The sequence below is a fragment of the Bos taurus genome, chromosome 25 (assembly GCF_002263795.3).
Source record: "Bos taurus isolate L1 Dominette 01449 registration number 42190680 breed Hereford chromosome 25, ARS-UCD2.0, whole genome shotgun sequence".
Taxonomy (NCBI): domain Eukaryota; kingdom Metazoa; phylum Chordata; class Mammalia; order Artiodactyla; family Bovidae; genus Bos; species Bos taurus.
Genome location: NC_037352.1, coordinates 1,485,211 through 1,731,927, shown reverse-complemented (window position 1 = coordinate 1,731,927; position 246,717 = coordinate 1,485,211). Strand labels below are relative to the sequence as shown.

The following is a 246,717-nucleotide window of genomic DNA, read 5'->3' as shown; positions in this document are numbered from 1 at the left end:
GGGGCAGGACCCCAGGGCCCTGGGGGGCTGGGGGGCACCAGGGAGCCCCTGGAAGGGCACACAGCTGGTGGGCAGGAGCAGGGCTTTCGCTGCAGCCAGGGGAGGGGAGAGGTTGCTGTGCAGCTGGGCAGGGGGCCAGCCCAGGCTGCGGTGAGGCAGCCGCTCTACTCCAGGCTGAGCCTCAGCAAATCTGCTGGTTCAGCGGCCCCTCCTCCTGGGATCGTCCTCCCAGCCCCGACTTCCTGGAGGGCTGCCCAGGTCCCACGCCTCTGCATCCTCATATCCCTGGCCAAAGCAGATGGCCCTTTCTGTCGCCCCCATCCCTGGGATGGGGGTACCCCAGGAAGGTTCACATCTCTGTTTCCAGGTGGACCCGTCCATCAGCCGTGGACTGTGGGCAGAACTGCTGGCCCATTTTACAGATGGGCCAGCTGAGCATAGGGAGCTTGTCCCAGGTTCTCTGGGCTGGTTGGTAGCGGATCTAGAATGCCTGATTCCTCCTAGGGCATTAGCCTCACCTACCAGGACGAATCAAGCAGAATCTGTCAGCTCTCTTCCCAGCTCTGTCCTGAAAGGATGATGCGCCACACAGCAAGTTGCCCACCCCCAGGTCTATCAGCTACCTGTTAGCTGTCTAGAGTGGAGGTGGGCAGAGAATGGAGGTGAGGCAGCTAGAGGCAGGGCCAGTTCATTTTCCAGAGCTATGTGATCATTCTAAACTAGGACTTGGCCTTTCAGGTATGATGAAGGTGTATTTGTCAAGGTAGGATGATAGAACATATTCTATTTAATATTAGCACAACTTATAATGTTTAAATTCTTTGACATTTGGTGTGTGGGCCTCTGTTCGTACTCCTGCCCCAAGCCCTGAAAATCTTAGGCTCAGGCCAGAGTGATTTGCTTTCTTGTTGTTCAGTCGCTCAGTCTGAACAGACTCTGCAACCCCATGAACTGCAGTACACCAGGTTTCCCTACGCTTCACCATCTCCCGGAGTTTGCTCAAACTCAACTCACGTTCATAGAGTTGATGTGCCATCTAACCGTCTCATCCTTTGTCACTCTCTTCTGTCTTCAATCTTTCCCAGCATCTTTTCCAATGAGTCGGCTCTTCGCATCAGGTGGCCAATGTGTTGAAGCTTCAGCTTCAGCATCAGTCCTTCCAGTGAATATTTGGGTTTGATTTCCTTTAGGATTGACTGGTTTGATCTCCTTGCTGTCCAAGGAACTCTCAAGAGCCTTCTCCGACACCACAGTTCATGGTTTGTCTCAGCCAGCCAAAACATAAAAATAATGGTAAGGGCGCTAACTAACTTTTTTGGTAATGTTTGCTGTGTGCTAGGCACACTGTTAAGCTCTGAAGATGAATAAAATGCAATTGCTACCTAGATGGGGAATATCACAATACCCACAGAAGCGATTTGCTGAGCAGTTATTACGTTCTACAGCAAAGTGCTTTATAGGTAGCACCACAGTTAATCCTCAAATAATCTACAAGGAGGTATCACTCCCTATTTTACGGAGCAGGGATCAAGACACAGAAAGACAAAGTGACTGGAAAAGCAAATCTGGTAAGAGGGAGAACTAGGACAAATGCAGAGGGGGCTGTGGGTTCAGATCTCAGACTCATGAACTGGAGACTCTGGGACCTCAGGTGAGTCACTTGGCTTTTCTGAGCCTCACTTAAATCTTTATCTGTGAAAAGGGTACAGTAAGTCCAGGTTCACCTATGAAGTGACCAGCTCAGTGCCTGATGCAGCAGGTGCCCAGAAATTGGTAACCATAAAGGGTGGGGGGAAAGGCCCTTGTGTTTAGGGACCCTGGTGGACGTAAGACATCGGCCTGCTCCCTAACTTCATGGGAGACCCTACAGAGGGGACTGACTGGCTGCCCAGATCAGGGAATTCCAGTGCCTGCTGCTCACCCTCCTCCACCCTCTGGCTGCCTTCTTCCTGGACCAGCTTGATGATCTGGGTGGGAGAGGGGCATCCCGCCATCATGTGTGTGAACCTTCCTAAAGCTGCGTGGAGGGGAGTCATCTGCCCGTCCTTGCAAATGAGCAAAGAGTCTGAGCCGCTCTGTCTTTAGAATGCTGCAGCCATGACAAGGTGAGGGTCCGAGAAGGTCGAGGTCAGAAGGATGAGACCTGTGTGTAGGGGGAGTGGGGGGCTGTCAGAAGCTGTGGCCGGAGGCTGGGGGGTAAGCAGGCTTGTGTAGGGGTTCAGGTTGCTGCTGGGCAGGGCTGTGACCCCACTGGTGCTGAAGGTGGGGGTACTGAAGCCCGCCCCCCACCGGCTTGTGGATCTGAAGAGTTACATCCCACTCGGTGCCGGGGATGAGGGAACCCAGTCCCTCTTAGTGGTAGGGGTAGGGGGCTGAACCCCGGCTGGTGATGGGCAGGTGCCTGAGGTCGGGGTTCAGATTGAGGCGGGGGCGGGGGTCGTGGAGCATTGTTTGTGGAGACAGCTGGAGACAGCAGGGCGCGAAGGTGCAGTTGCTGGGCTGGGGGTGTTCGGGTTCCCTGACACCGAATTCATTACTGGGAGATTCCTCTTCACAGTCCCTCGACACCTCCCACGGGAGCCACGGGCCAGAAATGTCTGACAGCCTCTGGCGGCCCGGCTCCCGCGCCCGGTGCCCGGGTCTCTCGGTGCCCGGGTCCCCACCCGCCCACTACCGGAGTCCCTCCTCCCGTGGGTCCCGCAGCCTCTGGAAGGCTCTCGGGCTCTGCCTGGCGTCGCCGCCGAGTCGGGGCTCAGCGTCCAGTCCCCCGGCCATCGCCCGGGCCGCGGGGTGTCCGCAGAGGCCAGGCCCGAGCCGCGCGACCCGCACGTGGGGAGGGGGCGTCTCGGGAGGACGGAGCCAGAGGTAGGGGCGGAGCCAAGGAGCCGGGCGCGCGGCCGGCGCGGGCGCACCGAGGTCAGCGGCCGCAGGACGGGGACCCAGGCGTCCGGGAGGCGGCGCCAGGTGCCGCGCCCCCGCCTCACGCCCGCCGCCGCCGGCCCCCGCCCCCGGGCCGCCCCCCGCCCGTGACGCGCTCCCCGCCCCCTCCGCGCCGGGAGCCCGATCCCTAGCCGGAGCCCGAGGACTGCGAGGGGAGCGGGCGGCGGAGGAGGCGGCGGGGGAGGGCGGAGGAGGCGGCCGGTGCCGCGGGGCCGCCGCCGCCGCCTCGGAGCCGCGCCGAGCGCACGGAGCGCAGCCGCGTCGCTGCGGCCCCGGCCGCGCCATGGGGAAGGAGCAGGAGCTGGTGCAGGCAGTGAAGGCGGAGGACGTGGGGACCGCGCAGAGGCTGCTGCAGAGGCCGCGGCCCGGGAAGGCCAGTGAGTCCGGGGGGCGCGGGGGCGCTGGGGGCGGGCGGGAGCGGCGGCGCGCCCCGGGGCCGTCTCCAGCGCCGAGCCCCCCACCCCGCCCGGCGCCGGCCGCGGAGGGGGATGCTCTCGAGTCCCGGGGGGCGGGGCGGGGCCAGCAGCGCCCGGACCCTCGGTCCGCGCCCCCTGCGGCCAGCGCTGAAGGAGGGGCGGCCTCGAGCACCCGGCCGTCACCCCGAGCCCCGCAGCGGGCACCTGGCGGCATCCGCCTCCCTGGCCGCAGGCGTTCGCAAACGTCTCTCCCGCCTGCGATCCCCTCCCTTCCCGGGCTTCGGGCTGACAGCTGGAGGTCTCTGCTGGGCCTTTAAAGGGCGAGGCTGCTCCCCCCCACCACCACCACAACGCCATGGAGAGAAGGAGGGGCGCCTTGCGGTGAGGGGCGACTACAGGGCCGACAGTCTCTGTCAGACCCCTCCCCGCCCCTTGTTTAATAACAGGCTTGGCAGGGAGGGGGGGAAGGACCACGCTGGGGGTGTGGCTGCCCAGGCATGGCCGGCGGGGGGCCGTTTACCGGAGGGGGAGCCGAGGCCCAAGGTCGCCCAGCCCCAGGCAGGCTGAGTTGCCGGCAGGTGCCATCCTGGCCCTCTCTGGCTTCCCTGCTGGGAAAGGGGGCTGGGAGGGGAGGGGGTCTCCCACTGGCCTTCCTGAACTGGGGCTGTGGGCGCCTCGGGGGACGCTTAGGAGCTTGGAGCCCTGATTCTAGCACTCATCCCAGCTCAGCTCAGAGCCTCCCCCGGGACGCTGGGGATGGACGGAAGGGCGTGTGCGGCTGCGCACGTATGGCCGTGTCAGTGTGTCAGGGCACCTGTGAGGGCACCGGCTGGCCTCCTGTGGGTCGCAGGTGGGGTCTGAGTGGCCCACGCCCCATACCGTCCCCTGGGACGGTGTGTAAGCGAGGGAAGCCCCCTCCCCTCTCTCCAGGCGAGATGCTGAGAACTAAGACGGCCCCTGGGGCAGTTGGGGAGCAGCTCCTTGAGCCCCAGGAAGACCCCTCCCACCGCAGCCCCGCCTGGCCGCTCCTTGTCTACCCTGTGCGGTTAGAGAGCTGCACTTGAGTGCTTCAAAGGCACAGGCCGGCCCAGCCTTCCGTACCCGGGGCCCAGGGGCGGGCTGCCACAGAGGACCGGCTTCAGGGCCTCAGGGCCCAGAAAGGCAGGGCTTTCAGGCAGAGGCCGCCTCAGCTGAGCCTCAAAAGCAGGAGAAGGGATGAGAGGTGAAAGCAAGGCAAAGACTTCCACCTAGTGGCCAGCCAACCTTGGGTGCAGACAGCTCGGGTCTCCTCATCTGTGGGATGGGACCCTCAGTGGTCCCTGCCCCACAGCCTTGTTTTAAGAACAGTGAGAGTGTGCAGGGAGCCCAGGCCTTCGTGTGTTCTCAGGAAGGGCTAGTAGTGATAGTGTTGGTCACTCAGTCGTGTCAGACTCTTTGCCAGCCCATGAACTGTAGCCCCCCAGGCTTCTCTGGAAGGCTTCTCTGGGATCCATGGGATTCTCCACGCAAGAATACTGGAATGAGTTGCCATTCCCCTCTCCAGGGTCTTCTCCCGACCCAGGGATCAAACCTGAGTCTCCCGCATTGTAGGCAGATTCTTTACTGTCTGAGCCACCATGGCCATTTCCTAGACAGCCCAGGGCCGGTGCGTGGAGGAAGTGGGGGCGTCAGGTTTGGGAACTCCTCCTGTCTTCCACTCTGGCCCCCGGGGAGATATGTGGGGCTTTTACATCCACCTGTGTCCCCACGTGGATCTCTGCATTCGCCCCTGTGTGGCTTGGTCCCCGGGTAGGAGAGACACCTGCCCTGGCCCCTGAATCTGAGCTCTCTGACTCACAGGGGCGGGCGTAATAAATCAGATGGAGAAATCCCTCCATGAATTAGCTCAGTTGTCATGGCAACACTGGCCTGCTTTGGAGTAAGATGTATTTTGATTCAGCAAAGTACAGCTGGAGTTTGGGCCATGGGGTGGGGGGCATCCGGCCGTGCTCCCTGGGGCCCCCCAACTCTAAAGGTGTTCCCACGACCCTTGTTTCCACAGTCCCTTCCCGGCACTGACACCTTCACTTCAGCCCACCCCCCACCCAGCGTCACCCCGGGCTCTGGCGGCTCCCCCATCCCGCCTGAAGGGAGCCTCCGCTCATATGCACGGGCTGCCACCCTTAGCAGTCATCCTTGGAGGGAAGAAGAGACCGCTCTGCTTGGAAGGGAAGCTGCTGGGGTGGGGGCTGGCCTTCTGGGGTACGGGGACGCCCTGTCCTTCCTCCGGGCCCCGCCTTCCCTTTCTTCAGATTTACTGGAGACTACACGCAGGTGCTCCCATGCTCGCTCACCTTAGCCCCGGAGAGCTGCCCTCCAGCGCCTGGCTCGGTGCTGCCTGCCCTGGGGGCATAGGGGGGCCTCGCCCTGCTGGAGGCCGCGGGGTACAGCCAGGCTGACATGGGAGCAGAGGAGGCCGAGGCCCCTCCCTGGAGGGCACGGACGTGGCCTGTGTGTGGCTTCCGTGGCTGGAGGAGTCCCTGGCAGGGAGGTGGAGGGAGGCTATGAGGACAGGGCGGAAGAGGGTCTGGGGTCATCTCCCCGGAGGCATCTGCAGCTGGAGTTTGCAACTGGCCTCCCAGGTTGGGGTGGTCGCAGGAGAACAATTAGAGGTGGGGGCCACAGGAGAGCCCGAGTTCTGGGGGTCAGGGGCCAGGTGCATGTCCCGTGACCAGCGGTAAGCCATAGGACTCGGTGCCTCGTGGGAAGGGCGAGGAGCTCCTGGGACCTTCCGCTCTGTGCCCACAGCCCCCAGGCCTGGGCAGCCCTGCTCTGCACCAGCTTCACTCAGGACACCTGTCTCTGCAAGGTGCAGCCCCCAGCCCCAGGCAGGCTGCCGCTGTGGGGGCTTCCTGGATGCCCAGTGTCCCCATGGGGGTGCTCCAAGGCCTCAAGCCCACCTACATCCAGTTCCAGCACTTTGAGGAGACCAGCCCAGGGAGGGGGAGATGACCTTACAAGCAGCCCCCTCCTCCTGTGGGGGGTGGTCCCCTTCCGGATGCAGACGCCTCCTCCCCACTAGTGTGTGTCACTTCTGGGCCTTGACCTCCAGCCCCTCTGAGACCTCAGCACCTGCGGGCGTGGCCGGGCCTCCGCCTCTGCTTGGAGCTCCTGGAGCAGCTGCCTGGGTGCCTGCTGCTGGAGGGAGAGTGAGCTGGCCCGGGGAGGCTCTGGGGAGAATCTGAGCCTGGCTACACTGGAACTAAGGGTATGGGGGCAGCAACATTAGAGTCGGGCAGAGCCTTCTGGCACGAGAAGGTGCTGAGCGCAGCCCTGAGTGCGGCGGGGGTCCCTAGTGGGCCACCAACGCCTGGGCTCTGTTCAGCTATGCAGCAGGGACTGCGCCCCACCCGGCCGCATAGTTCACAGAGCCCAGTGCAGGACAAAAAGAGGGGCTGCCTTGTCTCTAGACGGCGGCGGCAGAGTGTCCACCCAGTGCGTGGCTCCTCTTGAGTGGCCACACGGGTCCCACACTTGAAGCCAGGCCTGGCAGGTGGATGGAGTATGTGGGATGAGGGTTCAGTTCAGTCACCAGGCACTGAGCGCCTCGTGTGTGCCCGGCAGTGTGTTAGCTGAAAGGATACGGCAGTGAGCAAAGTAGACAAAAACCATGTCTTCTTGGAGCTTGTAATGTAGTGATGGAGGTGGACAATAAAAAAGGTAATGGGAGTTAAAGAGAAAAAGACACAGACACAGGACGGGGTGGGAGGTTACCATTTTATTTACTCATTGGAAAAGACCCTGATGCTGGGAAAGACTGAGGGCAGGAGAGGGGGGCGACAGAGGATGAGATGTCTCAAAAGACATGAGTTTGAGCAAACTCTAGGAGATAGCAAAGGACAGGGAAGCCTGGCGTGCTGCGGTCCATGGGGTTGCAAAGAGTCGGACATGACTGAGCAACTGAACACGAACAATTTTTAAAATTATTTGACCACGCCTCGTGGCTTGCTTGGTTGGCTCCCCAACCAAGGACTGGACCTGGGCCTGAATCCTAACCACTGGACTCCCAGAGAACTCCCAGATAATTACCATTTTAGATGGGAGTGAGGAGGCTTTGACAAGCAGGTCTTGAATAAAGGCCTGGAGGATATGAAGAGGGAGTCATGGGAAGAGGGAAGAATAACGCCTGCCCTCTCCACATACACAGCTTGTGCAAAGGCCCTGTGGCAGCAGAGGCAGGTGTGTTGGAGTGCCGTCAAGGAGGCTCAGGTGACTGGAGCAGGGATGAGGGGGAAGCGTGTCCAGCTTCGGCCTCTAACCCCAGTGAGACGGGAGCAGCAGGATCAGACGCGTGTCCTCAGGGGGCCCCACCGACCTCAGTGGGTGTGGAGGCGACAGGCTGGAAGTGGGGAGGCCAGTGGAGAGGAGGTGGCTGTGGTCCTTTGAGAGATGCTGACCTGGTGTGGGCTGGGGATGTTGCGACCGAGAAAGGATAGGATTCTGGGCGTGCTTTAAACGGGTTCTAAAGGCAGAGCCCACAGGATTTACCGATGAAGACATAAGGACCCAGGGCTGCCTCCAAGGTTTTGCCCTGGACCACCAGCGGCACTGGTGCAAACTGAGACAGACTCCAGCATCAGCCACGCGTCTGAGCAGGGCGGGGGCGGGGGTGGAGACGCCGCTGGTCCTGGAGCCTCTGCTCGTGGGCTATTGGCCGGAAGAGCCCCTCCCTGGGGAGGGTGGGGAGGAGCCCTGTGGAGCTGTGTCAGCAACGGCCACGTGCTGAGCCCTTGGACCTGCGAGGCCGGCCCGTTAGACCCTCCTAGCTCACGGCCCAGGCTACAGGGCTAGTAAGGGGCAGAGGCCTGTCTGATTCTGCGGGCCTTGTGGGCCACCGGGGGGCCTCATGCCCCACATCCAGCAGCTGAGAACCGAGGCTGGGGCGGCTGGGGCTGCCGTGGGTCACTAAGCGGCCCTGCAGCAGCCCCTCTGAGCCCCGACTCCCTCGGGCTCCTGCCCCCATCCCTGTCCTGGGCCTGGACAAAGGGGCTTCTGTCTTGCCAGCCCCTCCTTCACAGAGTGACTGACCCACAAATGGGTTATGTAACCATGGCCCAGACAGGCAGGGGATTGGCCCGAGTCCGGCTGGACCTGAGCCCGTGGGGAGAGCATCGGTGGGCTCCGCTCCTCTGGCCGGCGCCCAGTGGAGGCCAGAACTGTGGAGGAGACCGGGGCGTCCGAGGGAGGGCTTCAGGCAGGCCGATGAGGGGGTCACTATCGCGTGGCTGCCCAGAGGCATGGGCCCACTTGTCGGCCTCCCCTTCCCGCCTGGCTGGATGGGGTGCATCCACACTGGCCAGGCCTGGGGCTGGAGCTGGGGGAGGCTGCACCCTGGAAGTGCGGCTCTCCCGCAGAGATACCCCTGTTTCCGGGTGTGGCAGGCCGCCCCCGGGCCCATCTGGGCCCTTCTGAGAGACAGATTGGGCTGGCTCTCTCCCTCCCACGATTGGCAGGGGCTCAGTCGGCGTCCCCAGGGAGGGCTTCGTGTGCACATGTGTGCGCCTGTGTGGGCGCCCAGCCCCGGCCTCTCAGACAGGTCCTGGCCCGGGGAAACCTCCCAGCATCTCAGTTCAGTGAGAAACTGAGGTCCGAAAGCTGGTACCTGGTGCTGGGTGCAGGGAGCACAGCGGAATGAATGAACGCTTCTAGACTGAAGCCCTAGATAGCTTTGGCTCTGAGCCTGCCAGAGAGCTAGCCAGCTGCTCTCGGGCTGCCTAGAGGGGGCTGGGCCCCAGGTGGGCCTCCTTCACCGTGTTTCCTCCCCCCCGCAGAACTCCTGGGCTCCACCAAGAAGATCAATGTCAATTTCCAAGACCCTGATGGGTGAGTTCTCAGCCCTGGGAGGCATCAGTCTGGTGTGGGGGTCAGGGACTCCTAGGGCAGGGGGGTGTCCGGCACCTGTCCACATGTGTCCATCACCCGTCGCAGCTTTTCAGCCCTGCACCACGCGGCCCTGAATGGCAACACAGAGCTGATCACCTTGCTGTTGGAGGCCCAGGCTGCTGTGGACATCAAGGACAACAAAGGCAAGGCCTGCCAGGCAGGACATGGCAGTGAGCGAAGTGGATAAAAACCACTGTCCTCTTGGAGCTTGTAAATTAGTGATGGAAGTGGACAGTAAAGGCCAGGGATCTTGGAGCCAGGGGCACAGGGGTTAAGATCAGAGCTTAACCCTGGAGGGACCCTGGAGGCCTCCATGGTTCCTCAACTGAGGTCAGCCTAGGGTCCTGGTCTGGGTCGAGGCAGCTTCTCGTGGGGTCAGCGTCCTGGAGGTCAGGGTTGGGGTCAGGGGCAGGGTCTAGCTCCAGCTCCCAACTTCCCCCGTCCACCCCCCCAGGCATGCGGCCTCTGCACTACGCGGCCTGGCAGGGCCGGAAGGAGCCCATGAAGCTGGTGCTGAAGGCGGGCTCAGCGGTGAACATCCCATCCGACGAGGGCCACATCCCCCTGCACTTGGCGGCCCAGCACGGTCACTATGATGTGGTAAGGACTGCCCCTGGGGGCGACAGGGCGCCTGGGGCAGCAGGAGCCTGATGGACACCCCCAGGCCTGACCGTGCCTGTGGTCCCTGCAGTCCGAAATGCTGCTGCAGCACCAGTCCAACCCCTGCATGGTGGACAACTCGGGCAAGACGCCCCTGGACCTGGCCTGTGAGTTTGGCCGCGTCGGGGTAAGTCTCCCCGGGGAGCTGAGTGCGACTCCATCTGCTCCGTCTTCTTCTCCTAGGGGCCTCCCACCCCGTTTCTTGGGCCCCCTACTCTTCACCCCTCCCTCCAGGTGGTCCAGCTGCTTCTGAGCAGCAACATGTGTACGGCCTTGCTGGAGCCCCGGCCAGGAGACACCACCGACCCCAACGGCACCAGTCCCCTGCACCTGGCAGCCAAGAACGGCCACATCGACATCATCAGGTATGGCCAGGGTGGGGGCGGGGTGAGGGGCTCTCTGCCTCGCGGTGCCTGCTCCTGGCTTGGCAGTAAGACCGGAGCGGCCGGGAAGCCATGGGGATGTGGTCAGGCCTCTGGTACAAGGGATGCCTCCAGCCACCCCCGTAGAGGATGCCCCAGTGGGGGCTAGGGAGTGGGCTTCTACAGCCTCCCAGCCTGTGCCACCTGCCAGGTGGGCCTGTGGTGACTCTCGGCGTCTCTGAGCCTCTGTCTCCCCATGTTCAAAGTGCGCATCGCAGCACTGCTTGTCCTGAGATGAGACAAGACCAGAATGTGAAGGATTTGCACTGGGAGGGGGACTCCTGCAAGTTCCTGGTCACTGGCGGAGGCCATCCTGTCGGGGAGGTGGGGTCGGGTTGGCTCATTCTGGGCCCCCAGGAGTCAGAGGCCGACTCGGGGTGCCGGGCCAGTGGACTCGCATGCAAGGCCCTGCCTGCTCCCCCTGCCACCCTGCCAGACTGCTGCTCCAAGCCGGCATCGACATTAACCGCCAGACCAAGTCCGGCACCGCCCTGCACGAGGCCGCACTCTGTGGGAAGACGGAGGTGGTTCGGCTGCTGCTGGATGTGAGTCGGGGCCAGGGTACAGGGTGCGGGGATCAGGCGAGGGCGGAGGGGGCTCCTGACAGGCCTCACTCTCTGGCACACGCAGAATGGGATCAACGCCCATGTGAGAAACACCTACAGCCAGACTGCCCTGGACATTGTGCATCAGTTCACCACCTCCCAGGCCAGCAAGGAGATCAAGCAGCTGCTGCGAGGTGGGCTTGGGCGGGGCCGGGAGGCTGGGGCAGGGCCGGGGCTGGGCCGGCTCACAGGACCGGGGGGTCTGCCACCTCCTGTGTCCCCAGAGGCCTCGGCGGCCCTGCAGGTCCGGGCGACCAAGGATTACTGCAACAACTATGACCTGACCAGCCTCAACGTGAAAGCTGGGGACATCATCACAGTAAGGACGGTCCGGGGCTGCTGGAGCAGGGCTGAGAGGGGCCTGGGATGCTGCCCCCAACGCCTGGCAAGAACTGGGGGGGCCCAGGCCACCCATCCACTTGACCCAGAGGGGAGTCCCTCCGAGTGTGTTCCCCTCACCTTATCCATTGACCCAGAGGGGAGTCCCTCGGAGTGTGCTCCCCTCGCCTTATCCATTGACCCAGAGGGGAGTCCCCCTGAGCATGCTCCCCTCACCTTATCCATTGACCCGGAGGGGAGTCCCCCCTGAGCGTGCTCCCCTCATCTTATCCACTTGACCCGGAGGGGAGTCCCCCCTGAGTGTGCTCCCCTCACCTTATCCGGCCAGGTCCTTGAGCAGCACCCAGATGGTCGCTGGAAGGGCTGTATCCATGACAACAGGACAGGCAATGACCGTGTGGGCTACTTCCCATCTTCCCTGGGCGAGGCCATCGTCAAGCGAGCAGGCAAGTCCAGCCCAGGCCAGAGGCTCGTGGCCAGACAGGAGCATGTACACGGTGTGCTGCGGGCTGGGCTGGGGCCATGAGCTCCCGCCATCACTGGGTGTGAGGTCCGGGATTTGTCCTGCCAGCTCTCTTATCCGGGTCCCCAGACCTGGTCCTTCATTGATTCAGCAGACACTGCACGCCAGGCTCGAGGAATAGACGATCACCCAAATGGCCTCGTTCCTGCTCTCAAGGAGCTTGCCCTGGGCGGAGGGGAGCACAGGACAGTGAAGTCAGCATGGAGGGAAATGTGCCGACCAGTGACCCAGACATTGCAGATGGAGACATGCTTCAGACAGTGGATGGACAAGGCCCTGAGAAGTGGGAGGGAGCAAGCTGCAGGCGGCGACTTTGGGGTAGCGGGAACCACACATGCAGAGACGCTCAGGCAGGGCAGAGTGTGACCTGTGTGAGGGTCCAGAGCCCAGGGCGGCTGACTTGGTGACAGAGCGAGGGGCATAGGAAGCCACAGGGCTGTGGAATGGCTTCAGGTGGGGTATGGGTGTGACGGGCTTATCCTGTACACAGGACATGGAGGTTGACAGGCCGGTGAGAGGGCAGAGGGGGGCCAGCTAGGAGGTGTGGTCGGTCAGTCCACCCAAGGTCATCAAGTGCCCTGGCCCCAGGCTCCTGGGGACCTCTTCCCCCTGCTCCCCTATCAGAGGGGTTTGTACCCTCCTGCGAACCCCCACCTCCACATACTGGACCACTGGCAGAATAGCCTGGCCTGCACCCCGCTCTGCCCTGCTCTCCTGCTCGCCAGTGTCCAGGGTTGGGAGGGGTCTTCTGAGGGTCTCTCAGCTCCTTGGAGACAGCCGGGGAGGAGGAGCTGGCGCTGAGCCTCCCGGCCTGTGTGCGCGTGTGCACACATGCGTGTGTCTCTGTGTGCATGTGCGTGTGTGTGTACGCATGTGTGTGCCTGTGTGCACCTCTGTGCATGTGTGTCTACGTGTGCACGTGTGTCTGTGTGTGCACGGGACTGTGTGTATGCATGCATGTGTGCATGTGTGTGTGCGTGTCTGGCCTCTACTCTACGCAGGCCCTGGAGCCGGTCCAGGGCTCAGGGCAGCTGTGCTCGGCCTGCAGGTCCCCGAGCAGGTGCTGAACCAAGTCCACCCCAGGGAGGCAGCTCCGCGGGGCCCACTGTGCCCCCCGAGGAGATCTGGGTGCTGAGGAAGCCTTTTGCAGGTGGGTGGGGGGCCTTGGGGGGAGGCGGTGGGGTGGAGTGGGGCGGGTGGCGGCTGACCTTGTTCTGTCCTGTGGGCAGGCGGGGACCGCAGCGGCAGCTTGAGCAGCGCGGCTGGGGGCCGGAGCGTCGGGGGCCACACCCTGCACGCTGGCTCTGAAGGGGTCAAGGTAGGTGGGGTGGCAGCAGGGCCGGGGTGCCTGGGTCCGGAGCAGCACTGGTCAGCCAGCCTGTCTGGGTTCCAGCTCCTGGCAACGGTGCTCTCCCAGAAGCCAGTGTCCGACTCCAGCCCCGGGGACAGCCCGGTCAAGCCTCCGGAGGGCCCTGCAGGTAAGGGCAAGGACACGGCACTGCTGGCTGGGTGCGGAGGTAGCCCCCAGGCAGCCCTCACCCCTCCAAACCCTCTCGTCCCTAGCTGCGACCCGGGCCCAGCCTCCAGCAGCCCACGCGGGGCCGGGCTATGGGGAGCAGCCACCCAAGAAGCTGGAGGCAGCATCCGAAGGCAAGGTACAGGGCCAGGGCAGCTGCAGGGGCGGGGGCCGGGGAAGCCCACCTGGCTGGGCCACAGCACGGCCAGCACCCTCGATGGGCCAGGCCCGTCCTTCTGTTGGTCTGTCAGTCTGTGTGCGTAGCTGTTGTCTCTTGTGCAGGCTGTGCGTGTAAGCCAGTGTGTGTAAAAGTGTGACAGTGTGAGGCGAGTAGGGGGTGTGTTTGTGTGTGGCTAGTGTGACTGCAGTCTGGGCATGGGTGCACCTGTGTGTGCATGTGGAGGGTGTGGGTGCGAGACGAGTGGAAGCGTATGTGGGGGTGAGTCGGGTCCATGTGCGTGCACCTGCGTGCTAGGGCAGGCGTGAACTGCTGGCTGAGTCCTCCTGCGTCCCCCCCAGGCAGAGCCCACCTCCCGCGTGGGCGGCAGCAGTCAGTGGCCCCTCCTGAGGCCCCATTCCCAGAGCCCCTGTCACGGGCCACATGGCTGGGTGGCCCTGATCCAGGAAAGGGGGGCGGTCGGGGAGGCCTGTGATGTGGACGGCGGCGGGACCCTCCTGGTGGAGATCACAGCAGGCAGCCGACACGTAGGACGACGCGGAGACAGCGGAGCCCCGGACTCAGAGGGAGGAGCACCCGGCCAGGCTGACGGGGGCCTGGCGGCTGCAGACGGCCCAGCAGACGGCAGCTCGCGCCGCGTGGTCTTCGGCTGAGCAGAGAAGGAGGCGCTGCGGTGGCTGGGTGCACGCCTGGCTGGGGGGGCAGGTGGGCGAGCCTGCAGCGGGTGCCTTGTGTCTTCCAGGGCGCCGAGGCTGTCAGCCAGTGGCTTGCCACGTTCCAGCTGCAGCTCTACGCCCCCAACTTCATCAGCGCCGGGTACGACCTGCCCACCATCAGCCGCATGACCCCCGAGGTGAGGTGCCCAGAAAGCTGCCCACCATCTGGCTCGGAGATGGGCCCCCAGCCTCTGGCTAACAGGCAGCTCCTCTACCCAGGACCTCACTGCCATCGGGGTCACCAAGCCCGGCCACAGGAAGAAAATCACTGCGGAGATCAGTGGTCTGAGCCTCCCGGACTGGCTGCCTGAGCACAAACCTGTAAGGCCCCCTGCACCCTGGTGGCCAAGCCCAGGAGGGGCAGACCGACAGACGGACAGATAGCCACGGCCCTCCCCTGCCTTCTGGGGAGCCCAGTGAGAGGACAGCGGAGGGTGTCCTCTGTTCGTCTGTCAGGGGCCCCTGGGCCAGCCTCCCCGGGCAGGGGCCGGGGTAACCTCCTCTGAAGGCTGTTCGGGCAAGGGGAGCCTGGAGCCCGGAGCATCCCCGTCTCTACTACACACTTGCCACTCAGGGATGTTGGCACCACCCAGCGCCCTGCAGTGCTGCCCGATGCACGCCCACCAGACACCGCAGGGGGCTGCCACACACCCAGGCACATGCACAGGGAGGGTGTGTGTGAGCACAGGCCTCAGCACGCAGACCGCATGCGTGCACTGAACACATGCCCAGTGCCCACCGATGGCCACACTGGCCTCGGCCTGTGCTGTCATGCACGGGTGCCCTGCGGAGGCACAGGCTCCGGGATGGGAGAGGGGGACCTGGGGCCTGTCCCATCTGCACCGCCTCTCTGGGCCTCTGGCTCCCACCGTCCAGGAGGGAGATGCTGTGGCCACCGAGGGCCCCCAGGGTGGGACAGGCGGGTGCACACGCCTCACCCACACTGCCTGCCTCGCCCCACTCAGTCCATGGCTCAGGGGTCCTCCCAGCCAGCTCGCCTGGGTCCCAGGGGCTTCACTCTGCTTGCTCACCCAGGCGGTGACCGAGTGCTGTGTTGGTGTGTGAGTGATGTCCAGCTGGGAATGTGGATAGGTGGATCCCGGTCAGGGGGCCACTGGCTGGTTCTGGGTGAACTCCATCACGGATACTTGCACAGGCGTGTGACAAGGCTGTGTGACGTGTGGCTGAGGATGGTGGGGAAATGATGAGAGGGCGTGAGTGTGACTCAGGGGTGTCAGTGCCATGGATGACTGGGGTGCAAGCTATGCGTATACCTGTTGCTGGTCGGCGATGCTGTGTGTCTGCGTCCGTGACGCGTGAGGTGTGTCCACGTGGGTGCCGTCCCCAGGGCTGCCTGGCCTGCCTGGCAGGTGAGGAACCGCCTTCCTCCCCCTCCCCCCGAGGGCATCCCACGGAGAGGGTCACGCCTCTGTGTGTGTCTGCCTGTGTCCGCACGTGTGTGTGCGCTGGCCTTGGCTGTGCTGTCAAGGCTGTGCTGACCCCTCCGGCCTGTCCATTTGTCCTTCCGTCTCTCTGTGCCGGGCTGGCCCGGTGCCCACCCCTCCACCAGCTCCGAGCAGCAGGCAGGGTATGGGCAGCCAGCTTGGGCTGCCCTCTGTGTCCCCCGCCCCGTAGGCAAACCTGGCCGTGTGGCTGTCCATGATCGGCCTGGCGCAGTACTACAAGGTGCTGGTGGACAACGGCTACGAGAACATTGACTTCATCACGGACATCACTTGGGAGGACCTGCAGGAGATCGGCATCACCAAGCTGGGTGAGGCCCCGCCCCGCCCCGCCCCGCCCCGCCCCGCCCCGCCCTCCTTGTGCTCCCGGGCCTGACCTGCGCCCCGCCCCAACTCAGGCCACCAGAAGAAGCTGATGCTGGCCGTGCGGAAACTGGCGGAGCTGCAGAAGGCAGAGTACGCCAAGTACGAGGGGGGACCCTTGCGCCGGAAGGCACCGCAGTCGCTGGAGGTGATGGCCATCGAGTCGCCACCCCCACCCGAGCCTGCCCCGGCTGACTGCCAGTCTCCGAAGATGACCACCTTCCAGGACAGCGAGCTCAGCGGGGAGCTGCAGGCGGCCTTGACCGGCCCGGCCGAAGGGGCTGCTGCTGCCACCGCCCCAGCTGAAAAGCCGGCCAACCACCTGCCGCCCACCCCGAGGGCCTCAGGGCGGCAGGAGCCCAGCCTGGGGGGGAGGGCGCGGCACATGAGCAGCTCCCAGGAGCTGCTGGGCGATGGGCCCCCGGGACCCAGCAGCCCCATGTCACGGAGCCAGGAGTACCTGCTCGATGAGGGGCCGGCCCCCGGCACCCCTCCCAAGGAAGCCCGGCCCAGCCGCCACGGCCACAGTGTCAAGCGGGCCAGCGTGCCCCCGGTGCCCGGCAAGCCTCGGCAGGTCCTGCCGCCAGGGGCCAGCCACTTCACGCCCCCCCAGACACCCACGAAACCCCGGCCAAGCTCCCCGCAGGCCCTGGGGGGGCCTCATGGCCCAGCGCCAGCCACAGCCAAGGTGAAGCCCACCCCTCAGCTGCTGCCGCCCACGGAGCGACCCATGTCCCCCCGCTCGCTGCCTCAGTCGCCCACTCACCGCGGCTTCGCCTACGTGCTGCCCCAACCGGTGGAGAGTGAGGCTGGGCCGGCTGCCCCAGGGCCTGCACCTGCAGCCGTGCCCACGCCGGTGCCCACGCTGTGCCTGCCGCCCGAGGCCGACGCAGAGCCAGGGAGGCCCAAGAAGCGCGCCCACAGCCTGAATCGCTACGCAGCGTCGGACAGCGAGCCGGAGCGGGACGAGTTGCTGGTGCCGGCCGCCGCCGGGCCCTACGCCACGGTCCAGCGGCGCGTGGGCCGCAGCCACTCGGTGCGGGCGCCTTCCGGCGCAGACAAGAACGTCAACCGCAGCCAGTCCTTTGCCGTGCGGCCGCGGAAGAAGGGGCCGCCCCCACCCCCACCCAAGCGCTCCAGCTCCGCCATGGCCAGCGCCAACCTGGCCGATGAGCCGGCGCCAGACGCGGAGACTGAGGGGGCCGGGGCTGAGGACGGCCGGCTGGGGGTCCGGGCGCAGAGCCGGCGGGCCAGTGACCTGGCTGGCAGCGTGGACACAGGAAGTGCCGGCAGCGTGAAGAGCATCGCAGCCATGCTTGAGCTGTCATCCATAGGGGGTGGGGGCCGGGCAGCCCGTAGGCCCCCTGAGGGCCATCCCATGCCTCACCCTGCCAGCCCAGAGCCAGGCCGGGTGGCCACGGTGCTGGCCTCAGTGAAGCACAAGGAGGCCATTGGACCTGACGGCGAGGTGGTGAACCGGCGCCGCACACTGAGCGGGCCCGTCACGGGACTCCTGGCCACTGCTCGCCGGGGTTCCGGAGAGCCAGCGGGGCCTGCAGACCATGGCCAGTTGGTGGAAGAGGGTGCCGCCCGGCAGCGGCCCCGAGGTCCAGCCAAGGGCGAGGCGGGTGCAGAGGGCCCGCCCCTAGCCAGGGTGGAGGCCAGTGCCACCCTCAAGAGGCGCATCCGGGCCAAGCAGAGCCAGCAGGAGAACGTCAAGTTCATCCTAACTGAGTCTGACACGGTCAAGCGCCGGCCCAAGGTCAAGGAGCGGGAGGCAGGTCCCGAGCCTCCCCCACCACCGCTGTCCGTGTACCAGAATGGAACGGGCACTGTGCGCCGCCGGCCAGCCTCTGAGCAGGCTGGGCCCCCAGAGCTGCCCCCGCCACCCCCGCCTGCTGAGCCCCCGCCCTCTGACCTCATGCACCTGCCCCCGCTGCCCCCGCCGGACAGCGATGCCCGGAAGCTGGCCAAGCCACCTGTTTCTCCCAAGCCCATTCTGGCTCAGCCCGTGCCCAAGATCCAGGGCTCACCCACACCTGCTTCCAAGAAGGTGCCGCTGCCAGGTCCCAGCAGCCCAGGTAGGTGCAGGAAGCCAGCTGGGGAGGGGTCCCACACCACGGTCTGCAGGGTTTTCTGCTTCTTGGATCTGATGAAGGCCAGAGGGAGTGGGGTGGGAAGGTATCTTCAGACTCCCTCATCCAGCTGCCCCGGACCATCAGCCCAGAGCTGGGACAGTTGTCTTTAGGTCCTCAGTGGAGGAGGCACAGGTGCATAAATAGCAGCACCTATGGAAGGAGGACAGGCCCAGGAGGCCGGAGGGTTCGGGGGGACTCTGACATGGCTGTAGAGTGACCCCAGCACGGGAGGGAGGGGAGAGGCTTCCAGACAGAAAGGTCAGAGGTGCAAAGTCCCTGTGACATTCAAGCAACGGAAGGGCCAGTGGCTACAACAGGCCACACCTGGAAGGGGATGGAGGTGGAATGAGGATGGGTCGGGGTTTGGAAGCAGTGACCCAAACAGGTGTGCGCAGGGAAGCGCCCCCCCCCCCCCCCCCCCGCCGCCACAGCCTCAGGGAGACCCAGTGGGGAGGGGCACGGAGAGCTGGAGCTGAAGCCGGGCTTGCAGTGCAGAGGGCGTTGTTTTCGCTCCCGGTTGCGAAGCAGGGCCCTTGGGCAGTGTTTAGGCAGGGCTTGGGTAGGGACGGGCAGCGCGCGATTTGCGCGCGCCGCGCGACCTCCCACCCCGGTGCGAATCTCCTCCTCCCCGCAGAGGTGAAGCGTGCGCACGGCACGCCGCCGCCCGTGTCTCCCAAGCCGCCGCCACCGCCCACGGCGCCAAAGCCGGCCAAAGCCGCGGCGGGGCTGCAGTCGGGCAGTTCCAGCCCGTCGCCCGCGCCCTCGCCGGCGCGCCAGCAACCCGCCGCCCTCGCCAAGCCGGCCAGCACGCCGCCCGCGCTGAGCGCCAGCCCCGCCAGCCCCGCCAGGCCGCCGTCGCCCGGTGCGCCCGCGCTGCACGTGCCCGCCAAGCCGCCACGCGCTGCCGCCGCGGCTACAGGGCCCCCAGCTGCGCCCGACGGCGCCTCGCCGGGGGACAGCGCCCGGCAGAAGCTGGAGGAGACGAGCGCGTGCCTGGCGGCGGCGCTGCAAGCCGTAGAAGAGAAGATCCGGCAGGAGGACGCGCAGGGCTCGCGGTAGGTGCAGGACCGGGTGCGGCCTGCGCGAGGCCGAGGCTGCCGCTCACCTGTAGGCTGCCTTGTGGGGGCGGGATCGAGTCGCGCCGGAGAGGCGTGGCCTTTGAACTAGCCCCGCCCCATACCGCGGGGCGGGGCCCGGCATGGGCGGGGTCTCTGAGAGGGGCCGGGTCCCCCAGAGGCGGCCGCGCGTGGGGCGGGGCCTGGGCTGGCAGACGTCATGGGGGCGTGGCCTTGAATTAGCCCTGCCCCATGCTGCGGGGCGGGACCAGAATGGGCGGAGAGGGGTCTGGCCATGAGTTGGGCGGTCAGCCCTCGTGGGCGGGGGAGGGCCGTGGTGTCCGCGAGGGGGCGGCCTTCGCGCGGAGGGGCGGAACGCCCTGCTCCGGGCCTTCCTGCTCACTCCGCGCCCGCCCGCAGCCCCTCGGCGGCGGAGAAGAGCACCGGCAGCATCCTGGACGACATTGGCAGCATGTTTGACGACCTGGCCGACCAGCTGGACGCCATGCTGGAGTGACGCGGCCGCCCACGTCGGGCCCGCACGCTGACCTTTACCTCAGGATGGGCACCTCTGGGCGCGGCGTGAGCAGGCAGGCGGGCGGGGTCGCGAGGGCGGGGCGCAGGGGGCCGGGCGCGAGGCTCCTGCACAAGCACAACTCCTGCCGCCGGGCCCAGCCCGGACGACTGCCTGGCCGGGGGACCCAAGGGCTCTGGTCAGATGCTGCTGCCCCCTACCCGTGCAATAACTGCTGGGCCGCCTGTCCCCACCGCCAGGCTCTGCCCGCCGTGGTGCGGGAGGGGCCGCTCCTGAACCCCCGCCCAGAGCCCCGGTTGGGCCCACCCTCGGGGGCAGTGGGCAGGGGGCAGCCACTGTAGCCCCCTCCCCAGTCTGGGGCAGAGCACAGGCCTATGCCCAGCACAGAACTGCCCGATGGGGACCTCTGCCAGCCGCTCCTGCGCAGCACAAGGGGCTGGGTTGGGCCCCCTGCCCCACAGCACCTCTCCCTCCCCCCCCCCCAGAATATAAGCTATCGAAGAGTATTAATTTATTGGGAATGAGCTAAGGCAGATTTCCCCAGAGATACAAAAAGGTATAACTTTAACAAATATATATTTAAAGAAAGAAAAAATATTATTGATTCTATAGAAAACCATTTACCAACTGTAAGGACGCTGGAGTCTAGTTCAAGACAAAAGCTGTCAAGAGGCCCTGGCCATCTGTCTGTCTATCCGTTCCTCCCTCGGTCCCAGAGTGGCCAGATCCCTGGCCCAGTAGCACAAACAGGCTGGGGTCCGAGGAGGGGTCCGTGCTCTGCCAGGGCCTCCCCTCTGATCTCTCTCCTAACTTCTCTGCGTCTGAAGAACCTGAAGGATGTGCCTTGCTCGCCGCTGGGCTGTGTCCTCCGTTTGGTGGAGACAGTGGGCAGGGTTCCACCTCTCTCTGGGGTGCTGGTGTGAGGGTGCCCCTGGGTTCCAAGGGAGCTGTGTGCACAGCGTGGGTGTGTCAGCCGGGTGACAGCAGTGGGTGAAGGGCGTGCATGCCAGGCTGTGTGTGGTACATGCGAGGGTATGCCCGACCCTCCCTCCCGGGGGCCCCAGCTGGCCCCACACAGCCAGCCCGCCGCGCCCCCGCTCCCAGACGCTCTGCTTGTGGGCCGAGGCCGTGTCGTGTGGCCCTTCTCGCCTTCTCTCTCCTCCCCCACTCCAAAAAAGTACTGACTGGCCTCCTCTGTTGTGTTTGCTGATCCACATGTGTTGGGCACAACTTTGACATTTCTTAAAAAAGAGAATTAAAAACGCCGAAAACCAGCGACTGTGATTCGGGTGGGTGGAGGGGTTCTGCCTAGGTGGTATCTGGGCATGTGGGGCCCCTCCCAGCAGTCACGTGCTAACACGTCCCCAGGTGGGTGGGCCTGGGCATCTGCCTGGCCTCTTTGCAGTGGGTGGCCCGGACCAGGGCTAGCAGGTGGGGAGGGGGGTCCGGGCAGGGAGCTACTGTCAGCTGTCAATAAACAGAAAACGGAGCTGCCTGGCTTTTTTTTGGTGGGGGGTTGCATATTGGGGCAAGTGGGGGGCTTGCCTGTTCCTGGCAGGGGGAAGCAGCCACCAACAGGACCACATCCTGGGGTTGTCAACAGGCACCTCTGTGGCCCCTGCCCAGCTTCCCTCCCACTGGGCAGTGCCTGTGCCCCCCGGCGTGCTCAGGTGTCCCCCCTCCCCGAGGACCATCCCCACTCAGAGCCACAGTCTGTGCAACTTTTATTTCAATCAAGAAGTAATCAAATCTATGTACAGTCTAAAAACAGTGTAGAAAAGGTGAGTAAAAAGGCCCACAGTCCATCTGGAGTGAGGATGGAGGTGGGCCTGGCAAGCGTCGTACCTGGCACCCAGATGGGCTGGGCACTGTCCTGGCAGTGACGGTGACAGGGCCAAGCAGAGGGAGGCTCATGGGGCACAGGGCAGGGAGGGCACTGCCTGCCTGGCTGAGTCCCCATGGGGCAGGCAGAGACCCCAAGACCAGTCACGTGGCCCACCGGGCTTAGGCCTAGGTCAGGCCCAGAGGAAGCTGAGACCCGGCGTGGATTCTGTTAACAAGTCCACACCTGCAGGGGGAAGACTCCATTTCAAGTGCCACTTTGGCCATGCAGCCCCAAAGCCCGCTGCCATCCGTACCTGCCCCCGACAGCCCGGGCTGCTAGCTCCCACCTGCCTCCCTCGCTCCCACTTCCCCACACAGCCCCTGTGGATGGCCTGAGCCACGGTGCTGACCTTCACAGTGCTGTCCACGGCTCCGGAGAAGAGCCGGCCCCGGGACACGGCCAGCGCGGTCACACTGCCCTGGTGACGCAGCAGAGTCTGCGTGCAGATCATGTTGTCCATACTCCAGACCTGGGGACACATGGGACATGAGGACCGCCCAGGCCTGGCACCAGCCCTGAGCTGCCCCCTCCAGGCACTTGGCCAGCTCGTACCCTAAGAGACCGGTCATAGGATGCGCTGAAGACTTTGGTCTGGTCTGGCGTTGAGATGACTGCCAGGGCGTACACGGTGCCAACATGGCCTGTCAGGGTCCGCACCTGCTCCTTAGACTCGATGTCCCACACCTGGGGGGTGGCGCTGGCAGGTCAGAGGACACAGATGGGGGCGGACAGGGGCCCAGAGCCAGACGCCGCCCCCCCGCGTCCGCTCTTACATGGATGAGGTTCTCGTAGGTGCCACAGACGATGTGGTGATTGGTCACAGCGATAGAGTAGACGCTGCCGCCAGACGTCTGCAGGACGTGGATGCAGTCGAGGGTCCGGATGTCCCAGATCTACGGGCAAGCGCAGGCCACTTGGTCACAGGCCAGGCGGCCCACCCACGACCCAGGGTGCATGTGAGGGCCTCCCTGTGCTGGCCCAGTGGGGGCAGGGCAGACAGAGCCGGCTCGGGGTCGGGGGGGCCCACCTTGATTGTCTGGTAGGAGCCGCTGTACAGGTAGGTCTGGGCGGCCACCAGGGCTCGCACCCAGTGGTTGAGGCCAGTGAGCTCCTTCTTCAGCTTCAACTCTGTGCCCACGATGTCCCAGACCTGTGGGAGTGGCCGTGAGTGCAGGCCGGCGGGCCACCACCGGCACCGGCATGCACACACACCGCCCGGCCTGACCTTGATGGCCTTCAGGGAGCCGCTGAAGAGCATGTTGTGTGAGGACACCAGCGTGCACACCGGGTTGTCGTGGGCCCGGATCGTGTTCACCTTCTGTAGGTTCTGGATGTCCCATACCTGGTGGGAGATAGGCGCGAAGCCTGAGGCCCTGCCGAGCCCAGGCCCCAGTGGCACAGAGTGCCTGGGGCTCTCAGGCCCTGCCCGCCCGCCGGCCCCACTCACAATGATGGTGCAGTCGGCCGAGCCACTGTAGAGCTTGCACCTGGGGAAGGAAAGCCAGGGTGTCAGGGCGGGAGAAGCCAGCACCCCTGCTGACACCACCCTGGCCGGGCCAAGCGAGCACTGGCCACCAGGAACCAGAGGCCTTGGCCATTGCCAGGACCACTACAGCTTCCTTGAGCCCAGCCTCGGTCTTCCCGCCTCAGCGAGAGGACCTTGGACGCGCCTGCCTGGCAAGCGTCTGACAGCTGAGGCGGGAGGTAATTACCCTTGTTAGCATTGCTGGCAGTCAAGCTGTTGCTTCCTGTGCGCCAGCATCTCACACGCACATACACACTCACGCCCACAGCACACAGCCTCGTGACACATTCCAGGAGGGATGGTCTAGAAGGGGCACTCTGGGCTAGGGGGTGGCCGGGCCCTGTTGGCCAGCAGGAGCCTGCCTCCCCTCCGGTCCTGCCTGTCCTCGGCCACCTGAGGCTCTCCGGGGTCAGGGCTCTGCTCAGGGAGGCACAGTGTCAGAGACGGAGGCCCCACGTACCACCACCCATGACTCGGCCCTGCTCAGGGTCCCAGGACTGGCGGACAAAGTCACTCTATGACACATGCAGCCACAGTCCACGTGGGCCCTGTGCTCAGTGGACACATGTGCGCCCACACTCACCCCTGGATGCAGAGGGCCAGGACAATGCCATCATGGCCCTCCAGCGTCTTCTGGCACTTGTAGGTGGTACACGTGTCCCACACCTGCAGAAACCAGGGTCAGGGCAGATCCCAGCAGGGCCAGCCTGGTGGCAGGGGGCACTACAGCACGAATGATGTGAGCAGAGAAAGCCCTGTCCATGGGCAGGCCTGGAGCTGGCAGAGGTTGGTGTGCCATGCCCAGCCCTGCTGCTCCAGGCTGCCTGGCCCCTGGGCAGGCTGCTACCCACCTTGATGGTCTTGTCAGAGGACCCACTGAAAAGCAAGTCCCCCATGGAGTAGACGCAAAGACACCAGACGGGGCCCTGGTGGCCCACAAATGTTCCCTTGCACTTGAAGATCTGCTGTGGGTCATAGGCTGCAGAGAGACAGGAGGTATGAGGTGTCTGGGGGCCTGGGGACCGCGGGGCGGGCAGCAGGGGGCCCACACTCACAGCCGAGGATGCCCATGTTCAGCCGCGCGTTGATGTGGGACAGCTCGTCCTGTGGGGCCAAGAGCAGAGCAGAGCGTGGGATGGGTGGGGTCCCAATGGCCTTTCCTGCCCCAGGCAGGGCCCCCCAGCACAGACACCTAATCCTGAGTGGGAACAGGCCTTCTGCTGGGACCCACCCCACCCACCTCCCAGCATCCGGCCCCGCCCGTGGCCCCTGCCCGCTCACATTCAACATGGACGCATCCCTCCGGAACTCCATGAGGTCTTCGCTGAGCTTGCTCTGGTTTTCATCCAGGACATCTGAGTGGCAGGGCAGGGGGTGTCAGGGACCCGGAGGCAGGGCTGAACCCCTGCACCCCCTGGGCCGGTCTCTCACCAAACTTGAGCTCCAGGCTCTTCTCCAGCTGGTCTATCTTCTCCGAGAGCTTGCCCAGCATGGAGCGCAGGAAGGCAATCTCCTGGTCCTTCTGGGCCAGCGCCACGTGCATCTCATGGAAGCGGTCGTCTGTCTGCTGCAGGAACTCCTTCAGGCCCTCGAAGCGGCACGTCTCCAAGTGCGTCTCGTATGTGTCCTGGTTCCCGATGAACGTGCACCTGGAGGGATGGGACAGCTGTCCTGCCCACCTGCCCGCCAGGTGGCCCCTTCCCTCTGCCTCTCCAGCCCCAAGAGTCTCCCACAAACCCCACTTCTGTGCCGGGCCACTGCCCTGTGCACAGCCGCTCGCCCACCGCCCGTCCTGCCTCCCCCAGCAATCCAGCCGCCGCACTCCAGCCCAGAGCTCCTCCAGGGCTCCTGCTCCCCCTCACTGGCTTCCGCCCCGAAGAGCCAGCTGCTGCCGCCTCTGCTGGCCCCTTTCCCCTCTGCTCTCAACTCGCTGCTGCTGGTCCAGCTGCCAGAAGCCCTCTCCCAGGTCCGGGCCCGGCTTGTGCCCTTGCATGCATCAGTTCCCAGCTCCCCGGGCGCTGTGTCCCCACGGGGCTCGGGTCTCCTCAGCACCTGTACCTCGGTTTGTAATTACACAGTCGATGGTGTGGCTCCCGCTAAGGCCGTCTCCCCAGTGCCTGGTACTCAGGCGGCTCTCAGCCAAGGGTTGCTGAAGGAGGGGCCGTGACCGCCAGCCCAGGCCTGCCGCCCCCTGCGCCCGCCCCGCCCCGCCCCTGGCCCCGCCCCGGCCTGCCGGCCCCGCCCCCGCCCCGCCCACTCACCCGTACTTGGAGTGGGGACACTTGATGTGCTCGCACTCCCTGAGGTGGGCCTCCAGGTTCATCTTGAGGAGGGGGGGGCAGCTGGGGTTGTTGGGGCAGCGCACAGGCCTGTAGTCACAGCTGCCCTCGTGGTCCCTGGAGGGGCGGCCGGGCGGCACGGCGTGCGGGCTGAGTCCCCAGCGGCCCCAGCTCTCGGGGGCCCCGGGGGGGCGGGGACTGGGGGCAGACGGGGGCCCTTACTTTCGAGCGCTGAGCTTGATGGTGAAGGGGCACCCTCGGGGGTCCACCTCGAAGACGGAGGGCTTCCCGCCCCCCACCGCCCGACAGCCGTGCCTGCAGTGGATGAAGAGCTCGCCGATCTGCTCGGCCACCGCGATGTTGTTCACCACCACCGTCAGCTTGGCGTTGTCCACGGGGCACTTCTCTGGGGGGGAGGGCACGCTGACCCCATGGCCTGCCCAGCCAGCCCCGCCCCGGGGAGAGCATGCCCTGGTGGGCGGCGGGCCTGGAGCCTGCTCCCCGGCTGGGTGGGCTGAGCCTACACCAGGGGCCTCATCCTGGCGTCTACCTTCCCCTCTGGGGCTCCCAGAACAGGAAGGGACGCTCGGCTGGGCCACCAGGGACCACCACTAGGTGAGCAGTGGCGACGGAGGCCTCTTGGTGGACCCAGGAGTCTGGGGTAGTGCCGGGGGGCTGGGGACAGAGCGTGGAAAGGGCCAGCGGCTAAGGCCTGAGTCCGCGAGGCCAGCAGCCCTGACAGCGGGCGCTGCACCTGGGGGTCTCGCCCACACCCGCTGCGGGGAGGCCCCGAGCCTGGCCTGAGCGCTGGCCAGGAACTGCCGGTGGCGGAGGACTAGGGGGCTCCATCAGAGCTGGGCCCCGGGTGGACCTCCCCAGAGGGACCTCCCCGCCACTGGGGACCCGGGTGGCCGGGCCTGGGCTGAGAGGGTCCTACCTGACTTCAAGGCGCATCTTCGGCAGAAGGTGTGCTGTGGGGACAACGGGCAGGTGGGGGCGCAGCCGCAGGGACCCCACCCCTCGCCCACTGCAGAGGGCACGTGCTGGGCGGCCAGACCGGGTGCCTCACGGTTCGGGGCTCACAGAGCACACAGGCTGGGAGGGCAGCTCACCCCACACGTGGTGATCACGGGGTCCTTGAACACGCTGCAGCAGAGCTGGCAGCACAGCTTCACCGAGGGCTGCTCGGCAAACACCAGCGGCTCCTGGAACCAAGCAGGGTGGGGTGAGGGGCGCCAGGGCTACGGGAACCCAACTCCCCGTCCCGCAGGCCGGGCTGCCCTCCTGGGGCGAGAGCACCTCGGCCGGGGTGTGTCCTGAGGGGAGCCCACTGAGGCCTAGGGCTCGAGGGGACTTGCGCATGGAGAGGCCCTCCAGCTGTGCCCACCCTCTCCCTGGGACTCAGACCAGAAGGGGCCCCAGGTGGGCCCCGCCTTTCCTGCTGAAAGCTGGTCCCCGGGCAGCCCCTGGGACGGGGAGAGAGAAGAACGTGCCTGGGGGACCCAGTCTGGGCCCCCAAGTCCCCGATGTGGACCTGTGCGGACAGGGAGCCTGAGGGGAAGGGGCCCCCACCGCCGGGCACGGGGAGGGCCCCCCACCGGCCACACCTACCGGCTCCTCCTCCTCCTCCGGCAGCGAGAACGTGGAGCGGAGGGACATGCTAGACTCAGAGTGCAGGGAGCGCACGGAGATGGCTGAGTCGGAGCGGCGAGGCGTGCTGATAGGGGGCTGCGGGCAGGGGGCCGACCATCAGCAGGCGGGAGGACCGGGCCAGGACCCCTGGCCCAGCGGGCGCCAGCCCAGTCCCCAGTGTGCTGAGGGCGCGAAGCCGGCCCCACGGTCCTGGCCCTGCCGTCAGGACGCCCGCTCACGTCTGCCAACTTTCTTTGTGTAAATGGAGAGACTTCCTGCTATTCAATTCTACGAGGACACGCTCGGCCAGCTTCCTGCTTCCCGTGAGGGAATGTGGGCCGCAGAGGGGGCACCTCCACCAGCCAATCCCAGGGCGGGGGTGGCCACGGCCCCCAGAGTGCCAGAGGGAGGGGCTGGAAGGCTGGCTGCAGGGCTCCAGGGGCCCACGGGCTGTCCTGCCTGGGGACAGTAGCCCAAGCCAGGGAGGCTACCAGGGTAGGGTGGACACCCCCACCAAACCCCAGCCCAGCCTCTGAGAGCAGGGGGGAGGGGCACAGGTGCTGGACTCTGCCTGAGCTTCCAGAGACACAAGGAGGGGTGCGCCAGGACAAGGGGCACCGTCCCTTCTTTCCTTCAGGGCCCAGAATCCTCCAGGAGAGATCCTACGAGAGCAACTGCTCCAGTCACTCCCATGCTCCTCTCTCACCCTCCCAAAGCCTCATTCAAGAGCCATAAACCACCTGCCTCCACGCCCAGCCCACCAGCCCCTCTGGGCCCGGCTGCTTCCTTCCAAGCCGTGGCGGGTGCATAGACAGTTAGAAGGGTCCCCTCCCCACCAGCCCGAGGCACAAGACCCCTATGGGCCCAGGGAGGCTGGCTGGGTAGTGCCAGGGCCCGGCTTCCCGGCGTGCGGGCGGCAGAGATCCGTGTGCCCAGCGTGCCCACAGACGGGCACCTCCCTCACCAGGGCAGCACCCGGCAGCCCAAGTGGCACGTTTGCATGGAAACACCACGTGAGGAGCGAGAGGGGAAAGTCAGAGGAAGTGAGTCAAACCATCCCCAGGGTAGCAATGGAAACCAGAGGGCGAGAACAGGTCCAGGCGGGAGGGGGGCCAAGCATGTGGGCTGGCCAGGCTCTCTCCCCCTGGCCGCCTGCCCGCTGTGGGGACCCCACTCCCCTTGAGTGCAGGGGCAGCTGCAGGTCTGGGCCGGGGGCAGGGCCACTGGCCCCAAACCTCAGGGTCCGGGAAGGTCCAGCTCCTCAGGGCCAGCAGCGGGCGTGGCCCGGGGGGGCCCGACAGCCGCCAAAGACCTGGTGTCCAGGTGGCCACAGCTCCAGGCCCTCACAGCACGTGCCCACATCCAGAAGCCGCCAAAACCCAAGGATTTCACAGGGAATCCACTGTCCTCAAGGCCCAGCCAGGCAGGCAGGCAGGCCTACTGCTTCCAGCCTTGCTCCATGAACACGTCACGGGCCCTGGACACGTCACAGGCACCAGACACGTCACAGGTCCTGGGCACATCACAGGCCCTGGGCACGTCATGGGCCCCAGACACAGAGGCAGGCAGAGCCCAGGGGAGGGGGCGAGTGCTTGGGGAGGGCCTAGTGCTGTTCTGGGCACATGAGTGTGTTTTTTGAATAATTAGAAATACTTTTTTTTTTTTCCTATTAAACAGAAAACAAAGGCTGGCCACTGAGGAAAAAGCCTGGGTGCTGGGGGGTTAGCAGGGCTGTACAGCTGGCCAGAGGAAGGTCCGAGGCAAAGCAGGGGCAGCCCAGAGAGGTGGGCGAGGGTGAGAGCCCGAGGGTGACTGCGCCCCAGGCCCGCTACCCAGGCCCACCTTTGCTTCCCCTTGCAGCCCCAGAGCCGAGCGAAGGGCCAGTGGGCAGATTGGCAGGGAATGGCCACTGTGACCCTGGCCCCATGGCCTGGGCACTGACACCCAGCTCCAACTCTGCCCCAAACCCCTAAATCGGTAACCCCCGCCCGGGCCTACCTGCTGACTCCTGTCTGTGGTCAGGACCCCCAGGCTCAGGGCCCCTGCTTGCACCCAGCAACCCACACACACAGTCTCCACTCAGTAGGAGAGAAAGCTTCAAAGATGGGGATCAGACCTGGTCACCCTCCTGAATGAACGTTCTGTGGCTCCTACCACCCCCACAAGAGGAAGTCAAACGTCCAGACCTGCGGGCGCCACACCACCCAGCCCAGCCACCCCTCGCCCCTCTGGAAACCCGGCCACAGGGGCTCAGGTCTTGGGGTGTCGCCGCGCTGGGCCCTGGCCTCACCGCTCTCTCCACCCTCACCTCTGAGCTCGAGGCACTCCCTCCAGCTAAGCCTCCACCTTCAGCTCCTCCTGGGCCTCTTGCCAGGCCCGCTCCCGAGGGCAGAGAGGAGCGCGGCGCAGACCTACCATGCTGTCCTCCTCGTCCCGCGGGGAGTAGGCCAGGGAGCTAGAGGAAGAGGGCGTCCTGCGGTGCTGTTTGTATGTGCTGGTCCCATCGGCTGCAAAGAGAAAGGGCCACGGTGGGCAGTGCGAGGAGAGGCAGAGCCCTGAAGAGGCAAAAGGACCAGCGGTCCTGCCCGGAGGGGCCACGTGCCATCTCCAGGGAAGAGGCTGTGCCTTCGTGTGCTGGTTCCTCCCCACCTCCCAGACACACACGCTGGGGGCTCCCCAAGGGACCGGACTCCAGGAAGGAGCCCAGGAGTCTGTCCTGCCACCATCCCAGGCCCGGCCTGTCCCCGAGCCCGACCCTAAGAGCCTGGGCTGGGATGAGTCAGGGGTCACTTGATCAGGGACGGGGTGTGAAATGGTGCCCACTCAGAGAGGCGGCGGGCAGGGCTCCGCGAGGAGGTGTAGGGGACCTGGGGGCAGGCAGCGGGATGGCGGACTGCTTCCCTGGCCCAGGCTGGTCTGGGCTCCCAGGCTCACCTTTTGTGATGGTGGTGACAGCCGAAAAGGCGGGACCGAACGTGGTTTCCATTCTGGTCTGGAGAGAGAATGAATGTGACTCGGCCCCGACCCCGCGGAGGATGTGGCCACACATGTGGATACGGGCTGACATGCTGTCCCACTAAGGAGCCCGCGTGCACACACACTCGCAGACACACCAACCACACACGTGGCACAGCCCACCCGAGGGACCTCCAGGGATGGACTGGGTGTTCTGGAAAGCCCCCCAGGGCCCTGGGCGTGTGGGGTGAGCACAAGGCGTGCCCAGAGGCGACCCTCCCTGGGGTTGGCCCTCACCCCGGCCGTGTCTGGGGTGGGAAGGTTGCTCGGCCCCCCGGAGAAGCGGTTGTAGCGGGCGCCCTTGCCCGAGCTCATGCTCTAGAGCGGCATCCAGGCTCCTCGGGCGGCGTCCCCTGTGGGCAGAACAGACACAGGGCTCCAGACGGTGGCCCAAGCCCTGCTGGTTGGCAGGGCTGCTCCGGCCGGCCTGGCTCCACCACCAATCCCAACAAGGGTGGGTTCCTGCAGTCAAAGCCCCCTCCCCTCCCACCTGCCCCAGGTATAGACAGGCCGGAGGGAAGGAGGCAGCCCGGGGGTTGTGGGGGGGGCAGGAGCTGGTGCTCAGTTCCACCTTGCTCCAAGGCTTAGCCCTTGGGAAAAGCCAGCCAGCTCTGCCACCCACCTCCTCACTCCTGCTCTGTCTGCTCCCCGGGGTCCAAGGTCAGGATGCCCCTGGGGCCAAGGCTGGGCCAGCCTCAGGCTATTTCCTGCCAGGGCAGCTGTGGCCACGCCCCAGGGGACCTGTTGGGTGGTGCCCCGCCCCTCACCAGCCACACCACACACAGAAAGCCCCTTCAGGCAGGAGAGGAGCGCAGAGCTCAGGCTCTTGATGGTGTGCAGGTCACCCACCCCAGGAACAGAGCATGACTCTGCTTGCCCCCCAGAGTGACTCAATCTCAAGGGCTGGGGTAAGCAGGTAGCTGAGAGACGGTGCTGTGGGCATCACCCCCGGTTTCTGGGGACTCCCACCCAATAAGAGAGGAGCTAGGGTGGGCCCAGGGAGAGCTAGCCAGGCCTGGGTGTAAGCAGATCCCGTCAGCCGCCCACAGAGGACGGGCCCTCCAGGAGGGCAGCTCCACTCCCAAGATAGTGCCCACCCTGACAGGGCCATCTGATGTGAAGAACTGATTCACTGGAAAAGACTCTGACGCTGGGAAAGATTGAAGGCAGGAGGAGAAAGGGGCGACAGAGGATGATGGTTGGAAGGCACCACCGACTCCATGGACCTGAGTTTGAGTAAACTCCGGGAGTTGGTGATGGACACGGAGGCCTGGCATGCTGCAGTCCATGGGGTTGCAAAGAGTCGACAAGACTGAGTGACTGAACTGAACTAAACTGAGGTGGCCGTATCAGCAGACTCCACCCGCCCCCCGCCCCCCCCCCTCCCCCGCCGCCCCCAGAGCAGTGTGCCTGACATCAGGACCTGCTGCGTCTGCAGCCAGGAGCACCGTGTCCCCCACGGCAGTCGGCTGTGCTGAGAGCCCTGCACAGGGAGGAAGGCCACACGCCCAGGCCCCTTCACCAAGCCCGCATGACCTCTGCACCTTGGGAGACCTCCAGCAGCCTCCCCTGGACACACACCACAGGCTCATCACCCAGCGCATGGTCCAGCCATCAGACCAGCATTAGGAATGGCTCTCCCCATGTTGCAGGGCAGGCAGGGGCCCATCTAGTGGTCTGGGGGTCCTGCAGGACCCCAAGGCTCCAAGGGGAAGGACAACCCATCCCCCCACGAGAAGGTAGGAGATGCTCTATGCCCCCCATGTGAGTCCAGCAGACAGCAAGGCACAGTCCAGTTGGTTCTGGCACTTTCCACACCAGGCCCTCCTGACCTGGCTCCTCCAGCGACAACCACGCCCCCCACAACGGCCAAGCAGTATGCCCTGGGGCCCACCCGGCAGGACAGCAGGGAGGGGTTGGCTCTAAAGCTCTCCTCACTTCTCCCCAGCTGCACCCCTCCAAAGACCACCTCTCGCCACAGGCCCAAGTTTTGAGACTCAGGCCTTGACACGGTGGCTCTCAGCCCCCACAGGTGGCATTGCCATGAGGCACCTCGCCCACCTGCAGGGCTCTGAGTGCCTGAGGTGTCCCCAGAGCTTGGCCAAAGCCTCCCCCTCCTGCCTGCTGCTGGCCCTGCTGTGACTCAAAGGGCTTGCCCCCCCACATACCCCCCCTTCTCTGTGGCTTCTTCTCTAGGGGGTAACAGGGGCTCTGGAAGCCCACCTCCAGCACCCCTGTGGGTCTCCCTATTAAGTAGGAAGTCCTGGGGGCTGCCCTGCTAGGAGTAAGGCCACTGGGCTGTAGCTGTGTGAGGCCCAGCCAGCGCCAGCACTCAACCCATCCGCGCAAAGCGCTCCACCCCTTTGGGGGAACCCGCGGCTGGCTCTGGGTGGCCGCTGGCTGACACTGACCTGGATTTTACAATCATCTGCTCCCTCCGCTGCAAGCTCCCCGGGGCCACGAGGCCAGCTGCCGGCTGCAGAGAGTGGCACCCACGGTCCGGGCGGCCGTGACCCTGGCAGGCGCTCCCCCCAGGCCGCAGCCAGCCTGCCCGCCCCCTCGGGGGTGCCGGTTGCCTGAGCGCCTGTTGCAGTGGCGGTCTGGCTGTCCCGCTCCGAAGTGAAGTAAACAGAAAGGCACGCAGGACTTGCAGGCAACATGCAAATCAGCCGGAAAGTCCCCAGACAGCCAATAGGGTCAGGCGGGGCAATGACACAGGAGCCGGCAGGGGACAGACCGGACAGGACTGGCCCCGTGAGCCGGGCTGAGAGAGGGAAGGACGGAGGGAATCACTTCCCAGTTCACGGGGTTCAGTGCACCGCCCCGGCCCTGGATGATGGGGGACCTTGGTCGTCCCACCCACCCATGCGCCCTGGATGGTGGGAGGACCCTGTCCGTTCTGTCCACCCGTGCGCCCTGGATGGTGGGGGGAACCCTTCCGCCCCACCCACTCATGCACCCTGGATGGCGTGCAGGGGCGGGAGGGAGGGGATTGTCGCCCCGCCCACCCTGCTCACCCCAGATGGTGGGGCACCCTGCTCGCCCCGCCCACCTGGAACGCTGGGATTGCATCCAGAGCTTCTTGGAATGGAGCGAGATGCCCCCCGGCCCGCCCTCAGGCCCCCCAGGGGCTGCATTTCGTAATAACAGTCCTCCCCAGTATCCTCTTCCTGGAGGCCAAAACCCCAGAAACGCAAGAGCACAGCTCAGCACTCCGTAGGCTGGGGCTCCATTGAGGCCAGCCAGGGGTGTGCCCTGGCCCCGGAGGAGGAGGCCCCTTCCCCACCCCACAGTCAGCCTGAGGCTCCTAGACAGGCAGGACGTTGTCAACAGAGTGAGAATCCTCACCCACACCAGAACCTGGCCCTTGATAAACTGGGAAAAGCTGCGGGCTGGCAGACCAGGGAGACCCCACCCAGGGTGGAGGAGGGCCAGAAAGCGCGCCCCCTCACCCTCCCTCCTTCCTGGCCAAGGCACCTCAGCACAGTCTGGGGGCTGGATTCAGAGATCTTATCCCTGAGAAAGGCCCCAGTCCTGATGGAAATAGGGTGTCCACCTGGGGTGAGGCTGTAGGGCTGGAGGACCAAGAAGAGCCCCTCCCCTGCCTCGCCTGAGCGGGTGTCAACGCCCAGGGGTCCTTGGCCACCCACACCCATGTCTAAGGGTGTCCTGGGGCCTGGGGTGCATTCACTGCCCAATGAGGAACTAGAAATTCGCCCCAAATGCCCCAGCGCCTGAACTTCTCCATCCACCCGGCTTCAGGAAAGCCCCCCGCCCACTCCTCTGATCAGCCTCCCTGGGAGGGAGCCCAAAGGGATCTGCTGGGGCGTCCTCTTCAGGAGTGTGGGACATGACGCCCCTTCCCCTCAGGAAATACCCAGAGGGCTGTGGGGGGCATCCATGGTCAGTAGGGTGGCCAGACGAGGTCGAGATCTGCCTCGAGACAGCTGCTCCAACAGCCCAAGCAGCGGGTGTGGTGGGGTCCCCTGAACAGCACGTGCTGAGGCAGCAGGCAGTGGATTGGCCTCTAAACGCCATTAAGGCCACACATTTGATGCTGACTACCCCGGGGGGGCGGGGGGGGTGGCTCGGAGGAGCTGTGTGTGCAGCCTTGGCCTCACCTGTAGACCACACAGCCCCAGGTAAGCCCTGCCCCAGGGCCCCCTGGCCCAAGCCCAGGCCAGGCTGCCAAGTCCTATAGAGACAGGCCCGGTTGCCATAGCAAAGCTACACACACTTCCCGTCACTGTTCCCTGCGTCTCCTTAATATGCTTTTTCCGTCCCAGACAGGCAGGCTGTGACTGTCAGGGGTCCCCTCGGACCCCAGCGCACCCTGGTCTGGCGCCTGCCCAGCCACCTTCCCTCCCAGCGCTTGGCCCAGGCCTTCGGCCTCTACTCTCCATCCTGCCCCTGGCACCCATAGCCCAGACTCCACGCAGGTGTCAGAGCAGCCCAAGACACCTGCTGTGGCCTGCCCTCCCCAGGGCTCTGCCTCCTTGCCTCTTCCACCCAGCCTCCTGGCCTTTCCTGTCCAGGGGCAGCCTCTCCAGCCTGCCCAGCCCCTCCTGCACCACAGCCCAGCCTTAACCTCTACTTGGCAATGGAAATGCCTTCCTGTCCCCACCCGCCCTGGGGGCCAGCCTCATCCCCCCCCAATCCTTTCTTCCCCATATCTGAGGACCATGTATGAGGTCAGGGCCTGGCCCAGCCTGTGGGACGTCCAGAGGGCTTCCTGGAGGAAGGGGCTGGCCAGATCCAGTGCAGGGAGAGAATGTGCTGGAAAGAGGTGGCATTCATCCTCCTCTCTCAGTGTCCAGCTGCAGGGCTGCTTTTTCCTGCCCACACCCTCCCTCCACCACAGGGCCCAGCAAGCCCCAACAGCTGTCCTAAATCAGGAGTCTAAACTCGTGGAGACAGGCCCGGAGCCTTGACCTAAGAGCCAAGTGGCTGGTAGTCCCTGGGCCCCGTGTGCACCTCCAGGCTCACCTGGCCGTGGTCTCATTGCTCCCTGTGTGGCTTCTGTCTCCTGGGTTTCCTCCTTCTTGCTTCCCAGTGGAAGTGGGGGAGGGCATGCAGGCTCTGGGCCAGATCTGGGTCTGGAGGTGACCAGCCCACGCCCCTCAGCCCTCAGGCACACCCCTCCAGTCCTGGTGTCTGCTGGGATGCTCCTCCTTGCTCCCGGGGGCTCCTGGGAATGTCCATCCCCAAAAGACTTTCAGACAGCCCACTTCCTCCTGCCCAAGCGGCTAAGGGCCAGGTGTGCACAGTGGCGTCAGCACCAGCCCCACCTGACTCGACGCTCCCCTGGGGAGGACCATCTCTTCAGACTCAGGGCTAGCACACGGGGACACTGAGGACATCAGTTGAGAGGGATTGGTGGGTCTGTCTTCATGGATCCCCCCGCATGAGCCAGCTAGAGGCCTGAAATGCTGGGTGCCCACCCGCAAGTGCTAGGCTTGGGGAGACCTGAGTTCAAACCCCACCTCTGCCACTTGGCAAGTGTGCAACTTCGGGCAAGTAGTGTGCCTGCCTGGTCCTCAGGTTTCTTCCCCCGTTAAATGGACTGGCTCCACCCAAGTCTGGAAAGAACTGTGAGAGATGCCACGTGAGTTAGCAACGAAGGCTCCACCGACATCAGCTCCTTCTTGAGAACTGAAAACAGAGCTGCAAGGTCATCGCAGGCACAGACAGCCAGCAAGAGATCAGGGCCGAGGCTGACCAAAGTCCTGTTCCTTCTGCTTCCTCTGTGGCAGCCAGCAAACCAAGGGGCCCCACCTTGCAGGTAAACCAGCCCCTCCCCAAGCCAGCAAGAGGCTGGATCATCGTGTCTGGGCAGCCAAAGCCTCCAAAGTGGCTCAGGTCCTTCAGCCACATCCTCCTCCATTTCCCAAACTGCCTATTCCTTTGTCCAGCCAACTGGCCAAGGTTCACACCCGACTCTGGAGAAGCCAGGAGCCTGAGCTGGGGGCAGAGAGGAGGCAGAGGGTCAGAAGTACCACTGAGCTGCTCAACCTGCCAAAGGCACTTTTCCAGCTGTTCCTGTCTGCCGTTAGGCAATGCTAAAGAGCGTGATCTTTTTCATTTGTTTCCAGAGGTATCATGACACACAACCATAGTGGAGTCACTCCACAGAGAACCTCAGCTCAAGCTCCTTCCTGGCTGGGCTCTTATCAACCAGGTAGCCCATGTCCCGGCTCTTCCTGCTCCGAGGGAGGAGGGTCTGGCTTCCTGGAGGCAGTGCTGTTATAGCATGCAGGCACCTCAAGACACAGGGACTAGGGTTTCCATGAAGCCGCGTGGATGCCCAGAGCAGTGCAAGGGGGTATTTATGACAGAGAGGAGAAGAGGTGTGGGAAGGGAGCTGCTGCTGCTGCTAAGTCGCTTCAGTCGTGTCCAACTCTGTGCGACCCCATAGACGGCAGCCCACCAGACTCCCCCGTCCCTGGGATTCTCCAGGCAAGAACACTGGAGTGGGTTGCCATTTCCTTCTCCAATGCATGAAAGTGAAAAGTGAAAGTGAAGTTGCTCAGTCGTGTCCAACGCTAGCGACCCCATGGACTACAGCCCACCAGGCTCCTCCGTCCAAGGGATTTTCCAGGCAAAAGTACTGGAGTGGAGTGCCATTGCCTTCTCCGGTGGGAAGGGAGAGGCCCAAAGAAATGTGGAAGAGAGATGCCACATGCTTGCCAAAGGCAGCCCCCAGGAGAGGGGGCCTGTGTGTACATGAGGAGAGGTCTGAGGGATGGGAGAAGGGGACACTGATGAGCAGCACAAAGCTCTAAGCAAGGGACATAGCTCAGTGGGGTGGAAACCCTCCCCACCCCCAACAAGAGCAGGACCCCAGACTCAGCCCCAGCTGACCGTCCCGACCTGGCTCAAGATAACCTGGCCCAGGCAGCCAGACCCAAGTGAGGATTAGAAGAGGAAGCCCCCCTTCCCCGACACACACAATTCAGCCTCCTCATGCTCTCCTTCCCCAGCAAAGCCAGCAGTCCATCCTCCGCACACAACCAGAGGCGCTTGACTAGACAGACCTGACCCCGGCTCTCCTGTGCTCAAGTTCCCCAACAGCCTCCCTTGTGAGCACCACGCAGCCTCCATCCTGCACTCTGGCCTGGCCTTACCACTTCACCTCTCACCCCATCGCCAGAACCCGCTGGCATCCTCTGAGCTTTCTCATCCTGGGCCTTTGCAGTCCCTTTTCTCTGCCCAACACGCTTTTCCAGCAACTTCCCAGGACAGGCTGCTTGCTGGAGGTGCCCCTCCTCAAGCCCTTCAGGAGCCCCCAGTACTGTCTCTTTCTCGTTTCTTTCCGTTTTTCATAGCACCTGTCACAGATCCTCATGACTGTGTCTGTGTATTGTGGGGGGGACCCCCAATCACCGGTTCTGAAAAGGGGGGACGCTTGGAAATGGCTGGAGACATTTTTGGTTGTCACACCGGGGGCGAGGGAGGCTACTGGCATCTGGTGGGTGGAGCCCAGGGATAGTGATCAACACGCTACAAGGCACAGCGGGCAGTGACGATGGGCGCGAAGTGCCAAGAGGGGCGAGGCTGAAAAATCCTCCTCGAGAAGAGTACAGGAAAACTGGGGTCTCGCTCTCCGCAGTCTCCCCGCGCCTGTGACAGTGCTGGGCACCCAGCGGCGAACCGTAAACGGAGGAAGAAGGAGCGAATAAAGAAAAGAACGGAGGAGAGGAGCGAGCGATGGCCCAGCTGACAGACAGACAAACGCACGGACGAGGGAAACCCCGGCGCGCCTGAGCCCCGCCCCCCAGGCCCGAACCCTTCCCGGGGCCCCAAACGCCGGGCCCCTCCCTCCACCGCGCGGACCGAAGGCGCGAGCCCCGGGCCCGGCACGCCGCGCGGACACTCACCCGCCCTTGGACGCTCGAGAACGGGAGCGCCACCCTCTCGCCTCATCGTGCCCCCTCGGCCGCCGGCCGGGGAAGGGACGGGCCGCTCGAGCCGGAAGCGCGCCGGCGCGCTGCCCGCCGGGAATTGTAGTTCCCCGGCTCTCGCGGCCCCAGGCGGCCGCCTTCCCCTCGACTCTTCAGGAACTACGACTTCCGGCGGCTCCGACGTCGCGGGGATGGATTGGTGGCTTCGGAATCATTCTATGTTGCAGATCGGGCTCTGATTGGCTGGGTATATCCGTCAGTCACAGCTAGGTTCAATGGCCTCTGCAAAAGGGTGGGGCTTAAGGGGTCTGGTGCTGGAGCCCGCTCCCGAAAAAGATGCCAGGGCTCGGTTGGTGGAGACAGGAAAAGTAGAAAGAAGAGCGTATCAGCGGTGACGGGGGCGGATACTTCCTCCGGGATTGCCCAATCGCAGAGTTGGGACAGTTTCTATAAAAGCTTGAGTCTCGCAGACCCGCGGTCTTTTAGGATCAAGCACGCGGTTGGAGACGTCATTTTAGGTTCCCAGTGCTGCACTTTGGAGGGCGGGACCCTGGCCCGGCGGGGCCTGGGAAGGTGGCCCAAATTCGTCGGCCAACCTAGCCTCCGGGCTCCTCCCTCAGCCTGAGCGCCCACATTGGTCTTTAGTTCTCCGCCCGTCTGCCTCCCGCTCGCCGCAGTTCCTTCGGAAGTCCGAATTATTTCTGGTAAGAGGTAAGACTGGACTGTCCCTGGCTTCCCAAATCCAGTTCCAGGCCTGTGATGAATTGCTTTAATTTCTGACACCTCGTATGAAAACTGCACGTGCAGTCTGATTATATTGCAAGACTGAGGCTTTAGTGTGTCCCCACCGTGGAAGGGCCTGGGGGTGAAAACACGTCTTGCCAGAAATGGCAGGATAGAGCATCTGTCTACAGTTGGGCTCTTTCTGACTTTCAGGACCGTCGGTGACCCGGCTGGAGACCTTGAGGTCAGCGTCTTTCTAAGGGGCCTTGGATTCCAGGTAAATCCAGGGCCTTTCCCAGCTGGGGCTGGGAAATGTCTGGCTTCTCCCTCTCTTCACGGTTTCTGCCTCGCTTTTTTTCTAAGGCTTCCCTCTTGGGAGGAAGGCTGGTGTTTCGTGCCTTTTGGGAAGATAATTTCTTGAACCTCACTTGCAAACTGTGCCTTGGTCAAACTCAATGCTATGTCCGGTGGAATTCATACGTCCCTTTAGGCATCATCAGGAACGCAGGGTGAACGACTTGGAACCTCCTGTTGCTCCCACCTCACCCTCTGCCTTCAAGGTGCCACCTTCTGTTATTCCCAATTCCAGTTCCCCCAAGTTATTTTCATTCCCTCTTGGACCCCCTTCACTTCCAGCCTGTGCAGTATATTCCTACCTGCAAGCACGCTATTGCCTGGTCAGTTCCATGCAGCCCAGTCCCCGGGGGATATACTCAAGTATAGGAAAATAAGAGACACAATATGGTCAGTTCAGCCAACTGCAGTGTATCAAGTTTGATACTCTTTTAAGGTTTTCTAAAAATCTTTCACAGGCTGTCCCTGAAAGAGAACAGGGTTTTCTTCCTCTTAAATCACTTCTTTGATCTTTTTCAGTGTTTAATGGCTTTCAAATACACTTTCTCATTCCTTCTAACAGGTTGACCTCTCTGCTCCCTAGGGTCAGTCCCCCTGAAACTAGGCAAAAACTCAGTTACAATTAGACCCGCAAACACAAATGCCATAGCTCCTAGAGGTGGCCTTCGAAGTATTTAGTGATGGAGAAGGAAAGGACTCACCATGAAAAAGCCAGACCAAGGCTCAAACTAAATAGATAGCCTTTGCTCTCAGCCATGCTTCATACATAACCTCAGGGCAACCCAAAGTGGGCAGGAGGAGTTGACCATCAGTCTGGAGGTGAGACCAACAAGGGGGGTTTAAGTGTAAGCCAACCAGCCATTGGCCAGTGAGTACCAGGAGCTCCCGGGCCATGCCCAGTCTACACACAGGCCAGTCAGTGGGGATGGGACTGCCCTTGGTCGCTAAGGAGGGGGGCCCTTCTCCTGGGATGGCCATGCTGGAAGCCCAGGGATTCTGGTTGCTCCCCCGCCACAAGATGTCTGTATCCATCGAGGAACCCCTGATGGCAGGTAAGAAATTTTTTTTTTTTAATATGGGAGCCACTTTGTCCAGATTTCTCATGCTGGGCCTTCTTCCTGGTGACTAGCTGATGGAAGTCCTTGCCCCTTACTTCACTGAGCCTCTCACATGCCTTTTGAGTTGAGTGTCCTACCCCACTATCAAGGAGAGCCCTGGGCTCCCTCAGGGCCACATGGCGGTTAGGTGGCCTTAAGCAGTGTCTAACCTTGACCCTGGCTAAGGCTGATCAACAAGAAGAGCAAGGGCCTGTACCCAGCCAGAGTCTACAAGCTGTGAACCCTGCAGTTTGAGACAAAGGAGTCCCTCTGCTAAGTCACTTCAGTCGTGTCCAACTCTGTGCGACCCCAGAGACAGCAGCCCACCTGGCTCCGCCGTCCCTTGGGACTCTCCAGGCAAGAACAATGGAGTGGGTTGCCATTTCCTTCTCCAATGCCTGAAAGCGAAAAGTGAAAGTGAAGTCGCTCAGTCGTGTCTGACTCCTAGCGACCCCATGGACCGCAGCCCACCAGGGCTCCTCCGTCCATGGGATTTTCCAGGCAAGGGTACTGGAGTGGGGTGCCATTGCCTTCTCTGAGAGGAGTCCCTGGAAGGCCATAAATGGCCAACCAGCAGAAACTCAGCTTAAGCCAAAAGCTGATTATCCTAACAGACAATAGCCATAAGATTAGAGGGAAAAGGTTACAGCCCTAAACAGATGCACTCTTAAAACATAGGCTCTTGGTGCTCTGTCTGAATCCAAGAGTCCCATTCTGTCGGTTAGCCAAATGAGGGATACAAGATGGTGTGAGACCTCAACGGGAAAATGCAGTAGTCCCTGTACACCCCCTTGTGGCCAATCCTTATAAAAGTCCCTGGAGATGCTGTGTGGCTCACTCTGACCTTAAATCCCAGTTGATCCCTCACAATATCAGATTGCCTTTGAGTGGACTAGCCCCAACTTGGACCAGATGCAACAATGTACTTGGTGGACAGAAGTACCCACCGTAGGGGTGTTGGGACATCAACACTTGTTTGCCCAAACCCTAAGAAAGGAAATAAAGATTTGCTAGAAGGGACTGTTCTACAGTCTGTAAATAACATGTTGATATGGAGGCTCAGATGAGAACGACATTGAAGTTCTTAATTTTCTTCAAGCCCGGGGTTACTGGTTCTTCCAGAAAAAGGCACAAATTTCATAGGAACAAGTTCAATACATGGAATATATTGTAACCCCTGGAAATACACAGCTGTCCCAAGAGAGAAGAGCTATATTAGGCTTGAGTGCCCCTAAAGATGTTTTTTTGTACTTACAAAATTTGCCCTCACGAAAGCTCCTCTCTTTAAAAAGCCATTTTGTATCTGGCTGGAAAGGAAGGGACTACTCTGGAGAGTAGAGTCCTAATACAGAAGCTGGGAGGCTTCCAAGCAACTAGATTAAGTGGCTCCAGGTTGGCCTGGCAGTAGCTGCTGACAATTTGATTACTGGAGGAGGCTAACAAGCTTAACCTTTGGAAAGTGAAAGTCACTCAGTCATGTGACCTTGTGGCCCCATGGACTATACAGTTCATGGACTTCTCCAGGCCAGAATACTGGAGTGGGTAGCCTTTCCCTTCTCCAGGGGATCTTCCCAATCCAGCCCAGATCCCCCGCACATTGCAGATGGATTCTTTACCAGCTGAGCCACCAGGGAAGCCCTAACCTTATCATTGTTGAGAATGTAAATTAGTGCGGCTACTATGAAAAACAGTATGGGAGTTCCTCCAACTCCAGCATATGATCCAGCAGTCCAACTCATGGACACATACCCAGACAAAACAATTATTCCAAAAGATAACATGCACTCCTGTGTGGATAGTGAAGAGAAAAAAAAAAAAAACAGTTGCTTAAGTTTATTGTTAGGCTAACCACTTCTGCCTCTGTAAACTGGCCTGCTTATTGCTCACCACCTCTGCTTCTGTGAACTGGCCTACTTATTGGGTCAGCCAAACTGCTTAGGCGGGAAAGTCACTAGGACCCAGAATCCCATGCCATAGAAAAGATAGCCAGAACAAAGCCTGTGCACTCAGCCTCTGGAGGCAACTCTGGAGTCCAGACAGGTGCTAAATAAACTGCTGTTCTGCATCTCCCAGTGTCACTGGTCTCTCTCCCTTGCCATGGTTTCTGTAACAAGAAATGGAAGCAACCTAAATGTCCATTGACAGATGTGGTACATTCTTATCCAAGATGTGGTACATACATGCTATGGAATATCGTTCAGTCACTACGTCCTGTCCAACTTTTAGGGACCCCATTAACTGCAGCTCACTGGGCTCCTCTGTCCATGAGATTTCCCTGGCAAGACAACTGGAGTGGGTTGCCATTGCCATTTCCTTCCTCTAAGCCAGCCTTTGCACTCTCACCCCCAAGTGGCTCTTTAGTTCCTTTTCATTTTCTGCCATTACGGTTCAGTTCAGTCGCTCAGTCGTGTCCGACTCTTTGTGACCCCATGAATCGCAGCATGCCAGGCCTCCCTGTCCACCAACTCCTGGAGTTCACTCAAACTCAAGTCCGTTGAGTCTGTGATGCCATCCAGCCATCTCATCCTCTGTCGTCCCCTTCTCCTCCTGCCCCCAATCCCTCCCAGCATCAACTCTTCGCATGAGGTGGCCAAAGTACTGGAGTTTCAGCTTCAGCATCATTCCCTCCAAAGAAATCCTAGGGCTGATCTTCAGAATGGACTGGTTGGATCTCCTTGCAGACCAAGGGACTAGCAAGAGTCTTCACCACCACAGTTCAAAAGCATCAATTCTTCGGCACTCTGCCTTCACAGTCCAACTTTCACATCCATACATGACCACAGGAAAAAGCATAGCCTTGACTAGACGGGCCTTTGTTGGCAAAGTAATGTCTCTGCTTTTGAATACGCTGTCTAGGTTGGTCATAACTTTCCTTCCAAGGAGTAAGCGTCTTTTAATTTCATGGCTGCAGTCACCATCTAGTGACTTTGGAGCCCCCCAAATAAAGTCTGACACTGTTTCCACTGTTTGCCCATCTATTTCCCATGAAGTGATGGGACTGGATGCCATAATCCTTGTTTTCTGCATGTTGAGCTTTAAGCCAACTTTTTCACTCTCCTCTTTCACTTTCATCAAGAGGCTTTTTAGTTCCTAATGGCAGGGTAGTATCTGTGTATTTGAGGTTATTTCTCCTGGCAGTCTCGCTTTCTCCATGATCCAGTGATTGTTGGCAGTTATGTTCTGCCTCTTTGAAAGCAAGCTTGTGTATTTGGAAGTTGTTGCTTCCCATACTGCTGAAGCCTGGCTTGGAGGGTTTTGAGCATACCTTTGCTAGCATGCTTATTTCACGTGCTACACACTTACGAGCAAAATCCCTCGTCTCACAGTGGAATACTATGTGCTCATTCTTGTCAACTCATGTGGTCAGGTAGTGACCATGTGAAGTGTGTAGCCCATGGGATATTCGGTTCAGCCACTCAGTCATGTCCAACACGTCCTGTGTTGACGTGTCCCAACTCTTTGAACGTTAACTCAGCCGTAAAACATGAAACGCTGTTTACAGCAACATGGATGGATCTAGAGAGAGATGTATGATGGGATCATTTTGCTGTACACCAGAAATTAAAACATTGTAAGTCAGCTATACTTCAGTAAAAATTTTAAAGAACTTGCCACACCTTCAACCCTCCTAAACCCCAAGTAACAGTAACACATTAGCCTTGACTCAGCTTGACAAGAAAATCTGTGACCATGGACTGTCCATGGAATTCTCCAGGGGATCTTCCCAACCCAAGTGTTGAACCTAGGCGGATTCTTTACCAGCTGAGCCACAAAGAAGCCCAAGAATACTGTGAGTGGGTAGCCTATCCCTTCTTCAAGGGATCTTCTGACCCAGGATTCAAACTGGAGTTTCCTGTGTTGCAGGTGGATTCTTTACCAACTGAGCTATCAGGGGAGCTCAGGGGAAGGAAACATTCAAAATGCCATGTGTCTGTAGAGCATGTAACAATCCCCTGTAAAGTATGGGGCTGAGATCTTGCAGCTTGAAAACAAGTAGCTACCATTCATTGCCATGGACACCGAAAGGTCCAAAGTTAGGCAAGGGAGCAGCAGGGCAGATGGGCCAGCAGAAGAAGCTGTCCTGACTCGCACCGATGACACTGACCCCATCCCTTTTACTTCTGACAGCCCCTGAGGAGACCTGGGCCCAGAAGTGAGGGTCAAATAGGGATGGATAGTGGCACTTCCATCACAAATTGCTTTCTGACCAATGGAAATTTACTAGAGGGCTGTGAGAATGAACAATGCAAAGAAATACTGGGGAACAATAGAATGGGTAAGACTTGAGATCTCATCAAGAAATTTGGAGTTTATCAAGGGGATATTCCATGCAAGGATGGGAAGGATAAAGGACAGAAATGGTAAGGGCCTAACAGGCAGAAGAGATTAAGAAGAGGTGGCAAGAATACACAGAACTATACCGGAAAGGTCTTATTAACTGGATAGCCAGGGTGGAATTGTCACTCACCTAGAACCAGACATCCTGGAGTAAAGTGGATCTTAGACATTACTACAAAGCTAGTAGAGGTGATAGAATTCCAGCTGCTATTTCAAATCCTAAAAGAATGCTGTGAAAGTGCTGCTCTGAATGTCAAGAAATTTGGAAAACGGGTGGCCACAGGACTGGGAATGGTCCGTTTTCATTCCAGTCCCTGTGAAAGTTGCTCAGTTGTGTCCTACTCTTTGTGACCCCATGGACTATACAATCCATGGAGTTCTCCAGGCCAGAATACTGGAGTGGGTAGCCTTTCCCTTCTCCAGAGGATCTTCCCCACCCAGGAATCGAACCCAGGTCTCCTGCATTGCAGGTGGATTCTTTACCAGCTGAGCCACAAGGGAAGCCCAAAAGCAGTGCTAAAGAATGTTCAAACCACAGCACAACTGCACTCATTTCACATGACAGCAAGGTTTCAGCAGCACATGAACTGAGGACTTGTACAGACTGGGTTTTGGAAAGGCAGAGCAACCAGAGATCAAATTGCCGATGGTGGTGCCCCCAAGGTCAGCGGGCCCGATGGGATCTGTATCTCCTGGGTAGGCTTGGCACCAAGCAGCTAGTACAGTTTTTGCCTCCGCCAAAGCCTTTGAAAAGGCTTATACAACCATATTCAGTGGTGGAATCTTGTCAAACTGTACCAGAACCCCTGCCCAGGCGGACTGCTAAAGTGGCTTGATTCCACAGCAGCGCCCCAGGACTGTACCCCTCCCAGACATCTATTTCTTTGTAGTCTGGATATAAACCAACTGCCCTTTTTAACAGACTACAACCCCACTTTCCCAGGATTAGCTGTGGCCTTTGCTTGTATAGACCATGCTGTTTATGAGACAGTGTACACTGAGTAACCAAATAAACCTAGTCTCACCATCTATAACCACCCACCTTGGGGGAGAAGGGCAGTTGGCCTCGTTTCAGCAGGGGTTGGAGGTCTCTGTTGTGGGGCCACCCTGTCTGCCATGAGTGAATCCACCTGGAACTCACTGCACACCCTCATCGTCTCTTAAGTTCCTGGGCTGATAAAGTGACTGATAATAGGCTGGCCTTGTTCTTCCTCCTAGCTGAACAAAGGAGGTGTGTTACATCATGACTCTGGGGTAGTAAAAGAAAATACACGACCACGCCAAGTGGCCTCATCCTTTCTGATGGGGTAACCCAAATGCTGACTGTCTAGACTGCACTTTAAAGAGATGTTATTGAGTATTGTCTGGTTTTTAACCCCCATTTGGGCCTCTAGTTGCCATAATCCTTTTACTAGCATTTGGTCCCTGCCTTTTTAATCTGTTGAGTTTGTTTCTCCCAGTTTGCAACAATTCCATGTTAAGGTGATGGTGAGGCAGGGGCTCCAGCAGAAGTCACCCTGGGCAAGGCAGGGATAGAGTTCCATGGCCCTGGTTAGGTAGGGGCCGTGAGCCTAGCGCTAGGCTGAAGAAGCTGTAGAAGACCTTTACCTCTCAACCTCTGGGTAGATTTCTTGGGGTCCAGCATGTGCGTGATCACACCTGTTAGCACCCCAGAGGACTCCCTGGGATGACAGCTCATCCCTGGGCAGTCTTGGAGCAACATGAAAATGGAAGCTCATGCCAGTGATTTTCCACCTACCAGGACCACCTTCTCTAGGTTTTTGGGTTGTCTTTGCCTTGGGGTAGTTCGTGAACTCTTTAATTCCCAGAGCTTGTGGCTGTCTTTCAATGGACGAAGCAGGCACTCCAGAAAACAAATTTTATTCACTAGGACCAGAAATAAAAGCTTTTGATCAAAAGACTGACTTGGAGTTTTTTCTTTAGCACAAGGTGGAATGCTCTGCCCACCCCTGTGACTTGACCTCACTGAGCCCAGGCTGTGTGTCGGCCTGCTGAAGTGGTACCCTGGTCCACAGGCAAGGCTGGTGGTCCTGGTTTCCCTGACATTTCCGTGACTTCCCATGGGCTGAACACTGCGTTACAAAGCCATAGCCTTGGCATCCTCCATGGGAATCTGAAAGACCCTGTTGATGTGGAACCGGGGCCTCCCATTGAGGGGCTGGCAGCAGGCAGTTGTCCTTGGGGTGCAGTGCAGGATGGGATTGGTGGTGAAGCCCTCTGCCCCAGGTGTGGGCAGGGTCCTGCCCCTTCCTTCCTGGGCAGCAAGTGCAGCTGAAGACAATGGCTTTCTAGGCAGTTAGGCACTATACATATGGTGTGGGTGCTGCAGCCCAGCCTGAAAGTTGGGGGTACCCATGGGGGGATGGAGGTGGCAGAGCCCTGTGGCCAGAGGGCCAGGCGCCTGGGAGTCTGCCCTTCGGTGTCCCTCCTGTACAGAAGATGGTTGCCTTGGGGCAAGGCCCTCGGGCAGCAGCAGGTGAAGGACTGCAGACGCTCTGGCTTTGTGCAGCCCATTTGTTGGGACCTCGGCTCTGGATCACTGCCCAGATGAGGGGTGGGTGAGGCTCAACTTGGGACTGACTGCTGTAGAATGTCTAGTCTTCCAGGAGGACGCCTGGTGGCCAGGCCCCACAGGCTCAGGGTCTGCAGCAGGAAGCCCCCCGGCCCTCCCTCTTGATGTAGTCGTGCAGCTGGAAGCGAGGCTCGCTGGGGGCCTTGGTGTGGCGCTGTTTCAGCTCCCTGTGGGGCAGGGATAACTGTGGGATGGGGCAGCCTGGACCCCCAAGGAGGGGGTGCAGAACCCTGAGTCTGGGGCTCCTTCTGGTGACCGCGAGGACTCACTTGGCTATGGCTGTGAAGGCCAAGTCCACATTGAGGCCCGTCTTGGCGCTGGTCTCCATGAACGGCAGCCCGTAGTCCTGCAAATAGCGTGGGCAGCCTGGCAGGGGCGGCTCAGGCGCCATAGCCCTGGGCGCTCGCCCACCACCCACCCCACCCCAGCTCACCTTGGCCAGCTTCTCCGCATCCTCCCGCTTCACCGCACGCTCCTGGGCAGAGTCCACCTGGCGTAGGAACCTTGGTGAGAGCTGGCCCCATCACCCCCCACCCCCACCCCCGGCTCCCCTGCGAGGCTAGAGCGCCCACCTTATTCCCCAGCAGCATGAGAACCACATCGTCCTGGGCGTGCTCCTGGATCTCGGTCAGCCAGGCCTGCAGGGGCGGAGCTGAGGCCAGGCTGGAGGCCAGCGCTCCGGGCCCCCCGACCCCTCCAGGATGCACCCCCGGTGTGCCTGGTGGTGCCTGACCAGCAGAGGGGCCCCGGAGCTCGTGCTCCCTGGGCGCCATGCATGGGCAGCCCAACAGCTCCCTCATCTAAGCTGTTGGACTGGAAAGTCCCCCAGGACCTCCACTTCAGCTTGTTCAACATGCACCTGGTGGGGCAGTCTTTCCCCCTCCCCCACTGTCAGGAGGGTCCTCAGGAGTCTGGGACCCTGAGGCCATCTGTACCGGAGGGGGTTGGGGGCATGGGTGGCCCCATCTTGGCCTGTCTCCCCACCGCCAGACCCCCCCGGAAGGAAGCCTCTGACCTGGATGCTGTCGAAGGAGGCCTTGTTGGTGACGTCATAGAGCAGCAGCAGTGCTGGGGGGAAGGGCAGTGAGGACCTCTGAGCCCACAGCACCCGCCCCTCACCCCCGCCTCCTGCTCCCCTCATACCCCGGGTGCCCTCCTGGGGCAGAAGCCTGGGGGCCGTGGCCCCGTGCTCACCATGGGCGTCACGGTAGTAGGCGTGAGTGACGCTGCGGAACCTCTCCTGGCCAGCCGTGTCCCAGATCTGTGGCCAAGGCGCGTGCAGCCATCAGCGCTGTCCGGGCCTTCCCAGGGGCCCCCTGCCCTCACCCCCCACCTCACATCACCCCTCACCTGCAGCTTCACCTTCATGCCGTCCACGTCCACAACTTTGTTCTGAAACACAACCAGCCAGCTCCAGCGAGGGCCCGTCCTAGGTGGCGGTGCCCCTAGGGTCCAAGGACCCGTGCCCTTCTGGTGGGGTTGGGGGTCGGGGGGCAGTGGATAGGGTGGGGGGGAAAGGCAGCGCCAGGCCAGGGCTGAACCTGAGGTGAAGAGCTCCAGTGTGCCCCCAAGCCCACCACCCCACGCCTCTGCTCGCCAGACTCTGCCTTCAGGCCCCACCGCCTGGTTCTCTGACCACCTCCTGCCCTCCACCTGCAGATAACAGTTCAATTCAGTTCAGTCGCTCAGTCGTGTCCGACTCTGCGACCCCATGAATCGCAGCACGCCAAGCCTCCCTGTCCATCACCAACTCCCGGAGTTCACTCAGACTCATGTCCATCAAGTCAGTGATGTCATCCAGCCATCTCATCCTCTGTCGTCCCCTTCTCCTCCTGCCCCCAATCCCTCCCAGCATCAGAGTCTTTTCCAATGAGTCAACTCCCCTTGAATCTGAGTTCCCTCCTGGTGACCCATGCACAGTGGGTGCCCAGGCCACTCCCGCCCAGATGGCCATCCTGATGGACATGGAGGTTGCCCCCCTCCATGGCCAGCTGTGTCCAACTCTGGGCCAGGTGTTTCTTCCTCTGCCCAGCCTGGAGGCCTGGCACACATCCCTGCCAGCTCCCCTGCCCTCCAGGGAACCTGGTGTCCAGTCACTGAGGCCTGTTGACCTGCACCCCCAGCCCATCCCCTCTCCTTCAGCCCAGCCGGTGCCAGCCTCAGCTGACTTCCCTATGCCCACTTGCTGTTTCAGCTTCACCCTGTATTCCTCTCCCCGGTTCTCTGCCCCTAGCCCCCGGGCCACCGGCACCTCTCTCTTGCAGGGCTTATTTGGAGTCCCCCACTGTGTGACTCCAGGCCTGTTGCCCACACTATGCCTCAGTTTCTCCATCCACAAATGGGGATAGCCAGGGTGTCCGTCACACGGTTGCCCTGATTACTTTACGAGCACTGTGCAAAGCACACAGAGAGAACTGAGTCTGGCCCGGAGCGGGGCTAAAGTGGTCACTTAAAAGCCTCTCTTCTGCAGCCCCCTGGGGATGGGCTCCGAGCAGGAAGCGCAGAGCCCAGGACCTGGCCCCAGTGGGCGCTCCCTGTGGGCTGGCTGGCGATGCACCCTCGCGGAGCCCTCCCAGTTCAGGACTAGAGCAGGAAGTGGCTCAACTCCGGCTCCCATCTGCCTAGGTGGGGGCGGGGGCTGCCAGTCACCAGCTGAGGCCCTGGGAACAGCACTTCCTCCCTCTGCACCAGCTCCTGCTGTCAGGGTGTTTCTGGGTCTCCAGGGAACGGGCGCAGCCATCTGTCCAGCTGCAGGGACATCCCACCTTCCCCAGCGCCCGGAACAGGGTGTGAACCAAACTGCCTCACCTCCCTCCGCACCTGCCCTGAAGCCGAGAGGTGACAAGGGGGAGGTGAGGCCAGGACCCCCTCCGCTTCTGGCGCCTCAACCCTTACTTCATCCCAGAGCATGTGAGGGGCTCTGCCCCCCCCCCAAACGGGATAGAGAGCGGCTCCCCAGACCAGAGGGAGCTCCGCCCACCACCCCCCCCCCCGCCCCCGTCCCCAGAATGGGCCTCCCTCCCCACCTTCCACAGACTGGGTCTAATTAAAGGGTGAGAAAAATGCAAATCTGGGATTTGCTGAGAACACATTAGTACCCCAGGACACAGAGTTCAGACGGGTGCCAGAGCCCAGCAAGCCCAAGGCTGTGGTCCCCCATGGCCCTGCAGGCTGCTTGTGGTGCTTGAGGGCTCTTGGGGAGCCGAGTTGAGGGCCATCCCCCAGAAGGACCCTAGGACACAGCCCTGGCGGGGGTGAGGTGGTGAGGGGGTTCTAGCAGGGGAAAGCAGTCAGGGCTGGGGGGGCAGGGATCATTTCCCAAAAGCCTCCCCGCCCAAGGGCAAGGACTTCTCCCTGGCTCTGGGACCGAGGGTGTGCTTAAGCGCCACAGCCATCTGTCTAGTAGGACCTAGCACCTCAGGGCCCCTCTGGGCAGCGGGGCAGTGACGCTGGCCTCCCCAGTGGCCATGGGTTTTGAGTTCCCACAGGGGCACCAGGACACACCTCCCTCAAGGCACAAGATCCAGGCCGTTCCAGCCCAGGATGCAGGGGTACCATCTCTGCTTCAATCATATTCACCTGCCACTTGTCCCCAGGACCCCTGAGGTGTTGGGAAGCAGGCAGCTTGGTGGTGAAGGCGTCCCAGCTTAACTACCTTGACTGTGGGAGCCAGGTGGGCCAGCCTGGTTGGTGAGGCTGCCGGTCCCACAGGGATAATGGAGAACCAGCTGCCAGGGGTGTTTCAAGAAGCCATGAACTGGTGTTGGGGGCCCAGGGCATGGCTGGGCCCAGTTGGTGCTTGGGATGTCAGCCCCCTCTCTTACCCGGAAGTCGATGCCCACGGTGGAGATAAAGGTCCCCGCCAAGAAAGCCCCATCCTTGAAGCGCACGAGCAGGCAGGTCTTCCCCACGCCTGAGTCCCCCACCAGCATGACCTGGGGCACGGGGAAAGGGCAGAGGGCACCTGGGTATCTGGGAACCCCTCCAGGGAAGGGGCCAGTCTCCCCTGAGCTGGCCTGGCCAGAGGGGGCCCTGGGTGAGGGGCAGGAGTGGAAGAGGTCTGCAGGTGCAGCAGGGCCTGGGGAGATATAGGGCCTGGACCTCTAACTGCCTCCTCCAGAAGGTTCTGTCCCCTCTCCATCAGTGGGGGGACAGGAGCTGCTGCCTTCATGCAGGGCACTACCTGGACACCATGCTTAGTCTGGAAGGGGAGCAACTGGAATTTCATGGAGAGCAGAACCGGAGTGTTGGTCACTGGGGGCCTCCTGAGAGGCCTGGGGTGGTGGGGGTGGGGGCTCTGCGCCCAAGGGCTTCTTCCAATCCCAGTAAGACTCTGGAGGAGTCTGCCAAGTGAGGGTCAGATCTTGGTGTGGGGAGGGGCTCAGGCTAAGTTTGCGGGCCGGGAGGGCATTCAAGACCTTCTCCCCTCCCCCAGTCTGTTACCAAAGGTTCCCAAACCCAAGGATGGACCTGCCACCCCCGCCGCCCAGGATTCACCAGCTTCTGCTTTGGCCTGAAGGAGGCCCCAGCGTGCCTCACCCAACCTGTGAACCTCTTCCTAGTCTCTCCCCCTAAAAGGAGAGTGGAAGACCCTGTGGGCCAGAGAAGGCAACATATGGGGAGATGAGGCTGGGGCCTTTGGTAGGGGCAGGAGCATCAGGGAATAAGGAGAAGATACCTGCCAGGCTCTGACTTCCGCAGGACCTCTTGTCCGGCCCTGCCTGCCGGGTGGGGGTCGCGGAGGGGGAGGGGGCAGCCTTGCCATATGTTGGGTATTCCAAACCCAGGTTTGACAGCTGTGTGTGTGTGTGTGCGCGCGCGCGCGCGCGCGCGGTGCACCGCGCCAGCCTTGCCAGCTGCGGGGTGCCGCTCGGGGAGCCAGCTCCGTGCTGAAGCTCCGCAGGGCCCTGCACCGTTTCCCCGGATCCCCTCCCCGCTCAGCTCGGGCCGGACGCCACCTGCTGCATTCGCATCGCCTGGGGCTGGGGGTGCCCGGCTCACCTTGAAGGCGACGTCGTAGAAGTCGCCGCCGCCGCCGACCGAAGACCGGCCGGGCTGCGGGGGCCCGTTGGGCGGTGCCTCGGGGCCAGGGCGCGCAGTCCCGGGTCGCACCGGCCGGGGCCCATTGGCAGCGGGCAGGGCAGAGGTAGCGGGTGCGCTGCCCGCCTTGCTCTTGGGGGTCTTTTTCCTGGACATGGCGGGCGGGCTGGCGGGAGCTCAGTGCTCTCCCGCCGCAGCTGCCGCGCCCCGGGACGCCCTGCTCCCCTCGCCGTCGGAGCCAGACCCGGAGCAGAAGCCGAAGCCGTCCCGCGGCGGCGGCGGCGGCGACATCCCTGGCGCCAGGCTCCGCGCCGCCCCGCCCCCGCCGCCCCACGGCCGCGCAGCCACTCAGGCCCGGCCTCCCGCCGCCGCCGCCGCCAATGGCCACCAAGGGGCGTGGCCATGTAAATGAGACGGCCGCCCTGGGGGCGGGGCCCGGGGCCCGGTCCAGGAACGCCGGATCCCAGCGCCTCTGCGCCTGGGGGGACGTTACCGCCCTGTCCTGCGCCCAAGGGCCCCTCTCTGTAACTGCACCCGGGCTTCGGTGCGGGTGTGGGGCGGTGGGCCTGGGTGACCGAGCACTCGGCGTCCTGTCGCTCCTCTACTGTGCACCACCCCGCCCCGCGCTGTCCCTTGCCCGGGTGACCGCCGCCCCCGGACTATCTCCAGGCCCGGGACGAGGAGAGAGGGGGCCACTGAGGCAGCAGGCCTGCGTGGGATGGGCATCTGGGACTCAATCCCATCTCAGCCGGAGGTGCCACCTGGCCTGCTGCGGCACCGCCCCCTCCCTTCCAGGGCAGGCAGGTCCAGGAAGCTCCAACACTCCGTGCTTGGCAAACAAACCGGGGTGCGCCCCGCCACGTGGGGCTCAGCTGACAGCTGGTTATCAGAGGCAGGACGTAGGGGCCAGGCTGAGCGGCAGGATGGAGGTGGCCAGGTGCTCTCCCCCTGAGCTTCTGTCTTCTGGGCTCAAGCTTCAGGATCCCTGGGGAAGGGGAAGTCAGTGTCACAGCCAGTGAAAGGCCCTCTGAGCGTCCGCTCCCCTAGGGCTCTGCCCTCAGGGACCCAGGAGGTGAAGAAGGTGGGAGGCTAGGCTGTGCCTGGCTCCTGGGCTTTCCAATGCTTTCAAGTGCTGACAGTCCAAACCCCATGCTGGGTCCTGGCAGACCCCTCTGCAGGGGCTGGCACCTCTGTCCCAGGACTGCCACCCAAGATGCTCCAAGTTTTGAGGATGAGGCTGAGTTGTTCCTGGAATCCTGGGAGTGGTGAGCCGACATGCCCTTCTCCTAGGGCTTGCAGGCAGCAGGTGCAGACGAAAGGCAGCTCCCTGCTCTGCACTCCTCTGTCCTGAGACGTGACCACTGTCACTGGGACCCTGGGACCTTCAGAGGCCTGAGCCCTCTCAGCTGGCAGCACCCAGAGTCCAAATAATCACAACGGGCAGACTCTGCCTCTGGGGCTCAGAAGTCTGGGAAAACACAGATGGAAGGATGCCACCCAGCCAAGCGATTCCTCGAGAGACCTGGCAGGGCCCTGCATGAGAGGGTTGGCGCAAAGCTGCCCTGCACTGAGTGCTATCATGTGCTAGGTGCAGGTGGGTGCTGCTCTGGTGCCCTGACGATCAGATGGGAAACCAAGGCTGGAGGGTGGCGGGGGGATTGGGGGAGAAGGACCGGGAAGGGAGCAGTCTAGTCACCAGGCAGGAAGCTGCAGAGCTAGGATATCTACATGGGAACTGTGGCTCCAGAGAGCATAAAGCAGGGCTTGCCTAGAGGTTCCCTGGAGAGAGACCCATCCCTCAGGGCCCCGTCAGAGCTGGGGACCCACCTTAGGGCCCCTTGCCTGTCTCGCTCCTCTGGTTCTCCAGTTCTTCCAGGTCAGTGCCCAGACGTGTGGCTGGTGAGGCCTGAGTTTGGGGTGTTGGACTCCCGCCCTGGGGAGTGGCCCTGGGGACTCCAGGTATCTCACTCCCACGAGGCTGGCCCAGGGTCTCAGCGAGGCGGTGTCCACTGACCCTGGCATCCTAGTCCATGGGCTCTCTTCCTCTTCCTGCCAGCTGCTGCCAAGGCATGGGAAGCACCAGGGGCTTGAGTGCCTTAGGGCTGGGGCTACAGATGAGGTGTCCTGAGTTGAAGGGGAGGAGGGTGGCTGCTGGCAGGGTAAACAGGAAGAGAGGAGGCTGGCAATCCAGAAAGAGTGGGAAGCTAGGAGTGGAGGGACTGAAAGCAGTGGGGAGACTTGACCTCGCGACCTTTAAAATTGGGGGAGTATGTGAAAATTCAGTTCTCTGGTTTCTCTTGGAAAGAGGGAATTCTGAGTCCCTGGCTTGCAGGCCCCCTCTGCCTTCCCTGCCTTCCTGCAGTTCTCCTAGTCTTTGATCATCGTGTCTTTTGGTTCCTCTGTTTGCCATCTGTCTCACCCTCTGGGATGTAAGCTCTCTGGGCACAGGAAGCAGCTTGTCTTGGTCACTGCCATATCCCTGGCAGCCAGCTCCAGGCCTCAATAAACAGTTATGAAATTGGTGAAAGAAGTATGAGCTAGAAATGTGGGCCCCACTTCAAGAGGGCAAGTCGTTGCCAACACGGATTTGAGGGAGAACATGCCTCCACAGGCAAGAAGAGTAAGTCTAGTGTGTTGAGTGGTGAGAGCAAGACCTTGTGAGAGCAAGAGCTTGTGGAGGTGGGGAATTTGCACCGGGCTTTGAAGATTGAGCAGGAGTCCAACACTCGTGGAGACAGAGAAACTTGCCAGGTAGAGGGAGTATGTGTAGATTCAGAGAGCCGGGAGGTGGGCACTTTGAGCAGAAGACGCCAAAGTGTGTTCCAATTGCTTGGAAGAAATGAGAGGTGATTCGATTGGTGACAGAGGAGGGGGCTAGATTGGAAGGCGAGTTTAAATGTTTTTCCTAGGAGCTTGGAAGTTGTTTGGTGGGAAATAGGGAGCCATGCGTGGTTTCTGAGAGCAACAGAGAGAGGGTGCTGCTAAAGGAATAGTGGGTGTGGCCGGGGGAGCTGGGTGGTGCAGCCTGTGGACAGGGAGGTGAGTTTGAGGGGATTTCAGGAGCCCAAGGAGGGCTAATGAGGACGGAGGGGAGACAGTCTGCAGGCCTGGAGGGGAGGCAAGAAAGAATCCGAGACCCTGCGGGGTGCCCGGCTGGACTCAAGATGACAGGTCCTTTGCTGCTCTTCCCAGTGAGGGGAGTGTCTATGGCAGCTGTCTGTGACCGCTGTGACCAATGCAAGTGACCCTGGGCCTGTTTCTGGATCATGCCCTCCAGGCTGGCAGCTCTCCTTTCCTGTCTCCTCACACACGCTTTCTTGGGACCCAGCTGCTGCCTCGTGAGAAAGCTCGAGTGGCCTGGCAGAGAAGCCCAGGTGGAGAGGACCTCACTTGCCAGACTTGTGAGCCAAGAAGGCACCCTGGCAGGTCCCAGGGAGAGGAAGTGAGCCCCACCCACGCTGCAGACGCTGAGCACATGGAGATGTGTGTCACACAGCCCTGGACTTGGGCACCCAGCAACAGGAGAAGCGGGCCCTGTGGTGGAAAGGTCAGCAGGGCGGCTCTGGCTGGAGCTGGGGATCTTCAGACCTGGAGAGACCTCCGCAAGGCAGGCTAGGTCCCCAAGGTGGGGGTTGGAGCTGAAATGAGCCCTGGGGCTGAGGTAGAGGTGAGGATGAGGGCTGTGTCTCCCTGGGGAGGGGACACCAGTGCTTGGCCCTTCTGGCTTAGGGCTGGCCCTGCCTGATACAGAATCCACCTGCAATGCAGGAGACCCCGGTTCGACTCCTGGATTGGGAAGAGCTGCTGGACAAGGGATAGGCTACCCACTCCAGTATTCTTGGGCTTCCCTTACAACTCAGCTGGTAAAGAATCCGCCTGCAATGCGGGAGACTTGGATTGGATCCCTGGGTTGGAAGATCCCTTGGAGAAGGGAAAGGCCACCCAGCCCAGTATTCTGGCCTGGAGAATTTCATGGACTGTATAGTCCATAGGGTTGCAAAGAGTCGGACACGACTGAGCGACTTTCACTTTCACTGCTGGGCGGGAGGGGCTGCACAGTTCCACATCCCAGCAAATGGATGGAACCACCCAAGGCGCCTCTCTTGGATCCTCTCTCCAGCATCCTCTGCCGGCCTGGACCCTTGGTCCCCTTGTCTGGGGCCTTCAGCTCCTGCATTCTGCCTTCTGACTTGCCCATCCATGTGTCTGACCCCTTAGTCCTGGAGTGATGTGTGCTGTGGCTCCCCAGCCAAGAGAACCCTCTGGAACCGATGGCTTCAGGCAGTCTTTCTCTGGTCCCCGATTTTCCAAGCACTCCGGCTTCACCGCTCAGCCACAGGGTGTGGCCCTCAAGCCAGGCAGCCTTAGGCAGGAATGAGAGTCCTCCCTGACCTTCCTTCCAGGCTCTGCTTGGATCCTCCTCCTCCGAGCAGACTTCCTGGGCTCCTTCCGCCCCCAGTCTTGTACAGGCACACAGACACTCACGTTTGCTCTTCAGTGGTTCCTGGGGGACTGTGCTGCCCCCACACCAGTCAGTGAGGTTCCTGAGGACAGTGTCTGTCCTGCCCACTCCTACTCTCACCATACACTGGAGGGTCAGCTCCAGTGAACAGAACAGAGAGAGGCTGGACTTCAGGCTCCTTTAGCCAGAAGGGAGGGGCAGAGCCCCCAGAACTTGTGCCCTCAGAACACCTCCCAAGAAGACAGTCCTGCAGAATTCAACAGTTTGCAATCTCAGGGAGAGGGACCCTGGCTGGGAGTGGTGCCCGAAGGCAGGGGCCCCGCTGGGTGTGTGGCACCCACTGACCTCCCCCCACCAGGTATGTGGCGCACACTCTCTGAGCCCGCCCTCCTCTCTGTGAGCTGAGGAGGTGGGAGGAGCTGGTCTTCGAGGTCCCTTCCAGCTCAGACACCTTATGTTCCATGAGATCCGCGTGAATGTTGCCATGGAGACGTCGGAGAGGAGCTGCGACAGCACAGATGTGACTGAGGAGTCACCTAAGGAAGTGGCTGGTGTCAGAGGAGCCCTCCCCACCCCCTGCCACCCTCGAAGCCCTGGTGCACAGGGGCCACACTGTGCCACCCATGCCAAGGGGACATGCCATGTGCCCTGCCATGTGCCCCTATGAGGCCCAGCAGGTATAAGGAGTGCGTGTCCATCCCCGCCTGCGGGGAGAAGGACTGACTGGCACGGGCGGGTGGTGTGTGTGGAGCACAGCGCTGTTCCCTTGCAGGTGTGGCTGTGAGGTCCGCCCCCTGTCCTTGCTTCCCACGGCCGCTCAGGAACTGGCATCTGGCTGCCCTTGGCAGTCTCGAGACAAAAAGTGTGCCAGTCGCAGTGTGGAGAGTGTGGGGGAGGCCTTGCTCTGATCCAGTCCCTGAACTGAGGCCCCAGGTGGGCGAGACCTCTGGGCTCAGAGCACCCCCAGCTGTCGCGTGGCTCCCGAGTGCCACACGTGGCCTCCTGGCAGGGGAGGCCTCAGTGTCGGTGGGAATGACTAAAATGAACCCCGTGTAACCATGACAACCACTGAAGTCTGCAGCTGGCTGCAGTGGAGTGGGCCAAACTCTTCACTTGCCTCATCTCTTCTTTTTTCTTAATTATAAAAATAATATATATATGAGTTTCGCAGGCACATCAGCTGCACAAAAGGGAAAGGCAAGAATAAAAGTCCTTGCTCTGGGACTTCCCTGGTGGGCCAGTGGTTAAGAATCTGCCTTCCAACGCAGGGGACTCGGGTTTGATTCCTGGTCACGGAAGTAAGATCCCACATGCCTCGGGGCAACTAAACCCGTGGGCCACAGTGAAGACCCAGTTGCTGCTGCTGCTGCTGCTGCTGCTGCTGCTGCTAAGCCGCTTCAGTTGTGTCCGACTCTGTTCGACCCCATAGATGGCAGCCCACCAGGCTCCTACGTCCATGGGATTTTCCAGGCAAGAGTACTGGAGTGGGGTGCCATTGCCTTCTCCGGAAGATCCAGCACAGCCCCCCTAAAAATGTCTCTCCCCACTCCCAGATTATGTCCTTCAGGGGTAACCACTGTAGCTTTGGTAATGGCTCCTGGGTGAGTTCCTTACAGCGGCTGTAACAAATTCCCACAGACACACCTGCACAAAGCAACTCAGCTTGGCCATCCTGCGCTTCGGAGGCCAGGAGTGTGAGATGAGCCTCATGGGACTGAAGTCAAGGTGTCAGCAAGGCAGGTTCTTCCTGGGGGCTCCAGGGCAGAGTCCCTGACTCTTCAGCTTCTGGTGGTCTCCAGCTTTTCTTTGCTTGTGGCCACATCACTCCAGTTTCCACTTCCACAGGTACCTGGCCTTCTCTTCTGCCATCGACACTTCTTACAAGGACGTTTGTGATTACAATACATTTCAGGTCCGCCTGGACAGTCCAGGGTCATTCCCCATCTCGGTCGTTCATTTAGTCACATCTGCGCTGACTTTTGTCATGAGGTAGTGTTCATACCTCCTGGGGATTAGGACCTTGATGTCTTTGGGATCCTTCATTCAGCTGAAACAGGGCCATTCAAGTCTTTATTTTGGGACTTTGAAACAAGGTTTCTGTGACTGAGCAAACCTAAAAAAAGTCACTGGATTATGGATTTCTTTTTCTATCTTATCTTTGTCCCAGTTTTTTTTAGGTATCCAAATTATGTTTACTAAGTACATTGAACATTTATGCATAAGCATGCATAAAGTACATTGAGATGTGATCCTTGTTCTCTAAGAGTATAAATAAAATAACGACTACCTGATCTTTCCACGTTTGATAGGATTTTCCCATTAAAAGAGCTGGACTAGGGACTCCCCTGGGTAGGAGTTCCATCCGGAAACTAAGATCCCACATGCTGCAGGGTGTGGCCAAAAAAATGTTTTTTTAATTAAGAAAAAAAAAGATTTAAGTGTCTTTTCCTGGCAGGGCTCTGATATATTTTCAATTTCTTCCTTGGATGTTAATTTTTTATTTTTTCTTGAGTCAGTTTTTACAGTTTATATTATTTCAACATGTTTTTAGACAAAAAATTTTTAGATTAAAAAATTGCACATAATCTCATAATTTTTCACTCTTTATTTCTGTGAATAAACCTTCATTCTTAATCTTAATGTGCTGTATTTTATTTTCATCTCTCTTTCGGCTATACTTGCCAGGAGGTTTAGAAAAGAAACTTAATAGCCTTGCTTATTAAAAATAGCTCTTGATGTTATTAATCAATTCTACTTTCTTTTATTTTACTTCTTTATTTTTGGGTGTCCTGGGTCTTTATTGCTGCGCAAGGGTTTTCTCTAGTTGTGGGAAGCAGGGGCTACTCTTTGTTGAGGTGCACGGGCTTCTCTTAGCCGCGGCTTCCCTTGTGGAGCACGGGCTCTAGGCAAAGGCGCTTAACAGCTGTGGCGCGCGGGCTTAGATGCCCTGCACCAAAGATGCAACCTGTGTCCTGCGCATTGGCAGGCAGATTCTTATCCACTGTACCACCAGGAAGTCCCTCTACTTTCTTTTTTTTTAAAGACTTTTTTATACAGACCATTTTTTTAAAGTCTTTATTGAATTTGTTACATTATTGCTTCTTTTTTTTTTATGTTTTGGGTTTTTTCTGGCCAAGAGGCATGTGAGATCCTAACTCCCTGTCTAGGGATCAAACCCATATACCCTGCGCTAGAAGGCAAAGTCTTAACCACAGGATCACCAGGGCAGTTGCTACTTTTTCTTTTTAAAATAGCTAACTGATACTCTTAACTTTCTAATTTCCTTCCTTCTACTTTGCTTTGGTTTATTTTATAGTTGTTTTTCTAGAATGTTGACAAGGATGTTTAACTTATATACTAGTTTGATATTCCATGATCATCAATTTTAAAAAGTAATGTTATCAGTTTCTCTCCACATATAACTTTGCGTACCACAGATTTGGTAAGATGTGTGCTCATTACTGGAGGAGGCAATGGCAGCCCACTCCAGTACTCTTGCCTGGAAAATCCCATGGACCGAGGAGCCTGGTAGGCTGCAGTCCACGGGGTCGCTAAGAGTCGGACATGACTGGGCGACTTCACTTTTACTTTTCACTTTCCTGCATTGGAGAAGGAAATGGCAACCCACTCCAGTGTTCTTGCCTGGAGAATCCCAGGGACAGCGGAGCCTGGTGGGCTGCCGTCTATGGGGTTGCACAGAGTCGAACACGACTGAAGCAATTAGCAGCAGTGCTCATTACTAGTCATTTCTATGGATAATCTGATTTTAATCTTGATTTTAAATTACTAAAAGTTAAAAGATGGAAAAGAGGGTATTTCAATTTCTAAATGGTAAGATTTTTAAATATCAGGTTTATTGGGGTATAATTTATGTACACCTGTTGGTTTAGTTCCTCAGTCATGTCTGACTCCTGTGATCCCATGGACTGTAGCCTGCCAAGTTCCTCTGTCCATGGGATTTTCCAGGCAAGAACACAGGAGTGGGTTGCCATTTCTTTCTCCAAGGGATCTTCCTGACCCAGGGATTGAACCCATGTCTCCTGCACTGGCAAGTGGATTTTCTACCACTGAGCCACCAGAGAAGCCCTTCTGTATACCAACATTCATCAATTTTAACTAAATAGTTCGGTGAGTTTTGACAAATATCATTATTTAAGCATCATCATACTCATGATATAAAACATTGTTGTCACCTCCAAAATTTCCTCATGTCCCTTTGCAGTAATTCCCTCCTTCTACCCCTAGCTCCTGGCTACCACTGACCTACTTTTTGTCACTGTGAGTGTTTAAATATGTAAGAAACAACTTTATGAATGTCTAACACATCCAATAACCGCACATTTTTAAAGTGCGCAACTTGATTAGTTTTCACATAAGTGTACACCCATGAAACCATCACGGCAATTAAGATAATGGAGATATACACCCCTTCTACATTTACCTTTCAATTACCTGGGTCATCAGGATGTCCACCCTTGTCCCAGACCCTCAGTGAATGGCTCTTCAGGCTTTTACCCAGGTGAGCATCCCTGGGTTAAGGTGGGATTGGGGCAGCCCCAGCTGTGAGCTAGACTCATGATGTGATGTGGTTAGCAGATGAAAGGACCCAGAGCACCTCTAGGGGGCAGTGTTTCCTAAGGCCACTTAATTGCATAATCTCTTCCAGATACTTGGCAAAGTACTGTTACATAAACTAGAGCTTATTAACTGTGTGGTTCAAACTCTCCATATCGTTACTGAACTTAAAAAAAATTGTTCACTTGATTTGTACAGTTCAAAGGAAGATGTAAAAAGTCTTCCACAATGATTTTGTGAATTTTTAAGTTTAGCTGTGTTTGCTGATGTTCTTTTTTCGGGAACACAATGGTTCATTATATGTTCTACATGTATCTTTAATTAGTGCAAAAAAATTGGACTCATTTCCCATTTACTGTCTTTCGCTTTAGGTTTTATTTTCCTAGTATTAATCCTGCCACTTCACCCTCTTTGTGTCTTCACTTTCTATTTCTGCACTCTCAGCCTTCTAGGCTGTTTGTCTCAGCTGTGTCTCTGCAAACAACATTTACCTGGACTGAATGTGTCTTCTTATGAAAATCTTTGCTCTTTATCAAGGGAATTTAACTCATTTATATTTATAATGTTCACCCACATGCTTGGTCTTATTTTGTGTTCTGGTTAATACACTGATCCACTGTTTCCTTTTTTAAGTCTTTCCTTCCTGGGCCAATCAGGTCTTCTTGTTTCTTTACCCTCACCTCTAGTTTCCCCCTTTACTTTAAACTAATAGGTATCACTAACTATTAATAAAAAGCATTTAAATCTATCTTTTATCAAGAATTTGACATTTCTTGGACTTCTCTGGTGGCACAGTGGATAAGAATTCGCCTGCTAATGGGTTTGATCCCTGGTCTGGGAATATTCCACATGCCGTGGAGCAACTAAGCCCATGGGCCACAGCTACTGAAGCCTGAGTACCTGGAGCCTGTGCTCCACAACAAGAGAAACCACCGCAATAAGCTGGTGCACCGCAACAAAGAGTAGTCCCAGCTCGCAGCAACTAGAGAAAGTTTGCTTGCTGCAAAGAAGACGCAGTGCAGCCATAATTAATTACTTTTAAAAAAGAAGCATTTCTCCAATGTCCCCCTCCCTGAATCAGGGAGGATCTTTGGCACATTTTATTTCCTCTGACTCACCAAATGGTTTGTTGAAATAGTGTAGAATTTCATCTCCAGATAATTAATTTTCTTCTTTATACATATGTCTTTTCAGGGAACTTCCCTGGTAATTTAGCAGTTAAGACTCTGCTTTTCCAATGCAGGGGGCCCAGGATTGATCTCTGGTCAGGGCATTAGATCCCACATGTGTGGGGCGACTAAGAAGTCCACATGCTGCAGTGAAGATCCTGTAAGCCACAAGTAAGACCCAGCCCAGCCTGAATAAACAAATTTTAAATAAGGACTCCCTGCTTCCAATGCAGGGGTTTCAAGTTCGATCCCTGGTCAGGGAACTAAAATGCCACATGCCCCGGTGACAAAAAATCAACCAGACTATGTATGTATGTATATATATATATACAGACATATATATATATGGGCTTCCCTGGCGGCTCAGATGGTAAAGAATCTGCCTGTAATTCGGGAGACCTGGGTTGCGAAGATCCCCAGAAGAAGGGAACAGCTACCCACTTCTTGCCTGGAGAATTCCATAGACAGAGGAGCCTGGCAGTCTACAGTCCAAATGGTCGCAAAGAGAGTCGGACACGACTGAGAGAATTTCACATGCACACACGTGTGTGTGTATATATATATATATATAATTTTTTTTCTATTTCAGAAATCCTTTTTAATCAATTGCATGTATTCCACAATGACACTTAAGCAGTCCTTTAGACTCAGTGTTCTTGCCTGGAGAATCCCAGGGACGAAGGAGCCTGGTGGGCTGCCGTCTATGGGGTCGAACAGCGTCGGACACGACTGAAGCGACTTAGCATCGGCAGCAGCAGACTTGGTTAATCTTTTGCTTATTTTGCATCACTCTTTCTTATGGGTGTATCTTCCCTGAAGTGTATCTTCAAGGACTCAAGAAGGACACCATTCTTGAGTCCTTGAATCTTAACTGTTGGTCATTTGACTGGAATTTAGAAACTGGGGTTTGAAAAGTAATCTCAGTCCTTCCACTTACCTGCTGTGTGACTGGGCAAATTTCTTAACCTCTCTGTGTCTTAGTTACCTCTTTTAATCAGAGGAATAGTAATAGAACCCACCTCCTAGAGTCCTGAAGAGTGGATGGAATAAGGCCGTCAGTGAGTGGGTGGAGAGTTGAAAGATGTGGGTTTCCTCCCTCCAGTCTCTCAGGAAGTTCTTGCCACTAATCCTTCCACTCCCTGTGCACACACTCTCTTTCTCTGCGGTCTATTGCTCCCTCTCTGCTGGCACTCTCCCCTTAGCCTGGAAATTGGTTCAAGTCTCTCCCGTATTAAGAGAAAACCTTGGCTCCCGCTCTGTGTCCTTCTCCTGTTCCTTGCCTCCCTTTCCTTTCATATCTAAGCTTCTAGAAACACGGAAACAAGCCGTGTCTACACCCGCTCACTTGCTAACATCCTGCATCTCCCTTCCTGCCGTCCCCTCCACTCAGAGTGCCCTCAGCAAAGGTCACGGTGGACACAGCACCTTCAGTTTCCTGTAGCAACACAGCAGGGTGGAGGAGGCACCGGGTGACCCTGGGGAGGTCTGTCCTGCAGGATAAGCTGGAGAACAAATGCTTGTGTCCCCTGGATGGCTGTGTGATGTGAGTGAGCACAAGATGGGGGCTGGGGAGGCTTCCTGGAGGAGGAGTCACCTCCACTGAGTCTGCAAGGGGGTGGGACAGAAAAGCATTCCAAGCCAAGGGAAGAACATGGGGTAAGGCCAGGAGGCGGGAGGCTGCAGAGGGTCCTGGAAGCTGCACGTGGAGGTGCAGGGGGAACAGGGAGAGACTGAGCTGCACCCACGCAGCACTGCTCTGTTTCTGCAGCACAAGCCCTTGTTCGCTTCTCCCCAGGAGCTCTTCCCCCAGATTGCTCACACAGGGCCTCAGTTTCCTTCTGCTTCTCTGGCTCTCTCACTTAGACTCCCCCCAAGGCTTCCCCACTCCCCAACTCCAGGTTGGGGTTCTCTGCCTCTGGATTCTCCCACTTGTCCCAGATGTGCTCACCACCCCTTTTCCAGCTTCACACCCCACCTCCAGCTGCGCTCCAGACACCTTCTCCAGTGGCCTCAGCCCCATCTGTCCAGAAGCCCCTCCTCACCTTTCCCCCCACACCTCTTCTCCCTGCCCCCCCCAACACCGGGCCCCAGACAACAGTCTCTCCACCCATTCTGACACTTGCCCCCAGGAAGGGCACCATCTGAGCCTCCTCCTTCTCCCCCGCCCCCAGCCAGACCTGAGACTGTTCCCCACTTGGGCCTCCTTCCCCTCCCCTTGCTTCGTCCCATTAAGCCCACTGTGGCTCAGCCTCCATGCCAGTGTTTCCAAGCAGGATCCCCAAGTACTCCCTCTGTGACTATGTCAAAAGGTCCTCGAGGCCCAAGAGGTCTGCTGGCTTCATGATCCTTCCCTGTTAGGATGGAAGCTCCTCCTTGGGTCTCACTTAAGCCCCTCCCCCAAACTGCTCTAAGGTACTGATTTGGGGACAAAGTAGGTTGTGAGAACTGAGTCTTGAGAATGGACCCTGCTGCTGGACCAGGACCATCCGCTTCCTCTACCCGCTAGAGCCTCTGCCTGCTCCTGGGTCATTGGCCTGTGAGGCTGGCAGGCTGTGCCCTGTTCATCTCCAGCTGGGGCCTGAGCTGGGAAGCTGTTCTTCCTTGGGTCTTTCCTGGATGTGACCCTCTCCCAGTCCTAAAACAGGTTTGCTATGCCACGGCCCACTTGAGAAAGGAAGGTACCTGTGCTGTTTTACCTCCCAGGGAATAGCAGAGTTTCAGTGTGCCCACATGGTGGTTTTACCGGGACTCCCCCAGAAAGTGGCCTCAGGACCTGGGCCTAGTGCCTGTGGACTCAGTTGAGGCTGCCAGCTAGCTAAAGACGGAGCACGCGGAGGGAGCTGGGAAGTCTCCAGACACAGCCTGACCCCAAGTCTCAGGACAGTGAGATAGGGGCTTACGTGGGACAGAGGCCTTGAACCCAGGGCAGTCTGGGGACCCCTTCCCTGTGTCTACTCTATCCAGGCTGTGGTGGAGGGACTTAACTGACCAGCTTGGGTCAGGTATCCACTCATGACCAAATGGTCCAGCAATTTTATTTTTTCTTTATTTTAAAAGTTGATTCACATACCATAAAATTCACCCTTTTAAGAGCACAGTTCAGTGATTTTAGTGTATTTGCAAGACCCTGCAACCATCACCACTATCTAACTCTAGAACCTCTTATCTCCAAAAGGAGCCCGATAGTCATTAGCAGCCACTCCCCATTTCCTCTCCCTCCAGTCCAGGGAGCCATGAATCTACTTCTTGTCTTTATGGATTTGCCTATTTTTAACATATTAAAATAAATGGAATCGTATAATATGTTGTCCTTTGTGTTTGACTTCTAACATATTTTCAGGATTCATCCAAGTTGTTCGGTTTGGATTCATCCCACCACGTGCGTGAGTTTCATAATTATGTCCTGAGCACAGAGACGAACAAAAGCTCCCTTGGCAGAGTCACAGCACCGAAAAGCGATGCGCATTTACTGAGTGCCTACTGTGTGCCAAGCACTCGGGAAATCGCAGTGGTGGAGGAGGACAGAGGCGCTGGGAGCGGATGAGCGCGCATAGCCGGGCCTTGGAGGTGCCGGCTGGTGTTTTCAGTGCTGCTGTGACTGCTCCCGGGCACTGACACGCGACGAGGCGACCCGAGAGTCGGGAGCAGCGGCCTGCGCTCCTTGGGGAGCAGAGCCGGGGGCTGGGCCTACGGCCTGGAGCGAAGGGCGGAGCTCAAGACGCCAGGCCCACCTAGCACCGCCCATTGCCCACCGCCCACCGCCTACCGCCCACTACCCCGCGAGGGGCGGAGCCTCCTGAAGCCCCGCCCCTGAACCCTCCCCGCGCCGCTCCCGACTCTGCGGCGCGGGGGCGTGGCCTGAGGGTGTCCCCGCCCCGCGCCGCGCCGGGAGGAGGAGGAGCTGACGGCCGGGCCGCACTGCAGCGCCAGCGCGCGAGCGGGCGGTGGAGGACCCGGCCGGCCCCGAGCGCCGAGAGGCTGTCGCGGAGGCAGACAGGCCGCGGCCGCCGCCGGATACAGCCCCGCTGCAAGCCATGTCGTGTGGGGGCCCCGCCTGAGCCGCGGCCGCCGGGGCCGGGGGCGCTCGGGCCCTCGGGAGCGGGCCGGGGCCATGCTTGCGCTGCCCTGAGGATGCCGCCCGCCGCGCCCGCCCGTCTGGCGCTCGCCTTGGGCCTGGGCCTGTGGCTCGGGGCGCTGGCGGGGGTCCCCGGGCGCGGTTGCGGGCCGTGCGCGCCCCCCTGCCTCTGCGGCCCGGCGCCCGGCGCCGCCTGCCTCGTCAACTGCTCAGGCCAGGGGCTGCGGACGCTCGGGCCCGCGCTGCGCATCCCCGCGGACGCCACCGCGCTGTGAGTAACGCGCGCCCGCCGCGCGAGCCCGGTGGTTGCCATGGCGCCCGGCGGCCTGCCGGAGCGCGGGGCGCCTGCACCCTCCGGGGAGAGGCCGGCCGGGCAGGCCGCCGGCCTGGCGGGCCTCGCAGGGCGTGGGCGCGTCCCCGGCCTCCAGAAGGGGAAACGGGGTGCGGGCCAGGCCTTTCCCAGGGCGAGGCTCCAGCGTAGTGAGGGCGGCCCGACTAAATAAGGAAAACCTGGGCCCGCGGCCGGCTCTCAGCCCGCCTGGCCTCAGCCAGAGGGAAATAGGAAAATCCCGGATTCTGTGCAGGCGGAGACCGCGCGCCCGGCAGGGCCCCGCGAACGCCAGCGGACCGGGGCCCGTGAGCTCTGGCGGGGCGGGGCGGTCTCCCGCACATACTTCAACGCTAATTAGAGACTAATAGGATGCGGCTTGGCCTGGGGCGATACCCAGCACCTGGGAGCCCAGGAGGAGGAAGCTGGGCTGGGCAGTGTAGAGCTCTTGATGGATGCTTAGAATTGGCCGGATGCTTAGAATTGGCCTGATGCTTGAAGTGGAAGGGGAAGACCGAGGGGCTGGACTTGGTCGAGCTCGGGTGTATTGTGGCAGCTGTAGGGGGAGTGAGGGCAGGATGGGAGGTGGGTTAGGGTCCTCGCGGGCCTCATTTGTCCTGTTTAGCGCTCTGATGTTATCCTGGGAACAGTGGGTGACTGTGATTGCCGTGGAGGCGTTTAAAACGCTGAAAAATCATCCTCAGGTTTGCATTTTGGAGGAAATAATAACACGCAGTCTTTATGGAGAGCTCACCTCCAGCCTCGGCCTGCGTCAAGGTGTGGTTGTGAATTGTCACGCTTAAACCTCAGCCTGACCCTCTGAGGTGAGGTGCAGCAGAGATGCCCATTGTACAGATGGGAACACAGGCTGGAGATGACGATGATGTGCTTTGTCTAAGCACAAGTGACCAGTAACAGCCGATGCCTGGCAGAGGCAGCGTTGGATTGTAAAGGGTGCGGGGAACTGAGGTTTTCAGACAGTTGACCCCAGAGCTGGGGGCAGTCTCCTGGCCTGTGATACACATCCTCAGGGCCCTGTCTGGGTGTTTCCAGACACCTCAGCCAGGACTCCACGGCTCCCTGGCTGCATGCTGGAATCCCTTGGGGGCGGGTGTTCAACATCCCCAGGCTTATTAAAGCTTGGATTTGGTTTTGTAACAATCTCTGGGCGACTCCAGTGTGTGGCTGCCTCTTTTTAGGGGGACCCTCGTGGTCTCTGTTCAGGCGAGTTTGGATGTTGAGGGCGGAGCAGGGGCGGGTGCTTCTCCTGGAGGGTTCCTCCTTGGAGCTCTGCTGGGTGTTGTGAGGGAGCTGGTTCTCCAGGGGCAGCGGCTGGGAGCCTTGGGACCACGCTGTCGTCTTGCTCCCTGACAGCTGGTGTTTGCCGTCACGGCTGTCTCTGCGGAGATGGGCTTCCTGTCTGCGGCCAGTGCCCACGTAATTGTTTTGGATCCACCCCTGGCCCTTGTTTCTGGATGTTGTGAATGAGGTTGCCTCCATCTCTGGTGGGCCAAGAGCTGCTGGGGGTCAGGCCCCAGCTCCTGCTGGTTATTCCCGCTTCCTCGTCACCTGGCAGCAGGCGGGCCTCCAGGAGCTGTCCAGGAAATAAACGGTACTGGTAGGTCGGCCAGAGGCCTGCAGCAGGGAGCAGGACAGCAGTGGAGCCTGAGCCTTGCGTGTGTCCACTTAGCCTCTGGACGTCCAGGAGCTGGCGGCCTGGCCTGAGGCGGCAGGATTCCAGGGCTGCTGGCCCTGCAGCCTGGGAGGAGGGATTCGGGGAACCAAGGAGACTTCACGTTCCAGTCGACACTCTGAAGCTGCCTCAGAGATTTCTGCAGGGCTCAGTGCGAGGAGTCCACAGGAAACTGGACCCTTGACTGCAGATGCTAAGGCCTGCCCCCGCCCAACCCCCCCACGCCACCGTCTGTTCTCTGTGGACTGCCCCAGCCATCATCCTTGCCTGTCCTGCCCCCGCCCAACCCCCCCACGCCACCGTCTGTTCTCTGTGGACTGCCCCAGCCATCATCCTTGCCTGTCCACTCTGCAAACCGCACCCCCCTCAGAGAGAGGGAGGCAGGCGAACCTTCTCTTAGGGCGCAGGAATGAGGTCCGAGATGCCAGGGAGCCCCCTGCAGGAGGGTGTACGCGTCCAAGCCCTGCCTCCTGGGTGTCACCCTAGTCTGAGCCTAGGGGACTCTGGCCCAGCGTCTCTGTCATCAGTGTCAGGCAGGCACCCCTCCATTTGAGACTCCTTGGCCAGTCTGAGGTGCTGCAGGACAGCTGTGTCCTGACTTGGTGGGGGACAAGGGCTGGCTGGTAGGGGATTCGGGGCTTGCAGGATGACCCAGGGTTTTGAGACCCCAGCCTCTTTGGGTTAAATAATGCTTGCTGCTGGGGGGTGGCAACCTGAACAGGATGACGTCACTCAGTAAAGGGTGGTTGCTGCTGCTGCTGCTAAGTTGCTTCAGTCGTGTCCAACTCTGTGCGACCCCATAGACGGCAGCCCACCAGGCTCCTCTGTCCCTGGGATTCTCCAGGCAAGAACACTGGAGTGGGTTGCCATTTCCTTCTGCAATGCATGAAAGTGAAAAGTGAAAGTGAAGTCACTCAGTCCTGTCTGACTCCTAGCGACCCCATGGACTGCAGCCCACCAGGTTCCTCCATCCATGGGATTTTCCAGGCAAGAGTACTGGAGTGGGGAAAAGGTGGCTGCGCTCCTGTTTTTAAAGCTTTTATCCTGGAGAGTTTGAACTTACATAGAAGTGGGCGGAAGAGCGTGATGAACCTCACAGACCCCACTGCCCTGTGGCCTAGCCCGCTGCTCCACCCTCACCCCCACCCCTTTCGGAAGCAAGCTCCAGCCGTCCTACATTTGACCTGTTGGCCTTGGGAAATGTATGGCGAGCCCTGATCACACCCGAAACAGTGCACAGTTCCCTGGTCCCTTTCGTGTCCAATGTGTTCAAATTTGTGGTCGTCTCAGTGTTTTCACTGGATCAAATTAGGATCCAAATAAGGTCCACGCAGTGGCAGTGCGGCTAGTTGATGTCTTTTAAATCTCTGCAGGTGTGCAGGCTCTCCTTCCGTCTCTCTTCCCTCTCTTGTGATTTGCTGAAGAGACTGGCTCCCATGGCACCTGGTGTGGGGTCATGTCTCTGTGTGTCCCTCTGCCCTTGGCGTCCTTCCCGGACACTGCTGGTCGGGCCCAGAGCTGTGTTGGGTGGGGAGCCACATTTCAGGTGCTCGAGCCACAGGACCAGCAGCTGCCGTGTTGGCCGGGTCAGCACAGAGAGTTCTAGATGGGGTGGTACTGCTCCAGGTGCTATCTGTCCATCATGTCCAGTGTGGCTGATTTTAGCCGGCCGCTTCTTGGGTGATGGCCAGGGGCTCTGAGTGGGCCTCATACTGTCTCATGGATGTCAGGTCTAGGACCAGGCTCGGAGCAGGGACTCAGTAGGGGTTTGCTTCTCTGACTAGGATATTGGGGCCTTGGGGTTTGCCATTGGCTGGGGGCACCCAGGGCCTTGCCCCTCCTCACATGTCCCCCTAACTGTTAGGGGGTGTTGGGGGCTCTGGGAGATGCAGCCCCGGGGGAGCTGCACAGGTGAGGGAAGGTGGGTGTTGGGGAGGGAACCCCTGGGCTCGGAGTGCGCCTGGCCTGTGTGTACTGCCAGGCACCATGTAGACAGCCATACATGTGGCTTCCTACACATGCATGCATGTAACCCCAGTGATAGAGAGGAGGCCACTTTGCAGGGGCCCCAGAGGGATCTCCAATGTAGGTGACACTGAAGCCAGTGCTCAGCGCTCGTGCAGGTGTCACCCCGCGCCAGGAGAGAGCATCCCACGTAGAGTGGATGGCCTAGCTCAGAGGTTCCAGGTGATGGGGGGCGGCAGGTGGGGCCTCTGGAGAGAGGGCAGTGGGGCAGCATTGAAGGACCCAGGAGAGAAGCGTCATGATTGGCATCTTGTAGAGAGACCGTGGGCTGGGGTGCAGAGGCGCCTTGTGTGCCGAGCCGGTCTCCCCCTCAGGGTCCCTGAGCCGCCCGCGCTGGGAGAAGCAGACTGCGAGTGCATGTCCCAGGAGCTGCCTGGCAAGGGCCGGACGGCAGGGTTGTGCGCACACCGCTCCTGTCTGTGGCCCCTGGCAGGGCGGGCAGGTGAATGGGGAGACTTCAGCTACAGCTGTGACCCGGGGACCTGAAGGGATGGACAAGAGAGCGCTCCCAGTGCCCGGAGACCCTCAGGAGACAGGCAGGCCCCGGAGCAGTGAGGACAGCCACCAGCCTGGAGAAGGGTGGGGAACCCGTGTTATGTCGTCTGTCTGATGAAGGACTCCTAGCTAGAATATGTAAAAACTCAGTGACTCAAAGCTAAAAAGCAGGCAGAGCATCTGAACAGGCCAATCTACAAAGGAGACACACCAGTGACTAATAAGCATGTGAAAAGACCCTGTGTCTAGCTTTCAGAGAAATGCAAATCGAAACTCCAGGGAGATACCATTTCACACCCACTGGGCTGGCTGTCCCCAAAAGACAGATGATACCGGGTGTTGGGTGTTGGCGAGAATCCTCGTCCGTGGCTGGCGGGGATGGGGCACGCCTGGAAGACAGTCCGGCAGTTCCTCGGAAAAGTACACGTAGAGTCACCAGAGGGCCTGGCCGTTCTGCCCCTCGGTGTAGGCCCGGAAGAAACGAAACTTACATCCACACAAAAACTTGAATGCAAATGTCCACAGCAGCTCTGTTCAGAGGATCTAAGAGGTGGAAACAGCCCCAGTATGTATTGGAGATGGATATGTGCATAGAGTGTGGCCTGTCTGTAAGGTACTGTTGGGCCACGGGAAAGAATGCGGTGCTGAGGCTTGCTGCGACATGGTGAGCCTTGGAAACGTGTTCTGTGACAGAACTCATATGCAGAAAACCACGTGTTGTGTGATTGTGCTGATGTGAAACGTCCAGAGTGGGCAAGGCCATGGAGGTGCAAGTGGACGAGTGTCTGCAGCTGGAGTGGGGCTGGGGTTGGGGGTGGTGGCCAAGCACGCTGGTTTTCCCCCTGGGGGGTGAGACGGTCTTGGAATTAGGGGTGGTGGTTGCCCAGCCCTGGGAGTATATGGAAAACCACTGAACTGTATGTTCTGGAAGGGTGACCTTTATAGTTGGCGGATTAAAAAACAGACCCCTGAAGAAAGTACCCAGGGGGGCACACACACCTCCTCCTGCTGCCGCCTGGCCTCCCTGCCTGGCTGCGGCGAGCAGGACTCTGCTGAGCTCTCTGTCCGGCAGTGTGGTGCCGTGGCCTGGGAACTGCAGTCGGTTCCATTTTACAGACCAGGAAACTGAGGTTGAGTCGCTTCCTGGGGTTGCCTGGCTGGTGGGCTGTGGCAGAGAGATGGTCTGGGCGTGCTCAGGGCCTCTCCCTGGAGCTGCACTGAGGGGCCTGGGGTTCGGTGGCGGTGAGGGTATCCCCGAGTGGGGCAGGGTGTGTTCAAAGGGGACCAGGTGGGCTCTGACTCAGCCCCAGCCGCTTGCCTGGCCCCGCCCACCAGCTCTCTCCCAATTCCTTTGGCTGTCCCTGCTCTGGTCCTTCCCAGCGATCCCCCAGGAGGAGCATGGGCAGACCTGGTTGCCATCCCAGCCCCTCCGCTTCCTGTGTGACCATGCCCAAGTCACTCACCCTCTCTGAGTTTCGGTTGCCTGCCCTGCATTTGGGCACCGTGAGTGGATGCGACTGATGTGGTTGTGGGCCTCAGAGGTGAGGGTGTGCGGTGTCCCACGCACTCAGTTGATGGTGGCCACATAATCCTAGCCGCTGCCAGAGTGGACCCCCAGACCCTTCTGAATGAGCTCAGAGTCTACCGCTGGTCCCCAAGTGCTGGCCGGGGGTTGGGCCCCTAGGACCTGTCCTGCTGCAGAGCACACAGGCCTGAGGAGAGGCGCCCTTGTGGTGCGCATGTGACTGTGCTGCTCAGACCAGACACATGAGTGAACCTCGGGCAGGCAGGCTCCTACACACCCTTCAGCACCCAGTCCTGGAGGCCCCGTGTCCAGAGGCCTCCTGCCTCTGGAGGCAGGCACGTGTGCCAGGCACGCTTCTCTAGTGTCTTCATCTCAGTTTTACATATTTGCGTGTCCCACGCCTTCCCGTGTGGACATGTAACGCGGTGAAGGTATAAGGCATCTTATGACAGCTGGCCAGTGGCAGTGCCGCCTGTGGGTGGGCGTGTGGGGACCCTGGCTCCCGAGGGGGGCCCCGGCTGGGGTTTGGTTTCAAGTGAGGAAGCCATTTTGGACAAGACGTGCATTTTCCTTTCCGGAACATTCTGCCGTGCCAGCGCCGCAGCGGGAACCCAGCCGGGCCCAGCCCGCCGAGCGCTGGGGTGAAAACAGCCCGCTCCTGCTGCGCCGTCTGGGGAGGCGGCGGCCCTGGGCCCGGCGCTGGGCTGACCAGCGGGCCGGGTGCCGGCAATCTTGCTGGAAAATGCAGCTCACGCACGTCCTTTCTTCCCGGAACACCTCGTTCCTCATGGCTTGGCAGCCGCCTGTGCCGAAGGGCCCAGCCGTGCCCAGGCCGGGTGGGGGGGCTGCGTTTGGGGGCCTTCTGAACCCCCTGAGGTGCCCATGGGCCCAGGCCGGGTGGAGTGTGTCCCCAGTTCTGAGCCCCCGGGCCCTGGACCCCATCTTGGGGTCCTGCGGGGCTGCCCTGGAAAGGACCGTGCCTTGCGGTGGAGGCCAGCTTTGCCGGTGCCCCAGGCCATGCTCGCAGACCCCGTGCCCACAGGCTGAGACCTGGAGCTCCCTGGGCAATAGGACTGCCCGCCACCTGGGCCGACATGCCTGCCCCTGGAACGCGGGAGGCCACGTGCCTGCCCCCCGCCAAGCGGGGGCGACCCCGGGGACTGAAGCATGGCCCTCAGTCCCCAGCTGGGGAGGCTCCTTTTCCTTGGCCCCTTGCCCCATCCTGGCCTGGTTAGTGGAGGCCGCCTGGAGGCCGCCTCTGGGTGGGCTGCCCTGGGAAGGCCCCTCCTCGGGGCTCCCTTCCCCGCCACGGCCTATGGGTCCAGGGGCTTCCCGGGCAGGGCAGCCCCGCACCGGACACCTGTGCCTCGTCCTGCTGACAGCTGAGCCGCGGGCTGGCCACACCCTGCAGGGAGCCTCTCCACGCGCCCTGGAGACAGGCCCCTCCTGTCTGATGCCTGAGACAGGCGCCCGGGGCTCCCGCGGCCTCTCCCCTGTTAGAGGCCCAGACCCCCCCTCTCACTGGTCCCCAGGCCTCGTCAGGAGCCAGATGGGGGTGGGCGGCTCCAGCCAGGCCTCCCGGGCCCCTCGCCTGCCTCTCACCGTCTCTGCGTGTTTTTCTTCAGATCAGCTCTCTCCCCAAAACTTGAATTCATTAATTTAAACATCATTTCCGGCCCTGGAAGCCAGCCTCGCTCACCATAAATAGAAGTTCATGAAGACAGAGCGAGGTTAGCAGACTCAGACTGACCCACCCCATCCCGCTGCCAAAGGGAGCCGTTACTGCTGTGTTAAGTGGGGGCACTGGGTCTGGACTGGCCTGCAGGGTCCCAGGGGCCTGGGGCCAGCCTGTGGCCTCTTGCCCCTTCCACCTGGGCCTGGCCCCCAAGGGGACGTGGTGGGGGTCCCTGTTTACCCGGAGCCCTGGGGCCGCTGTGGAGAGGAATGGGGGGCAGGGCCGTCCCATCCCGTCCTGCCAGGGGGAGGCGGCCGCTGGCCCGCCGTGCGGTTACGTAGCGTGCAGGCGGCCCCTCTGGAACCCTGTTTCCAGCGTGGCGGCCAGCGCTACGGGGTGGGGTGTGGGCTGGGGCCTGGCGCCCGCCTCCACAGCTGACCACACGCGTCTGGAATGTGCAGATGTTTCCTCGGGGGCTCTGGCTGGCCCCCAGACCCCGCCGGGCATCTGGACTGGGGAGTGGGCACCCACCCCCACCCCCCGCCTGGGCAGAGGGGGAAACTGAGGCTGCTGAGGGCAGCAGCGCGGGTCCCTCCACGTCCCCAGCTCCAGGAGGCGACGCCCTGGGAGCCACCCGGGCTCAAGAAGGACCCTGTCCTTGGGCTCCACATCGGGCACCTCTTCCCTCAGCATTGCCCTGTGGCCTGCCCTATCTCTCCTCTGGGTCCTGAGGCATCCCTTCCCCTCTGCAAGGCCTGGGGCTGGAGGCAGGGGCTGGGCCCCGTGTGGGGGGAGATGGAGCCGCTGGCGTCCACAGGGTGGGGGGCTCAGTGCTGTCCCCCAGGCCCCCCTGGCTGGTGGAAGCAGGGATCCCCGCCCCAGCTGCTGCTACAGCAGGAGAGATTGGGCTGGGAAGGACACGACACAGTCCCCTGGGAGGCTGGGTGTCTGACGGGGGCGGGGAGGGGGTGGTGGGGCTGGGCCTGCCGCAGGGTGGGGGGAGTGACTGCTGGGCGCTGGAGGGAGGAGGGGAAGGCTGGGGCCTGGGGGTTGAATAGGGGTCTTCCTCCCCAACACCCCTGCCTGTCCCGGGTCAGGAGAGGGAACAGTGTGGTGGTTAAGAAGCCTCCTTCCAGTGCAGGGGACGCAGGTTCGATTCCCAGTTGGGAGCTGAGATCCCACGTGCTGCGGGGCGGCTGAGCCCACACGCCACCACGAAGAGCCTGATGCTGCCAAATAAATACCTAAGTAAATAGAACAGCAGGGGTGGGGCCGTGTGTGAAGACACCCCCGTCGTAGTCCAGGGCTGTGGGCATTTGGGGGCCAGGCTTGTGGCCTGGTCCCTGGTGCCCAGGGAGCTGGCCTGGCTCGTGCTGGTGCGGGGGTGTGGGCCACAGGTCCCCCTTTCCCCTCCCGCCTTGGGTCCCCGGAAGTGGCTAGCCTGGGAGGTCCGGATGACCCAGAGGGCTGACACCATGTGGCGTAGCCCCTCTTGGGTGTGAGCTCTTCTCCCTGTGGGGACGGCTGCCCACTGTGGCGCTTGGCCAGCCACCCTGCTGGGCTTCTGCAGGTGGCTCCCTGGGCTGGCCGTGTTCCCCATCCCAGACTCGGTAAGACTGGGAACCCGAGTCGGGGCAGGGTGCAGAGGAAACCCGAGGGGCTGGAGCGGGGTGGGGCTGGCCCTTGGCAGCCGTGGCATTCTCCTAGAATGGTGACGACAAAAGCAGATGGAGATGTGGAGAGGTGGCCGTTCAGGGCTGAGAGACTCCAGCAGAGTCCGCCTTGAGGGTCCCCTCTGCCCAGCCCCCCAGCTCACCCCGTTACCCTTCCGCACGCTCCCAGGAGGCTCTGGCCCGTGGTGGTGTGCCCGGCTCTGTGCTGGGCCTGCCTTCAGGCTGCAGGGTCTTTTTCTGCACCTGGGCCCTGGGCACGCCCAGGGGAGTCCCGGGCGAGGGACTCCCTGGGGCGGGGAGCGTGTGGCCGCGCCCCTCAGGCAGGGGTAGGGGAAGTCTTCTGGGGGCAGCTGGCTAGGACTGGGTGGAGGACTGAGCTGGGCCGTGGGTCAGTGGGGCCAGGGTGGCATCCTGGAGGTGGTGCTGGCCGAGTGGCGGGGATGCCAGGGTCACCCTGCCCCCCTCCCGCCCTGGTTTTCTGGCACCACAGTGATCGGGAGCCAACCACAGACGGCTCCCAGGAGCTGCCACTAATGATGGATTTTCCAGAAACCGGGATGTGGAAAAACACTGCAGGGCTTGTCCTCCTTTCTCTTCCGCTTGAGGCCCTGGTTGGGACGCCAGCCCTCGTGCCCCTGGTGGGGGCCTCAGGCCTGCACGCCCCTTCGGGCCCCAATGTCCCCCAGGCCCACCTCTGGGTCCTCCGACAGCCTGGGGCTGAGGCTTCTGCAGCCCCACCCCGGAGTCTCGGGCTCCACAGCTGTGCCCTCTTCAGCCCCTGCGTGGGTCTAATTGAAGTTTCTCTTGGCCTGCCCTCCCCAGCTCGGGGGCGCTGAACTTGACGTCGGGTAGAAACTGGCCATGTCCGCTGGTCTCCCGGCCTGTCCCTTCCCACCCCGGGGACGGCCTGGGAGCCCCAGCAGCCTAGTGTGGGCTAGTGTGCAGTGGTGTGGGAGGCACCGTGTTTCCCTGTTTTTTTAAAGTAGATGTGACTGTCTGCAGCTGTTTATAATGGACACTGCTTCTGTCAGCAGCATCAGCGGTGCTGGGGAGCCTTCCCCAGGCCATCTGGTGAGAGCCCGGCGTGCTCCGGCAATCCTCTGGTTGTTAGGACTCTTCCCGGTAGCTTTGTGGGACAGATCAACAGGATAAACTCTGCCTGTGGAATCTTCACCAGCCGTTAAGAATCCAGGGTTCAGTGACCACGCAGTGGCATCCAGCTCACTCCTCAGCAGCAGGCTGGAGGCTTGGCGTGAACTTCAGCAGCTTAACGTGACGATGGGCAGGCCAGGGGCTCCTTCAGGCCTGGGTGGCTGCAGCCGGGCTGCACATGCGTTGCAGCGTCTCGCCCTGTGTCTCTCCCGTCGCGTCTCCAGGCAGGTGTGCGGCCGTGTGCCGTTCCTGGGTGGCCTATGCCGTCATTTGAGCTTGTCGCCAGGACAGAACCTTTGTCAAGTCCAGCGTCCCCCTGGCCCGTGCAGTCAGGCCACTGGCAGAGCCGTGGTGGGGCTGCTGGGCCTCCGGGCTGACGCCTCCACCCTGTCCGATCCCACCAGGAGCCCCAGTCCCGACCCCAGGGACCCCCCTCCAGGTTCAGGGGTCCCGCTGCCTGGAGGACCCAGCCCCTGGTTATGCAGCCCTCTTGACGGTGCCTGAGGCTCTCTGCTCACAGCCCCTCTTGACACCCCTGATTCAGTGGAGACTTAGGTCCTGCCCATCTGCTGCTGTGGCCCCCTCCCTGGGGCCTGTGCCCCTGCTCCCAGGCAGGCTGCAGCCAGCGTCAGTGGAGCACATCATGTCCACATGCCGTCCGCTCAGTGCCCAGTCTCCCAATAGCTGCCCACGATGCCGAGGGGGAGATCTGGCTCCCAGGGGTTAGCAGAGTGCATCCAGTCTACCTTCCCTCACCCCCTTGGTGGGGCCTAAGAGGGATGGGAGCTCCCTTCTTTGGCCCGAGCTCCCTTTGTCGGTCACCTGCAGCCCCGCTGGTGACATGAAGGTCAGAAGCCCTCCAGGCCATGTTGGGAGCCAGGGTCACGTGAGTGGCCTGGCTGAGACCCGGCCTCCAGCCCTTGGTGCACAGCCAGTCTTTGGGCAGAGGTGGCCGCCAGGCCCTGCGTGGACAGCCAGGCTCCAGGAGGAGCAGCGGTCAGGGATCGGGGTGGGGGTCACTTCCTGAGCCTCGTTCCTGGATGTCGTGAGCAGGGGGTGAGGGGTGGTCCTAGGTACCCCAGCACCGCCCGAGGTGTGCACTTGGGGTGTAGGCTTCACTTGGCCTCGACTCCCAGGAGGGCCTTGTCTCCACACCAGCCAGTTCTTACTAAGCTCCACTGTGCATGGGCTGGGTGGGGCAATGGAGCTGGGCTCGGGACAGCCCCTAGCTGCTGGGGGAGCTGGGACAGCAGGGCTGGGGGGGCACCTGCGGTGGGGGTCTGGACTGGGCTGTGGCTGGGGGCACTGGGCTGGTGGGACCTGGAGACAGACAGGCCTGGCGGAGGCACTGTGGTCTCGTGGCCCGAGGCCTGTGGTCATCACTGGGAGGGCCGGGCTGGCGAGCGGTATTCTGGGATGTCCGAGGGCCAGCGTGACACCCGGACGCACAGAGGCTCAGAGGGCGGGAGGCCCAGGCCACGCCAGTGCGGAGAATGGTGCCCACTGAGTCAGGCTGGTCCGGCGTCCCCATCCTAGAATCTGGACACGTGGGGCGACCGGCCTCTACCTCCAGGCCGGGAGGTGAGGTGGCATTGGTGGCTGGAGAGTGTCCCTGGGAGGACTCGCAAGGGGCTGGGGTCATGCTGTCACTGTGTCACCATGTCGCCAGCGCTGCGGCTGTCGGCAGGTCGAGGGGCTGTTGTGCTGTTTTCTTGGCATTTCTCCAGTTGTTACAAGACTGGGCGTTTTCTTGTACATCTGTGACATTTTGTATTTCTCATCCTATTCTCATCTCTGGCCTTTTTAAAATTTTCTTTCCTGGAGTAGCTTGCTTGCTTTATGGTTTGTTAACAGCACATATGGAGAGAGTATTATGAGCCTTTATGGCATCACCGACTCAAGGGACATGGGTTTGAGAAAGTTCCAGGAGATGGTGATGGACAGGGAGGCCTGGCATGCCACAGTCCATGGGGTCGCAGTCAGACACGACCGAGTGACTGAACAACAATCCGTGGTCTTCATTGCTGGTGCTTTTCCCGGCTGGTAGTTTGTTTTCCGATATATTGTGTGGATGTTGCGTGCTTTTATGCAGTTGTATCTTCTGGCTTTTGAGATTTTCCTTCTGTTCATAGTTTCTGCTTTGAGAACCTGATTCCTCTCCTGTGCTTGTGCTGGGGTTGGTTCTTTGACACGGTTCTATTGACCTTGAGTGCCTGGGTTTATGGGAGTCCAGCTCTACGTGGTGCCCTGACCCCGGAGGGTTAACACAGGCTGTCACTGTTGATGTGCTGCGGGGTCCTCCACCAGGGTCCCTCTCCCTTGGTCTGGTCTGTGCCCCACTGTGTCTCAGGACACCCCCCACCCCACCCCCAGCAGCATCTGGGTGCCCAGCCCTGGAGACCCCTGGGCTGCCTCCTGTGTTCTGAACCCCGTGTGGAGGGGTGAAGCCTGCCCCCCACGATGCACCCAACCCTGCTGGGCAGGAGGGGCAGGGGAGGGCATGGACACAGTGCTAGGGCCAGCTCCTCCTGCCTCGGGTTTCCCAGATGGGCAGCAGCACTGACCTGGGCAAACGGAGCTCCGGGTGGGTGGCCATGGGCAGAGGGCGTCTGGGCCGCCCCATGCTGACCTCTGTCTGCCGCACTCTGCAGGGATGTCTCCCACAACCTGCTCCAGGCGCTGGACATTGGGCTACTGGCTAACCTCTCGGCATTGATGGAGCTGTGAGTGTCCCCCAGGGGCAGCTGCGGGCTTCCACGCTGAGGCAGGCGGCAGCCTGTCGCCGTGGTGGTTCGGGGGCTCATGTCAAACCACGTTGAACCCCTCCTTTCTTACAGGGACATAAGCAACAACAAGATTTCTACGTTAGAAGAAGGAATATTTGCTAATTTATTTAATTTAAGTGAAGTGTAAGTGTCGATGGTTTTGGTGGCTGTGGGTGGCTGGGCCTGGGGGCCCCGCGCTGCCCGCTGAGCCTGCCCCATCCCCTGCAGAAACCTGGGCGGGAATCCGCTCGAGTGTGACTGCGGTCTGGCCTGGCTGCCGCGCTGGGTGGAGGGGCAGCGGGTCCGCGTGGTGCGGCCCGAGGCGGCCACGTGCGCCGGGCCTGGCCCCCTGGCTGGTCAGCCGCTGCTTGGCGGAGCGCTGCTGGATGGAGCCTGTGGTGAGTGTGCCAGGGGGCATGGCTGAGTGGCCAGGCGGGACCCCTGCAGGTCCTCTCGGGTGGGGGGCAGTTACTGACTGGGGAGGGGTCGGGAGGGCTCGGAGGTGATGCAGTCTGGGATGGGGTGGGGTGAGGGGCGCACCCTTGGGACCGGCCTGCCCGCCCTTGCAGGTGAGGAGTATGTTGCCTGTGTCCCCGACGACAGCTCCGGCGCCGTGGCGCTGGTGGCCTTCTTGGCCGCCCCCGAGGGCCCACTGGCCCCTGAGGCCTGCAGCGCCCTCTGCTTCGAGGCTGGCCAGGCCCTCGCAGCCCTCTCGGAGCAGGGCCGGTGCCTGTGCGGGGCGGCTCGGCCCCCCAACGCCTCTTCCGCCTGCCTGCCCTCCTGCTCCGGCCCCTCCCTGCCCCTTGCCCCCGCCTGCCGGGGGCCCAGCCTCCTCCAGCACGTCTTCCCTGCCTCCCCGGGGGCCACTCTGCTGGGGCCCCAAGGACCCCTGGCCTCTGGCCAGCCCGCAGTCTTCCATGTCACTGCCTTGCTGCCGGTCAGCTCCACGCACTGGGACTTCGGTGATGGCTCCCCGGAGGTGGATGTCACGGGCCCGGACGCCACTCACCGCTATGTGCTGCCCGGCCGCTACCCCGTAACGGCCGTGCTGGCCCTGGGGGTGGGCTCTGCCCGGCTGGGGGTGGAGGTGCGGGTGGAGGCAGCCCCCGCTGCCCTGGAGCTCGTCTGTGTGGCCTCGGTGCACAGCGAGGAGACCCTGCAGCTCAGCGTCCGAAACCGTGGCGGCTCGGGCCTGGAGGCCGCCTACAGCATCGTGGCCCTGGGAGAGGAGCCAGCCCAAGGTGGGGCCCGCCCTGGCCGCGTCAGGTGGGCGGACTGCCCGGGCCGGGCACACACTGACGCCCGTCTCTGCCCTCTGCCCCCAGTGGTGCACCCGCTCTGCCCCTCGGACACGGAGATCTTCCCCGGCAATGGGCACTGCTACAGCCTGCGGGCAGAGAAGGCGTCCTGGGCGCAGGCGCAGGAGCAGTGCCGGGCCTGGGCTGGGGCCGCCCTGGCCATGGTGGACAGCCCCGCCGTGCAGCACTTCCTGGTCTCCCGTGTCACCAGGTGCCTGCCCGGGTGTGGGGCGTCTGCAGGGGCTGTGTCTGGCCGGCCGGCGGGCTCCGGGCAGCAGCTGTGTTGTGCCCGTGGGCGGCTGCTCCTGTCGGTTCTCCTGATGCAGCCGTGGCCACAGGGGTGCCCGCTGTGGTAGTTGGCCCCTACCCGGCCCTGTGTCCTCCCTGTCTGCCCGAGCTGGGCCCCTCCTGCAGAGGGCGGGGCAGGTCTGGTGTGACCTTGCTGGGCGGTCCGTGGTCAGTGCCGCCCGCAGCCCAGGAGCCTCTTGGGCACTCTGGCCATCCAGGCCTGTGGGGGACTCTGCTCCGCAGCGGTCACCAGGGGTGGCCCTCAGAGCCTGCTGAGTGATGGGGTGGAGGCTGGCCCCCTGCCCCCCTGGGTCCCTGTGGGAAGGGGCTGACGGGCTGTGGGCCCCGCTGAACGTCCTGTGTCCTGAGGGGAGATTGAGGCTCAGAGCGGTCACAGCCCTTGCCCCGGGTCCTGGGGTCCCCAGGTAGTAACACAGCCCCAGTGCCTGGCTCTGACCCCGCCGCCCGCCCCCACGCCCTGCCTCCAGGAGGGTCTCTGCCTGCAGAGCTGTGGGGCTGGCCCATTTGGGGGCCGGTGTGTGGGTGTCTTGGTGCCCACAGGCCTCCCCTGGAAGCCTGCTCCTCCCCTGGACGTATGTGGGTCCTGTGGCCGGCCCAGAGTTGAGGCAGAGCCCCCTGCAGGTCTCAGCTGGACCCCAGCCCCGTGGGGTGGGGCTGGGCAGGTTCTGGCCTGGGCCCCGCTTGCCAGGTCCAGTCTCTGAGCCTCAGTGTGCCCGTCTGGAAGTGGGGATAGAGGTGGAGCCCCTGACGGGCTGCCGCGAGGCGGGTGCCCATCCCTGGGGAGCCCCTGAGCGCCGGCCCTTCGCTGTCTGCCTCAGGAGCCTGGACGTGTGGATCGGTTTCTCAGCTGTGGAGGGAGCGGCAGCAGGTCCCGCGCCCCAGGGCGGCGCCTTCAGCCTGGAGAGCTGCCAGAACTGGCTGCCCGGGGAGCCGCATCCCGCCACAGCCGAGCGCTGCGTGCGCCTGGGGCCCGCTGGGCAGTGCAACACGGACCTGTGCTCAGCGCCGCACAGCTACGTCTGTGAGCTGCGGCCCGGAGGTGCGCGGGACCCGGGGTGGGTGGGTGGGAGCACCTGCTGCCCTGGCCAGGAACCCGGGAGTCCTCCCCACCTGGCCAGCACAGCTGCTCCTAGCACCGGTTCAGTGCTCGTCACACGTCTGCTGAGCGTCCCCTGTCTACGGCGAGCCAGGGCCTGCTGCTAGGCGGCTCAGTCCCAGGTCCCTCAACCCCTGGGCCCCCAACACTCTCCTCCCGCCTGGGCCTACCATCTCATTGCACGCTTGTACCCCAGGCCCCGTGTGGGACGCAGAGAACTTCCTCGTGGGAGCGCCCAATGGGGACCTACAGGGGCCTTTGAGCCCCCTGGAACAGCAGGAGGCCCTCCTGGCTCCCCAGGAGCCCGTCGAGGTAGGCGGGCCCTTCGGACTTCTTGCTTCTAGAAAGCAAGAAGACTGGGATTGGCCTAGGGGTCCAGTGGCTGGCACTGCACGCTCCCAGTGCACGGGACCAGGTTTGATCCCTGGCAGGGGAACTAGATCCTGCAGGCCGCAAGGAGGATTGATCCCACGTGCGCAGAAGAGACACGGTGCGGCCAAATAAGTTAGTTTGAAAAGCAAGACAGTGCCTCCACAAAAACCCCAAGAAGCCTTTTGCTGGGACTTATTAACATCCTGTGTCCAGTGGGGAGAATTTAGAAAACCCACTGCAGGGCAGAGGAGAGGAGCACCCTGGCTGGCACCCGGGAGAACCCCCAATCTCCCGAGCCTTCTCTCTCCATTTGAGGGTATTTTTTACAAATGAAGGTGGGGTTCCTATTGCTCAGAGGCGGTTTTGACCTGATGTTTTTCTCCTGAGCCACATGGTCTCCTACTGTGTGAGACGAGGCCACTGGGGGGCTCCTCCCCTGACTGGCGGGTGTTAGGGTGTCGGGGTGGGGCCAGGCTGAGGGTCGGGGCCTTCGGAGCTGAGCGGCCCCCTCCCTGCCAGGTGATGGCGTTTCCTGGCCTGAGCCCGAGCCGCGAAGCCTTCCTCACCGCTGCCGAGTTCGGGACGCAGGAACTGGGCCGGCCCGCCCAACTGCGGCTGCAGGTGTACCGGGCGGGGCGCGGAGCAGGTGGGACCCCGTCCTGGCATCGGGACTCGGGGGCCGTGAATGGCCTCTCTGCTCTGTTGCATCTTGTCGATTTGTTGCCCACTGGGCTGGTCTCCAGCCTCAGGGTGGACACAGTGGGGCCAGGAGACGCCAGTTCATGCAGGGCATGCCAAGGACAGTGGCTCTGGAGGGGAGCGTGCTGGGGCTGGGGTCGGACGGGGAGAGGAGAGGTGCTGGGGGCTGGGGACACTGGCTGGCAGGACCCCGTCTCCTAGCAGGGTGTCCCTGTGGTCTGTAAGCACACTGGGGCCCCCAATACCCCTCCTTTCCTTGTAGGGGCCCCGGGAAACAGCAGCGAGCCCCAGGGTAGGTCCCTGGAAAACAGGACTGAGCTGGCCCCTGTGTGTGCACCAGAAGGGCCCCTGTGCCCCCAAGCCAATGTCTGCCTCCCTCTGGACACCCCCTGCCACCCTGGGGCCTGCGCCAACGGATCCATGCCAGGGCCGGGCCTCCCTGGGGTCTCCTACGTGCTGCAGAAAGAGTTCCTCTTCTCCGTGCCTGCGGGCCCCCCCGCCCAGTACTCGGTGCGTATCTCTGGCCCCTGCTTCCTGCCTCCCTCCACCCCTGAGGCCCCGGCTTCCCGTCACACAGACCAAATGCAGTCCCTTCGGCCAAGCCATCCAGTCCCCTGCGGCCTGCTGCTGCCTCAGTAGTGCCCTCCTCCCCTGCCCCCACCCCAGGGCCTTTGCACTTGCTCTCTGGGCATGGCTGGTCAGCGTCCAGCAGAGGCCCCGCCCCTGTCCAGGCAGCCCACCCCTCCTGTGTCCTCTCTGTCCTGTGCCCCATCCGTCCCTGCCCTGATCGCCTTGGAGGCCCCTGGGAAGCCGGGTGCTCCAAGGAACCGAGGAACGCGGAGGCCCCCGTGGGGAGTGACTCAGTGCCCCTTCCCGTATTGAGGACGCAACCCGGCCCTGCCGCCTTCTCCCGCAGGTCCCATTCCATGGCCAGGACATCGCCTTGCTCCCCGGCGATCTCGTCATCTTGCAGCACGACGCGGGGCCGGGCACCCTCCTGCGCTGCCCCCCGGCGCTCAGCTTCCCAGGCTCCGAGGCTCCGTATTTCTCTGCCAATGCCTCAGCCTGGCTCGCCCACCTGCCTGCCCAGCTGGAGGCGGCCCCGGCCGGCCCCGCCTGTGCCCTGCGGTTGCTGGCCGCCACAGAGCGGCTCACCCCTCTGCTGGGCCTGGGCCCCAACCCGGGGCTGCGGCGGCCGGGGCGCTATGAGGTCAGGGCCACAGTGGGCAACAGTGTATCCAGGCACAACCTGACTTGCATCTTCGACGTCCTCTCCCCAGTGGCCGGGCTTCGGGCCATCTACCCGGCCCCCCAGGACGGCCGCCTCTACGTGCCCACCAGTGGCTCGCCCCTGGTACTGCAGGTGGACTCGGGCGCCAATGCCACCGCCGAGGCCCGCTGGCCCGGGGGCAATGCCAGCGCGCCCTTTGAGGCTGCCTGCCCGGCCGCTGTGGCCGCCCTGGCGCCTGGCTGCGCCCAGGAGGCCAACGGCAGCCTGTTTTCCATGCTGACGCTGCCCGGGCTCCGCGAGGGCGAGCACGAGGTGGAGGTGGTGGTGGAGAACGGGGCCGGCCGGGCCAACCTCAGCCTGCTGGTGACGGCGGAAGAGCCCATCCGCGGGCTCCGTGCCACACCCAGCCCCGAGGCCCGCGTGCTGCAGGGCGTCTTGGTGGTGAGTGGGGTCCCTGCCCTGCCGAGATGCGGCTCCCCGTGGAGGGCTACCCGTCCCCATCCTGGAGCGTGCCTAGCCGCTGGGACACTGGGCCTGGTGTTGGGTCCTGGGCAGGCCCCTGCGGGTGGCCCTGCGCACAGATGGCTCGTCCATCCCCGAGTGACGGGAGAGTCACCTCCGGAACAGTTGTTCTGAAAACACTTCTTTCTCCCACGTTTCCTGAGCCTGCTTTTGAGCTCTTCACCTGCCTTCGACCGCCCTGTTCCTGGGTGTGTTTTGAGACCCCCACTGGGGTCTCTCCAGGTGAAGTGAGCCCTTTCTAAGGTTGGGGCCCACTGCCGCCTGGCCGCTGTCGGGCTGCGCCCGTCCTCTGGGTACCCGTCTTGCACACGGGCCATCGTGCAGTTGCGTCCCGTCTTCCTTGCTTACACCTGTCGGGTGACGCAGGGGAGCGTCCAGAACCACGAGGCCCGTGGGGACACACGTGCCTCCCGAGTGGGAGCCTGGGATGGGGGTGCAGCCTGTGGTGGGTTGGCCTCTGGTCTTGGGCACTGGGCCTCCGAGGTACAGAGAGGTTGGTGTGCGGCCAGGCCTGGGTTCAGCCCTGTATGGTATGACCTCCATGGCTGAAAGGGAAGCCCACAGACAGCCGTGTCCAGGCGGGTGGACCTGGGCTGGGGGCAGCGTCCGTCCCCCAGGGACCTTGGCCTGGGACAGGCCGTGGCCCGCTCACATGGCGCCCTTCTGCAGAGGTACAGTCCCGCGGTGGAGGCCGGCTCGGACGTGGTCTTCCGCTGGACCATCGACGACAAGCAGTCCCTGACCTTCCACAACGTGGTCTTCAACGTCATCTACCAGAGCGCAGCAGTCTTCAAGCTCTCGGTGGGTCGGCGTCTCGGGCGCAGGGGTGGGCGGGGCGGGGCGTGGGGAGAGCGGGGCGTGGGGGGGCGGGGGCAGGGCCCAGGGCGTGGGGTGGGGCGTGGGGCGGGGCGCAGCACTGCTCACCTGTGCTTTCTGCTCCGCTCTGCTCCCGAGGACCCCGTGGCAGCGGTGGGTGAGTGCGGGGCTTGGGGGGCTCTGTCCACACTGCTTCGCGGCTGGCGGGCGGCCTGCTCACTGCTGCCTGTGTCCACAGCTGACGGCTTCCAACCATGTGAGCAGCGTCAGCGCGCACTTCAACGTCACCGTGGAGCCGATGCAGCGGATGCGGGGCCTGTGCGTGTCGGCAGTGCCGCCCGTGCTGGCCCCCAACGCCACGCTGGCGCTGGCCGCCCACGTGCTGGTGGACTCGGCTGTGGAGGTGGCTTTCCTGTGAGTGCAGCGTCTCCCCCAGCCCCCACCTCCCTGCCAGAACGTGCTGGGGACACGGGCCCTTCGGAGGGGCCGCGTCAGGGCGGTGGTTCCCGGGAAGGGGGCTGCAGCCGGGCCAGCGGGCACTGCAGGGGTGCAGTGGGCCCTCCCCAGGCTGCTCACCACCTGCTCCCTGCCCTGGCAGGTGGACTTTTGGGGACGGGCAGCAGGCGGTCGGCCAGTTCAAGCCTCCGTACGACTCGTTCGAGGTCCCAGACCCCACAGTGGCCCAGGTGCTGGTGGAGCACAACACCTCGCACACCTACACCTTCCCAGGTAAGGGCTGCCTCCCGCCCTCACGGCCTGTAGCTTGGGCGCGCTCTGCCCTGGGACAGCGCCTCCCTGGGGGGTTGTCCCTGGGTCCTGCCTCCAGAATGCAGCCGGGCTGATGGCCTGGGGCCCCTGCTAGCGTGAAGAAGGGAGGTGAGGGGGGATTGGGCCTCAGAGACCCGTGATGCGAGTCTGCCAGCCAGAAACAGACCCCTTCTGTCCCTCCTGTTCCCCTCCCCTGAGCCTTTTCTGGGGGAGAAGGGGAGATCCTTCTAAGTCGCTTCTGAAGTCCCAGAAGCCGCACACAGAAGTGTAAACAGCCTGTGATCCTGGCCCTGCACCCGCCCGTCACCCAAGGGCATCTGCACCTGAGTTGCCCTTCACCTCTTTCTGCCTCGCCCTGTGTGGAGAGCACACTCTGCCTGGGGCCCTGTTTGCCCCGTGGCCCCGCCAACAGCCCGGGGGCTGGGGTGGGCGGGTTGTGAGTGGGGTGGCAGCGCTGGCTTGGCCACATCCCCACGCGGGGCCTGTCCACCAGGTGAGTACAGCCTGAGCCTGCTTGTGTCCACCGCCTTCGAGAACCTGACGCAGCAGGTGCCTGTCAGCGTGCGTGCTGCCCTGCCCGCCGTGGCTGTGGCTGTGGGCAGCCAGGTCCTGGTGGCTGGCCGGCCCGTTGCCTTCTTCCCGCGCCCGCTTCCGTCGCCGGGCGGTGTCCTCTACACGTGGGACTTCGGGGATGGCTCCCCAGCTGTCACCCAGCCCCAGCCAGAGGTCAACCACACATTCGCCTTGAGGGGCACGTACCGTGTCCGCCTGGAGGTCAACAACACAGTAAGCCACACGGTGGCGGACGTCAGCGTCCGCGTCTTCGAGGAGCTCTGCGGCCTGACGGTGAGCCTGAGCCCCGCCGTGGAGCAGGGTGTGCCCACGGTGGTCAGCGCTGCCCTGGATTCCGGTGACAATGTCACATGGACTTTCGACATGGGGGACGGCACGGTGCTCACGGGCCCCGAGGCCACGGTGGAGCACGTGTACCGGCGGGCGCAGAACTGCACGGTGACGGTGAGCGCGTCCAGCCCTGCCGGCCACCTGGCCCGCAGCCTGCCTGTGCACGTCTTCGTCCTGGAGGTGCTGTGGATCGAGCCGGTGGCCTGCATCGCCTCCCAGCCGCACGCCCGCCTCACGGCCCATGTCACCGGGGACCCTGCCCACTACGTCTTTGACTGGACTTTTGGGGACGGTTCACCCAATGTCAGCATCCAGGGGGACCCGACCGTGACGCACAGCTTTACACACAGCGGCACGTTCCCGCTGGCGCTGGTGCTGTCGAGCCGCGTGAACAGAGCACACTACTTCAGCAGCGTCTGCGTGGAGCCTGAGCTGGGCAACGTCACCCTGCAGCCCGAGAGGCAGTTCGTGCGGCTTGGGGACGAGGCCCGCCTGGTGGCCCACGCCTGGCCCCCCTTCCCCTACCGCTACACCTGGGACTTCGGCGCCGAGGATGGCGCCACCCACGTCGGGGGCCCCGAGGCCACGTTCACCTACCAGCTCGCGGGCTCCTACCTTGTGACAGTCACCGCGGCCAACAACATCTCGGCCACCAATGACTCGGCGCTGGTGGAGGTACAGGAGCCCATGGAGGTCACGGGCATCAGGGTCAATAGCTCCCATGCTCTGGAGCTACAGCAGCCCTACCTGTTCTCCGCTGTGGGCCGTGGGCACCCTGCCAGCTACCTGTGGGAGCTGGGGGACGGCAGACAGCTGCAGGGCCCCACGGTCACTCATGCCTACAGCAGCACAGGCTGCTTCCAAGTCAGGGTGGCCGGCTGGAACGAGGTGAGCCGGGGGGAGGCCCGGCTGAATGTGACTGTACAGCGGCGCGTGCGGGGGCTCAGCCTGAACGCCAGCCGCACAGTGGTGCCCCTCAACGGCAGCGTGAGCTTCAGCACTGTGCTGGAGGCCGGCAGCGACGTGCACTACTCCTGGGTCCTCTGTGACCGCTGCACACCCATCCCCGGGGGCCCTACCATCTCTTACACTTTCCGCTCTGTGGGCACCTTCAACATCATCGTCACAGCCGAGAACGAGGTGGGCGCCGCCCAAGACAGCATCTTCGTCTATGTCCTGCAGCACATCGAGGGGCTGCAGGTGGTGGGCGGCGGCTGCTGCTTCCCCACCAACCGCACGCTGCAGCTGCAGGCTGTGGTGCGCGATGGCACCAACATCTCCTACAGCTGGGCCGCTCAGCGCGACGGTGGCCCCACCCTGGCCGGCAGCGGCAAAGCCTTCTCGCTCACCGTGCTTGAGGCCGGCACCTACCACGTCCAGCTGCGGGCCACCAACATGCTGGGCAGCGCCTCAGCCAACTGCACGGTGGACTTTGTGGAGCCGGTGGGGTGGCTGGCCGTCACTGCCTCCCCGAACCCAGCTGCCGTTAACACAAGTGTCACCCTCTGGGCCGAGCTGGCTGGGGGCAGCAGCGTCATTTACAGCTGGTCCCTGGAGGAAGGGCTGTGCTGGGAGACCCGGGAGCCTTCCACCACCCTCATCTTCCCCAGCCCCGGCCTATGCCTGGTCACAGTAGTGGCCAAGAACCAGCTGGGCTCGGCCAATGCCAGCGTGGAGGTGGTTGTGCAGGTGCCCGTTGGCGGCCTCAGCATCCAGGCCAGGGAATTGGACGGCGGCTTCGTGGTGGCCGGTTCCACAGTGCCTTTCTGGGGGCAGCTGGCCGTGGGGACTGACGTGAGCTGGCGCTGGGCTGTGCCAGGTGGCAGCAGGCAGGGCCAGCACATCACTGTGGTCCTCCCTGATGCCGGCCCGGTCTCGATCCAGCTCAATGCTTCCAATGCGGTCAGCTGGGTCACGGCCACGCACAACCTCACGGTGCAGGAGCCCATCGTGGGCCTGGTGCTGTGGGCCAGCAGGAAGGTGGTGGAGCCTGGGCAGCCGGTGCACTTTCAGATCTTGCTGGCCGCTGGCTCGGCCGTCCGCTTCCTCCTGCAGGTCGGCGGGGGCGGCCTCGAGGTGCTGCCCACGCCCCACTTTTCCCGCAGCTTCCCCCGGGTCGGGGACTACACGGTGAGCGTGCACGCCGAGAACCGTGTAAGCCGGGCGCAGGCCCAGGTGCGCATCTCGGTGCTGGAGGCTGTGGGTGGGCTGCAGGTGCCCGACTGCTGCGGGCCGGCCATCGCCACAGGCGCCGAGCGGAACTTCAGCGCCCGCGTGCAGCGGGGCTCCCGCGTCGCCTACGCCTGGTACTTCTCGCTGCAGAAGGTGCAGGGGGACTCGCTGGTCATTCTGTCAGGCCGTGACGTCACCTACACCCCTGTGGCCGCGGGGCTGCTGGAGATCCACGTGCGCGCCTTCAACGAGCTGGGCGGTGTGAACTGCACGCTGCTGGTGGAGGTGCAGGACGCCATCCAGCACGTGGTGCTGCGCGGCCCCCGCTGCTTTGCCAACCGCTCCGCCCACTTTGAGGCGGCCACCAGCCCCAGTCCCCGGCGCGTGTCCTACCACTGGGACTTCGGGGATGGGGCCCCGGTGGAGGACACAGAGGGGCCCTGGGCGGTGCACTCCTACCTGCAGCCCGGGGACTACCCCGTGCAGGTGAATGCCTCCAACCTGGTGAGCTTCTTCGTGGCGCAGGCCACGGTCACCGTACATGTGCTGGCCTGCAGGGAGCCCGCGGTGGACGTGGCCCTGCCGCCGCAGGTACTCATGCGGCGCTCCCAGCGCAACTACCTGGAGGCCCACGTGGACCTGCGGGACTGCGTCACCTACCAGACCGAGTACCGCTGGGAGGTGTACCGTGCCACCAGCTGCCAGCGGCCTGGGCGCGCAGCCCGGGTGGCCCTGCCCGGTGTGGACGTGAGCCGGCCCCAGCTGGTGGTGCCGCGGCTTGCGCTGCCCGTGGGCCACTACTGCTTTGTGTTCGTGGTGTCGTTCGGGGACACCCCGCTGGCCCGGAGCATCCAGGCCAACGTGACGGTGGCCCCCGAGCGTCTAGTGCCCATTGTGGAGGGCGGCTCCTCCCGCGTGTGGTCAGACTCTCAGGACCTGGTGCTGGACGGGAGCAAGTCCTACGACCCCAACCTGGAGGATGGCGACCAGACACCCCTCAGCTTCCACTGGGCCTGCGTGGCCGCAACGCAGGTCAGCCACGGGGGCACGCGTCCTCCCCGCCCCGCGCGGGGCGTCTGCGTGATGAGCCCAGCAAGCCTGGGCTCCGAGTGCCCGGTGAAGGGCGGGGGGTGGAGGGTTGGACCACAGTTGGGGGTAGGGGGTCTTGCTGCTGCAGGCCAGAGCAGCTCTGGGGTCTCACCACCACCCCCCGTTATGGGCTGCAGAGCGAGACTGGCGGGTGTGCGCTGAACTTCGGGCCCCGCGGGAGCAGCGTGGTCACCATCCCTCGGGAGCGCCTGCGTGCCGGCGTGGAGTACACCTTCAACCTGACCGTGTGGAAGGCCGGCCGCAAGGAGGAGGTCACCAGCCAAACGGTGGGTGCTACTGCTGCCCAGCCTTGGAGAGCCCTCGGCCCTGAGATGGGTGCAGCTGGCAAGGCGGAGCCTACGCAGTGCCCAGCTCCCGTTCCCAAGTGGTTTTTTTACGTTTTGGGGGCTTTGGAAGTCATCGGTCTTGAGTTGTCACTCCTCTCGATGCCATTTCTGTTTAACAAGACTGCCCTCGGCTTGGCTTCCTTCCAGAAAGGCCGTATAGGCGCAGGAAGCCTCAAGGCACAGCCCTAGGCCGTCCCCTCTTGGCACATGGGGGCCCCTCCCGGAATGGGGAGGCCTGGCCTCACGTGCATGGCGCACTCTCTGTTCCTGAGCACTGCACCCCACCGGCTGTGATGGGAGCCAGTGCACCAGGCCCTGCTGGTGCCCGGGATGGGGTGCATCCCCTGTGCCAGGGGGGTGCCAGGCCTCCGCCCGGCGGGGGTCCTGCCCGGCAGGGGTCCTGCCCAGAGGGGCCATCTGGGGCTGTGTGCCAGGGACCCCCCAGAGTGCACAGTAGCGGGGCGCTTGGACGGAGCCATACCTGGCTCGCTGTCGTCCCTGCACGGATGTGTGCACTCGCTCACACCTTCCTGCCTCTGCTTCTCCATCCACTTGTGTCTGGGCGCCTGTCGGGGGCCCTGGGGACTGCAGAAACCAAGTCCTCGTGTTCTGTGCTCCTCAAATCCCCTCCCCCAGCCTGGGAGTCACAAAACCACACAGAGTCCTGGGTGAGGGCTGGGCCTGAGAGGAGCCTTGGCAGGTGGCGCCTGCAGGGGAGGAGGCACAGGAGGGCTGGGGCACAACAGGGTCTGCTGCTGCCCTCCGCCTGGGCAGACGGGAGGGTCTGATGTCAAGCAGAGCCCACGCAGGTGGCAGGCCCCTCACCCCGACGGCTTCCAGGTGCTGGTCCGCAGCGGCCGGGTGCCCATTGTGTCCCTGGAGTGCGTGTCCTGCAAGGCGCAGGCGGTGTACGCAGTGAGCCGCAGCTCCTATGTGTACCTGGAGGGCCGCTGTGACAACTGCGACGGGGGCCTGGAGCATGGGGTGAGTGGGAAGGGGCTGGGGGCGCTGGGTGGTCCTGGGGGAGACCCTCCCCCAAGCACCGTGGTCTCCGTGCCCCCCTCAGCTGTGGGCTGCGCGCAGCTTCAGCAACGAGACGCTGGTGCTGGACGCGACGACCACATCCACGGGCAGCACGGGCATGCGGCTGGTGGTGCGGCGGGGTGTGCTGCGCGACGGCGAGGGCTACACCTTCACGCTGACCGTGCTGGGCCGCTCAGGCCAGGAGCAGGGCTGTGCCTCCATCCGCCTGGCGCCCAACCGCCCGCCGCGAGGCGGCTCCTGCCGCCTCTTCCCCGTGGAGGACGTGCGTGCGCTCACCACCAAGCTGCACTTCGAGTGCACGGGTGAGTACGGCCGGCCGTGGGGTGGGCGGGCCGGGCGGGGACCCCGCTGACACCCTGGGCCCACAGGCTGGCAGGATGCGGAGGACGCGGGGGCACCGCTGGTGTACGCCCTGCAGCTGCGGCGCTGCCGCCAGGGCCACTGCGAGGAGTTCTGCGTCTACAAGGGCAGCCTCGCCTCCTATGGGGCCGTGCTGCCGCCTGGCTTCGCGCCCCACTTCGTGGTGGGCCTGGCTGTGCTGGTGCAGGACCAGCTGGGGGCCGCCGTGGTCGCCCTCAACAGGTGAGCCCGTGCCCACAGAACCAGCCCGCTGGCCAGGGGTCAGGGGAGGGCCCAGCCCCTTTCACGCCCCGCCTCTGCCCTTAGGTCTCTGACCATCACCCTGCCAGACCCCCCCGGGGACCCTGCTGACGGCCCCCTGGACCTCATGGGCTGGCTGCATAGCCTGGCGGGGAGCACGCTGCCGGGGCTGCTGCGGCAGGCCGACCCCCAGCACGTCATGGAGTACTCACTGGCGCTCATCGCCGTGCTCAACGAGGTGGGCAAGACCCCCCCATGCCAGGCGACCCCCACCCAGGTCCTGGGAAGCCCCTTTTGACGGTGTCTGGCCGGCGCTGCCCGCTGACGGCCCTGTGCCCGCAGTACGAGCAGACCTTGCCTGTGCTGGCGGAGCCGGACCCCAGGCAGGAGCTGCGCGCCCAGATACGCAAGAACATCACGGAGACGCTGGTGTCCCTGAGGGTCAACACGGTGGACGACATCCAGCAGGTGGCAGCCGCGCTGGCCCAGTGCACGGTAGGGCAGACCCAGCCCCACAGCAGCCCGGCCCCCCACACCCCGGCCCCCCACACCCCGAGAGCTCCCTTCCTAGCCAAGCCTGCACGGCTGCATGCCCCCAGGGCGGCCCCCAGGGCTCTGGGCACAAGAAGCACCCGGGGAGGGCGGGTGGGGGGGTGGGAAGCGCGGAGTGGAGACGCTGTTCTGTGCTCCACTCCGGGCCTGTGGTCCCCACCCCGTTGCCCAGGAGTCAGTGGCCAGGCTGGGCTGGGCTCTGTTCTGATGGGGGCATGGTGTCAGGGGAGGCCGGTGGCTGTTGCTGAGGCCTCAGGAGGGTAGTGCGGGATCTCTGCGCTGGCTGTGGTCACCAACTGCTCTGTAGCTGGCTCGGGTGTGTGAGGGGCCAGGATGGCTAGTGGGGCCACGCAACCTTGAACTTGGCCTGCATGTGGGGAAGGGTCACTGAGGGGCTTCTGGGAGAGAGACTGGGGGTGGAGGCGTGTTCAGTGTGGATCCTGCAGAACACAGCGGGAAGGGTGCTTCGGAATGGCCAGTGGAGGCAGGGAGCCCCCTGCAAAGGCTGCGCTAGGGGCAGGGTGAGCGGGGCGAGCCCCACCTGGCCTGGCCAGCTGGCTGGACGCAGTGTGGGCGCCCTGCAGGTGTCCAGCCGGGAGCTCGTGTGCCGCTCATGCCTGAAGAAGACGCTGCACAGGCTGGAAGACATGATGCGTATCCTGCAAGCGGAGACCGCCACGGGCGCGGGGACGCCTACCACCATCGCAGACAGCATCCTCAACATCACAGGTGCGCCGCCCCACCGACCTCTGCCCCCTCCTCTCCCTTGACCCCTCCCACAACCCCTCCCCTCACTTGCCTCCCCCCACCTCCTCTGCCACCCACAGGCGACCTCATCCATGTGGCCAGCTCAGACGTGCAGGGCCCACAGCCCTCGGAGCTGGGGGCGGAGCCGCCCTCCCTGCTGGTGGCATCCAGGGCCTACCAGCTGTCGTCTGCCCTCGTGGGCATTCTCACACGCTCCCGCGTGCTCAACGAGGAGCCCCTGACACTGGCAGGCGAGGAGATCCTGGCGCAGGGCAAGCGCTCGGACCCACGGAGCCTGCTGTGCCAGGGTGACGTCCCAGGCCCCGGCTGCCACTTCTCCATCCCCGAAGCCTTCAGCGCAGCCCTGCCCAACCTCAGCGACGTGGTGCAGCTCATCCTGCTTGTGGACTCCAACCCCTTCCCCTTTGGCTACATCAGCAACTACACCGTCTCCACCAAGGTGGCCTCCATGGCCTTCCAGACGCAGGCCGGCGCCCAGATCCCTATCAGGCAGCTGGCCTCGGAGCGTGCCATCACTGTGAAGGTCCCCAACAACTCGGACCAGGCTGCCCAGGACCAGTATGTCCCTGCCGGCTCCACCGTCATCCAGCCCCGGGCCTCGGTCAGCGTTGTGGTCACCCCTGAGAACAGCAACCCCGAGGCGGGGCTGCACCTGCAGCTCACCTTCACAGTGCTGGACGGTGTGTGGCCAGCGGGGCCGTTGGTGGGCGGCCTCCTCCTCTCTGCACCCGACTCATGTGGGGCTGCAGGGTGGCCAGCTAAACCTGTGTTTCTCACAGGCACCCCCAACTTGTGGCCTGTGTTAAGGCTTGTGTCCTGCTTCATGGGGCTCTAGGGGCCTGGCCAGAGGGCCACAGGGGTGGGCTCCCAGGGCGTGTGGGCTGCCCGGGCAGGGGTCTGAGCTTGCCCATGCCGCCTGCCCACAGAACAGTACCTGCCCGACGAGCCGGAGCCCTTCCTGGCTGCCTACCTGCACTCAGAGCCCCGGCCTAACGAGTACAACTGCTCAGCCAGCAAGAAGATCAGCCTGGAGGCCCTGGCGGGTGGCGACCACAGGCCCTACACCTTCTTCATCGCCCCGGGGTGCGGTGCGCAGCGGCCTCGGCGGGTGGGCTCCCCGTGGTGGGAGCGGCGGGGCGGGGCCGGGTGGGGCGGGGCCTGGCCGTGACACGCCCCCCTCCAGGTCCCGCGACTTGGGCGCGAGCTACCACCTGAACCTGAGCAGCCACTTCCGCTGGTCGGCGCTGGCGGTGTCCGTGGGCCTGTACACGTCGCTCTGCCAGTACTTCAGCGAGGAGCACATGGCATGGCGCTCGGAGGGGCTGGTGCCCCTGGAGGAGACCTCGCCCCGCGAGGCCGTCTGTCTCACCCGCCACCTCACCGCCTTCGGTGCCAGCCTCTTCGTGCCCGCCAGCCGCATTGAGTTCACCTTCCCCGTGAGTGGCGCCGCGCCCGCACGGAAGGGGGCCCAGTGCCGTGGTGCGCGGCCTCGGGGCTGACGGGCCTGTCTCCCCAGGAGCCGGCCTCCGGCATCAACCACGTCGTCCTGCTGACCTGCGCCGTGTGCCTGCTGACCTATGCAGTCATGGCCGTGATCCTGCGTAAGCTGGACCAGCTGGACGTCCGCCGGGTCCGCGCCATCCCGTTCTGCGGGAAGGGGGGCCGCTTCAAGTACGAGATCCTGGTCAAGACTGGCTGGGGCCGGGGCTCAGGTGAGGGGCTTCCGGCGGGGCAGGTTCACACACAGTGGCCTGTGGGCATGCAGTCCCACTGGCATGCACAGGTGGGCAGGATCAGCCAGGCCATCGACCGTGTGGTGGTTTAGTCGCTAAGTGGCCCCATGGACTGTAGCCTGCTAGGCTCCTCTGTCCATGGGATTCTCCAGGCGAGAATACTGGAGTGGGTTGCCATTCCCTTCTCCTGGGGATCTTCCCGAACCAGGGATCGACCCGGGTCTCCTACATTGCAGGCGTATTCTTTACTGACTGAGCCAGCAGGGAAGCCCACCTATCGGTATGGGAGGTGATTACTAAACGGTAGCAGGTCATCCGGGTGAAATGTTGTGAATTTCACAATGTCTCTAGCTCTCTGACCATTAGTTATAGCCATCAGAGAAGCAGGTTGGCATTGGGTCAGTACTGCGCGACATACATGTTGGACGCTGAGATCAGGCATCTTGTTTCTTTGTGGGAAACTGAGCAAGTAGTCTCAGCGGTGTTCCCATCAGTGAGCGCCGCCTTAGGGGCGTCCTTGTGTTTCGGCCAGAGGTCGTTTTACTGCGCACATTGTCCACGCTCCTGCTGTGAAGCACCTCTGAGAGCTCGTCTCATGTGAAGAAGCGTTTGCCATATTGGTTGCTCCGCGGTGTCTTCATCCTTTTTGTTGCAACCAGTGTCCTTGCTCATGTCGGCCACTCGTTGCCACTGGCGGCATTTTTAGGGCCTGGGGCGGCGGCAGGAGCTGCACAGTTGGCTAGGTCTTCAGTTACGCGTTTGCCTTTAATTTAAAGTGCACTTTTTTGGTACCAGTTTTCATCTCTTTGCTGTGCTTTCGTCTTTATCACCGAGTCCCCTCTCTTGTTAGGAAAGTGTTTATTTTCTTAAATTTTTATGTGTTTATCCTGAAGCTGCCCCAGGTCTTGGTTGCTGTGTGGGCTTTCTCTAGTGGCGTGGGTGCTCCTCTCTGGCTGCAGAGCACAGGCTCCCGGCACTGACTCAACGCTGCAGCTCGCGGGCTCTCGAGCCTGGGCTTCGTCACTGAGGCGCCGGGCCGAGTTGTCGCACCGCATGTGGAATCTTCCAGGACCAGGGATCGAACTTGTGCCCCCTTCATTGCAACGCAGATTTTTACCAATGGACTGCCAAGGAAGTCCGGGGAAATTTTCATTTCTGAAGTGTGTTTCTGTTCCCTTCTGTGACATTCATTAAATGTCGTGTGGGTTTATCGTGGCCGACACGGGGGCGAGACCACGTGCGCCTGGTGGTTTGTGTGAGACAGGTGCGCAGGGACTGGTCAGCAGCAGGCTCTAGAAGGGGTGGTGTCACCAGTCAGCACCAGCATATGGGTCTCTTATTCGCGCAGCAGACTGCAGGCTGGCAGCCATGCTTCTGTCCCATGTGGTCACTCGCAGTTAATGCTCCACCGCCACCGGGGCCGTTTATGGAACAGTTTGAGGGCCTGAGATCGGGCCGTGCCTGTTGAAGGGAGATCAACAGGCAGACGTGCCGGGGTCAGCATCCGTGGACAGAAACCCAGAGTTGCGCCCCTGTCCGCCTGTGCTCCAGGGACCACGGCTCACGTGGGCATCATGCTGTATGGGGCAGATGGCCGCAGTGGCCACCGACACCTGGATGGGGACGGAGCCTTCCAGCGCAACAGCCTGGACGTCTTCCAGATTGCCACCCCGCACAGCCTGGGCCGCCTGTGGAAGATCCGTGTGTGGCACGACAACAAAGGTGGGGCCCACTGCCTGCCCTGCACACCCACAGCCCGCCGGCCCTGACTGCCCACTGCCCGCCCTGCCCTGTCTGCCCCACCTGCCTACCACCCACTGGCCCTGACCGACTGCCTACCGCCCACTGGCCCTGACTGCCCACCGGCCCTGACCACCTGCCTGCTCTCACAGGGCTGAGCCCCGCCTGGTTCCTGCAGCACGTCATCGTCCGGGACCTGCAGAGTGCCCGCAGCACCTTCTTCCTGGTCAACGACTGGCTGTCGGTGGAGATGGAGGCCAACGGGGGCCTGGTGGAGAAGGAGGTGCTTGCTGCAAGTAAGACCCCTCCTGGGAGCCGCAGCGAAACAAACCAATGCCTGGCCTGGGGTCTCCTGAAGCCCGCCTGTCCCCCTCAGGCGACGCGGCGCTGTGGCGGTTCCAGCGCCTCCTGGTGGCCGAGCTGCAGCGCGGCTTCTTCGACAAGCACGTCTGGCTCTCCATGTGGGACCGGCCACCTCGGAGCCGCTTCACGCGCGTGCAGCGCGCCACGTGCTGCGTCCTCCTCGTCGGCCTCTTCCTGGGTGCTAATGCCGTGTGGTACGGGGCTGTGGGGGACAGCGCCCACAGGTGCGTGCTGCGGCGCCCACCCGCCTGCCTTGGCACCCCCCACCACCACCGCCCCTCAAGCCAGCCCATGTGTCCTCTCCCGCAGCCAGGGCCCTGTGTCCAGCCTGGCCCCACTGAGCCTGGACACCGTCGCTGTTGGCCTGGTGTCCAGCCTGGTCGTCTACCCAGTCTACCTGGCCATCCTGTTCCTCTTCCGCATGTCCCGGAGCAAGGTGGGTGCGTGGGGCTCCTGAGCATGGCCGGGCTGTCCAGGGGGGCCAGAAGGGGTCAGCACCTAGAACACGTCAAAGTCAGGCATGAACAGGCCCTGTGAGCTGCCGATGCCCGTACCTCAGATCACTGAGCAGGCAGGGACGGGCTCCCTGGATGACAGGCCGCAGGTTCTGAGAAAAACCAACCCGAGGACAAAGTCTGAGCAGACCCCGGGCCAGCGCGGCAGTGGGAGGTCACTTAAAACCTCCAAGAACAGCCCAGGTGGCCTCACTGGTGAGTCTCCCGAGCGGTCACGGAAAGAGCAGCACCAGTCCCACATGGGCTCGATAAAACCTGACGGGCGCCTCCTGACTCTTCCCTGAGGCCAGAGCCAGACAGAGACCTCACGCAGCGCTCAGCAAAGGCTACACGCCTCGGCCAGCAGCCTGGTAGGGTCGTCCTTGTCTCTGTGTGGCCATCCACGGTTACGCTGATTCAAGTTAGATACAACTCCAGCTTCTGGGTCACAGGAGTCACTCCTGGCGCTCCATGTTGGCGGCACGTGGCAAGTGGCTCCTATGATGGAGTCTGTAGGTGTAGAGCGCACGTGTGGTTCTAGAAGGTTCTCAGGACAGCACTGCTGCAGACTCTGCTTGCCGGGGCGGGCACGCCTCCCCAAATGGGGCCCCAAGTTGTGTCCCGCTTACACCTGCCTCTCCCGCAGGTGGCAGGGGGCCCAAGCCCCACCCCCGCAGGCCCGCAGGCACTGGATGTGGACAGCTGCCTGGACTCGTCCATGCTGGACAGCTCCATGCTCGCCTTCCCGGGACTCGGTGGCGAGGTGCGGGCTCCCCGGGGCCTGCCCGGGTGGGGCTGCGGCCTGGGCACTCTGGGATCAGGCTCTATATCTTTCTCAACAGGCGTTTGCTGGACAAATGAAACAGGACTTATTTCTGGAGGATTCTAAAAGGTGGGGTCCCTAAAGAAAGCATGAGCTGTTTCCTGTGTGGGTCAGATGTGCCTCGCGAGGGTTGCGTTGTGTGTCCTCATCCATGTCGTGGGCGTCGCGTGTTCTCGTCCGTGACGTGGGTGTCGTGTGTCCTTGTCCATGTCGTGGGCGTCACATGTCCTCCTCCACGTGTTGTGTGGGTCACTTGTCCTCTTCCATGTGTCCTGTGGCTTACATGTTCTCCTCCGTGTGTCATGTGGGTCACATGTACTCATCCGTGTGTTACACGCCTGTCCTGGGAGCATTTGCTTAGAGCCTTGTGACAGGACTTGGGTTGGGTGTGTGTGCAATCATGTGCCCGGGCACCCCTTGCTGACTGTTGCCTGCAGCCTGGTGTGCTGGCCATCCAGCGAAGGCACCCTCAGCTGGCCAGACTTGCTGAGTGACCCGTCTGTCATGGGCAGTGCCCTGCAGCGGCTGGCTCGGGGCCGGATGGGCCTCACGCCAGGCCCAGAGGAGGACAGTCTCTCCCTGGTCAGCCCTTCCTCGCCCGCCAAGTATTTCTCCGCTTCAGGTGCGCGGGGTAGGGAGGCACTGCCCGGGCCCCCAGGAGGGCTCTGGGCTGACCTGTCCTGCCCCCTACAGATGAGAACCTGATCCGGCAGATCCTGGCTGAAGGGGCCGGCAGCCTGGCCCCCACCCAGGACACGCAGGGAGAAACGGACCTGCTCGCTGGCCTGTGAGTGCCGGGTTCCAGGGGCAGTGGTGGGGAGGTGCAGTGCTGTGGGGCAACAGCTGCTGGAACGGTGGCAGGAAGGACGGGCGTTGGTCCCAGTACTGTGAGGCGAGCACCCCCGAGCAGCCAGCAGGCCCGGCACCCTCTGCCTGGCCTGGGGTGGCGTCCTCTTTCCACAGAGGCCAGAGGGGGCTGGTTGTGCCCCTGAGCAGTATGCCGCTGACGGGCGAGTACCTCCATCTTGCCTCAGGTGCAGTGCTCCTGGCGAGAAGACCCAGCCTGCGATGCTGCGGAGCCTGGGGGACACGAGGCTGCCCAGCCCAGGCCTGACGTGGGAACAGCCCCCGCCAGCCAGGCTCCCCAGGACAGGTGCGCGCCCAAGTCCCAGGACAGCCTCCCGCTCTTCTGAGCTGCTGCTGACCCATCTGTCTGCCTTCCTAGGGCTGGTGGAGGGTCTGCGGAAGCGGCTGCTGCCAGCCTGGTGTGCGCCCCTGGCCCACGGGCTCAGCCTGCTCCTGGTGGCCGTGGCCATGGGCGTGTCAGGGTGGGTCGGCGCCAGCTTCCCCCCCAGCGTGTCTGTCATGTGGCTCCTCTCAAGCGGCTCCAGCTTCCTGGCCTCGTTCCTCTGCTGGGAGCCGCTCAAGGTGAGAAGGGTGCAGGGGGCCACCCCGCCAGCCTCTGGCTGCCATGGGCCCCTCTGATGCCAGCCCTGGCCCAGGTCCTGCTGGAGGCGCTGTACTTCGCCCTGGTGGCCAAGCGGCTGCACCCTGATGAAGATGACACCCTAGTGGAGAGCCCGGCCGTGACACCCGTGAGCGAGCGTGTGCCCCGCGTGCGGCCGCCCCACGGCTTTGCGCTCTTCCTGGCGAAGGAGGAAGCCCGGAAGGTCAAGAGGCTGCACAGGATGCTGCGGGTGAGCTCGGGCCCCATGCTGGCGCGTGGCCTCCCTTCCCGGCCTCCTGGCACAGGCAGCACCTTCCAGAAGGGCCCACCTTTCTCAAAAACCTCAATGCGCCCTCCTCCTGAGCACAGAAGGCCTTTCTGCGGGTGGCCTAGAGCTCTGCGGGCTCCGCCCCTTCTGTGACCTTCTCCTGCCCAGCCTCGTGGGGCCCTGGTGTGGCTTCTTGGCCTTTGCAGACCATGTGTGCCCACAGGCCTGGCTCTCAGCACCAGCCTCTCTGGCTTTGGGCACTTTGCTGCCCATTGTGTGGAAGCCACGCTCTGTCACAGGCTGCACCCATGGGGCGCCAGACTGGGTTTGGCTGACCCCAGGGCCATCCCTGCCCCCCAGGGCCTCCTGGTTTACATGTTCTTCCTGCTGGTGACACTGCTGGCCAACTACGGGGATACCTCGTGCCACAACCATGCCTACCGCCTGCAGAGCGCCATCAAGCAGGAGCTGGACAGCCAGGCCTTCCTGGCCATCACCCGGTACGGACGCCCTGTGTGCAGGCACAGGTCTGTCCTCCGGGCCAGGGTGGTGCTTATGCCAGCCAGGGTCCACCTCAACCCTGCCCTTGGTGCAGTGCAGCCCCTCGGGGGTGTTGGGAAGCGTCTCGATCCATTTCTGGTCATCAGAACTGGAGTGGGTGCTGCTGGCCATGGGGAGAGGACACAGGACAGGCCCAGCACAGCTTCACCAGCCCTGAGTGTCAGGAAGCCCAGGCCGTGCCTCCTCCTGTGGGCAGCACTGGCCGCCTCCCACTGACCCGGCCAGGACTGGTAGCAGTGTGCCCTGGGCCTCTCACCCCGGGGGGGCCGGGCTGTGAGGGACGGCCATGTGACCGACTCTGGGTCTGGGGTGGGCAGGTCTGACGAGTTTTGGCCGTGGATGTCCCACGTTCTGCTCCCCTACATCCACGGGAACCAGTCCAGGCCGGAGCTGGGGCCCCCACGGCTGCGGCAGGTGCGGCTGCAGGAAGGTGAGTAGCTGAGGGGCGCCCTGGCACTTAGCCTAACTTGTTTCCAAAGGGAAGCCTTTGCCGGAGTCTGGATCCAACACCCCCAGCTGGGTGACGGCCTGCCTGGGTCTCCTGATGTGCAGACAGTGACACCTACTTCCTGGGGTGCTGGGCGGGTTCAGTGAGCCCTGCCGAGCTTGGCCCGGAGGCTGGTGAACAGGCAGGGCCCTGAACCCTCTGCTTTCAGCGCTCTGCCCGCAACCGCCTGGCTCCAGGAACCCTGCGTGCTCAGCTGCCTCGAGTGGCTTCAGCACCAGTGACTATGGTGTTGGCTGGGGGAGTGCTGCTCTAAACAGCTCTGAGATCTGGGCCTACTCGGCGCCAGACCTGCTGGGGTGAGCCTGGAGGGCGGCCGGGGTGCCGGGGGCAGGGACAGCCCTTCAGAGGAGCTTGCTGGGGCACGGGCGCTGACGTCGCCCCTCCCTGCAGCGTGTGGTCCTGGGGCTCCTGTGCCGTGTACGACAGCGGGGGCTACGTGCAGGAGCTGGGTCCCAGCCTGGAGGAGAGCCGTGCACAGCTGGGCTTCCTGCAGCTGCACAACTGGATCGACAACAGGTGGGCCCCGCGCTCGGCCCCTCCGCCCACTCCCTGCACGCGCCGCCCCGTCCCCACGACACCTGCTGCCCGAACCCCTTTGGAGAGCACCGGCCTCTCCCAGCGCTGCCCCCTCCGACTCCTGGCCCCTGCCCGTGCCCTCCGCGCAGAAGCCGCGCCGTGTTTGTGGAACTGACGCGCTACAGCCCAGCCGTGGGGCTGCACGCCGCCGTCACGCTGCGCCTGGAGTTCCCGGCTGCCGGACACGCAGTGGCAGCGCTTAGCGTCCGCCCGTTCGCGCTGCGGCGGCTCAGCGCTGGCCTCTCGCTGCCGCTGCTCACCTCGGTAGGCCCCGCCCCGCCCTCCTTCCATGGACCTGACCCCGCCCTCCAGGGCCCGCCCCAGGGCCGTGGCCCCGCCCTCCACGGGCCTGACCCCGCCTCGGCTCCGCCCCGCCCCACCAGGTGAGCCTGCTCCTGTTCGCGGTGTACTTCTCGGTGGCCGAGGTGCGTGCCTGGCGCAGGGAGGGGCGCGCGCGCGCCACACGGGCTGGGACCTGGGCGCGGTGGCTGCTGGTGGTGCTGACGGCAGCCGCGGCGCTGGTGCGTTTGGCCCAGCTGGGCGCCGCCGACCGCCAGTGGACCCGCTTCCTGCGCCGCCGCCCGCGCCGCTTCACCAGCTTCGAACAGGTGGCTCAACTGAGCGCCGTGGCTCGCGGCCTGACCGCCTCGCTGCTCTTCCTGCTCTTGGTCAAGGTGAGGGCTGAACCGGTGGGGCGGGGCGGACAGCGTTGGCAGGGTTAGTCGGCTGACGCCCTGTGTTCGCAGGCCGCCCAGCAGCTGCGCTTTGTGCGCCAGTGGTCGGTTTTCGGGAAGACACTGTGCCGGGCGCTGCCGGAGCTCGCGGGGGCAGCCTTAGGCCTGGTGGTACTCGCCGCAGCCTACGCGCAGCTTGCTGTCCTGGTAGGTCCGGTGGGGGGCGCCGTGGGAAGGCGGCTGATCCCGGGCCCGCCCCTCACTCGTTTCCCCTCCCCCGCAGTTGGTTTCCTCCTGTGTGGACTCGCTTCGGAGCGCTGCCCAGGCCCTCCTGGTGCTGTGCCCCGGGACCGGGGTTCCTGCCCTGTGCCCTGCGGAGTCCTGGCGCCTGTCCCCCATGCTGTGCACGGGGCTCTGGGCTCTGCGTCTGTGGGGGGCCCTGAGGCTGGGGTCTGTTCTTCTGCGGTGGCGGTACCACACTCTGCGTGGGGAGCTATACCGCCCTGCCTGGGAGCCGCAGGACTACGAGATGGTGGAGCTGTTCCTGCGCCGCCTGCGCCTCTGGATGGGCTTCAGCAAGGTCAAGGAGGTGGGTACGGCCCAGGGGGGGAGAGGGACGCACCCTGGGCCCAGCAGAGCCCAGGGCGCAGCCGGACTGACCGAGCCCCTGTGCCGCCCCCAGTTCCGCCACAAAGTCCGCTTTGAAGGGATGGAGCCGCTGCCCTCCCGCTCATCCCGGGACTCCAAGGCTTCTCCAGACGTGCCCCCACCCAGCGGGGGCTCTGATGCCTCCCGCCCCTCCACCTCCTCCAGCCAGCTGGAGGGGCTGAGCTTGGGCCTGGGCCGGCCGGGGCCTCGAGAGCTGGAGCCCGAGCCCTCCCGCCTCCATGCTGTGTTTGAGGCCCTACTCACCCAGTTTGATCGGCTCAACCAGGCCACAGAGGACGTCTATCAGCTGGAGCGGCGGCTGCAGTGCCTGCACGGCCGCAGGAGCAGTGCGCCCTTGGCCTCCCAGCCCCCCAGCCCCTCCCCAGGCCTGCGGCCCGTCCTGCCCAGCCGCCTTGCCCGGGCCAGTCGAGGCATCGGCCTGTCTACAGGCCCCAGCAGAGCATCACTGCGGGCCAAAAACAAGATCCACCCCAGCAGCTCTTAGTGCCAGGGCCTCTGGGCTCCCCTCTCCCCAGGGCGCGCCCGTGGCTCCCCTCTGGCCCCTCGGAGCCAGAGCAGACACCGCTCAGTATTATCACCTTCTGCCACCCTCAGTCGCGGGCCAGGCAGAACAGCTGCACGCAGGTCCCCAGAGAGCAGGCAGGCTCTCTGTGGGCTTCAGCACTTTACAGAGGCCACGTGGCCAGCTCGGACCCAGGGTCCCCTCCCACTCCTGTGGGAGGACACAGCAGTGCTGGATGAGTGCCCGGCCTCAGACGCTATTTATTTCCCGAGTCCTCAGGTACAGCGGGCTGTGCCCGGCCCCCTCCTGGCTGATGTCTCCCCTGCCAAGGCCCCAGGCTCTGGGGAGGGGCCCGCACTCCTGTCGTCCTCCCCTAAGTTATTACCTCCTCCGTCCCTGCTCAGTGCACTCGCCTCCAGCTGCCGCCGTGTGTCTGTTGTAATTTATGTGGGGTTAAAATGTATATATTTTTGTACGTCGCTTTATTTTTCAATACAGCCAAGGGATCTGGTGGCTGAAGCAGCCTGTGCCCACTGTCACCCACATTGAAGGGGAGCTGGGACCGCCAGAGCTGTCCTTTTCTCCCCAGACACCTGCCCACCCAGCTGGAGGAGCAGCAGCTGCTTCTCAGATCCATGTCTGGCCTTGGCAGGTGCTGGGCAGAAAAGGCTTTTGGAGGGGAACTCCCCCCCCCCCCCCAGGCCGGCCTTGCCACCACCATGGCCTTAGCCTCCTGTCTAGGCCTGCTGGTGTCGGGTCTGGGTGAGGGCTGGGACCCTAGAGCTGGTAGGGGTAAGATCTCTGCCCGGGGGCTGGCTCCCGGGCCGGGGGAGGTGAGCATGACCACATACACATGTGAGGCTGTCTCAAGGGCAAGGCCCCAGCAGCAGCCTGGCAGGCCCCGTCCCCACTCCACTGGGCATGGCCGAAGCTACAGCCTAGATCCCACCCCCTAACAGACGAAGTCAAATAAACGAGTTGACTGACTGCTCCGTGTCTGTGTCCACTCTGGGGTCTGTGTCTGAGTGCACAGGCCTGGGCCACACCAGCGCTTTATTTGCACAGATAAATATCACCCAGCGCCACGGGGGCAGGGAGGGTCTGGCAGCACAGCTGCTCAAACAGCTGGAACAGCCCAGGATATGTCCGAGTCAGAGAAGCCCCACGGGTCCGAGTACCCACCCTGCACAGCCTCACACGAACTCAGTGAAGTCGTCCACAGAGGAGACCAGGCGTTTCCGCTGGCCCGTCTCATAGGTGGGCGTGGACTCGGCCGGGGCCTGTGCCGGAGCCTTGGCATGACCAGGAGGGTGTGTCTGCATCAGGGGCAGGCTGGCGCTTGAGTAGTGGGCTTCCTCACGGATCTGGGGGCGGGGGTGGGGCAGGCTTCAGCAGCAAGTCCAGAGGGGGTGGCACACGCTCCTCAGACTGGCCACCCCATCTCTGTGGGGCAACCCCCCGCAGCCCAGCCTCCTACCCGCTGGCGCAGCCGCTTGATGTGGCGGAGCCTGGCAATCCACTTGGAGGGATAAATGTCGGTGGGATTGGAGCGGCTATGGTGCACCTGCGAGGCCATCTGGGGTGGGGCAGGCAGCACGGTGAGCCCTGCGTGGGGGCACCTGCGGGCCTGACCCCCACCTCCCGGGGCCAACTCTGCTCACATTGGCGTGCAGGGCCATCTGGCGGGCCACGAAGGGCAGGTTTCGGTCAGACACGATCTTGGCCATGCTGGTATCCACAAGGCCCTCCATGTCTGGGGAGACAGCGCTCATGTGGGGCTCAGCCCTGGAGCCTCTCCCTGCCCCCCTGCCCCCACCCCGCCTCACCTTTCCTGCACTGCAGAGACACCAGGTTGCACTCGTAGTCCAGGGGCGTGATAATCACGTGGACGAAGTTGAATTGGCCCTGCTCACACGAGAGCAGGGTCACCGTGGTGCTGAGGGCCACTTTCTGCGACCCCCTCCACGCTCAGCCCAGGGCCCAGACCTGCACCTGCCGCCCCGAGGCCCCCAGGCACACCTTGATGGTGCCCAACTTGAAGTCCTCGCCAGAGTCGTTGTAGACGATGGACACGAAGTCGTTGCCCAGGTGGCGCTTCTTGTCACAGCGGTGCTTGTCCACGTCCTTGGTGGGCATCAGGGTGGCGATGTGGAAGACAGCTGTGGGGCGGGCAGAGCTGAGCAGGGCGGGCCAGGTGGGGGCTCCCGAGGAACGGGCCAGTGGACAGGGAGGGCGCACCTTGCATGATGTCGTCGTGCCAGCAGTAGGTGAACTGGCCATCCTCGCCGCACACGTCCAGGCCGCCCAGGTACACCTTGTCCGGCTGGCAGTCCTTGAGCTCGATGAGCTTGCCCAGCCCCGTGAGGAACTCTGTGTACCTGTAGGAGCCATGCTCGTTGGACAGGATGGCGAGCTCGCTGTTGCTCTGTGGGGAGATAAAGGCACGCTAACACCAGCTCCCAGGCCACCCCCAGCCGCCCCCCGTCTCAGGCCCACAGGACCCCAAGGGCCTGATGCTGCTGGGGGGCAGGGGCAGGCTGACTAGTGTGCCTTGGCACAACCCCCATTCTGCCATTCACCTGACCGAGGCAATGCAGATTCATACCCACTGCCCAGGGTATCACCTCCCCCTCAACCCCCGGCCCCGCCGCTCCCAATCTGCCACTGACCTGGGCCAACTCTGTCCTCAGAAAAACCCAGTGTCCTTGGCTGCCCATCCCCCTTCGAGCTGGCCCTTGGCCCACGGCAGCCAGGGCGCTTCTGAGACTCAGGTCGAGTCGATGCAAACCCTGCGCTGGGAACTGCCCGCCTCGAGGGGTGCCACCACGCCCCTCATCACGTCCTGTCCCCTCGCCACCCCTGCCCGGCACTCCTCTGCGAGTCCTCACTTCCTCCACATCTCCGTTCAGAGTCACCTCCCTGGGGTCAGTGACAACCCACCCCCCAAGTGCTCTGTGCTCACACCCAGCTTGTCAATCTCACTCCTGAGTTCCGGAGGGAAGGGAGCTCCATGAACACCTGACATTAGCGGCTCCTCCAGAACCCAGCTCTGCGGAGGACAAGAATCCCACCCCCAGCAGGGTGGCCACCCTCTCTGCCCAGCACCCAGGCCGCCCCTGCCAGCCCGGAAGCCTCACCTGGCCTTCTCCCACGTACAGGACCGCGATCTTGTGCGTGTCGTACGACGGGATCTGATCAAGGAGCTGCACTGATCGTTCGAAAGACTGTAGCCATAAACCCCAGTCTGAGCCCAGGGCAGAAAAGTCCCCTCCTCCAGCCCTGCCCAGCCAGTCGCTGTCCGGGAGAGGCCTCTCCTCTCGCCGGCCTCCGGGAGCTGGGCTGCAGCCCCCGCTGCCCAGCTGGGGACTCAGCCCACTGTGCTCCTGCAGCCGGGCTCCAGGGGGCCCTGCGGGGGAGAGAGGACCCACCTACCTCGTTAGGCAAAAGGATTGGCTTGTTGGACTCGTCACCAAAGAACGGTGAGTGGTAGAGCTGCAGGAACACGAAGCTGCGGTGGGGAGAAGACAGGTGAAGTCTCGGCCAGCAATCACAGCCCAAGGGTGAGGGGCCCAGAGTGCGGTCACCGAGGAGCCTGGTCTCTGTGGCCAGCCTACCCTGCCTAGGCCCCGCCGGCCCCAGGCCCCCACGGGAGCACCAGGAGGGCAGGGCTCACCTGGGGTTGATGCCTGGCACCTTCTCGGTGTTGGAGGTCCCTGCTCGGTTCTTGAAGGCATCCCTCTCCACCCTCTTGCCCCTGCGTGACGGGGCCGAATCCGAGATGGTGTAGCCTCGGGGCCGCAGCCCGCTGGGGGAGCGAGGACAGCTGGAAGGCAGGGGGCCCTCTGGCTGGGCAGGGCCCCGACCCCGGCGTTCCTCACCCGGGGCTGACCAGGCGGCACCTTCCCCGTCCAGGATCCCTGACTGCGACCGGGCCTTGGCCTCGGGGCTCAGCCGGCCAACCTCAGCCTTGTCCCCGGGGTCCCCCAGGATGTCCTGCAGGGTCTGCAGTTCAGGCGACGAGCTGGACTTGCTCAGGGGCTGAGAGGGCTGGAAGGCGAGGTCCACGGAGGCCCGGGAGCCCTCCGAGACCGCCCGCTCGATGGGGATGCCCCCAGGAGGCAACTCCTCGGCATGGAATGACTTCTCCTCCTGGCTGGAGGTGGAAGATGACTGGGAAGAATGGATCCAAAAGAAACGCTCACCAGGAGGCACCGCAGAGCCCACCCAGGTTTACCTGGAGAAATAAGGCCCCACCCATCCCCAGCCAGGGCCTCAGAGCGGCCAGCACGGAGCTAGTGGTTCCCCTTCCCCGAAAGCACTTCCCGTGCCCTTCGCTCAGCAGTGGAGCCAAGGCCCCAGGCTACAGGATGCTGGCATGGAGGGGCTAAAACCCCGGGCGGACCACTGCGGGGGACCTCAGGCTGCCCCACAACAGGGACATGCACAGGGATGGGAGAGCAGCGGAAGTGCAAAGCAAACCAGCCTACGGTGGCTCAGCCCCGCCGTACCCCCAGCAGGGGGTGACAGCACCTACAGGCCCCTCAGGTGGCTCCCCCGCCTGCACTCACCCTGCTGAAAGCGTCGCTGCGCCCACAGCGCCCGTCGGAGCCCAGTGTCGCCTCAAAATCTTCCAACTCGGGAGGCTCTGCAGACAAACCAGCCTCACCTGGACCTCCCTCCTCCAGGACCACCGCAGAATCTGGAAGGACACAGATGTGCTGCTGGGTGCGGCCCGTCCAGGACTCACATGGCCTCTGGGCACCGGGTTTCCCCATGAGAGGGCACAGCGGCTCCCCAGCAGGGCCTGGCCCAAGGCTCTCCTCCCCGGGGCTCTGAGCCACCCCCTCCCATCGAGCCGGCTGGAGAGGGACATTGAGTGCCCTGACACAGGGGTCTGTCTCTTCATGGACTCCCAGGGGTCAAGATGGGGGGCACCTGGCCCCTTGGAGTGCCCACCTGAGCATTCCAGCATCCACAGAAGCTGCCCCAGTAGCTCCCCCGGGGAGCTCCCCCGGCAAGGCAGGTGGGCAAGGGCAGACAGGACCCCTGTGCAGAAGCCCCTGCCTGAGTCAGGCCCCGGCCCAGAGGAGGGGCCTCGACCAGCCCTCAGGAGCCGGGAGAATTCTGAGCTCCTCCCTGCCAGGCCCAAGGGAGAGACCAGTGAGGGACCCCGTGTGCACACGGGCTCTGAAGTGTCCTGAAGGGTGGAGGCTCGCCTGCTGAGTCCATACCGACCCAGAGCCGGGCAGCTAAGGAGGGAGCATGACCCCAAAGCCAGGTTTCCTGTGCCAGCACTAGGGCGAGGGGCTGAGGAGAAGCGACTGAGTCAGCGCAGCCCCGCACTGCGCAGTGCGTCAGCCGCCTCGAGAAGCCCTGCCGTGCCCGCCCCGAGCCAGTCCTACCCATGTGGGGGACTGGGGCAGCTGGAGCACCTGGCCAGCCACACCCTCCGGCCAGGGCCTGGGAGCAACAGGCTGGAAGCCAGCCTGCGGGGCCCTCGGGCAGCCCGTGTGTACGGCAGACACACCCAATTTGTGGGCTCACAAGGCCCGTCAGCACCAGAGCCAGGGCAGTGCAGCTCTGTCCTCTGCCGGTCTCTGGGGTGCAGTCATCCAGGTCACCCCCTCAAGCTGAAGACAGGGCTGGGAGAGCCCGACAGGCTTGGGAACAGAACTCAGGCACAGAGGGCACAAGGCAGTGGGGGTTCCCGCTGACAAAGCACAGGCATCCTGCACCGACGTCCTCGTGCGAGTCGGGGATGGCTCCCTGAGGCGACGAGAGGCTCAGACGGGGTCAGGGAGGGGTGAGCGGAGGAGGGACGATGACACAGCATCTACAAGGCAGAGCGGTGCTCTGCAGCAAACACCGCTTTCCTTAAAGAGCGTACGAATACCTGCCCAGGAAATGCTCCTGTGCAGCTTTCCTTGGCACCTGGACTGGCACAGGGAGGAGAAAGAGGCCACTGCAAGGGAAACCGTGAGCGGCCCGTCAGCAGGAGGAAGGCCACGCACAGCCGAGCAGAGAGGACAGGCACCGCCGGTCCTGCAAGGACCCGAGCCTGGAGAGAGAGAGGGGCGGCCAGCAGCCGGCGCACACGCCAGCGCTCCCAGCTGCTCAGGTGCACGCCGGGGACAGGAGCGCGCCTCTCTTCACGAGCGGTCACCCGGCCGCAGGGAAGCTGGGAGGAGGGCGGCGCAGGCGCAGACGGGCGCAGGCGAGCTTGGCACGTCCACACCCACACCCCAGCAGCAGCGCGGCCGTCTCCAGGACCCTGAGCGCCGGATACCCGAGAAGGGTGCAGAGCAAGGCCTGTGTCCACCCCACGAGCAGGGCCAGCTGAGGAGGCCTCGAGCCACCGATTCACGGCACATCTCCAAAGGAGGGTCCCCCAGGAGCAGGCCCCGCTCTCAAGCACCAGGTCTGCAGACCAGTGTGCCCCACGTGCAGCCGGCCTCCTCAGCGCCCAAGGCTGGCAGAGCCAAGACGGCCCAGGACCCCACACGGCCATCCGCCCTCAGACGGGGCACACAGGCGGGTGGGGGCCAGCGCTCACCTGTGTTGGAGCGTGGGGGCGGGGATGGCTTGGCTGAGCCGGCCGCCGGCACCGACAGCGACTTGTACAGGGCTGTGTCGCGGCGCTCCTTGAAGCGCTCGGCGGCCATGAGGGCATTGGACAGCTCCTGCAGCGGCATGCTGTTGATGTCCGAGGAGAAGGGGCTGAGCGGGTTCTCCAGGCTCATCAGCCAGCTGGTGTTCCCTGTGGGGCGGGCTCAGGGCTCAGCATAGCACCCCCAGCAGCCCTGCCCTCCGCCCGCCCTGGGCAGCCCCGGCTGCACCCTGCTCTGCTCTGACCAGGGTCCGTACAACAAAGGACGACTAAGACACAGAGGGATGACCTTGTAAGGAGCCAGCAAGAAGACAGCCACAGGAGAAACAAGCCCTGTCCACAATCCTGACGCTCGGCTCCCGGGCTCACGGGCCAGGAGGCAGGAGATCTTGTGGTTATAGCCGCCCGGCTGGCAGGGCTTTGCTGTGGCAGCCTGAGCAGACCAGCTGCCGCCCAGCCCTCACGTCCACCCCTGGGGACTCAGCTCAAGGTGATCTCCCGACTGGCCGCCACCAGCTCCGTAGCGTCTGGAGCGTTTGCGTCACTGTGCACACCACGTGCTGACAGCAGCCCAGGCCGGCCGAGCACGGGCCCACCCCTGGGTACCTGTGGGCCTGCGGACCAGGATCTCTGCCCAGCCCTGGGTCAGCAGGGGCACGTAAGCGGCCAGGTTTGTCTTCTCCTTCTGTGCTGGGAGCGGGCTGCCAGCTGAGGCCTTCTCGGGCTGGCTGGCTGGAGCGGTCTGGGAGCCCGGGGACGTGGGGCTGCTGGGGAAGTAGCAGGCTGGAGCGTCCAAGGCACCCACGCGAAGGCCATGGCCCCCTGAGGAGGAGAGGGGAGGGCTGGCTACCACCACCGCTTGGCCCAACAGGCCTGGCTGCTCCAGCGGGGGCCCAGGCTGCCAAACTCCGAGCCGGGGCCAAGGCAGCACAGCCCTCCCCAGGCACGGCCCTCAGACAGTGTCGAGTTGGCTTGGTAGACCCAGGGCAGCAGGCAGGGGCCCAGAACCTGCGGCTCAGACCATGGCTCATTTAAATGACAGCAGAGAAAGCCCCAGGGGTGGGCTGGGCTGATGGCTCACAGCTGCGCAGAAGCAGCGCCCCCTCCTCGCCTGGTGGGGAGGGCTTGCAAGACAGCACAAGTTCCTCAGAGCCCGGGCCAGGTCTGAACAGACTGCCCTGCCCCGCAGCTCCCAGGCCTTTCTTGGCCTTGCAAAGGCCCTGGGGGGGGGGAGGCGGGGCAGGGCGGGGGCTCACCGGACATGGAGCGGACCCGGTCCCGGGCTCCGTGGTACACCTGCTGCCCAGCTTGGGACTCCAGCTTGGCGGGTGCCTCCTTTGTCTGTCTCACATGCATGCTGGGGTCAGAGCTGAGGACAGAGGGTCCCCAGAGTGTGACTGAGGTAGTTCATGGGCTCAGGTGATCTGACACTCTCATGCAGGTGTGGGCTCAGGATAGAGACCACAGAGAGGCAGAAAGCAGTGGTCACCTCAACTCCGGGCCACCCTGCAGCTCTCCAGAGTCCAGGCCTAGCAGTGACCGGGTCCCGGTCCCCACGCTTGTCGTCACGGTGACAAGCTTGTTCCCAACCAGCCAGGTTTTGGTCCTGCCACCAGCCAGGAGGAACTCTCCCACGGGGGACCTGAAAGCACAGAGTCAGTCAACACCTCACTGGGTGGGAGCCCTGGACGGACAAGGCGCCCCCATATCACTCCTGCGGCTGCTCAGACTGGATGCAGTCACAGAAGAGCACAGCCCTGCCCTGTCCCGGAGCCGACTCGCACCTCTTGGGGACCGCCGTGAAGTTGGAGAACACATATCTGGCCATCATGTCCAGACACGTCTCTGTGAGCTCCAGGTGGAGGTTTTTCAAGTTGTCGTCGGCCTGGGCCATCGAGTTCTCGTCTGCAGACCCCAAGCTGGCGCTCGTGAGAGAGGTCTGGATCCTGCTGGAAGAGGATCCATGGCAAGGTCAGGTGCCGGCAGGGGCCTAGCCGTCTACCACCGGGGCCAAAGCTCAAGGCATGCAGGTGCGGAGAGGGCCGCGCTCAGAAAGACCCCGCAGGGCACATGGCCCATAGAACCACAGCTTGGCAAAGAGTGGACACACCGCCCTGGGGGGCGGGCAGACAGGGGCTCATGGAGAGACCCAGGCCGGCTCGTCAGAGCAGAGTCCTCGGAGACGGGGAGAGAGGCTGGCCCCTCACCGAAGCACAGGAGAATTAGGTGACCCCTTTGTGGCAGAACAGTGGAGTCATGCAGAGACGTGGAGACCACAGGACACAGACAGATTGCATTCTGCCCCCGGGCCCTCCCATGGAGGACGGGCAGGGTCTGGGTCCTGTGTAAGGCACTGCATTCACCCCCACACTTGGCCGCCGAACCCCGCCCCGTGACCAGGAGGAGGGGTGTGTGCAGGTCTCACTCCAATACAAATTTCACGCCCCCGTGGCTGAGTTTTGCTTATGGTAAGTAAGTTATTGAAAACAGCTGAGAGGGGAGCCTCCCTGACGACTACCCAGCCCCGATTCCCATCCAGGTCAAACCCCACTCAGGGAAGCCAGGCTCAGGCTGGGGCCTGAGCCAGGCATCAGTGAGGGGCTGGGTCCCTGAGCTGTGGGATGCTGAGGCCTAAGGGGCCTTCCACGTGAGAAGACGGTGTAGCCTGGCCCATGGGCATGAAGCGGTGAACCCCACCCCTCAAGAGCTCCAAGACACAGCAGGGGAAGTGACGAGGCCGCACCCCTGGGGAGGTCAGGCCTTCCATGCCCAGCCCCTTGCAGGCTGGCCCCTGGCCCACTGTCCTACACAGAAGCCCCCGTTCCCTCTCACCTGCACAGAAAGCAGACCTTTCCCAGAGGAAAAACTCAAGAAGAAAGCCCACTCAAGAGAACGTGAGAGAAAAGCCAAACCCTGGAGAGTGTGTCCTCAGGTGACCGGCATGGGTGTGGCTTTAGTTTGCAAAAGCCCCCTGACCTCCGGGACAGGCCTGTGGGCACTGCCACTGGACACCAGCTGCCTCACAAGGGTCACCCCGCTTCGGGCCCCCAGGCCGGCCTCTGAGGATGCCGTGCAGCTAGCCCACGCTAGTCCGAGGCCGGGCGACAGAATGCAACCTTTCCAGCCCTCTCCACCAGGCTTCCCACCGCAGAGCCCCGGCCACATGGCCCAAGGGCTGCCAGGCGGGCTCTCCTCAACTCTGGCTGGGGAGGGCATGGGCAGGTGACGAGGTCATGCAAGCAGCCCCATGCACAACCACCCGGGTGCTCCCGCCTGGCAGCGCCACTCACGGGCCCAGCTCCAGGGTCCGAGCCCCCCGCCCGACAGAGCCCACTACCTGCGGACCACATGTTCAGACACACTGATGCTGCGGCACCGGAAGGCATCGGCTGCAGAGCTCTCCTTGAGTTCTTTCACGGGTGGAGAGTTATTCAAGCCTTGTTTGGGGGGTCTGGCTATCCTCAAACTACCAGGTGAGGAAGGAAGGCCCAAGCCCCAGAGAGCCCAGCTCCCGGCAGGGAGGACAAGCCATTGGAGGGATGAGGAGGAAAGGTCACAGGCCACAGGGTCAGGATGGAGAGCCCGCGGGTGAGATGAACAAAAAACCATGCCAGAGGCCAGTTAGCAGGGGGAGAAACAGAAAACAAAAACGCATGAAAATACATCGTGTAAACATGACGGCGAAAAAGTAAGGTTTCACGCATGATACTAAAACAAAGAACATTGGTGCAAATTAAACATGTGTGGATCGCACCGCACGGCAGATTCCAGGCTGTGCTGACCAGGTGTCCCGCCCCCCTGCTCAGGACCAGCTGCTGGGGCCCTGAGGGGCACAGCTCCAGAAAAGGCCAGTTCTAACTCCAGGCCCAGCCCCAGCCGTTGGGACCCTGAGAGAACAGCCTCTGACTCAGGTCACACTGACTTCTGGAAAATGCCGTATTCCCACCAGGGAGAGCCAGGAAAGCTGGACGGGAAGGGGGGCGGGACGGGGGGCAGCCGTTCAAATGGAATGCAAAACAAGAACACGAGGCCTAGCACGGCTCTTCTCAGATTTGGCGAAAGCAGCTGAGGTGAAGAGCGTGTCCCCGGTTGGCAGTGGGCTGGGAGAGAGCTTGGGGGAGCAGGCCACGGCGGTCTGAGGCTGGGCGTCTGTGGCCCTGGGCCCCCATGCAGGCCGAGTGTGGGCTTCTCAGGAGTCAACCTGGGCTCATTCAGTGGAGTCAGCCCCAAATCCAGATGCCCTAGAACTAGCTGGCACCCCAACCTCCAGCTCGGAGAGTCTGTGCTCGCCCACCATCCAGGCAGGACCAGCCAGGATCCAGCATGCAGGCTCAGCTACACTGAGGCCCCAGAGGGGCCCCAGAGGGCGCAGGCCTCTCTAGCCTTCTAAGGCCGCCTGCCTCCTGAGCCCAGGACACCTGGCGCTCAGCACGGCTACAGGGGGCTCGCCCTCAGCCACAGCCCGTCTCCATTCCCTGGCCTGGGGCAGCCAGGCAGCCCCAGCCTCCTCACGACGCGGCCCTGCCGGCAGGCCTGCCCCGCCCACACAGGCCCCACACCTCTTGGGCCTCTCGTTGAGACTGGTGCTCCGCGCTCGGAAGCTGTCCTTCTCGGGGGTGTCATCGAAAGACAGGAGGACGTTGGAGCGCAGACCCTGGCAGAGAGGAGCGGAGCTGAGCCACATGCCAGGAGGTACCCACAGGCTTTCTCCCGCTGCCCCTGAGCCACCCAGGCACCCTGGGGTGAGCCACAGGCCCAGGACATGGGCAGCCACGAGTTGTGCCCCAGAGGTGCCCGCCTCCTCTCCCACTGGTCACCCTGCTCCAGCCGTAGACGGCCAACAGCCTCACCGGCTCACCTTGGTGATGTAAGGAACAAAGTCCTTCCGGAAGGGCAGGCGGCACCTGATGAACCACATGGCTATGACGTGATGGGCCAGGCACACGATGTACTGATTGAACCTGCCGAGAAGAAACGGAGGTGCTGGGCCCGGGGAGGGATCCAGGGAAACGTGCCAGGAGGGAGGGCAGCAGGTCAGAGGCGCCAAGACCAAGCAGGCCTTCTCTGCCCAGAGGCCTGGCCTCCGGTGAGCAGAGGCCTCCAGCTGGCCTGGGCCACACCGAGGAGGAGGAGGCCTGCAGGGACGTATGGCCAGCACTTACTTGGAGGGGTTGGTATACGGCAGGGAGATGGCAAACACACTGGCATACTGCTCTGCTGCGAAGTTCCTGTAGAGGTGAGGCAGTCTGGCCAGAGCTGCAACAAGGAGAGCCAGTGAGGGGCCCGACGGCTGGGCACACGTGTCCACGGCCATGACAGGGCTGGGAACCAGCGTCCTGTGCTGTGTGTCTAAAGCCAGCCTTGCTACTCTGACCCGAGGGCAGCAAAGGAGCGAAGGCGGCAGCCGCCCGAGCGTGACCTTGGGCCTTGGCTCCCACGGCTGCAAACGACAGTGCCCTGGCTCCGTGCAGACTCGCTTCATGACCTGTGAGCTACACATGCTTTCCATCTTTACAAACCGTTGCAAACAGAATGAATACGCAGTCACGCTGGCCCCAGGTGGCCTTTTACAGAAGCAAAGCCCTGCCTGGTTCCTGTTGTCCACATGCCCAAGGCCTGCTGAGGGCCAGATACCCAGGGACACTGGGAAGGAAGGGGCGAGCCAGGCACCCCCAGCTCCTGGACACCCTAGCCTGAGAGGTGAGACGTCCTCCAAGCTGCGGCTGTGCTGAGGGGACAAAGGGAAGGCTGAGAGCTGGGCAAGCACAGGGCCCAGGGCCAGCCAACGGGCGGCTTCTGGCCACTGACCCTGAGAGGCCAGGAAGGAAAGCCCTCAAGCATGGTGGGTGGGGGGGGTGCAAAGGCCCTGAAGCAGCAGAGGGGCCCATGGGGCACAGCACACCTACCTGCAGCAAGGGGAGGTGAGAGTCGGCAAAGGTTATTTCAGGCAAGGCGCAGCCCCAGACTCGAGAGCCCACCCCACTGACACCCATCCCAGCACACACGGGCGCAGCCACAGACACGTACTGGACAGGAACTCGAGGAGCGGGATGGCCATGCTGGCCGTGGCCGAGATGTGTGTGAGCTTCACAACCAGGACGGGCAGTGCCTTGAGGATGACGTCGGGCATCTCCACGCTGCACACGGCCAGGGCCACCACACACTGGCTGGCACAGCGGTAGATGAGGCCTTGCTCCAGGCAGTACACCATCTCCCGCTGTGGACAGCATGATGACTCGCACCAGGCCCACCACAGGCTGGCCCGCGCCCATGCCCCATCCAGAGAGCCCCTCTGGGGAGCCAGGGCCCGGTCTCTCCGCCTCCACCCCAGAGGGGAAAGCCAAGGGCCTTATCCCAGGTCTCAGGACCCCCAAGCGGCAGCACCACCAGCAGCTGAGCCCCCCAAGCCCAGTGGACAGCGAGGCCTCCCTGACACTTCCCCACGTGCCCCCAGCCCACTCCAGAGCCAGGACACGCTGGGCTCAACTCCCTGGCTCTCGAATCCCCAGCTGTCTGACACAGCGAGGCGGCTGGCCCACATCCACCCTGGCCAAGTCCCCGGGAGACAAGTGCTGGCTCAGGCCACAGCCTCGGGGCAAACCACCTGGGCCCTGGGTGCTTCTGAGACCTCCTGCAGCCAGCGCCCCCACCCGCAGTAACACTCTGGGCCTCATGCGTCCTTGGGGAACCTTCAGCCCAGTGTGGCCAGCTACCCCAGGAGTGCAGCCATGAAAACCAGGCTGGGCCACACAGGAGGAGCTGAGGCTCACGTTCCCCAGGAGTGCGAGTGTGCAGTGAGCCCCAAGCAGCGCTGACCAGGAGCGTGGGCTCAGGGCCCACACAGTCCTCGTTCAGCGGCTCGCCTTGCCCTGACCATCCAAACACTTCTGCTCCCTACTCAATAAGGGCAGGGTGACAAAGACAAGTGTTGGGAGCTTAAAGCATGAGATAATGGCTCCTTGCAGGCCTTGTACCCAGCAGTGTGGACCTGAGGAGACAGGCTTTACCATGCGTGCTTGTTGCTCTTGATGACAGACGTGGAAGCAGAGAAGTGGGGGCCCTTGGCCTGGCCACCCTGCCTCTCCACACACGCCCAGGTTAGTCAAGAGGCTGAGCACCTACCCTAAAGCTGGAGCAAGGGCAAGCCAGGCAATGCTCCTTAAAAAGAAAACGGGGCTGCGTTGGGAGGCCACATTGGAGCACTGCATAAGCCCACACCCGGAGAGAACTCGGGAGCACCAGGGAGTCCAAACATCCGTGGTTCTAGGCTGCGTCAGTCCATGCCTGCAGTGGCCCCAGAGGGAAACAAAGCCAGCTACCCTCGCCCTGGCCCAGCACCAGGTTATAAGGAAGACACTGGGCCACTCTGGCTGAGGTCAGCATCCTGGAGACCAACTGTCCCTCTCCTGCCCGGTACCTGTCTAGTTTTGTCCAAGTAGTTATGGTAAGAGATCAGGGCTGTCAGCACGGGAACCACAGCGAGATGCAGGTCGGTTCTGGAGAAGCCTTCTGGAGTGCCTCGGAGCCGCTCCAGGGTCTTGGGACCTGAAAGCTAATAGCCACAGCCCAGATATGAAGCTCTGTCGGCAGAGAGGTCAGGCCAGGTGGCCGGGGACCCAGGCAGGCCCCTGAGAATGGAAGCCCAGCGGGAGGATGGGCCAAAGGCCTGGGACCCTCCTACTGCCCTTTCTAACCAGCAGTCTGCTTTCTCAGAGCAGCAGGAGGACACCTGTGGACCCGCTAGGGAGATAGGAGACAGGATGCCCGTATCACAGAGCTCCTTGCAGGAGCGGGGAGGAGTCAGGACCCCGTCCGGGCCTGCGAGCTCAGCCCTTCACTGAGGCCCCTGATCCCCCACCGGCGAGCAGGGATGGGACTATGGGGTCCTGGAGGCCCCTCCTGCGCTCCAGCCAGGGATGAGTCTGAGGCAAACTTGTCTGTGCTACATGTGGCCCCGCCCACCTCCCAGGCTCAGTGGGCCAGGAGGAGGGCCAAAGTGGAAGGCGCACCATGGAGCAGAGGGCGGCGGACAGCTGGTCGACACTGCATGGGGAGGTGAAGATGAGGACCTTATAGCGCAGCGACTCGGGCAGTTTGCTGAGCACCAGCTTCAGCACCTTCCAGTCGGTCTCCTGCAGCAACGGGAGACAGGTCTCAGGGCTGAGCTCCATCTGGGCGGCAACAGGGCTTGGACCTGCTCTCCTGCATGACCTGGTCCTCTGTCCCTGCAGCTCGCACTTGGAGGGTCAGTCCTGGACCGTGGCCACTGCCTCCAGACGCCAGGTGGGCGGGAGGCCCAGCTACACCTCCAGGGCAGGCAACTTACCCACCCCACCACCAGGCCGGCTCCCTCCTGCTGCTGCAATCTCCCGCTTTCCAAGACTGCCCTCACCCGCCCCCTCACACCCCACGACACAAAATGCCCCCAGCCCTCAGCACCGCCGGCTAGTCAGAGCCTCCCTGGAGGCACGCCCCACTAGTCAGAGCCCCCTGGAGGCACGCCCCACTAGTCAGAGCCCCCCTGGAGGCACGCCCCACTAGTCAGAGCCCCCTGGAGGCACGCCCCACCCCACAATCCAGCTGCTTGTCCACACCCTTCACTCTTGTACCACCACCACTCCCAGAGGCAGAAGGTCTCCTGGGCTCCACACCAGCTTCCAGCTTCTACTCACTGCCCATGGCAGGCGCTCAGCACCCCACTATGGAACCACTGAGGGCCCTCAGACGTGAGCACCCCCCACAGTCACCACAGGGAAGGGGCTGAGTGCCCGGGGCACCCAGAAAGCTCGGTCTGACCCAGTGCCACTGGGAGCCCAGCCCCTTACCTGCTTCAGACACTGCAGCAGAACACGGAAGAGCAGGGAGTAGGGCAGGGACCCAAGGCGCACGGCAGGGCCCGCAGGCGCAGGGCCAGGGGGCCCGGCGGGCGGGGACAGGGGGCACCCGGCCTTCTTCTCGGAGCTCCTCTCTGTCTCCCTGTGGGAGCGAGCAGGAGATGCGCTGAGGCCAGAGCTCCCTCTCCAGCAGGCTAAGGATGGACACAGGCCCCGAGCTGCAACCGGGGCTGCCCACCAAGCCCTATGGAGCTGTCCCCTGCCCCAGGGCCGCCCCAGGGTGAGAGCAGCCAGCCGCCACCCCGCCCCGGGCCCTGGACGTACAGGCAGTCACAGACGCAGTAGGGGCTGAACCTCACAAGCCCGTCTTTGCTGGGCAGGCCCAGGCGGTGCAGTGAGTCGGCCCGCAGCTGCAGCAGGAAGTCGAAGGCCTGCGGAGAGCGGGCGGCGCGGTCCGACAGAGCAGGACACGGCCGCCCAGCCACGCAGGCTCTCAGCAGGGGTGGCCACCCCAACGGCAAACTCGCCCCAATGTCACAGCACCCGTGGCCTCCCCACGGTGCTGGTGATCCCCACAAGAGCTGGGCAACATCGGTCTCTCACCCGGGGCAGTGGGGCAGGGAGCAGATGCCTGGCACCTGGCCAGGCAACAACACATGGCCTGCGGTACTGACAGCAGAGCTCTGCTCAGGACACCCTCGCCCCCAAACACAGAGAGACATCCCCTCAGGCAGACGCTCCATGAGGGACAGGGCTTCCATCCCAACGACCTCTGCTCACGCTGCCACCAGCTCCCCAGGCAGAAGCTCAAGCCAGGGTGCCCTGCCCTGCCCTCCACCGCCAGGCTCTGGGGCACCAGGACCCCCTGGAAGTCAGGGCAATTCCCGCTCTCCACCCCCATCTCAGAACCCCATGTGACTGAGAGGCACACAGACCACAGGGCAAGGAAGCAGCAGCCTCGGCTGGTGCAGAGGAGGGACCGTCTGCTGCAGACCCCCCGGGGCCCCGCCACCCCTCCAGCCAGCGGTCACTGTGTTCGCCGAGCCGGCTGCAGCTGCTGGGCGCCCCAGGGCACACACCTGCAGACGGATGCTGCTGGCGATGGGCAGGGTGTAGCTGTGCCTGTAGTGGAGCTGAATGTGGCTGACCAGCGTCTCGTACACGCGTGTGGCATGGCTGGCAGGCAGGGCATACAGCTTAGTCTGCAGAGAGAATGCCGGTCACGGCGAGGGCAGGAGGCTGAGATGCAACCGGGGAGCCAGCACCGTGGTGTCCGGGGGAGTAGCCCAGCAGGCACTGAGGTAACTGGCCACATCTACCGCCCTTTAAAACGGACAAACCCTGCGAGCCACCAATGCCCCTCCGGGATTTCCTTCCACAGGTACTGCCTCTCATGCCCCCCTTGGTGAAGGCGAAACACCAGAGATAGTCACGTGTCTGTGTTGTCAGAGGGAATCAGATAAGAAATCGGCGAAACTGCCTGACGGCACAGCCACGTGCGGGAGGACCCACGTGCGCTGACAGCACCTTCTCAACACCATGAGGCAAAGCGGGAGAAACTGGGGGTGGGGGGTCACCCCACACGGCAGGAGGTATGTGTGCCCCGTACGAGCCCATGAAGGGGGCTGTCCCCTCGCAATGGGGCAGTCATCCCCGCCCCCTCCACAAGGTCAAGGAAATCTCCCTGAAAGGTGAGGCCTGGGGGGTTGGGCAGGCAGATGGCGCTCAGGGCTGCCAGCAGCCTGGTTTGGGGGAAGGGGTCAGGGGTTACGGGGTGGGGCTGCAGTCCCCTCTGTGGTACTCTAAGCCTTGGAGGAGACTTAAAACATGTATCACTGTACACACACACACGCACACGCACACGCACACGCACACGCACGCACGCTTGACAGCCCCAGGTCTCCAGGCTGGATTTCCAAATGAGAGCAAGACCGTCTCTCCCTCCTTCCCGCAGTAGGGTTCTGGTCCATCCAGACCACAGGGCTCTCCACGACCCCTCAAGTCAGGACACAGGGAGCATGAGGCTCCTGCCGACAAGACGCCCAGGAAGTGCCGTTCAGTATTTGTATCAAATATATTTTAATTTTAAACTTCCACGCCAGATAATAAAATTCCACCACGTGTAAACTTTACAGGAACTGTTCTACCATCAACGTTTTACAAAGTAGTTGATGAACCAACTAACTCAAACATTTCATTTTACACAATACAGATCCTGGCAAGTGACCTTAAGTAGCACCACACTGCTTTGCCGGTCAGCGATGCACGGGTGGCGGCCAGCAGAAGCGTCTATCACTACCCTGCTGGGGTGTGAAGGGACGGCCACGGTACCAGCTACCCCAGGGATGCCTGCAACACACGAGGACAGCCACTACCCTGGAGAGCGGGCAAGAGCCGCTGAGGACGTGTGCAAGTGGGCTAATGGACGGGGGACCTGTACCCAGAGAATGTGAAGACCTTGACAACTCAAGAAAGACCACCCAGCTTAACAATGGGCAAAGGGCCTGAACAGACATTTCCCCAAAGAAGACACACACACAACCAACCAGCATGTGGAAAGGTGCTCAGTGTCATTAGTCACTAAGAAAATGCACCTCAAAACCACAATGAGACTTCACTTCCTACCCATGAGAACGGTGACAATCAAAAACAAACAGAAAATCAGGAGTGTGCATGAGGGTGTGGCAAAGACGGAGCCCTCATCCACTGCTGCTCTGAACGTAAATGGGAGCCGACCCTAAAGAAAACAGCCTGGCAGCTTCTCAGACGACTGACTGCCCAGAGTTACTGGCTGACTCAGCAAGTCCACTCCTAGGAGAAATGAAACATGCATCCACACAAAAACTCATATGAGTGTTCACTGTAGCCAAAAGTGGAAATGACCCAAGCGACCACCAACTGATGAACAGATACCCACACAACGACCGTTACTCAGCAAGACAAAGGACAAAGTACTGACACACGCCCTAACACGGGAGAAACGTGAGAGACATTATGCTCAGTGAAACACGCCAGACAGAACAGGTCGCATGTTGTGTGACTCTGTGTCTATGCGATGCCCAGAGTAAGCAAATTCACGGAGAAAGAAAGCGTGTCAGGGACCGCTAAGGGCTGGGGTGCTGAGGGGAGAATGAGGAGGGCCCGCTGATGGGTGTGGAGCTGTTTTGGGGTGACTGTAACGACAGCTGCACAACTCTATGAACATAACAAAAACCACTGAACCACACACTCTAATGGATGAGCTGTACGGTACATGCATTACCTCTTGATAAAGCTCCTTTAAAGAAAGCCACACAACCGCGGGGCCAGACAGACGGCAGCCCTCCCCGTCTCCCTGGCCGCGGGGACAGCTGAGGCAGTTCTGCACTGACTCGGGGCCTCGTCCACCCCGCCGTGAGGACTCTGACCTGGCCCCACGGCACCGAGGAGGCAGGACCACCCCCGGGAGTGCACAGGTCCCCAGGGAGCAGCACCCTTGAGGCAGAGCCCACCTGAAGGATGACCAGGAGCCCCAGGACCGCAGTCTTCACATCCTCCAAGGAGGCCGAGTACGCGGCCACATCCCTCTCCTCCAGCTCGGGGGGCGGAGAGAGGGAACGGGCGATCACCTGCAGAGAGAAGACCTCCGCTAAACCCCAGCTCTGGGCTCCCTCAGGCAACAACCATCACCTCCGAAGTTCTCAACCAGCGACTACTTTCTCCTCTATTTCTCAGAAAGAAAGGCGCCATCCACCCCGCCAAGGCACAGATCAGAATCTGCAATGCATTTTAAAACTAAAACAAAATGGTGCTGGTTGTGCAGAAGAGCAATGGACCCAAGCCCGCCCCAGCCAGCCCTTCCTAAAGCCACAGAGACATGTCCCGGGACCCCAGGCAGCAGGGCAGCAGCAAGCGCAGCCAGGCCTCCCAACCCCAGGAGGGAACCGGTCTCGGGGAGACTCAGGCAGTCACTCTGCAAAGAACAGACAGCGGGTCTAGGGAACGCTGCTGCCTGCCGGGCTCCACCACTGAGTGGGGTCCCAATGGTTGCCTGAGCCCCCCAGGTTCGCGCGGCTCTCACCTTCTCAACAATGTCCAGCAGGCTGTTGAAGTGGTGGGTGTGGCAGCCTTCGGCCAGATCTACCAGCAGCTGAGTGGCCAGCTTCCGGACCTGGTGGTCTCTATCCTCAGGGATGTGGGAGAGCTGCGAGATGACCACTGAGTTGATAAGCTCCTCCTGCAGCAAGCACAGGAGCAGCCAGGTGATCCTCTGGCCATGGCCAAGACACACCAACACGTCATCCAAACTTGGGACAACCCATGGCAGCGGTGTGCAAGAGCCGGAGGGCCCCTACCAGGGCGCTGAGCACAGCCCCTCAGCTCAGGACAATGGCAGGTACACAGTGGCCCAGCGTGGGCAGAGCCCGCGGGTGCAGGCTCAGACGTGAACACGGCAGTGACCACGTCTCCGCTCCCTCAGTGTCACGATTCAGAAGGCCCCCACGCGGAGGGCCCTCTGCGTGTGCACTGATATCACAGAGCCCACTGTCATGGGGCTATAGGAGGCGCTAGAAGCAGGTACAAGGCACTACAGGAGCGCAGAATAAGACAAGGCGACCCCAACACAAGGGACCCGGGAGCCCAGAGGGCTTCCTGAAAGAGGCAGTGCTGAGCCAGACTCTGCAGAGTGAATTCCAGCAGAGATGCAGAGAAAGGGGAGGCTGAGAGGGCAGGCGGGGCCGACAGGTCCCAGGAGCAGCATGCGCTGCAGCGAGGCCACCGTGAGGAAGGTGCTGGAAGAAGGGACACACCCAGCGCCTGAGCACCTCTCCTGGAGAAGGCAGCCCGGCGGGCGGGGCTGTGGCTGTTCTGGAAAGAAGGGCAGGTTCTGACCCCAAACCTAGAGGATAGACCGGAAGGGAAGCAACAGAGAGAACCAGCAGAGAGGCAGACAGGGCCTGGCCCCACCCTGGCAGCTGGTGACCCACCCAGAGTCCAGAGGGCGAGCGTGATCACAAAATGAAAAGAAAACGTCCCCACACAAGTCCGTTTTCCTGAAGGCAGGGGCTGTGCCCTCCTGGCCTCTTAGCCACAGGCCTGGGAGTGACGAAGGGAGGGAGAGGTCAACGAGGAAACAAAGCCTGCCACTGAGGGGCCCCAGCAAGGGCCACAGGCTGCTTCTGAGGCCAGCAGTGCCCTGCACGGCCCGCGGAGGTCACCCCGCCCCTGCCGCCCCAGGGCTCCCGCGGCGGCCCCGACACGCACCTCGTAGAACTGCCTGTTGATGAGCAGCACGAAGGACAGGACGTCCAGCACCTTGATGCGCACGGCACTGCGTGACTCGTTCCTGGGGGCGGGGCACACTGCTGGGGCTGGGCAGCTGCACCGGCCGCCGCCTCCCCCTGCACCAGCCTCAAGTCCGAGGGTTTCCCTCTGGGCACCCCACACCCACCCGCCTCCGCGGCAGGCAAGACTGAGGCCAGATTCTTGCGACATGGACCCAGAGCAGCAACATGCAGACCCAGAACGGGCGAAAGGCAGAGCACCTGGCCCTCAGAGACAGCCTCTTTCCAGACAACCACCCCGCAGGAAGAACAAGCACAGCAGCCTCAGGGGCCTGTCTGTCTGTCCTACTGGAAGACAAACCCTCTCCCGCGCAGTGAGAACCGTCACAGTCAAGATCCAGAGAGGAAGGCGCTAACTGTCCCGGTTGTGCGCCCACCTGAAAAACCTCTCCATCAGCAGCTGCAGGTTGTGGATCCAGCCGTCCTTCGCTGGATGGATGGACTGAGCCCTGTAGGTTATTAAGTTTAAAAGGGATGACTCCTGTTGAGAGAAGATAGACCTGGGGTTAAGGAGCCGCTCGGCCCTCCCCGAGATTTTCTCATAAACCCAACCCCATTTTGCTGGCCCGGGAGAACGGCCACTCCAGGACACAGGGAGGGAGCATATACGATAGAGGCTCTGCTGGCCTCAGTGAGGACTCACTGAAAACCCACATGAAAGTCTTGCATCAGGCTAGCCTCTCTGGTGCCAGGATGGCCTACGGCTTGGGGAGCAGACACACCAAGCGCAGAACTGCCAGGCGTCTCCCTCCACGCAGGTGAGCAGAGATGGAGTCGGGCTGTGCGGAGCGCCCAGCCCCGCACGCCTCCAGCCTACTGGAGACATCCGCAGGCCTCCAGCCTACTACAGACATCACTGCTGGGGCACAAACCCCAGGGAACAGGAGCCTGCCCGGGCCTTTACTTCAAACTCAAGGAGAACCTCCCCCAGACCCACACAGATCCCCCGCCAACCACCTGACCTAAACCCCAGCCCCACCGTGGTGAGGAAAGAGGTGGTCTTACAGGCCTCTGGTCCGCACACCTCTCCACGAGTTCAAAGTATCTCTCCTGGGAGCCGTGAAACTCGTTCTGGTCACACAGCTCCTCCACTGTGCTCAGCAGATCGTGCACGATGGCGCTCAGCTCTGGGCTGTCCAGGCTCTGCAACACGAGGACCCTGGCACTCAGGAAGGAGCCCAGCTCCCTGCCAGGACTCAGTATTGGAGTCCTCAGCTCAAGGCAGCTGGGTCCAGACTCCAGCCCTCCAGCCGGGCGGGGGGCATGACTGCCCCATGCTGGATGTGCCAGGCCCTGTGACGCTCCTGCCAACTGGGAACGGCAGGTGCCACGGAGCGCTGGCGCTGCCTGCACAGTGGGCTGCCCCCAGGCTCTCGCACCTTCTGGGGGCCCCATGGTGTGGTCTTCCAGCCCATCTCTCCAAGATTAAGCACTGTCTGAACAGTCAGTACCCATCCCTGAGGGATGGGAGCCCGGGCCCTGCTGAGTTCTGTCCTTCCTCCCATGGGTCTGGCTGCCTGCCCAGTGGTCCAGGCCCGAGCCTGCGCTGCGTGTGGCCGCCTCTCCTCACAGCCCCTGCTCGAGCACATCCTCCTTCCTGCTACAGGCAATGCCTTACTCCAAACTTCCACCAAAGTGGCAGGCAGGAACTGTCTTCACGGTCCACTTGCGGCCGTGGAGGTGACCTGGCAGGTTACTCTGTCCATCCTGACTGACATGGCCCCCCACCCCCTGCTCACCTACAACACAGTCCTGCTCCAGCTGACGGAGCATGTTTGGGAAAAACAGCCATCTTCAGTGGACCACAAGCCGACAGCCCTGAAAACCATCAGGGGACACGGCACAGCGCACTCTGAGGGAGGGCCCTCCCGGCCAACCAGTCTACAGTCCTGGTCCTCTCCGTGCCAGCCTTCCTGCCCACCTCACCTGGAGCTGCTGGAGCAGGCGCTCGATGATGTTCAGCAGGATGTCCCAGGTCACGGCCTGGAGCTCCCTCCTGTACTTCTTGATGAGTCTGGTTATGGAGAGGACAATCTCGTAGGACACCACCTCATTCGGACAGGTCATGGCCTGGAACACAGGGCACGTGGCAGTCAGCTCCTGCTAGCTCTCGCAAAGGAAGCCCGGGCACGCAGCCCTCCCTCGGAACCTAGCCTGAGACCCTTGCTTCCACACGTATCACGGGCCACAGAAACAGCATCTCAGGAGCCCGGAAGTATGTGTTCTACGCTGGCTCCAAAGGGCCTGATGGAGCCAGACCGTTCACTTCAAATTCTGGGCCCCAACTCACTGGCCTCATGAAACGCAAGCCCTGCACAGAGAGCATGCCCTCCCCACCCAGGACGACCCTGATCAGGACACGGTGCAAGCCTGGACAAGACCCAGTGCCTCCATTCGTCTGGTAAGCTGAGAAGAGTGCGATCACCCCAGCCCACCAGGATGCCGTGACAACTATGTGAAAACACGAAGTGCTGCAGGTTTCACCAGGCACTGTGGAGACACGAGCTACCATCTCTGGCCTCATTCTAGAACGAGAGAGAAGCTGCCACTGGACCGAGGGAACTGTCAAAAGCAAGCATGCAGCTATCCCCAAGGGAATCTTGAGCAGTCCTGATGCTAATTGGCAGAAGATGAAATTCATAAATTGTAACATCTGCTTGCGAATGAACCCTTCAAAGGTCCCACATCTCATCCCTACATGCAAAGCCCCGTCCCTGCAGCAGACTCCAGTCTGATGGGCCCAGCCCAGCTAAGGGGAGCCCCGCCACGCTCGCCAGCTTACCATGGTGCAGAAACTAAGTTACCTCATAAAACGATGGCAACACAGATGTTGGGGAGTTCTTGAGAGAATAGAGCCGGTGGGCACCCCAGAGAGCCATGCCAACAAAGAACACGGCTCCTCTCAGCAGTGGTGCGTCCTCCATGTAGGCTCTGAAAGCATCCCGGGAAGACAGGATGTGAACTGAGGGCAGCCCGGCGTCTGCCAGGCTCCAGCAGCTTCTCCAGAGGTCCCTACGCTTCTGAGGTGGCAGCCGAGCACGGCAAGGGGCTGTGCAGGGGCCCGGGGCAGCACAACCACGTGGTCTGTTCTCACGTGTGCTCAACAGTCATCACGCTGACTGGCTGAGGAGCCACGCAAGCTGCCAGGACACAAAGGCCCTCAGCCTCGTGGTGCTGACAGCCTCGGAGACACAGGTGTGAAGCAAATCATCGCGTAAACTAACGCTGGGGACCCCCTCAGGTTACAGCTGAAGAGAAGCCGCGGGACAGGAGAGCAGACTGCTCGGGCCATCAGGGAATCCAGGCACAACACTGAGATGTCGAGGACACTCAGAGAAACTCAACCCAGGCAGAAGGACATTCCAGCAAGGCGAACAGTAGCGCAAGGCCCAGGGTGGGAGCAGAAAGGCAAGGTGGAGGAACGAGAGGCTCACAGGCTGAGTGCACTAGGAGCCACTGTGGCTTCGGACAGAGAAGGACACTATCAGATCTGTGTGGCTGCGTGTGGAGGACTGGACTTGGGAGGCCAAGAGTGGATGCAGGAAAGCAGTGAGCGGGTGAGAGCTGGGGGGGGGGGGGGGGTGGGGGCCAGGGAGTGGACCGATGAGCCAGCTTGGGGCAGAAGTGACGGGCCCCGCGATGGTTCAGCTGCGGGAGGTGAGGCAGGCCTGGGGACGCGGCCCCGCTGGAGGAGGTCCACATGTGGAGGGAGGTCGGGAGCTCAGGCTGAATGTCCTGACTTCACCAGCAGGAGGAAGACAGGAGCAGAAGATGTGTGCCCCTGCTCAGGGCCCCCTTATGGAGCAGCCCTCCCACCAGCCCAGGAGGCTCCCGTCAGCCTGTGCTGGGCCAGAGCCCACACGGGGAGCCTCCCCTGGGGCCCCATGGCCGCCGAGCTGCCCGCACCCTCGCCCACAGGGCCCGGGCGGCCCGCACTCGCCTGTCTTCCATGATGCGGCACATGTGGTAGATGGCGCTGTGGCCCAGGTGGGTGCCCAGGAGGTTGCGCATCAGCTGGGAAGTAACACGCTGCCGTCGGACAGGCAGACACGAGCCCCAGGCCTCACACGGCCACGCCCTGCAGCCCTCCACGCCCAGCTGCTCTCCACCATCTCCTCCCAGACATGGGTACCCAAGTTTGCCCTCAAAATGCCACCAAACCCTGGCCTCCACTCAGCCACTGGGAAAGTGCACTGCCTTCCCTCAGCACACCACTGTCTGGGCGCTCCAGGAGTCAGAGGCCATTCACTGCACACCAGAGGGTCCTTGTCCTGTCCTCAGGCTGACTCATCACCTCCCCTGGGAAGCCCCTGTGGGACGGCAGGGGAGACCCTACCTTCCAGCAAGGTTCACAGAGCTCCTTGACGTTGATGGTGCGGCAGAGAGTGACGATGAATAGGGGGAGGCTCTCGGCTGGCAGACAGTTGTAGCAGACCACAGCATCCAGCACCTGCAGAGACACCTGGGGGGCGGAGAGAGGGTCAGGCCGGCCTGCCTCCTGCCTGCAGGGATGGGACATCTCCACCGGTTCCCACTGATGCCGCTTTGATCAGTGATGATTGCCTTCCCTCTGCCATAGTGGCCCTCCTGGGACCCTCAGAGTCAGTGTGCGTCTGGGAGGCCCTGCTCCATCCTGGTCACAGCGGGTCATTCCGTCATAAATCATGACCCCAGAACAGATATCACCCAACCGCCCTTCCTTAGAGGAGAATCCTGAGGCTCATAGAGGCCAAGCAGCATGCCTGAGGCCACCCAGCTGGTGAGCAGCAGCACAGGGCTTGACCCCAGGGCCCAGGGTCTCAGTTGCAACACCACCTGGCCTGCCCAGGAGGGTGGAAGGGACTGTCCCTGGGGGGAGGGGGCCTTAGGGGGGTTACTGACCTCTATGTCCACGGAGGACACGGTCTGGACACACAGCAGGCAGACCATGCTGGGGAAGAAGCACAAGACAGCTGAGAGGACACTGCCCTGAAGGTGGGTGGCTCCACTACTTCCTCAACAAAGTCAGTTAAAAAGGTGCTTGACCTCCCTCAGGGCTCCCACCACCCAACCACTGCTCGGGAGCGGGTGTGCAGCACCATGCCTCCGCCTGCAGGCTGCAGTGTTCTCAACACAGCAAGTAACGGTGAACCAGTCACCAGACATCACACACGTCACAAACAGCATGCGGAAAATGGCTCTGGCCATTCCCAATATCTCATTTAATGGTTTCAACAGCTTTATTCACCCTGCAGAGCTGAACTGCGGACATGAGACAGTGAGACTGTGATCAGGCCAATGTGACTGAAAGGCTTTCTTACTGGACCATGGATGCGATGTACTCATCAAGGTAACAGCTGTTGAATTTGACTAAGTTCACGAGCACCAGGAGGAATTCGGAGGACAGGCCAACGTCCATCCACTGCAGGACAAAGTCCGCTGCGGAGAAGAGAGCAACGTCCATACAACTCACTCCCTTCCCAGGAAATTGTGTCCCCCTCCCATTCACTGCTGGAAACCACATCAATGGTCCCCATGGAATGACAGGCAGGCCACCAGGGTGCTGATGGAGGCTGAGCTGGAGCCCCGGCAGGCCAGCGAGTCACAGGAGCTCACCAGCACGCAGGTGCATGCAGGGTCTGGGCTGGGGAAGGGACAGCCTTTGTGCATCTGATGCTCACAGCCCTGACCCCTGATGCTTGGGGTGCAAACGGGGGGTAAGAGTCTAGGAAGGCCTCCCCCGATAAGAGACACAAGCAATACTCAGTTTCTAGCCACTCTTGGCAAGACCCAGCCTGAGGCCTGGGTTGACAGCATGCTCTCCAACAACAAAACTCAGACCAGGTGTCCCGGGTCCCTCCCGCCTGACTGAGTGACTTCATGTCTGACAGACTTCGTGTCTGACTGAACTGCCGCCCCGAGTCCTTGCGAGCCCCCATCTCCTCCCCCTCCCCGGCCCAAAAAAAAAAAAAACCTCAGACCACCTCCTGCCCGCCCAAAAGACATGTCCAGGCCCTAGTCCCCAGGGGTTCAGAGCCAGCAGGTCTGGAGCGAAGCCCAGAACTCTGCATTTTTAACAAGCTCCCCAGGAGCTCTGGGAAGCTGAAGAAGGCTGCACACAGGTAAGCAGAACTGGGTGCTTCAGCGCCCTCTTCAGGCCACCCTTGTGAACTGCAGCTCTCCCTCTGGACCCCGAGGCCTTGGGTATCCCAGATTAAATCTGATCACCAAGGCCAGAGAAACCTCACACCCAACCTGGCACCCACCCAGCTCTTCTTCCAAGTAGGTGATGTGTCTCCCATTGTCTGTGAGGGCCTTGAAAACTTCCAGTCTCTCGTGGAGGTCTTCATTAGAGGGATAATCCTTGATGACCTTGAAGAAGAGGGCCCTGAGAACGCCCAGGCGGTCCCCCTGAAGATAAAACCATGGGGTCAACAGTCAGGATCCCCTGGCTTTCCCGGGCAGCTGTGATAAGTCCTAGAAGTGCTGCGGCCCCAAGACTCCCAGCCCTGGGGCCCTGTCTCCCTCCCCTAGGAAGCGGCTGTGAGGGACCAGCTGGGGAGGGGATCAGGCGCACTGGCCATCAGCTGACCTGTGTGTGGAGCACCTACTAGGCGCCCAGGTCTGGACACAGGGGCGGGCTCTCAGCAGGGGTCGATTCAGCCCCACCCTCGAGAGGTGCTCACGGAATGACAGCAACGGCCTAGCCAAGCTGAGGTGGGGGCTTCTCAGAGCAGGGGGCTGTGAAGGTGTGGAGGAAACCAGCCACAAGGAGAGGGAACCTCCCAGGCAGGAATGGCCTGGGTGTTCCAGCAGGGCTGGACCCGGGTAAGAAGGGTGGGGAGGTCAGTGGGACCAAGACAGCAACGGCGAACTCATGGCACTACACCCCAGAAAAAGGAGGGACAAGCACCCTCAACGGACAGGAGAGGTGGCGGTGGCGTGTGCGGGTCACAGAGATAGGAGAGGGTGACACCATGTGTCCACACGAGCGGTGCAGCTCCAGGGCCCTGGGCACCGGCCAACCTGTGCGGGGTGCCACCGGGCCACCCTTACCTGCCCCTGCACGATGGCCTTCAGCAGAGCCAGCACCGCATGCCGGGCCTCGGGTGGCCGCTCTGGCTGCAGCAGGTCCGAGACGGCCTTCCAGAGTGCTTCCACCGCGTGCTGCCCAGCAGAGAGGGGATGGCGATCGGCGTGCTGGCCCCTCAGCTCAGGGGTCAGTCTCAGGGGACAGTCTCATGGGCAAAAGACAGAGCAGAACAACGTGCTCTTCTGACTTAAATTCGCTTCTCTAAAGCCCTCATCTATACGTCACAGCCCACAGCGAGCATGAGCCTGACCAGGGGAACGGCTCCCAAGCTCCTTCAAACCCTAGCTGGTCCTTTAACCCTCACCAGGCCATAGGCTGAGGTCAGGGAGGAGGGCAGGTGGGCCAGGGGGCTGTCCTGGCGGCCCCCGGAGATCAGCAGGGAGTTCCCAGAGCTTGCTCAGCCTCTCTGGGCAGTCACCAGAAGATGCTCAGAACCAGCAGTGGCAGAGCGATCCCCAGGCCTGTGGACTGACCCAGGAGCCCTGCGCTCTGGCTCCCCCTTGTGTGAACAAGCCAGCTTCGGGCTACTTAGCACCCTACCCCAACTCTGCCTCTGCCAAGTGCTCTGTGCAGGTTCTGGAATCTGCCTTCTAAGTCCACCCAGCCCACGAGGGAACTGAGCCCTTTCCCCAGAGCTCTTCGAATCAGCCTCTCACATCACTTTCCTTTCCCCACTTCAGCCAAGGTTCCCAGACCACTCACCCTTTCCTGCGCTCACTCGTCTTAAGTGGGGGGCTAAAATGTCTTTTAGATGCAGTCTGACCAACACTCTAACCGACTCCAGACACCCCAGAACCTCCCCTCCTCTCTCCCATTCCCTGTACTCCTCCCGATGCAACCTGAGCCCCCAGATTACCCAGGCCTCTGAGGCCAAGCCGCGCATTCACTAGATGGCACCCTGGCCATGGCTCCCCTTTCTGCACTCACACCAACAGCTCTGAGAACCCTGATGCCTGTCCTCACATTTATCCCTGGTGAAGTGCAGCCTGCACGTTTCAGATGATCTGCAGAGGACACAGGGGTCACTCTCCCCCAGGCAGATCTGAACCCATCAGGTATGAGACCCACATCTAGTCCTATGTCATTTGCGCAAAAGCGGGGTGGCAAGGTGAGGGCACAGCCCTTGAGGAACTCTAACGGCAGCACCCCCCTCTGTCCACAGGACGCGGGAAAGAGCCTGGAAGTGTCTATCAGAAATAAACATGCCTACATCTGTGAGGCTGCCTAATACCACCCAAACGTCTCTCTCCAAAAGACAGAGACTGGCATGCCTGGACTTGTTCTACATCAAGGTATACTCTCTACTGAACAAAACAGACATTCCTCTATTGTCCTTTCCTGCAAGTTTGTAATTTGAGAGGACAGTGAGTGTGCATTTCTGTAAGCCACCTCAAAACCTCTCCTGGATCTGCTAAAAGAGCCTCACCTCTTGCTCCGCATCTCCACACGTAACTGGCCTCTCAACGTTGTGCTCAGGACACTTCCAGAAGCTTCCCTATCACTAAGTGAAAGAAGTCTCTCAGTCGTGTCCAACTCTTTGCGACCCCATGGACTATACAGTCCATGGAATTCTCCAGGCCAGAATACTGGAGTGGGTAGCCTTTCCCTTCTCCAGCAGATCTTCCCAACCCAGAGATTGAACCCAGGTGTCCTGCATGGCAGGAGGATTTTTTACCAGCTGAGCCACCAGGGAAGCTCTCCCCATCACTAAGACAAGACTAAATTTCTCAAACGGTGTGCGACAGTTCCTTAGCGACGTCAGCTGTCAGCCCTGCTCCTAGAAAAAGCCAAATCAGGCTCTAGCACAGCTCACATGAATCTGTCCAGTCACCCACCCGAGACACACCTACCTCTTCGAATTTCTTCGTTCTGGCAACCTCACAGATCTGCCCTATCACCCGGATGCGATTATTGAGGCCACATTCAACACTCAGCTCCTGGAAAGAGAATGAAGGAAAGGGGGTCCTGGCTCAGGCACCAGGTCTCCTTACCTGTGAATCACAGGGCACTCTAAGAACTGCCCTGTCTTACCAACACTGGAAACCTACAGCAGACCTCTTGAAACCAGGAATCACCAGTTGACCACTCCTACCTTAAGGGAGCGAAAACTTTTTTTTTTCATAGCTACACTTTTTTTCACTTAAAAAAACTCACATATGAAACTCACCATCGTAATGACTTTAAAGTTTATAATTCAGCTTTTAGTATATTCAGAACGTGCAACCAGGTCCACTAATTCCAGAACATTTTCATCACTTCAAAAGGAAGCTTCACTCCCCAACCCCTCCTCACCCACCCCAAGCCCTGGCAAAGGCTAATCGACTCTGTCTCTATGGGTTTGCTTACTCTAGACACTGCATATATACGGAATCATATATTAATGTGAGCCTTTGTGATTGGCTTCTTTCGCTTAGAATGTTTTCAAAGTTCATCCATGCTTTTGCATGTTATCAGTGCTTCATTCCTTTTTTTTTTTTTTGGCAAATAACAGTCTCTCCATCTTATGGATGTATCCATCATATTTTGCTGACACCTTCACCAACTGATGAGCATGTGGTTGTTTCTGGACTGCTGCTAAGTTGCTTCAGTCGTGTCCGACTCTGTGCGACCCCATAGATGGCAGCCCACCAAGCTCCCCCGTCCCTGGGATTCTCCAGGCAAGAACACTGGAGTGGGTTGCCATTTCCTTCTGCAATGCATGAAAGTGAAAAGTGAAAGTGAAGTCGCTCAGTCGTGTCTGACTCTCAGCGACCCCGTGGACCGCAGCCCACCAGGCTCCTCCGTCCATGGGATTTTCTAGGCAAGAGTACTGGAGTCGGGTGGGGGTGCCATTCATTGCCTTCTCCATGTTTCTGGACAGGAAACTTTAAAAGCACAAAAATTCAACATTATTTATGGGCAAAGCACTGAGTAGGCATGTGCTGGGAGATTCCAACACACGCAAAAGGGTGAAGACTTACTTCTCCCAAGAACTCTCAAATTATCAGTTACACCTGGGCATAATCCTAACCACCTGAGGAGACCGTGGTGTTCTGGTCACATCTAGTGAAATAGATTTTCTTAACATCAACATCTGAATACTAACTCCAGTGTGCTGGACCAAGTCCCCAAGATCCTGACTTCCTGAATCTCCTGAGGAAAACCATCACCACCACGGTGCTGGGGAAAGCAGCCCCACAGAACGGGGTGACAGGTCAAACTCAGCCTTCCCTGCACCTCCCATTCAGTAGAGAAGACCCAGGCAGCTCACTCACTCTCAGGATTTCCGCGGTGATGATAAACTCAGTCTGTTTGCCCTCTGCAGACCTGGGATTTGGCCGTGGAGTCCCCAGTCCCAAAAGAATCTTGAACTTCTCCTTCAAGCCTGAATCTTTGCTTGCTGGCTTAGCCATGCTGGGCAAGGACGCACCAGAGGACTCCTCTGTGCCGAGAATCAGGCAGAGACCTCAGGGACGGCTCTGCCCGCCCGCGAACCCTAGGTTCCCGGTGGGCACGACCTTTCTTCCTCCCACAGCCCCGGGGAGACCTCAACCACAGCCAGGCGGTCCCGGCCAGAAATAAACCCGTGAAGGGCCCGGCCGTCCACCCGCGCCTCCTGACTCAGTGCGTGCGGTGAGGGAGGGGCCCCGGGGGCGGCCGCCGCGGGGTCCAGGGAGCCCCGACGTCTGCCGTCTCTCTTCGCCCCGTGTCGGGGAGGACTGTCGGGGGGACGCCAGGAGCAGGAACCACCCCCCCGCACCCGCCTTGGACTTAAAGCCAAGGAATGCTTGGGGCTCCAGGGTCAGCCTGAGGTGGGCGCGCCCGACGGCCGGGCGCGACACCGCGGGGTCCGCCCCCGCCGCCTCAGCGCGGAGCAGGCCAGGAGGGGCAAGCGTCCCCCGCAGCCCAGTCGGGGCTGGCCACCCTGCGGGCCGAGCCGGCGCCAGCGGCCCGGACGCCGCGAGCCACTCACCACTCGCCCCGCCCGCCGCGCGTAGGGCTGTCCCGGGGCGGAGAACCCAGCACACCCCCGGCCCCAGGCCACCGCCGGAAGCGCGACCCGAACTTCCGGCCGTGGGAGGGCGCCGAGGGCCGCCGCAGCGCTTGCTGGGAGACGTAGTCCTGGGTTGCTCTCTGGCCGGAAGGCCGGGGGGAGGGTCTGGTCACGTGGGAAGGGCACAGAGGCAGCCGGGAGGTGTAGTCCGCAGGAATCCGCCATGAACGCGGCGGGAGTGAGGATGGTGGTGACCCGCGCCCGGAGCCGGGGGACTGGGGCCAGCCTGAGGCGGCGTGGGGAGAAGGCCGCGCCGCTCCGGAGCGGGGAGGCGGCTGCAGGTAGCGCCGCGCCCGAGGTGGGGCACAGGAGGAGAGGCAGGGAAGGGAACCTGCAAGGGACTGGAGGCTGGGGTCCCGGTCGCACGTGAGGGCTCCGCGCCGCGAGGGCTGGTACCCAGCAGCCTCGAGCAAGCTCCTGGGCTGCACGTCGGGGGACAGCGGGGCGGGCCGTGAGTTCCCGCCTTGAGCTCGGTTCCCAGCAGACAGGGGCTGAGTTCGTACATTCCCACCTCCTCCGCCTACATCCTGTTCAAGAAAGTCCTCCCAGCCCCACTAGCATGCCCTAGGGTACGCCACTTGTGCTAGGCTGACTGCGAGGCGCACTGGCCCTATCCTGAGAACTGCTTCCAGCTCAGAGGTCCCAGCCTGATGTTTTCTGCCCCTGCTAGAGGGTTCCTCTGAGAGAAAATGGGAAACGGTTTGACTTTCCTTATCATTTACATGTGTATTAGAGACCTACATGTTTTCTAATTGAGGGCTTACTTTGGGACTCAGCGATAAGTGAGGATGGCAGGGCCCCTGCCCCTTGTCCTGCCTGGATGTCTGCAGGATTGGCCAGAGGAGGATTCTCACAGACACCCAAAGCCCCCAGGGGTAAGCCCAGACGGACAGGATGACACTGGGCAAGAAGCATGGCGGGGGCACAGGCACAGTGGGCAGGAGCTTTGATGCCAGGGCAGTTTGGAGTTCTTCACGAGCAAAGAGAAAAACCAATGAAAGATTTCCAACAGGAAGTCACACGACTTAATCCAGATTTTTAGAAAGCTCTCTCTGACAGCGTTGAGAGTAGAGCGGGGGCTGCCATGGTGGAGGCTGTCACTAGCGTCCTCATGTGCGGCAGTGGGCGTAGCCAGAGGGCCAGCGCCATAAGGAAGGCTGACCTGGCCCGGAACATGTGCCATAGAGGCCAGTGCACCCCCAGCTATAACAGGTGTTTGTTGGGTGATTGTTGAACAAACGACATGGGATGAGATGGCAGGTAGTGGCACCTAGTGGCACTTTTTGCAGAAGAGAGGAAAAGCTACAGCCCCGTGAAGCGTCGGCGGAAGGCACAAAGGCTGAGCGTGGCCTACGAGGCCTCAGAAGGTGAGGGAGGCGAGGGGGCCGAGCATCTCCAGGCACCATCCTGGCAGCCTCAGGACTGGCGGCAGCAGCTGGACAACATCCGGACCATGAGGAGTGGGAAGGACGCACCCGTGGACCAGCTGGGGGCTGAGCACTGCTTTGACCCCAGCGCATCCCCTAAGGTAGGCAGGGACCCATCTGCCGGTGACCTCTTCTGAACAAGACACTCGCTTCCTCTCAGGCTTCTAGCAGGGACAGCTGGCACAGCAGGGGTGTTGGGTAACATTGGCTCAGAGAGGGAGTTCCTTATACTTCACTGGCCCAGAGCCTGGTCCTAAGACCAACCTGATTCCAGTCCCAAGTCTGCTGCCTGGTGACTAGGGCCTCAGTTTGCTTGTCTGTGGAGTGAACCGCAGCATCCTTTGCGAAGCGATCACAATAACAAGCGTAACCGAGCAGTGTTGAGCACTGGCGTCGCGCCAGGTGCAGTTCTGTAAGCCTCACAGTGATCTTACAAAGCATGTGCAGCTAGTTTCTTTCTAAGTGGAAAAACAGACCTAAGCCAGACACCACACACGCCCCCTTGGCCAGGCCCGGGGTGACACGTGGAGATGAGTAAAGGGCTTGCCTGGGGCCTGGCCCACGGTGAGCACCCAGGACCCGCCACCACCCTGGTGCCTGTCCCTGTGCAAGCAGGTGCGGAGGTACCAGGTGCTGCTGTCCCTGATGCTCTCCAGCCAGACCAAGGACCAGGTGACAGCGGGTGCCATGCAGCGCCTACGGGCCCGGGGCCTGACGGTGGACAGCATCCTGCAGACGGACGACAGCACGCTGGGCGCGCTCATCTATCCTGTGGGCTTCTGGAGGGTGAGCCAGCCCGTGGCCAGCAGGCCTGGGGGCGCCACTGGCTTGCAAAGATGTCAAGGAGGCTGAGCAGCTGCGGGGGGCGGGCATCCCTGGCTGTGAGTTTCCCCTGGAGCTCCATCCTGCCCTTGCCTCTCTGACCAGCCCACAGGGGGCTGGGCAGTGGGGCCTCAGTCCAGACCCCAGAGCTCCTTGGCCTTTCCTGTTTGCAGCCCACCCCTTCCTTCCTCCCCCTCCCTGCCCAGCCTCCTGGCCCTTCCCTTCCTCGCTAAGGCTGCCCACCCACTTAGCCCTTTGTTGACTTGGAGCCTCCCTGGAGTGCACGGCCCCTCCCCTCGGGAGCAGCGGCAGGGAGTGCAGGGTGGCGGGTGGGCGGGGCTGTTTCCCCTTGGCACTGGCTTGGGCTGCAGTTTGTCAGATGGGTTTTAAATAGCCCTGTCCACTCAGACCCAGGATGGGAACTGCCCTGCTGGCCTGGAGGCAGGCGAGGGAGTCCCAGTCTCCAGCCTTCCTTCCTGAAGGCCCAGGTGCTGTGGAGCCCAGCTGCTGACATGGCCGGCCCTTCTTAGCCTGCTTGGTCTCCCGTGGAGAGTAATGGGGCAGGGGGCCTCAAACCAGACCCCACACACTTGTCCTGGGGCCCAGGCAGGTGGGAGGTAGGCTTGCACTGGGCCTCCCTTGGCCTTCCTGCTGCCCTTGACAAGCAAGTGCCTCTGAGTGTGTCCAGGACCGGTGATGGGTAGCTCTGGGCACCTGGGGGTCTTCTCTGTGCTTCGTCCTCCCCAGTCAGGAGATACCCCTGATCTCCAGGGCTCACCCCCTGCAATCTTTCAGAGCAAGGTAAAGTACATCAAGCAGACCAGTGCAATCCTGCAGCAGCGTTACGACGGGGACATCCCAGCCTCCGTGGCAGAGCTGGTGGCGCTGCCCGGCGTCGGGCCCAAGATGGCGCACTTGGCCATGGCGGTAGCCTGGGGCACCGTGTCAGGCATTGGTGAGTGGAGTGCACGCAAGGCGGGAGTGGCCGGTTCCAGGCTTGCTGGTTGCTGTCGAGGTTCCCCAAGTCCCCAGCTCAGGTCTCCTCGTTCACAACTCAGCCCAAAAGGTCAGGAGCGAGGCAGCCCCACCCAGAGACGGGTACTGACTGGAGGAGCTCCTGTTTGCCCAGCACGTGTGGTGGGCTGAGCCCCGGGAGAGGCCCGTGGCCGACTCGGGACTGTGCCGTGTGAGTGAGAGAAACATCAGACAGCTCCTCACTCGAGGGTAGAAATGCTGACGGGGCATGCAGGCACCTCTGGAGCCAGCCTGGTCTGGGGCGTCTGGAGGACTTCCTAAGGAGGTGATAAATCACCCAAGAGCTGAGTGGTGAGGTGGGCTGGCCAGGCCAAGGTGAGGAAGTGCGCTCCGGGCAGAAGGAACAGCGTCTGCAGAGCCGTGGGGCAGGGAGAGGCCAGAGCATGAGGCTCTGGGATGCACAAATGGACAGACAGGAGATGGGACCCCAGCAGGTGGGGGTGGCCCTTCCTGGAATCCTCTCCTGGGTCCTTGTGGCGCATCCTGGCCCTGGAGGAGCTCCAAGTGGAGACAGACCCCGGCGTTGGGGTGGGCTGGCCGCTTCAGATCGTTGCCCAGTGGGTTGGGGCTTCCGAGGCCTCACGGCACAGGCCTAGTCAGCCTGGGAACCAGGCCTTGACCCATGACCCGTTGTGTGCCTCCACCCTGGCGCTTCTCAGGGGCTTGTGCAGAGGAGCCAAGGGAGGCGATCGGGAATGCCCCAGGGCTCCTGTGGCTGGTGCAGCCCACCCCTGGGCTGGGGACCCCTTCCTTGCGCTGCCCATGGGAGGAAGAGGGCTACGCCCACCCCCCCACCCCCCCCGCCCCAGGAAGGAGCTCAGAAGCCCTGAGTACAGGAGCCCAGCCAGGGTAGAGCCCCCCACCCCCACTGGGCTCCCGCGGCTGGCAGCCACTCAGCAGACACTCGAGCTTCTCCTGGCGGCTGTCCTCGGCTGCCCGTGTCCAGGAGCGGGCGGGCGGGTCTGTGGGGGAGGGCCCACCCTCAGCTGGACCGGCAGAGTGTGAGAACTGTGTGCTTCGCGGTTGTCTGTGGACCCGGCCAGCTGCAGGGTGACCCTGGCGGGGGCAGTGCACCCTCCTAGCCAGGTGACCCTGGGCGAGGCACTTGGCCTCTCTGAACTGGGCCACAAAGCGGGGGAATCATTTGCTCCCGTTAGCGGCCCAAAGGTGCAGACCAGCCCCTCCGGGGGCTCACAGTGTGGTGCAGCCCTGGGTAACTTAAGGGAGCGGTTACCTCCATGTTACAGAGAAAGAAGCTAAGCCTTGGTGACCCCAGGGTGTAACTTCTCCATTTACCTGCTCTCCCTGAGTCCCCGGGATGCCTGTCACAGCTGTTGGGGAGGGCTGAGCCTTTTTCCAGGCAGCTATCAGCAGAGAGTACTCTTGCCTGGCAAATCCCATGGATGGAGGAGCCTGGTAGACTGCAGTCCATGGGGTCGCTAGGAGTCGGACACAACTGAGCGACTTCACTTTCACTTTTCACTTTCATGCATTGGAGAAGGAAATGGCAACCCACTCCAGTGTTCTTGCCTGGAGAATCCCAGGGACGGGGGAGCCTGGTGGGCTGCCGTCTCTGGGGTCACACAGAGTTGGACACGACTGAAGCGACTTAGCAGCAGCAGCAGCAGAAATGTGAGCTGCTGCAGGAACACACTTTCTTGCTTTCTCTTGGGCAGACACGACACGGGGAGGAGGCCTCACCGAGCAGGTGTTCCGGCCCAGCCCCCGGTGGCCGATCAGGGGAGCAGGGGCTGCGGCCAGGTGGATGACAGCTGCAGCTGTCCTGGCCGCGCTTGCCGCTCCATCCCTGACGGTGCAGTGGCAGGTGATGTCTCTGCGGGCTGAGTTGCTGCCATCCAGCCTGGCACCCACGGCCAGTGCCAGGAGGCACTGCTGCCTGCACCCTGTGTAGAAGGCCAAGACCTCTGGGTCTGGCTCCAGCCCCTGCCCAGCCACAGGCCCAGGCGACCCTCTGTCAGGCCTGTGCAGTTCTGGGCTCTCCTCAGAAGCTGGGGGGGTCAGGGGAGGGGCCACGGGGACCCCCCACCCACCCACATTGGGAGCCAGGGGCAGGGATAGGCAGTCTGGCCCAGTAAGCCTGCCGAGTGCTCACCCTGCCCCGTTTCCAAGCAGCAGTGGACACACATGTGCACAGAATCGCCAACCGACTCAGGTGGACCAAGAAGGCAACTAAGTCCCCAGAGGAAACCCGAAGGGCTCTGGAGGAGTGGCTGCCCAGGTGTGCCCACCCCCATGGGGGGCTGGGGTGGGCTCCCTCAGGTGGGCTCCCTCCCTCCCTCCACACTGATGACTCCCACCCCCACAGGGAACTGTGGAGCGAAATCAACGGCCTGCTGGTGGGCTTCGGCCAGCAGACTTGCCTGCCCATCCGCCCACGCTGCCAGGCCTGCCTCAACCGGGCCCTGTGCCCAGCTGCACGGGGACTCTGAGGGCCTGGGGCCCTCTGCCCGGCGCCACTCTGGCCACTGTCTGTCTGTGCCTTTGCTGGGGAGCCGTAGCCTGTTTATAATAAAGCTTGGGGGTTGTTTGTAGTTAGGGTCTGGCTGAGTTGTACTGGGGCGGGGGCAAGGGGCAGGCTGGAAAGCACACGCGTGAGCTGTGTGCACACCCATGCTTACATGTGTCTGGAACAGGGCGGCCTGGGAGGCTGGGATGGGGACGTGACAATCTGGGCTGCGTGCGGGGGCGGGGGCGGGGGCCAGGGTCGTGGGAGCCAGCTGCAGCCAGCTGTCTGGAAGCCCGCAGGGGACGCCGGCTGCCTCCCTCAGCAGCTGGCTGGGGACCTGGGAACACGCCCCCTCCTGAACTTGTGCCCCCCAAGAGCCTGGCCCCCGCCTCAAGGCCCTGCCCCCAGTATTTACACAGCCACCTGGCCTCATCCTGGGATGCCAGCAGGTCCAGGCAGGCCAACACAGGGCAGAGGCCTGACCTGCATGCTCCTGCAGGGGGCCGGGGCCCAGTCTGGGGACAGGAGGGCAGGGCTCCGAAGGTCCCCAGTGCGCTGGGAGGGGCCAGGCAGATGGATCTGGGGAGCGGAGGCTTAGGAAGGGGGCTGTGTGCCTCAGCTGGGTCTTGGGACACTGTGGGCTGCCGCCTCCCTACCTGGAACATGGCCCCCCCAGCCTCTGACACGCAGGCTCAGGAAGGACAGACAGACAGAGTCCAAGAAAGGCCTGTTTATTCTGAGGGCGCGCATGCGCTATGGCTTGTAGGGCAGACAGCGATGTCAGTCGGTGGGTCGGGATCTGGGCAGAGGGAAGGCAGAATGGGCTTCCTCCAGGGAGGCTCCTGGCAGGGGCCGAGCCCGGAGCCTGAGATCCTTCCTGGGGGCTGCCCTGCAGGCACGAGGGGCCTGTCCAGAGGTGCCCTCCTCAGGGGCACGGGGCCTCCATCCTCAGACCGCCCACCCCAGGAAAGGGCAGAGGGCAGCTCCCACGGCCCCTGCCCTGAAGCCTGCGAGCCCCCAGCCTTGTCCCTGGGACTCCCACTTGGGATGGCTGCTGCTGAGGGGGTGGGAGGAAATGGTGTGCAGAGAAAGGTTTGTTTTATTGCAAGTATTTAGAGAGCACGTCCTGAGGGGGTGGGGGCGGGGCTCTGCTATTAAGTGGAAACATATGTGGAGCTAGAGATCTTTCTGGAAAAAAGCAAAAACAAATTCCTGTAAGTCAGCAGGCCCAGGCAGTCAGCACGGCGGCCAGCCCGCGGGTCACCACCGCCCCTCCCCCCTGGCCCTCGCCCTCCCCCTCTTTCTCCCCCTGCCCCTCACTGTCTCTCTGGGTCTCTGACATCTCAGGGGCTCCCTCTGCCCATCTTGTGGCCACACTCCCCTAACACCCCATGGATGGTGGTGGGACCACCCCAGCTTAGGGGGGAAGGATGCCCCCTCCAGTCCACCGGGGCATGGGGAGCTCTGGGCAGTCCGAAGGGCAAGGCCCAGGCCCGTGTGGAGGAGCCAGCGGGGAGCAGGCAGGGGGCTCAGAAGTTGCTGAAGATCTCGCGCTTCCGGTTCCAGTCCATCTGTGGTGCCCGCTTGTTGACCCTGGTGGCTCTCGCCTTCTCCTTGGCCTCAGCTGCCGTGGGGCTCAGGTGAAGGCCGCTCTCCTGAAAAGGATCTCGCTTCCACGTGCTGCCATCCTAGGGGTGGACATGGTGGGCGGGTGGCCAGTGAGCCCTGGACCCCAGCCCCCAGGCAGGTGGCCCTTCCCAGGGAGCTCGCGCCAGAGGCCACCTGGCAGCAGGTCCAGGAGGGCTTCCTAGAGGTGGCGGCCTCACGGCTCAGGCTGACAGCTCCACAGATGCCCGCCCCCAAGGCCTCGCCCCCCCAGCATGTGAGCAGCAGTACTGGAGGTGGAGGGGCACCCACTACCTCAGTGTCCTTGTCTAAGCCGGGCAGGTCACTTCGGGATGAGCACACGGAGCCACCATTGAGCTGGGAAACCAAGGGTAAGGTGTGGCTTCAGGGGCCCGCCCAGGAGACTCTGTGCACACATACGTGTACACATGGACACACACGTGTGCACACATACGTGCACACACCAGAGCTGCATTTACTCCTGCATCTGGCAATGGCACTGAGCCTCTACTGCAACCTGGAAGTGCCCAAGTGCCCTGTGGGGTGGGGTGCGGCTGGGCTCGGACCGGACCCAAGGGGCCTTAAAGCTGGGAGTGACAGGGCCGGGCTCAGTGTCACGACTACGTGACACCAGGACCGAGGTCTCAGGAGGGGCTCCCAGAGGTGCCCCTGTGGTCCCCGAGCCCACCCTGTCTGCTCCCACCCTCTCACCTGGGCCGAGCTGGTCCCGTTGGTGACCGGCGATGGCAGTGGACCTGTGGGGACAGTGTGTAACTGACCACTCAAGCCCCGATGCTTCACCCCAGCCCTGGGCCCCAGGGCAGCCGCCCACCTTCCACATGCTCCTCGGTGGGTGTGACCCGCAGTCGCTTGAAGTGTTCATCCGTCTCGGGGTCCACCACCAGCAGCTGGGCCTCGTCTTCCCGCGCCTTGATGCTGGCAACCACCTCCGCATGGCGCAACCCCTCCACATTCTGCCCGTTCACCTGCCACCAGCACAGGGTCAGTGCTGCCTGGGGGAAGGTCCCCACCAGCCCCCTAAGCCACCCAGCCAGGTGTGGCATCAAATATTCATCAGTGTCATCACCAGCCGCAGCAGCAAGAGGAGCACCAGCTCAGGTTCCCGGAATCTCCCTCCTGCAGAGGACCTGGTGCCCAGACACACAGACGTGGATAGATACACATGGACACACCTACAGGCACACAGGTGCAGACACACAGATAGATACACGCGGACATATACAGGCGCACAGGCGCGTGCACACACATACAGACACACCTACAGGCATGCAAGTGCAGACACACACACATACACATGGACACATACAGGCACACAGGAGCGTGCACACAGAGAATACAGGCACGCAGGTGCAGACACAGATACACGCGGACACATACAGGCGCACACGCACAGACACGGACACACCTACAGGCATGCAGGTGCAGACACACAGATACGTACACATGGACACACAGGCCTGCAGGCGCGCACACACAGATACACACGGACACACCTACAGGCACGCAGGTGCAGACACAGATACACATGGACACACCTACAGGCACGCAGGTGCAGACACACAGATACACATGGACACAGGCGTGTGTGCACACACACGGACATGCCTACAGGCACACAGGTGCAGACACAGATACACACGGACACACCTACAGGCACACAGGTGCAGACACACAGATACACATGGACACAGGCGTGCGTGCACACACACGGACACACCTACAGGCACACAGGTGCAGACACAGATACACATGGACACACATACAGGCACGCAGTTGCAGACAGATACACAGGGACACATACAGGTGCACAGATGTGCACACACAGACACGGACACACCTACAGGCACTCAGGTGCAGACACAGATACACACAGACACACCTACAGGCACGCAGGTGCAGACACACACACACAGATACACACAGACACGCCTACAGGCACGCAGGTGCAGACACACAGATACACATGGACACAGGCGTGTGTGCACACACATGGACACGCCTACAGGCACACAGGTGCAGACACAGATACACACGGACACACCTACAGGCACACAGGTGCAGACACACAGATACACATGGACACAGGCGTGCGTGCACACACACGGACACACCTACAGGCACACAGGTGCAGACACAGATACACATGGACACACATACAGGCACGCAGTTGCAGAGAGATACACAGGGACACATACAGGCGCACACGCACAGACACAGACACACCTACAGGCATGCAGGTGCAGACACACAGATACATTCACATGGACACACAGGCCTGCAGGCGCACACACACAAATAGATACACAAGGACACACCTACAGGCACACAGGTGCAGACACACACACAGATACACACAGACACGCCTACAGGCACGCAGGTGCAGACACACAGATACACATGGACACAGGCGTGTGTGCACACACACGGACACGCCTACAGGCACACAGGTGCAGACACAGATACACACAGACACACCTACAGGCACGCAGGTGCAGACACACAGATACACATGGACACAGGCGTGCGTGCACACACACGGACACGCCTACAGGCACACAGGTGCAGACACAGATACACACGGACACACATACAGGCACGCAGTTGCAGACAGATACACAGGGACACATACAGGCACACACGCACAGACACAGACACACCTACAGGCACGCAGGTGCAGACACACACACAGATACGTTCACATGGACACACAGGCCTGCAGGCGCACACACACAAATAGATACACAAGGACACACCTACAGGCACACAGGTGCAGACACACACACAGATACACACAGACACGCCTACAGGCACGCAGGTGCAGACACACAGATACACATGGACACAGGCGTGTGTGCACACACACGGACACGCCTACAGGCACACAGGTGCAGACACAGATACACATGGACACACAGGCACGCAGTTGCAGACAGATACACACGGACTCATACAGGCGCACAGACGTGCGCACACACACACACACAGACACACCTACAGGCACGCAGGTGCAGACACACAGATACACACAGACACGCCTACAGGCACACAGGTACAGACACAGATACACACGGACACACCTACAGGCACACAGGTGCAGACACAGATACACATGGACACAGGCGTGCGTGCACACACACGGACACACCTACAGGCACACAGGTGCAGACACAGATACACACGGACACACATACAGGCACGCAGTTGCAGGCAGATACACAGGGACACATACAGGCGCACACGCACAGACACGGACACACCTACAGGCATGCAGGTGCAGACACACACAGAGATAGATACACATGGACACACAGCACGCAGGCACAGACACATACCCACACGGACACGGATACACAGACATGTAGGCGTACACACACACACACGGAAGTACACAGGCACAGACACACAGAGGCACGCACAGCAGGACACAGGTGCAGATGTGTACACGCGGGGCAGCCGGCTCCCCGCAGCCCCAGTGGTGGGTACCTCTATGAGTCGGTCCTGGGCACGGAGGCCTGAGTGGGCGGCAGGGGAGCCGGGGTCCACCGAGCGGATGTACTGTCCGGGCCGGGACTTGTCGCTGTGCAGGTTAAACCCGTAGCCCTGGGGGCCCTTCCGTAGGTGGCAGAGCCTTGGGCGCAGCTCCCTCAGGGGCCCGTTGGTATCCTGCAGGCGTCAGGAACACCTGGTGAGGTTCCAGCTCTGACCTCCTCCCACCTGAGAGATGCTGACCCCCGAGGCCTCCAGCCCACACCCACACCATGCCCCACCGGGTGCCAAGGCAGCACTCGGCCTCATACCCCCACCTGACCACAGCCCCGCGTCTCAGAGACCCGTTCTGGGGCGTGAGGGGGGCTTAGGCCACCTACGATGATCCAACTTTGGGATCCTGAACAAAGGCTTAGTTTCCAAACCCCCAGTCGACCTGTGATGGGATCAAAGGCCTTACGGCGGGGTTAGGAGAATTCACTGGGTCGAGGCTAGGGCTGGGCGCAGACCTGAGCCAAGTAGGGAGCAGGCGAGGTGAGCTGCCCCGCGTCTCTGTTCCAGGAGGGCAGCCCCGCCTGTTGTTTACACCCGCACCACAAGTGTGGGTCTGCTGGTGTAGGGCTCCAGCTTTGTTTACACTCCCACAGGTCTCCCTGGGGCTGGTGGCGGCTGCAGCTGTGTTTGCCTTCACATACCAGAGCAGCTGGAGCAGCCCCCCACCCCAACAGGCTGGAGCCCAGTGGGCGAGCAGAGGGGCCTGCCTCCCACCTGCCCCTCCGGCCCCGGGGGCTCCTGGTGCCGAGGGTGCCCACCCACACCCCAGGGCCCTGCCTCCATTTACCTCTGGCATCCTGCAGTAGGGCTCTGGGCCAGGGGGTGCAGGGGGCTGTGCAGGCAGGGGCCAGACCCCAGGACCCCCACCCCGCCGGGGCCTGAGGCAGTGACCAGCACTGAGTGGCCAGCGGCCGCGACGCTCAGTCTAACATGGCGGTGGCCGGAGGGAGCGGGCGGCCAGCAGCTCAGGTTTCCCCAGCACTTGGGGCTCAAGTGTGCGTGTAGGTGAGACTCTGCGGGGCGGGGGTGCTCACCGGGGCCTGGCCTTCCACCTCCCTGTGTGTGTCCAGGGACACTGGGCCAGGTGGGGGGCCATACCTGGGAGAGCTAGCCTCCAGGCCTCCAAGCTCACCTCAAACCCCCCAAATCTGACTGTGGCCACCCTGCTGTGGAACCAAGAGTGCCCTTCCTTACAGGATGGTACCTTGCCCCAGCATCTGGGCCTTCCTACCGGTGGGGAACACCTTCTGGTCCAGCCTGGGCCCCTCCTCCAGGAGCCCATCCCTGATCCCCAAAGCGTCCCTGATCCCCAAAGCCCCCCGGGAACCCCTGCTGCAGGCCACCATCTGCCCCAGAAATTCCAGGGGCTGGGGCTGCTGCTCCTCTGTCCTCCAGGGGATCGGCCGGGCAGACACCCAGGTTCTCCAGGACCCCACAGACTGGGCCCTCTCCAAACACAGCTGCAAGCACAGGTGTGTGGCTCTGAGGCGACTCTCAGGTTCGGGCTGTCAGACCACAGGTTCCGAGGCTGGCCAGGGCTGTCGGGGACCCTGGACGTGTAACATGACCACACCTGGTAGGTGGGCGTGGGCCCAAATGGCTGAGGCACCTCACACGGTCACAGAGACCAGACATCCAAACACAGGCGCGCAAACAGGCTCCACAGACCCCTGTGGTGACCCGTGGTGTGAGAGACAGCCCTCCCCGGGGGCTCTTCCCACGCCCTCCACACTGGTTCCAGGCCGAGGTCTCTCAAGGCCCCCAAACAGGAAGCAGGACTAGGGGGCATCCGGGGCCATGAGACCAGACTGAATGCAGTCACTTCCGGTTCGAGACCACACTGGCCATCTCCCTGCCTAGACCCAGGGCAGCCATCTCCCACCACTAATATCTGGCCCACATCCCTCGCATTAGGATCAGGACTCGGCACTGGACCCTCAGGCTGGGGGCTGCAGTGGCCGAAGAATGAGGCCGGTGGCCTGGGGACCCAGAGGGAGGCCCCGGGGGAGGCCCAGCGCAGCAGGCTGGGAGGGGGTGCAGGCTGGCCCAGCGCATTGCTCGCATTCCTCGCTCCAGCCTGGCTCAGAGCTCTTCCTGCCGCCTCCCAGCTGGGCCCTTGGGCTTCCAGGGGCTTCCAAGTCCCAGTCCCAAACAGACTGCCCCTGAGCTGGACAAGCGCTCGACTCCCAGCCCTGCCTGTGACCAGTCCAAGGACTGGCATGGGGGTAACTCTTGGAGCCAGGCTCTACACCCCCCCATACGGTGACTCACCAGCCCAGGCAGAGAAAGGCCCCCATTGTTGCTCAGGGTCCAGCCTGCTCACACCAGGGTGCCCAGGGTCCCCTCTGCCAAGCCTGGGTGCCAGAGACTTAAGCTGGGTGCTGGTGACCTCACTGCCCACCCCACCCCCAAGCCGCCTGACCTGCACAAGCCCCCGAGACGGGCTCTGTGGAGGGGCTCCCGGGGCCGGGGCGGATGGCACGGCATTCCCAGAGCGGGCCATGGGAGTCGGGACAGAAGCGTCGGGCAGGGCGTCCAGCTGGAGTGGCCTGAGCTCTCGGGCCAGCGCAGCCTGCCACCCCATTTATCCACCTCCCACTGTGGCCCAGGCTCCCCAGGGACGGGTGGGGACACGGGGCTGAGTCACTTTGGGGAACAGGGTGGTGACTGACTCCCCCTCCCTTGCTCAGGCTCCAGCCCGGCGCCCCCTACCAGCCAGGTTTCCGTCCCAAGAAAGGAAGGAAGGAAACTGCTGGGAGGCCCTGCCCTGCTCCCAGGACCCAGGGTTGGGGAGGCCAGGAGGCCAAGGAGGGTACCCTGGCCGCCAAACAAGAGGCAGTCCTGCTGCAGCTTGGGGTGAGGGGCAGGGAACAGGAATCAGAGGCCCCCCAAAGCCTGCCTGTAAGCCCTGCATACGCTGCAGGACCCTGTCCCTTCACTCCCCCAAAGGCTTCCAGAACTGGGTGTGAGGGGAGGTGCGCCTGGGGCCTGTCACACCCCCACGGCTGGCACCGCCCGCTGCCCCATCTCTGATGGTGGTGGGCCCCCATCACCGCCATCAGGATCAGCTGCACTGCAGCTGCAGCCACCCCAGCACAGCCCGAAGCAGGGCTGAGTCACCACTGACAGCCCCGACAGCCCCCCGCAGGGAGGGCCCGTCACACCAGCGCCCCCCTCCCAAACCTCCTGCACCCCTGCCCAGAACGGGAGGTAACTGAGGCTGCGAGAGCCAGAGGGGCCCTCCTTCCCTCCCACAGGGCAAACCACCATCTTGGTCCTGCAAGCCGCGCCATCCATCTCTCCCCAGTTCTCCGATCCCACTGCCATTGGGGCCCCACCAGGACAGCCCTGTATACGAGCATCGTCCAGGCAGGCTCCCTGATGGCCCACAGGGGCAGAAGCTAAGCCTGGTTTGTGGAGGTCGAAGAGCCCCCGCCCCTCCTTCCCGTGCTCTGAACTCAACCAATTACATCACCGCTTGCTGGTTGGGGGGGTGGAAACCGAGAGACCCTGTCCTCAGGGACTCCCGTGATCTGGAGCCCCATCCCCAGGCCAGCCCCCACCACAGAGGGACCTACCAGACGGGCCCCACTTTGTTCCTCTAAAAATACACCCAGCGGAAGACCCCTCCTAGGGCTTCCTGCAGCCCCCAGAGCCTGAAATAGTGGAGGGGGAAGGTCCCACCCAAGGACAAGGTGCCTCCCCATCCTCCAGATAAGGCCCGAGGGCAGCTTTTTCCACAGGAAGGTGAACTCAGCCATTTGTGTCTAAGTCAATGGACAAACGCCCAGGGCGCTTCCTCCTGGGGGTGAGGTGCCCTGGGAAGGAGGGAGGCTCCAGCTCTTAGGTGGTGGGGAGCTCAGCCAGTACGCTGTCCCAGGGCTCCCCTGAAACCACAAACCTAACCCTTAAACCCCTACTGTGGCCTTCAGTGGCTCCGGGGCAAAGTCCAGATTCCAGGACTTGGCACTGTGGCCCTAACCAACCCCCAGCCTGCCCTCGAGCCACAGAGAACAAAAAGGGTGGCAGGGGCTCATGCCCACGACTGTGCCCAGGCTCCCCCCTTCCCCCCACTGGGAATGCCCTTCCCCCCAGGGGAAGCCTGAAGCCCCCCAGCACCCAGGTCACAGGCCCAGAAGCTTGCCAGGGCGACAGCCAGGCAACGGCAGGTGTCAGGGCCCCCTGGACACCCAGAAACTGCCCTAGGCCAGTGGTTCTCAAAGTGGGGTATGGGGAACCCTTTGGCTTAAATCCTCCTTTAAGAGTTTTTTTTTTTTTTTCTTTTAAAAACAAAAGGAGGTAGCAGGACATGAAGGAGAGCTCTATGTGCTGCCCCAACAGGGCCACCCCCGCCAGGCCTGGCTACCCAGCGAGAGGCAGAACTGGGCTGCCCCCACACCTCCCCCCCAGCTCCTTCCCAGCTGACTTTTCCAATTCGAAGGGGGCAGCGAGCAGGGGCAGGTGGCCCAGCCCCCACAGACCACCACTGAGCTGAGGACCCCGCCTGGAGAGTCTTCTCAGCCCTACAGAGGAGGGCCAGCCCCCTCCACAGCCGTCATAGCACAAGCAGACTCCTCATATGGACGGACAGAGAGACAGACACCTAACACAGGCACAGAGCTGAGCATGCTCAGTCCTGGGACACCCTAGCAGCCCGGCCCCAGGTCCCTCAGCCCCCAGGCCAGGGACGGGGCGGCTCGTCAAAGTGACCTGTCCTTCTTGGGACAGCAGCTCTGATGAGCAGCCCAGGGGAGAGGGCCTGAACGGGGGCGGGGACCGCAACGGCTGAGAGCACGGGCTGAGGGCAGAAAGGGTGGCTCCAAGTAGCCAAGCGGGTCGTCAGCAGGGGCGGAGAAGGGGCCCGGAGGGCAGCGGAGGACGAGATGGTGGTGTGGATGCAGCCAGGGTGGTCGCTGTGAGCAGAGCCCGCCGTACCTCCTGGGCGGCCTCGGAGCTGAGGCTGCCCGCTCGCGCCCAGTCTGGCTTTGGCTCCCAGGGGTCGTGGGCCGGTGGCAGCCCTCGCCGGGCCATCTCCTCGGTGCAGGTCAGCTGCCGCCGGTGGAGCTCCTCATCTGTCTCCTTGTCCACCACCAGCAGACGCGTCTGCCCCTCCACGGCCTTGATCCTCTGCACCACCTGGGGTAGGCGGGTGTGGGACCGGGTCACGGCCGGCACTGCAGGCAGCACAAGGGCAGCGGCCCCACCCCGGGCTGGCCCAGGGCGGCAGGCAGGCCACGAGCCCAGGCAGCGGTGGGCGGCTGGACCGAGAGGCCCGCCGGCCCCACCCCCCACCCCCAGCTCCAGCAGTTGCCTCCCTCTTCTCCCGGGGCTGCAGGCATCAGGGCCCAGGCTGCAAGGGCCCGGGAAGTGACAACGACCGTGTTCAGCTGGGCCTCAGGTTTTCAGTCTACGGGTGTGTGCATGTGTATGGCCTGCGGCCTGCAGCCTTCTAGGTGTCTCTAGGTCTGGGTTTGAAGGGGAGACGTGACTCCCTGGGTCCCAGGCTCGGGGTCTCTGCCTATCTCTGTCTTCCCAGGAGTGGAACACAGTCTAAACTTCCGCCTCTAGGCCTTCTGTTCTCTTCCAGACCCCGACCTTGAACCTGTTCCTGCTAGACCTGCAGGGAGACCACCTGGGGTCCTGTGGCAAGGCACCTACTCAGGTGCACACCCACAACCCAGAAAGCGGGATTCAGAGGCTGTAGGCAGATGTGGGCAGGGGTAGGTGTGGTTACACGGTGTCTGTGACGTGTCTAGAGCATGTGCAAGGCCATACCTGCCAGTGTGTGCCTGCAGGAGGGCAGTGCCCACTGGGCATTGGTGTAGGGAGGGCAACACCCAACCCCTCCCCAAGGCCTTGGGAAGGACCGGTGGGGCCCAGTAGATGCTCTCAAAAGAGGAGGGTCTGAACAGGGCCTGTCTTTGCCCCAGCCCTCCTTTACACCTGTCTCTCCCCATCACCCCGAGTCACAGGAACCCTGGACCCTGATGTTTCCTGACTGTGGGACACAGACGAGTCACCCAGTATCTCCAAGCATCAGTTTTCTCATCTGTAAAATGGGAACCGGAACTGTACCTTCCCCCTGCCAAGACAGTAGGAAGGTCTCACAGGGTCCTGTGTGTGAGGCTCCGAGACGAGCACCCCGGGAGGCCTGGGACACGCTCTTGGGGCAAAGGTGGCGACAACGATTAAACAGAGGCCAGGCCCTCCCCATGGCCTGTCCGTCTAAGCTCTCGGCTCTGACCCTCACCCTCCTTGAGCAAACAGTCCATCCAGCTGACACTCTGAGTAAACGACAGAAGGACAGCTGACAGGGGGAAACACAAAGCCTCCAAGGATGTAAGCAAAGGGCAGCCCCCAGCCCAACCAAGAGCCATTTTATGACTCTCAAGGCCCAGGGCTGGTCCTGCAAAAGGTGGGGTGAGGGACACAGAAGACCCTAAGTAGAAGCAGTAGAAGACTGGTCTCGAGCCATGTGAGTCCCTGGTCAGTGGGAGATGGACACCCCCTGGGGGTTAGAACCTACAGAGAACCTCCTTCTGGCCTTTATCTTCCGCTGCAAGAGGCAGGGGGCTGCGACCTGTGATCCCAGCCAGGCCGCCCAGCAGCCTCTGAGGACAGGAATGTGTTACCACAGCTCCCACAGCGGCAACTCCCACCAGGATCCAGACACCCTGGGCCAGGACACACACTAGTACACCAGGCTGCAGACACGCACAGAAGGATACACACAACCCGGCCGGCAGACACACAGCCGGGACACACATACACGCGGCCACACACACACAACCCAGTTCACACACCTCCAGGTAGGCAGACCTGTACACACACACACACACACACATCTAGGGGTGCAAACCTATATACTCACATGCACACAGTCCAGCACACACACTCACTCAACTGATGCACACACACACACAGGTGTGCCCTCGAGGTGAAATCCACGGCAGGTGCACTCGAGGGCCCTGCACATTCACACACGCACATATATACACGCTGGTAGAAAAGCACCGGGGTCCCCAGGCTCACGGAGACCCCCGAGGTGCCAGCTCCTCCACACACTGCCCTGCGCCGGAACAAGACCAAGAGCGAAGAGCGAGGGCTGAGACCCGGAGGAGCCGCAGTGCGGGCCCCTCCCTTGCCAGGATCCACCCCCCTCGGTGCAGGACCGACCCGGGTGGAGGAAGCGCGGAAGGAGGCCGGCTGCCGCGGCCTCGGGGGCCATGTCCCCCACCTCTCCACGGGAGCCCACAGAGGCCCTTGTGTGATCCCCTCCTGCCTCGAAGAAGGGACGGAGGCCTGGGCGCAGGCAGCGCCGAGCCGGGTGGTCAACGGCGCGCGGGGCAGGGACGCGCGCTGGGGCTGCGGGGTTGGGGGCGCGCGGCGGGTCTGCGGGCCGGCGGGCCGGTGGCGGAGCGCAGACACCCACCTGGTGGTGCGTCTCGCCCTCCACGTTGACGCCGTTGACCTCGACCAGCCGGTCCCCGGCGCGCAGCGCGGCCGCCTCGGCCGGGGAACCGGGCTCCACGCGCCGGATGAACTGCCCGCGGCGGCCCTTCTCCCCGTGCAGGTGGAAGCCGTAGCCGTGCTCGCCGCGCACCAGGCGGCACAAGCGCGGCCGCAGCGGCTCCGGTGCGGCCATGGCGCCCGCTGCCCACCGGCCGGCCAAGGGCTGGCCACGGCGCTCACGCCCGTCGCAGGGCGGGCAGGGGCGCGGGGGCGGCGCAGAGGCGGCGGCGTCGCTGAGGACCCGGTGGCGGCCTCGGAGGCTCCAGCTCGGCTCGGCTCCCGTCGCCTCCGGTTCGGGCTCGGGCTCTGGCTGCGGCACCGCCCCCGCGCCCGCCCCTTCTCCGCCCCCTCCGCCCTGCCGCCCCCGCCCCGGGTCCAAGCTACCCTGGCCATTCCCCTGCCTCGGGCCCCGCCAGCCCAGGGAGTCCGGGAGGGACACTGCAGGGCCAGGGCACCCCCCGAATCACCACGACCCCTATGTCTAGCCCCCATTCTGGGCAGCTTCCTTAGCGCCAGTGCCTTTGCTTCCTATGCCAGTAACACTGGGCGAGTGCTGAGTTGCTTCAGTCGTGTCCAACTCTTTGCGACCCCGTGGACTGTAGTCCGCCAGGCTTCTCTGTCCATGGGATTCCCCAGGCAAGAATACTGGAGTGAATTGCCATTTCCTTCTCCAGGGGATCTTCCCGACCCAGGGATCGAACCCGTATCTCATGTCTGCTGCATTGGCGGGTGGGTTCTTTACCACTAGTACCATGCACCTACTAAATGAACAGCACAAGAATGGAGGCAGGCCCTGGAGGTGGGAGAAGGGCCAGATAAACGGTCCTTAGGCTGAAGGACCCCCACCCAGGGGCCACAGGGTAAGAACAAGGGCCATGGCTCTGCCCACCCTCCTCGGGAAGCCCCCTCCCTTCTCCCATGCCCCGTTCCTCTATCAGGATCCCTCCCGTACCCATCACCAAGTGCCAGGATGGTCCTGGAGGCAAAAAGAGGGGATTGAAACTGACCAGGCAGCGGCCCCTCCCTATATCCTGGAGGCCAGGCTGAGTGACTTCCTGGCCCTCCCCAGGAGTGTCCGTGCCCATCTGTGCCGTGCTGGACCAGTAAACATTCCCCCTACCAGCCCCTCCCTCTACCAGGACCCTCACTCCTGTCCCTGCCCACCCCAGGCCCGGTGGGTGACTGCAAAGGGTGAAGGAATGACATGCACTTGTCTGGCTGGAGGGAAAGGGTCTTTGCCCCCTTCCTCTAGACCTGGGATGAAATGCGCTGATGGCTTGGGTGCCAGCTAGACCCTCCTGTCCCCGAGCCCGTCCTCCCCTCCCCTCCCTCCACCTCCCCCAGAATGAATGCCCCCTTCTCCCAACCTATGGACAACTGCTTATTCTTCATGTGTCTCTCTGAGTACATGCTACCCGGAACAACCCTCGAGGGCTCAGGCCATTTTACAGGAAACAGGTCTGGAGAAGGAAGAGACCCATGCAGGGTTCGGGGATGGGGGGTGCAATTCCAAGCCCACAGTCTTCAGTTTTCTCAGTCACCCATACAGGAAGCCAGCTGAGCTGCAGGCTCACCCTCAACCTGCCCCTTCCAGCCCTGCTCGGCCCCCTGAACCTACCTGGTCCCCAGGTGTCAGGCACAACCAGCCCAGACAGTTGCCCATGAGGGCACAAGCAGGCTCGCTCAGGCCCAGTCCTTGCCGCTCCTTCTTCCCTCACCAGTGCCTTCAGCCTGGGCTCCTCGCCTTGGCTAAGCACGGCCCGCCGCTAGGCAGCCTCCTGGGCCACAGCCCCTTGGGTGTCCACACCCGAGCTGCTGCCCCTAAAAGCCACTTAGGCTGCAACAGCAAGGCTGCTCCCCCACCCCCACCTCTGAGTTCCTCGCTTATGCTGCTGTAAGCTCCTGCCTGACTAGCCACCTCCATCTGTCCATCTGTTTGTCCACAGTCTGCCTGTCTGGCCTTTGACTGGCCTCCCTGGACCCAACCTGGTAGGTACCACGGTGCCTGGAGTCTGTGAGGATGAGTATGGACAGTGGGGGTCCACGATATACCACCCCACCCTATAGCAACCCAGGACCTGCCAGGTATGCTCTGAGGCCATACCATAGTCGAGGGAGGTGGCTGGATTGGAGACCCCCCAGACCAAGGGGTAGGGAAGGTAGGACTTCCTGGTCCCTTGGGTCAGGATGCTTGGAGACCTCCTCCTCTTCTATAGAGCAGATGCTCTCTGATCAACCTGCAGCCTAGGACTCAGCCTGTGAGTGAAGATGGATGGGGACAGAGCACCCCTGGAGGGTGGAATAAGCAGGGGATGTGCTCACAGCCAGGGGCCAGGAACACTGCCTCCCAGAATCACAAAGCCGGCCCCAAAGCTAAAGAAAAGCCAAGGAAGTACCAAGAAAGGTTAACAGAGTAACAAAGCCGACATCAGAACTGGCAGCAAAGTGAGTGGGTAGCAGCTTCAGAATAAATGCAGCAGCTACTACCTGCAGGGGCTTCCCGGGTGGCTCTAGTGGTAAAGGATCCGCCTGCCAATGCAGGAGACACAAGAGACTTATGTTGGATCCCTGGGTTGGGAAGATTCCCTGGGGAAGGAAATGGCAACCCGCTCCAGTATTCTTCCTTGGGAAATCCCATGGACAGAAGAGCCTGACAGGCTACATTCCTTGGTTTCGCCAAAAGCTGGACATGACTGAGCATGCACGCGTGTGTGTGTGTGTGTGTGTACGTACACACACACACACACACACACTACCTGCAGGGACCAACTCAGAAGGGGGAGCAGGAAGGAGTGAGAGGGACAGGGAAGGTGAAAATGGTTCTGAGCAGCTCTCTGGAACTCTCCCAGGCCTCTTCCTTTAGCCTCTCTCTGCGGGAGTGTGAGACGAGAGAGGCCAGGCCGCCAGGGAAAGGGAGAAGCCTGGGAGGTGGCCTGGAAGCGTGCCCTGAGGTGTTTGGGCTGGAAGCTGTGTCGCTGGGGCCGGGCTGGGGCTGGGGCTGGGGTGGTGAGCCGGAGGGGCGGGCAGGCAGTCAGGTGCAGCTGAGCAGAGGTCTGGGTCATGCCCACCCCCTCACGCTAGTGCACTCACCCACTTGTGCCATCTAGGCACGCTGGGGTGCGACAGAGGGACAGGAGGTACGTCAGACCTTCCAGTCCCTCTCTCCCCTGATCGACCTGGGCTGGGACTGTCCTGTGCTCCTGTTTCGGGGGAAGGGGTTCCCTCTGACCTCTGAACCTACCTCCCTGCGGAGATGGGGCAGAGACTGGGGCGTGCCTGTGGGCAGAGGCCTTGTCACTGCCAGAGGAGAGGGCTGGGGGTATGTGGGGGGTGGGGGCCGTCATTAGTCTGACGCCCGGCTAATGGGCCTGCGCTTCTCGGGCCGGCGCGGCCTCCCTAAAGGGCATTAAGGGCCTCGCGGGATGACCAGGCCTCGCTCACAACCCCTTCCTTCAGCCTTCGCCAGGCCTCTCTTCAGAGCCCCAGAGGGGAGCCGGAGGGACCAGCGCAACGGGAAGAGATGAGAACAGGAGGTCCGGGGCGGAGAAGGAGAGAACCGAGAGGTCGGAGGACCGATGAGGTCCGAGGCGCCCAAAACCCTCGGCGGGGGACGCCCCGGAGGCCTGCCTCGCCTACCCGGTTCTCTTCCCGCCCACCATCCGCCCCAGCCCCGCCCATCCCCCGCCCCAGCCCCGCCCGTCGCCGGAGGCTCGGACCGCGCCTGCAGCCCAGGAGAGCAGCCGCACAGCGCCTCCTGCCGGCCCTGTGTAGGATTGCAGCGTCCAGGGAGCTGCCCAAGGTCCCACCCTTCTGGCTCTGACGGCTCCAGCCTTGCCGGATGGGAGATTCGGGTGAGGCCCGCGCCCTAGCGCTGTGAGCACTGCTGGAGCATATGGCCGCCCTGGGGATGGTAGACAGAGAAGGCGGGCCTCTGCCGAGCTCCCCATGGGCTCTGCTTGGGCGTCTTCTCCAGGCAACATGAAATCTAGCCCCTCACTGAGTGACCCAAACATTCACAGGCCACTTGGCGTCAGGCCCTGGTGAGCACCAGGGAGGCATCGCTGAGACCCAGGGAAGTAGATTTGTGTACCTTAGCGAGGGGACGTACAGGGCTGGGGCAGCCCCCAGGAGAGGCATATAACCTGGCCTGGGGCCCTGGAGTGCTCAGGCAGAGGGGGCCACAGGGCTGCTCTGAAATCTTCCAGGAGTTCCTGCAGACTGTGTGGGGGGGAGGGGGGGAGAGGAATGAGAGGAGAACAGGGCCCGGCCTCAGAGTAGGAATTCCGTTTCATGAGTGGTGGGAGCCCTTAAGGTGTACTGCGCTGGAGGTAACAAGGTCAGGACACCCATGTTCAGTGAGGAGCAGGGACAAGAACTTTGGGGGGGTGGGGAAGTAGGTTGACCTGAGTGGTCTGCGACTTCCCCCAGTGCAGATCCTAGATGGAAAAAAAGAAACTGAGCGGACTCAGGGAGCCATAAGAATTGGAAGGGTGGAATCAAACAGAGTACTACACTAGCAGGCCATGTGGGAGAAAGGTGCACCCAGGAGATGAGAGGCTTTTGCCAGTTGGGGAGATACCCCCAGAAGGTGCTTCCTAAGGCCAGGGTAGAGGGGGTAGCATGGGGGCTGGCTCCACGTGGGCCTTCCAAAGCCAAGAGCTAGACAGACCAGAGGCCACCCTTCCTCCTGTCCTTGCTGGGTGCCCCAAGGTCTGCCTTGCCACACAGCCAAGCAAGGATTCCAAGGGCAGCCAGACAGCATTGGCACAGTGACCAAGCACTCCAAGGTCGAGGACAGTTGTGGGACTCCAGGCTCATATTGAAGAGGGTTGAAGGGGGAGCAGAAGGGTGGAGTGAGGGGACCACTGGCAAGGGACCCAGATGGAGGGAGGCCCTTGCAAGATGGCAGAACACATTTATACGGGGGACTGGGGACAATAACTGGAAATGCAGAAGGGGGTCAGCAGTTGAGGGGCCTCTGAGGATGCAAGGGGGTGTCAGGTGGAGGTCCTTCCTTCCTAGGAAGAGAGCATGGCCGTGGCAAGGGGGCCAAGGGGTCCCCACTTCCTCTCTGGCAGCCCTTGGGTGAGGGGAGGGAGGGGTTCCAAAGAGATCCAGGTTTCAAATGAACGCTGGGAGGTGGGGGATGGGCTGCCAGGTCTTAAGGTACTGCTTCCTTGGGGAAGACGTTCTCCCCAGGCTGGCCAGGGGGCACAGTGAGGAGACTCCCTGTGGGGCTCCTGGGAGGCTGGGGTGGGGGCTGCTGCTCTCCTTCTCCTGCACACGTTGATGTGGCAGCCGGACACCCCCACCCCCACTGTGAGATACCCCTCCCCTCCCTGGGGACCCTGGTTTGATGACCCCACCCCCTACAAGGAGGGGCAGCAATGGCAGAAAAGGGAGAAGGGGACCCAGCCCCCAGCAGTGTCTCTGCCTCTGTGCCCCGCTTCTGCCCCGCAAGGACAAGCAGATCTCGGCTGGATTGGAGCAGAGAGGGCGGAGCAGGGGTGGGGCGGGAGGAGGCGCGGGGTCGGGGGGTGGTAGGAACGCGTCCCCCGGCAGGCCGGCGGGCGGGAGGGCTCCTGACATTTGCCAGGGCGTGGGCGCGGCAGTTTGCGCCTCGGAGCCAGATGACAAAGTACACAACTCGGAGGAAAGGGGTCACACGCGGGGGCGCGGCAACTAGGCGAGTTTTATTGAACAGACGGCCGGCCTGTTGGCCGAAGACACTCGGTCTGGGTCAGGCGCGGGGGCGCTAGCAGGGGCGGCTATCAGGACTGCTTAGGGGCGAGGCGGGGGCTGGCGAAGGCGGTTCCCTGCGCAGACCGTGGCTGAGCCGGAGACTCTCCGAAGGCTCTAGAAAGACCAGAGAGGCCCGTGGGGAGAGGGCCGTGCGCTCTCCACTACCGCTCCCCCGACTCCCCGGGCTGGAAGCGTAGACACTGCTCCAGGAGAGCCTTCCCCGGAGTCGGGGATAGAAAGGTCGTTGGGTGCCCTACGGGCAGGCAGACAGCACGGCTCAGATCTCCCGAGACCCCCACCCCCACCCCCCACCCCACCCCCCACCCCCCCCCCCCCCCCGTCTGCTGGCGTCCTGTCCCCTTCCTCTCCCCGCGTACCTGGCCTGCTCCGCCAAGATCCAGGAGTAGGCGCCCGGCCGCCACTCGGGTTGGCGCGCGGACTCCGGGGCGGGCAGGTTGCGAGGCGCACTGACCCGGAGCCCGGCCCCGGAGCTTCTGCGTCGCGCCTCCCACGGTCTCTGAGCTCCGGAGGGAAGCAGCAGAGCATCGAGGGCCGCGGGCCCCGGAGAGAGGGTGCTTCTGGCAGAGGGCCCCTGGGGCAGCGCGCCCAGGCCCAAGGTGTCCCAGGTGAGGGGCCCGGCCGCGCGGCGCCACATGTAGGGCGAGCGGCGCAGCCCCATGAGCAGGCCGGCCGCTCGGCCCACCGTGTGGTAGCGGGGGCTCGCCACGTGCTTGTACCAGGCGCCGGCGGACGGCGGTAGCAGCAGCAGCCACAGCAGGGCGAGCAGCCGGCGGCTGGCGGTGGCCCCCCGCCCCGGGCCCCGCACCCTTGTGCCCCGCGCCAGGGTGCTCACGTCGACGTCCGCCCGGAGGCGCGGACCAGGCACTGGCTCCGTCGGGTCTGCGCGCGCCGCGTGGAGAAGCCGGAGTGCGGGAGCTGCAGGCGGGGAGTTGGGCCCCGCGGGTCTGGCTATAACTGCTCGGCGGCCCCGCCCCTGCTCACCCCCGCGGTACCTGCCTGGCTCCCTAAAGGGAGGGGGCGGGATGAAGGGAGAAGAGGAGCCCAGGCCGCGCCGCAGGACGTGGGCTCCTGAAGCACCCTGGCTGAGTGGGTTTTTTCCTGGAATTCATCTCCTCCCCGGTCTGGGGGCTCCCCTCCTCCCCTGTCTCGCGCCCCTTTTCCTCTGTCCCCAAGGAGAGGAGCTGCCAGGAGCAGGGATGGGGACAGGAAGGTGGGGCACACGCAGATCAGACTGGGGGGCCAGCAGCACCCCAGGGGGCAAAGCAGGAGAGCTGACTGGTGGGGGCCCTCTGCGCCACCAAGACCCCTCTGCCTGCCTCCTCCCCTGACAGCTGTTCCTTATCCTCACCTGTGTGTGCTCAGGTGTGTGCAACTCTTTGAGACCCCATGCACCATAGCCCACCAGGCTCCTCCATCCATGGGGATTCTCCAGGCGAGAATACTGGAGTGGATTGCCATGCCGTCTTCCAGGGGAACTTCCTGACCCAAGGATTGAAACTGTGTCCCTTATGTCTCCTGCATTGGCAGGCAGGCTTTTTACCACCAGAGCCACCTAGGAAGCCCTCACCTAACACAGTTCAAGTCTGTGCCCACACCCTCTTCTCTGCTTCCTAACCCCTAGCTTCTCCCCACCAACCTACTTCCCAGCTGCTGCTAGGTGGTGGATGCTTGCAGCCACAAGTTTAGTTAGGAGACAGTGGTTAGGATTAGGCTCCCAGAATAGAGTCAGTCCCTCTTACCCCCAGCCCCTGCCCTGGGCAAGATAAGGCTCTGCAGACCTCCAGCCTCCTCTTTGACTGAACGTGAGAGTCACTCAGTCTGTCTGACTCTTTGCAAGCCCATGGACTATATAGTCCATGGAATTCTCCAGACCAGAATACTGGACTGGGTAGCCTTTTCCTTCTCCAGGGGATCTTCCCAACCCAGGGATCCAACCCAAGTCTCCCGTATTGCAGGCGAATTCTTTACCAGCTGAGCCACAAGGGAAGCCCAACAATACTGGAGTGGGTAGCCTATCCCTTCTCCAGTGGATCTTCCCAACCCAGAAATCGAACCTGGGTCTTTTGCATTGCAGGTGAATTCTTTACCAACTGAGCTATTAGGGAAGCCCTCCTCTTTGTCTGTGATCCCCTAAAATCATGTTTTCTGGCCAGACCAGTCTCAATTCTTTTGCTTTACCCAACAACCCACGAGTTGGCCCATTTCTGTGCTTCTGTGCCTGGGACGGACACCCTGGCCTTTTCAATCTATGACCAAACTCCTACTCATCTTTCAGGATCCTGCTTAAATAGTCCCTATCTGAATACTCTACTGGAGTATCCCTCTCTGCCTGCCTGGGGTTAATAGCCTCTTTCAAGATGTCAGGGCCTGACCCATTCTTGCCTGAGCCCTAAGCCAGGGAGGATTCAGCCGTCAAAATAATCAGACCTCATCCCCCCACACCCCACCAGCAACCACACCACTCACGGGGTACCTTCTAAGTTCCAGACACCAGGGATCCTGAATTATCATATTCTGATCTCCAAACAATGCCACGTGTATGCGTGGTAAGTTGCTTCAGTCGTGTCCAACTCTTTGCCACCCTATGGACTATAGCCTGCCAGGCTCCTCTGTCCATGGGATTCTCCAGAAAAGAATACTGGAGTGGGTTGCCGTGCCCTCCTCCAGGGGATCTTCCTGACCCAGGGATTGAACCTGCATCTCTTACATCTCCTGCATTGGCAGGAGGGTTCTTTACCACTGACACCACCTGGGAGATTCCCAAACAATGCCACAAGGTGGGACAATTATTGATTCCATCTACCAAAGAGGAAACTAAGGCCTGGGGGAAATTAACTTGCTCCAGTCACCTGGGTAAGCACTGGGGACAGAGTGGGGTCCAACCTAGACCCCCAGCCTGAGAGTTCCAGTTTGAGGACCCCAGCTACAGTGCTTAATGGAAGCCTTCCCTCTCCCTCTGCCTGTCTCTTCAGCAAGAAGGAGGGGCGAATCCGGGGCAGGAGGGGGGCACAGTCTGGATCTGTCCTTCCTCTCAGACCTGCACGTTGGGAGAGGCCCAGAGGGGCTCAGAGGTGCCAAGGAAGGCCCCTGGTTTTGAGGCAGGAGGGGCAGAAAGGTCTGGTGATCCCCTGGGATCTGGAAGCCGTCAGCTCGCCCCAAAAAGGCCCTGTGGAGCAGCTGAGAAACGTTCCCTGGAGCTCAGTGCCCCAGGCTGGACGCTGGTGGGTGTGGGGGGAGGCACTCCTGCCTCAGTTTCCTCATTGGTAAACAGTAATGGTAGCCTCCTGACCAGCTTGCTGTGAGCACTAAACATCCAGGCCAATGGGACTTCCCTGGCCGTCCAGTGATTGAGACTCTGCAGGGGGCATGGGTTTGATCCCTGGTCTGCGAAGTAAGATCCTGAATGCCATGTGGCATGGCCAAAATTTTTTTTAAAAATCCAGGCTGGGTCTTGACACGGTATCTGGCATGCAGTAACCAGTAAAGTCGCTCAGTTGTGTCCGACTCTTTGCGACCCCACGGACTGTAGCCTATCAGGCTCTTCCATCCATGGGATTTTCCAGGCAAGAGTACTGGAGTGGGTTGCTATTTTCCTCTCCAGGGGATCTTCCTGACCCAGGGATCGAACCCAGGTCTCCTGTATTGCAGGCAGACACTTTACCGTCTGAGTCACCAGGGAAGGTAAATGGTGAGGCTAACATCTGTTACTGTTGCTGTGCCAGCAGCTGCCTAGTCCCCGAACCTGTCAGAGAAGATGCTTTGACGGAGGGGTGATGGCGCAGGGACCAGGCAGGGCGGGGGTACAGAGGGAGCCGCCTGCGTGCCTGGAGAGGCCTGGAGGAGCACAGGGACTGGTGGGCCGAGTGGAAAGCTGCCCCTTCCACCCACCACTGCCTCTCTCTCCTGGGGCCCCTTGGCCTCAAGAGCTGCCTGGAGTGTGCGGTTGGCGGGCAGCGCAGCACGACGCAAGGGTCCCCTGGCACTGCCGCCCACTCCCTGCTGAGAGGAGGCAGGGGACTGCGGGCAGTGGGCAGGAAGCGTCTGCAGGCAGAACGTCATCGATGTGAAAGCTGATCAATCGTGGTCGATGCGGTAATGGAGGTTTCTGCGCAGTTAGAAAATTTAAGACAGCTACAGTTAGCAGAGTGGATAAATCTGAAAATGCCATATTGACCTGACCAAAAAAAAAAAAAAAAAAAAACCCGTGCACAACGGAATGTTCAGTGTCTGAAGTTTAAATACCAGCGGTCCTTCCGGCTGGCTTATGACTGTGAACTAGAGGGAAGGAAAAATGTCCACGTGCAGGTGAGAGGTGGAGGGCCAGTTGGGATAGAGTCGGTGGCTGCCTGTCAGGTGGAGGTGTGCGGAAGGCAGGCAGGGATGGAGCCCAGGGCGGGGGAGGAAGAAGAGCACCGAATAGCTTCATGGTCCCTGGGGGCTCCCAGTTTGGGGTGCTCAGGATGAAGGTCTCTGTGCCCTGCCCAGCACTGAGCCCAGGGGCCCAGGGACAAAGGGCTCTGCCAGACCCCCAGCCCCCAGAAGTCTGGAGCCAAAAGTGTGTTGCCAGAGGAGGTAGTGGCCCTAATGATCCATGAGAGCTGCCTGGTCTTTCTGGGGCTCACTGCACCTTCCATCCACACACAGACCCTTCTAGAAGCTGGATGACCATGGATGCTATTTGCACATCACCTCCCCTGACACTGGACCAAGCCCTCCAGGGGGCTGGGATCATGTCTGCTTCATACTCCCCCTTCCAGGCACAGCACCTGCCTCCTCCCCCAACAGGAACCCCATCCTAATGACACAGCAAATAAGAAAACCTCTCCATTTCGTCATTTAAAATGATTATGTTTTATTAAGTCTTCCCTGGTGGCTCAGAGGGTAAAGCATCTGCTTGTAATGCAGGAGACCTGGGTTCCATCCCTGGGTCGGGAAGATCCCTTGGAGAAGGAAAAGGCATGTTTTATTAAGATTGTACATGGGCACGCATGCTAAGTCTCTTCAGTCGTGTCTGACTCTGTGCAACCTTATGGACTGCAGCCTGCCAGGCCTCTCTGTCCATGGGTTTCTCCAGGCAAGAATACTCGAGTGGGTTGCCATTTCCTTCTCCAAGGGATCTTCCGCACTCAGGGATTGAACTCGGGTCTCTTACATCTACCTGCATTGGCAGGCGCTTTAGCACTAGCACCACCATACATTTTAAGTCAAATGCTAGTATAAGGGGCACAGTAAGTGGCCTCTCTTCCACCCCGTCACATCAGCATCCTACCCTCCAGGGGCAATGACTTCCAACTCTTTCAGCTATTTCTCCTAGTATTTGCCTCCATATTTTGAAATCACGAACAATTGCTATTCTAAAAACAAGTGGTCTTTTTTTTTGGCCATGCCACATATCATATGGGAGCTTAGTTCCCCCACCAGGAATTGAACCCACATCCCATGCAGTGGAAGCATGGAGTCTTAACCACTGAACCACCAGGGCAGTCCCTGGGTGGTCTTTTCTGTTCTGGCTGTGCTGGGTCTTCATGGCTTTCTCCACTTGCAGCAGTTGGGGGCTACTTTTCATTGCAGTGCACCGGCTTCTGGTTGTGGAGCACAGGCTCTAGGTGCATGGGCTTCGTAGTCATGGCATCGGGGCTTAGTTGCCCCGGGGCATGTGGAATCTTCCTAGGCCAAAGGTCGAAGCTGTGTCCCCCCACACCCTGCATTGGCAGGCAGATTCTTAACTCCAGACCAAAGGGTGGTCTTTTTAAGGAGGTAGCATATTCAAAAGCAGAGACGTTACTTTGCCAACAAAGGTCCGTCTAGTCAAGGCTATGGTTTTTCCTGTGGTCATGTATGGATGTGAGAGTTGGACTGTGAAGAAGGCTGAGTGCCGAAGAATTGATGCTTTTTGAACTGTGGTGTTGGAGAAGACTCTTGAGAGTCCCTTGGACTGCAAGGAGATCCAACCAGTCCATTCTGAAGGAGATCAGCCCTGGGATTTCTTTGGAAGGAATGATGCTAAAGCTGAAACTCCAGTGCTTTGGCCACCTCATGCGAAGAGTTGACTCATTGGAAAAGACTCTGATGCTGGGAGGGATTGGGGGCAGGAGGAGAAGGGCACGACAGAGGATGAGATGGCTGGATGGCATCACTGACTCGATGGATGTGAGTCTCAGTGAACTCCGGGAGTTGGTGTTGGACAGGGAGGCCTGGCATGCTGCAATTCATGGGGTCGCAGAGTCGGACACGACTGAGCAACTGATCTGATCTGATGCTTTGAGTAAAGTATGCACATCTTAACTGCATTTGTTACATATGCCTACATCTATGTACCCAGAGACCAGATCAAGGTAGAAAGGATTTTAGTGCCCTAGGGCGCTCCTTTCAGGCTTCCCTAATGAATCAGTTGGTAAAGAATTCGCCTGCAATGCAGTACACCTGGGTTCAATCCCTGGGTCAGGAAGATCCCCTGGAGAAGGAGATGGCAACCCACACTAGTATTCTTGCCTGGGAAATCCCACGGGCAAAGGAGCCTGGTGGACTACAGTCCATGGGGACTACAGTCCACAACTGAGTGACTAAACCACCACCACCAGGGGGCTCCCTTTACTCCTAGACAGAAGTCCCCAGCGGAATTCATCAGCATTTTCTCAACCTCAGCATAGTTGGCATTTGTGAGGCTGTCCTGGGCCCCGAAGGATGGGGAGCAGCATCTGTGACTGTGTAGGCAGCAAAAGAGCCCTTCCCCAAAGATGTCTGTGCCCTAATGCCTGGAGGCTGTGACTATTTACATGGTAAAGCAGAATTCAAGTTGCAGATAAAATTGAGGATGCTAGTCAACTGAACTTCATATTGGGTTGGCAAAAAAGTTCCTGTGGGTTTTCCCCATAAGATGTTACAGAAAAACTTGAATGAACTTTTTGACCAACCCAATAGAAGCAAAGCATCCTGAATTATCCAGGTGAGTCCAATGTAATCTCAAGGGTTCCCCAGTGTGGAGGAGAGAGGCAGTCAGAGAAGGAGAGGTGACAATGAAAACAGGCTGGAATGATGCTATTTGTGGAAGGAGGAAGGGCCAGGAGCATGGAAAGCAGGCAGCCCACCGGATGCTGGAACAGTCAAGGAAACAGGAATGCAGCCCGCCTGCACCTTGGTTTTATCCCAATGAGACTCATTTTGAATTCCTGAATTCCAGAACTGTAATATAATCAATATGCATTGTTTGAAGTCACTATGTTTGTGGTAATTTTTTACAGCAGCAATAGGAAACCAAAAAAAAAAAAAAAAAAGGCTGAGCACCAAAGAACTGACACTTTCAAATTGGCCACGCTTCAGGTGGCCAAAGTACTGGTGCTTCAGCTTCAGCATTAATCTTTCCAATGAGCATTCAGGTTTGATTTCCTTTAGAATTGACTAGTTTGATCTCCTTGCTGTTCAGAGGACTCTAAAGGTTTATATATATATATATATATATATATATATATATATATGTATATATTCCCCCCCCCCAAAGTTTCCTTCTGCTTTCTGGGTTTGCTTGTTTTTGTCCCTGTATCTCACACCGCAGGCTTTCCTCCTGAGTCTGCAGATCGCTGGCTGCCAGTCAGATCCTGACAAGCTGGCTCCTTTCAAAGGGGCGTGGCTTGCTGAGAGGTGAGCTTCATTGCAGGGCAGCTGGGCACCCGGAGCCTTTCAGTCTCTAATGGGGTATAAAGATCTTCTTTCTGAGGTGGTGCATTTCCTCAGTGAACAATCCTCCAGTTTCCCACCAACAGTGAGTGGGAGGAGGACTGGATGGATACAGGGAAGACCCCAGGTGCCCAGTCAATGCACCAACTTCCATGCACTCCTTTTTCAACCCCACCTGCAGTGAACTGCTCTGTGGAGTTCCCCCAAAGGTCTTAAGGATGCTTTGTAAAATGAAAAGCAGTCACCCTCCACCTGCTCTCTGTCATTTCACAATTTGCTTGCGTCTTTCACTCAATGCTGGTCCCCTCTTCTTCTTTGTGCTCATGAAAAGTCTTTTATTCCTTTGCTGTCCTTTTAGTGGGATTTTTTGAGGGTGAGATGACACCTGCCCATGGCCAATCCACCAGGTTTAATTGGTATGATGATCCTTGTTTTGCAAACAAGGAAGCTAAAGGCTCAACAAGTTGACCAAGGTCACCAGCAAATACGTAGTTGGAGTTTCCAGCCCATTTCTGCTTCTACAGTCCAAGCTCATCCTCCCACAACACACTGCCTCTTTTCTGGAAGGGTTCAGATCTGAACCAACCTCCCTTAACAGCAGAAGAGAGGTCCTGAGTGTGCCTGAGGAGGCCCAAAACATACTGCAGAGTCCCAAAGCCCCTGGATTCACTACCCTCAATCAGCAAACCCGTCCTGCTATTTCTCTGCCTCAAGCCCCCAGGCTCAGCTGGGTGAGGTCAACTTGCCCATGAAGAGGTCACGTTCTCTACCTGCCTTTTCTAGTGGGACTGGGGATGTCCACCCCTGGCTCAGAGACAGATGTCACCATATGTTGTCTTTTCCGATAGGGATTGTGTTTGTGTGTGCGCACACGTGTGCCCGATGACCAGGCCCCTGTTTGTCCCAAATACAACATAAGATCTGGGTTGGAGAGAGATTTGGGTTCCTAGTAAGGTCACAGTATTTAGCAAATAAAAATATAGGGCTGTCGGTTGAACTTGAATTTCAGAGGAACCATGAATAGCATTTTAGTATTAAGTATTGAAGAGAGAATTCATAGGGCCTGGACTCCATCTTAGGCCTGTTCATGCTGATCATGCTTGGCCACCTCTCCAATGGACTCTGAACTCTGTGTTTAGTGCCTGTGGAAACGACAACAGAAGGATAAGACCCCCTCTGGACAGGCCATAAATTTTTCCTTAGCTATTGGAGTGTAACCTTGGGCTTATTGATTATTGGCCAATTGTTTAACTGCTTGAGCACATAACACGTGAATGATGGGGTTATTGGGATTATATTTACCCTTCCTTTGTTTATATAAGTCTCAAGGAATTTGGAGTGGTGGGTTCAGACAAGAACATATGGGATATAAAGATTTTCACAAATGCTGGTCCGGGTCCTTGGCTAAGAGGAGACTCTGCGTTGGGCCTTCCGGTGTAATAAACTGCACTTCACTATCTGCATTGTCCTTCTGAGTAAATTTGTTTCCCGGAACGCGTGGCTACAACAGTATGATCCATCAATATTTGGGTCATACATTGCTCCCAGAAGAGAGGGCGGGCCCAGGACAGAGGCCTAGGCGGAGAGAAGCCGGATGTTCGCAGCCTGGCGCGGGGACGGCGGCGGGCCTCCAAAGCGGTCGCCTCCACCTAGAGCGCCCCGGGCGAAGTCGCCGCTCTAGCCCGCACCTCGCTGAGGCGGAAGTCGCGCACGCACTTCCGCCGGGCGGGCCCGTTGCTGGGCGGGGCGGTGACGTCGCCCCCGGAAGGGGCGGGCCCGCCGGGAGCCAGGCCGTGCGGTGCGGTGCCGCGCCGGCCGGGAGCGGGCCGGAGCCCGGACCATGGCGGCGGCTGCGGCGGCGGGCCCGGAGGGGCGACTCGTGTCCCAGGAGGCGGCGGCGGCGGCACCCGAGCGGGGCGGCGGGAGTTGCGTACTGTGCTGCGGGGACCTGGAGGCCACGGCGCTGGGCCGCTGCGACCACCCGGTGTGCTACCGCTGCTCCACCAAGATGCGGGTGCTGTGCGAGCAGCGGTACTGCGCCGTGTGCCGCGAGGAGCTGCGCCAGGTGAGCCGCGCCGGCTGGCCGCGTGTCGGGACTCCCGGGCGGGCGCGGCCCGGCGGGACGACGGGGCACCCGGCAGCCGGAAAGGGACTTTGCCTTCCTGGTGTCCGGCCGCAGGCCTGGTGGCGCCGGTTTCCGAACGGGAGGCCCGGCGCGGCCGCCTGTCGGAGGAGGGATCCCCATCGTTGGTCCAGCTGTTGGCCGTCTGGGCGCGGGAGGCAGGCGGTGGTCGAGGTCCCTGTGGGCCCAGAGCCTGCGGGCTTTCCTGCTGATCCCTAGGACTCTTGCCAGGCCGCCGGAAGGGGCACGGTCAGAGCCGGCGCTCCCCGACTCGCTCGGCTTTGGGGATTTATTTCTCAGGGGTTTCCATCCCGGTGAAGGCAGCGGGGAAAGTGGGGACCTTCAGAGGCGACCTGTCCCGGGAGCAGAGGGTCAGTCTGGGCGTTTCCAGCTTAGCCGTGTGTCTGGGTCTCTCTGGGCGACGCTGAGGGAACTCCTGAGACTGGCGTTTTCATCTATTAAGTGACTGTTGTACTCAGACCTGCCACCCAAGGGGAAAGCGAAACCACTGAGGTCTCCTCAGGGTGCCTGGTGGGTGGGGATAAAAGTGTTAGAAGCTTTCATCCTCCTTGCCAGTTTCAGCTGGGGGGGCTCGGCTCCAGAGTGGAGGGGCGGGAGTTTCTGACTGTTCAGACTTGGAAGTCCCAGTGAGGTCAGAGGGCATCATCCCCCACCCCCCACCCTCCTCGCAATGCCAGCTGCTGGCTGGGGGCACTTAGCTGGAACTCCCTGGGTTTGCTGTGCTTTGAAATTTGTTTGCTTCCAGAGTTGTGAAACTCTCCTGGTATGTGAATGGAAAGCTTGGGCTGGTGATACCTGTCAGGGAATCTAACTTTCTTCTTCCTACAAGTGATGCAGAAACGACATCCCTTTTTCATTTTTTTAAGTAGACTTTTATGTTAAGGGAGCCAAGCAAATGCTGTAATCCCATGAGCTCTGTGGGTACATATCCTGTATCCTACCTGAAGAAGACACTGGGAGATGCTGTCAGTCTGTGATGGGGTGGAGCTCGACAGACTCGATCTGGGAGAGGTCTAGGGTGCAGGAGCAGTCGGTGAAATTGGATCTGCCTGTGTCTTAGTCAGAAGGCTCCTCCCAGCTACGCCAGAGCCTGCCTTGCAGGCCAGGCTTGCGTGACATGACGTAATTCTTGAATGACCAGGTTTCCCAGCACGTGTAGCTTCCTGGCAGTCAGGCAGGTAGGCAGGCAGGCGCAGTGGAGTCTCCAGCCCTGGGCATTGCACGTCTCATTGAGAAAGTAAAGTGTTAGTCGCTCAGTTGGATCCAACTCTGTGAGACCCCATGGACTATAGCCCGCCAGGCTCCTCTGTCCATGGGATTCTCCAGGCGAGAATACTGGAGTGGGGAGGAAGTAAGCAGACACCTATATACGACTCTGATAGCTAGCATCTGGCCTCTCTCATTCCTGTGGGTCCCACACCCTTCAGGTGCTCTGTGGCAAGGGGGCGTGGACATGAACTGTCAACTGGCTTCAGCTGGGGTGTGGTTTGGCATCAGGTACCCCAGCCGAGCCGCCTTCCTACCAGGCCTGCTCTGAGTTGCTTGGCAGCAGGAGGAGGAGGTTCTCGGCAGTTTGGGAAAATGATGCTCTTCTCTGTTCATCCGGCTTCCTCCCATTCTTGGACTTGGAATCCACCCCACCCCACCCCCATCCTATTCCCTGGCTGAGTCCTGCACTGTCCTCTGAATTCATCCTGTGTCCCATGCCTGCTCAGAAACTTCTGAACCCTGCCTCTCCTCTGCCTCCTCTATGGGACTAAGCCTCTAAAAGATTGGAAGGAAAGCACGCCAAGATGCTTTGTGGGACAGGGCAGCTTTATCTGCTTGATTCCTGCATCTTCACCTGGCGCCTCCCTTGGCCGACCCGGGGGACAGTCCTGCAACTGCTGCTCAGATGAGGAGCTGGATGAGTCAAGATTGCCCAGCAGGTGCTCATGGTGGAGGCCTAGGCTCCTTCCTAACTGGTGGGCAGTGGCAGCACGGGGCCACTGACTGAGACTGATGTCAGGTCCTGGGGTCCTGCCCCCTCTTGCCCGGTCCTGTCTTTCCCACTGGCCACGTTCTTCTAAAAGACAAGTCTCATCTTGCTTTCCACCTGGCCCTGATCCCGGGGATGTCAGAAAGGCTTGACGGGGCTGCTGTACAAAGTGGGATGTGTCTGAGCCAGGAGGGGCCCCGCAGACAGCCTGGTGCAGCCCCTCTGCCCCATCTCATAGGCAGGAACTGGGAGGGAGGCCGGACCTGCTGACTCTGGTCGTGCTCCCTGTTGTCCCGGCCCCTCCTCCCCAGGGAGCCACTCTCACCCTGGTCACGGTGGACACCATTCTCTTCTGCACTCACTCTCCGTGAGTGCTCCCTGCTTGCTGGAAGTGGGGAGCAGCAAGGCCCTGGGCAGACACCCCCCGGTCCGGGAGTCCAAGAGGGCTTTTGTCCCTCTCTCCCTCTCACTGGGGCCTGATCCTTTTGGGGCCCACCTAGGGGCACCCTTTCCCGCTTGGTCATTTACTGCCTGGCCCACCCAGGGGCTGCCCAGAATGGCCCATCCTCAAGTGTCTAGGCCTGGCCTGTACCTCTATCCTGGGACCCCTCCCATCCCCGGGGTTGGGGGGGTGGTCTCAGGCCACCACACCCTCCTCCTTGTGCAGCCATCCGGTCTTGCCGCTCGCCTCACCCTCTCGTGAGGCGGGGACACTGGCCTAGTCATCTAGGCATGCTCCCGCCCGTCATCTGGCCCAGTCCTGGGGGGCCCTGTGCTGCTCCCAGGCTGTGTGCGAGGGGCAGTCAGTGTTGCCCCGTGCCACCTGCCAGCCTGCTCACCTCATTCTCAAACGAACACGGCCTGAGCCTGCGTGCCCACGGCCACGTTCCCTTCCTAAGCCTCTTCTGTACTCCAGTCCCTTCCTGAGCCTGCCCAGCGTCCCCCTTTGGCCTGGCTCAGGTGCGCCTAGCCCGGACTGTCCCACCAGACTGTTCCGGAGGGACAGACCCCCCCCCCCAAGCTGATGGTCACCCGGTCCAGTGAGGGTGCTCACATCCAGGGACAGACCCCACCTGTGGTGGATCGGAGTGGAACTCTGAGTAGAGGGGCCTCCCCACACCGGGGTTTCTGGGGAGGGATATCGTTTCTCTGTTGTCTGCCAGCCGGGGACACTTTGGAAGCTTTGGGGCGTCCCTCGAGGGCTGGTCATGGGGGTGTGGCGTCCTGAAGGTTGGCTCCTGTGCTCTGCAGCACCAGCAGGTCCTTAACAGTTTAGGGCCCTGGACCTGCGGGCACCTGTCCCCAGGCAGGAATGGGGGTCTTTTCTGGAAAAGCACCCCTGGGAGTGGGGGGAAGGCAGGGCTGGGAGTAGGCTTGCTCTTGGAGTGCAGATTCCACGAGAAGAGGCCAGTGTGGCCCGGGCCTTTCCTACGTCCCTTCGGGACCTGTCGGGAGATCCTGGGCAGAGGGTATAGGGTGAGCCTTGGAGGCAGAGCAAGACTCCGCTGTGAAGACAGGCCACAGGAGTGCGGCTGGTGTAGTTGGGGCCACAGCCCCAACGTCCCTCTGCCTGGCTTGCCAGCGTGGTGATGGGAAGGTCTTCAGGGCCTGTCATCCCCCCACCCCTGGTTCTCCAGGTCGGGCGTGGCTGGACTGGGACACTTCCTTTGGGCCAGGAGGGGGCAAGGCTTGGTTGCCCCCAAATGATGGGGCATGTCCTCAGAAGTGGAGGCTAAGCTCCCCATCTCCCCCCGCCCCCTACCCCCAGAGCCCCCAGGAACCGGTTTTAACCACCTTGCTGTGGGGGCTGGCATAACCACTCAGTCTCTCCAGCCAGTCCTCCACTCTCCCAATTTCATGGCTGTTCTGGTTTTAGACATCCTCTGTAGCTGGGCCTAAATATAACAGGGGTGACCTTGATGTGGCCTTTCCTAAGGTGAGGATGTCCCCTGGGTGTGCTGGCGCGGACGCTGAGCTGAGGCGAGTAGCCAGCTCCAGGCCAGGGGCAGAGGCGGATCAGAAAGCCGCTGAGTGAGGAGGTGGGCCTGTCTGGTCTTGGTGCAGGGGCAGGGCGGGGCGGGGAGGACGGGGAGGGCCCTCCCTGCAGGGCTCTTGTCAGCTCATGGGGGACCTGCGCCTGCAGGAGGGCCCTGGGGGCCAGGCTGGGGTGACCTTGTCCCGAGTCACGGTCTGGCCTAGCAGCTTTACCTAGTGCTAGAGACCCTGAGAGGCGGCCAGCTGCAGAGTTTTCACGTCCATCACACCAGCTCAGCCGTGTGGCACCCCCAGACTGCGCAGTTAATGGGCAGGAAGCTGGCCAAGAACAGCTGGGGCCATGACCGAGTCCTGGGGGGCACCCCCTCCCGTGACATCACGGAAGCCTCAGGGGGCGTGGAGGGCAGCCAGGCCTGATGCCCGGTTGCCTGATATAGTCTGGCAGGCGGCAGCCACTCTTTCCCCGGCTGTTCCTTGGACTGTCTCTCCTTCCTCCCGGGCTTGTCCTGTGCTCAGCACCCGTGTGATTGAGCCCCTGGTGGCCGGCTGTCTGATCTGTCACTGTCCCCAGGCAGCCTGTCTGTCTGGGGTGGCTGGGGTCGCTGCCCCCTGGAGGCGTAGCCAGCTGCTACCTCTCTGTCCCGGCCACCCTCAGGGGTCTGGCCGGGCGTGGGGAGAGGGGCCTCCCAGGAGGGGCTCTCAGTGCCCCCTTTGCTCTCGGCGCAACAGCGCCCTGCAGTGGGCGTCCACAGCCTGCCCAGCGGTCCCTTTGGCTCTGGTTTCAGGTGGTCTTCGGGAAGACACTCCCTGCCTTTGCCACCATCCCTCTGCACCAGCTGCAGCACGAGAAGAAATATGACATCTACTTCATGGACGGGAGAGTGTTTGCCCTCTACAGGTGAGAGCGGACTTCTCGGCTGGGGTCCTGCGGGTCTGCGGGCGCTTTGCGGTGGGACGGACAGACCCACCTCACCCCGCCTGTGCTCCTCGCCTCCCTCAGGGGTGCGACGTCAGGGCCTGGCGGCTGGTTCCTGTCAGCGGGCTCTCCTGGAACGGAGCTGCTCACAGCCCCCTCCTGAGGTGGTAGTGGAGGTGGGGGGTGTGGTGGGGGGATTCCGGGGTTCTGTGAGGTGCACTAGAGCTGGTGCGAGTCAGGTTCTTCACCTGTAGAGGAAAAACCCCATGAGGGGTACGGTCGTCTTGAGGGTAGCCCCCATCTTCCAGGTGGGGGGCCGTCTCCTGGACTGGGGCCTTGTTCGGCTCAGGCCCTGGCGCCACCTGACACAGCGGTCGGAGCGCCCGCCTTCCTGGCCCTTGCTCCCGGAGTGTCTGCAGGGCCGCAGCGGGAGCCGCAGGGTTCTTGTGCTCCCTGGGGCCGGTGGCGCTGAGTGTCTGGGGGGGCTGGCCCGGTGTCTCCCCAGGCAGCTGCTGCAGCACGAGTGCCCCCGCTGTCCTGAGCGGCCGCCCTTCAGCCTCTTTGGGGACCTGGAGCAGCACATGCGGAAGCAGCACGAGCTGTTCTGCTGCAAGCTGTGCCTCAGGCACCTGCAGGTGAGCCCGCCAGGCTGCCTCCCGGAGCCCTGCCTCCCGGAGCCCCGCCCCTCACTCCGCGGGCCACCAGACGGCTGGGCCTCGGTGGCACTGAGGCCACCACAGGCCCTCTGCGCCGTGGAGCCCGGGAGGGGCGGGAGGCCTGGGAGCCCGCCCGTGCCCAGCACCCCTTTCCCGCAGATCTTCACACACGAGCGGAAGTGGTACTCACGCAAGGACCTGGCTCGGCACCGCATGCAGGGGGACCCCGACGACACTTCACACCGCGGACACCCCCTCTGCAAGTTCTGTGACGAGCGCTACCTGGACAACGACGAGCTGCTCAAGCACCTGCGTCGTGACCACTACTTCTGCCACTTCTGCGACGCGGATGGGGCCCAGGACTACTACAGGTGGGCGCGGTGGGGCCCGGAGTGCCACAGGTGGGCATGGGTGCACAGGGACTCCTGGACCAGGTGGGCCGGCACAGGCCCTGCTGACGCCCGGTCCCCGCAGTGACTATGCGTATCTGCGTGAGCACTTCCGCGAGAAGCACTTCCTGTGTGAGGAGGGCCGCTGCAGCACCGAGCAGTTCACGCACGCCTTCCGCACGGAAATCGACCTGAAGGCCCACAGGACGGCCTGCCACAGCCGCAGCCGCGCCGAGGCCCGCCAGAACCGCCAGATCGACCTGCAGTTCAGCTATGCACCGCGGCACTCGCGCCGGAGCGAGGGTGAGCGGGGTCCCCGCCGCCTGCGCACCCTGCAGGCCTCAGACCCAGGCCCTGACCCGACCCCTCAGCATCAGCAGGGATGAGGGACACAGCCTTGAGCACGTGCGGACAGGAGCTCTTCATGAGTCCTGGCTCCCAGAGGGCCTCGGCTCTGCTGTGCGGGGGTCCCTGGGCCTCTTCTCTGGGTCAGGAGGCCCAGGCCCCTCTCCCAACCCAGTTCCTGCTTGACCTGGTGTGCAGGCCATAGGGGTTTGGGGCCACTGTGACCTCTGAGAGGCATCTGTGCCTGCCCCTTGGGTCCACGCTGTGGTACGGAGGGAGGCCTCTGCGGGGTCCGGCCTGGGCCTGACTGGCTGTGTGCTGGCCACAGGGGTCATCGGCGGTGAGGACTACGAGGAGCTGGACAGGTACAACCGCCAGGGCCGCACAGGCCGGGCCAGCGGCCGCGGAGCCCAGCAAAGCCGCCGAGGAAGCTGGAGGTACAAGAGGTGGGAGGATTTGCGAGCCGCCAGGACCTCTGTCCACCTGGCTCCACCAGAGGCCAGGGCAGTGTGGACAGCTGGGCTGAGACAGGCGCTGGGTCAGGGAGCTTGGCCTTCTGGCCTCTGTGTCCCGGGCATGGCAACAGGGTCACTTGGTGTCCTGAATCGGGTGTTTTCCTTTCTCCGCTCATTTAACTAGGGACGCCACGACCCTGCAGACTGGGGTCTGAGGGGCCCCGGTCTTGGGGGTACAGTGCAGGTGTGCCAGGAGGCCCTGGCGTGGCAGGCACGTGCTCTGGCTGGGCTGCCCTGCGGCCAGCTGGACCGAGGCATCTGCGGTACCCAGGCGCTGCCCCAGGGAACTGGGCTGGGTGTTGCCAGGTGCCAGAGCCTGAGGTTGGTGGGGAGGTGGTCCTGCTATCTCCACAGTGCTCTCGCCTGGCCGGGGAGGCCGGGCTGGCACCTGTTCCGCTGGCTGCTGGCAGGCCAGCCTCTGGTGTCCGGGCTTCCCGGGGTGAGGCCCCTCCCCAGCCCTTTATGTCGCGTCGCTATAGTTCTGGGCCTGGCCCAGCCTGAAGGCCTCCCCATCCCAGGGAAGAAGAGGACCGAGAAGTGGCAGCTGCCATCCGGGCCTCGGTGGCCACCCAGCAGCAGCAGCAGCAGCAGGAGACGCGCAGGAGTGAGGACTGGGAAGAGGGTGGCAGGCCCAAGAAGGAGGAGGCGGGGCTGCGGGGTCCTGAGGAGGCCCGCGGCCCCCGGCGCCCAGCCCGGACTCCGGGCGAGGGCCCAGGTGAGCAGCTCCCCTGCAGGCAGGCCCACCCTGGCCCAACAGGCGGGACGTGGGCTCCTGACCACAAGGTCGGTGAGAAGCCACTGTCCTCCAGTTGGTCACCCCGTCAGGCCTGATCCTGCCCCCTCGACACTGTTCAGCCCTGACAAGGGTTCTTCTGTGTCTCTCAGGTCCCAAGGAAGCCTCCACCAATGGTCCTGTGAGCCAGGAGGCCTTTTCCATCACTGGCCCAGCTGCAGGAGCCACACTCCCAAAGTACACGCGTGTGGGGCTCGGGGCTCCTACCGAGGGTTGGGGAGGATGGGTGCAGATGCCAGGGCTCCTGTGGGGCCAGGGGGCAGGGCAGGCCAGAGCCCACAGGCCGCTGAGCCCTGTCTGCTTTCTGCACAGCACTCTCCCGCCCCCCACTTCGAAGCTCAAGGATGAAGACTTCCCCAGTCTCTGTGCCTCCTCTTCGTCCTCGAGCTCCGTGGCAGCCGCCCCAGGCCCTGTGGGGCTGGCGCTGGCTTACCCTGTGCCCGCCAGGGGCAGGACCACCTTTCAGGAGGAAGACTTCCCTGCCCTGGTGCCCTCTGCCTCCAAGCCCAGCAGTGCCCCCACCAGCCTCATCTCTGCCTGGAACAGTGGGGCCAGCAAGAAGGTGGCGCATCCTGCCCCGGGGTCCCAGTCTACCAGCGGGGGCAGCCAGCCCCCCAGGAAGTCTGGCAAGGGGGGAAAGGGGGGCAAAAAGGGTGGGCCGCCGCCCACAGAGGAGGCGGAGGAGGATGGCCGTGCGGGCCTCACGGCCCAGGAGCTGCGGAGCGTGCCCACGACGGTCGCTGTCTCCTCCCTGCTGGCCGGGGCCACCACCCATACCTTCACGAAGGTTGGCAAGAAGAAGAAGGTGGGCTCCGAGAAGTCGGGTGCCGCGTCGCCCCCCCCCACTGACAAAGAGGGGCCCCCTGGGGCCGAGCTGGCCCCCACGGCACCCCCTGGCAGAGCTGAGGGGCCCGCCGCTGTCATCGTCAATGGACACTCAGAGGGGCCAGCCCCGGTTCGGAGCACCCCCAAGGAGCCCCCTGGGCTCCCAAGGCCCCTGGGGCCACCCCCCTGCCCCACGCCCCAGGAAGACTTCCCGGCGCTCTGTGGCCCCTGCCCACCCAGGATGCCCCCACCCCCAGGTAGGTGTGCTGGGCCCAGGCCTGCTGCGGGGCCCTGGGAAGGGGCCGCGGTAGTGGAGTGAGGCCCAGGGCGGTACAGGCAGGCAGACGGGCCCAGGGTGGTGCAGGCAGGCAGGGAGGCCCGTGTAGGCCCTTCCCACTGCCTCGGAGCCTGGTTACCAGATCTGGATGCAGGTGGCAGGCCTGTGAGCCCATGGCCGTGGTCCGCCATATAGCTCCCCTGCGACCTTTCTTTCCGCAAGTTAGGGAGTCCTGGCACCCTCTGGAGATGAGGACAAAGCAGTTAACTCAGGTCAAGGTTTGCCATGAGGAGCATAACACATGTGCCGGCCCTTGGCGTTGTCAGCGGGCCCCGGACCTGCTCTGTGGGGACGGGCTGCTCTGCGGGGAGGGGCGGCGTGTGGGAAGTGGGGACCAGGGCCTGCTGTGCCTGACCAGCGAGGTCACATCCTGGGACCTTCCCGTGCACCCCACGCCCCGCAGGCTTCAATGCCGTGGTGCTCCTAAAGGGCACCCCGCCTCCGCCAGGCCTGGCGCCCCCTGTCAGCAAGCCACCCCCCGGCTTCTCCGGCCTTCCGTCTAGCCCCCACCCGGCCTGTGTCCCCAGCACTACGACCACCACGAAAGCGTAAGTGTGGGCGGGCCCCTGGCCCCATGCCCCCAGGGGAGAGTGCCCTCACCTTGGGCCTCCCCAAAGGCGGAAGCCTCCACCTCCTTCCGATTCAGACCCAGGCCAACGCCTGTGCCCCGGGCCTACTTGGTCCCTGAGAACTTCCGAGAGAGGAACCTGCAGCTCATCCAGTCCATCAGGGACTTCCTGCAGAGCGATGACGCCCGCTTCAGCAAGTTCAAGAGCTACTCGGGGGAGTTCAGACAGGTCAGACAGGCAGGGGTGCGGGGGGCTGGCCCGGCCACTGGGGCCCAGGCCAGGGCTGGGGGTGACTGGGTCTGGCTCTGGCCGGCAGGGCGCGATCTCTGCAGCCCAGTATTATAAGAGTTGCCGGGACCTGCTGGGGGAGAACTTCGAGAAGATCTTCAACGAGTTGCTGGTGCTGCTGCCTGATACGGCCAAGCAGCAGGAGCTGCTGTTGGCCCACACGGACTTCCGGGGCCGCGAGAAGCCTCCCGGCACAAAGGCCAAGAAGAACAGGAAGAGCGCGTGGCAGGCCAGCACCCGGCAGGTGGGCCTAGACTGCTGCGTGTGCCCCACTTGCCAGCAGGTGCTGGCGCACGGTGATGTGGGCAGCCACCAGGCGCTGCACGCCGCCCGGGACGATGACTTCCCCTCCCTGCAGGCCCTCACCAGGATCCTCACATAGCTCCGATGTAGCTCCCGCCAGTGCAGGCAGGAGCCACCGCACCCACAAGCCTCCTTTCTCCCCGTCCCCACCCCCAGGCAGACAGTGAGGCCACCTGCTCAGGCCCCTCAGCTGGCCGGCTCTCCGGGGATCACCGGGAAGGCCCGCCACGACTTGCCGGCACACCCTCTTGGGGGATCCCTCTGGAGGCCTCCTGGAAACTAGAGAGACCCCTGCCACAGCAGCAGGCTGCTCTGGGTTTACGTTCTCAGGCCCTGGAGGGCGCCGGGGAGGGAAGGGGCAGGTGCCGGGACCTGTGTGCACTGTCAGGGCTGGTGGCCACGGTGGCCCCTTCCCGGAGCCCCTGAGCCCAAGGGCCGCAGCACTGCGGTCCCTGAGCTGGGCCCACGGGTGCTGGAGTCAGATGTTGAGCGTGTTGTGTAAACACTTGGCTGTTTGGTGACTAAAGAACGTTCAGGATTAAAAGACACAAAATTGTGCTACTTGAAGTTGAATCTTTTTATGAGACTAGCTGAATCTGGGATCTCCAATTGCCTCTGAACTTTTATAAGACAGTTTATCTTCAAATAAATTTATTTTGCAATAATGCACATAGCTGGTGTTCTGAGCTTCTCTGCCTTCCGGGGTCACCCCACTCAGAGTGGTCAGACACTACAGCTCAGGTGGTCTCAGTGAGTACTGTGGGCCGGGGGTAGGGGGCCTGTGGGGAGAGGTGGGCAGCCAGGCTCTGCTCACAGGCAGAAGCAGCTGACCCTGGGCCTGGATCTTGGAGGTCAAGCACCGCCCAAGTCCTCCAGGAGCAGAGCCAGCCATGCTTGACCTCCACTGTACCCAGTAAAACTGTCCTTCCAGAACCCAGGAGTCACACAGACCCAAGGTTTACATCCACAGGCCACTGGGAGAGCTAAAGTAAACTCCAGCAGGAACAATTTAGAAACGGATCCAGTATTTTGGAAATGGACCAGGCATGCGCTGAAATCTCCCCATTCTGCCACAGACACATATAAATAGTAGGAAGCAAGATCTAAACGCATAGCCACCTCCAAATGAGGCAACATCCTTACTTGAGAAGAAATGGAGATGTCTTTCTGAAAGAAACAGAAGGGGGTGGGCACTGCCTGTCTGAACCTGAGGGCCTACCTACTTATAGTGAGACTGGAGCAAGTTTCTGGCTGATGGCTGAGCTTCAGTGCCTGCTAGGAAGCAGAGCCGTCACCCTCTTCACTCTCCATAGGGCTGCTAGGAGGCCACCTGCGTTCCCTATCACACAGGAGAAGACCCCCTTACCTGATGCCCTCTGAAGACCTGAACACAAGCCAACACCCGCCAAGAGTAACCTGGAAGCTGGGCTATTTCACTCATGATACTAAAAACGCTGATACTTAAAGAAGAACCAAGAACCATAACAATACCAGGCAACACAGCCTGATGACAAGCACTACCCTGAGTAGTTGATGTTAGCTCCTACTGCACCTTAGCAACTACTACCTGTACTGCAAGGAGATCGAAAGAGTCCATCCTAAAGAAAACCAGTTCTGAATATTCATTGGAAGGACTGATGCTGAAGCTGAAACTCCAATACTCGCCCACCTGATGAGGAGAACTGACTGACTGGAAAAGACCCTGATGCTGGGAAAGACTGAAGGCGGGAGGAGAAGGGGATGACAGAGGATGAGATGGTTGGATGGCATCATCGACTCGATGGACATGAGTTTGAGTAAGCTCATGTTGGAGTTGGACAGGGAGGCCTGGTGTGTTGCAGTCCATGGGGTCTCAAAGCGTCGGACACAACTGAGCAACTGAACTGAACTGCACCTTTGACCATGGGAACTGCTCTTCTCCTCTGGAAGGGTACAAGTTGAGACCAAGCTTGAACATGGCCAAGCCAAAACCCCAGCCCTAGGTCCTGCCTGCTTCCTTGAAGGTCAACTAGAAGGTTGTTAACCAGCAAGAAATGAAAAAGTAACTGAAATAAAACTCCCAAAAGATGAATTCAAAAGTCAACAAGACCAAGCTGGGGATGTCTCCGAAAGGGAGCTGGCCATGGAACGTGGCTCTGGACACTGCATGGTACACAGGGCAGGGGTCTCAGGAACAGGAGGCGGTAAGAAGGGGACATCTGGAGAAATCGCAACGGTTTTCCCTAGCACTCTCCAGAACAGGGGCATCAGCCTGGTCTTTACCTCCCAGCCCCCTTCTGGATTCTGGGCCCTGGTGCTCCTTGGGTCCCAGTCTCCGGTACTGGAGGGGTAGGAGTGGAAAGGTCACAGTAAACTCATTTACCGTCTTTATTGTAAAGAAGTTGCAGTTGGAACATGGGACACTGAAAATACACAATCACGGATTGTTCTTTCAGAAGAGGGAAGGAGAGATCCATATATACAAAAATTGTAAACATGTTCACTTAAATATACACAAATAATTGGTCTATGCTACAATGTACAGGGTTGTCACTCAACTGCAACTCCTGAGAGAGGCATCTGTAAGAATGAATGTGGCAACCGCATTTGGTATTGACTTAATGTGAAAAGCCAGCTTCGAGCAATGCATGAGTACTCAGCTATGCAGAGGGACCCCCCCCACCTCGGGCTGGGCCTTAAAGTGGGGTGCAGTGTGGGGAGCTGGATTAGTCGAGGAGGCCTATGTAAAGGGGTTTGCAGGGAATGGCCGTCTCCAGGGCATGGCGGGCAGGTGGAGCCTCGAGACCTCTCCTTGTGGGGGGCGTGTCCTGCAGGCACCCAGTGTCTGGAGCCTCCCTGGGGCAAGGTCTTACTGAAAGGCTGTGAGAGGGCTGATGCTCAGACCTATAGCCATGTTGTGCTTTCCTGGCCAGAGCTGCCCACACCCCAGCAGGGGCCTGGGCTGAGGCAGGTAAGGGCTGGAGCTGGGGCCACAGACAGAGGGGCTGCTTGTGGGGAACTACAAGATGAAACCTTTAGACTTGACCACAATCACAACATCCACAGGGCCGGGCTACTCTAGTGCGCCTGTGAGAGGAAACGGGGGCAGCTCCAGGGAGAACAGGGGGCCCCGCAGGGTGAGACACCAGGGCAGAGCGAGGACCACCACTATCCACCGGGACAGGGGGTGGGGGACTGGCCACGCTTGCCGGGCCACGGGGTGAGGGCGGTGTCCCTTCCCCTAGGCACCCCGAGTCCAGGGCAGCCCCCGCACCCGGCTATGGAGGGCAGCTGGACCTCTGACCCCGGAGTGGGCAGGTGAGCCCTAGCTGGCTCATGAGGGGAATGGCTCCCTGCCAGGCTGGTCCATTTGAGGCTGGAGGACACGTGCCCAGGGCCATGATGTTCCCTCCTCAGGACCTCTGGCCCTGAGTTGGGGACTAAAGGGACCAGAGGAACTTGTGGGGCACAGCCCAGGCACCCTGGAGGCCACCTTCTCTTGGCCCCAGATGACCCACAGCATCCACTCCCTGCTGCTGGGCCGGGAGGACCTGAGGGAGGCCCCAGGAGGCCTTGGACCCTGCATGGGTGGGGCAGCCTTTGCGCCTCGTCTGGGCCTGCTGGCCTCTAGTAGGCAGGGACCTGGTACCCTTTGGGACTGGTGTCCAGGGTCTCGGTGAAGGGCGGGCTCTGGTAGGTATCCGTGCCTTCCACACCGCTGCCCACCGGGTAGCCCGGGTAGGTCTGGCCCGCCCCAGCACCCAGCTGCTCGGTGGCAAAGAGCGACATGTCGGTGCCCAGACGGAACCGCTGCAGGGCCTTCACGGTAAGCGCCACCTGAGGGGGAGTCCGGGGTCAGTCAGGGCTGACCCTGTCGGACCTTGCCCGAGCCCCAGCCCCGCCGCCAGCCGGCAGCACTCACCCAGCTGAGGATGGAGAAGAAGCTGAAGGTGATGACGGCGCGCGCCGCGTCCCCCGCCTGCGCTGTGCCCGGCCCGGGCGCCGTGCGCTGCCACTGGTTGGTGAGGAAACAAAAGCCCACGAACCACAGGAAGGACCAGAGGCCTGCGGGACGGCGGACGGGCAGGTCGAGGGGCGCTCCATGCAGGCGCCGGGCCCAAACAGGAAGGAGACCCCGCCCCCGGGCCTGTCCCTGCCCACTCGATGAGAACCGCGCCCCTGGCCCCGCCCAATCCCCGCCCACCCGGAAGCTTCGCGGCCAGGGCCCCGCCCACCTGAGAAGCCCAGGTCGAGCAGCACAGCGCGCCGCCGGTCGCGGACGCTGCTGATCTGCTGGAAGCGCACGTCGAGCAGCAGGAAGCAGGAGCAGGCTAGGAAGGCCCCGAGGCCGAGCGCGACTCCGAAGCGGCAGGCGCCCGCGTTGCCGTTGAAGACGCAGCGTAGCTCTGGGCCGCTGTCGGCGTTCACGTAGCCCTCGTTGACTATGGGCCCGAAGACGGCGATGGAGAACACCTGCGGGCGGCGGCGGGAGGCGCTCAGGGCCCTGCGGTACCCCTTAGGTCTCCTAGCCCACCGTGAGCGCCCACGTGCCCCTGAAGCCCAGGATCCATCTCTCGGGGGCGGGGGGCGGTGTCCTCAGGGACCCCTCCCTTAATACCTACCTCAGGTGTAGCAACTATAGACACAGCCTTTAGTGAGGATCTACTGTGCACTGTACTTAAAATGGCTACATGCCTTATTAGCGCATGGAATTCTTCGAAACAACCGCGAAGGTGCCATGGTTCTTATCTGCTTTGTAGATAGGGAGCTCGGGGCTTCAGCAGGTGAAGTGACTTGTCCAGGGGTCACATGGTTGGTAAGAGCCAGGGCTGGCATTCGAGCTGTGTCCTCTGTACCTTGTGGAGCCCGAAGTGTCTCCCATGACCTACTCCAGAGCGTGGGGACAGGATCTGTGACCCCCAGGCTTGAGTCAGCAGGGTTGGGAGAGTAGATGTGGAGTGGGGAGAGAGGGGGCATGGGGCGCACAGCAGAGGGACAGCTGCACAGAGCTGTCAGCCAGGACCTGAGTGCACCCCGCCTTCAGCATGCCCCAGCTGTGCAGTCTTGTTTCCCAGCATGCCAAATGTAGCAGGCACGACTCATGGGGCGGTTGGGTTAGAAATAATGCCCACCCAGCATCCTGCACTTTGTGGGCACTCCAGTCTGGGATTAATCATCAATACCATCCATAAGTTCTGGGGTTCAGTCAGACCTCAGTGCCCTGTGGCTGGAAGGCAAGGGAGGTGGTGTTAAGTGTTAGTCCCTCAGTCATGTCTGACTCTTTGTAACCCCATGGACTGTAGCCACAGTCCTTTTAAACCAGATGCTGCTCTTGGAGCCCTGGGCAGCCATCTGTTTCTAAAACAAGAAAAGACCTCCAGTTTCAACTTCATTTTTCTCCTTTCCTGCCCCAGCTCCTAGAGACTAAGAGGGAAACCAAAGTGCAAGATACTGACATGTACCCTCCACTGGTCCACCAGTTGAGTCAGAGCTGGAACCAGACTCTGGTTCATAGTAGGGTCATAGGGTCCCTACTATCTGGTCTAGCCAGAGTCACTCCACCCCCAGGGCCCCTGCCCCACCCTGAGCACCACCCTCCTGGAAGACACGTGAGTAGATGCCAGCACCAGCTGCCAGCAGGTGGGCACAACCCAGAACTTGGCATTCCACCTTCCGTGTCTCCTGCCTGGATGGATGGGAAGGAGGAGCAGGCCACTGGGCCTAGGGTTGCTCCAGTAGGCTAGGCTGCACCAAATCTGCCCCTCCCACACCACCTCCAGGAAGCCCTCCCAGTGCAGAGCCCCTTCCAGCTGCCCCACTCAGAGGAATCCCGAAGCACCCCCACCCCCAACTCACGGTTGCAAATGGGGGGCCTGGGAAGGGCCAGTTCCCTTCGAAGGAGCCGGGAGGATGTGCGCGCAGGAGAAGCAAGGGGGAGGCTCGGCCAGATTCTCTCGGTTCCGGTAGCCTCTCCTAGTGCTGAGGCTGAGCGCCCAAGCCCTCCGCGAATCCCGTCCCCACCCCTGTGCCCGTTTTCAAGCGTGAACACAGGAAAAACGGAGCGAGGGCTGAGGAAGGGCACTGAGTTAGACCTAAGGAAGAACTGGGAGGTGGGTGCGGCGGGTGGTGACCCCTCAAGGTCCCCGGCTGTCGCCACCGGCCCCTCCCCCGCCGGCAGGTGGGCGCACCCAGCCCGGTGACGTCACCCTAACCTGGGGCCGGCGGGGGAAGGGCCGGCGTGTATGGGGAAGGGGCGAAGGGCAGGGGCGAGGCGCAGGTGATCGGGATGCGGGAGGCGAGGCGAGGTGGGAGGGGGTATCGGGGAGGGGGCTGGGGCCGGCCACTCACCCAGGATGCGACACGCAGTAGGGTCTGGGGCCGCCGCGCGAAGCTCACAGGGTCCAGGGCTGCCCCCGCGCGTCCCGCGCCGAACGAGCCTCCCTCCATGGCCAGCCTGGGCGGGCCGCGCGCCCCCAGGGCCCTCTGTCCGCCTGTCCGTCGGGCCGGCCCCGCCCGAGGCCGCCCGGGGATGCTGCGAGTGCTGATGCTGCCGGTGCGGCCAGTGCTGCCGCCGCCGCCGCCTTTCGGGAGCGCGCGCCCGCTGCGGCGGGGACGCGCGGGGCGGCACCGAGCCCGCGCCCCGACCCTGGTCCGCGGGCGCAGGGCTGGAGCCCTCACCTCCCTCCGCCCCGCCCACTTTCCACCCCCGGTTGGCACCGCAGGACCACCCCACCCGCCAGGATACCACTCCACCCGCCAGTCCCCACCAGGAGGCAAGGTCAAGGGGCCGAGTGCCCCCACCCCAAAAATAGTCCGGAATCAGCAGGGCCCGCAGACACTGGGCTCAGCCTTTGCGGTAGCCACACGGATGGACTGACCGTCGTGACGCTGCTCCTCTGAACAGGGCCCTTTGCTGAGTATATAAGGAGGTAACAAACCCAGGGCTCCAGTGTCTCTCCCCAGCCCTCAGGGAAAGAGAACCCAGCTTCCATGAGTCCCTCTTCTCCTTCAGAGGATTCCAGCCTCCCTAACAGCATGGGGCACTTCTGCCCTCAGGACACTGCCCAGGCAGGCAGAGCCCAGAGGCCGGCTGGGTGGGAGGTGGGGCGTCTCTGCTCTTATCCTGTGGCTGGATGTGGTCCTGCAGAGGGTGCCCATTGAGCCCCCTCCACACTCCTGGGTCTCCCCAACTGACTTTTGGCAGACAGTTTGGGGCGAAGCATCGGAGATAGGGAGTTTGGCAGAGCGGGTGCCTGGCTCCCTTGCACACCTGCTGGGTTTCTTCCAGAGATCACCCAGCTTGGGGTTGGACAGGGTCCCTTCCTTCATTGTCCTTCCAGGGAGCTGGGCAGGGGCCCAGGTGATGCTTGTTTCTGTCTAGGACATTTGAGGAAAGTCCACATTCCTTGAGCATTGACAGTGCCTGGTGTTCCACCACCCTCTGTGGAGGGGGGGACTCTTTTACCCCCTCTTTCTTCAGATGGTAAATAGCCAGTCCGGGAGTTCCCTGGCAGTCCAGTGGTTAGGACTCGGCACTTTCGCTGCCAGGGCCGGGTTTGATCCCTGGTCCGGGAACTAGTAAGATTGCGTAAGCTATACAACGTGACCGAGTTTTAAAAAAAAAACCCAAAACAAACTGGTTTAGTTCCTTGATCACAGAAAGTGAAGAGCCGGGAGAAACCCAGGTCACTACCATGCCAGGACAGATGACGCCAGTTTCTATCCAGGACATTGAGTAAAGGTGTGGCCTGGTTGACTCAATGCTTTGTGCATCCAGTCCCATACCTCTCACCTGTCAGCAACGGTTCCGTCTCACCCATCATTCGTTTCCCCCTTTACTTGATTGGTTACCTCGGTGCCTAAACCTGCTACTTCCTTCCACTCCTGAACCCACTTCCCTCCAGGTGTCACTTCTCCTTTTAGTCCCAGGGGCAATTCAGGCACTGCCATCCTTTTCCCATCCTCCTGGGAACACTCTGACGTAACCCTCTCCTCCTGTTCCTCCTACTTCATGGGCCCTTTCTTGTCTCTTCCTCTTGTTCTTCCTGTGACCTTTGAGCTTAGGAGTCCCCTTGTCTGGTCCTGGGGATCTTCTCCCTGCTCTGTGCTCACTCCCTTGGTCTCCATGCTCACAGCCTGAGCCAGGACTTTCCCTTGAACTTGAGTCCCTCTTGTCTTAGCCTGGAAATCAGTCTGCTGCAAAGTTAGAGTTTTATTGGGAGGTGAAACTTTGAGGAAGCCAGAGTTAGGGAAGAAGGGAAGTGAGGCAGGGAAGAGGGGAGAGCCAACATGGAAGGCGTGTGCTGACCACAGCCCTGCTGGCTCCCAGCACGCAGGTTCCCCTATGCTGGGGGCGTCCATCTGGTGTACCAAAGAATGGTGACTTCTCCACTGGTTACCCCTATTTCATGTCACCTGGCCCCTCCCGGCAGCCCCTGTGGAAGCCAGCACCCCCGTGGGGCCAGTGTGGTGAAGATGCCAAGGAGAGACTGACTGCTAAAGGCTGGCTCTTGCCCAGGAAGGGGCTGAGACACGCTAGGGAGAGGTGACCAGAGCTTTATGACCACAGGGCTGGGGCACAGTGTTGCTGGGGCATTCCAGCTGGGAGCCAAGCCCTGGGAATGGGTGTGGTTGAGAGGATCTGGGAAGGCCCTAAAGCTGGGTCTAGGTCACCCCCAAACCTGTTCCACTGATAGCCTTCTGCATCTCACTGACACACTGGGCAGCTCCCTCCTTCCAGTGGCTTGGGCCAAAAGCCTGTAGTCACCTTGGACTCCACCTTCAGAATGTATCCAGTGATGCTTGCCACCCACCCTAGGGTGAGCTTCCCTCTCAGCTGCTGCGGAGTAGGTGTCCTTCCTCCCTACTCTCAGCCACCTCCGCCACATTCCAGCTAAAATCACACCTTGCCATCCCTCGGCTCCAGATCCTCCACGATGCATTGTTTGGTCAGAGCTGGGTGTTAGAACCACACCCTTACTGGGGCCTTGAGGACCTTTCATTCAACCTCCCCTCCTCTGATCCATTCTCCCTCAGCTCCAGCAACTCAGCCTCCTGTTCCTGTATATCCTAGCCCACTCTGGCCTTGGAAAGGCCCCCTTCTCCAGGGGAGCCAGAACCCAGATAAGGAAGCAGCAGGCCTGTCCGCTGTTGCAAGTCCCAGCACAAAACACGCTGAGGCCAGGGCTTCGGTCATTTCTCCAGCATTTTATTTTGGTCTCGAGTTCCATGGAACCTGTAAGGCCAGAGGCCAGACCGGAGACGAGCAGCAGAGTTCGACCCATAAGCCTCTTTCCTGACGTGCAAACAGCGCACAGCCTCCGGGGCTACATCCTGCGCTGTCCCTCACTACAAGGTGGGGAGACACTGGCCAGGCCTGAGGGGCGAGACGGTGGTGCCCAGCCAGGCCTGTGGGCTTCCTGTGTGGAGAAGCAGGCAGCAGGGTGGGTGAGCAGGAGGCCAAATCCTGAAGGGAAGGGATGTCCTGGGCTGCCCCTGCCTCCCCTGTCGGCAGCCTCGCGGGCCCGCGGTAAGGAGGCCACCACCGGGGTGCCTGCTATCGGGCTCCTCCACGTCTCCCCCGAACTGCAGAGGGAGAGGGTTCCCAGGGCAGGGTCTGGGGAGCACCCAACGGAGACACCACAGGCTCTGTGTGTGACGGCACTTTAATGAGCCCCGCCCCCTCTGGCCGGGCCTCCCCAGGCTCTGGCCGCTGGCTAGTCACAGGAGCCATCTTTCCAGCCATCGCGCCAGCGCTCATCCACCAGTGAGCAGTCGAAGTCCGGCTTGCCCAGCTTGCGGTTCACCTCGTTGTGCAGACGGCAGAGCCACTGGGTGAAGCTCACACGAGTGCGTGTGTCTGGCTGGTCCCTGTATATCCTGCGTGAAGGGGAGCACGTGCAGGAGGGGGCAGGCGGTGCTCCCGGCGTGCCCGCCCCACCATCTCCTGGCCTGCCCAATCCAGAGAGGAGAGCTGGGGCCTAGATCCAGGGGTGCCCTCATGCTCTGAGGAATTCCCAGAAGGGGGCTGACCCTCCAGCCTCAAGTCCCAGTGGACTCTAAGGCCTGCTCCAACACCTACCTAGGGTGCGTGGCAAACCCTGACAAAAGCCCCGGGCAAGACATTAAGACACGAGGTCTCCGCGCTTTACAATCTCCGCGCTTTACAATCTCGTAACAATCAGGAGGCCTCACCCCAGCATCCCTGGCCCCAGGCAGTGTGTGGAGGGGCGGGGCTGGAATAAAGGCCTACCTGGAAACCAGGTCTGCTTCTTTGCACCTGTGGCCCTGCCACACCACCTCAGCAAGAGACCTCGTATAAATGCCCAGGCTCCAAACAGCAAGGGCTACCCTTTCCCCCACAGCCAGCCCAGAAATGCTTATGGCTGCTGAACAACAGTTCTTGAGCTCCCCAAAAAGGCGGCTCTTGGAAGCAAAAGCAGTGAGGTCCCAAGGCCTTGAAACTGAAGGTCCTGCTCCAGAAGCTAGGAACAGTGGAGTCCCTAGAAACCTGCCAGAGTCTTCATCAGTGCTAAGCAAGGGATCTCATGAGAGTAGCCCTCCCAGGGAGGGAGCTCTGTGGCTGCAGAAAGCAGCAGCCCTCAGCAGCAGACCCAGGCCTGGCCTTTGAGGAGAAAGGCTGTGGCTCCAGAATCCCTACGCTGTTGGTTGGTCCCTGCTCTCGGCAACCCGCTGCCATCTTGGCCTCTACTTCTCTAGGCTCCCCTTTATGACATCTGCCAGGGGCCCCAGACCCAGGCTGCACACCCTGCAGACACGACTTACCTTTTCCTTATGTCTTCGGCACATTCTTCACACGGGTAAAACTTGGAAAATAAATGTATGAACTGAGCCATATCCTGCTGCTGCTCTGGGGTGGGCAGGTCGGGGTAGTAGGCAGCCAGGGTGTGGAGGACAGCCCAGCTGTTGCGGCCCAGTTCCTCGCGATCCTGAGGGCAATCCTCCCTAAACTTGCTGTCCCGCTGTGGAAGGAGGCCGACCAAGGGTCAGTTCGGTTTTCCCCGACCAGAAACCTACAAAGCTCCCTGTTTTTTTTTTTCGCCCCATCCGGAGACCCACTGACCGGAGACAGAAGTCCTGGGGCCGATCCAGCCCACACATGGCCAAGAGCCGAAAGGCTGGGCCTACCTTGGGGGCACGGTTAGGAAGCGCCGACCCCCGGGGAGGGGGCGGGCAGCCTGTCCCGGGTGCCCGAGGACAAGGTGTGGGGGCCCCCCTAGGCCTGCACCTTCTGCTGCGTGCGCATCCACGACTTGAAGTCCACGCAGGCCCGGCAGGGCCGCCGCGGGGAGAACTCGGAGACCGGAGGGTCGGACGCCGGCCCCGCGGATGGCGCCCGGGCCGAAGCAGTGGCTTCTCTCCGCCCCGCGCCGCGGCCGCGCGCGTCCGTCACTAGGTCGTCCGTCACCTCGGAGCGCGCGCCGCCGGGCAGGAAGGAGAAGAGGATCCCGGCGCCGAAGCGGCCGCGCTCGCCGGGCGCCGCCATGCCACCCGCGCAGTGCCTGCCGGGCCAGCGGGGCCTCCACACCGGCATCCAGGCCGGCCTCCAGGCCAGCGCGCGCGCCGCCGCCAGGGCGCGGCCGCAGGAGCCGGGCGCGCGCGCCGCGGGCGCGGAGCTGGGCCCGGGGGCGGGGCCCGGCGCGGGGGCGGGGCTGGCAGCCAGGGTCCGCGCCCCCGGAGATGCAGGAGTGCGAGCTGGAGACGCGCCGGAGGCCCGAGCCGCTGTACGCGCGGTTCTCGAGCCCCGAGTCCTTGCCTTGCCCCTGGGCCTCCTTCCACGGCCCGAGCCGGTCTTGTGTCGGCCGTGGCAGTGCTCCCGCTTCCTCCAGTAGAAGATTAGCGTGTTGTGGACGACGCGCCGTGGGCGCGACGCGGCTTCGGGCTGCGGCCTCTTGGACCTCCGTGTTGCGGCCCGCGACGCCCCCATCGCTCCGCTCCGACCGTCTCGCGTGCCTGCGGCTTGGCTCTGTGCCCTCCGCTGGGGGCGCGCCCGGGGCCGGGTGCTTTGCGCCTGGGCAATGCGGGGCGGGGCTGTGAGCGCACAAAGGGCGGTGCGGCTGCGGGTTCGGGGAGTCCGCCTAGGCGATCGGCGCCATGGCAACGGGTGCCCGCCTAGGCTGGGAGGGTCGAGCGTGCAGAGGAGGAGGTGCGTCTCTGGACTCCGGGGAGCCCTGAGCAGCCCCCCTCCTCTCTGCTCAGTCCCACAGCCTACCTGAGGGGTTAAACCCAGGTGGGGCGTGGCCTCAGGGATACCACTGCTTCCCTGTGTACATTCATTCCATATGTACATTAATTGATTCTGCAAATACCTGTGTAGTGCCTAATCTGTCCTTAGCGCTGCTCTAGGCTCTGGACAGGGCGAGGAGCAAGATTCGTTCCTCCCTAACCTCCTCAGCCCATGGTCTAGTGGTCAAGATGGAAAAAACAAGAGTCACACTAATAAGTGTTTAGGTACAAGCTGTGATGGAAGCTATGAACAGGGTGTGTTAAATCTAGGAGGCCTCCTTGAGGAGTTGACCCTTAGGCAGAGAGGCCTGAAGAATGAGAAATCAGCTGAGGAGAATAGGCAGAGCCAACGGAGGAGGGAGGAGGAGCTTGACTTCCTGCTTGGGCAGAAAGGCCAGTGTGGGACAGGACCTGGGAAGGGTGGTGTGGGCAGAGGTCCTGAGGTGGCCAGGGGCCCACTGAGGATACCATCAACTGACCCAGGAGCTGGGGATGTATGCTCAGGACCCTGGGACGGTGCTGGGAAGTTTGATCCCATTTCGGTTTTGCATAGATTCCTCTGGAGAGTGTATTTCACGGCAGCAAGAGAGGACCACAGGCTTTGTGGGGGGAGCATGGAGCTGTTGTAGTGGTCCAGGTGAGAAGTGAGGGAGGGGATGTGGAGAGTGTTGAGAGGATCTCGGTTGCTGGGGGTGGGGAACATGGGACTGTCAGCAGTGTAGGGAGGGGCCGCAGCATCCTTCTAGGTCCCTGGCTGTGAGCAGACTGGCCCTTCTTCAACATCTCTGTCTTCCAAGGGAGCAGGAGCCATCCCACTTTGTACCCTACCAGGCCAGCGACCCCCACTGAGATTGGCAAGAATTACGACAGCTGGACTGAAGGCACTTTGTAAAAATTAGGCCTGTGTCCACAGGTGTTCATTGCCTGGGCCAAGACCAGGGGAGGTTTGAAGGCTTCAGAGAGTGCCTCTGGCAGGACAGATGCACAAAGGCCTTTTGTCAGGCCTGGGTGGCTTCCTGACCCTTCCCTCCCTCCAGGGCTTGGGTGGAGGGGCTGGGACTGAGGCCCTCCGGCCAGAGTGTGATTGAGGGAGGAGGGGAAGGGCCATCAGAGTGCCGCAGGCTGGCCGCCCCTCCCAGCTCTCAGAGCTGTGGGCTGGGGAAGAACCCCCATGCGCCAGGTTTGGATGGGCTCTCGTCTCCCCTGTAAGGCGGTGGTCCTGAGATATGGGCCCCTGGGCGCAGCGTCTGTCTGGGGATTCTAGGGCCTTCCCTTCACCGCCCCAGCTAGTTGGGGGAGGGTCACTCCTGACCTCAGAGGTTCTGTCTGCAGCACACTGATAAATCATGAATTCAGAGGTGATTCTTGGAACAGTCCTAGTCATTCCCAATTCCACCTCGCCATTCCCAATGCTAGTGACTACAGATGAACCCTCTTCATCCTGCTGCAAGCCCCTCCACCACAGTGGGACCTGTGGGGTGAGCCTGTGAGGTCTGCCTCTCCCCAGATGATGAAGAAACCCTGACAATATCTGATTAACACAAATTTCCTCCTCTGCCATTTGGGGACATTAAGAGACCTTTCCTCCAATGTGAGGATTAAGCCAAACAAAGCACTTAGAGCCTTTAATATTTTCCTGGTGACGACTGCAGTCAGCTCAGGGACAGAGCCAGGGGCACACCGGGCCACTGGGCGGCTCTGCCCAGCCTGGGCACCAGCAGGGCGTGGCGAGCTAGGAGGGGCAGCCTGCTGGTGCTCTAATGGCCCTGCCTTCCCCTCCTCCCCCCACGCTCACACTCTGGCAGGAGCCCCTCCACCGTCACTGCTTCCCCTCCTACCTGGGGAGCCCCATGCCCCTGCCTACCCAGGTGAGGGGCACGGCGAGGAAGTGGGGAAGGCCCGTCAAGTGCAGGGGAGTGCAGCCAGGACTGGGGCGCTGCTGGGGAATTCCAGCCTTCTGGGTGCCCAAGGCCTCCCCTCCTCCCTATATGGGCAGGGAGGTAGTGGGACCTGGGGTCACGCCCAGCAGACTCCCAGAAGTCCCTCACGGAGATCTGGGGAGGTCACCAGGATGGAGGGAGCCCGGCACCCGGTGTGTGTGAGCGGGGCAGCTCTGGTGCAGACAGAGAGGTTCCAGGTAGGAGCCCGTGGGACCCCTGCCAGCCCTAGAGGAGGTGGGGGAGCTCCTGGCCCAGTGCCTCCAAGACACTCCCAACCTTCCCCCAGCAGATGTTCACCTTCTCTGTGTGCTGGTCGGACGACACCGACAGCTTCATACGCAGAAGCTGGGAGGACTTCAGGAGACTCCACGTGAGTGAACCTGGTCACCCGACTTCCCCTAGCAACCTGACCCACGAGAGACCACCCACGCCCTGCCCTCGTGCCCACTCGGGCTTTCAGCCAAGGGACCCCTGCCTGCCCTCCCAGGGGAAACTAGTGGGCCTTCAGAGACCAGTGATGACTCTTCTTGCTCTCAGAAAACCCTCAAGGAGACCTTCCCGGTGGAGGCGGGCCTGCTGCGGAGATCTGATCGAGTTCTCCCCAAGCTCCCAGGTCAGGCCAGCAGGGATCCAGGAGGGTGGGGCGGCAGCAGTGGGACGTGAGGAGCCCGGGCAGGGCTCCCACAGCTGCCCCGTCCTGGTCCTGCCCGCAGCCGATGCACCCTGGCTGGTGCACCGAAGCCGCACGGGCAGAGGCCTGGCCCGCCTGCAGCTGCTGGAGGCCTACCTGAGGGCACTGCTGGCGGCCGGGGAGCGTGTGTCCCGCAGCCTGGAGCTCACTGGCTTCTTCACACCACAACCTCTGGACCTGGAGCCTATGCTGCCACCTGGCAGGTGCCTGCCCGGAGGACGGGGGAGGCGTGGTGGGGAAGGGCCCACAAGCGGGTTGGCTTGGAGGCCTGATGGGCCTGTGGGAGACACCTGACACCTCTCCCTTGCATCCTGGGCCCTCACCAGCCTGGTGATCCTGCCCACCCCGCAAGAGCCCTCGCCAGGCCCCTCAGGCAGCCCTGCGGTCCACACCCTGGAGGCCCAGAGCCTGCACTGCCTGCAGACCTTCAGCACCCAGGACACGCGGGGCCAGCCCTTCCACGCTCAGGCCCAGGAGGCCCTGGATGTGCTGCTACGACACCCCTCAGGTGGGCTGACGCCCCGCAGGTGGGCTGGCGCCTGTTGCAGGGACACACCCTCCTGCCCCTGGGATCCCAGCGGGCTGCAGGAGCTAAAGCCCCCCGCCCATCCCTCTCTCGGGCATAGGCTGGTGGCTGGTGACGAACGAGGACCAGCAGACGGCGTGGTTTCCAGCTCCCTACCTGGAAGAGGCGGCCCCACACCAGGGACAGGATGGGGGACAGCTCCTGGGGATAAGCGGTGAGACTGACCCTCCTCCCCACGCCCGTGCCGTCACGGGGCAGCGTCCAGCGCGTGCCGGGGGAGGGAGGCCATGAGATGGCGGGGGCGACGGTGGCCCTGCAGTGTGTGCTTGGCCCCAGAGCGAGCCAGAGCCCACTGGGCTCTAGAAGGGGTCTCTGGTATTAAGAGAGAGCTCTGAAGCCCCATGGTGACCACCCAGCGTCTACCCCCAGGGCCCCAGTTCTGTGCTGTCCGTGCCTATGAGAGCAGCCGGGCTGATGAGCTGTCCGTGCCCACAGGGGCACGCGTGCATGTGCTGGAAGCCTCCGACCGAGGCTGGTGGCTGTGCAGGTGTGTGGGCTGGGGCTCTGGCAGCTGGTCTGGTGCGGAGGGGGTGGGGTGGGTGGGACCCAGAGCCAACCAAACTCGCGTCCTACAGGTTCCAAGGCCGCACTGGTCTTCTCCCAGCTGTGATGCTGCAGCGGGATGGGCTGGGCACCCTCCTCAGCGGGCCATGGCTCCACCGCGGGGCTGACGGTGCAGAGGGCAGGGAGGGCAAGGCCCACAGCTCCCCCAGGTCCCCCCAGGCCGCAATGCTTCCACCTCCTGTGCCTGCCCGGCCGCCTCTGAGCGTCATTCAGAGCCGCTGCTGCACCATCACCCGTAAGGCACTGCAGCAGGGAGCCCCCTGAGAGAGCGTGGCCCATCGTGGAGGGCGGTGCTGTGCACCCCAGACCCCAGGGACCACCCGAGGCTCCAGAGCCCAGGGATGACAGCTAGCAGCTGCCTCGGCCTCAGGGCCGTGGGAGGAGCGGTGGAGGTGGGGCTTGCTGGGCTGCGTGCCCCTGGTGTGCCCTGAGTAAAGCTCTCCTGACTGACAGAGCCATGTCTGTGCTGAAGGGCAGGTCTGGGGGTGGGCCAGCTGTGGCCCAGGACCAGGGGGTGAGATGAAGTCAAGACGGACACAGGGAGCCAAGACAGCAGAGTCTGTGTTTCCCTCTGTTTCACAGGGCCGCGGGGGCCGTGGGGAGGGCGGGCAGCTTCATGTTGTGCCACAGGAAGTCCAGGAAGGTGGCTGCCTGCAGCATCCGGCTGAGCCGCTGGAAGTGCCGCTCTGGGGGAGGACCGCAGGCTGTCAGGGGCGGCCGAGTGTGGCGGACGGCCCTGCCCGCCCCCCGGCCGGCCCACTCACCGGTGTAGGGCAGCAGGCCCTCGAGGGAGGCCCGCACACCATCATAGGTCAGCAGCTCGTCCGGGGCCTCATGCCGCAGCAGCACACCCAGCACGGCCTGGGCCTCGTGGCAGTGCCGCGAGTTGGTGTTCCATGTGACGCAGAAGCGCAGCAAAGCCTCTGTGGGCGACAGCACAGTCACACCTGCCCCCGCACCCCCAGCCTCACGCGGCCCCATCCGGCCTGACCTGCCCACCCCAGACCTTTCTGGTCGCGCCGCAGTTGGAGCACTGTGGTTTCCAGCTTCTCGCAGGACTCGGGGTCCCTTCGGATGGCTGCGGGTGGAGAAGAGGTTGAGCCATAGGAAAGGGGCAGCACAGATCCCGAGAGACCCGCCCCGTGCAGCCCGAGGCAGCACTGACCCTGGATGACGGTCAGCACAGTGTGGGGCCGGTCCAGGGAGATGGCCAGGCCCAGCGCCCGCAGGTAGCGCTTCTCATGGAGCAGGTTGTCGAGCTCTTGCTGCCTGGAGGGCAAGGAGGGGACAGGGCACAGGGCCCCTGGGGGACCCGGCCAGGCAAGCAGGGTGGCTGCTCCAGAGAGGAGGGACCAGCTCACCGACTCCGAGCTGGGGGGCGGGGAGACCCCACTTACTTGACCACCTGCTCCTCTCTCTTGGCCTGCTCCTCGGCCTGCTCCGCCTCGGTCACGTCCTGGGGTCAGACCGGGGTCACATTGGGCTCAGACTGGCCCCCACGCTGCCCTGCCCACTGTGATGCCCTCCCTGGCCCACACACCTTCCAGAGGACGACGCGGGAGTCACTGGCACCGGTGAGGGCGCGGTCGTCCAGCCGGCTACAGTGCAGCCCCCAGACCTTGTCCTCGTGAGCGTCCAGCGTCCGCACACACTCGTTGTTCTTGATGGTCCAGAGCTTCAGGAGCCCGTCAGAGCCACTGGGGTGGGGGTGGGGAGGGGTTCAGCCTGGGCCCACCCGGCGCACCCCGGCCCTGCCCAACCCCTACTCACCTGGACAGCAGCTGCGTGCCGCGGCTTACAAAGGCCACCTTCAGCACAGAAGCATCATGCCCCTCGAAAGTCTGTGGGGGGGGTGGGGGGTGAGGCGTCGGGTGGGGGGCCGGGTCTGGGGTGGAGGGGGTGCCAGGCCTGGGCCAGGGGCGGCTCACCTTGAGGCAGCTGAAGTCCTGCAGGGCCCAGAGCTTGATGGTGCCATCGGCCGAGGCCGTGGCCAGCACCTGGTCCATGGGCGAGAACTGGACGCACCAGAGGCCGCGCCGGTGGCCCGAGAAGGTGCCCAGCAGCTGGCACCGTGGCAGGGCCCAGAGTTTGGCCGTACGGTCCTGTGAGCCCGTGGCCAGCAGCTTGTCATTGGGGGCGACAGCCACACTATTGATGTCCTGGTGGCAAGAGCAGGCAGCTGCTCAGAGCCCCGTCCTGGCGAGGGCCTGGCCACGACCCCACCCGGGCGCCGCGTGCGGTCACCTTGTCGTGGCAGCGCTGCGTGGCCTGGGCCTGCAGGAAGACCGGGCCGCCCTCGTGGCCTGTGCCCTTGGACAGCAGGGCTTCAGGGAGGGGCCAGAGCTTCACAGTGCAGTCCTGGCTGCCCGTCACCAGGAACGTCTCCTTCAGCCTGCGGCCGGATTTAGGGGAAGGGAGACACCTGCTGAGCCCTGGCCAGCCCTGCCGGCAGAGCCCCACCGCTCAGGCCTGCCAGACCTCAGGAGACCGGGAAGCCTGCCCCACGACTGGAACTGCTATGTGCCCCCCACCCCGGCACCCCTGGTGACTCAGTCCAACAGTGGGACCCCTCCCCCGGGCATCGCTCAGTGTCCTTTTACCCACCAACCTCAAGGCTACTTCTAAGGAACCGCAGTCCCTTGGGGTACCCTGCCCCAGCCTCTGTTCCACACCCCTGGGCTGGAGACTCGGAGAGCAAGGTGAGAGCCGCCTCTGCCTCTGTGACACCCCCGGCCCTGACCACTACCTGGAGCAGCAGATGGTGCCCACGCTGTGTGTGTGCCCAGAGCCCTGAGCCACACAAGCCACCTCACCGGACTTGTTCATCCTCCAGACGCGGATGCTCTGATCCTGGGGATCCGAAGGGTGAGGGGAGGCTGGGCAGGGCTTCCCCACCAGTCCCTGCCCCTCAGTTCCTTTGGTGTCTCACCTTGGCACAGCTAGCAAAGAGCCGCCCCTTCCGGAACACGTCTAGGGCCAGGACGATGTCTGGAAGAAAGTGGAGTGGCCGTAGCTAGAGATCAGCTGAGGCCAGGCCGGGCACTCCATCCGGGTAAGGGCCTAGGGCCTGGTTCCTGCCCTCACCTGTGTGGCCGTGGAGAATCTGGCAGGCTGAGGTCTGTAGATCAAACACCTTCAGGCAGGGGCTGTTAGACGCCACGACAACGTGGGAGTCCTCAGGCCCAAGGAACCGGACATCCAGCACCTCCTCGCTGTAGCCGGCGAACTGTGGGGCAGGAGGGACATGGGGCAGGCTGGGTGAGCGGGGTGGGGTGTTGGCACCAGGGCGGGGCCTAGCAGGGGCAGTGCACGCGCACCTGTTTCCGCAGCCGCAGGGAGTGCGCGTCGTAGAGCAGCAGGTTGTGGTCGGCAGTGACGCTGAGGAGCAGGCCGGCGGCGTGGGCCAGGGTGCAGTGGGTCAGCTCCCGCCCAGGGCCGCGCAGCCGCTGCTGTGCGTGGACACACCGCCCCGAGGCCGCCTCCCACACACGCAGCGCACCTGTGCGGGGACAAGGCCGCTGGGACTCAGGGTCCGCCGGCCCCCACCCCCTCCCGCCCGTGCCCAGCCCACGCACCTTGGTCGCCGGCCGTCAGGAAGTGCAGGCCCGCGGACTTCACACCCAGCTCCGGTGCCGGCTCCTCCGGCAGCAGCACCGCGGCCTCCACGCTCTGAGGGCAAGCGGGTCAGGGGTGGAGGCCCCAGCCCCGCCGCCCCTCCCCTCCCACCGCCCTCACTGGCCCTGGCGCCCCCACCTCAAACACTGGCACGGTCCTTGTGGCCTGGAGGCTCCGCAGGTCCCAGATGACACAGATCTTGTCCCGGCCCGAGCTGGGGGGACACCCGCCTCAGTGCCCAGGCCGTGGCTGTGGCCCTCCCTTCCCTGCCAAGGCCGGGGCGCTGGGCTCTGACCTGAGCATGGTGTGGCCATCGGCGCTGAAGGTCAGAGACGTGACAGCACTGTAGTGGGCAGTCAGCACGGCCAGGCACGACCGCTCCTGCAGCGACCACACGCGGATGCTGGTATCTGCGGCCGAGGAGAAGAGCAGCAGGCGAGCGGGGTCCGGGTGGAAGGCCACCAGGCTGCATGCAGGCGGGGAGCTGTGAGCTGTGTCGCCCTGGCAGTGACGCCCCCCGCCCCTGCCCCCCACCGCCCTGACTCACTGCACGACGCCCGGCGAGCCCCGAAAGTGGTGTGTCCCATAGCACCGCACGACGTCCCAGACGCGCACGGCCCCATCACAGCCGCCTGTGGGAGTGGATCCGAGGTGGGGGCGCTGTGGGCCCAAAGATCCCCGCCTGGCTCGCCGCCCCCAACCCAGCCGGGGTCCTACCTGTGGCTAGCAGTGTGGAGGTGGGGTCGAAGGCCATGGTGGCCACAGGGGCTGTGTGTATCGCCTTCCACAGGCGGGTGACACTGCCCTCTTGCCAGGCCCACTGAGCCAGCAGCAGGGCCCGGCTGGCTGTCACCAGCACCTAGGGGAGGACGCAGTTCAGCTGGGGCACGGGTGTACATGCCATCCTCACCCACTCAGTCTGGGTGGGAGGTACCGGAGCCCGCCTCCTGTCCTGATCGCACATACCTTGTCGTCGGGGCTGAGGTCAAAGGCAGTGATGTCCTCCTGGTCCTCCTAGGGGTGAGAGTGGGTGCGCAGGGCACCATGAGAACAGGCCGCCGTCCACACCAGGCCCTCGCCCTGACCCTCCCCGCCCTCACCTGCTCCAGGCTCCGCAGCACGGCCCCCGAGGCCACATCCAAGATGTTGACTCTGGTGCCACAGACACAGAAGAGGTGCTGTCCAGTCTGGTCCAGCTGGGGGCAAAGGGGTCTCAGCCAAGGGAACATCCTGCAGCTCCAGGCTGCCTCATCACCCTGCCAACCCCCCGCCCTACCCCGGGGCCAGTACCTGCACCTTCCCGCCCTTGTAGAAAGGCTCGATTTTGCGCTCAACAGCATAGCTGGAGGGAAGACAGGGCAAGAGAGTGAACCACCACCCCGTGGTCCCCGGTGCCCAGCCCTGTGCTAGGTGCTCTCCCAGAGGTCAACCCAATAGGGCCCAACCCTCGAGGAGCTTCTGGGAGGGCTGGGATTCTGGTGTGTGTGTGTGCACACGCGTGCAGGGTGGGGTGATGAGCTCGTCTGTTACCTTCTTTACCACTCTCAACCATATTTGGAGGTGGGTGTTAGTACCCCCCTGTTATAGAAGATTTGGGACCCTGAGCGGGTCAGTGATCCACATGGGCCCAGGGAAGCAAAGGCAGTCCAAATCCCAGAGACTCCAGGGTGCCTAGCAAGCCAGGCCTTGGACGCCCTCTGCTGGCCATAGGAGGCCAGGCCTGGGTACCAGCCCATAGCAACATCCTCTTCAAACATCCTTATCCTTGAGGTCCAACTCCAGCCTGCCCCTCCTCAACCCCAGTTCCTTCCTCCACCCCACTCTCCAGGCAGATTATCCTCACCCCCCACCTCGGCTACTTCCTTGCTGGTCCAGGCCACGGCACTCTCCTCTCTGGGGAGCTGCTATAGCCTCTTCACCACTCTCTCAAAGCTTGCTCCCAGAGAGGCGTTTTAGAACACAACTCGTTTGTGTCGTCCCCTGCCCTGAAACCCTCTCCTCTCCTTACATATTCCCAAGAACCTGCCATGAGGGGTCTCTTCTGATCCTTTGTGTTCACACAGGCTGTTCCCTATTCCCAGCCTGGGCCTCTCTGAATTTCCAAGGTGCCTGGCTAACTCCACTAAAGGAAGCCTGATGGCCAAGAGGAAGCTGGAGGCCCCCTGAGCCCGCTCGACCATCCAACAGAGGCAGTCTTGGCATCAGGGCTTCCCCTTGCTAGTGCTTGTCACAGCTACTGATGGAAATGATCTGCTTGGTAGGTTTACCCCCATCAAACTCTGCTCCTGCGCGTTACACTGAGTCTGTCTGGACCCGGGAACACAGAACTTAGACATTCAACATCAAGTTGGGGATTGCATAAGCCCGGGATTCAGGGACTCCTGGCCACGGAGGTCTAGCTCATGTCCTGACCTCTCTTCCCAGTCCTTGGAGAAGAGAGCATGTGAAAGCTCCCCAGGCCGCCTGGCCCACGGGTGGCTCTTCTGCCGTCGTCTAGGCGGTGGGGACTCCCACCGTCTAGGACCGGCCTCGACCCTTCCTCTCGCTTTGGGATCTCTTGTCCCCACCCCCGACCGAAACTGCTTCAACTTTAGGTCGCGGAAGCTAGCTGCACCCGGCCAGGCTCCAGGGCCTGCCCTCCGAAAGCTGAGCGCTGTCAGTGCCTGCTCTGCCACCTGATGCCGCAGCCGCGACGCCGCCGCCCGCCTGTTAGGACCCAGCCCCGTCAGTACCTCATCCCTCCCCAAACCGATGCGTGTGGGACCCACGCCGGCGCCTTCGCTACTGCGGCTGCGAACCCGGCTCCCTCCCTCGGCGGCGCCCCCAGCCCCAGCGGCGGGTTCGCCCCCAGCCCCAGCGCCCCAGCTTACTTGGACTTGAAGCGGCCCACTCCGGCCGCCACCTCAGCCATGTCGCCGGTGCCACCGCGTGAGGGAGACCCGGGAGCCATTCCGCACCTTGGGCTCGCAGAGATGGCGTCACCGCCCACTACTACTGTGACGTCATCGGCGCTGCGACCTCGGCGACATCTTTGCTGTGGGCAGAGGCGCGGCGTCAGCAAGCGGAAGATGGCAGAGGCGTTTCCGGCCTGGCGGGTGGGGCATAGAGTAACTTGGGAGTGGCAGGGGCGGGAGGCCTGAACTCGGAGGGTGCTGGAGTCTCCAGCCGCCTGTCTTTTAAATGGAAATTTGAAAAGGTTTTCGTAGGAACTGGTTATTGAAGTAATCCCAAAACTCCTGCCCCCTTGGCATTCTGGGGTTTGGGTTAAGCGCGGTGGGTTAGCAGAGCCCTGAACCGGGCTCCGCCTTAGCGTATGGTATGAGAAATACCGCAGGGAACTACTTCAGTTTAGTCGCTCTGTCCAGTCCGACTCTTTGCGACCCCATGGACTGCTTCCCTGTCTATCACCAACTCCCGGAGTTTGCTCAGACTCATGTGCATCGAGTCGGTGATGCCATCCAACCATCTCATCCTCGGTCGTTCCCTTCTCCTCCTGGTAGTAAATCGGGCGATTTCGGAGACGTTCGAATATTGATTGAGCACGTTCTCTGTTCTAGGCACTTGAGAGACACCAGAGAAGATGCCGTGCTAGTGAAGTGAGGGCTGGGCAGAGGAAGGGCCCGGAATAATCTTGTTAAGTGGTTGCTGCTGTTGCTGCTGCTAAGTCGCTTCAGTCGTGTCCGACTCTGTGCGACCCCACAGACGGCAGCCCACCAGGCTCCCCCGTCCCTGGGATTCTCCAGGCAAGAACACTGGAGTGGGTTAGTGTCCTGGAAAGAATGTAGCAGGGTGAGGATGGAGTGGAGTGCAGGGGGCGCAGCTTTAAACTGGGCGATGAAGGAGGCTTCCTTGTAAAGGTGAACCGGGCGAGCAAAGCCGAAGGTTGGTGAAACAGGGAGCCCTCTGATTATCTCGGGGAACAATGCTTCAGACTGAGGAACAGGCAGTGCAGAAGCCTGGCATTTAGGAGAAGCAAGCCGGTGTGGCTGCAGGGAGTGAGTAGGAAGGAGAATATAGGGCAGAAACAAGATAAGGAGGGATCCTCGGGAATCACTGTGAGCAGTTGGCTTGTACTTTGACTTCAGGGGTTTGAGCTGTTTGTGCTACTGGCTGCGAAGCCAGGAAACAGATTGGAAGAAGGTAACTGGGAAGGAGGACTGGGAAAGGATGGTCAGGGAGAACCTCTGCAGAGGAGACAATCGAGTGAGAAAAAATCAGGCAGAGAGCTGAGGGGAAAAGTCAGTGTGAGGAACTGGTGGGAAAGAACTTGGAGAAGTCCAGGGGAAAAGCTAAGGTGCCTCTTTCCCCTGAGAGGAGTAGTTCCTGGAGGAGGCGGGGTGAGGTCCGCAAGCACAGTGGTAGTGAGGCGGCCAGACCTGGGCTCTGCATTTATTTACCCTCTATTTACAAGGTAGCTTGGCCCTGGGGCTCCCACACCTCAACCCCAATGCTGCCTTCTGGGGTGGCCTCAGCCTCCTCTTGCGGGGCACCCACGAGCAGGGGGTCATCTTCCTCCAGGAAGTCCGCCAGCTGCCGTCGGATGAGGCCGGTGGTCCGGTGCATTTTGCGCATGTGCTGCAGCAGGCAGAGCACCAAGGTTCGGCTGCGCTGCTGGCGCTGGCACCAGGCCTCTCGCAGCTCCCGGTAGCAGTTGTGATTTGCCCGCTCGACTGGGCCCAGGGTGGCCCCGCAGCCCAGGGAGCAGCGATGATAGGCACCATGCTGGCAATTCTGCCTGTGCTCATCCAGGGCCCCACGAGGTACCCGCAACATGCAGCCTTCATTGGGGCAAACCATCAGCTCGAAGGGGCATGAGTCCTGGTGTCCCTTGCGATGGGCCAGGGGGCACGTCACCTGGCATCCAGCTTCAGCGTTCCTGCACTGGGGGTAGAGGAGAGCATCGTGTGAGCCAAACCAGGTTGGGGACATCTCCAGACACCCCCAAGAATCCCCCATCCCTGAGGTTCCACTGACCAGGAAACACTGGACTGGCAGCCTCCCAAGCTTTTAGGCTACCAGTGATGTGGTAGAGAGAGGGAAACTGTAGCAAATGCTTGAAGGTAGGAAAAATCTAGATCTCAGAGGAGTGGGGACAGGAGATGTAGAGAACAGGGAGTTACATGGTTGGCTTGGTCTAGTGGGTTGTATGTATGCCGGGCTTTTTTTTTTTCTTCTTTTTTTCTTGGAATTGAACCCAGGATATAGTAGTGAATGATCACACCATCGTGGTTATCTGAGTCATGAAGATCTCTTTTGTATAGTTTTTGGTATTCTTGCCACCTCTTCCTAATATCTTCTGCTTCTGTTAGGTCCATACCATTTCTGTCCTTTATTGAGCCCATCTTTGCATGAAATGTTCCCTTGGTATCTCTAATTTTCTTGAAGAGATCGCTAGTCTTTCCCATTCTATTGTTTTCCTCTATTTCTTTGCCTTGATCACTGAGGAAGGCTTTCTTATCTCTCCTTGCTATTCTTTGGAACTCTGCATTCAAATGGGTATATCTTTCCTTTTCTCCTTTGCCTTTAGCTTCTTTTCTTTTCTCAGCTATTTGTAAGATAGCCACAATGGTGTGATCACTCCCCTAGAGCCAGACATCCTAGAATGCGAAGTCAAGTGGGGCCTTAGGAAGCATCACTGTGAACAAAGCTAGTGGAGGTGATGGAATTCCAGTTGAGCTATTTCAAATCCTAAAAGATAATGCTGTTAAAGTGCTGCACTCAATATGTCAGCAAATTTGGAAAACCCAGCAGTGGCCACAGGAGTGGAAAAGGTCAGTTTTCATTCCAATCTCAAAGAAAGGGAATACCAAAGAATGTTCAAACTACAGCATAATTGCACTCATCTCACACGCTAGTAAAGTAATGCTCAAAATTCTCCAAGCCAGGCTTTAACAGTACGTGAACCATGAACTTCCAAATGTTCAAGCTGGATTTAGAAAAGGAAGAGGAACCAGAGATCAAATTGCCAACATCCATTGGATCATCGAAAAAGCAAGAGTTCCAGAAAAACATCTGCTTTATTGACTGTGCCGAAGCCTTTGACTGTGTGCATCACAACAAACTGTGGAAAATTCTTCAAGAGATGGGAATACCAGACCACCGTACCTGCCTCCTGAGAAATCTGTATGCACATCAAGAAGCAACAGTTAGAACTGGACATGAAACAACAGACTGGTTCCAAATCGGGAAAGGAATACGTCAAGGCTGTATATTGTCACCCTGCTTACTTAACTTCTATGCAGAGTGTATCATGCAAAATACCAGGCTGGATGAAGCACAAGCTGGAATCAAGATTGTCAGGAGAAATATGCAGATATGCAGATGACAGCACCCTTATGGCAGAAAATGAAGAGCCTCTTATTGAAAGTGAAAGAGGAGAGTGAAAAAAATTGGCTTAAAACTCAACATTCAGAAAACTAAGATCATGGCATTTGGTCCCATCACTTCATGGCAAATAGATGGGGAAACAATGGACACAGTGAGAGCCTTTATTTTCTTGAGCTCCAAAATCACTGCAGATGGTGACTGCAGCCATGAAATTAAAAGACGCTTACTCCTTGGAAGAAAAGCTATGACCAACCTAGACAGCATATTAAAAAGCAGAGACATTACTTTGCCAGCAAAGGTCTGTCTAGTCAATGCTATGGTTTTTCCAATAGTCATGTGTGGATGTGAGAGTTGGACTATAAAGAAAGCTGACTGCCAAAGAATTGATGCTTTTGAACTGTGCTGTTGGAGAAGGCTCTTGAGAGCCCCTTGGACTGCAAGGAGATCTAGTCAATCATAAAGGAAATCAGTCCTGAATATTCGTTGGAAGGACTGATGCTGAAGTTGAAACTCCAATACTTTGGCCACTTGATGCAAAGAACTGATTCATGTGAAAAGACCCTGATGCTGAGAAAGACTGAAGGTGGGAGAAGGGGACAACAGAGGATGAGATGGTTGGATAGCATCACCGACTTAATGGACATGAGTCTGAGTAAACTCCGGGAGTTGGTGATGGACAGGGAGGCCTGGTGTGCTACAGTCCATGGGGTCACAGGGTTGGACATGACTGAGTGACTGAACTGAACTGATGGCAGCGAAAGTGCCAAATCCTAACCACTAGACCAAAAAGGCACTCCCCAGCCAAGGTTGTTTTTTTTTTTGTAATCTCAATTTCCCTATCTATAAAACTATGAGGCTAGAGAGCAATGGCACCACAGTAGGCTCTCCATCCTTTATTATCCCCATTTTACAGCTGGGGCTCTTAGAGCTCAGAAAAGTTAGGTAACTTGCCCCAAACCACACATCAAGTATGTTGTAGAGAAGTGACTCACATTCAGCCAGGTCTGATAACCCTAAGGGGAGCAGTGTATTGGTGGAATAGAAACTCTCAGTTCTGAGAGTGGGGTTCTTTTCAACCCCTCTGCTGGCTTTGCCCCAACCCATGCAGAGGGGAGGAGGGTAGGGTGATGGGAGGGGGTGTTCTGAGTTACCTTGACTTCCAAGCGGCCAATGATCTTCTGGAGTTTATTCACATGGACCATCTTTCTGTGTCTCACCTCTTTCCTGCAGCATGGACAGGTCTTTTGTCTAAGAGACATGAGTGGGGGTGATTGTTGGGCGTGGAGGTGGCAGCAACATGCCTCCCCTGGCGGCCCTTCCTTCTCTCTAGCTGGAAGAGGTGTAAGAGGGCTTTATAGGGAGCGCTCAGCTCTGAGGCCAGGGTGCAGATTCCACAGGGGCCCAGCTCCTATATTAGCGTCCCAGATTTGGCAGCTGAACCTAATGGCCACCATGACCCAGTGCTTGGCTGACCTTCCTCTCTGTTCTGGGTCCTAGGCATGGCCCCCCAGCCCTGCCCTGGCCCCCGAGCGTCTTGGGTGCCCAGTAGCACCTGGCTAGCCACCGGAGGATGCATTTCTTGCAGAAGATGTGGCTGCACGGCAACCTCACCGGCCTCTTGAGAACTCCATGGCAGACAGAACACAGGAAGTTGCAATCGGGAGGGCTGATGAAGAGGTTGAGATCATACCCGCCACTCTGCAAAGGCCAGGCCTGCATCAGGGCCTGGCTGGGACCAGGATCTGACTCCCCACTCCACATGCATGGAAAGGGATTCCAGGAAGCTTTGGGTGGGAGGTGGGCCACATGAGAACCCCAAGTGGAGGGTTGGGTCAGCACCCAGTGTGAGGGGGCAGCAGTGAGGCCCAAGACCCCCCATTTCTACCAGACCCAGATGCAGAAGCAGGCCTTGACCTGGAGTTAGACCCAGGCTAGAGGTCTCTGAAAGGTTTCCTTGTCCCATTTGGGGCCCTGTACCCCATTGTGCAGATCATTTCAATAAGGAGTGGGGTCCAGCTTGGGCAGGTCTCTGAAATTAGGCACAAATCTAAGAGCTCACCATGATCTGTGTCTGGACGGCAGCTCCACTGAAGCCAGGGCTCAGGAGTTGCCATTTCATAGCAGGAGCAGGCCGACATCACAGGAGCATTGTCCAGCTCCGGCCAATCACAGCCCTGGCCCAGGGTACCACCTGGCTCTGCTCCCGCCTCAAGAGCCTCGGGGGTAGGGCACCTCATACCCAGGACAGGTCTCTGGAACCTGACTTCAGGGTGGCTGACAGTTGACTTTCAAACAGCACTGAGGCTGGAACCAAGCTTCCAGGGGCTACTTCCTCAAAGCTGAGGCGCAGGGTTTGTTTCTCCTTCCTCACGTGTTGCCGCCCTGGTGACTAGGTCCCCAAGAGTTCTGGGGGCTTTAGACACTGACCCATCACCAGGCCTCTTGGGATCAGACCGTTATTTCCAGGGTACAGACCAGGGATGAGGACCTGATTTCTGTGGTACCAAAGCAGCAGCCTAGCATGTGGAGAGCCTCCCAGACCCTGCTCTGACCACCTGGGTATGCCTATGAGGAAAGGTATGGATGGGTAAGCCAATTCCAACTTGGGAAACTACCATACAGGAGGCACAGAAGAGAACTGGTTTCCATGCCACTGGATGTTTGCGCAGGCTTAAATCGCTCAGTCGTGTCCGACTCTTTGAGGCCCCATTGACTGTAGCCCGCCAGGCTCCCCTGTCCATGGGATTCTCCAGTCAAGAATACTGGAGTGGGGTAGACATTTCCTTCTCCAGGGGATCCTCCTGACCCAGGGATCGAAGCCGGGTCTCCTGCATTGCAGGTGGGTTCTTTACCATCTGAGCCATCAAGGAAGGCAGAGTGTAGAGTTCATCAAATCCTAGAAGATTTTGGAGAGTGGGACCTTAGGAGTCGCCTGCCAACCTTCAAGACCGGGTTCTATCCCTGTGTGGCATTCAAAGCAGAGCTGAGATGGCTGGAAGAGAGGTGTAACACAAAGGTATCTCCTCCACTGCACACCTCGGTCCCAGCAGCCACAGATGCGACTTGCACGCTAATAACGGGGGGACCAAGAACACACACACACACACACATACACACACACGGATAAATTAAATCAACAGCTTTATTGAAAGATGAAAGGAAAGCCCCCCTACCCGCCCCCGCCCCCCGACGGTCTTTGCGGCGTTGGCCTCAGGTTCTGAGCATCCAGCTGTCCTGCGGGTAGAAGACGAGGTTAGATACCAGAGTCCGAAACATGCGAGAGGACGCAACCGAGCCCGGAGCGGCGGCGCGTGTCGGGGCCTGGGTTTCACATCCCCACACAGAGAAGCGGGCAGTGAGCTAAGGCCCCCAGTGGCTCTGGGCGCCGAATCTCACCTGCGGCCATGGTCAGAGCCGAAGGTGATTTTCAACCAACGCCGATCTCCCAAACCGCCCGCCCCAACAGCTTCGCGAACAGCAGGAAGCCAGCAGAACCACGGGAACAACCTACCTGCAGCCGGAAAAGACAAGGTGGCGCCGGCGCGAGCCCTTATATGGGTCGCGCTAGTTCCGGGGCCAGAGACACGCATGCGCACACAGAGCTCGGCGGGGGCGGGGCCCCACGCAGCCAATCACAGGCTCGTTTATATACTCTTGGCACAGCGCCATTGGGGCGGGGCAACCGAGATCTCGCGACCCTTGGCGCCTTATAAAGGCACCGTCGGGCTAGGTCGGTCTCTTCTTCTTCGTGAAAACACGTGAGTGGTTTTATTCGTTGCTGTCGCAGATGGGCCTGGGCCGCCATCAGACGGGGCCCGGGATGCTGCGCCCGCGCTCCATTGTGGAGCCCGGCCTGGGCGCCCGAGACGGCTGTAAATGCTAGGACTTCGCTCACCGACTGGTTCTTGTTTCTCTTTTCAGCAAATGGCGGATGACGCCGGTGCTGCGGGAGGGCCCGGAGGCCCCGGGGGCCCCGGAATGGGAGGCCGCGGTGGCTTCCGCGGAGGCTTCGGTAGTGGCGTCCGGGGCCGGGGTCGCGGCCGGGGTCGGGGCCGGGGCAGAGGCCGCGGAGCTCGCGGAGGCAAGGCCGAGGACAAGGAGGTAGGTCTGAGCTGTGCGCGTGAGGCGGGCCCTTAGAAGCACCGGGGAGGAGGCCCTGGTCACCTGCGCCTTTTTCTTTCGCAGTGGCTCCCCGTTACCAAGCTGGGCCGCCTGGTCAAGGACATGAAGATCAAGTCTCTTGAGGAGATCTACCTTTTCTCTCTGCCTATCAAGGTAAACACGGGTCATCCTGGATGGGGCCGTGGCCAGCAGTCGAGGGAACTCTTGTTGGCCAAACGTTGAGAGGTTCTAGACTCCACTTGCCCTGGACTTATCTGGTAGCCCAGACGGTAAAGAAAATGTCTTCAGTACAGGAGACCCGGGTTCGATCCCTTTGTTGGGAAGATCCCCTGGAGAAGGAAATGGCTACCCGTTATTTCTTGGAAAACTCCATGAGCAGGGGAGCCGGGTGGTTTACAGTCCATGAGGTCCTAAAAACTCCAACACAAGCAACTAACACTTAACTCCCCTTTAGGTGTTTATTAATTTTTTTTTTTTTGTAATGAGTTTATTTGTTGCAGGAGTCTGAGATTATTGACTTTTTCCTGGGAGCATCCCTGAAGGATGAGGTTTTGAAGATTATGCCCGTGCAAAAGCAGACCCGTGCTGGCCAGCGGACCAGGTTCAAGGTACCCCAGTCATCATACCTTCCTGGGCAGTTTCTGCCAAGGATCTTCGTGGGACTCTCTCAGCTCTGCATGGTTGCACTTGTCGTCACACGTGTGACTTTCGTAAAGGGGAGAGAGAGGAAGGATCTCCTCGGGATCTCAGATTGGCCTCCTGGTGGCCAGTCTTGCCTTGAGGGGCGCAACAGACCCTGTGTGGTGGGTGGTTACTGATGCTGTGGAGGCCCCTGGCCCCCCACCCACGTCAGTCTCTCTGCAGGCGTTTGTTGCTATCGGGGATTACAACGGACATGTCGGTCTGGGTGTCAAGTGCTCCAAGGAAGTAGCCACTGCCATCCGTGGGGCCATCATCCTGGCTAAGTTGTCCATCGTCCCTGTGCGAAGAGGCTACTGGGGGAACAAGATCGGCAAGCCCCACACGGTTCCTTGCAAGGTAGGCTGGATGCTCATGCACAGTAGGGCTTGCTGTGGTGTAGACTCCCGCCTGTCTTGTCCCCTGACGTCTCTACCCCTCCCCAGGTGACTGGCCGCTGCGGCTCCGTGCTGGTGCGCCTCATCCCTGCCCCCAGAGGCACTGGCATCGTCTCCGCCCCTGTGCCCAAGAAGCTGCTGATGATGGCCGGCATCGACGACTGCTACACTTCTGCCAGGGGCTGCACTGCCACCCTGGGCAACTTCGGTAGGTGGCCCGCAAGCCAACTCCATCTTCTCTCAGCTCCGCTTAACCACATTCTGTATGTGGTTGGCGTATTTTCAGAGAGAGAGAGAGAAAGGCCCTCCTAATGCACGACAGACTGGCCCATAGTGGCCTGTTTGTTCCTAGGAGTGCAACAGTCTCCATCTCCATCTGGGGGTTCATCTCGAGTGAATTCACTAACCTCCGGTTTTCCCTTTTCCAGCCAAGGCCACTTTTGATGCCATTTCCAAGACCTATAGTTACCTCACCCCTGACCTCTGGAAAGAGACGGTGTTCACCAAGTCTCCATATCAGGTACTGACCACCCCCACCCTGTTGAAGAGCAGAGGGGAGTACTCTGTCTAGCTGCACAACTAAAAGTGTCTTGTTTTTCTAGGAATTCACTGACCATCTTGTGAAGACCCACACCAGAGTCTCCGTGCAGAGGACACAGGCCCCAGCTGTAGCCACCACATAATTTTATAAAGGGAATAATAAAGTGAATGAAACCAGTTTATAGTTGTGTCTTGTTTTTCTTCCCAAATTTTCTTGGTTGCACTATGTGGCTTGTGGGATCTTTCCCAACCAGGGCTTGAACCCAAGCCCACTGCAGTGAAAGCCACTGGACTTACGCTCAGTGGTGGCTGAATTTGGATGGGAAGTAGGACCAGTGAGATGAAAAGTGTGTCTGGGAGCTGAAAGTAACACTACAGGCACAGGCTCCATTACTCTTTATTTTAGCAACAGTGACAAAGCTGACACTGCTGCCTCAGGCAGCAGCAGCCTCTTTGGCGGCTTTTCTCTCTGCCAGCATCCTCTGCTTCTGCTTTGCCAGGCACTTCCTGGCAGAATAATGGGCTCCCAGGTCGTGATCTGGGAAAGAGATAGGGGAATCATGGGCCATTCCTGCCATGAGGGGAACTTGCCTTTTCTCTGTGCAGGGAGGAGTCAGGCAGCCAAGTCTGGTCACTGAGCAGACAGACAGGTAGGGTGACTCTTAAAACCTCCAGAGACTGCACTAATTAGTAAAGCATTTAGCACAGCCAATGTGAAGACTGGAAGTAGGGTCGGGAAGGCAGGCAGGTGGGAGGTAGGAGGGTCTGGGGGCAGCTGGGTGGGAGGGCTCACTCACAGCGGTCCTGGTAGGCCTTGACCACCTGGGTGAACTGCTCCAGCTCCTTGGCACAGTTCTGCCTGTGGCTCTCACCTTCCCTCTGCTGACAGGCCTTGAGCCTTTCCTGGATAATGTTGACGATTTCTTGATCAACTTTGCTGAAAGGAAAACAAGGAAGATGGTCTAGAAGGACTCCTTTCCCCATACTGAGAGAAAATAAAATGAAGGCAGGGCTTGGGAGCCCTGTGGTCTGGCCTTTCCACCCATAGCTTCCCAAGGGCATGATGGCCCCCAGCAGGGTACATGCATTGTGCAGGGCTCTCTGTATCCCCTGACTAAACAAGCCCAAGGGGGGAGCCTTACTAATCTCTTCTCCACTGCATTTCTGCTTCAAACATGCACAAGACGTCCTTCTCCTGGCACTCTGTGATGTCTGGCACGCGGCGGAACTCACGGTGGTAGTAGTAATACTTGTTCTTGGCATGCTGCCGCTCGATAAACTCTGCAAAGAGAAAAGCCCAGACCCAAAAAGGCTACTGGTTTGGACAGGCCCAGTCTGATGGGGCTCTTGGCTTTGTATTTCTCGTAAGCCGTGGAAGAGGCAGGTTTCCCAAATGTTCCCAGTTTTACAAAGACTGGCAACTGGACTCCCAAAGAGGTGTGGGAGGGCTGGCAGCCAGTCCTGGAAAGGACTGGGCTACAAGCAGACGTCTGCAGTTTATGGAGAGTTCTATAAGGCAGGCACCATCCTTATCTCACTCTGTCCCCACGACCCTGTGTAGGGCGGGGCCTTTTCATTTAAGAGGACATCCAGGCTCTGAGACGGCAGGATTCAGAGCCCAGGATTCAGAGTCTGTGCTCTGCAAACCCCCACCTGCTAGTCCCTCCTGCTGGCCCACCTCCCCCAGAGCACGGGGACTCCACTGTGGAGGCAAAGAGGCCCCATCAGGGAGCCATCAGCAGGACTCCAGTCCCAGTTCTGCCACCACCGACCTTCGGTCTCAACTTCCCCATGTGTAAATGAACAAGCTGGACCTAGTGAGAGAGATCTCACCTATCCAGACAGAAAACACTTCCTAAAAAACTGCTGCTGCTGCTAAGTCGCTTCAGTCGTGTCCGACTCTGTGCGACCCCATAGACGGCAGCCCACCAGGCTCCTCTGTCCCTGGGATTCTCCAGGCAAGAATACTGGAGTGGGTTGCCATTTCCTTCTCCAATGCAGGAAAGTGAAAAGTGAAAGTGAAGTCGGCTCAGTCGTGCCTGACTCTTAGCGACCCCATGTACTGGAGTCTACCAGGCTCCTCCGTCCATGGGATTTTCCAGGCAAGAGTACTGGAGTGGGGTGCCATTACACTCCTGTTTATTCCAAACCTTTGCAGGGGCAGGCATCTAGTTCCTCCGCCAAAAAAGAGCCACCAGGGCATGCTATGCACCCCAAATGTTTTGCTGTTGAAGGAACGGATTAACTGCACAGACGCATCGCCTGGCACTAGTGATCAAGGGCACAGTGCTCTGGGTGCTGCACCCCACCAAGCTGCGTGACAAAACAATGCCTTAAAAAAACATTCACCTGGTTTGGACCAGAGATGGCGGCATTTGGGCAGCTCACGGAGGGCAAGTTACAGTACACCTCGGTGGGAGGGCCATTTTGTAGGCCTGCGAAGGAGTATCGGAGCACCTCTGCACCGCAAAAGCCCTCCGGGACCGCCTGCTGTGCAAAATGCGGGATGTCCAGCGCGCTGGGAGAGTGAGATCTAACAAGCCTCTCGGAACGCAGATGACTTCGGTCCGCAAACAGCCCCTAATATGTGAGAAGCCTGAGCCCAGGGGTGCGTGGACGGCTCCCCAGGGGGCAAGGGCCGTAAGGGGCGGGGGGAGACGGGCGGCGTCCCGGGAGGCGAGGAGGCCTGGGGTGCAGCGGGGCCCCCGTTGAGTGACCGGGGCGGGGGCGGGGGGCCCGGCGGGGCTAGTACCTCTCACGAGGGTCACCGGCCGGTCCACGAGGAGGTCAAAGGCTTTCGTAAGGTAGGTGATAGGGTTGGGCAGCGAGGTCTGCGGCGAGGGCGCCGGCGTGCGGCGCGGGGGCTCGGGGTACACGTCCTTGTCCCAGCTGTCCGGCATGGCTGCGGCGGGCGGCGCGCTCAGCTCTCGGACGCGATGCCCGGCCTCCGCCCGGGTTCCGCGGCCTAGCTCGCCCTCACAGAGGACGCCTGAGCGGCCGCGCTTGCGCAGGGCGGCCGGCGCCCGCGGGGCACCATGGGACTTGTAGTTTGCCCGGAGCGCCCAAGGGTGGCCTCGGGAGGATTATGGGTTCTCCGGAGACGCTTCGCGGCCGGCGCGAGCGCCCTCGCGTGCGATCGCAGCGCTATCGCATACGGGAGGAGTGCCTGCCGTGCGCTGGGCGTTGCTATCAGAGGTGAAGGAAACAGAAGATCCCTAGTTTAATTCTGGGAGCAGAGAGACACTTTAAGAAGTGTAAGTAAGGAGTAAGGAAACCACTCATTTCAGATGCACGTGCCAAGTGCAGCAGGGAGCAGGATGGTGAACACACCAGGATGGCGAACTCAGTTCCAGAAGAGTAAAGTCAACAAATAAAGCAAACTACCAAACACCCTACTCTTCCAGGAAGCCTTCCTGGATTGTCCATTCCCTACAGCCCTCTCTGGGCCCCACTGTCTCTGCCAGGGCCTCTCACGGACTGGCTGATGCCCTTGAGCTTGCAGGACGCCTGGGGGGACAGGATGCTGCCTGGGGCAGCACAGGGTGTAAGGTTTGCCCCCATCTAACCCCACCCCCACCCCCACTAGTGGCTCCTCCCCTGGATACAGGGCACTCTCTTCTGGTTCTGAGGGTTGCATCCTGGCCCTGAGCACTGTTGTCCCCTTGAGGCCAGCTCCACTGACCAGGGCCTTGCTGGTTACCCTCTGTGATCTCCATACCTGGTACAGCCACTGGCTAGCACGAGGGAGGGTGGGTGCTGGTCACTTCCTGCCCAGAGGCTGGGGTCAGCCATTAACTCTATGGACACACAGAATCCAGAATCACAGCATCCTCAGATCTTCAAATCATGAACTCATAGCACTGTCAGAGTCAGCAAATCATAACACTGGAGTGCAGTGTCAGACTGAACCAGGGGACCCAACGGCGGTGGGCCAGAGGCATCACCATGACAGGAATGAGCGAAAGCAGAGTTCAGTACTTCATTAAGGGAAAGCGCCCAGATGACGGCTTTCTGCTGCCACCCTGCCACAGACTTGGAGATCATGCAGCAGAAAGAAAAAGGCAAACGAGAAGGGGGAACCCAAGAAGCTTCATGGCTCCTGTGTGTCTGCAGCCCCTAGCACATGCTCCTTGGTGCAGCACGAGGGTGTGTGCCCTTGGCCCTGAGTCTGCAGTGTGTCCCTTCTCTGCTTCCTTCCTTCAGAGAGTCCCTCTCCCCGGGTCACTTCTGGGCTGAGGGGGTTACCACTGCCCAGGGATTTTTTTTTTCCCTGCTGGTTGCAGCCCAAAGGATTAAAAGTAGCTTTGTCATTAAAAAACAATGACAAAAATGAAGAATTGTAACATTTCATTAGCACAGAATTTTAGCACCCAGTGATGCAAAGTCTACAGACCTTGCAGAGATATCTCAGGCCTATAAACAATCTGATTCTGGGACTTCCCTGGTGGACCAGTGGCTAAGACTCTGTGCCCCCAATGCAGGGGGCCAGGTTCGATCCCTGCTTGGGTAACTAGTTTCCACATGCTGCAACTAAAGATTCTGCAATGAAGATTGAGAATCCTGCACACAGCAACTAAGAGCCAGTGCAAACAAATCAACAAATATGAAAAAATCTCTTGCTCTAAAGTTAAAAGGCTTTATAGCCATAGACTCTTTGAATAAAAAAACATAGGAGATTTCAGTCCCCTTTTCATTCAAAACTTAGCTTCAAAATATAAGTTCAAAAAAATAAAAGTAAGTTCATAAAAGTATCTAAGAGTTCTTGGCTCACAGCTACTGGAGTCCAGGGCCTTGACATTGAATGACACTCTGGTGATCCTCTGGGCACTCATCCAGCCCTCGCCGTCTCCCCCCAGTTTGCCCAGCTCAGGCTCACAGCCCTCAGGACAGGACAGGAATCCACTCAGCTTCAAGGCCAGCAAACTGGATGCAGACTCTCTTAATGGCAGCTGCCAGAGGGAAGCCCCTCAACCTGGGCTCCTCAGCCCTCTATCAGGCCAACTTGTTCCTGTCCTGGAGGGTCCCGTGAGGCAGAAGACAAGGTGTGTGACCATCCCAGGACCCTTGGGGAAGGAGTGCCAGCCCTGGCTCCAGGTGTCCCCCTGGCTGCCCCAGCTGCCCCCCTTCACCCGGCCCTGGGCCAGGCCCGCTCTTGGCACCAGAGCCCACACCCGCCACGGGAGATGACAGAGCTCCCCTGCCAGGGGCTAAATCTGGGATCTGGCCACTGTGCATCCTGGCCCTGCCACTCGACCTCCAGCGCCTGCTGGGAAGGCCCCTTCCCTTCCTGACCTGAAGGACCAGCTGCCATGGTCAGTGGGCTGTGGGTGGGTCGGGGCATGGAGGCCTCCTAGGGAGGGGCAGGTGGGCTCCTGGGGTCTCTCCCAGCAGAGAAGGTCCGTGGGCCTGTGAAGGGGTCAGTGAGTAGGGGAATAGTGGGAAGCCTGGGCTCAGGCCTCCGGGACCAGCAAGGTGGGGGGATGGATGGCAGTGGCCCCCTGCCCCTGTGCCCTGGCCGCAGCGAGGATCTGCTGGGCCCGGCTGGGCAGGACCACTGAAGCGGGGAGCCTTTGGGGGCCAGAGGCCGAAGCTGGCTTTGTCCCCAAGACACTGCCCTTAGCGAAGCCTCCCTCCTTTCTCGTGGACGATGCAGGCCCGGAGGACCACCGGGCGCAGCCTGGGGTCTGTGGCTCACTTCCAGTCTGGACTCTGGGACCGTCTAGCTGCCCCTCCTGGGGAGACCCCAGCTCTGACCTACCTCCCCTCCCGCCCCCAGTCCCACCGGAAGTTCTCTGCCCCCCGGCATGGACACCTGGGCTTCCTGCCACACAAGAGGAGCCACCGGCACCGGGGCAAGGTGAAGACGTGGCCTCGTGACGACCCCAGCCAGCCCGTGCACCTCACGGCCTTCCTGGGCTACAAGGCGGGCATGACGCACACTCTGCGGGAGGTGCACCGGCCTGGCCTCAGTGAGTGCTGCGAGGGGCCCTGCCGGGGGCGGGGGGTGGGCAGAGCACCCCAGACCTCCGGGAGATCTAGAGGCCCTTCTGATGCCAGGAGCCACAGCTGGGCTCACGGAGGGGCAACAGCCCCAGAAAGGGTCAGACGCTGACTGCTGGCCACGCCCCCAGAAGCCATCTGTCATCACCCCTGGTTCACAGATGAGGAAATGGAGAAGTTATGAGCTGGGATTCAGGGCAGATGTGACAGTATACTTTTGGTCTTGAGATCATCGTAGATTCACGTGTGGTTTTAAGAGGAACGCCACGTACCTTGAAGGTTTCCCCAATGGAAACATCTCCTGTAACCATGGTACTATGTCACAGCCAGAGAGTGACATGCAGGATTCTCCTGAATAAGATGTGTGTTTATGTAGTTCTGTGCGGTTCTGTCACATGTAAATGCATGTACCCACCACCCTGGGACACTTCATTCCCACAAGAGTCCGTCCTGGTGACCTTTTTACAGCCACAGCTGCTACCCCCAACCTCCTGGCAACCCTCATCTGCTCTTCATCTCTTCTATTGTATATATATATTTTTGCCTCAACACAAGGCTGGTGGGATCTTAGTTCCCTGTGCATGCTTAGTTGCTTCAGTCGTGTCCAACTCTTTGCAACCTTATGGACTGTAGCCCGCCAGGCTCCCCCATCCGCGGGATTCTCCAGGCAAGAATACTGGGGTTGCCATGCCCTCCTCCAGGGGATCTTCCTGACCCAAGGACTGAACACGTGTCTCTTACATCTCCTCCATTAGCAGACAGCTTCTTTACCACTAGTGCTACCTGGGAAGCCCCCGACCAGGGACTGAACCGAAGAAAGTTCAGAGTCCTAACCCCTGGGCCTCCAGGGAAGTCCTCTAATACATATTTTAAACGTACACTTCTTTGGATCAGCCTCAGTAACACCATCTATAAAATCATGGGTTTGGACTAGTTGTAGGTTTCTTCTAGAGCTCTTCTGTACTCCACTGCAGGAGGCCAGCCCGACCCTCTGGGGGAAGCTGCCCAGGCTGTGGCTCTCCTGGCCCTCTCCCGGGCAGCCTGGTAGGGAAACTGAGGCAGGAGCAGGTCAGGCCTTGCCTGAGATCCAAGTCAGAGCTTGCGTGGACACCTATGGCGGGGTCTTGCCTGGCAGTGACTCCACGCACAGGGCAGAGCAGGGAGAAGGGCAGGGAGTGGGGAGGCTGAGGGCTGGGGGCCTGGGGCCCTGCACACGGGGGCCTCTGTCCGCAGCAGCCCTGGGGCTGTGGTGTTCCATGCTCTCGCAGGCGGATGGGGCTGTGGTTGGCTCCTCCACCCTTCTCCTCCCCATGGGACACGGAGGCCCCCCCACCATGTCTTCTCCATCTCTGGGTTTCATCCAGAAATTTCCAAGCGGGAGGAGGTGGAGGCAGTGACGATTGTGGAGACGCCGCCTCTGGTGGTGGTGGGTGTGGTGGGCTATGTGGCCACCCCGCGGGGCCTGCGGAGCTTCAAGACCATCTTCGCAGAGCATCTCAGTGATGAGTGCCGCCGCCGCTTCTACAAGGACTGGTGAGGATCATTCCTGCAGGGTGGGTGGGTGCAGGGAGGGGTGTCACAGCGAGCAGAAGGCAGGGAAGTGTGTGTGTGTGTGTGTGGTGCCTTCACTCCAGGAGAAGACAAGGACTAAGGGCTGGAAAGGAAGTTGTTCGCGGAAAAAAAGAAAGCAAATGTTCTCCCCCCAGGGTGATGCCTGTCAGAGCTGGTTCTGAGCTTCCTAGCAGCCAGGGTGAAAAGGGAAATGACAACTGACAAGCTCATCAGAAAGAAAGGCATCTTTAGGTCTCAAATCTTCCCTGGCATTAAGTCTTGAAAGGGAAGGCCCCCTCCCTGCCTGAGGACCCTCACAGACCCTCCTTCCATATGGAGGTAGAGGCACCGGAGTCTCCACGGGAGGTGAGGGTCCTGGGCCCCAGTGTCAGAGCAGGCTGTGTGACCACAGGCAAGCTGATGGACCTCTTGGAATCTCCTCTCACCCCACCCTCTGCTACACACACACACACCACAGACACCATCACACGGGAACAGGACAGGTCCCCGCGTCGTGGGGCCGTCATGAGGATGAGATGAGCAGTGCGTGTCAAGTGCTCAGCACAGAAAAAGAGGTTGGCAGTTGCCACCTGGCCTATGTTTGCTGTTGCAGTTGTGATCAGCTTGCTCCTCGTCCGGGGGCTCTGATCTCCGTGAACCTCAGTTTCTTCGTCTGTAGGGTGGGGATACTGATGTCCATCTTCCAGTGTCCTGCGGAGGGTTAGGCATGACGGGACTTGGGGCCTGGCCAGTCCCGGCTGTTCACTTTAGAAGTGGGCTCAGCAGCCACGGCCAGGTGGGCATGTGGCCGCAGGCCAGCTGGCACGTCCCTTCCTGGGGCTCCTGCACGGCTGCTTACTCTCAGCTCCAGGAGGCAGGGAGGGTACCCACTTTATGGAGGAGGAAACTGAGGCTGCGAGGGTGGGACCATCTATGCTTAAAGAGGGTGACCGGAACTAGCCCAGGGACCCCAGGGGCCCAGCAGTGCCTCCCCTGGGCAGGGGAGGAGGGCGGAGGGGGACATCTAGCCCGTGCTTGGTGGACTATGGGCAATGGAGGCCACCCCGCTCACCCCACTGAGTACCTTGTGTGCACGGCTCAGGCACAAGAGCAAGAAAAAAGCCTTCACCAAGGCCTGTAAGAGGTGGCGTGACGCCGACGGCAAGAAGCAGCTGCAGAAGGACTTTGCCGCCATGAAGAAGTACTGCAAAGTCATCCGGGTCATCGTCCACACCCAGGTCAGCCCCCACCCTCTGGTCCACACTGGCTAGTCAGTCCAGCCCCCAGGCCTACCCTCCCCCAACCGGGCTTCCGGGAGCCCTGACAAATGTCAGCCTAAAAATACCATGAGCCCTGGGCACAGGCCCAGGGTGCTGGCTGACCGGTCACGTGGGCCGCTGGCAGCCTGGGGCTGGCGTGATGGGCGTCTGTGCGCTCTGCAGTCTACGGGCCACTGACCACACCAGCGGGCAACCAAGGCCCCGGAGGCCCCGGGTCTCCTGCCCTGTGGCAGTGTGGGGGGCTGGGGCCTCTCTCTGGGCACACGTGTGTGAACCCCATCTGTAAGTAGGGTCCAGGTAATCAACAGCTTCCGCCTTATTCTGGAACATTCACATAAGCCTTCCAGGCCCGTGGCGGTGGCCCTGTCCATCTGCCTCAGTTACTCTCACACTTGCAGTTCCCGGTTATGTGCGTCATTGGTTAACCTGTCTCCGTGCATGGACGTGAACTTCATGGGCTGTAACTTCCTCTCACTGCTGCGCCCCCAGCAGGTCATCCATTAGTGCTGGTTGAGCCCTATGCTGTGACCTAACCCAACCCTGCTTCTGCCGGAGGGGGTCCCCACAGCCTGTGCCTCACGCGGCACAGAGATGTTTAAAAGCACGCGTCTGACCACATCGCCCCCATGCTTGGAATAAATCCCCAGCTCATCCCCATGAGACCTGTCTGGCCAGGCCTCTGCTCGCCTCTCCCCATCCTGAACCTTCCTCCTTGTTCACCGTGATCCAGACACACTGGCCCTGTTTCTGTCCCCCTCCCCACCAACCAGGATCTTCCCTGCCACAGGGCCTTTGCATATGCAGTTCCCTCTGCCCTAGAAGCTCTCAGATCTTCACCTAGTGGATCCTTCTTGTTTCTGATGTCACCTCCTCAGACAGGGCCTCCTTGACCACCCTCACATGTGATGACTGTCTCCTCCATCCTCTATTCCATCACAACACATAGGCCTCTCCAAGAGTTTTCTTGGCTTCTGTTCCCCAGTTGGTTGGTGGCTCCGTGGGGGCCAGGACCCTGTCTGCTCATGGCAAGCTGTGTCCCCAGTTCCTCACACAGAACGGGACATGCAGCCACACCAGAGGACAGGATCATCTGCTGAATGAACGCGTGCATAGAGGCCTGCCAGGGGACACCAGCTGGCCATGCCATGTCTACAGATGGGGGGGTCAGTGTGACTTTCTGGGAACCAACCAGCCGTGTTGCATCTGCCAGATGAAGCTGCTGCCCTTCCGGCAGAAGAAGGCCCACATCATGGAGGTCCAGCTGAACGGCGGCACGGTGGCTGAGAAGGTAGCCTGGGCCCAGGCCCGGCTGGAGAAGCAGGTGCCCGTCCACAGTGTGTTCAGCCAGAATGAGATCATCGATGTTATTGCCGTCACCAAGGGCAGGGGCATCAAAGGTAGGGCCGCATGGGGGTGGTGGCTCCAGGAAGGCTGCCTGGAGGGGGTGGGGACCAAACTGGCCTCTCAGCCAGCAGCCCCTCCCGCCTGCAGGCGTCACAAGCCGCTGGCATACGAAGAAGCTGCCGCGGAAGACCCATAAGGGGCTGCGCAAGGTGGCCTGCATTGGTGCCTGGCACCCTGCCCGCGTGGGCTGCTCCATTGCCCGGGCTGGGCAGAAGGGCTACCATCACCGCACGGAGCTCAACAAGAAGGTGTGTCTGCAGGTCTGGTGGGGGGATGTCCATGGCCACACCCCAGGGACCCAGACACCTCCTCGATCCTGAGGCTCTCTGAAATGCCTCCTCCAGCACCTGGGTCTCAGCCCACGTTCTCATGGGCATGGACATCTTGTTGACCCCATAAGCCACCTGCTGTCCCCCACATGCTCTGTCCTCCTGGCAGATCTACCGCATCGGCCGGGGGCTCCACATGGAGGACGGGAAGGTGGTTAAGAACAATGCATCCACCAGCTACGACGTGACTGACAAATCCATCACGCCGCTGGTGAGAGTGGGTGGCTGATTTGGCTGAGGGGTCTGGTGTGTGTGTGTGTGGGGCAAGCCTGCGGGGCACCACCCTCCCCAAGAACTCAGGCACCAGCAAGCCGCTGCCAGCCTCAGAGTCTCCGCTGCAGACAGCATGTCCTCCAGCTCCTGTCCCAGCTTTCGGGGTGCAGCAGCTCCAACTCTGCCCTTGGAGTCAGGCTGCCTGGGCTCACACCCCAGCCGCAGGATGTGGCAACTGTGGGGCTGGGAGCAGTGACATCACCCCCCACCCCTAGCCTCAGTTTCCCCCTCTGTAAAATACAGAGTTTTAAATAAGACAGTCACAGGATGGACTTAGGATCTGGCTCAGAGACTGTCCTGATGTGATCTAGAGTGTCACCCCAGGCCAGGGGAGTTCCCCTAGTTTTCTCAGCTGCCCCTAAACCCAGAGCCTCTTTTCTGGACCTACATTCCCTCAGGGAGGCTTCCCGCACTACGGGGAAGTCAACAACGACTTTGTCATGCTGAAAGGTTGCATCGCGGGCACCAAGAAGCGGGTCATCACATTGAGGAAGGTCAGTGCCAGGTGGCGAGCTGGGGAGTGGGAGCCCCATGGGCTGTGGAGTGGGTTGGGGGTGGGGGGCTGGCCTGCCCTGTCCTCCAGCCTGCTCCAGGAGGGCAGGGTGGGGAAAGCAAAAAGGGAGGGGTTCTAACAGAAGGTGGGTGAGTGAGACCCTCCTCTGTGGATTGGGGGTGACGGGAGGGGCTGAGTGGGGACCTCCGGCCTTGTTGTTTTCCCTCTCCCACGGGCCCCAGTCCCTCCTGGTGCACCACAGCCGCCAGGCCCTGGAGAACATCGAGCTCAAGTTCATTGACACCACCTCCAAGTTTGGCCATGGCCGCTTCCAGACAGCCCAAGAGAAGAGGGCCTTCATGGTGAGCCCATCCGCCTTGCTCTCTGGGGCTCAGACCCCTCATCCCATCTGCCCCAGGGCAGGCATCTGTGGCACGCATGCCCCTGCACTCATCCACAGGAGGGGCTTTCAGGGGTCTAGTCCTGGGCACGGGGTCTAGTACTGGGCACGCGGTCTTGCTGGAAAGGAAGCAGGGGAGGGACCGGCGGGAGGGGGCGCGGGGCTGGCTCTGAGAACCCAGGCGGCTGGTGAGACCCTGTGACTTAACTCTCCTCCTGTTCCTCGCCCCCCAGGGTCCCCAAAAGAAGCATCTGGAGAAGGAAAAGCCGGAGACCTCGGGAGACTTGTAGGCAGGATGGAACGGAGGGGGCCTGGAAGAAGCGCGGCGCAACCCCCGCTGGTGCCCTAGTCTAATAAAAGCCAGAGGCAGTTCTTCCGCGGTGTCTCAGAGTTGGAGGGCACGGAAAGGCTGGTCAACAGCCAGTACTCCGGGGCTTAGAGCCGGGAAGGGAAGAAAGCTGACGTGTCTCCCGGGTCTCTGCAGCCGCCGCCAGGTGGCGGACGCAGTTCGGCTGCGCGCCCAGCAGCTCGGGGCGGGGCCTCGGGAACCGCAGAGCAAAGGTCCTGGCTGGTGGGCGGGGCCAGCTGGAAGATGAGGGGGCGTGTCCTCGGAAGGGCCCTCCCGGAGGCGGAAGTCGGAGCGCTAGCCCCGGGGAGGGATTGGTCCGCGGAAAGGGGCGGGGCGGTGGGAGGCAGGCCCTGAGAGGGTGTCTCGCATTCCCGGACGTGATTGGCTGCCTGGGGGAGTTGTGCCTCGGGGCTCCTGGGCCCGGTGGGGTCAGAGAGGGATTGGTTCTCGCTAGGTGGACTCAAGCGGCGGATCCTGAGTCTGGCCTCGGATCCGTCGGAGGCGGTGGGTGTGCGGCCGTCCTTCCGGCGCCATGTCGTTCTGCAGCTTCTTCGGAGGCGAGATTTTCCAGAACCACTTTGAGCCGGGTACGATCTTTAACTTCTGGGAGGACAGCAGGCCGGGCCGTCGCCGCCCTCCGGGTGGCGGTGGAGCCCCAGGAACGCGGGACGAGTGTGGCCGCGCGGGGAGGAGCGCATGCGGAGCAAAGGCGATATGGAGGAGGGAGGAGTCTGAGGGGCCCGGAGAGTAGGGGTACCCGAGGGGAGGGAGACACTGGAGAGAGCACAGGCCTTGAGTGCGAGCGTGGCCCTTTCCGCGGAAATCTGTGCGGTCAGGGTAAACGCGGGTGGCGACGCCCTTCGGGGTATCCGGGTCAGGATCGGGACTTTAGAGGGACTCGCTGGAAGGTCCTGTTCAGGGGGGCAGCTCCTGTGACTGGCTCCCTTTCCTTGGGGCATCGCCCGGTTATGACCCCAGCCCTTTCTCCTCCGCAGTTCCCCAGACCTGCGGGGTGAGCTGGAAAGCACAGAATGTCCCGTTGGGATCCAAATGTAACTGCCTGGGTGCCACCCCAGCCTTCTCAGGGGGCCCAGGGTTGGGTAACCAGGCCAGGCTGCCAATGGCCAGTCAAGTTTGACTGGACAGCCTGGGCCAGCCAGTAGGGGTGGAAGGTGGGGGAGAGGGGTGGTGAGTGGTTGGTTGGGGCATGGCCCACCCTCAGCCCTGGCCCCAGGCTTTGAGAGATCCAGGTGAATCACATTCTGGGCTGTGCTGCCTGGTCATGGACTAATTTGGTAAAAATATGTCCACAGGCAAGACTAGAGCTGCGACCTACCCCGGGGCGGGGTTTCTTGGGTGTCAACTCTCTAGGGGGCTGGGCTGTGACACCTGGCATCTCTGTGAGCCAGCTGCGACATAGCACCCTCTGGTTGTGGGACTTGGGGTTGTCCTCCGGGTACTCAGCCACACTAGAAACCTCACTTCCACAGTACCTCCTGGTTCCTCTTTCCTTCCTCAAGTTACTGGTAAACGCTGAGTGGTCATGGACTCTAGGGTAGATTGTCTCTAGGCCGGCAGGGGGCAAAAGGTGACTCAGTACCCCTTGAGGGACCCCCAAGCAGTTTCCTGTTCTGCAAGTCAATTTTGCAACCTTTTTTCCCCCCTCAAAGTGATCTTTTGGGGATAGTTTAACCCATTTTTCTCCCTGCCCCTCTGTCTTCCTGGGCCCTCTGTCTGGACCGGAAGTGTTTTTGCTGGGATCTTTCTTTTCCTGTTTGGAGAGCAGGCCCGTGGCTGGGCATCCAGCTCAAGGCTTCTTTGGGCAGAGGGTCAGCCACATGGGAAGGGAGGTGGGCTAGTGGTGGTGAGGCCTGTTTGCGTGTTTGGGGGGCAGAGCTGTGTCCTCATCAGACTGCCTGGGTTCCTTCCTGGCTGCACACTCTGTAGCTGAATGTTTTGTATGCCTGCACCTCAGCTTCCTCATCTGTAAAATGGGAACATTTGCGTCACAGGGTTGTTAAGAAGAGCCAGTGAGATAAGTGTGAAAAGTGACTCTCCTGGTCTCTGGCACAGGCTCAGAACCATTCAACATGAACTCCATGCCGTGTCTCCCCTACAGAGTTGATGTCCAGGCCTGTGGGTGGTGGGTGGGTACATGGGGAGGATGTGCAGCCCACCTAGTAACCCGGGTCCTGCTGTCCTTTCCTGGGGTCTCGCCCAGGATTTGGGAGCTCTCCCCCGAGGTGTTGGAGCCAGCATCTCTGCTCTTGCCTCCCTTCCGCCCCAGGTATCTACGTGTGTGCCAAGTGTGGCTATGAGCTCTTCTCCAGCCGCTCCAAGTACGCACACTCATCCCCATGGCCGGCGTTCACTGAGACCATCCATGCTGACAGTGTGGCCAAGCGGCCAGAGCACAATCGGCCTGGAGCCATAAAGGTGAGTGGTAGCAGCAGGGAGGCAGGGGAGGGGTGTTGGCCAGGGGGACCTGGAACCAGGTCCCCCTTCCTGCTGCTCCCCCTCAGCTGCGGGGGCCTAGCGTCTGTCTATTCCAGGCCTCTGGCCTCAGCTGGGGAGCTGCCACCCCAAATTATTGGGTGACCCTGGGGTCTTGGTGAGGACAGGGAAACGACAGCTTTCCGGGGAGGCTGTGAGATGGGGCCGACAGCAGTTACCTTGGGAAATGGGTGTGAGGACCCCCACTGCGGGGGCCATGGCTGTAGCTGTTTTTATGGCTGCCTTGTCTCCCCAGGTATCCTGTGGCAGGTGTGGCAACGGGCTGGGCCATGAGTTCCTGAACGATGGCCCCAAGCGCGGACAGTCCCGCTTCTGAATTTTCAGCAGCTCATTGAAGTTTATCCCTAAAGGTGCGTTTGCTTCCTGGCACCTGGGCACAGGCCTGTGTAAACTTTAGAGGCCCAAGGGTACACAGTTCTTGTTCATTTATGGTGACAAAGGGTGCGGGCACCAAAGCACGCCACCCAGGTTCTGCCCAGGGCCACTGGAGGGTGGCTGCGGGGCAGGGACAAAAGACAGCTGTCCTGCCTCCCACGCTGGTTGGTCACATGCAGGGCAGCACAAAGGCTGAGGACCAGGGCTGTGTGGCTGCAGGCTTGCTTGTTGGCCTGTCTGAGCCGCCTCCTCTTCTGTGTAGTGGGCGTGATGGCAGAGTCTCCTTCCCAGGCCTGTTGAGACTGGCTGCCCTAAAGTGCGCTGGGTCCTGGCATGCAGTAGGAGCTAGTAAATGTGTGCTTGTGTTGGCAGTATTCATCATCGGTAGATATTTAGGGGCCATTTTTCATTTGTGTGCATTTTATTTGAGCTCCTTGGTGGCTCAGACAGTAAAGAATCCTCCTGCAATGCAGGAGACCCGGGTTTGATCCTTGGGTCAGGCCTGAACCCACTCCAGTACTCTTACCTGGGGAATCCTATGGACAGAAGAGCCTGGTGGGCTACAGTCCATGGGGTCGCAAAGAGTCGGACACGACTGAGCAACTAACACTATCTGAGCCCAGCCTCCTCTCTGGCCCTCTGCTCTCTGCCTCCCCAACCACCCTCTGAACTTCTCTGCACTCTTTGTAGCTCAATTCCCTCTCTTCATTTGCTGCCCATAGGACTGTGGCCAGCCCCTAATCTCAGTTTTTGTTTTTTAAATATTTATTTCTTTGGCTGCTCTGGGTCCCAGTTGTGACATATAAACTCTTACTTGTAGCATGTGGGATCCAGTTCCCCAATCAGGGATCGAACCCTGGTCCCCTGCAGTGAGAGCACAGAGTCTTAACCTCTGGACCACCAGGGAAGTCCTCCTAGTCTCAGTTTTATCCTCTGTAAAATGGGGTTGCTAATAGCACCTGCTTGTTCCCTCACCGTGGCGGTTAAGTGAAGGTGTCCGGAAGGGCCAGCATGTGATAAAGGTTTGACAATACCTTGTCCTTCTGTAGTTATTTGTCCTCCAGGACATGTGGAGGAAGGATAGACTCTGGGTTATCCTGCAGTCTCAGCGGATGAACCGGGCACAGAGACGTCCCCAGGCTAGGGGTCTGGGTCCTCCTGGCCTCCCTGAGCTGCAGGCTGGAGACACTGGGGTAGCCCAGGGAGTGGTGGCAGACCTGTTAACAGCGACTTGTTTTTCTCTCTCCTCCCTCATTTCTTTCAGCCGAAGAAACCTCCGCCTCCCAGGGACAGTAGGCAGGCTGCCCATACCCAGATCAGGTGGACACTGTCTGATGCCACCCACCTCGGTCGTGGAGCCGCAGACATTCAGAGCAGGGGTGTCAGGGTTGGGAGAAGGGGTAGCTGAAACCTCAGGAAGACTCCCAAGCCCTTGGCTCTGAACAGGCTCTTGCTGGGAAGAGAAGAAGGCTCACACTCGGCTACCAGGACGGGCCCTGCTATTGGCTCACACAGGGTCTCGGGGTGTGGACTCCAGGCCTGGTCTATCTTTGGATGATGCTGCAAGCCCCACCTTCCTTTCCTCTCAGCCCACTGCCCCCCTCGCTGCCTCTCTGGACTCACCCCATGGGGCCCAGCCCTGAGATGGCTCCGCCCTCACCAAAGCTCTTGCCCACCTTCTCCAGGCTGTGCCAGGAGATAGGATGCAGACAGGGGTGGCCCTGCCAGCTGCCCCAGCCCAGTCACTCTATGATTCTCTCTGGCTAAACCCTTGCAGGCAGCCAGAGTGGTGATGACCCGTGACCCGCTGGGGGAGCAGGCGGAGGGGATGGACTCTGACCTCGGTTACAGGAGGAGAAATCCCGAACCCCGTTGCACCATCTGTGCAGATGTGGCTTGCCTCACTCGGGCTTAGGAAAGCAGCTATTGCTTCATCACCTTGACAGTGTGAGGCTGGGGACCCTGAGCTCACAGCTTCCCATTAACCCCTCCCAGTAGACAGTGAGCGAACCTCACTGCATGTGCTCTGAGGCACCTGCCATTGGTGGGGGTGGGGGTGGGGGTGGGGGGAGGAGAGTGAAGCCCCTTCCACCTTGAATCCTCTCTAGAGTAATCAGGAGACCAGTAAACAAATGGAACCCAGGCTTGCTGTCTTTATTAACAACATCAGGAATTACAGGAGAGCTGCTGTCATTGAACTGGAAGCCTGGAATGCATGGGAGTCACTGGGTCCCAGGGCAGCAGGGCCAATGGTGGCTCACTGTGCCAGTCAACAGAGTCAAAGCAGCTGTCAGAATAATCTGACTCACACAGAATTACAGAGTTGGCCAGTTGGGCAGGGTGCTTCTCAAAGTGAAGTAGATTGGAAGTCTGGTCTCACTTGATCTGTATGAGCAGAGGTCTAACTTGAATCATAAAGATGATTTCCTCGTTGCCATTTCCTCCTCCAGGGGATCTTCCTGACCCAGGGCTTGAACCTGCGTCTCATATCTCTTGCGTTAGCAGGTGGGTTCTTTACCACTAGCGCCACCTGGGAAGCCCTGTATGAGCAGAAATCTAACTTGAATCATAAAGACAGACACTAGACTCCCTCTGTCAATTCGCAGGCTTGAGCCAGTTTGTGCTAAGTCAGTCAGTCATGTCTGACTCTTTGTGACCCTATGGACTGTAGCCCACCAGGCTCCTCTGCCCATGGGATTCTCCAGGCAAGAATACTGGAGTGGGTTGCCATTTTCTCCTCCAGGGGATCTTCCCGACCCAGCGATGGAACCCATGTCTCTGTCTCCTGCATTGCCAGGCAGATTCTTTACCCACTGAGCCCACCTGGGAAGCCCTTGAGCCAGTTTGCATGCCCAGAACCCTTTGAATGAATCAGAGCCAGCTGAGTGGTCAGCAGGAACCTCTGGGCTCCAGAGCCAGGAAGGACCTTGGACTTTGCTCACTTCTCCCAGCACTCCTGGCTCTGCATCCTGGCTAGGGTGACCCTTGAGCTTGAACTTGGCCCAAGAGCAAGCTGGCCTCCTGGGGCAAGCTGGGCCCATGTGTCCAGGCCACGCCCTTGTGGCTGCCCCTTGGGCTCAGAGCTATAGCACAGTGGGCTGGAGGGCTGGGCCTGGGGATGGTGAGACTTGTAGGGGAGCTGTGAGTGGCAGTGCTTGATGCCTGCACCCCAGGGGTCCCATGCTCATTTGTACAGGGTGGTAACTGGGGGCTGGCAAGCAGTGCTCTGGGAGGAGGGGAGTGAGGAGGGTGAGCACCAGGACCCCAAGGTCCCGTCATACTGCGAACCTGGAAGTGGATGGCCCCTGACAACGTTTCTACCAAGGGCTGGGGGAATCATAAATCCACCCCACCCCCCTGAAGGATTGCATCACAACTTCTGGCCTGCCCCTGCAGTTCCTTCTTGAGAAACAAAAGGCTTTTTGAGAGCCCATCCCCCTCTGCCGCCTACCGTGCCTGCTTCTTTGCCAGGTGGAGGTCCCGGGACACAGCCTTTTGAGCCAAGGGTTGCATTCAGGGGCAGACAGCTCCGGTTGCTCTGTCAAACCCAGCCAGCAGGGCTGGGCATTGGCAGGGCAGGGCACCTCAGGCAGGGGACCAGTGGGACTCTGCTGATCCCCAGCCTGGAGGTGTGAGTGGATGCAAAGTCGCTTCAGCCGTGTCTAACTCTTTGCGACCCGGGAACTGTAGCCCACCAGGCACCTCTGTCCATGGGATTCTCCAGGCAAGAATACTGGAGTGGGTTGCCATGCCCCGCTCCAAGGGATCTTCCCGACCCAGGGATTGAACTTGAGTCTCTTATATCTCCTACATTGGCAGATAGTTTCTTTACCACTAGCGCCACCTGGGAAGCCTGGAGACTGGGCTTAATGAACACAGAGCAGATGACTGAATTGATGATGCCTGGGGCTTTTGCTCATCCAAGGGTTTCATTTCTTCTGAGTGACAAGTCCAGTGCCAGGGAGAGCCATGACCCTGGTAAGGGTGCTACTTGGGTCCTGTTGGTAGGTCTCAGGACCCCCTGACACCCTGCATGCATGTGGGCAGGGGCCGGACGTGGAAGGGGGCACCTGCAGAGGTCGGTGAAGGTCACCACCAAGCCAGCCACGTGCCCCGACCCCATCCCAGGCCCTGCTGGGGGGTGTAGCGCTATGATCCCCTTCCGAATCAACCGGTCTTCAAGGTCCTCTCAGGGAGTGGGCCCAGGGACCGTGTGCAGGGCGGACCGGCAGAGGCCGCTCAGGCCCCAGGAGCGCCTGAGCAGGTCTGAGCGGCGCGGCACTTCCCTGTGGCGCCGCCGGGGGCGCTGCGGTAGCAGCTTTGACCGCTGGGCGGGTCCCCGCCCCGGGCTCCCGCCCGCGCCGCGCTTCCCCGCCGCACCCAGGAGTCAGCGCCCGCATCGTCCCGGCTCCAAGCCGCGCCGGCTCAACAAGCCAGTGCCCCCCAACCTCCACCACGAGCAGAGGCCACCTGGCGTCCGAGGGTGCGGCGGAGGCGCATTTGGTGGGCTTCAAGGCAGTTACTGCTCGGGAGACTTCCCTGGTGGTCCAGTGGCTGAAACCTTGCCCTTCCAATGCAGGGGACCCAGGTTAGATCCCTGGTCAGGGAACTAGATCCCACGTGCTGCAGCTAAAGAACCCGCATGCCACAGCCAAGGTCAAAGAGCCCACATGCCGGCAACTAAGACTTGGTGCAGGGAAATAAATAAATAGTAAAAAAGAAAAAGTTTCTGGTTGAGACTTCCTTGGCAGCCCAGTGGTGGAGACTCCTTGCTTTCAGAGCAGGAGGCAGGGGTTATGCTCTGGTGTTGGGAGAGCAGTGGAGGCCCAGTGTGCCCCCTTCTGGAGTCTGCAGAAGCAGACAGAGCTGGGGGCTGGGAAGGTGGTGACTGATCCCTCCCAGCCCCAGCCAAGCCCCAGACCCTTCTCCAGGGCATTTGGGTGGGACCCACCTGCTCTGAAGCCCCAGCCTCCTCTCTGTGGCCCTTCCACACCTTCATCGTACCTGCTGGCCCACGCTGTGTGCTTAGTTGCTCAGTGTCTGACTCTTTGCGATTCCATCATCTGTACCCCACCAGGCTCCTCTGTCCATGGAGGTTCTCCAGGCAAGAATACTATAGTGCATTGCCAGGCCCTCCTCCAGGGGATCTTCCCAAGACAGGGATCGGACCAAGGTCTCCCGCACTGCAGGAGGATTCTTTACCATTTGAGGGGGCACCAAATCCTGAGGTTCTGCCTCCCACACATCTTTGTCCACTTCTCTCCCACACAGTAGAGACAGCTCCCAGCTGTCCCCACCAGTGTGGTCTTTGAAAAATAGTCATCAGACCAGGTGACTTCCCTCAGTGGTTCCCTCATGCTCTGCCTGCCAAGGCTCCGCAGAACCCACTCTCTGGCTTGATCCTTGATCCCTGACTCCACAAGTGATAGCACAGTTATTTATTTATCGTAACTGTGTTGTTTATATTACGCACACCATCTGCACCCAAACCCCCTGTGCCTGGGCCTCTAGACCAGGCAGATTCCACCCTAGAATGGTGGAATCTCATTCCCTCCCAGCATCAGGGTCTTTTCCAGTGATGCTGTTTTCATCAGGTGGCTAAAGTATTGGACCTTCAGCTTGGAAAGATTGAGGGCAGGAGGAGAAGGGGGTGACAGAGGACAAGATGGTTGGATGGCATCACCTACTCAATGGACATGAATCTAGACCAAACTCTGGGAGATAGTGAAGGACAGGGAGGCCTGGCGTGCTGCAGTCTACAGGGTCACAAAGAGTCGGACACGACTGAGCAACTGAACAACGACATCTCTTTCCCTACCCCAAAGAGTGAGCCCTGAAAGGGGGCTGCCTGTGGCAGGACCAGATGAATGTGCATAAAACCGCACTGCCTCTGCTTGCTCCCTCTGCGGGGGCCACATAGTCTCAGGATGAATAAACCACACATCTGTGTGAGTGTATCCATGGCCTGGAGGAGGCAGGAACCCCAGGGCCACTTGTCACCCTACCCCTAGCCCTGGGCTCTGCTAGAAGAGCTTAGGGGTAAGACGCACAGGGAAGATGGTTGGTGAGGTTCTGGCAGCAGACAAGAGAGGGGCTGCTGGGAAGGGGGTTACCTGCTGATAATCTCCTTCCGCCCCAGCCCCTCAGCTCCCCCAGCACCTGTCTCTAGGCGTGACTTGTTCCTTGTAAAACGGTGGAGATTATCTGTGTTGCAGCCTCTGGCTTCATGTCTTACCATGTTTCATCTCTAGTCAGGACATTTACAAGCTCCTGTTGGCTTCAAAGGGCTTGGCAGCTGCACTGCTAGAGGCTGGAGCAGAGAGGAGAAGGGCCCATGGGCTCTGCTCCCTGAGATGCCATCTGCCTGCTGCTGGTGGCTTTTTGGTCCCTTAGTCTCGGTCGTTGTGGGGTGTTTTGTGCTCCATCTCTGAGGCCAGAGCCCCTGGGGTGTACCTGGAAGTTGGGGGAGGACAGGGAAGCCAGTGTCAGAGGAAGGACAGTGTTGACCATATGGGGGACAAGGGCGGAGTCACTGTTCTCTGAGGCGGGTGTGGCGGTCAGGCTTGAAGGTCCTGTTGTCCAAGCAGGGAGTCTGCCACTTAGCGGGGTGTCTGGAGGGGAGCAGAGCAGAGTGCAGGCACATGTTCAAGATGCTCAACCCTGGGGCTCTGGGCTCTGGATCTTCCCAAGCCCCAGTTGAACAAGCCTGGCTGAATGCCCGTCTGCCCGTCTGTCTGGCCAACTGTGAGCATGGGGTGTTTCCCCTGGAAGCGCAGGGGATGGGTGTGAGGGGCATGGGCCTCCGTGGGGGGCTGTTCCCTGGCCTTGCTGGCTGTGAGTAGGTCACTGGTGTGCAGGGAGGTTCAAACTTGGGGCTCTCCACATGGGGCAGGGGATGGTGGCAGGGGCCGGTGGGCAGGCCTCTGAAGCCCCTCTTGCCTGTGTGTATGTGAGCATGGTCCTGGCCCTTGCAGAGCATGGGCTTCCTGAGCTTGCACTAGCCCCCAGCTCTTGATGGAATGTGTTCAGCCCACGGGGGCCCTCTTCAGGGCACAGACAGACCTGGCCACAAAGCCCCAGTGGCCTAACGTGGGGGTTCCTGGATGACTCACAGGCTTCCCCAAGGCTCTGAGAAGCCCGGCGTACGGCTGCAAAGATGGAGGAGGTGGAGGGGGGACAGAGGGAGTCCTGTTTCTGTGGGCCCCCCTTTCTCCCCTCTTTAGACTCACCTTGGGTCTAAAGGCTGTTACCAGCCCTCTCCTTTGTAAGGCTGGGACTCCCAGCCTGGGAGGACTGTTATAAATGGAGCTGGCCCAGGCTGGTGGGTGGGAAGCAGTTTGCAGGGCCCACTTATGTGTCCTGGACTTGGAGCCCTGCCCTCTCCTGGGGAAGCAGGGGCCCAGTGGCAAATGGGCCTCTTTCTGCTGCGCCCCCCAGGAAGACCCAAGGGAAAGGGGTGGGGGTGGCTGGAGGCAAGCTGGGGCCATTCCGGCTCGGGACTCGGGTCTGGCTCCTCCTGGCAAACCCCAGGGCCACAGGCAGGCTCGGCGCATTTGTGTGAACACACAGTGTCCCTTCTCCTAGGGATCCTGTTTGCCCTGCAAGCATTTCTGTCCTTCTGTGTCCTCACATTTAGCTGGTCTCTGGGAACAAGATCCTGCTGCTACTGCTGCTGTGTTGCTTCAGTCGTGTCTGACTCTGTGACCCCATGGACTGTAGCCCATCAGGCTCCTCTGTCCATGGGATTCTCCAGGCAAGAATACTGGAGTGGGTTGCCATTTTCTACTCCAGGGCATATTCCCGACCAGGGATGGAACACGCATCTTCTGCATTGGTAGGAGGGCTCTTTACCACTAGTGCCACCTGGGACACCCTGGGACTAGGGAGGCCCTTCCTCTCCAGCCTGGTCCCCAGGAGGACAAATTAAGAAGTACTTAGGGCTCCCAGGGTGGGAGTACCTTCAGGGCTCCCCTTCTTGTGCCAGAGTCACTGTCACATGCCCACTGCCTCCGTATCATAAAGAGCTTAAAAGCCAGGCACCCAGAGAGGTGGGGGCTGGTGTCATCTCCGCCTTATAAAGTAGGAGAGTGAAGCTCAGAGAGGCTGGCTACCTGCCCAGGTCACACGCTGGGAGGGGCAGAGCTGGGCTTGAGCCCGCCATCATCGCCGAGAAGCCTTGCTGCCGGCTTTGTGCTGTGCTGTGCGCCCCACTCCCCAGGGCTTCCTGGCCCTCGCTCCCTACCAGACTGAGCTGGGCTCTGGGGGTGGGTGGGGTAGGTGGGGAGACGTCTCTCAGGGGCGCCTCCCCGGGAAGGAAACCGCATCCTCTATATGCTCGGGCAGACCCGGCATCTGAAATGGAAAAACCCCACACAAATCAAGGACAGCTGGGCCCACCCTCAGCCTCAGCCCCCTCCCCTCGGCTCCCCTTGCAGACTGAGGAATCCCAGAGGGCTGCAGGGCAGTGGGTCTGGGGGGTGAGGGTGTGGTTCTCAGGGAGGAAGTTTCTGGAAGCCCCGCATGTGTGAAATCTCCCCCAGCTGTGCCCCACGGAGGGAGGGACTGAACGGTGTTATTAATCATTTTCCAGAGCAGAGCTGCACACCCTGCAATGCTGCCCCTGGGGGCCTGGGCTGGGGAGGGGACAGCCTGGGAAGGAGAGGAGCATGGGGGCGGGGCTCCACACCTAGACTGTCTCAGACATACATGCAGAGTCAGTCACTCAGCCACTCAACAAAGGTTCATGAGCACTCACCATGCTTAGGCATGGAGCCACAGAAGGGATCAAGACTGACTCCATCCCTGGCCTTGCAGAGAGCATGGGTAGGTGGAGGAGGTAGATGGAGATCAAAATCGCCCACAGGGAAATCATTACCGTCTGTGAAGGAGATGCAGACACAACTGGGATAGCTGGCTCATAGACCTGTGAGGCCAGGCTGGTCTGTCCATCCACCACGACCTTGCTCCCTGGACTCTTTCCCTGGGGTCACCCAATCTGGCCCTCCCCCAGGGATGCTGTGTACTTGACCCAGCTCCGTCCACCTCCTCTTCCACATTCTCCCTGCTCAGGCCCTTCTGCCATATTAGATCCAACTTCTCTGCATGTCTGATGGCTGGCCAGGGAGGGTGAGCAGATGGACTTTTGCCTGGCCCCTGACTGGGCAGGGGACCCAGACGAGGTGAAACGGGAATTGAAATTGGGCCATGTGGAGCACTCAAAGCTAAAGGGCTCCTGGGAAGATCAGACTGGACAGAAAGGCCTGGTTGACACCTGTTTTTTCTGGACAGGAAGTGTGACCAGACAGGGCAGGAGTTAAGCCACTCTCTCAGGGCACAGGGACAGCCACTCGCCCTGAGTCCCCATGGCCTACTCTCTTCTGGGGCCCCAAAGTGACTTTTCACCATGTGGCTGAAAGGGGGTGATCCACCCTCCCTAGGTCACACAGCCAGTGGTGAGTTGGGGCTGGACTCTGATGGCAAGGCAGGGTGGAGGGGCCACTCAGACATCCTGGGGAGAAGGGAAGGCAGCAGCCCTGAGGTTGAGAAGTACAGAGACATAGATGCTGAAACTTCCATATTTAACCTTCAAAAGGACTCTTCAGGGAGTTCCCTGGTGGTCCAGTGGTTAGGACCCGGCACTTCCACTGTCCTTGGCTCAGTCCCTGGTGGGGGAACTAAGACCCCACAAGCTTCATGTAGTTAAAAAAAAATGAAAGAGGACTCTTCATAAAGGGATAAATAGTTACCATTTGACCGGGCAATTTCACTCCTAGGTATATACCCAACATAAACGAAACTTATGCTCACATGAGATTTTGTAAATAAACGTTCATAGCAGCATGATTCTCAGTAACCAAAAGGTGGGAAAAAGTGCAACTGATGAATAGATAAGCAGAACGTGGTCCAGCCACACAGAGTATTATGCAGCCATGAAAAGAGCGAAGCACTGACACACCACAGTATAAACGACCCTTGAACACACTATGCTGAGTGAAAGAAGCCAGCTGCAGAAGGTCATATAATGTATGATCCCACATATATGATACGTGGAGAAGAGGCAGATTCAGAGACAAAAAATAGATAGTGGTGGCCAGGGGCTGAGCGAGGGGAGAATTGATGCTTTTGAACTGTGGTGTTGGAGAAGACTCTTGAGTCCCTTGGACTGCAAGGAGATTCAACCAGTCCATCCTAAAGGAAATCAGTTCTGAATATTCATTGCCAGGACTGATGCTGAAGCTGAAACTCCAATATGGCCACCTGATGTGAAGAACTGACTCATTGGAAAAGACCCTGATGCTGGGGAAGATTGAAGGCAGGAGAAGGGGATGACAGAGGATGAGATGGTTGGATGGCATCACTGACTCAATGGACGTGAGTCTAAGCAAGCTCTGGGAGTTGGTGATGGACACAGAAGCCTGGTGTGCTGCAGTACATGGGGTCACAAAGAATCAGACACGACTGAGTGACTGAACTGAAATGAGCTGCTAACAGGTATGGGATTTCTTTCTGGAGTGATTAATATGTTCTGGAATTCATTGTGGTGATGGTTGTACAACACTGTGAATATGCTGAAAACTGTTGAATTTGAGAATGGTGGCCGAATTAGATGGCCGAATTGCATGGTACGGGAATTGTGTTTCAATGAAGGTCTTCTTTCAGAGTCAGGATGGAGTTTTCCACTTTAGGGACCAGAGGTCTGGGCTGGCACGAGCCTGAGGACAAGCTCTAGAGGAGGAGGAGGCTGGGACCCACTCCCCCGGGACGGCCTTGGCTCTACACGTTCTCTGCCTCCCCACCCGGCTCCCATCACTGTGCTCTCTGAGGCTGAGCCTTCCCCTGGCCGACTGGGATGCTGTCCTGCCGCTTGCCTCACCATTATCTCTAGAAATCCTTCCTCAGCCTCTCCCTCCACTCCCATCCTTCCACTGGCTGGTCTTTATTGAGTGCCTGTCGGGTACCAGGCTCCATGAGGTGCTGGGGATACACTGGTGAACAAACATCCCAAGGCTGCCATCCTGGATGTCCCCAGATCTGCACCTACCCCTCACCTGAGAGGGCTTCCCTGATGGCTCAGATGGTAAAGAATCCGCCTAAAATGCAGGAGACCCGAGTTCGATCCCTGGGTTGGCAAGATCCCCCGGAGAATGGAATAACTATCCACCCTGAATATTCATTGGAAGGACTGATGCTGAAGCTGAAGTTTCAATACTTTGGCCACCTAGGATGTGAAGAGCTGACTCATTGGAAAAGTCCTTGATGCTGGGCAAGATTGAGGGCAAGAAGAGAAGGAGATGACAGAGGATGAGATGGTTGGATGGCATCACCAACTTGATGGATGTGAGTTTGAGTAAACTCCAGGAGATAGAGAAGGACAGGGAACCCTGGTGTGCTGTAGTCCATGGGGTCACAGAGAGTCGGACATGACTTAGTGACTGAACAATGACAACTCACCTGGGAGCCAGGTGGTGGGTGGAGATAGGGGATCAGCTGCCAAACACTGAGCAGACTCTTGTCCCTGGACATCACTCCCCCACCTGCAGTGTGTTCAGGGTCCTGCTGTTCTTGGTGAATTCTTCCTGAAAAGTCTCCAAACAGGTATGTGTGTGTGTGTGTGTGTGTGTGTGTAGGCCGGGGTCTAAGGGAAAGGCATTCCCAGGAGGGAGTACAGCCAATGCCTAGCCAATGCTGGTGCTGGGGCAGGGAGACAGAGGGGCCACCAGGGTTTAAAGCTGGAGTTCGGAGCCCTGAGAAGTGGTTGCTGAGGTTGTGGGTGGGTGCTGCAGGTGGAGCGGGCGGCTCTAACGAGAGCCAGACTGTCTGGAACAAATCCTGTTTTAAGCTAGACCAGAAGAAGAACTTCCTGTGACCCTGCGTGTGCTGGCATGCACCTGAGATGGTGCTTTGCCAACACTCCACCCACGGGGCTCCTGCCTGAGTCTTGCCTTGACAAGCAGGTGCAGGTATGGCATCTGGGAACTGGGCTGGGGCCCTGGTCAGTGGTTTTCACCCCTGGCTCTGCAGGTGGGTCGTGGAGGCCCCTGCCCTGCGGGAAGTGCTCCAGGGTGCTCTTAGGTCTGGATACCATTAGGCCCAGGAGCGGCCCGTTAACCAGCAGAAGCTGGGGCATTGGTCTCTGGGCACTGACTGGGGGAAGCCTGGCCTCTTCGAGGAGTTCAGGCCCACCTGCCCCAGCCCCGAGGCCAGGAAGGCTGGGGAACAGGCAAAGGGAGGACATGGGTTCCATTCTGTCTGTCCCTGGGGCTGGCTCGCCCTCTCCTGGCTGGCCTTCATTGTGCTGTGCTAGGGGCTTAGTGAGCCTGGGGGATCAGAAAAGTCCCTGAGTGTCCAGTGCCCAGCAGGTCTCTACTGGGATGGGCCCTGAGTCTCCCTGCCCCTCAGAGGAAGCTCTCTCAAAGGACACCTTCTCCTTCTGGTTTCCCCAGCACAGGTAGGTCTCCTGAATCCTCCACATCTCCAATACAGCCGCTTCACCAGCGTCAGAGATGGGTCACTGACATCCCAGGGGGACACCGGGGGACTAGGCTGCACATACAGACAGGTGGAAAGGCTCAGGAGACAGGTCTGAATTTCACTGGGCCTGTTTCCCCTGAGCATGTCTCCCAGACTTTAAAATGGTAATCAACTTGGCTAGTCGTCTCCAACGGCCCTGTCCGTGCGTGACCCTGGCGTAGGGCAATAGCAAACCGATTGTCAGTAGGGTGAGCCCGGTTCCCGCCGCAGACTTCCCACTTTTCCAGAGCCCCTCTGAGCACCAGGCCCGGAACCGCGAGCCACCTTGACCCACTTTCTCCCCCCGCGCACCTGCCGCGCCGCTCCGCGCGGCGATCGGCCCTCTAGGAGCGGGTCCTTTGGACAGCAGCGCAGTCCTGTCACCGTCCTGCGGTCGCCGCCGCCGCATCCCGAGAGGGCTGGGGCCTGGGGTCTCCGAGAGGGCGTGTCAGGCTAGTCTCTGAGGCTCCGAGTCGCGCCCGTGGGTGCCGGCGCGTCCAGGGAAGAGCAGTGGTCTAGGCGGGGCGGGGCCTTTGGGCGGGGCGGGGCCTCCCGCCCTCGCCCTGGTCCCGCCCCGCTCGCAGAAGACCCGGCAGTGGGGCGCAGAGCAGAAGTCGGGTGCCGGCCGGCTGCGCGCGGCACCGGCGGGGATGTTCGCCCTCCTGCAGCCCGCGCTCGCAGGCCTGGGCGCGGTGCGGCCCCATGGCAGGTAGCGGCGGCCTGGCCGGCGGGGCCGGGGGCAGCCAGGGCACCGCGGGAGGGCCCGGGACCGCGCTTCGGGCGTCCCGTGCGCCTTTGCTGTTCGCCGCGCTGGTTCTCTGCGCCTACTGCCTCTGCGCCCTCCCTGGACGCTGCCCGCCGGCCGGCCGAGTCCCCGCGCCGGCCCCTGCGCGCGCCGAGCCGCCCCGAGCATCCCGCAGCCCCAGGGAGCCCGGTCTGCCCGTGGCCAGTGGCTCGGGCCGGCGGCGCTTCCCGCAAGCCCTCATCGTGGGCGTGAAGAAGGGCGGCACGCGCGCCCTGCTGGAGTTCCTGCGGCTGCACCCCGACATCCGCGCGCTCGGCTCGGAGCCCCACTTCTTCGACAGGTGCTACGAGCGCGGCCTCGCCTGGTACCGGTGAGCGCCCGGGCCCGTCGGCCCCATCGGTTTCCTGGCGGGTGCCTTCGGGAAACGGCGTGGTGCGCTCCAGGGGCCTCGCTGGGGAAGCGGCGGGGCAAGGACTCAGGGTATCTTCTGGGGCTGAGACCAACCTGCGTGCGGGTTGAGATTTGACTTCCTGCAGCGGATTTTATGGAAAAGAAGATGGGTGGCCGTGGGCTCCCAGAAACTTTGAAAACTCCGGGGAAAGCCTTGGCTAGGGGGCTAGAGTGTGATTCCGGCTGAGAAGTAGTTTCGAGCCACTGGAGTCTGAGGCGCTTTGGAAATGCTTCGTGCTCAGTCGCGCCTCTCTGCCGCATCTCTCCGGGAAGGAAAGCCTGTCTAAACTCTGGTCAATTACCTTATGGAAGGGCCTCCCGGTTCCTTGCAGCCTCCTAGAAGTATCTATCACCCCATTCCCACCCCAAGATCCCTGATCCTGGAAAGAGAAATCCTTCTCCGCAGTCCTGGGGGTCTGGAGAAAGTCTGGTCTTTACAAAAGAGGAGGGTGCCTTTGAGTCAGTGTCCAGGGATGGGAACTGGGACCCCAACTTCATGTCATGGGGCTCTGTAGCTGCCCTCATTCCCACCCGGTATGACCTTTGGGGGTTGGAGGAATGAGGGGGGCACCAGCCCCCGCTGAAGTAGCCTGTCCTGGTGGCTGATCAAACACCGGCCCCTCCCTGCGGAGGTTCACAGGGAAGAGTGAACTTGAGGCCCTGCCTGCTGCCTCTGTCAGTCAGGCACAAGTCTGCCTCGGTGTCTTATACTTTCCTTCGGGTAAATGAGAGCTTACAGATGGAGAGTGAGTCACCCCACTCCCTGTGGCACCCACCTCATCCCCAAGCCCAGGCCTAGCCCCTAAGGGACAGCGAGGACCCTGCCCACAGTCACCTGGTGAACAAGCGGAGAGTGGGGGGTGGCAGGACCCAGACTCTTGACCTACATGTTTACCAGGCTTTCTGCACCCAGACTCCACCCGGCCTCCATCTCCTTTTTATCTTTGCTTTTTGCATCAGAATCACTTAAGGATTTGCAGGGTTCCTACTGAGAACTGGGGGTCTGGCTCCTGAACTCTGAAGGACGGCTGCCTTTAGGGGTCTGGGAAGTTGTGTGGTGATGGGGGAGGTGGGTCCATCCTTGCACCCAAGTGTCTGAATCCCTGCATTCCCGATGCTTATGGAGAGACCACTGTCCGCTCTGACAGTGCTCCAGCATCCCAGAGCATCCTTCATTTACCACTTCTGTGCACAGGAGGAAGAGGGGGAGGGGAGGGAGAAGGGGGAGGGGAAGGTGGGGAAGGAAACACTGGTAACCAAAGTGCAAACCTCAGAGCTTGGCCCTGATTGGCTAATGAGGGAGGGGCTGCAGGGGCGTCTAGAGCTGGGTTCTCAAAGAGCTGGGGGTCTTGAGACCCCCATCCAGACGGGCCCTCCCTGGGCACACACTCCAGCTTTGGGGGACTGGTCTGGGGAGCCTAAGGGACCTGAGAGGAAGCCAGCTGGACCCAGATTCCGGGTCAGGTCTTCAGCCTTGGGGAGGGGTTCTTGGGCCCCTGGCATCCCTGAGGCCCGAGATGAGGGGGGTGGGGGTTCTGGTCTGTTTAAGTGGTGGAGGAGGAGTCCTTCCTCCACCCAGCCCCTGTAGGGGGAAGGGGCACCGTCCCTCCTGCCCCTCTAATCCGGAGCTGTCCCTTGGGGCTGGCTAGCGCTGACCTCTCACTGCTGGTGCAGGCCTGAGCTTCTGGAGGGCATGTGTCCACGTGCCCTCCAAGGGAGGTGCCGACACATGCACAGCTGGGCTTCGTGTTGCTCACAGACACCTGTGTCCCTGAACCTGACTGTCCTTCCAGCCAGCCGTGTGCATGCAGTGAGCCTCTGAAATTCCACCCCTGCCTCAGTCTCCCTAGCTGCAAAGAGGATGCCCAACCCCTGGTCAGGTCTGCTCTCAGGACCCTGGACCCAGCCTCCAGGGCTCTTTCTGGGTGGTGGTTTGGAGCAGTGAGCAGAGGAGTGGCTAGTACCCCAGTTGAGTTCTGGGGACACCAGTTCCTCCTGGGCTGTGACCAGGTGGTGTCTCGGGCCCTTCCCTTGGCCTTGGCAGGCATCCTGGGCTGCTCAAAGCTGACCTTGGCCAAACCAGTCCCCCTCCCTGGGCCTCATCTCCTCCCTCAGGTTCTTGAGGGTCCTCCTCCTTGGGGACTGGGGCCCTCAAGTGTCTCACACAGCACTCGTTCATCCATTTGCTGACTCACCGATCACCTTCTGTCTGGCAGAGGCTGGGGCCATGCAAACACCCCAAAATCTCGGTTCAGCAGGAGTGCCCTGTCTGGGGGCAAGTGGGGGCTGTACTCTGACTGTGGCATTTTGGAAAAACAGACAGACCAGGAGGGGTGCAAGTCTGGGAACCCCCTTGGCTCCTGGCACTGTCCTGTTTCACATGGGAACCCTAGCTGGTTCCTGATGAGTCCCAGGGCCCGCGGGATGGGGCCCAGGCGAGGTGTGAGACACAGAGGAGGGGCGCCGAGGTGGAGGGAGGCTGAGACAGAGAGGGGTCCGGGGCAGAGGGGGAGCTGAGAGGGGTATGGACGGCCCCCCAAGGCGGAGGGGCGTCCTGAGGCAGAGACAGAGGGGAGGAGTCACACAGGCTGGATGGAAGCCGCAGGGAAATGCAGACCAGATGATCAGGGAGCGCGTGTCCTCAGAGCAGCCCGTCAGATGTTGGCCGTGGGGGGTCAGAGTCCTGCCCCTCTCATCCTCTCCCCCTTCTCTCCCGCCCCCGAGAAGTCCCCATCCCCACCTTCCTGCCTGCCTGCCTGCCTGGGTGACAGGCTTCTGAGGCCCGTGGAGGGGGGCAAGTCATTGATCCCAAAGATCTTAGCTCTCCAAGCTGCTGTGTGGCAAGCGTGGGCACCCCATCCCATCCCATTCCCCTTCCACAGTGGGGCACCTCCCCCTTCCTTGGAGAGAAAGCAACAATGGGCGCTAAGGCCCCTCGCAGTCTCCCCGGCTTCCTTGCAGCCCCTCACCCCAGGTGTGAGGGGATGGGGCTGCTCAGAATCGGGGTGGCCTGTCTGGGGAACAAGAGAGGGTGCTCCTGGGGTCACTGGGCACCTGGGTAGGAAGCAGATGGAAAGGGGTTTCAGTCGGTGAGGAGGGTCCTGGAGCGGTCAGGGCTGGTTCCCTCCCTGCGGGGGGCGCTGACTTCTGCTGCTGTCTGTGGGCACTGGCTTCTGTCTGTGAGTCTCAGCGTCGAGGTCCAGTGTGGAGAACACCCCTCCTTCTGGCCTCCCTCTTGTGGGAAGGGGGGTTCCCTGAGCTGGCCACCCCAGGCTGCAGCCCTGGACTCGGCCCTGGGCCTTGTCCCCACTCCCAGTCTCTTTGAACTCACCCTGCAGTCCCCACCTGCATTCCGGGCTGACACCGCCTCCCAACAGTTGCAACGCAGGGGTGGGGTGGGGGCCCATGCCCTCCCTAGCACTTCCTGCTCGTCTCCGAACCTCAGTGTGCCTGTCTATAGATGGGGCAGTGACTGGTGTGAAAGGAGTCCCAGCTCACTCCTGGGACGTGGGGGAGCAGAACTGTCCCCCATAACTTCTGTAGACTGGCTCTGCCCAGGGCTTTATTTCAAGGGATGGGGGCAGCTCCCATAGCTGGCCAACCACGCTGCCTACCCTACTCCCCAGAGCCAAATGGGGGTGTCGGGGGAGTGGCAGGACCCCCGGGACTCCCACGTGCACGTTCTCTGGTCCTGACATCAGCATCCTCCAAGCTGGTACCCCAACTCGTGTGTCTGTCCACCCAGCAGAGCAGAAGAGGAGCCTGCCTCCCCGGAGCTGAGTCTGGGGGTCACTAGGCTGGTTGAGACCTCAGTTCTGTCCTGTCTGTCACCCTCCTGGGGGGAGCCAGTCCTAGGGGCTGTCCACGGGGGCGGGGCAGCTCTGTCAGAAGCGGGCAGAGACCCCCCACCTCTGGAGCGCAGGTCCCAGCCTCTGCCTCTGTTGACCTAGTTCCCTACCCTCCCTCGGAGCTGTTTGCTCAGCTGGCCTCACCGCTGCACCCTGCCCCACCCGACCCAGCTCTACCTGGTTGGCAGGGTGGCCTCGGGACGCTGCCAAGGTGGGGTGCTAGGAGGGGCTTCACCCGCTCTGGGATAGGATCAGTGCCCCCCAGCCCTGGGCCAGAGAGAGGGGACTGCTGAGAAGGCTGCATGCAGGCCCTGCGCTCTGGGTTCCCAGAGGGGTCTGGGCAGCCCTGGCGGCTGAGATGGGTCCTCAGGCCGCCTCACTAACTTCTGCAGTGTCCTAGGCTGGGCTGTGGCTTTCAACTTTCTGGGACATGGGGAGCAGGTTGGGGAGAATTAGCAGGGCTGCCTTCAGAGGTGGGGAGGGGCGATGGGGGGGAGTGACAGAGAGGAAGGCGGGACGCCCTTTGCTGGGGACACTGGTCAATAACTAATGACCTAATTCAGGGGACGCCATGAGCCACTTAATGAGAGTGTGACCAGGGTAATTACAGTGCAGGGGCCTACGGGGGTTGGGGGGACAAGTGGAGCCTTGTGGGCGGTAGGCCTGGGGCCCCTGGCCTCATGAGCACTGGGTCTGGGGTGAGAGGCACCCGTGTCAGGGTTGGGGTGCAGCTGAGCCCTGTGGGGGTGTGAGCAGCCTTGCAGGATGGGCCCCACTTCCAGCCTGCCCCAAGGCTGAGCACCCTCATGGTCCACACCCCAGGCTGCCCACGCAGGCACTTTGGATGGGTGGGCCTGGCTGGGTGGGCAAAGGGGAGGCTCAGCTACCTTGTAGGTTTGGGGCTTCCCTGGCGGGGGAGGTTAGTACTGGCCCTGGGTCAGATCTAGTGTGGGAGGAGGGCCAGCACCCACTCACGCCCCCTCTCCACACTCCGTCCCGCAGGAGCCTGATGCCCCGCACCCTGGACGGGCAGATCACCCTGGAGAAGACCCCCAGCTACTTCGTGACACGGGAGGCCCCACGCCGCATCCACAGCATGTCCCCGGCCACAAAGCTGATCGTGGTCGTGCGGAACCCCGTGACCCGGGCCATCTCCGACTACGCGCAGACCCTCTCCAAGACCCCGGGCCTGCCCAGCTTTGGCGCCCTGGCCTTCCGCCGCGGCCTGGGCCCCGTGGACACGGCCTGGAGCGCCGTGCGCATCGGCCTGTACGCGCAGCACCTGGACAACTGGCTGCGCTACTTCCCGCTGTCCCGCTTCCTCTTCGTCAGCGGCGAGCGCCTGGTCAGCGACCCCGCCGGAGAGCTGGGCCGTGTGCAGGACTTCCTGGGCCTCAAGCGGGTCGTCACGGACAAGCACTTCTACTTCAATGCCACCAAGGGCTTCCCCTGCCTTAAGAAGGCGCAGGGCAGCGGCCGGCCGCGCTGCCTGGGCAAGTCCAAGGGCCGGCCCCACCCACGCGTGCCCGAGTCCGTGGTCCAGCGCCTGCAGGCCTTCTACCGGCCCTTCAACCGCAAGTTCTACCAGATGACCGGCCAGGACTTCGGCTGGGACTGATGGGGCCAGGGCCCACACCCTGTCTGGGAAAGCTCAGTGATCTTAATTTATGCCCATCACCCGGCCAGAGCAGACTCTGGGCACACGCTGGGCAGAGAAAAATATTTACAAAATAAAGTTGGCATCTGTGTTCTTCTAGGAGCCCTTGAGGGTTGGAGGGTGGGGCTGGAGGTGCCACCTCCTGGAGGTAGAAGTGGAAAGTGAAAGTTGCTCAATCGTGTCTGACTCTTTGGGACCCCATAGACTGTAGCCCATCAGGCTCCTCTGTCCATAGGCTTCTCCAGGCAAGAATATTTGAGTGAGTTGCCATTCCCTTCTCCAGGGGATCTTCCCGACCCAGGGGTTGAACCTGGG

At 61.3% G+C, this 246,717-nt stretch overlaps 19 protein-coding genes, 3 long non-coding RNA genes and 5 other non-coding genes across 75 annotated transcripts; 14 read left to right on the top strand and 13 right to left on the bottom strand.

Moving 5' to 3' along the window:
- Window positions 1–3,077: 3,077 nt before the first annotated feature.
- Window positions 3,078–21,280, top strand: CASKIN1 (CASK interacting protein 1). 7 transcript variants are annotated; one of them, XM_024985369.2, is made up of 20 exons: window positions 3,082–3,317; window positions 9,167–9,218; window positions 9,324–9,421; window positions 9,733–9,878; window positions 9,970–10,065; window positions 10,173–10,303; window positions 10,797–10,905; window positions 10,991–11,099; window positions 11,190–11,284; window positions 11,633–11,750; window positions 12,876–12,977; window positions 13,057–13,145; window positions 13,221–13,305; window positions 13,391–13,482; window positions 14,264–14,374; window positions 14,457–14,558; window positions 15,873–16,011; window positions 16,099–18,144; window positions 18,836–19,256; window positions 19,677–21,280. In XM_024985369.2, the coding sequence occupies exons 1-20, from the start codon at window positions 3,224–3,226 to the stop codon at window positions 19,771–19,773; spliced, it is 4,332 nt and encodes a 1,443-aa protein (XP_024841137.1). In that variant the 5' UTR covers window positions 3,082–3,223; the 3' UTR covers window positions 19,774–21,280. The 7 variants fall into 7 exon arrangements, with proteins under 7 accessions (XP_059737486.1, XP_059737489.1, XP_059737487.1 ...); XM_059881504.1 differs by having other exon boundaries at window positions 3,080–3,317; window positions 10,991–11,284; XM_059881505.1 differs by having other exon boundaries at window positions 3,081–3,317; window positions 13,057–13,305.
- LOC101906195 (uncharacterized) lies at window positions 7,096–16,166 on the bottom strand. The gene is made up of 3 exons (XR_009492809.1): window positions 16,078–16,166; window positions 13,036–15,983; window positions 7,096–11,992 (listed from the first exon to the last, which is right to left on the bottom strand). It is a non-coding gene; the product is annotated as an uncharacterized lncRNA (long non-coding RNA).
- A 218-nt stretch (window positions 21,281–21,498) lies between the features above and the next one.
- On the bottom strand, window positions 21,499–38,068 carry TRAF7 (TNF receptor associated factor 7). 5 transcript variants are annotated; one of them, XM_059881264.1, is made up of 22 exons: window positions 35,611–38,068; window positions 32,539–35,315; window positions 30,365–30,480; window positions 30,047–30,104; window positions 29,528–29,619; window positions 27,092–27,208; window positions 26,593–26,685; window positions 26,418–26,451; window positions 25,703–25,886; window positions 25,463–25,597; window positions 24,633–24,850; window positions 24,483–24,556; window positions 24,257–24,305; window positions 24,053–24,180; window positions 23,785–23,867; window positions 23,124–23,163; window positions 22,902–23,018; window positions 22,704–22,826; window positions 22,450–22,569; window positions 22,229–22,360; window positions 22,026–22,145; window positions 21,499–21,859 (listed from the first exon to the last, which is right to left on the bottom strand). In XM_059881264.1, the coding sequence occupies exons 3-22, from the start codon at window positions 30,440–30,442 to the stop codon at window positions 21,845–21,847; spliced, it is 2,010 nt and encodes a 669-aa protein (XP_059737247.1). In that variant the 5' UTR covers window positions 30,443–30,480; window positions 32,539–35,315; window positions 35,611–38,068; the 3' UTR covers window positions 21,499–21,844.
- A 440-nt stretch (window positions 38,069–38,508) lies between these two features.
- LOC100847802 (uncharacterized) lies at window positions 38,509–42,269 on the top strand. Its single transcript, XR_139675.6, has 2 exons — window positions 38,509–38,739; window positions 38,965–42,269. It is a non-coding gene; the product is annotated as an uncharacterized lncRNA (long non-coding RNA).
- On the top strand, window positions 38,780–38,862 carry LOC112444384 (small nucleolar RNA SNORD60). The gene has a single exon (XR_003032711.1). It is a non-coding gene; the product is annotated as a small nucleolar RNA SNORD60 (small nucleolar RNA).
- Window positions 42,270–46,405: 4,136 nt separating the features above from the next.
- Window positions 46,406–52,489, bottom strand: RAB26 (RAB26, member RAS oncogene family). Of its 4 annotated transcripts, none has more exons than NM_001046209.1 (9): window positions 52,135–52,489; window positions 50,958–51,068; window positions 48,484–48,525; window positions 48,328–48,394; window positions 48,149–48,201; window positions 47,706–47,771; window positions 47,567–47,623; window positions 47,403–47,479; window positions 46,406–47,300 (listed from the first exon to the last, which is right to left on the bottom strand). In NM_001046209.1, the coding sequence occupies exons 1-9, from the start codon at window positions 52,327–52,329 to the stop codon at window positions 47,198–47,200; spliced, it is 771 nt and encodes a 256-aa protein (NP_001039674.1). In that variant the 5' UTR covers window positions 52,330–52,489; the 3' UTR covers window positions 46,406–47,197. The 4 variants fall into 4 exon arrangements, with proteins under 4 accessions (NP_001039674.1, XP_024840616.1, XP_024840615.1 ...); XM_024984848.2 differs by having other exon boundaries at window positions 47,239–47,317; window positions 47,403–47,499; window positions 52,135–52,437; XM_024984847.2 differs by having other exon boundaries at window positions 47,245–47,317; window positions 52,135–52,437.
- A 13,805-nt stretch (window positions 52,490–66,294) lies between these two features.
- PKD1 (polycystin 1, transient receptor potential channel interacting) lies at window positions 66,295–105,716 on the top strand. 2 transcript variants are annotated; one of them, XM_003587798.6, is made up of 46 exons: window positions 66,295–66,725; window positions 79,672–79,743; window positions 79,858–79,929; window positions 80,014–80,183; window positions 80,355–81,026; window positions 81,111–81,294; window positions 82,211–82,431; window positions 82,685–82,800; window positions 83,380–83,506; window positions 83,822–84,069; window positions 84,476–85,231; window positions 85,982–86,113; window positions 86,367–86,542; window positions 86,727–86,857; window positions 87,390–91,003; window positions 91,198–91,347; window positions 92,248–92,391; window positions 92,474–92,753; window positions 92,820–93,033; window positions 93,118–93,289; window positions 93,394–93,546; window positions 94,188–94,332; window positions 94,431–95,051; window positions 95,298–95,454; window positions 95,555–95,807; window positions 95,888–96,083; window positions 97,656–97,826; window positions 97,997–98,140; window positions 98,221–98,431; window positions 98,517–98,643; window positions 99,348–99,464; window positions 99,544–99,593; window positions 99,962–100,146; window positions 100,218–100,311; window positions 100,559–100,677; window positions 100,750–100,952; window positions 101,027–101,221; window positions 101,600–101,739; window positions 102,118–102,230; window positions 102,457–102,604; window positions 102,699–102,824; window positions 102,974–103,148; window positions 103,268–103,558; window positions 103,631–103,765; window positions 103,842–104,147; window positions 104,241–105,716. In XM_003587798.6, the coding sequence occupies exons 1-46, from the start codon at window positions 66,511–66,513 to the stop codon at window positions 104,709–104,711; spliced, it is 12,912 nt and encodes a 4,303-aa protein (XP_003587846.2). In that variant the 5' UTR covers window positions 66,295–66,510; the 3' UTR covers window positions 104,712–105,716. The 2 variants fall into 2 exon arrangements, with proteins under 2 accessions (XP_003587846.2, XP_024841200.1); XM_024985432.2 differs by lacking the exon at window positions 99,348–99,464.
- MIR1225 (microRNA mir-1225) lies at window positions 104,148–104,240 on the top strand. Its single transcript, NR_031237.1, has one exon. It is a non-coding gene; the product is annotated as a microRNA mir-1225 (primary transcript).
- Window positions 105,717–105,719: 3 nt separating the features above from the next.
- TSC2 (TSC complex subunit 2) lies at window positions 105,720–136,607 on the bottom strand. Of its 23 annotated transcripts, none has more exons than XM_010819198.4 (42): window positions 136,519–136,607; window positions 135,821–135,987; window positions 134,417–134,503; window positions 132,530–132,640; window positions 131,740–131,884; window positions 130,795–130,912; window positions 130,376–130,424; window positions 129,831–129,956; window positions 129,435–129,508; window positions 128,299–128,425; window positions 127,421–127,564; window positions 126,500–126,637; window positions 125,872–125,975; window positions 125,415–125,496; window positions 124,231–124,386; window positions 123,662–123,778; window positions 121,250–121,372; window positions 120,495–120,601; window positions 120,162–120,312; window positions 119,346–119,468; window positions 118,754–118,888; window positions 117,364–117,553; window positions 116,499–116,592; window positions 116,195–116,297; window positions 115,896–115,990; window positions 114,674–114,802; window positions 113,121–113,285; window positions 112,826–112,978; window positions 112,593–112,705; window positions 111,943–112,158; window positions 111,283–111,486; window positions 110,623–110,691; window positions 109,298–109,428; window positions 108,403–108,899; window positions 108,162–108,237; window positions 107,867–107,953; window positions 106,968–107,154; window positions 106,749–106,888; window positions 106,556–106,634; window positions 106,391–106,482; window positions 106,207–106,305; window positions 105,720–106,093 (listed from the first exon to the last, which is right to left on the bottom strand). In XM_010819198.4, the coding sequence occupies exons 2-42, from the start codon at window positions 135,956–135,958 to the stop codon at window positions 105,923–105,925; spliced, it is 5,445 nt and encodes a 1,814-aa protein (XP_010817500.3). In that variant the 5' UTR covers window positions 135,959–135,987; window positions 136,519–136,607; the 3' UTR covers window positions 105,720–105,922. The 23 variants fall into 23 exon arrangements, with proteins under 23 accessions (XP_010817500.3, XP_059737477.1, XP_059737481.1 ...); XM_059881494.1 differs by lacking the exon at window positions 110,623–110,691 and adding an exon at window positions 109,686–109,865; XM_059881498.1 differs by having other exon boundaries at window positions 113,121–113,282.
- A 144-nt stretch (window positions 136,608–136,751) lies between these two features.
- NTHL1 (nth like DNA glycosylase 1) lies at window positions 136,752–142,439 on the top strand. 3 transcript variants are annotated; one of them, XM_015460212.3, is made up of 7 exons: window positions 136,752–136,880; window positions 137,889–138,127; window positions 138,642–138,812; window positions 139,644–139,803; window positions 141,560–141,708; window positions 142,017–142,122; window positions 142,210–142,439. In XM_015460212.3, the coding sequence occupies exons 1-7, from the start codon at window positions 136,763–136,765 to the stop codon at window positions 142,434–142,436; spliced, it is 1,170 nt and encodes a 389-aa protein (XP_015315698.1). In that variant the 5' UTR covers window positions 136,752–136,762; the 3' UTR covers window positions 142,437–142,439. The 3 variants fall into 3 exon arrangements, with proteins under 3 accessions (XP_015315698.1, NP_001039862.1, XP_005224580.1); XM_005224523.5 differs by lacking the exon at window positions 136,752–136,880 and adding an exon at window positions 136,901–137,474; NM_001046397.2 differs by lacking the exon at window positions 141,560–141,708 and having other exon boundaries at window positions 136,753–136,880; window positions 142,210–142,435.
- Window positions 142,440–143,065: 626 nt separating this feature from the next.
- Window positions 143,066–155,323, bottom strand: NHERF2 (NHERF family PDZ scaffold protein 2). 3 transcript variants are annotated; one of them, XM_005224568.3, is made up of 7 exons: window positions 154,970–155,323; window positions 152,473–152,673; window positions 147,481–147,660; window positions 144,809–144,962; window positions 144,688–144,731; window positions 144,271–144,333; window positions 143,066–144,038 (listed from the first exon to the last, which is right to left on the bottom strand). In XM_005224568.3, the coding sequence occupies exons 1-7, from the start codon at window positions 155,180–155,182 to the stop codon at window positions 143,880–143,882; spliced, it is 1,014 nt and encodes a 337-aa protein (XP_005224625.1). In that variant the 5' UTR covers window positions 155,183–155,323; the 3' UTR covers window positions 143,066–143,879.
- A 5,399-nt stretch (window positions 155,324–160,722) lies between these two features.
- On the bottom strand, window positions 160,723–170,328 carry NPW (neuropeptide W). The gene is made up of 3 exons (XM_059881709.1): window positions 170,175–170,328; window positions 161,169–161,910; window positions 160,723–160,905 (listed from the first exon to the last, which is right to left on the bottom strand). The coding sequence occupies exons 1-3, from the start codon at window positions 170,326–170,328 to the stop codon at window positions 160,821–160,823; spliced, it is 981 nt and encodes a 326-aa protein (XP_059737692.1). The 3' UTR covers window positions 160,723–160,820.
- ZNF598 (zinc finger protein 598, E3 ubiquitin ligase) lies at window positions 170,265–181,207 on the top strand. 4 transcript variants are annotated; one of them, XM_024985108.2, is made up of 13 exons: window positions 170,265–170,551; window positions 175,388–175,500; window positions 176,024–176,153; window positions 176,334–176,545; window positions 176,649–176,866; window positions 177,237–177,345; window positions 177,942–178,138; window positions 178,309–178,393; window positions 178,529–179,298; window positions 179,782–179,926; window positions 180,025–180,175; window positions 180,264–180,479; window positions 180,695–181,207. In XM_024985108.2, the coding sequence occupies exons 1-13, from the start codon at window positions 170,327–170,329 to the stop codon at window positions 180,962–180,964; spliced, it is 2,841 nt and encodes a 946-aa protein (XP_024840876.1). In that variant the 5' UTR covers window positions 170,265–170,326; the 3' UTR covers window positions 180,965–181,207. The 4 variants fall into 4 exon arrangements, with proteins under 4 accessions (XP_024840876.1, XP_024840875.1, XP_024840877.1 ...); XM_024985107.2 differs by having other exon boundaries at window positions 177,237–177,354; XM_024985109.2 differs by having other exon boundaries at window positions 180,264–181,207.
- A 1,684-nt stretch (window positions 181,208–182,891) lies between these two features.
- SYNGR3 (synaptogyrin 3) lies at window positions 182,892–187,093 on the bottom strand. The gene is made up of 4 exons (NM_001082464.1): window positions 186,866–187,093; window positions 184,753–184,990; window positions 184,440–184,582; window positions 182,892–184,354 (listed from the first exon to the last, which is right to left on the bottom strand). The coding sequence occupies exons 1-4, from the start codon at window positions 186,962–186,964 to the stop codon at window positions 184,145–184,147; spliced, it is 690 nt and encodes a 229-aa protein (NP_001075933.1). The 5' UTR covers window positions 186,965–187,093; the 3' UTR covers window positions 182,892–184,144.
- A 2,611-nt stretch (window positions 187,094–189,704) lies between these two features.
- GFER (growth factor, augmenter of liver regeneration) lies at window positions 189,705–192,030 on the bottom strand. The gene is made up of 3 exons (NM_001193188.1): window positions 191,766–192,030; window positions 191,303–191,499; window positions 189,705–190,396 (listed from the first exon to the last, which is right to left on the bottom strand). Exons 1-3 carry the CDS (start codon window positions 192,021–192,023, stop codon window positions 190,234–190,236), a joined length of 618 nt encoding a protein of 205 aa, NP_001180117.1. The 5' UTR covers window positions 192,024–192,030; the 3' UTR covers window positions 189,705–190,233.
- Window positions 192,031–192,226: 196 nt separating this feature from the next.
- NOXO1 (NADPH oxidase organizer 1) lies at window positions 192,227–196,996 on the top strand. 3 transcript variants are annotated; one of them, XM_059881490.1, is made up of 9 exons: window positions 192,227–193,156; window positions 193,317–193,400; window positions 194,993–195,073; window positions 195,241–195,316; window positions 195,417–195,597; window positions 195,721–195,902; window positions 196,021–196,134; window positions 196,350–196,467; window positions 196,556–196,996. In XM_059881490.1, the coding sequence occupies exons 1-9, from the start codon at window positions 193,079–193,081 to the stop codon at window positions 196,806–196,808; spliced, it is 1,167 nt and encodes a 388-aa protein (XP_059737473.1). In that variant the 5' UTR covers window positions 192,227–193,078; the 3' UTR covers window positions 196,809–196,996. The 3 variants fall into 3 exon arrangements, with proteins under 3 accessions (XP_059737473.1, XP_024840867.1, XP_024840866.1); XM_024985099.2 differs by having other exon boundaries at window positions 193,068–193,400; XM_024985098.2 differs by lacking the exons at window positions 192,227–193,156; window positions 193,317–193,400 and adding an exon at window positions 193,416–194,900.
- A 91-nt stretch (window positions 196,997–197,087) lies between these two features.
- On the bottom strand, window positions 197,088–203,146 carry TBL3 (transducin beta like 3). The gene is given in 22 exon segments (NM_001046619.2): window positions 197,088–197,230; window positions 197,309–197,467; window positions 197,551–197,622; window positions 197,710–197,813; window positions 197,942–198,000; window positions 198,085–198,241; window positions 198,315–198,385; window positions 198,473–198,703; window positions 198,789–198,936; window positions 199,291–199,394; window positions 199,474–199,532; window positions 199,629–199,770; window positions 199,862–200,043; window positions 200,120–200,213; window positions 200,298–200,373; window positions 200,455–200,625; window positions 200,707–200,791; window positions 200,877–201,018; window positions 201,126–201,173; window positions 201,260–201,355; window positions 201,450–201,501; window positions 203,030–203,146. Coding segments are annotated over 22 exon segments (2,442 nt in total). The 5' UTR covers window positions 203,110–203,146; the 3' UTR covers window positions 197,088–197,120.
- Window positions 203,147–204,534: 1,388 nt separating this feature from the next.
- Window positions 204,535–208,575, bottom strand: RNF151 (ring finger protein 151). The gene is given in 4 exon segments (NM_001077038.2): window positions 204,535–205,040; window positions 207,638–207,734; window positions 208,039–208,184; window positions 208,546–208,575. Coding segments are annotated over 4 exon segments (723 nt in total). The 5' UTR covers window positions 208,549–208,575; the 3' UTR covers window positions 204,535–204,563.
- Window positions 208,576–209,795: 1,220 nt separating this feature from the next.
- Window positions 209,796–209,922, bottom strand: LOC112444391 (small nucleolar RNA ACA64). The gene has a single exon (XR_003032718.1). It is a non-coding gene; the product is annotated as a small nucleolar RNA ACA64 (small nucleolar RNA).
- Window positions 209,923–210,221: 299 nt separating this feature from the next.
- Window positions 210,222–212,401, top strand: RPS2 (ribosomal protein S2). Of its 2 annotated transcripts, NM_001033613.2 has the most exon segments (8): window positions 210,223–210,244; window positions 210,408–210,587; window positions 210,672–210,761; window positions 211,109–211,216; window positions 211,473–211,646; window positions 211,733–211,892; window positions 212,113–212,204; window positions 212,287–212,400. In NM_001033613.2, coding segments are annotated over 7 exon segments (882 nt in total). In that variant the 5' UTR covers window positions 210,223–210,244; window positions 210,408–210,410; the 3' UTR covers window positions 212,368–212,400.
- Window positions 211,270–211,403, top strand: LOC112444382 (small nucleolar RNA SNORA64/SNORA10 family). The gene has a single exon (XR_003032709.1). It is a non-coding gene; the product is annotated as a small nucleolar RNA SNORA64/SNORA10 family (small nucleolar RNA).
- LOC112444383 (small nucleolar RNA SNORA64/SNORA10 family) lies at window positions 211,919–212,049 on the top strand. The gene has a single exon (XR_003032710.1). It is a non-coding gene; the product is annotated as a small nucleolar RNA SNORA64/SNORA10 family (small nucleolar RNA).
- Window positions 212,402–212,605: 204 nt separating the features above from the next.
- Window positions 212,606–215,267, bottom strand: NDUFB10 (NADH:ubiquinone oxidoreductase subunit B10). The gene is made up of 4 exons (NM_175818.4): window positions 214,977–215,267; window positions 213,367–213,505; window positions 213,022–213,161; window positions 212,606–212,762 (listed from the first exon to the last, which is right to left on the bottom strand). Exons 1-4 carry the CDS (start codon window positions 215,122–215,124, stop codon window positions 212,659–212,661), a joined length of 531 nt encoding a protein of 176 aa, NP_787012.1. The 5' UTR covers window positions 215,125–215,267; the 3' UTR covers window positions 212,606–212,658.
- Window positions 215,268–217,513: 2,246 nt separating this feature from the next.
- Window positions 217,514–224,325, top strand: RPL3L (ribosomal protein L3 like). Its single transcript, NM_001035501.1, has 10 exons — window positions 217,514–217,536; window positions 218,001–218,193; window positions 219,589–219,757; window positions 220,878–221,013; window positions 222,266–222,452; window positions 222,547–222,707; window positions 222,898–222,999; window positions 223,460–223,555; window positions 223,797–223,916; window positions 224,188–224,325. Exons 1-10 carry the CDS (start codon window positions 217,534–217,536, stop codon window positions 224,242–224,244), a joined length of 1,224 nt encoding a protein of 407 aa, NP_001030578.1. The 5' UTR covers window positions 217,514–217,533; the 3' UTR covers window positions 224,245–224,325.
- Window positions 224,326–224,681: 356 nt separating this feature from the next.
- Window positions 224,682–229,334, top strand: MSRB1 (methionine sulfoxide reductase B1). Its single transcript, NM_001034810.2, has 4 exons — window positions 224,682–224,890; window positions 226,591–226,739; window positions 227,053–227,167; window positions 228,457–229,334. Exons 1-4 carry the CDS (start codon window positions 224,836–224,838, stop codon window positions 228,486–228,488), a joined length of 351 nt encoding a protein of 116 aa, NP_001029982.2. The 5' UTR covers window positions 224,682–224,835; the 3' UTR covers window positions 228,489–229,334.
- A 309-nt stretch (window positions 229,335–229,643) lies between these two features.
- On the bottom strand, window positions 229,644–240,174 carry LOC104975826 (uncharacterized). 2 transcript variants are annotated; one of them, XR_009492808.1, is made up of 3 exons: window positions 235,948–240,174; window positions 233,428–233,645; window positions 229,644–229,732 (listed from the first exon to the last, which is right to left on the bottom strand). It is a non-coding gene; the product is annotated as an uncharacterized lncRNA (long non-coding RNA). The 2 variants fall into 2 exon arrangements; XR_815324.4 differs by having other exon boundaries at window positions 240,015–240,136.
- Window positions 240,175–240,267: 93 nt separating this feature from the next.
- HS3ST6 (heparan sulfate-glucosamine 3-sulfotransferase 6) lies at window positions 240,268–246,496 on the top strand. 2 transcript variants are annotated; one of them, XM_010819192.3, is made up of 2 exons: window positions 240,268–240,787; window positions 245,748–246,496. In XM_010819192.3, exons 1-2 carry the CDS (start codon window positions 240,405–240,407, stop codon window positions 246,361–246,363), a joined length of 999 nt encoding a protein of 332 aa, XP_010817494.1. In that variant the 5' UTR covers window positions 240,268–240,404; the 3' UTR covers window positions 246,364–246,496. The 2 variants fall into 2 exon arrangements, with proteins under 2 accessions (XP_010817494.1, XP_002697966.1); XM_002697920.5 differs by having other exon boundaries at window positions 240,273–240,817.
- The last annotated feature ends 221 nt before the right edge of the window (window positions 246,497–246,717 follow it).

Coding starts and splice junctions, on each gene's coding strand:
- SYNGR3 (NM_001082464.1), bottom strand. CDS start 186,964: ATGGAGGGAGGCTCGTTCGGCGCGGGACGCGCGGGGGCAGCCCTGGAC. Junction 184,991..186,865: donor TACTGCGTGTCGCATCCTGG/GTGAGTGGCCGG, acceptor CGCCGCCCGCAG/GTGTTCTCCATCGCCGTCTT. Junction 184,355..184,439: donor TCTTCTCCATCCTCAGCTGG/GTGAGTGCTGCC, acceptor ACTCCCCCTCAG/GTGGCGCTTACCGTGAAGGC.
- RPL3L (NM_001035501.1), top strand. Junction 219,758..220,877: donor CGCCGCTTCTACAAGGACTG/GTGAGGATCATT, acceptor TGCACGGCTCAG/GCACAAGAGCAAGAAAAAAG. Junction 223,556..223,796: donor GGGTCATCACATTGAGGAAG/GTCAGTGCCAGG, acceptor CACGGGCCCCAG/TCCCTCCTGGTGCACCACAG.
- RAB26 (NM_001046209.1), bottom strand. CDS start 52,329: ATGTCCAGGAAAAAGACCCCCAAGAGCAAGGCGGGCAGCGCACCCGCT. Junction 48,526..50,957: donor CCGTGGGCATCGACTTCCGG/GTAAGAGAGGGG, acceptor GTTGTGTTTCAG/AACAAAGTTGTGGACGTGGA. Junction 47,301..47,402: donor GCCTTCACAGCCATAGCCAA/GTGAGTCCTCGC, acceptor CCTGCCCCACAG/GGAGCTGAAACAGCGCCACA.
- TSC2 (XM_059881494.1), bottom strand. CDS start 135,958: ATGGCTAAGCCAGCAAGCAAAGATTCAGGCTTGAAGGAGAAGTTCAAG. Junction 111,487..111,942: donor CCTGGTCCGCAGGCCCACAG/GTACCCAGGGGT, acceptor CCCGCCCCACAG/GGAACACCAGCTGGCTGATG. Junction 109,866..111,282: donor GCCCCCACGCTCCAACACAG/GTGAGCGCTGGC, acceptor TGGGCCTGGCAG/GGAGGAGCTCAGAATTCTCC.
- TRAF7 (XM_024984796.2), bottom strand. CDS start 30,442: ATGAGCTCGGGCAAGGGCGCCCGCTACAACCGCTTCTCCGGGGGGCCG. Junction 22,827..22,901: donor GCTCCCTGAAGGCCATCAAG/GTCAGGCCGGGC, acceptor CCACTCCCACAG/GTCTGGGACATCGTGGGCAC. Junction 22,146..22,228: donor CCTATGACCGGTCTCTTAGG/GTACGAGCTGGC, acceptor ATGTGTCCCCAG/GTCTGGAGTATGGACAACAT.
- ZNF598 (XM_024985107.2), top strand. CDS start 170,327: ATGGCGGCGGCTGCGGCGGCGGGCCCGGAGGGGCGACTCGTGTCCCAG. Junction 176,867..177,236: donor GCACTCGCGCCGGAGCGAGG/GTGAGCGGGGTC, acceptor TGCTGGCCACAG/GGGTCATCGGCGGTGAGGAC. Junction 179,927..180,024: donor ACTACGACCACCACGAAAGC/GTAAGTGTGGGC, acceptor CTTCCGATTCAG/ACCCAGGCCAACGCCTGTGC.
- CASKIN1 (XM_059881503.1), top strand. CDS start 3,224: ATGGGGAAGGAGCAGGAGCTGGTGCAGGCAGTGAAGGCGGAGGACGTG. Junction 3,318..9,166: donor GCCGCGGCCCGGGAAGGCCA/GTGAGTCCGGGG, acceptor TCCCCCCCGCAG/AACTCCTGGGCTCCACCAAG. Junction 10,066..10,172: donor GTGAGTTTGGCCGCGTCGGG/GTAAGTCTCCCC, acceptor CCCTCCCTCCAG/GTGGTCCAGCTGCTTCTGAG.
- RPS2 (XM_059881162.1), top strand. CDS start 210,363: ATGCTAGGACTTCGCTCACCGACTGGTTCTTGTTTCTCTTTTCAGCAA. Junction 211,217..211,472: donor GCCAGCGGACCAGGTTCAAG/GTACCCCAGTCA, acceptor GTCTCTCTGCAG/GCGTTTGTTGCTATCGGGGA. Junction 211,893..212,112: donor TGCCACCCTGGGCAACTTCG/GTAGGTGGCCCG, acceptor TCCCTTTTCCAG/CCAAGGCCACTTTTGATGCC.
- NTHL1 (XM_015460212.3), top strand. CDS start 136,763: ATGAACGCGGCGGGAGTGAGGATGGTGGTGACCCGCGCCCGGAGCCGG. Junction 136,881..137,888: donor GAGCGGGGAGGCGGCTGCAG/GTAGCGCCGCGC, acceptor CACTTTTTGCAG/AAGAGAGGAAAAGCTACAGC. Junction 138,813..139,643: donor ATCCTGTGGGCTTCTGGAGG/GTGAGCCAGCCC, acceptor GCAATCTTTCAG/AGCAAGGTAAAGTACATCAA.
- PKD1 (XM_003587798.6), top strand. CDS start 66,511: ATGCCGCCCGCCGCGCCCGCCCGTCTGGCGCTCGCCTTGGGCCTGGGC. Junction 93,290..93,393: donor TCATCGCCGTGCTCAACGAG/GTGGGCAAGACC, acceptor CTGTGCCCGCAG/TACGAGCAGACCTTGCCTGT. Junction 103,559..103,630: donor TCTTCCTGCTCTTGGTCAAG/GTGAGGGCTGAA, acceptor CTGTGTTCGCAG/GCCGCCCAGCAGCTGCGCTT.
- NOXO1 (XM_059881490.1), top strand. CDS start 193,079: ATGAGAAATCAGCTGAGGAGAATAGGCAGAGCCAACGGAGGAGGGAGG. Junction 193,157..193,316: donor CTTCCTGCTTGGGCAGAAAG/GCCAGTGTGGGA, acceptor GGTTTTGCATAG/ATTCCTCTGGAGAGTGTATT. Junction 193,401..194,992: donor GAGCTGTTGTAGTGGTCCAG/GTGAGAAGTGAG, acceptor TTCCCCCAGCAG/ATGTTCACCTTCTCTGTGTG.
- NDUFB10 (NM_175818.4), bottom strand. CDS start 215,124: ATGCCGGACAGCTGGGACAAGGACGTGTACCCCGAGCCCCCGCGCCGC. Junction 213,506..214,976: donor GCCGGTGACCCTCGTGAGAG/GTACTAGCCCCG, acceptor TTCTCTTTGCAG/AGTTTATCGAGCGGCAGCAT. Junction 213,162..213,366: donor ATGCAGTGGAGAAGAGATTA/GTAAGGCTCCCC, acceptor TTTTCCTTTCAG/CAAAGTTGATCAAGAAATCG.
- HS3ST6 (XM_002697920.5), top strand. CDS start 240,405: ATGGCAGGTAGCGGCGGCCTGGCCGGCGGGGCCGGGGGCAGCCAGGGC. Junction 240,818..245,747: donor CGCGGCCTCGCCTGGTACCG/GTGAGCGCCCGG, acceptor TCCGTCCCGCAG/GAGCCTGATGCCCCGCACCC.
- GFER (NM_001193188.1), bottom strand. CDS start 192,023: ATGGCGGCGCCCGGCGAGCGCGGCCGCTTCGGCGCCGGGATCCTCTTC. Junction 191,500..191,765: donor GGATGCGCACGCAGCAGAAG/GTGCAGGCCTAG, acceptor CTCCTTCCACAG/CGGGACAGCAAGTTTAGGGA. Junction 190,397..191,302: donor GCCGAAGACATAAGGAAAAG/GTAAGTCGTGTC, acceptor CCCTTCACGCAG/GATATACAGGGACCAGCCAG.
- NHERF2 (XM_005224568.3), bottom strand. CDS start 155,182: ATGGCCGCACCGGAGCCGCTGCGGCCGCGCTTGTGCCGCCTGGTGCGC. Junction 144,963..147,480: donor CCCAGGACCGACTCATAGAG/GTACCCACCACT, acceptor TGCTGGTGGCAG/GTGAACGGGCAGAATGTGGA. Junction 144,732..144,808: donor CACCGAGGAGCATGTGGAAG/GTGGGCGGCTGC, acceptor CTGTCCCCACAG/GTCCACTGCCATCGCCGGTC.
- NPW (XM_059881709.1), bottom strand. CDS start 170,328: ATGGTCCGGGCTCCGGCCCGCTCCCGGCCGGCGCGGCACCGCACCGCA. Junction 161,911..170,174: donor GCGACTTCCGCCTCAGCGAG/GTGCGGGCTAGA, acceptor GATGAATTCCAG/GAAAAAACCCACTCAGCCAG. Junction 160,906..161,168: donor ATCTTGGCGGAGCAGGCCAG/GTACGCGGGGAG, acceptor TGGTCTTTCTAG/AGCCTTCGGAGAGTCTCCGG.